This window comes from Colletotrichum orchidophilum (genome assembly GCF_001831195.1).
Source record: "Colletotrichum orchidophilum strain IMI 309357 chromosome Unknown Scaffold_54.1, whole genome shotgun sequence".
NCBI classification, from domain to species: Eukaryota; Fungi; Ascomycota; class Sordariomycetes; order Glomerellales; family Glomerellaceae; genus Colletotrichum; species Colletotrichum orchidophilum.
In genome coordinates, this window is record NW_019173010.1 from 3,213 (window position 1) to 267,414 (window position 264,202).

General features: G+C 53.2%; 98 protein-coding genes across 98 annotated transcripts; 54 read left to right on the forward strand and 44 right to left on the reverse strand.

Moving 5' to 3' along the window:
- Positions 1-1,664: 1,664 nt before the first annotated feature.
- Positions 1,665-2,705, forward strand: CORC01_06900 (uncharacterized protein; the record flags this gene model as incomplete). Its single annotated transcript, XM_022618538.1, has 1 exon — positions 1,665-2,705. The coding sequence occupies one exon, from the start codon at positions 1,665-1,667 to the stop codon at positions 2,703-2,705; it is 1,041 nt and encodes a 346-aa protein (XP_022474848.1).
- Positions 2,706-6,337: 3,632 nt separating this feature from the next.
- Positions 6,338-8,347, forward strand: CORC01_06901 (chromatin assembly factor 1 subunit A; the record flags this gene model as incomplete). Its single annotated transcript, XM_022618539.1, has 2 exons — positions 6,338-6,464; positions 6,534-8,347. 2 exons carry the CDS (start codon positions 6,338-6,340, stop codon positions 8,345-8,347), a joined length of 1,941 nt encoding a protein of 646 aa, XP_022474849.1.
- Positions 8,348-9,661: 1,314 nt separating this feature from the next.
- On the forward strand, positions 9,662-11,353 carry CORC01_06902 (uncharacterized protein; the record flags this gene model as incomplete). Its single annotated transcript, XM_022618540.1, has 1 exon — positions 9,662-11,353. One exon carries the CDS (start codon positions 9,662-9,664, stop codon positions 11,351-11,353), a length of 1,692 nt encoding a protein of 563 aa, XP_022474850.1.
- A 1,329-nt stretch (positions 11,354-12,682) lies between these two features.
- On the forward strand, positions 12,683-14,095 carry CORC01_06903 (exo-polygalacturonase; the record flags this gene model as incomplete). Its single annotated transcript, XM_022618541.1, has 3 exons — positions 12,683-13,769; positions 13,850-13,941; positions 14,000-14,095. The coding sequence occupies 3 exons, from the start codon at positions 12,683-12,685 to the stop codon at positions 14,093-14,095; spliced, it is 1,275 nt and encodes a 424-aa protein (XP_022474851.1).
- An 890-nt stretch (positions 14,096-14,985) lies between these two features.
- Positions 14,986-15,660, reverse strand: CORC01_06904 (uncharacterized protein; the record flags this gene model as incomplete). Its single annotated transcript, XM_022618542.1, has 1 exon — positions 14,986-15,660. One exon carries the CDS (start codon positions 15,658-15,660, stop codon positions 14,986-14,988), a length of 675 nt encoding a protein of 224 aa, XP_022474852.1.
- Positions 15,661-16,165: 505 nt separating this feature from the next.
- On the reverse strand, positions 16,166-16,594 carry CORC01_06905 (uncharacterized protein; the record flags this gene model as incomplete). Its single annotated transcript, XM_022618543.1, has 1 exon — positions 16,166-16,594. One exon carries the CDS (start codon positions 16,592-16,594, stop codon positions 16,166-16,168), a length of 429 nt encoding a protein of 142 aa, XP_022474853.1.
- Positions 16,595-17,827: 1,233 nt separating this feature from the next.
- CORC01_06906 (uncharacterized protein) lies at positions 17,828-18,421 on the reverse strand (the record flags this gene model as incomplete). Its single annotated transcript, XM_022618544.1, has 2 exons — positions 17,828-18,332; positions 18,387-18,421. The coding sequence occupies 2 exons, from the start codon at positions 18,419-18,421 to the stop codon at positions 17,828-17,830; spliced, it is 540 nt and encodes a 179-aa protein (XP_022474854.1).
- A 2,765-nt stretch (positions 18,422-21,186) lies between these two features.
- On the forward strand, positions 21,187-21,537 carry CORC01_06907 (uncharacterized protein; the record flags this gene model as incomplete). Its single annotated transcript, XM_022618545.1, has 2 exons — positions 21,187-21,232; positions 21,317-21,537. 2 exons carry the CDS (start codon positions 21,187-21,189, stop codon positions 21,535-21,537), a joined length of 267 nt encoding a protein of 88 aa, XP_022474855.1.
- Positions 21,538-23,016: 1,479 nt separating this feature from the next.
- On the forward strand, positions 23,017-24,774 carry CORC01_06908 (C6 zinc finger domain-containing protein; the record flags this gene model as incomplete). Its single annotated transcript, XM_022618546.1, has 3 exons — positions 23,017-23,538; positions 23,617-23,989; positions 24,053-24,774. 3 exons carry the CDS (start codon positions 23,017-23,019, stop codon positions 24,772-24,774), a joined length of 1,617 nt encoding a protein of 538 aa, XP_022474856.1.
- Positions 24,775-24,890: 116 nt separating this feature from the next.
- On the reverse strand, positions 24,891-27,324 carry CORC01_06909 (uncharacterized protein; the record flags this gene model as incomplete). Its single annotated transcript, XM_022618547.1, has 5 exons — positions 24,891-25,651; positions 25,726-26,095; positions 26,159-26,815; positions 26,877-27,031; positions 27,195-27,324. 5 exons carry the CDS (start codon positions 27,322-27,324, stop codon positions 24,891-24,893), a joined length of 2,073 nt encoding a protein of 690 aa, XP_022474857.1.
- A 954-nt stretch (positions 27,325-28,278) lies between these two features.
- CORC01_06910 (aldo/keto reductase) lies at positions 28,279-29,392 on the forward strand (the record flags this gene model as incomplete). Its single annotated transcript, XM_022618548.1, has 3 exons — positions 28,279-28,383; positions 28,457-28,735; positions 28,802-29,392. 3 exons carry the CDS (start codon positions 28,279-28,281, stop codon positions 29,390-29,392), a joined length of 975 nt encoding a protein of 324 aa, XP_022474858.1.
- An 843-nt stretch (positions 29,393-30,235) lies between these two features.
- On the forward strand, positions 30,236-31,710 carry CORC01_06911 (sorbitol dehydrogenase; the record flags this gene model as incomplete). Its single annotated transcript, XM_022618549.1, has 4 exons — positions 30,236-30,495; positions 30,595-30,882; positions 30,974-31,442; positions 31,504-31,710. The coding sequence occupies 4 exons, from the start codon at positions 30,236-30,238 to the stop codon at positions 31,708-31,710; spliced, it is 1,224 nt and encodes a 407-aa protein (XP_022474859.1).
- Positions 31,711-32,729: 1,019 nt separating this feature from the next.
- On the forward strand, positions 32,730-35,408 carry CORC01_06912 (uncharacterized protein; the record flags this gene model as incomplete). The annotated part of the gene is made up of 1 exon (XM_022618550.1): positions 32,730-35,408. One exon carries the CDS (start codon positions 32,730-32,732, stop codon positions 35,406-35,408), a length of 2,679 nt encoding a protein of 892 aa, XP_022474860.1.
- Positions 35,409-36,103: 695 nt separating this feature from the next.
- CORC01_06913 (peptidase family M28) lies at positions 36,104-37,530 on the forward strand (the record flags this gene model as incomplete). Its single annotated transcript, XM_022618551.1, has 2 exons — positions 36,104-36,515; positions 36,599-37,530. 2 exons carry the CDS (start codon positions 36,104-36,106, stop codon positions 37,528-37,530), a joined length of 1,344 nt encoding a protein of 447 aa, XP_022474861.1.
- A 528-nt stretch (positions 37,531-38,058) lies between these two features.
- Positions 38,059-38,744, forward strand: CORC01_06914 (isochorismatase; the record flags this gene model as incomplete). Its single annotated transcript, XM_022618552.1, has 2 exons — positions 38,059-38,466; positions 38,559-38,744. 2 exons carry the CDS (start codon positions 38,059-38,061, stop codon positions 38,742-38,744), a joined length of 594 nt encoding a protein of 197 aa, XP_022474862.1.
- Positions 38,745-39,796: 1,052 nt separating this feature from the next.
- Positions 39,797-40,726, forward strand: CORC01_06915 (lipocalin-like domain-containing protein; the record flags this gene model as incomplete). Its single annotated transcript, XM_022618553.1, has 3 exons — positions 39,797-40,313; positions 40,429-40,523; positions 40,643-40,726. The coding sequence occupies 3 exons, from the start codon at positions 39,797-39,799 to the stop codon at positions 40,724-40,726; spliced, it is 696 nt and encodes a 231-aa protein (XP_022474863.1).
- A 908-nt stretch (positions 40,727-41,634) lies between these two features.
- On the forward strand, positions 41,635-42,751 carry CORC01_06916 (DNA-binding protein; the record flags this gene model as incomplete). The annotated part of the gene is made up of 3 exons (XM_022618554.1): positions 41,635-41,894; positions 41,968-42,561; positions 42,631-42,751. 3 exons carry the CDS (start codon positions 41,635-41,637, stop codon positions 42,749-42,751), a joined length of 975 nt encoding a protein of 324 aa, XP_022474864.1.
- A 218-nt stretch (positions 42,752-42,969) lies between these two features.
- Positions 42,970-44,727, reverse strand: CORC01_06917 (oxalate decarboxylase family bicupin; the record flags this gene model as incomplete). The annotated part of the gene is made up of 5 exons (XM_022618555.1): positions 42,970-43,410; positions 43,494-43,747; positions 43,817-43,948; positions 44,040-44,247; positions 44,347-44,727. The coding sequence occupies 5 exons, from the start codon at positions 44,725-44,727 to the stop codon at positions 42,970-42,972; spliced, it is 1,416 nt and encodes a 471-aa protein (XP_022474865.1).
- Positions 44,728-45,329: 602 nt separating this feature from the next.
- Positions 45,330-45,659, reverse strand: CORC01_06918 (uncharacterized protein; the record flags this gene model as incomplete). Its single annotated transcript, XM_022618556.1, has 1 exon — positions 45,330-45,659. One exon carries the CDS (start codon positions 45,657-45,659, stop codon positions 45,330-45,332), a length of 330 nt encoding a protein of 109 aa, XP_022474866.1.
- Positions 45,660-46,334: 675 nt separating this feature from the next.
- Positions 46,335-47,247, forward strand: CORC01_06919 (uncharacterized protein; the record flags this gene model as incomplete). Its single annotated transcript, XM_022618557.1, has 2 exons — positions 46,335-46,605; positions 46,667-47,247. 2 exons carry the CDS (start codon positions 46,335-46,337, stop codon positions 47,245-47,247), a joined length of 852 nt encoding a protein of 283 aa, XP_022474867.1.
- Positions 47,248-48,583: 1,336 nt separating this feature from the next.
- Positions 48,584-49,973, reverse strand: CORC01_06920 (short-chain dehydrogenase; the record flags this gene model as incomplete). The annotated part of the gene is made up of 4 exons (XM_022618558.1): positions 48,584-48,969; positions 49,137-49,352; positions 49,536-49,769; positions 49,907-49,973. 4 exons carry the CDS (start codon positions 49,971-49,973, stop codon positions 48,584-48,586), a joined length of 903 nt encoding a protein of 300 aa, XP_022474868.1.
- Positions 49,974-50,869: 896 nt separating this feature from the next.
- Positions 50,870-51,367, reverse strand: CORC01_06921 (uncharacterized protein; the record flags this gene model as incomplete). Its single annotated transcript, XM_022618559.1, has 1 exon — positions 50,870-51,367. The coding sequence occupies one exon, from the start codon at positions 51,365-51,367 to the stop codon at positions 50,870-50,872; it is 498 nt and encodes a 165-aa protein (XP_022474869.1).
- A 2,462-nt stretch (positions 51,368-53,829) lies between these two features.
- CORC01_06922 (epoxide hydrolase) lies at positions 53,830-55,216 on the forward strand (the record flags this gene model as incomplete). The annotated part of the gene is made up of 4 exons (XM_022618560.1): positions 53,830-54,478; positions 54,532-54,721; positions 54,778-55,066; positions 55,124-55,216. The coding sequence occupies 4 exons, from the start codon at positions 53,830-53,832 to the stop codon at positions 55,214-55,216; spliced, it is 1,221 nt and encodes a 406-aa protein (XP_022474870.1).
- A 286-nt stretch (positions 55,217-55,502) lies between these two features.
- CORC01_06923 (uncharacterized protein) lies at positions 55,503-57,864 on the reverse strand (the record flags this gene model as incomplete). The annotated part of the gene is made up of 4 exons (XM_022618561.1): positions 55,503-55,644; positions 55,726-56,619; positions 56,676-57,260; positions 57,329-57,864. 4 exons carry the CDS (start codon positions 57,862-57,864, stop codon positions 55,503-55,505), a joined length of 2,157 nt encoding a protein of 718 aa, XP_022474871.1.
- Positions 57,865-58,346: 482 nt separating this feature from the next.
- Positions 58,347-58,664, forward strand: CORC01_06924 (uncharacterized protein; the record flags this gene model as incomplete). The annotated part of the gene is made up of 1 exon (XM_022618562.1): positions 58,347-58,664. A coding segment is annotated over one exon (318 nt), but the record flags the coding sequence as incomplete, so codon positions are not given.
- A 468-nt stretch (positions 58,665-59,132) lies between these two features.
- Positions 59,133-61,428, reverse strand: CORC01_06925 (glycolate oxidase; the record flags this gene model as incomplete). The annotated part of the gene is made up of 8 exons (XM_022618563.1): positions 59,133-59,199; positions 59,256-59,359; positions 59,432-59,613; positions 59,705-59,934; positions 60,061-60,591; positions 60,667-60,775; positions 60,871-61,063; positions 61,126-61,428. 8 exons carry the CDS (start codon positions 61,426-61,428, stop codon positions 59,133-59,135), a joined length of 1,719 nt encoding a protein of 572 aa, XP_022474873.1.
- A 766-nt stretch (positions 61,429-62,194) lies between these two features.
- CORC01_06926 (uncharacterized protein) lies at positions 62,195-62,986 on the forward strand (the record flags this gene model as incomplete). The annotated part of the gene is made up of 1 exon (XM_022618564.1): positions 62,195-62,986. The coding sequence occupies one exon, from the start codon at positions 62,195-62,197 to the stop codon at positions 62,984-62,986; it is 792 nt and encodes a 263-aa protein (XP_022474874.1).
- A 197-nt stretch (positions 62,987-63,183) lies between these two features.
- CORC01_06927 (vault protein inter-alpha-trypsin) lies at positions 63,184-66,579 on the reverse strand (the record flags this gene model as incomplete). The annotated part of the gene is made up of 1 exon (XM_022618565.1): positions 63,184-66,579. One exon carries the CDS (start codon positions 66,577-66,579, stop codon positions 63,184-63,186), a length of 3,396 nt encoding a protein of 1,131 aa, XP_022474875.1.
- Positions 66,580-67,609: 1,030 nt separating this feature from the next.
- On the reverse strand, positions 67,610-70,706 carry CORC01_06928 (uncharacterized protein; the record flags this gene model as incomplete). Its single annotated transcript, XM_022618566.1, has 10 exons — positions 67,610-68,316; positions 68,388-68,568; positions 68,627-68,814; positions 68,878-69,026; positions 69,087-69,211; positions 69,296-69,903; positions 69,961-70,182; positions 70,236-70,306; positions 70,379-70,486; positions 70,657-70,706. The coding sequence occupies 10 exons, from the start codon at positions 70,704-70,706 to the stop codon at positions 67,610-67,612; spliced, it is 2,409 nt and encodes an 802-aa protein (XP_022474876.1).
- A 1,084-nt stretch (positions 70,707-71,790) lies between these two features.
- CORC01_06929 (major facilitator superfamily transporter) lies at positions 71,791-73,734 on the reverse strand (the record flags this gene model as incomplete). Its single annotated transcript, XM_022618567.1, has 4 exons — positions 71,791-72,552; positions 72,605-73,040; positions 73,092-73,405; positions 73,468-73,734. 4 exons carry the CDS (start codon positions 73,732-73,734, stop codon positions 71,791-71,793), a joined length of 1,779 nt encoding a protein of 592 aa, XP_022474877.1.
- Positions 73,735-75,822: 2,088 nt separating this feature from the next.
- On the reverse strand, positions 75,823-77,546 carry CORC01_06930 (uncharacterized protein; the record flags this gene model as incomplete). The annotated part of the gene is made up of 2 exons (XM_022618568.1): positions 75,823-77,251; positions 77,320-77,546. The coding sequence occupies 2 exons, from the start codon at positions 77,544-77,546 to the stop codon at positions 75,823-75,825; spliced, it is 1,656 nt and encodes a 551-aa protein (XP_022474878.1).
- A 2,245-nt stretch (positions 77,547-79,791) lies between these two features.
- Positions 79,792-80,937, forward strand: CORC01_06931 (base excision DNA repair protein; the record flags this gene model as incomplete). The annotated part of the gene is made up of 1 exon (XM_022618569.1): positions 79,792-80,937. One exon carries the CDS (start codon positions 79,792-79,794, stop codon positions 80,935-80,937), a length of 1,146 nt encoding a protein of 381 aa, XP_022474879.1.
- A 3,560-nt stretch (positions 80,938-84,497) lies between these two features.
- Positions 84,498-85,847, forward strand: CORC01_06932 (uncharacterized protein; the record flags this gene model as incomplete). The annotated part of the gene is made up of 1 exon (XM_022618570.1): positions 84,498-85,847. The coding sequence occupies one exon, from the start codon at positions 84,498-84,500 to the stop codon at positions 85,845-85,847; it is 1,350 nt and encodes a 449-aa protein (XP_022474880.1).
- A 2,008-nt stretch (positions 85,848-87,855) lies between these two features.
- On the forward strand, positions 87,856-88,751 carry CORC01_06933 (uncharacterized protein; the record flags this gene model as incomplete). The annotated part of the gene is made up of 2 exons (XM_022618571.1): positions 87,856-88,058; positions 88,124-88,751. 2 exons carry the CDS (start codon positions 87,856-87,858, stop codon positions 88,749-88,751), a joined length of 831 nt encoding a protein of 276 aa, XP_022474881.1.
- Positions 88,752-91,004: 2,253 nt separating this feature from the next.
- On the forward strand, positions 91,005-91,925 carry CORC01_06934 (uncharacterized protein; the record flags this gene model as incomplete). The annotated part of the gene is made up of 1 exon (XM_022618572.1): positions 91,005-91,925. The coding sequence occupies one exon, from the start codon at positions 91,005-91,007 to the stop codon at positions 91,923-91,925; it is 921 nt and encodes a 306-aa protein (XP_022474882.1).
- A 987-nt stretch (positions 91,926-92,912) lies between these two features.
- On the forward strand, positions 92,913-93,932 carry CORC01_06935 (alcohol dehydrogenase GroES-like domain-containing protein; the record flags this gene model as incomplete). Its single annotated transcript, XM_022618573.1, has 1 exon — positions 92,913-93,932. One exon carries the CDS (start codon positions 92,913-92,915, stop codon positions 93,930-93,932), a length of 1,020 nt encoding a protein of 339 aa, XP_022474883.1.
- A 493-nt stretch (positions 93,933-94,425) lies between these two features.
- CORC01_06936 (uncharacterized protein) lies at positions 94,426-95,360 on the reverse strand (the record flags this gene model as incomplete). Its single annotated transcript, XM_022618574.1, has 3 exons — positions 94,426-94,750; positions 94,805-95,165; positions 95,228-95,360. 3 exons carry the CDS (start codon positions 95,358-95,360, stop codon positions 94,426-94,428), a joined length of 819 nt encoding a protein of 272 aa, XP_022474884.1.
- Positions 95,361-98,220: 2,860 nt separating this feature from the next.
- CORC01_06937 (NAD dependent epimerase/dehydratase) lies at positions 98,221-99,285 on the reverse strand (the record flags this gene model as incomplete). The annotated part of the gene is made up of 1 exon (XM_022618575.1): positions 98,221-99,285. The coding sequence occupies one exon, from the start codon at positions 99,283-99,285 to the stop codon at positions 98,221-98,223; it is 1,065 nt and encodes a 354-aa protein (XP_022474885.1).
- Positions 99,286-101,325: 2,040 nt separating this feature from the next.
- On the forward strand, positions 101,326-103,296 carry CORC01_06938 (amidase; the record flags this gene model as incomplete). Its single annotated transcript, XM_022618576.1, has 1 exon — positions 101,326-103,296. The coding sequence occupies one exon, from the start codon at positions 101,326-101,328 to the stop codon at positions 103,294-103,296; it is 1,971 nt and encodes a 656-aa protein (XP_022474886.1).
- Positions 103,297-105,563: 2,267 nt separating this feature from the next.
- CORC01_06939 (uncharacterized protein) lies at positions 105,564-107,432 on the forward strand (the record flags this gene model as incomplete). Its single annotated transcript, XM_022618577.1, has 1 exon — positions 105,564-107,432. One exon carries the CDS (start codon positions 105,564-105,566, stop codon positions 107,430-107,432), a length of 1,869 nt encoding a protein of 622 aa, XP_022474887.1.
- A 1,413-nt stretch (positions 107,433-108,845) lies between these two features.
- On the forward strand, positions 108,846-110,124 carry CORC01_06940 (uncharacterized protein; the record flags this gene model as incomplete). Its single annotated transcript, XM_022618578.1, has 2 exons — positions 108,846-109,771; positions 109,824-110,124. 2 exons carry the CDS (start codon positions 108,846-108,848, stop codon positions 110,122-110,124), a joined length of 1,227 nt encoding a protein of 408 aa, XP_022474888.1.
- A 2,095-nt stretch (positions 110,125-112,219) lies between these two features.
- Positions 112,220-113,657, reverse strand: CORC01_06941 (extracellular protein; the record flags this gene model as incomplete). Its single annotated transcript, XM_022618579.1, has 3 exons — positions 112,220-112,251; positions 112,747-112,774; positions 112,893-113,657. 3 exons carry the CDS (start codon positions 113,655-113,657, stop codon positions 112,220-112,222), a joined length of 825 nt encoding a protein of 274 aa, XP_022474889.1.
- Positions 113,658-114,185: 528 nt separating this feature from the next.
- Positions 114,186-115,945, reverse strand: CORC01_06942 (hexokinase; the record flags this gene model as incomplete). Its single annotated transcript, XM_022618580.1, has 2 exons — positions 114,186-115,753; positions 115,816-115,945. 2 exons carry the CDS (start codon positions 115,943-115,945, stop codon positions 114,186-114,188), a joined length of 1,698 nt encoding a protein of 565 aa, XP_022474890.1.
- Positions 115,946-116,622: 677 nt separating this feature from the next.
- On the forward strand, positions 116,623-118,740 carry CORC01_06943 (uncharacterized protein; the record flags this gene model as incomplete). The annotated part of the gene is made up of 5 exons (XM_022618581.1): positions 116,623-116,704; positions 116,778-116,797; positions 117,027-117,809; positions 117,865-118,432; positions 118,496-118,740. The coding sequence occupies 5 exons, from the start codon at positions 116,623-116,625 to the stop codon at positions 118,738-118,740; spliced, it is 1,698 nt and encodes a 565-aa protein (XP_022474891.1).
- Positions 118,741-118,924: 184 nt separating this feature from the next.
- CORC01_06944 (glucosamine-6-phosphate isomerase) lies at positions 118,925-120,173 on the reverse strand (the record flags this gene model as incomplete). Its single annotated transcript, XM_022618582.1, has 5 exons — positions 118,925-119,128; positions 119,191-119,364; positions 119,445-119,816; positions 119,883-120,031; positions 120,110-120,173. The coding sequence occupies 5 exons, from the start codon at positions 120,171-120,173 to the stop codon at positions 118,925-118,927; spliced, it is 963 nt and encodes a 320-aa protein (XP_022474892.1).
- A 693-nt stretch (positions 120,174-120,866) lies between these two features.
- On the reverse strand, positions 120,867-122,672 carry CORC01_06945 (amino acid permease; the record flags this gene model as incomplete). Its single annotated transcript, XM_022618583.1, has 5 exons — positions 120,867-121,302; positions 121,373-121,671; positions 121,734-122,134; positions 122,199-122,507; positions 122,564-122,672. The coding sequence occupies 5 exons, from the start codon at positions 122,670-122,672 to the stop codon at positions 120,867-120,869; spliced, it is 1,554 nt and encodes a 517-aa protein (XP_022474893.1).
- Positions 122,673-124,037: 1,365 nt separating this feature from the next.
- Positions 124,038-125,886, forward strand: CORC01_06946 (uncharacterized protein; the record flags this gene model as incomplete). Its single annotated transcript, XM_022618584.1, has 4 exons — positions 124,038-124,357; positions 124,420-124,681; positions 124,744-125,142; positions 125,236-125,886. 4 exons carry the CDS (start codon positions 124,038-124,040, stop codon positions 125,884-125,886), a joined length of 1,632 nt encoding a protein of 543 aa, XP_022474894.1.
- A 327-nt stretch (positions 125,887-126,213) lies between these two features.
- Positions 126,214-128,336, reverse strand: CORC01_06947 (uncharacterized protein; the record flags this gene model as incomplete). The annotated part of the gene is made up of 2 exons (XM_022618585.1): positions 126,214-126,544; positions 126,607-128,336. 2 exons carry the CDS (start codon positions 128,334-128,336, stop codon positions 126,214-126,216), a joined length of 2,061 nt encoding a protein of 686 aa, XP_022474895.1.
- A 1,105-nt stretch (positions 128,337-129,441) lies between these two features.
- CORC01_06948 (uncharacterized protein) lies at positions 129,442-132,382 on the reverse strand (the record flags this gene model as incomplete). Its single annotated transcript, XM_022618586.1, has 3 exons — positions 129,442-130,616; positions 130,667-130,959; positions 131,010-132,382. The coding sequence occupies 3 exons, from the start codon at positions 132,380-132,382 to the stop codon at positions 129,442-129,444; spliced, it is 2,841 nt and encodes a 946-aa protein (XP_022474896.1).
- A 1,633-nt stretch (positions 132,383-134,015) lies between these two features.
- On the forward strand, positions 134,016-135,212 carry CORC01_06949 (uncharacterized protein; the record flags this gene model as incomplete). Its single annotated transcript, XM_022618587.1, has 2 exons — positions 134,016-134,179; positions 134,261-135,212. 2 exons carry the CDS (start codon positions 134,016-134,018, stop codon positions 135,210-135,212), a joined length of 1,116 nt encoding a protein of 371 aa, XP_022474897.1.
- A 370-nt stretch (positions 135,213-135,582) lies between these two features.
- CORC01_06950 (SEP domain-containing protein) lies at positions 135,583-137,068 on the reverse strand (the record flags this gene model as incomplete). Its single annotated transcript, XM_022618588.1, has 3 exons — positions 135,583-136,336; positions 136,392-136,816; positions 136,880-137,068. Coding segments are annotated over 3 exons (1,368 nt in total), but the record flags the coding sequence as incomplete, so codon positions are not given.
- A 561-nt stretch (positions 137,069-137,629) lies between these two features.
- On the forward strand, positions 137,630-138,127 carry CORC01_06951 (mitochondrial import protein 1; the record flags this gene model as incomplete). The annotated part of the gene is made up of 2 exons (XM_022618589.1): positions 137,630-137,899; positions 138,017-138,127. The coding sequence occupies 2 exons, from the start codon at positions 137,630-137,632 to the stop codon at positions 138,125-138,127; spliced, it is 381 nt and encodes a 126-aa protein (XP_022474899.1).
- A 653-nt stretch (positions 138,128-138,780) lies between these two features.
- Positions 138,781-140,390, forward strand: CORC01_06952 (YidC/Oxa1 family membrane protein insertase; the record flags this gene model as incomplete). Its single annotated transcript, XM_022618590.1, has 3 exons — positions 138,781-138,852; positions 138,924-139,826; positions 139,887-140,390. 3 exons carry the CDS (start codon positions 138,781-138,783, stop codon positions 140,388-140,390), a joined length of 1,479 nt encoding a protein of 492 aa, XP_022474900.1.
- A 4,758-nt stretch (positions 140,391-145,148) lies between these two features.
- CORC01_06953 (uncharacterized protein) lies at positions 145,149-145,532 on the reverse strand (the record flags this gene model as incomplete). Its single annotated transcript, XM_022618591.1, has 1 exon — positions 145,149-145,532. One exon carries the CDS (start codon positions 145,530-145,532, stop codon positions 145,149-145,151), a length of 384 nt encoding a protein of 127 aa, XP_022474901.1.
- Positions 145,533-151,434: 5,902 nt separating this feature from the next.
- On the forward strand, positions 151,435-153,334 carry CORC01_06954 (uncharacterized protein; the record flags this gene model as incomplete). Its single annotated transcript, XM_022618592.1, has 5 exons — positions 151,435-151,818; positions 151,938-152,213; positions 152,266-152,482; positions 152,547-153,193; positions 153,251-153,334. The coding sequence occupies 5 exons, from the start codon at positions 151,435-151,437 to the stop codon at positions 153,332-153,334; spliced, it is 1,608 nt and encodes a 535-aa protein (XP_022474902.1).
- Positions 153,335-154,005: 671 nt separating this feature from the next.
- Positions 154,006-155,742, forward strand: CORC01_06955 (uncharacterized protein; the record flags this gene model as incomplete). The annotated part of the gene is made up of 1 exon (XM_022618593.1): positions 154,006-155,742. The coding sequence occupies one exon, from the start codon at positions 154,006-154,008 to the stop codon at positions 155,740-155,742; it is 1,737 nt and encodes a 578-aa protein (XP_022474903.1).
- A 56-nt stretch (positions 155,743-155,798) lies between these two features.
- Positions 155,799-156,701, reverse strand: CORC01_06956 (uncharacterized protein; the record flags this gene model as incomplete). The annotated part of the gene is made up of 1 exon (XM_022618594.1): positions 155,799-156,701. The coding sequence occupies one exon, from the start codon at positions 156,699-156,701 to the stop codon at positions 155,799-155,801; it is 903 nt and encodes a 300-aa protein (XP_022474904.1).
- Positions 156,702-157,374: 673 nt separating this feature from the next.
- CORC01_06957 (uncharacterized protein) lies at positions 157,375-161,042 on the forward strand (the record flags this gene model as incomplete). The annotated part of the gene is made up of 2 exons (XM_022618595.1): positions 157,375-158,446; positions 158,506-161,042. The coding sequence occupies 2 exons, from the start codon at positions 157,375-157,377 to the stop codon at positions 161,040-161,042; spliced, it is 3,609 nt and encodes a 1,202-aa protein (XP_022474905.1).
- Positions 161,043-161,727: 685 nt separating this feature from the next.
- On the reverse strand, positions 161,728-162,007 carry CORC01_06958 (uncharacterized protein; the record flags this gene model as incomplete). The annotated part of the gene is made up of 2 exons (XM_022618596.1): positions 161,728-161,772; positions 161,855-162,007. 2 exons carry the CDS (start codon positions 162,005-162,007, stop codon positions 161,728-161,730), a joined length of 198 nt encoding a protein of 65 aa, XP_022474906.1.
- Positions 162,008-164,888: 2,881 nt separating this feature from the next.
- Positions 164,889-165,601, reverse strand: CORC01_06959 (uncharacterized protein; the record flags this gene model as incomplete). The annotated part of the gene is made up of 2 exons (XM_022618597.1): positions 164,889-165,486; positions 165,543-165,601. 2 exons carry the CDS (start codon positions 165,599-165,601, stop codon positions 164,889-164,891), a joined length of 657 nt encoding a protein of 218 aa, XP_022474907.1.
- Positions 165,602-172,045: 6,444 nt separating this feature from the next.
- CORC01_06960 (transmembrane alpha-helix domain-containing protein) lies at positions 172,046-173,160 on the forward strand (the record flags this gene model as incomplete). Its single annotated transcript, XM_022618598.1, has 2 exons — positions 172,046-172,570; positions 172,627-173,160. 2 exons carry the CDS (start codon positions 172,046-172,048, stop codon positions 173,158-173,160), a joined length of 1,059 nt encoding a protein of 352 aa, XP_022474908.1.
- An 830-nt stretch (positions 173,161-173,990) lies between these two features.
- Positions 173,991-176,157, reverse strand: CORC01_06961 (major facilitator superfamily transporter; the record flags this gene model as incomplete). Its single annotated transcript, XM_022618599.1, has 3 exons — positions 173,991-175,275; positions 175,536-175,933; positions 175,990-176,157. The coding sequence occupies 3 exons, from the start codon at positions 176,155-176,157 to the stop codon at positions 173,991-173,993; spliced, it is 1,851 nt and encodes a 616-aa protein (XP_022474909.1).
- Positions 176,158-178,660: 2,503 nt separating this feature from the next.
- On the reverse strand, positions 178,661-179,911 carry CORC01_06962 (uncharacterized protein; the record flags this gene model as incomplete). The annotated part of the gene is made up of 1 exon (XM_022618600.1): positions 178,661-179,911. The coding sequence occupies one exon, from the start codon at positions 179,909-179,911 to the stop codon at positions 178,661-178,663; it is 1,251 nt and encodes a 416-aa protein (XP_022474910.1).
- Positions 179,912-180,698: 787 nt separating this feature from the next.
- CORC01_06963 (uncharacterized protein) lies at positions 180,699-181,547 on the forward strand (the record flags this gene model as incomplete). The annotated part of the gene is made up of 2 exons (XM_022618601.1): positions 180,699-181,137; positions 181,228-181,547. The coding sequence occupies 2 exons, from the start codon at positions 180,699-180,701 to the stop codon at positions 181,545-181,547; spliced, it is 759 nt and encodes a 252-aa protein (XP_022474911.1).
- A 1,437-nt stretch (positions 181,548-182,984) lies between these two features.
- Positions 182,985-183,788, forward strand: CORC01_06964 (methyltransferase; the record flags this gene model as incomplete). Its single annotated transcript, XM_022618602.1, has 1 exon — positions 182,985-183,788. The coding sequence occupies one exon, from the start codon at positions 182,985-182,987 to the stop codon at positions 183,786-183,788; it is 804 nt and encodes a 267-aa protein (XP_022474912.1).
- A 751-nt stretch (positions 183,789-184,539) lies between these two features.
- Positions 184,540-184,890, forward strand: CORC01_06965 (uncharacterized protein; the record flags this gene model as incomplete). Its single annotated transcript, XM_022618603.1, has 2 exons — positions 184,540-184,785; positions 184,840-184,890. The coding sequence occupies 2 exons, from the start codon at positions 184,540-184,542 to the stop codon at positions 184,888-184,890; spliced, it is 297 nt and encodes a 98-aa protein (XP_022474913.1).
- Positions 184,891-186,947: 2,057 nt separating this feature from the next.
- CORC01_06966 (uncharacterized protein) lies at positions 186,948-187,151 on the forward strand (the record flags this gene model as incomplete). Its single annotated transcript, XM_022618604.1, has 1 exon — positions 186,948-187,151. The coding sequence occupies one exon, from the start codon at positions 186,948-186,950 to the stop codon at positions 187,149-187,151; it is 204 nt and encodes a 67-aa protein (XP_022474914.1).
- Positions 187,152-187,386: 235 nt separating this feature from the next.
- Positions 187,387-187,853, forward strand: CORC01_06967 (uncharacterized protein; the record flags this gene model as incomplete). Its single annotated transcript, XM_022618605.1, has 2 exons — positions 187,387-187,487; positions 187,541-187,853. 2 exons carry the CDS (start codon positions 187,387-187,389, stop codon positions 187,851-187,853), a joined length of 414 nt encoding a protein of 137 aa, XP_022474915.1.
- Positions 187,854-188,642: 789 nt separating this feature from the next.
- Positions 188,643-190,010, reverse strand: CORC01_06968 (oxidoreductase; the record flags this gene model as incomplete). Its single annotated transcript, XM_022618606.1, has 1 exon — positions 188,643-190,010. The coding sequence occupies one exon, from the start codon at positions 190,008-190,010 to the stop codon at positions 188,643-188,645; it is 1,368 nt and encodes a 455-aa protein (XP_022474916.1).
- A 592-nt stretch (positions 190,011-190,602) lies between these two features.
- Positions 190,603-191,469, forward strand: CORC01_06969 (fructose-bisphosphate aldolase; the record flags this gene model as incomplete). The annotated part of the gene is made up of 1 exon (XM_022618607.1): positions 190,603-191,469. One exon carries the CDS (start codon positions 190,603-190,605, stop codon positions 191,467-191,469), a length of 867 nt encoding a protein of 288 aa, XP_022474917.1.
- Positions 191,470-191,630: 161 nt separating this feature from the next.
- CORC01_06970 (uncharacterized protein) lies at positions 191,631-192,970 on the reverse strand (the record flags this gene model as incomplete). The annotated part of the gene is made up of 2 exons (XM_022618608.1): positions 191,631-192,875; positions 192,944-192,970. The coding sequence occupies 2 exons, from the start codon at positions 192,968-192,970 to the stop codon at positions 191,631-191,633; spliced, it is 1,272 nt and encodes a 423-aa protein (XP_022474918.1).
- A 942-nt stretch (positions 192,971-193,912) lies between these two features.
- Positions 193,913-195,967, forward strand: CORC01_06971 (uncharacterized protein; the record flags this gene model as incomplete). Its single annotated transcript, XM_022618609.1, has 1 exon — positions 193,913-195,967. The coding sequence occupies one exon, from the start codon at positions 193,913-193,915 to the stop codon at positions 195,965-195,967; it is 2,055 nt and encodes a 684-aa protein (XP_022474919.1).
- A 1,614-nt stretch (positions 195,968-197,581) lies between these two features.
- On the reverse strand, positions 197,582-199,030 carry CORC01_06972 (uncharacterized protein; the record flags this gene model as incomplete). The annotated part of the gene is made up of 3 exons (XM_022618610.1): positions 197,582-198,494; positions 198,566-198,730; positions 198,915-199,030. The coding sequence occupies 3 exons, from the start codon at positions 199,028-199,030 to the stop codon at positions 197,582-197,584; spliced, it is 1,194 nt and encodes a 397-aa protein (XP_022474920.1).
- A 2,726-nt stretch (positions 199,031-201,756) lies between these two features.
- Positions 201,757-202,206, forward strand: CORC01_06973 (uncharacterized protein; the record flags this gene model as incomplete). The annotated part of the gene is made up of 2 exons (XM_022618611.1): positions 201,757-201,774; positions 201,841-202,206. 2 exons carry the CDS (start codon positions 201,757-201,759, stop codon positions 202,204-202,206), a joined length of 384 nt encoding a protein of 127 aa, XP_022474921.1.
- A 2,597-nt stretch (positions 202,207-204,803) lies between these two features.
- Positions 204,804-205,933, forward strand: CORC01_06974 (uncharacterized protein; the record flags this gene model as incomplete). Its single annotated transcript, XM_022618612.1, has 3 exons — positions 204,804-204,828; positions 204,913-205,757; positions 205,913-205,933. The coding sequence occupies 3 exons, from the start codon at positions 204,804-204,806 to the stop codon at positions 205,931-205,933; spliced, it is 891 nt and encodes a 296-aa protein (XP_022474922.1).
- A 586-nt stretch (positions 205,934-206,519) lies between these two features.
- On the forward strand, positions 206,520-207,542 carry CORC01_06975 (glycosyl hydrolase family 43; the record flags this gene model as incomplete). The annotated part of the gene is made up of 1 exon (XM_022618613.1): positions 206,520-207,542. One exon carries the CDS (start codon positions 206,520-206,522, stop codon positions 207,540-207,542), a length of 1,023 nt encoding a protein of 340 aa, XP_022474923.1.
- Positions 207,543-209,746: 2,204 nt separating this feature from the next.
- CORC01_06976 (LPXTG-domain-containing protein) lies at positions 209,747-211,432 on the forward strand (the record flags this gene model as incomplete). Its single annotated transcript, XM_022618614.1, has 3 exons — positions 209,747-210,029; positions 210,085-210,336; positions 210,393-211,432. 3 exons carry the CDS (start codon positions 209,747-209,749, stop codon positions 211,430-211,432), a joined length of 1,575 nt encoding a protein of 524 aa, XP_022474924.1.
- A 432-nt stretch (positions 211,433-211,864) lies between these two features.
- On the reverse strand, positions 211,865-216,359 carry CORC01_06977 (GANP/Nin1/mts3/eIF-3 p25 family protein; the record flags this gene model as incomplete). The annotated part of the gene is made up of 3 exons (XM_022618615.1): positions 211,865-214,248; positions 214,361-214,759; positions 214,976-216,359. The coding sequence occupies 3 exons, from the start codon at positions 216,357-216,359 to the stop codon at positions 211,865-211,867; spliced, it is 4,167 nt and encodes a 1,388-aa protein (XP_022474925.1).
- An 840-nt stretch (positions 216,360-217,199) lies between these two features.
- On the reverse strand, positions 217,200-218,517 carry CORC01_06978 (low temperature viability protein; the record flags this gene model as incomplete). Its single annotated transcript, XM_022618616.1, has 2 exons — positions 217,200-218,445; positions 218,498-218,517. 2 exons carry the CDS (start codon positions 218,515-218,517, stop codon positions 217,200-217,202), a joined length of 1,266 nt encoding a protein of 421 aa, XP_022474926.1.
- A 316-nt stretch (positions 218,518-218,833) lies between these two features.
- Positions 218,834-220,920, forward strand: CORC01_06979 (uncharacterized protein; the record flags this gene model as incomplete). Its single annotated transcript, XM_022618617.1, has 3 exons — positions 218,834-218,965; positions 219,030-219,939; positions 219,998-220,920. The coding sequence occupies 3 exons, from the start codon at positions 218,834-218,836 to the stop codon at positions 220,918-220,920; spliced, it is 1,965 nt and encodes a 654-aa protein (XP_022474927.1).
- Positions 220,921-221,348: 428 nt separating this feature from the next.
- On the forward strand, positions 221,349-222,548 carry CORC01_06980 (replication factor C; the record flags this gene model as incomplete). The annotated part of the gene is made up of 3 exons (XM_022618618.1): positions 221,349-221,464; positions 221,522-221,742; positions 221,800-222,548. 3 exons carry the CDS (start codon positions 221,349-221,351, stop codon positions 222,546-222,548), a joined length of 1,086 nt encoding a protein of 361 aa, XP_022474928.1.
- A 233-nt stretch (positions 222,549-222,781) lies between these two features.
- CORC01_06981 (uncharacterized protein) lies at positions 222,782-223,250 on the reverse strand (the record flags this gene model as incomplete). The annotated part of the gene is made up of 2 exons (XM_022618619.1): positions 222,782-222,947; positions 223,081-223,250. The coding sequence occupies 2 exons, from the start codon at positions 223,248-223,250 to the stop codon at positions 222,782-222,784; spliced, it is 336 nt and encodes a 111-aa protein (XP_022474929.1).
- A 476-nt stretch (positions 223,251-223,726) lies between these two features.
- On the forward strand, positions 223,727-224,729 carry CORC01_06982 (urease; the record flags this gene model as incomplete). The annotated part of the gene is made up of 2 exons (XM_022618620.1): positions 223,727-223,892; positions 223,978-224,729. 2 exons carry the CDS (start codon positions 223,727-223,729, stop codon positions 224,727-224,729), a joined length of 918 nt encoding a protein of 305 aa, XP_022474930.1.
- Positions 224,730-224,855: 126 nt separating this feature from the next.
- On the reverse strand, positions 224,856-226,131 carry CORC01_06983 (pre-mRNA-splicing factor CWC2; the record flags this gene model as incomplete). The annotated part of the gene is made up of 2 exons (XM_022618621.1): positions 224,856-225,454; positions 225,513-226,131. 2 exons carry the CDS (start codon positions 226,129-226,131, stop codon positions 224,856-224,858), a joined length of 1,218 nt encoding a protein of 405 aa, XP_022474931.1.
- A 407-nt stretch (positions 226,132-226,538) lies between these two features.
- Positions 226,539-228,078, forward strand: CORC01_06984 (TGS domain-containing protein; the record flags this gene model as incomplete). Its single annotated transcript, XM_022618622.1, has 6 exons — positions 226,539-226,567; positions 226,626-226,654; positions 226,839-226,853; positions 226,915-226,939; positions 226,995-227,426; positions 227,493-228,078. 6 exons carry the CDS (start codon positions 226,539-226,541, stop codon positions 228,076-228,078), a joined length of 1,116 nt encoding a protein of 371 aa, XP_022474932.1.
- Positions 228,079-228,494: 416 nt separating this feature from the next.
- Positions 228,495-228,981, reverse strand: CORC01_06985 (uncharacterized protein; the record flags this gene model as incomplete). Its single annotated transcript, XM_022618623.1, has 2 exons — positions 228,495-228,603; positions 228,698-228,981. The coding sequence occupies 2 exons, from the start codon at positions 228,979-228,981 to the stop codon at positions 228,495-228,497; spliced, it is 393 nt and encodes a 130-aa protein (XP_022474933.1).
- Positions 228,982-230,215: 1,234 nt separating this feature from the next.
- Positions 230,216-231,822, reverse strand: CORC01_06986 (acyl-CoA dehydrogenase; the record flags this gene model as incomplete). The annotated part of the gene is made up of 5 exons (XM_022618624.1): positions 230,216-230,725; positions 230,781-231,098; positions 231,166-231,592; positions 231,655-231,731; positions 231,799-231,822. 5 exons carry the CDS (start codon positions 231,820-231,822, stop codon positions 230,216-230,218), a joined length of 1,356 nt encoding a protein of 451 aa, XP_022474934.1.
- A 955-nt stretch (positions 231,823-232,777) lies between these two features.
- CORC01_06987 (arginine biosynthesis ArgJ) lies at positions 232,778-234,160 on the reverse strand (the record flags this gene model as incomplete). The annotated part of the gene is made up of 1 exon (XM_022618625.1): positions 232,778-234,160. One exon carries the CDS (start codon positions 234,158-234,160, stop codon positions 232,778-232,780), a length of 1,383 nt encoding a protein of 460 aa, XP_022474935.1.
- A 707-nt stretch (positions 234,161-234,867) lies between these two features.
- Positions 234,868-235,541, forward strand: CORC01_06988 (60S ribosomal subunit assembly/export protein loc-1; the record flags this gene model as incomplete). The annotated part of the gene is made up of 2 exons (XM_022618626.1): positions 234,868-235,176; positions 235,254-235,541. 2 exons carry the CDS (start codon positions 234,868-234,870, stop codon positions 235,539-235,541), a joined length of 597 nt encoding a protein of 198 aa, XP_022474936.1.
- Positions 235,542-235,938: 397 nt separating this feature from the next.
- On the reverse strand, positions 235,939-237,550 carry CORC01_06989 (uncharacterized protein; the record flags this gene model as incomplete). Its single annotated transcript, XM_022618627.1, has 7 exons — positions 235,939-236,088; positions 236,142-236,270; positions 236,328-236,442; positions 236,493-236,607; positions 236,669-236,804; positions 236,861-236,944; positions 237,002-237,550. The coding sequence occupies 7 exons, from the start codon at positions 237,548-237,550 to the stop codon at positions 235,939-235,941; spliced, it is 1,278 nt and encodes a 425-aa protein (XP_022474937.1).
- An 823-nt stretch (positions 237,551-238,373) lies between these two features.
- Positions 238,374-241,530, forward strand: CORC01_06990 (mitochondrial membrane protein Pet127; the record flags this gene model as incomplete). The annotated part of the gene is made up of 5 exons (XM_022618628.1): positions 238,374-239,690; positions 239,745-239,860; positions 239,919-240,485; positions 240,542-240,639; positions 240,692-241,530. The coding sequence occupies 5 exons, from the start codon at positions 238,374-238,376 to the stop codon at positions 241,528-241,530; spliced, it is 2,937 nt and encodes a 978-aa protein (XP_022474938.1).
- Positions 241,531-242,069: 539 nt separating this feature from the next.
- Positions 242,070-245,753, forward strand: CORC01_06991 (uncharacterized protein; the record flags this gene model as incomplete). The annotated part of the gene is made up of 1 exon (XM_022618629.1): positions 242,070-245,753. One exon carries the CDS (start codon positions 242,070-242,072, stop codon positions 245,751-245,753), a length of 3,684 nt encoding a protein of 1,227 aa, XP_022474939.1.
- A 761-nt stretch (positions 245,754-246,514) lies between these two features.
- On the reverse strand, positions 246,515-247,672 carry CORC01_06992 (RNA recognition domain-containing protein; the record flags this gene model as incomplete). Its single annotated transcript, XM_022618630.1, has 2 exons — positions 246,515-247,580; positions 247,653-247,672. The coding sequence occupies 2 exons, from the start codon at positions 247,670-247,672 to the stop codon at positions 246,515-246,517; spliced, it is 1,086 nt and encodes a 361-aa protein (XP_022474940.1).
- Positions 247,673-248,094: 422 nt separating this feature from the next.
- CORC01_06993 (uncharacterized protein) lies at positions 248,095-250,365 on the forward strand (the record flags this gene model as incomplete). Its single annotated transcript, XM_022618631.1, has 7 exons — positions 248,095-248,121; positions 248,188-248,234; positions 248,289-248,317; positions 248,382-248,418; positions 248,903-249,115; positions 249,295-249,446; positions 249,521-250,365. 7 exons carry the CDS (start codon positions 248,095-248,097, stop codon positions 250,363-250,365), a joined length of 1,350 nt encoding a protein of 449 aa, XP_022474941.1.
- A 3,534-nt stretch (positions 250,366-253,899) lies between these two features.
- On the reverse strand, positions 253,900-254,193 carry CORC01_06994 (uncharacterized protein; the record flags this gene model as incomplete). Its single annotated transcript, XM_022618632.1, has 1 exon — positions 253,900-254,193. The coding sequence occupies one exon, from the start codon at positions 254,191-254,193 to the stop codon at positions 253,900-253,902; it is 294 nt and encodes a 97-aa protein (XP_022474942.1).
- A 1,753-nt stretch (positions 254,194-255,946) lies between these two features.
- Positions 255,947-256,195, reverse strand: CORC01_06995 (uncharacterized protein; the record flags this gene model as incomplete). The annotated part of the gene is made up of 1 exon (XM_022618633.1): positions 255,947-256,195. One exon carries the CDS (start codon positions 256,193-256,195, stop codon positions 255,947-255,949), a length of 249 nt encoding a protein of 82 aa, XP_022474943.1.
- Positions 256,196-256,669: 474 nt separating this feature from the next.
- On the reverse strand, positions 256,670-256,927 carry CORC01_06996 (uncharacterized protein; the record flags this gene model as incomplete). Its single annotated transcript, XM_022618634.1, has 1 exon — positions 256,670-256,927. The coding sequence occupies one exon, from the start codon at positions 256,925-256,927 to the stop codon at positions 256,670-256,672; it is 258 nt and encodes an 85-aa protein (XP_022474944.1).
- Positions 256,928-261,209: 4,282 nt separating this feature from the next.
- Positions 261,210-261,575, forward strand: CORC01_06997 (uncharacterized protein; the record flags this gene model as incomplete). Its single annotated transcript, XM_022618635.1, has 1 exon — positions 261,210-261,575. One exon carries the CDS (start codon positions 261,210-261,212, stop codon positions 261,573-261,575), a length of 366 nt encoding a protein of 121 aa, XP_022474945.1.
- Between the last annotated feature and the right edge of the window lie 2,627 nt (positions 261,576-264,202).

Sequence of the window (264,202 nt, forward strand, 5' to 3'; positions counted from 1 at the left end):
CCCACGGATACGATACCAAGGGAAGGGTAGAGAAGAAAAAAGGGCACAGACGATCGTTGGCCGCCCTGTCGTATCTTTCCCTTGGGTTTCCTCCCATACACAGTAGACTCGCGACTTGGGGGCGGACTGGATTGGCACATTGGGTTGCCGACTCTTCCATCATCTGTGCTCCACAGAGGGTCTGCCTTAAGCGCGGCGGCGGATGGCGGACATAAGCAGAATAGAAAACCGAGACCCTCTCTTCGTTTATCAGCCTCTCGCAGCCGCTCCTTGTTCCACGTCTTATCCAGGCCGGACGTTGATCGGTACGAGGACCAAAGGCCAAACTCTCTGAACAAGTTCCTTTGGTTCCTGTTGCTGCTGTTCAGGCTTACCAACCTAGCTCAACAAACGGTCTGTACTCGTGCAGAAATTCTGTCTATAAACAGAGTCATTATCCGTCGAGTCGAAAGCCTAAAAGAGAATTGAACATACTATTATGTAGAGGGCACGAAGACGGGGGAAAACTTAATCATCGTCACCGTGGTGCTGGATCCCTCTTCAGGCGTGGTGGCTTGGCCCTCCTCTCACGTCTCGCACCCTCAACCCAAACCCAAACCAGCCTGAACCCAAGGCCGGGGGGGGGGGGGGAGGGAACTTCCCCCCCCCGGCCCCCGGGCAAACTTTACCCCCCTCCCCTTCCGCTTTCCCCACCCCGGGGACCCCCCCCCCCCCCCCCCCCCCCCCCCCCCCCCCCCCCCCCCCCCCCGCCCCCCCCCGCCGGGGGGGGGGGGGAAGGTACATTCACCGCGCAGGCTCCCGAGCAATCTTAGCACCCATCGCTGTCGGCTTTCCCGACCCAGGGAACCTCCCACTCTCACCCACACTCGCACACTCTCTCACTCTCCCACAGCCCTCTCACACATTCACACCACTCACCCTTAGTCTCTCACACTCACTTTCCCACACTCTCACTCACACCTCATTCTCACAATCCACAGTTGCGCAGTCAATTGCACACCCCCCTCCCTGGTCCCTCCCTCCCGGCCAAAGGGGACCCCTCCCAAGGCCCTAGGACCTAGGATCCAAGGACCCAGAGGCACCACAAGGTGACAGAGCGCTAAAAGGCACCTCACATCCGGCTGCCGCTGGCCCTGAGAGCTGAGTTGAAGCGCCCAAGAGTCAAAAAGGCACCGCGGGAGAGAGAGAGGACCAAATCTCAACATTTCGCCCCGTCGACCCGCGAAACTTACTCGCCGCCCGGGACCCGACCTATAATCTCCCTCCTCTGCCCAACCCAAGCCGTTCGTCATCTTTTCCGCTCTCGGCTTATTTCTCTCCAAATCCCACGACAGCCTCTCTCTGTCTCCTTACCTCACCCTTTTTCTTCCTCTTTTTCTTCCTTCCTCCTTCTCACCACCCCTACGAGTCCTACTCCTACGACTCTGGCTCCCACACCTCTATCCCATCCTCCACGGGCGCCAAAGATTCCATCCAATCTTCACATTGGATCGCCCGTGAAGGACCAACAACACACCATTACCATTACGAAACACCGCCCGTCCTGAGGACGAGGACGACATTACCACCACCACCGCCACCACCACCACCACCACCATCACCACGACCGACATCGATACGGCAGCATATAGTCTGCCTCGCAATCTCACACATCAACCGCGGTCATGCTGGACTCGTCGGTAAGCCGGCGACACCAGCCGATGGACTCGTCCGCCGTCTACTCCCACTCCCGCACTCGCACGACGTCCTCAAACACATTCCCAATCCAAAGTCCGACGCCGATGCACCTCCAGCAGCAGAATGCCATGAACCCTCAACAATTCAACCGCCGCTCCCCCTCGGTTAACACCTTCAGCACCACCTCGAGCATCCCCCCGCCCGCCGCCTACCGCACCTCGCCCACCACCGACCTACGCCGCTCAACCTCCTCCCGCTCCGGCGGCAGCACGCAGCCGACCGGCTACGTCGCCCTCCTCCGCAAGCAAAAGGCCACTGTCTGGTGCGACCGCGCTCAGTATGAGGACCCCCGTCTCCTGGCCCAGCAGCGCGCCGCCAAGATGCGCGCCACCCTCGAGGTCATTGGCGGCCAGCGCACCGCCTCCGGCCTCTCCGCCCCGTCCGGTGGCAGGACGAGCACCGGCATCAGTGCTACCGGCAAGGTTGCCGCCAAGATCCGCCACCACGGGAAACCCGCAGTCGTGGGCTACGCTCCGGGAGAGCACCACGTCGGCGTCGGCGGCGTGCCCATGCGTCTCAGCGCCACCGAGGTCGAGGGCGAAGACAGCGACGACGACGACGCACGCCTGCATCACAGACGGACCGGTAGCAGCGGCCGCAGTAGCACAGCGAGCCGCCGCGGCCCGGGATACAGATCGTCCGGCGGCGGACGCCGATGGAGCCCGGGAGACACGCCCGAGAGGAGCGGCAGCATGGTCGAGGATGTGCCGGAAGACGCCACGCTGGGCGACAACGCGAGCGGCAGGGCCATGACGACGGCCTCGGGGAGCAGCGGCGAGCGGGCGGACAATGTCGGCGAGCTGGGCAGCACCGCGGCGGCGCGGCTGGCGAGCAACTCGCTCATGCACTCGACCGTCACCCGCGAGAAGAGCGTCAAGAGCGCCGATGAGCTACGCAGGAGGGGCAGCGTCGACGAGCGCACCACGACGCTTACCGGAGGCCGTCTTTACATCGCTAACCCCGATTAAAGAGTGGCCACGCTGTCCCCATACCCCCACCCCGTTCGGGGAAGAAAGACACACAGACGAGCCGCCGACTTTCCCAATACGTTACGGGCCCATCGGGATGGGCTAAGCCGCTTTACTACGAGAGAATGCGATTCGACATTCATCCGATTTCCTTTGATTTCCTTCGATTTCCTTGTCATCGCCAATCTGTACGAACGTCTCCTTGAGGCACACCTATGCGGTCGTTAAGGGGGATGGGGGCGGTGTTTGGTGATTTCTTCACTGTCACAAACTTGCATCACTCGGCGTTTTACTTGAGGACTTGTTTTTTTTTGTTAAGGGTGGGATGATACCATACAGAGACCATTCCCGAGATGACACAATCGGCTTACCGGAGGTGCCTGGGGAGGGGAGTTTGAATTCCCGTCAAAATTTTTCCACATTGTTCCGCTCTACGATCGCTTCCATCGGGCCTCTCTATCTGTTCCTACTCTTTTTTTCCTTGGCCCGGACTCTATTTCTTTCTCCTAGCTGGCGACACACATCGCACGAACGGGCCCATTCCAGCCTGTTTCCTAATCTGTGGGCAAGACATCAAAAGCGAGACGGGGGGCGGCGGGGAAGCGGATGATGGGGACGACGCAGGCGAAGTTGGAGACGGTCTTCGGGGGAAGACAAAAAACAAAAGACGAATGGTCCAGGAAAAGGGGGCGGAGGATGATACCACGGTTGAGATTGGAAGGCCCCTGGTGGAGGTTTGAAGTCATGGGCAACGGGGGAGACGCGAGGCTGAGACAAGCAGAGAAGCTCAAAATGCTCGAATATGAAAAGCCATTCCTGGGCATCGCGAATGTCAACCTTTTTTTGCCCATCTCACACTATGCTGTGCACGCTGTGTGTGACCTCTCTGCTGCCCGGGAACGCGAATTTCGGGAGGATTGAGTGCCGAAAAGTTGATTAAGCCCAGCCACCGATCTCTGGAGAGAGAGAGACACAAACACAGCCGACCCAGTAATGTGAGACTACCTTAATGCTTCTTCAGCCGCAACGCCGTTTTCAATGGCCACAATTTCTTGGGGGTCACCGGGTTTTTTTTACAAGACCATTACCGCCATGGCAATATCCAAGACGTCTTGGCCAACCCATTCCCGTGTATCCGTATAGAAATGGGAGACGTCAAAGCCCGTTTTGCAAGATCGGGGAGTGGGATGTTGACTCGAGGCATGTGGTGAGCCGCTTGCAGTGCTACATTACCTACTCTGGCAAGTCTGGCTTCTTGGTAAACACTAACTATCTACTTTGTCGGCCAACTTGTCATGTGTTCCCAAGATAGTACACTTTTGTAGATCTAACCTTTCCTTAGCTCGGACTTGAGCCCGTCTCTATCTACACATACTATCTACGGTAGTCAGGTAGCATGGGTTTTCTGCCATGCTACCATGACATTGGACTATCGCAATGGCAGAACTACTACGGCGGCTGTCAGTTCGTCTTTGACACGTGCAATCTCGTGTTTCGAGGGTTTAACTTGTCCCAAGGTTCCTAACTAACGTTCCCCGTATGGCGCCGCCGCCCCCCCCCCCCTTCATTCTTTGGGTTCGAACGGGAGCCCCGTGGCCCCGTACCCCAAACTTTGTTTTCAAGGGTCTGATGTGTTTTGTCTCACTGATGACATGCATTTCCATGGTTCTCTTTCTGCAAAGATGCCATGGGGTTCCCAAAGCCAAACGTGGGGTGGTGGTGGTGGGATACGAAGTGAGCAACGTGCACCCGGCCGAACTCGACGACTCGCCCGACGTCGCCTTCAAGAGGCCCAGCGACACCATTCGGTGACCATCCCATCATTGATCTTGAATAGGTTGCATGGCAAGGATGGGCAGTATGCCCAGCAAGCGGAAAACGCGGCGCCGCAAAGTTCAACAGCTTGAGGAAGCCGAGTGCCTTCTCTTCCTCCTCCTCCTCCTCCTCCTCCTTTACAGGCCCGTCCGTCCCTGGCATGAAAGTCCACCCTTCCTCGCTTCTGCATCTCGTGCGTCTGTCTGCCTCTGCTCCTCTTTGTTTATCTGCATTTGGGCGGATATCACTGCGAAAGAACCACCGCCACTTGCCGACGGGGCAGGGATCCCTTTCTCGCTGGCGGCAAAAAAAAAAAACATCCTCATTGTCAGGGTCCTAGTTGATAGAGGGACCTACCACTCCTACACACAGGGCGGCGGCGCTGTCGATCACTTCGTATTGCCCACAAAAAAAGGTAGAATGAGAACAAGACCCCACGACCCCTACCTTTTCTTTTTTCTCTTTCTCGGTTGGTTGGTGAACATACTATCCGTATCGTAGCTCTCATCCGTCGACTCCGTCTGCCCCGATTAATAGTGATGGGACAGACACAGGGTCACCGGGGGGACGGTACCGGGGTGAACAGAGTAAGGCACACACGCCTTGTTGACAGGTGGGAAAGAGAGAAATGGCATCATGATATGATGTAACGTTCTGAGTTGGGCCAAGACCGGTTGACCCCGAAGAAGTGCGGGTCTCTCCCCTTGCCGGTGTGGTGTGGTGTGGTTGGTTCTTTTATTTGGTCTCCATTGAATATTTGGTGGGTCCTTGTCTACAACAGTCTCGGTGTGACGTGACCGAGATTGCAGACCGAAAATGCAGACCGATATCTCCCATGTGGGGAGGCAGCCACAGGCCCCGCATTCCATTCGCAGATGCAACCCGTCGAACTCCAGCCACATCTTGCTGAGCCACAAGCCACGAGGTGGCATCCTCTTATCGTTATCGCTGACATTTGAGGGTGCCTACCTTACCTAATCAACTAATGGAGGTACCTGTCTTGACGACCGGACGTGGGGGCTGCGTCAAAGAGGGTTTGTTAGTACGCAACTCTCGGAAACACCAAGACTTGTGTCCTCGACAATAGACCAAACCAAAGCTGCACTCTTTGAGCTGGTAGAATTATTCAACAAACAATGGAATAGAATACGGGTTTGAATTGTATTCTCAGATCAGCTGTATGGTTCTTTTGACGACAGAAATACAACGCCTAGGGAAAGTCCCTCCTGCGCTGAGGCTTGTACAGTTGAATCTAGCAATACCTAATCTAGAGGTGAACTTCAAGCTCCCATTTAACAAAGTTTCCCCTTAGCGCGACCGCCCCAATCTCCTTTTTCTGCACCGAAGAAGCAGCCCCTGCGACCACCTGCCGGCCCAAAGACACGACCCTGGCCTCCTCAACGCCAAATTTACGCGTCAGTCGCGTCCCGGCGGAGCGCTCCAACCTGTCAACTTCCACTAACGGTCTTTTCCACTTAATCCCACCGCCAATTCACCTCCTTGAGACCGTTGGTCTGCCGCAATTGAGCCTGCCATCGCGACCCTGGTCCTGAAGCCGAGAGACGCCACCTCGATTGCTCAACGTCCCCTCGTCGCTCGGCCAGCAATTTACTCACTTTATTCTCTACCATCGTTCTAGGCTGCCTAAACCAGCTCTACCTTTTCCCCACTCACCAAAGTCCCCAACACGACTTCAACCTCAGTCCGCACTTCACCCGAAAGCGACCGACTCACGAGCACTGTCGCGACCTTTGCGACACCACCGACCACCGATGCCTCTATTTGAGATGTCGACAAATATCCAACGAGAATCAGACATGGAGACCAACGGCCTGAAGAGAAGCCACGACGACTTCTCTGGTGACGAGGCCACGATCGAGGACCGCGGCTTGCAAGCCGGCGTCAAGCAGCAGGCCACCGAGGCCGTAGTCCAACACAGCAAAGGTAAGAGCTGCTCGACCTGTCCACAATGCGGCCATACCTTCGCCCTGATCACCTCTCTAACCTCGACAGCCGTATCTCCTGTGCGCCAGATGCCAACCCGCGATACGCCGCCGCCCCCGAGCAGCCCGAGCGAGCTGACCGATGCCGGCACCCTCACACCAGAGCGAGGCTCACCCTCGCCCGATCTCACACCTAGCAAGAATTCAACTCACCTGACGCAGTCCGCAGACGCCAACCTCGCCTCATCATCAAACACCGCCATCTCAAACTCTACTGCCTCAACAACTCAACCGTCCAAACGGAAGCGTCGGACCGCAGCCGAGAAGGAGGCCGAGGAGAAGGAGAAGGCGCAGAAGAAGAAGGAGCGTGAAGAGAAGAGAGAAGCCAAACAAGCCGAAAAGGCAAAGGCCGACGCCGAGAAGCACGCCAAGCAAGAGGAAAAGCGCCGTAAGAAGGAGGATGAGGAGCGCAAGGTGCAACAGGAAAAGGACAAGAAGGAGCGCGCCCAACCGAAGCTCATGTCCTTTTTCAAGGCACCCACCACACCCATGAAGGATATAGTGGTGCCCAAGATCAAGACGGAAAGTCCTGCTAAAGCCGCCGGGACGCCAGACGCCAAAATAGCTGCAGTCAAGAAGGAGGAGCAGTCGGAGTATGAGAAGCGTTTCAAGCCATTCTTTGTGCAAAGCAGTGTTCGTTTGGCCAAAAATCCTTTTGAGATGGACGACGAGACACATGAGGCTAAAACAAGGGTGTTGGGCGAGTACTTTGACGGGAAGAGAGAGTCGACACAAGCCGGCAACTTTGACCCTATCGAGGTTTTCCAACTTCTCAGCCGTCCTGCCCCACGTGGCAGAATCTACCCTCCAGTGCGGTTCACCATCGAAAACATGCGGAAGCTCACACAAGACGCAAGCAGTGAGGAGGACAAGAAGGCGATTGTAAAGGACATTGCAGATGCGCTGAGAAAAGTCCCTACCAAGTCACTCAAGTTCTACCAGGATGTGCGCCCTCCATACCGAGGCACCGTCACCCTCAGGCCCTACCAAGCAGGCAAATCCGGCATGCGACGCCTCGCCCGAAACCCAACCCGCCGCGACCAGCTCCCCGTTAACTACGATCACGACTCGGAAGCCGAGTGGGAAAGCGAAGGCGAGGACGTTGACATTGACGATGATGACGACGAGGACCTTGATGCCGATGGAGAAGACATGGATGAGTTCCTCGACGACTCAGAAGACAACGGCCCCGCTCGGTTCGTGAGTGCCAACGGTCTCGAACCTGAGAGCACAGGACTCTGTTGGGAGGATGGCACGCGCAAGGGTCCCAATCGCACCGTATACGAACACAGGATGGAATTCATTCTGGGTAAGCTATATCCCGTCTCCCGCTCGTACAGCCGCGTTAACACATGCTTTAAAGAGAGTCTCGAACACCATCACGGCATCGATCCGTTCTCGACGAAATACTGGGAACCCGAGCCAAAGCCCAAACCTGCTGGTCGTCCACTCAAAGACAAAGCGGCCAAAGGTCAAGCGACCAAGGATAAAGCGGCCAAGACCCAAGCAGCCAAGGACAAGACTGCCGCAGACTCGAAGCCGGCCGATGCCTTCAAGGCGATTACCTGCAGCAGTACAAAGAGCAGCGTACAGTCACTGCCGAAGAAGATATTGGAGAATAACAACCTCCAGGAGCTCAAGAAGGTCATTGAGGCGAACCCCAAGATCGCCAAGGGTGGCTTGGTCGATCTCTCGTACGTTGCGCTTGCTCACGCCAAGATTTCCCGCAACGACCTGAAGGAAGCCATCGCCATGATTGCAGAAAAGGTCGGCGGTAAAGGGCTCGCCGGCTCCTGGGCTATCAAGTCAGGTTTCGATGTTTGAGAGAGAGAGAAAGAGAGAGTCGGCGTGTTTCGAATACCTGGGCGTATGAAAAAGGCGTACTTTTCTGATTCGATGAGGATACCTCGGCGGACGTGTTTATCCCACCCGCAGTTTATTATTCGCCATTGCTGAAGTCTTTTTTTGTGGGAGTTGTGCGGATTTCACTTGTTTTCTTTTCGGGTTCTTGAGATCAGTGTCGGCTGGGGTAACAAGGCATGAGCCGGATGGACGGGGCTACACAAGCTCCCAGCATTTTTTTTTACGAGCCGCCGGGGATGGCGGTGAGCTCTGTTGCATGTACCACATGCCTCTGCGCCGCTTGGGCGGTTATGATAAGACGGCATAAAGGCGGCGTACTATGGATCATTCTATTTTTTTCTTTTCTCTCTGTCTCAGACGATACTTTATATGGATGCATACTTGCTCTCTGGGCCAATGGTGGCGGCGGCGTTGGTAGGCACGGTAGATGGTAGGAAGAGAAAAGGTTCAAGCATCTGTCTGTTCATTTGCGTTGTACTCATTTGTGAGATACAGTTGCAAGACTGGTGCAAGAAGATCGATTACTGACCAAACGCTCACACCAAGTTTTGATTCCCTATGACGAGATTGTCTTGCTGAGAGTAATGTGGATAAACCAGATCATGGTAATACGGCATGATTGATCAAAATCGGCTACCTGTGCCTCTTTCCCGCACATCCGTTCCAACTTCGCCCAGTCTGCGCCTCTGGGTTGCGTGCTTCGTTGCATCTACTCCTGCAACATGGTGGAGATGGTAGTCCTCTTGAGACCTGATCAACACCAACCACATCCAACAGCGTGTTGCTTCCGGCCAGCCTCTCCTCCAAAGAGCAGAATCCCAGCTTTCTTCTTGCTTGGAGTATCTAGTCAAATTGCGACATGATCCGCTAACGTCCGTAAGGCCCCCAAACAGCTGCCAGTCCTATCTCATTTACATCTCACGTTTTGGTGAGGGATAACCTGCGCCTGTCCTGGTAGACACCGCACGACCAACGGCATGAACAGGTCACATCCAGTCCCAAATTGGGTTAATTCGGCCGCTTGTGCAGGATTCCCAAGTCCTCAGCTGGGTATCCTCGGCTTGCCCACATGCAATCTACCAATGCGGGAGGCATTTCGGCTTTCTATCGTACGTGGACTAGGACCAGCTGCGACCCCATCTACTCCGCTCCTTTCCCATTCCCTCCTCTCCCCTCCTCTTCGATCCTTGATCTCGCTCTGGCGTCGTTATCTGGACAGGCGCTTCCTCATAATCTAAATTCGAATTGTGATTCTCTTCCTTCAGCACTCTCGTGATGAATACTGACGAGATTCCGCCTGAGACGTCTCCCGTCTTTGAGGAGCTAGCAATCATCCTCCAGGGCATCGACGAGTGCCCAAACCCGAGCGACTGGGATCTCAGGCGGTGTCCAGCCTTGACAAAAAGGAAGACCCGCTGCAAGAACAAGCTCAATGACCAGGATGCAGAGAAGGCGCAACAACTCCGGCACGGTCTCCGTCTGATAGTGGACCGCCCAAAAGCCGAGGATGATGGGGAGCTTCTTTCTCAGCTCAAAGAGTTTCTCGCAGTCACCCACTGCCGGCATCATGATCGAGACGCCCTTCAGAGGCTCGAGAGCTGGAATACGACTCGTGGTGGCGCGCCTGAATCGTTGTCGTTCGAGGAACCACCCACTGTCAGCGATGATAGTTACCAAGGTGCTGATACCCCAAAGTCCACCGCCCTCACTGCCGCGGCACAGCCGGTAGACTCCCAAACCGACCCATCGACGGAAGTGGCGGACGTGGAGGTTTCCATGCTCGTCGAAACAGTCACAGAGAGCGTCTCGACCCTGACCGTCACCGCGGCGGGCGAGACAGTCACGGCAGCAGCCACGACAGAGATCCACGAAACCACCAACGTCGTCGTAGCTGAGCGCATCGAAGGCCTTGGCGTGACAAGGCCCCCTCGGCGGAGAGTGTCTCAACGAGACCACTCCGCAGTCTTTGCAGAAATCTCCAAGCCCCTACGCAACATTGAAAGAAATCACGGCGTCGTCTATGTTCTCGCGCACAACAAATTGGAAGACACGTTCAAGATTGGCTTTACGAGGGGCACCGCGGCGGCGAGGCTCCGGCAGCCGAACAACTGCGCCGGCCGCAACGCGCACATCATCCACGAGACGCCCGGGGGCCCCTTTTTGGGGGCGGCCAAAGCCGAGAGGCTCGCGCAGGTCGTGCTGGAGTTCCACAACATCGGCATCGCCAAGTGCGATGAGTGCGGCGGGGGTCACAAGGAGTGGTTCCGGTCTTCCAAGGAGACGGTGTTGGATACCGTTGCCGCCATGGAGAACTTTGTACGGCTCCCGGCGTATGAGCAGACTGGTGGGGACGACGGCGAGTGGAAGCTCTCGGAGGCCGCCGGCGAGATTGTTAGTGCCATGTGTCATTTCTCAGTCAAGAGGTTGAGGAGCACGATGATGACGACGGGCGCGGTCGCAGAACCCACCGGCGGGGAAGATGAGGGTTTTGATGATGTCGACGTCGACGTCGACATCGTCGACGACGACGGCGATGACGAGGCTACGGAGATTCTGACAAGTGGGCAAGACGAAAGCGGCAGCCGCGATTCTGTGGTCTCAGCAGGCCCCGGGGAATCCCTGGGAGAACAGGATAAGAGTGAGCCTGCTGTCGCTGCCAAAGAAAAGAGACGCAGGAGGCGGATCTATTTACCCTGGGTTCGACAGGGCACATCCGAGGAGCTCGGCGACCCGGGTGCGAGGGAGCATTCGAAACGAAGCAATGGCGAGAGTGGTCGCAGCAGCGAGAAGGTTGGTAACGTCAACGACGCATTCATGGGTATTCTCTTGAGCCTGTGGCCAGAGGACGCAAAGAATAGGGAGGCGAATGGTGGGAAGGGGAGTCCCGATCGAAAGGATTCGTGGTTGCGGAAGAGGACGAAGGGGCTTGGGGGCTGGGCCAGACAGAGGCGCACGTCTGGGGCATGATGCTAAAGTTTAAATGCACGTGGTCTCCCGGCGACTTTCCTAGACTTGAGCTATTCGACGGCTGTCTTGGGCTTTTGAGGTTCTCTGAGATGGAATGCCGGTTGTTGTCAAGGGACTGGAGCCTTTTCAAGAGAAATATGTCACACACTTTGTATATGCCCGGTATATATTGAATATATCGGGCGGAGGAACTTTAAGCAATGATACTTAGTTTATTCAACTTCTTGGATGCTGCCGAGACTCTTACAGCTGTCGTCCGATTGAGTGCTTCTGAAGCAACAGATTTCTACTTGAGAGAGTTCGGTGCTTGTATGTGTTGGTTCAATGGCTGACCAGGAGAATTTGAGTCATCCATAGTGCCAGATTCGAACACGGGTGCAGCCTTTTGCCTCAGAAATAATTCAAGACATAGTCGTGACATGCATTTATAACGGAAGACCAATCAAGATGGTCGAGACGTGGTATTTTGGTTCTTGAAATTGAAAAGCAGGCCTTGATTTCCGAAATTAAACTGCAAACTCTACATATAGAAATGTATGACTCTTACTTTTCACTCGACGGAATCTTTGCATCCCAAGGCGTTCACCAGACACTCTGTATGTGCAACATCTGAACTGAAAGAGGCAATTGCGTCGTTCTCGGGTTCGGATAAGCGGCGAGCGTGGAAAGTGAAGTAGATTACCGGGAGTGTGGAATTGAATAATACAAAGAGTCCTCCTCCCTGAGGAACTAGACGAGAATCAGGCGTAGGTTTGCCCTACCGTGTTACATATAGATTAGCCCTACGGCGCTACGATTCAGAACTCTAGGTCGCGCAGCTTGGTCTGTGTACATGGCGCCGTTGGTCCCATATATACAAGCTTTCTAACTGAGGGGCCCTCATTTGGGGTGCCTGGCTCTGCGGTGGCTACTTTGCCTACTTTGGTGACGGGGACGCACTTTCATCATCACCGTGCCCTCCGTATCTCAGGCCGGTCGTCCGGGGAGCATCTGCTATTAGATTGAGTGTGCTCCACAACCGTTATTGTAGCCCCCCGTTGAGTAATGAAGGAAGCTGGGATCACGGTCGCTCAAGTTTGCGTGAGGCAGTGCTTGAGGAGGGAAGTTCATCCCATAAACTTCTTTGAAGCAGGTCACAATCTAACCCAGGAAAACCTATGTGCCTGTCGCGCCAGTGAAAGTTTGTTCACTGGAGAGCGTCATCACAGGATGAATAACCCCGTAGATTGCCAAGCATGCCAAGATATATAAGAGAGTCACCATGCTTATGGGAAGAGAAGTAGTACCTAGTTTAGTAGATTACAATCATTCTTTACAGTCGTTGTCACCATGCAACATCCACTCTTTAGCATTGCTTTCCTTGCCACCCTAGCCTCTGGCTATTGGCTGCCCGAGACAGTGAACAAAGAGCAGTTCAAAACCTGCGTCGTTCCCAAGTCCACAGGCGATGACTCCCCGACCATCATCTCGACAGTCAAGTCATGCGGCAGCAACTCTCGTGTGGTCTTCAGCGCCGGCACAGAGTACAGCCTTCTCACTCCTCTGACATTCAGCGGCCTCACCAACGTCGAGTTCTTAATCAATGGCAATCTGACTCTTTCAGACGACCCAGCCGCCGTCGCCGCCGTGGTCCACAACCCCAGTGTATACACGGGCCACTGGATCAAAGTCTCCAAAAGCACCGGCGTCACCTTCACCGCGTCAACTTTACAGGGCGGTGGCTGGATCAACGGTCACGGCGATAAGTGGTGGTCTGCTGCCAATGTCAGCAGCAACACTGGACGCCCGCATTTGTTCTCCTTCGCCGTCACGGGCCTCCGACTCCGTGGTCTCAGGATTCTCAACCCCGTGGCGTGGTGCTTCTCTCTGGCCGGATCAGATGTCTTCATGACCGACACCGTGCTGGACGCGAGCCAAAAGACCGCCAATGCGTTCCCGTTCAACACGGACGGCATCGACGTCGGCGGTTCCAATATCGTCATTGACGGCTGGTACAGCGTGAACGGCGACGACGTTATCAACATCTCCCCGCCCGCTGTCAACGTGACCATGCGCAACATTGTCGCGTATGGCACGCACGGCATCTCGGTCTCTTGCGCGGTTGGAACGGGCAGCGGATATCTGTTTGAAAACGCAGTGATTCACGACTCGGTGTTTGGCGCTCGTTTCAAGGGCTCTGTGGGCACAACGTGCCAGATTTCCAATGTCACTTGGAGCAACATCACTATCACCGAAACCTCCTACCCGATCCACTTCATCGAGGACTACGTCGATCAAGAAAAGGGCGCTGCTGGCAAGAACCTTTCGCTGGCGGCGTATGCAAAGAACTTCCGATGGGAAAACATCAAAGCACAAACCGGCAAGAGCCTCAAGGATGGCAGCTGCACCTCCAATCCCTGCTGGAGTCATACTATCGGTATGTAATCCTGCTTCCTCAAACGTTTTACCTGGTGCGTCGAGCAAATGCTAACGTATACTGATGTTCCCAATTGCTAGGCGAATCGACTGAAAAGGGACTGTACCTCATTTGCAAAGACGCGGCCCATTGCCAAAACTTCACCTTCAAGGACATCACTCTCACTGGCGCTGTAAGTTTTCGCAAGGAATAAACGTGATGAGAGAACACGGCTTACTGACAACACACAGGACGGTCGTCCAGGCCAGATGGAGTGTGTGGGACTGGAGGGAGACACCACCCTCGGCATCCCTTGCACCAATGGTACTTTGACCGGAGGCAAATAGGAGAAAACCCAGACGGTACCTATAGGCTGGGCGTAAAAGCCTTGCGCCTTGACCAGATTAAGCACAGTATTTCATTCAATACCATCAAAAACTTGAAGTTATTTAAACCTATTTGATCGATTATCAGGTCGTGTCATTGACTGTCGTTTTCTTCCTGTGTTCTTCCGCTGCAAACGCCTCACCTCCCCTTGCGTTAATTCACCTTCACAGAGCTCATGATCCGTCGTTTCAATCTACTTCAAGTACTTTGCTTTGGCATAGTATGGTACATTAGAGGTAATAAATAAGCCGAGGAGGATTCATCAATGAACAAACGATGATATATACCGTGGTGTGGCCGAGACCCAAGTGATGGCCCCCTTAAGCTTTGCAATGAAGAGTATCAAGAAATTGAAATCCTTCAATAGCGCGTGATAATAGAATATTAAATCTTCTTGAGGCAGTTTACATTATAAAACTTTCAGCGAATTTCCTTCACGGATAGCTCTGCCTCTTATTCACATCTACATTGGGGGTAGGGAAACCAGGAATGCCTCAGCAGCTGTGGCACTTGCGACGTGATACTGAATATATAGTTGGACTGCGTAGGTTCATGCCAAGTATACTTTGCCTTGATTTGATCAGCCTGGAGGTTTCCAAGTGGATATTGCCTCGTCCGAGTATCTGTCGCTTTATTTCCATGTCCTCTAGTTTCGTTTCCGTGACATACTTCGCTCAAGGTCCCTGATTAACGTGCTAATATGGCTTTGAATGTCTCTAGAACATGCAGTTACGTACGTCAACGTCAAAGGATGCGGTATGCCCGGGATTCTATGCCACTGAAGTTGAAACTAGCCTGTTCATCTGCCACCATCTTTCTCGTGCGTTTTTTTCACTGCCATGCATCGGCCTTACAGGCCAGGCCGGTTCTCGTGGGTGACATGAATGCCAGAATCCGTGTAGACTGCAACCGCGAGAACCTCTCGCGGGCGGTGATCAGCCCACAATTCTGTCCGCTGCAACGCATACAGCAATGGACCCGTGTCCTGGTCGACGATCTGGCAGACCCAGGGTTCAGTATTCGTCATGGGCCGATCCAGAGTGACGTTGTTCCTGTACATGCTTTGGAGAATGATCTCGTCGAGCTGCTTCAGCACTGGCAGGAAGCTGGGCGACGTCTCAGGGTTGGGAGACGCCCTCCAGAGGTTTTCAAAGTGTTGCAGGTATCTTTGTTCCGCCCGTCTATCGCGAGGAACCTGCAAGCCTGGAGGCGGATGCCAGTAGAGAATGAACTCGTAGGTCATTGTGCCGAAGCGGATTTTGTAGACCAGGTCCATTCTCTTTCTCCCTGGGTCTGAAGGCCATTGGTAGGCTCTCAATGAAGCTGCATTCTCCGGCCAGGTTGACAAGCCAAACGTGACAGATTCTATGACTGGTTTTTGCGAGGGTGTATCTTGGGTAGGAGCAGTCGGGTTTCCTTCGGGGACAGGTGGTGCATTATCAGGCTGTTGATTTCGAGGAGCACGGCGAGGGGTAGCATGGTTTTCGTGCCCTAGGCCAGGGTAGTTTGGGAGCCACGCGCTCATAGTGATTTGGCGGGTTCTAATTGGTTGATGGCTTTTCTCGTGACCGTTGTGAGAGGGGTTGCGGTTCAAATCTTTATACTTGTACAATTCTGGGAAGCCAGGATGGGTGAATGCTAGCATCCGCCCTTCATTCACTACCACTGCGCGATATAGCATGTAGGAAAGTCAGGCTTGTTTCCATTCACTAGCCTCGAGCAGTCCGGATGGTGCTTTGCATCTCAAAGAGATGAAGAGCTTGGTATATCAAGAGATTAAACGTTAGATGCACTGGAGATCGACCGATGACACAAAAAGGTTGCTGGTCAAGAAGTGCGTTATTTAGCTCCATGCCGATGAGATAATCTATTCAAACATTACATGAATCCCCGAGTTGGCGAGCGAGTAGAATCCAGTTACCACAAGATGTGGCGTTGGACACCAGCCTGGTTGCCAGATCAATACGAATAATATCATTCCCGGTAAAATTCACGGGAGTTCCCGCCGGCACCGTTCTTTGAAAGCTACGTTAGCACTTCATTCCCATCTTGCAGTAAAGATTCCAAACTGACGAGTTGTAGCCGGTCGTCACGGCAGAGTATTGCCAGTTGTATGCAATTTGGTCGCAAGTGTGCAGAATAAAGTTGGGTGCTTGCGTTACGTTGGCTGTTGTGGCGTTGCCGCCTGCTGTCAGGGCGTCCCAGAGTTGATCGATTCCGATGGTAGGAGGACCAAAAGTGTCATCGTAGCTTGTGAGATTCTGAGAGACGATTGTGGCCAGCTCCGCCTTGCTAGAAACACCGGGAGTCGAGAATACGCCTAGCCATCGCCTTGTGATATTCCATGCTTCATCTTCGCAGAGACATGACAATATTTCTTTTCGAGGAGATAGCAATGTTCCACTAGTCATTGCCGCAAGAGCAGTGAGTAAAGCTGGCACCATAGTAAGAGAATGCATTGCGGATGAAATAGTTGCCAATTTGATTAGGGCCATGAGCGTTGTTAGTTTTAGATTGGAGGGGGCTCATCTTCTTAAACTATCCGAGTCATCCTTTCCACGTGGTGTAGATTATAGACTGATTAGACATGAGATTTTCAGTACTATAACACGGGAATGTGGAAGCTCCGTAGCTTTCGGCTGGTGCCACAAGAACATCAGTAAAAATGAATCAGGAGGAATGTGGCGGCTGAGTTTGTCTAAATCCGGAGGTCTGCAAGGCGCCACAAGACCATCCGTAAATCAGCTTTCGGGGACGGTCATTGTGCGTTTGCGGGTCTTTCAGGCTTAACCAACAGGGTGGTATGTAATGATTGCAGCAAAATGTACACGTCCAGAAGCGTTCACTTCAGGCATTATAGACAGTGTTTGCGCTTTCCGGTTGGTTCAAGTACGGGATGAGACAACCTTGGCGTCGCGTATGATTTGGTAGATTCATACATGTACCTTTGGAGAATACTTTAGTACTTAGGATGGGCGGAGTGGTTGAAGAACAGAACTGCGAAGCAAAATAAGCCCCACGTATCTCTGAATGTACAGTCCGCGTGCAGGAGTAATACGTGGGCAACGCCAGAATACTCTTGCCAAACAAGGAAGTGCATACTGTGCGTGAAAGAGGATGTGACTTGACTATTGAACGAGGGTAGACAACCACTTTACAAACAGCTTGTGATGTTGAAATCTGCTTTGAATGAAACGGACTAACATTGTGTGATTGTTAATAGTACTGACCCGGAAGCAACACTTGTCGGTTCTGGGAGAATAATCTTTTCTCAAGGAGATCGTCACCACACAAGGAAGCTATGGCTGCCGAATGCTCATGCTCACGGAAAAGGAGTGTAGAGTATGGGACTGGGACCACGCATTAGGTGCTTGTCTCTTCTATCTGCCCCGTTACCGATTTAAGGTCGGCTATATTCTAACGGGTCGAAGCATGCCCAAATCGTCATTTTTCTTCTTTGAAAGACGATTGAGAATCTCCCAGGTGATAATGCGACCCCAAGCCCATGACGTCTCCTATTACAGGCGGTACTGGATCTCAAATCTATGGAGATGTCTTTTACGTTTGGAAATTGACAAAGCCCACGTACCCGGATTACACAACCGACTTTTCGATTCGATTTAGACCCACGCGGGATGCCCTGCAATTCACAATGCCCTACAACGTCGAAGTAAGTTACAAGCACCTTCAACTTAGAACGCTGTTCCTTTTTCTGGCCAGCCGCTCGTTTTGTACTCGCTTGACGGTCGAGATTCCACGTCATTGACGCTGGTGTTGGATTCATACTGGACGCTGATACTAGTCGTTCTGACGATCCCACTGTACGTCATGATTTCCTCTTCCGAACTTGTTGGAGACACGCTGCGTAATTCTGTGCAGTGTGCCCGAGAAGGCATCTCCTTGATCGAAATATCGTTGCCTTCTTGTGCTCCTGTCGGGTTTCGCAATGAGCCGGTCGCGTATTTCCCCGAGTATCCTTTCTCAATGGTCTTCTTGGCCGTGCCTCCAAACAGTCTCGGCATCCATCGGCAGAACAGAGGGCGCAAGGCTGGGATACAAGCACAGAAAATGGCTAGGTTAACCTCAATGGAGGAGGTCACAGGGCCAATGGTGTGAAAATGGTCGGTTTCTGGAGATGGTGTGACGAAGAATAACTTATGAATCTGGATGACTCGGATGACCGAAACAACCGTAGCTCTGTTGAATTGAAGTCAATTAGCTTTCATACAGTGTTGTTGTCTATACACTTACAAAAGACCTATCAGGAAAACCCCAATCACTGCCATTTTTGCCGCTAATGGCATTTTAAGCCCGAGGAAGATCCAAAAAGGCAAGGCGAGTACCGAAATGTCCGAGAAAATCGTTATACAAGATGCAATGACATGAAATGAGTTGTCAATACACTGGGTCCCTGGTTGGCCTCGCAGCGACAAGTCCCAATTGGCTTGCATTGGGAGACATTGGAACAAGGCGGTGAAGAATACAGCGACAGCGTGACAGGCGTTGAAGATGTTCAATCCGTGAATCGCAGTGCGAACACCTCGCTTTTGTCCACATAGCCTGAGTAAGAACACCAGAACCGATGCTTTGACGAGCGCTAGAACCGGGTTATAGGCCAGCTGTACCAAGAAGTTCCACCACAGCCCGGCCTTCGGATCAAAATCTTTGGGAACATTTACAGCTCTCCATCCGAAATATTCTAGCTTGATAACTAGGGTCCAACAATGTCAGTATCTTGGTCAGACTACATGTATCGATTCTTTATCACAATCCCACTTACACATGTAGAGGGGGGGAGTCATCAAAATTGAAAAAAGCTGTTTGACTATTAGCTATGCCCTAGACCGGGAACTTTCTAGATGTCACACAGAAAACAACAAGGTGAGGTTCATACCAAAGCTAGACCGCATAGCCAGTCATCTAATGGTTTACGGTAAGCCTTGAGCAACAACACAGTCACAGTGATAGCGTACCTAGTCTCCATTGACGAGTGCTCAACCGACTATACGCACGCAGGCCAAAAGTACAAACTGATAAAGTTGGGAAAAGGAAGACGATAATTATGGCAGTCTCCTGAAGCGGAGGCGTTGGTATCGTTAAAACATCTGGATGTGGCGGCGGGCCTCGGGGTAACAGGTGAAATGACATCTCGGGCAAATCTATAACGGGATCGGCTCCGGGAAGATCGACTCAATGCAAGAATCTGCAGAGAACTGAACTGAAGATTTGCGGTGGCCGGGACGGAGCGACTGAGACTAACAATAACAGGGGAAGAGAAAGTCCTGAATAGAGGCAACAGGGTCCATTGCAACCTTATAGGAATCGGAAAATGTTTGAACACCTTCTCCCGAATTTCTTTTTGCTGCCCAAGACTGTCTCGTTTTGCGCGGATTAGTACTATCGAGACGAACTATGATCTTCTCCCACATGGGCCAACCTCAATGCAACAAATGGCAGGTCTCAACACACGGATCCAAGAGCCTGTCGGAGGGGCTGAACAAGTCAAACTTTTCGGCTGGCCCGCTAAGGGATCATCCCCTTTCCCTTCTGGACTGAGGCATTATCTCTGATCCAAAAAAAAGGGATCGCTCTTCTATTCCCCGTCCTCGCTTGCGTGCTGGGCGCCTCACTTCCCCCAGACCAATGAATTTCGCCAGCACATTCCAAGACATGCACTGTCTGTCGGGAACTAAAATCTGCGGCGGGTAGGGTTCAGAAAGTTACTCAGAGTGGTTCGAGATGAACAGAGGGCAGACAACGGGGCCAAATCCTACATCGGCTGGTGGGTATTCCCGACATTCGGTGCGGTCATGTCGGGACTCGAAAGCCTCATTCGGGTTGGTTGTTCATGGCTGAAAGAACTGCTCGAATCGTTGTCAAAAGCGCACGGTCGCTAACGATACTCTGATCGGGTCTATCCCGAGAGTCTACGTATCGACGAGGGACCCTCGATGCGTATTTTGACTTCACAAGTGCATTCTAGAACGATGAGGAGCCCCAGAGTAATTGATTGCAGGTTCAAAAACTTCCCTGCATTGCCGATTTCTCTTTGACGTAGTATCAAAATAGCTTTCTTGGCAAGTGGCCAGGGAATAGGCTAGTGCTCCTGGGATGATGCAGGACCAGCGGGACATTATGACCTGAGGAGGGGCCAATAGACAGCCAATGCCATTCAAGAGCCCAAGAAGATGTTGTGACATGTATTTTTCGGCTGTTATGTTACAATTGCGGGAGAAGATGTGTGAGGGCGACAATTTTGCAAATCTGGGAGTTGGAGTTGTACGTGGAAGTATCTTATACTTAAGTGAACGGATACCAGACGTTCGAAAAAAGCTGGATTTCGCCAAATAAAGCCCAACTTCTACAGCGCGGCTCCAGGTACAGCCATTGACCCAGCCCGCAGCAAACTGCAGCGAGTGCCGTGAATGTGCCGCTGTGTTTTGACGGAATCGGCGGTTTCCTGGAGAGTTATTGGGGGCCAGACAGTAATTAATTTCGCCCAAACCCTGGCCGGCCAAATCTTCGTATACAGAGCTGGTATCCCTGCTAGACCACTGCGGAGCCCCACGAAGAAATCCCATCGGTTGTCGGGGGTCGGAACCCCCCTCGGGGATGATCATCGATCCCGCTTTTGTCTTTCCAGCTGCTACTTCTTTGATACTTGATAGTCCTGCTGGTGATGGAGTTTCATCCTCCCTTTGCGGGCATAAGCTGCGCGTCGGGTAGCCAAGTCCATGTTCCTCATGGCGATAACGTAAATCGCGGCAATGTGGGAGGCATCATGCGGCTGGTAATCAATAGCTTGCAAATGCTTCATGTAGCAACGAATGGTTGGAGAACTGACAGGAATGATACGAGGCCGTTGATGATCTTGCGCGTATATATCTACAGATGAGGAGCAGGTCCATCGTGAACTCTCTTTCTGGCCCCAGCCCTCTCTTCATCTCACTTGCACGCAACTTGCAAAGAATTTCCATCTTCTTCGACAAGTAGAATCTCTTCTTGTCAAGATATATTCTCTCGGAAGAGAGCTTTGCTGCTCGCCGCAGCCATGCCACTAGCCAAATTCGTCGGCGCCCAGAAGCTCGTCGTCGACGGTGAGATCGTCGGCAAGGAGTCCCGCCCTCCCCCGCCTCGACAAGGCCGATCTCATCACCATCCATGCTGACAACGTTTTGCAGATGCCAACGAGGCAGCTATTGTCCCTGCCGCTCAGGAGTTCCCTGAGGCAGACATCCCTCAGGAAGCTCACCAGTCGACTGACGCCCTACTGGCCAACCTCACTCAGCTCGAGCTCAGCAACAATTCGCCCCTTACTTACGCAGACAACCGGAATTTGGAGAAGCGTGCTGAACCCAACAACAAGTGCAAATTCTTCCCCGGCGACTTTTTCTACCCCTAACGAGCCCGTAAAGGCCGCCAACATCCGCATCACCCAGGACTGTATGGGACGTCTCCGCGACATCACCACCGGCGGCGGCGGCAACGGCAATGAGGGCGATGTCATGGAGCCCGATTTCAGCCAGGCCTTCTTCGGTTCCAACTACGCCAAGCTGTATGCTATCAAGGAGGAGATTGACCCCCGGGTTGTCTTTTATGCCCCTACTGCCGTCGGCAGCGAGGACTAGTTCATTGCCCGCCAGAAGGACTGGCTAACTATGCAAACTGATCGACTGTGCAAGAAGAACATGCAGTTTTAAGCTCAGTTGACGACGATGGCGTTTTGGCAAAACATGGAGTTAGGAGGCCGGCTTTAGTGTATACCTATACTTCAGTAGAATTATGTATAATCTTTGTATTTATTTATCTATATTGAAAAGGAATTTTTCGATTGAGATTGATCGTAGAGAATCCAATGATTGATTGATAACCGTAATATTACAAGAGACCTGCAATAATGAAAGCTAACTCGACACAAGCAGTTTTAAATGTTGAGTCTCGGATATGGCCGAAATTGAGTAGAATTTAAATCATTTGCAGTCTGGAAAGATCTGCCCAGGGTGCGGTAAACCAAAAAAAAAAAAAAACCGTCGATATGGAGGACAAAGTTTGGCTCCAATCAAGTAAAGTTGTAATGGTAATTATGGTGATTACATGTAATCATCGTGTTATGGAAGACTCCCAATCGTGTTTCTTCTTCTACTTGGACTTCTTAGCTTAATCTCGGAAACTCTGGTCGGTATTTCAATCGCTCCTGGAAGCTGTGTTCTCGCATACGCATTCGTACACTTCAACTTCATCAAGGCGGAAGTAGGTGCTGAGGAGGGGCATCCGAGTAGGACACGACGGCGACTGGACTCGACTCAAGACGAGATAGAAACATCAAGTCTGGAGAGTGCCGAGGGTTTCCCACCGCCGCGAGAGAGCTGCCTCGCACCTCAAAGTTGAGAAGGCGTAGCGTCTCTCTGATCATCCCTCCTTAACCTCACCGACTCTCACCTGTTCCGCATCTGGTGACCTGTCTCTCACCGAAATATCGGTCTAGGTCCGTCCTTGGACAGACCACCGTAAAGAAGCACTTGACCCCTTTCCAGCTCCCCAAAGCCAATCATCAGCGGTCGTTTTCCCCGCAGGTTCCGCGAACTTGGGTTCCCCGCAGCAATCAATGCGTCCATGTGCCCCATGGGCCTGGGCACCTGGTTATTGGACGGCCAGCTACATGCGGAATCCGCAAGCCGGGCGGTTTTCGATGGCGGCAACGCGACAGACCCAGGAAGAGATCCAGTCTTTTTCCTCCTCCCGCATGACCTGCCGAAACCTTCTGATCAAAGAGGGGCTTTGGCTTACTTCACGATACTTGAGTTGGGTGTCAGTTCATGCCATGGAGACTGCCTGAAGACTGCCCGAAGACTGCCTTGTATTTGCACACCATCCTCTCACCATGCTCTCGCCCATGGCCACCGATGATCAATCGACTACAGCTCCCCTCGACCGGGTCGAAAGCACAAGCTCTCAGTCTCAGTCTCAGTCTCACTCACAATCTAATGCTCGATCTCACTCGCATTCGCACGCTCACTCTCACTCTCACTTCGGCTCGGCCGTGACGCCCGCGGCATCGTCAACGTGGGGCCTCGGCGAGCCGACACCCTCGCACCACCTCTCCTCCGAGGCATCGACTTCGCCGGCCGAGTCCTGGAGGCTCGATGAGTTCGTCACAGACCCCGCCTACCTCGCCTACCAAGAGGAGCTCAGATGCCTCATCTTCAACACGGCCCAGACGGCCGTTCCCACGCGGGAGGGCACCCCAGAGGCAACCGACGGTGGCTTCTCTGCCGGGGGGTTCGCGGCGCCGGGTACCATCTTGGGGGACGAGGGAGCCGCCCGGCGGCAGGCCGGCCAGATTCTGGGAACAGGCCGGAGGCTAGAGTACTTGAAGAACTACGTCGGTGAAGTCGCGACATGGGTGAGTTTCGTTCCGTCTTCTCAATGAGACCCTTCACTCGCACACGCACGCACGGTCAATGCTCACTCTTCACAATAGCTAGACATGTTTGACAGCGACCGCGCCTTTGGCATACAAGTCCCCGTCCTCGCGCGCAGCTCCCCGGCGCTCCTCTATGCCGTTCTCGCCTTGTCAGCGCGGCAGATGGAGCGAAAGGAGGGCAAGCAGACTTCATTTGACAGCCTCGAGCTGTACCAAGAGGCCATTCGCCTGCTGACGCCGTTGCTGCAGTCCCGAGACCAGAAGATCATTCCCATCTGCACAATTCTGTGTTGCCTCGAGATGATGTCTGCCAGCGCCCAGGATTGGAGGAAACACCTCGAAGGATGCGCCGCGCTCTTTGACTCTTTCTACGTGCACGGCTTCAGCGGTGGTCTACTTCAAGCCGTCTTCTGGTGCTACGCACGAATGGGTGTGTTCAATCTCGTTTGCCCGTGCTACTACATCTATTGTGACTCGCTAACACGACTCGCAGACCTTTGTGGTGCCCTCATCTCCGACGGAACGGAGAACACCCTCCTCACTCCCTCAAAGTGGCTCCCCAGCGGTGCCTCCCACAACGAAGCCCGCGAGCTCTTCCACCAGTCCGGGACGCCCGACATGCACGCCAACTACGCCGTCTACCTCTGCGCCAAAGTCTGCGAGCTCGTCGCCGACAGAACCCGCTACTACGAGCTCGGCGACGCCAACGGCTGCAGCAGCCCCGAAGAGCTCACCGACCGCTGGATCCGTCTCTGGGAAGACCTCCAAGCCTGGACGCGCGACCGGCCGCCGGAGCTCCTCCCGGTCCAGAGCATCCAGAGCAGCCCGTTCCCGCAGATCCTCTTCCTGCACTGGGCGGCCATCTCCTCGAACCAGCTGTACCACACGGCCTGCACCCTGCTGCTCGGGTCCATGCCGCGGCCGCTCCACCTCAAGCTGGGCGGCGTCACGGGGTCCCCCGTCTGGCACGCGAAATGCATCTGTGGCATATCACTCGCGAACCCGCACCAGGGCTGCTTGAACAACGCCATCCAGCCCCTTTGGGTCGCGGGCCGGCTTCTCAGTCACAAGTCGGAGCACGCTCTGCTCGTGAAGCTCATCCGCAGCATAGAGGCTGTGACGGGATGGGGCACGTGTTGGAGAATCGACGATCTGGAGGCCGCTTGGGGCTATAAAGTCCGCAAGGAACTTAGGATCGCCGACATGGCAAGGTGACTTTTGATTTTCCCATTGACTTGAAGATGATTCTCAACTACCCAAGTACTCATGTGGTGCGGTCATATGAACCTGCACGAGAACAGCGCGCGGTGTACGTGCGTCCACCAAAGTGACTACATCAGGCCCCAATCTTCCCGAACTTTTGTCGAGAAGCCATCGGCATTCCAGCCAGTCATGGACTGGATGCGATCAAAGCACTCCAGAATCGCCTTCTGCTGAGGCTCATACGTCATCCGCTGCGCCGCCAGATACAGCGACGCAACCAAACAGAGATCCCAGCTGTCCCTCCGGTCATTATTGAGTGCAATGCCACATACACGCTGGGCATGCCACAGAGGCGACATTGACGACGACGACGACGATGACGACGACGACTTCTTGCCCGCCGCCCCCGCCGCCTGCAACGTCCGCGGCTTGTTCTGAAGCAACAGCAACATGGCCGTGTGATAGAGCTGATTCGCAAAGACTGCCGCGCCGTTGGTGAAGAGGATCACGGGGAAGAGGGTCTCGTCGCCGCCGCCGTCCATCTCGACCATGGGACGGAATTCCTGCGCCCGGTTGGTGTACCAGGACCCCAGGGCGTCGCTGAGCATCGTCCAACGGTGGACGGGTGTGAGCGGGAGGCCGCCACCACCGCCACCGCCGCCGCCGCCGCCGCCGCCGTCGAGGCCGAGATCGAGGTCGGCTGGATTCTGAGGCGGAAAGCTACCCGAGCAAAAGTTTACTGCTTTTGCGCAGAGGAGGAGGGGCTCGATGGTGTACTGGAAGATTGTCTCTGCGATGACGGAGGAGTTCCATTGCTGCGGGATCTGGTTGTAGGATAGGTGTTCGGGTATCGAGATGGGGGCGCCGGTTACGAGTGCGGCGGCGAGTTCTGCTTTCGGTCAGCTTCTGTTTTATCATAATGCTCTTTACACATCAGCAAAGGGGTGTGGAAACTGCTTGTACCTAGCCGAATCAATACAGATAATATCGAGATGGTCTTTGGAGTTGCTTCAGCTAGCGCCGTACCCCAAAAATTGTGATCTATAATGATGGGCAGGTCGTCCCAGCCGCTGGGGATATCGGAGATGAATCGGCATGCCGTTGATAGTGTCAAGTAAACCAGGTCGCTGTCACTGATGGCTGCTCCGTTTGGCTGAATTGCTTTCGCCTCCGCTAGAGACTTGAGGTATTCGACATCGGCAGATGGAATGCGCGTGTCGGCCTGCTGTGCCGTTGCCGCAACAGCGAGGAGAGAGTAAAGTACGCCCTCAGATTCGATCGCAAGGCGGGAGACATAAAGACCAAAGGTCTGTCCCATATCGCACAAGTCAAGCTGACAGAGCAGCGTCAGCAAGATGAATGTCCAAAAAGCAAATCTGTACAGGCTTGGACTCACCCATGGTGCAACTTGGTACCTAAAGTGACGCAGAAGCTGCAGCAGGCGATCTTGCGATATGCTCGCCGACGCAGACACGCCGGACCCCTTCCTCTCTCTCGCCGAATTCGGCGACATTGACATCAACTCTCCAGGACTCACCGCCCCGATACCATGGCCACCGATGGCAAAGGACCCCGAGCCGTGGTCAGGCGACTGGCCCAGCCCCACCGGTCCTTCATTGCCGAGTGATAGTAAGACGTTCAGAGCCGTTTCGTACGCGGCGTCATTACTCGGCGACGGGCCCGTCAGCTTCCCCGTGATATCGAGGTTCCGCACCGGCGATGAGAGACTCTCGTGCCCCCCGAGGCCGCCTATGCTCTGGGGCGGTTGCCATTGTGTGAGTGGTGAGTAGCGGTGTTGGCGGCTCAGGGGCGACAGGCTCGGCTCCAAAGGTGGTGGTTTCGCTGTCGCTGTCGGCGACGGTTCTGGGGTCTGGGAGTTTACATGAAAGGTTATCACCGTTGGCGTTGGTGTCTGCGACGGTGGCGGCGGTAGGGATACGTGGGCGTGATTTACGTCGCTTGGGTTGCTCCCGTTGACTTGTTGCTGTTGAGGCGGGGAGGAAGATGATGATGGATCCTTTATGGCTTGTTTGGAGGATCCGGTACCTACAAACTGTAGTTACATGTGAGTTGCGAATAGTAAAATGGGCGATGACTTCTTGCAGTCTACGGACCTGAAGGCGCGTGTATTTTGGCGTTGTTGCATCAGCCACCTTGGGTGAGGGCGACGCGGTTAGGGCATTCTTATTCAAGAATGTGAGTCTGGGGCCGTAGTGGCACTCAAAGTTGCCGTCGATGCAGCGCTGACATCGCGGCTTTCGTTCGTCACCTGCACTGGTCAACAAAAAGGTTCACGATCACTACTTGCTGAGGCATCACCGAGCAAAAGAGAGGTGAACCATCGTGTCATGTCATGCCCGCTCTGCTCGGTGGGTCTGCGACAGCAGTCTACAAATACGAGAACAGAGAAAAGAAGACTGACAGAGGCTTACATTTGCGCCGGCGGATCCGACATTTCATACACCCCGTCCGCGTCCTCTTGTGTCTCTGTTTCGAGCCTCCAGGTCCAGCGCCGGCACACGAGCCGCTTGCTGATACTGAATCCGTATCATCCGCCATCATCGCAACTGGCTGTTGTTTTTGGGTGCTTATTGTGTGCCCATTGCGGGAGGACGGTGTCGCGGGGGATAATCTTGTCGGATTGGGAAGGCGGAAGAGGTCTCCAACAATTAGTGGAGGGTTTCCCGAGGATACGGGCTCGATTAACTCCAGGAACTCCAGAACTTAGAAGCATGGACGGGGAAGAAGAGCGTTCGCTGGGCTTGCTCTAGAGAGCGTTGGTGTGTGTGGACCAAGGGGGATGGACACCCGACAGACAGCGATACCAAGTCGGGGTTCAGTTGACGCGAGCGCTGTTCGGGACAAGCGTTTGCAGGGACATTGCTCTTTGTGGATATCCTGGATGGAGAGGTTGGACCATTGATGGGAGGAATCTCACGTTTTGGGGAGCTGGATTGGTGCTGAATCGGGCATCTCTGGACTCTAGAAGCAAGGGATTAAGTTCACCGGCGAACTTCCGAGGCTATGTGTACGCTTCTCTGTATGCCTCTGCAACATTCGGCTTACAACTCCCATTTGGTCAAGTCATGAGGTAGACGACGGTCAAGCTCCTCTCCTTGAAGCGGGCTTGGTTACCCCTCGTGGAACCCGGTCGAACGCGAGTCAAACCGGGGGCCGCTAAGCGCGGGGATGCGTGCCATTTTCTGAATGAGCGGTGCTTAGGCTTGCCACATTCGGTAAGCCTCACCACCTCGACTCACCACTCTAAACCCCTCTATGACGATGCTCAAGAATCGTACCAAAGGGATGGCCCTCTATCAATGGAGGCGGGGTTGTGTAAGGTACGTTCTTAGACTGAGGGCGGGGTTGAGCACAGAAAAAAAAGTACAGAATCTGGGGGTAGAAACTATTAGAAGTCAAAGCTCGTCATTCTCGAACAAACTCATCTCATCCATCACGCAACTTCTCTGCCTATTGTTTCTTTTAGTATCTATACCCCCTTTTCAAATCTTCATCATGGGCAAGGACACCATCACTCTCGCCTCTGGCCGCGAGATGCCCCTCGTGGGCTTCGGTTTGTGGAAGGTTCCTCGCGAGTCCTGCGCCGACACTGTCTACAACGTGAGCTTCATCCACATACTGAGCTCTGTACCAAGTTGGCCATTTTCGCTAATCCGTCAATGCCTTCAATCAGGCCATCAAAACCGGCTACCGCCTCTTTGACGGCGCCTACGACTATCAAAATGAAAAGGAGGCCGGCGAGGGCGTCCGCCGCGCCATCGCCGACGGCCTGGTGAAGCGCGAGGACATCTTCATCACCACCAAGCTGTGGAACAACTACCACCGCAAAGAGCATGCTGTCGCCATGGCGAAGAAGCAGAACGAGACCTGGGGCCTCGGCTACATTGATCTCTTCCTCATTCACTTCCCCGTTGCCCTTAAGTATATTGAGCCCTCCAAGCTCGAGTACCCCGTAAGTTTACCAATGCCACCGCCCTAATCGTGACCACGGGTCCCGCTGACTCTGGGCTACAAAAAGTGCTGGTGGATGGATGCCGCGCAGACCATCGTCGAGCCCGATAGCGTACCCATCCGCGAGACGTGGGAGTGCATGGAGACCATCGCGGACGAGGGCATCGCAAAGTCCATTGGCGTCTCCAACTTCCAGGCCCAGTCCCTCTACGACATCCAGTCCTACGCCCGCCACCCCATCTCGGCCCTGCAGATCGAGCACCACCCCTACCTCGTCCAGCCCGACCTCATCTCCATGGCCCAGGAGAACAAGATCGCCGTCACGGCCTACTCGTCCTTTGGCCCCCAGTCCTTCCTCGAGATCTCCAACAAGCGCGCCACCGGCGCCCAGGGCCTGTTCGAGGTCGATGCCATCAAGGCGATTGCGGACAAGCACAAGGTGACCCCCGCGCAGGTCCTGCTGCGCTGGGCCACCCAGCGCGGCATCGCCGTCATCCCCAAGAGCAACAGCCAGAACCGCCTGAAGCAGAACCTCGAGGTCAACGGCTTTGATTTGACGGCCGAGGAGCTCGAGTCCATCTCTGACCTTGACCGCGGTCTCCGCTTCAACGACCCTGGTTTCTACCTACCCCAGCGCCCTCTGCGCATCTTTGCATAAGCAATTTTTCGGCAATGAGAGTCGTGATATATTGGGGAGGTCTGGACAAATAGGATAGATACGGATAGGATGGATGGTCTTAAAACTTACTACGAATTAATGAAAAGAAATTCCCCCAACTATCGCGAGCCTGCATTCGATAGCTCTTGAGACAACATGAAGCTACCTGTATGCACCAACAGCAAGCATACCTATCTTCCTGTCATCGTTGCCTTTGATAATGACTGCATCAAAGTCATCACGGCTACCCAACCCAAAAAGGCTCGGAACTAGGCGGCTTTGGGGGGCTCAGCAAAATGGACCGCCTCCCGGCATGCGGACCCAGTGATTTGGACGAACTGGACGCACTGCCGGCATATTCCCCGGCGCACTGCTCTTGAACTACCAGACGGTGGTTAGGATCTCCCAATCAGGTAATCGCCGAACCAAAGCTCGACGGAAGAGGAATCCTTAGTCGCTCAGTCTGTTCCCCGCATGTTGCCCAGACCCTTAGTTATGTTGAGCTGGTGGTAATTCGGACACTGCTACTGACGGAAGGGGGGGATATCACACGACGTTGAAAAATAATTACTATTTGACGGCACGGGACGCATGCCGGGCTAGGTATAGAAGAGCCTATTGCACGAAATCCTGTCTGATTAAAATTCAGTTCCTGCGTTGTTTAAACGTCTCCTCCAGCGACAGTCTTGAAACATTTGTTTCTCTCTTCTACCTTAAACCCACGTACATCATTGCCGACTCGCTGACAGATTCCTGTTGTTTGTTTGGGAAAGTGGTGGTTTTTCCAAGTCACGGTCATTCCCGTCTCTTCTCGAACTGTGTTCTACTCCAGTTGCCCTCAAGATGCTCGCCACCACGATATCACCAGAGGCACCGATCAATGGCGTTGCGCCCGCGAAATCCAATGGCATCTTCGTCGTGACAGAGTTGGAACACCAGCACGCTACGCCCATAAGCGCCGGGCAAGAAACCATCCAGGCGCCGCTACCCAACCCTTCGCTGGTGGTCACGGCCGATCACCAACTCAAGGCGGAGGAAGCCCCCGTTCTCGCACCGAAGCCGGGAGAAGTATTGGTCCACGTCAAGGCTACTGGCGTGTGCGGGTGAGTTATGCGGACCTCATTCCCTGACCTTGTGCTCGGGTACCATCTGTTTTGTGAAGAGGAAAAAAAGGCAAACTGACTTTTGGGCTGATACCGCAGATCCGACATTCACTTCTGGAAGACGGGCCGCATCGGCTCGCTCGTGTTCGAGGGAGACTGCATCATCGGCCACGAGGCCGCCGGCGTCGTCGTCCGCGTCGGCGAGGGCGTAAAGAACCTGAAGCCGGGCGACCGCGTAGCGATTGAGCCGGGCGTGCCCTGTGGCGAATGTTTCCTCTGCACCGATGGCCGGTACAACCTCTGCGAAGATGTGCAGTTCTCTGGTGTTTACCCCTATCACGGCACCATTCAACGGTACAAGTGCCACCCAGCCAAGTGGCTTCACAAGTAAGTCGAGCTACGGTAACACAACCGCGCCCATGTGCCAATCCATGCTGGGCCGTAGGAACAATGTTATCTGACCTCGTACGCAAACCAGGCTCCCCGACAACATCTCCTACGCCGAAGGCGCTCTCCTCGAGCCCCTGAGCGTCGGCATGCACGGCATCCGCACCGCCGGCCTCTCCCTCGGCGTTGGCGCCGTGGTATGCGGCGCGGGCCCCATCGGCCTCGTCACCCTCGCGGCAGCGCGGGCCTCGGGCGCCCATCCCCTCGTCATCACCGACATTGAGCCCTCCCGCCTCGCCTTCGCCAAGACGTTGGTCCCGAGCGTCATCACGTACAAGATTGACCCGGCGCTGGGCAACGAGGGCAACGGCAAAGCCATCCGCGCGCTGTTTGGCGACGACGAGTACAGCGCGCCTAGGACGGTGCTCGAGTGCACGGGCGTCGAGAGCAGCATCTGCACCGCCGCCTTTACCGTCCGTCGCGGTGGTACGGTTATGGTTATTGGTGTTGGGCGGGAGATTATGAATAACTTGCCGTTTATGCACATCTCTCTTGCCGAGGTAGGTGATGTGTATTACAGGCTCCAGAACAGGATGGGCGACTGACGAGAAGTTCTTCCAGATCAAGCTCGAGTTCATAAACCGATACCGCGATACGTGGCCCGCTGGCATCGCCTGTCTGAGCAGCGGCATCCTCAACCTCAAGAGCCTCATCTCGCACACGTTTCCTCTTGAGAGGGCCATCGACGCCCTCACGCTTGCGTCAGACTACAGGAACGGCAGTATCAAGGTTCAGATTGTAGACGAGACCGATTCGCCCATCTTTTGAAGCAGCATGCAAGGAGTTGGGGTGGGATAGTAGAAGACATGGGCTAGACTGATCAGGTGATGAGGTAATGAGAGGGGAATAAAATACACAGCATTCATGGCGTTTATGGTTTTACGATTATAAATACAAAAAATGTCCTCCTCTCATCAATCTCCGTTTACATGCGCTGATGCCCGTGGAAGAATTGCGCAAACTAGGAAGGGCCTGTCTCTTCCGCAACATCTCGAATTTGACAGAATGGTGCAATCCTCACTAGCAACAAATGCATTCGCATGCCGTAGTATTTACTCGGATATAGAGAGATATTAGGCGCATTGTCAATTTCCCAAGCTCAGTATACAGAGAGATTAATTTTCCCAATAGAGAAACGCTCATGCACAAGGTAAACGAATGCCTCTGATTGAGGTACCGGGTTGCATTCAAATCTTTGGATCCCGAGCGCCCTAAGAAGTCTTTCCTGCGTTGGGGACTGGCTGTCTAATCAACAGGTAGTCATCTTGCATAGAATGTCAGTCATAGCCGTGCGTTCTGTGTTGATGAGATAGGTATCGTGAAGGAAAAGATTGGCAGTAAAGCGTCTCTTGAGGTTCTCATAAGCCCCCAACTTGACTACGCCAGCTTCGCCCGAGGGCTGCCAAAATCTTCCGCAAAACTGCAATTCGGAGATTTGACTTGAAGACACCGTAGTAGAAGAGCTGAGCAAGTCCTGTTCGTAACGCGCCCGGTGTGCGGTGGTCTTCGGCCTCAACTTCTCCGGCACGGCGGGGCGGGGGGCTCGGGGTTTCGGTGCTGATGTCACCGGCCGCGGGGTTCGTTGAACTCTGAATCGAAAGAGGAAGCCGAAACCACGAGCCGATCTACGGGAAACGTGGATCATATTGAGCATCGTTTACTCCTGCTTTGCGGAATTCTGCAAAAAAGGCCCGTTAGATCGAATTCGGGTATTTATAGTTGAGTGTTTTAAACAACTCGCTGTTCCTTCATTTCAAGTGCTCATTATCTTCATCAAGACTGTAAAGATGGCTCCTCTCAAGATCACGTCCCTGCGCTTCGAGCACCATCCCACTGGACTGGGTGTATCTTCCCCGACCCCTCGCATCTCGTGGCGCGTTACGTCCGACTCCATACCGAAGGACTGGCAGCAGAAGTCATACAAAGTCAAGATCTCGCGTGGTTCCGCGTCAGCCCGGGAGTTTCACATTGAGGGCGGCTCAACCGTACTCGTTCCATGGCCCGACACCCCTTTGGCATCAGGTGAAAGGGCCACAGTTCTCGTCAGATCCCACGGTACATCAGAAGACGCTCAATCAGACTCTGAATGGTCCTCGGAGGCGACCGTGGAAGCCGCTCTGCTCTCCCGCGATGACTGGAAAGCAACGCCCGTCACCGCGCCCCCGCGCTCAGCTTCTCACCCGGATGAGCGAGGAATCAGGCCGGCCCGGTTCCGCAAGGTCTTTGACTGCCCCGATGTCAAGGACAGTAGCAATGCCAGACTCTACATCACCGCTCTTGGCTTATACGAGGCCTACCTGAACGGCCACCGTATCGGAGACGAATGGCTCGCCCCGGGGTGGACTGCCTACCAACATCGCATCCAGTACCAGGTCTTTGAGGTCGCGCATCTCCTGAAGGCTGGTCAAGAAAACGTCCTCTCGGTGGAGGTGAGCGAGGGATGGTACGCCGGCCGAGTTCTCTGGGGCGAGGGTCTCACCTGCTTCTACGGCGATCGCATCGGCGTGCTTGCTCAGCTCCAACTCTTTGAGAGCGAGGATGCGACTAAACCGACCTTGCAGCTCGTGACCGACGCAACATGGGAATGCCGTCCCTCACCAATCGTCGGAAGCGACATCTACGACGGCGAGACGTATGACCTCTGCCTCGAAGTCGACGACTGGCATCACGACAACCACAAGGAGTGGACTCACGTCGAGACACTGCCGTTCCCCAAGTCCGCCCTCGTAGCAGCATCCAGCCCGCCAGTCCGCACCACCGAGACCTTGAAACCCGTCAACGTCTTCGCGGACCCCCAAGGCAAGACTCTAGTCGACTTTGGACAGAACCTCGTCGGCAAACTCGTCATCCCAAGCCTCGCAAAGCCAGACAGCCATCGTCTCACGATCCGCCACGCCGAGGTCCTAGAAAACGGGTGCCTCGGAACGCGTCCCCTCCGCGCGGCAAAGGCGACTGACACCATCATATTCGGAGGCGGCCGGGCCCTGAAGAACTGGTCCCCTCACTTCACCTACCACGGCTTTCGCTACGTCGAGCTCGACGGCTGGGGGGAAGTGACCCCGGACTCCCTCTCGGCCGTCGTCATGCACACCGACATGCAGCGAACGGGTTTCTTCTCCTGCTCCAACGACGACGTCAACGCGCTGCACCGCAACGTCGTTTGGAGCATGCGCGGCAACTTTGTCTCCATTCCGACCGACTGCCCACAGCGCGACGAGCGGCTGGGCTGGACGGGCGACATCCAAATCTTCAGCTCGACGGCCTCGTTCCTGTACGACTGCGCCGGCATGCTGGGCAACTGGATGCGCGATGTCCTGCTGGACCAGCGGGACGCCGGCGGCGTCGTCCCGCTCGTGGTGCCCAACGTCATGAGGGACGGGCCCTGGCCTTCGGTGCCGCAGGCCGTCTGGGACGACGTCGTGGTCCTCGTGCCTTGGACTCTGTACACGTGGTTCGGTGACGCGGGCGTCTTGCGAGAGACGTACCCCGGTATGAGGGACTACCTCGAGTCCATTCAGCGCGGAGACGACGGGCTATGGGATCCTTCGCTCTGGCAACTGGGCGACTGGCTCGACCCCAACGCGCCGCCCGCCGAGCCAGGTCTAGCCAGAACGGATGGGACCCTCGTCGCCGACGCGTACCTGGTCCACGTCACGGGCATAGTCTCCCAAATCGCCAGCATCCTGGGCCTCCCCTCTGACGCCGAGCACCTCGCCAGCGAACACAAGCGCCTCAAACAGCTCTTCCAGGACAAGTACATCACAAAGGCCGGCTTCATCGTCGCAGACTCCCAGACGGCCCTCGCCCTCGCCCTGCTCTTCCACTTACACGACACCCCCGCCCAGCGTGAAGCCGCCGCCGCGCGGCTCGCGCGGCTGGTGCAGTACTCCAAGTTCAAGGTATCCACCGGCTTCGCCGGCACGCCCGTGATCCTGCACGCGCTGTCGGAGACGGGCTATATCCAGCACGCGTACCGCATGCTGCTGGAGACCGGGTGCCCGTCGTGGCTGTACCCCCTCCGCATGGGCGCCACGACGGTGTGGGAGAGGTGGGACAGCATGCTGGCGGACGGGACGATCAACCCGGGCGAGATGACGAGCTTCAACCACTACGCGCTCGGCAGCGTCGCGAACTGGATGCATGCCGGCATCGGGGGCCTGGCGCCGCTCGAGGCCGGGTGGAAGCGGTTCCGGGTTCGGCCTAGACCGGGAGGGGATCTCAGGCACGCTTCGGTGGAGTACCTTGGCCCGCACGGGATGGTGCAGAGTCGGTGGGCGATCGGGTCGGACGATAGGTTTGTGTTGGAGGTGACGGTGCCGTTGAATTCGACTGCGGTGGTCTCCTTGCCGGATGGCGGGGAGGAGAAGACGATTGGGTCTGGGACTTATAGGTTTGAGAGCGGTCTTGCTCCGGGGATGAGGGAGGCGTGGCCGCCCAGGGCTCTGTTGACGCAGTTTGGACTGTAGTCAACTCGTTTGGGTCGATAGAGATTGCTACTCTTGGATACTTGTATTTTTGGACCAGAGTCCTAAATATCTTTGCCTTTTCAAAACAAAATCCAAGACAATCGACTTGGATCCTCGTGTTGAGAGCACAGTGTAACGCCAGAACACCGGCGTCGAGTTCGCCCACGGATTACTACAGTTGACGCAATTTCGTCCAAGTAACCAACAACATTCGTGCCATTCGAAGATTATCTGCAGTTCACTGCTGCAAGTGAACGGTATCTTCAATGCCTTTATCCTTGGACATAGCAATGGTCCCTTGAGTCAATTCTGAAAGACTCGCCAAAACGAAGAATGACAGCTATCTTCTGGAGCTCTTCTCACAAATACCCACTGGATAGACTCTCGTCGTGTTGCTACAGAAACCTTGACTTGGAGCTGTGACCCTTGAACCCTTGAAAGGGCTGGGACTTTGGACTTTGGGGACTTTGGTAGGGGACTTTTGCGACAGATCCCTGCTATCTCTGACTCTGACCTTCTGACGGATCTCCGTGCCGTACGATTGCATCATTGCGGCCGTTGACGACCTTCCGATCTCGGTTACTCGCTGAAGACTGCTCATCGCTCCCATAAATCAAAGCTTGTCCCCTTCTTCTTTACCCCAAGGAGCCCCTTTCATCCATCCACCGGCACTGCCTATCGTAACACCGCCCGTCATGCGCTACTCCCTATCAGCCAAACTGCTCCTCCTGCTGGGCTCGTCCCAGCTCGTGCTGAGTTCTTCCCCCGACGACCAGCGAGTGCTCTCTCCCGCCGCGGAACTGACAAGAGATGATGCCACCGCCAACTGGGGGAAGGCCCCGGTGCTCGAGATGAAGAGCAAAGACGCAATTGCCGTGGCGCTCCAAAAACACGCCGATCCGGTCGACGCCCTGGTCTCCCTCCAGCCCGAGTTGGCGGACACGATGGCACAGCCCAGACTCATCCACGTCTCGGGCGAGAAGATGGCGGAGTGGATGACCGAGGGCGATAAGCTTCGTCTGCGGCGCAAAGGCCGCAAGTTCCGCGATATCACGGATTACCAGGAGCTCTACGCCGACCACGTCAATGGCTTTGCAGGAAAAGCCAGTAAGTCCGCTTCTTGTTACCCCATGATGGGGACTGCGCCCCGGCTCGTGGAACCCAAGTAGCTGACACTGTTGCAACCGCAGACCTCCCCAAGATCTCCCACCAAAGGCTCATCAAGCCCCTCTTCCCCAAGGTCAACCAGACCAACATGCACGACGTCCTCAAGCACTTGACGAGCTACTACAACAGATACTACGGCGGCGTGACCGGCGAGGAGAGCTCCGTCTGGCTGCACGACCACGTCGCCTCCATCATCGCCCAGTCGCCCTTCCACACCCACATCTCGCTCGAATACTTCACCCACGAGTTCCCCCAGTCCTCCATCATCGCCCGCTTCGAGCCCAAAGTCCGCGACTTCTCCAAACCCCTGACCATCATCGGCGCCCACCAGGACTCGGCCAATTACCTCTTCCCCCTGCTTCCCGCCCCCGGCGCCGACGACGACTGCTCCGGCACCGTGAGCATCCTCGAGGCCTTCCGCGTGCTCGCGACGAGCGGCTTCGTGCCCCAGGAAGGCCCCGTCGAGTTCCACTGGTACGCGGCCGAAGAGGGCGGCTTGCTGGGCAGCCAGGCCGTGGCGGCCTACAAGAAGAAGGAGGGCGCAACCATTGGCGCCATGATGGAGTTCGACATGACGGCCTTTGTCGCGCGCAACGCCACCGAGTCCATCGGCTTCATCAAGACGGACGCGGACGCGCCGTTGACGAGCTGGGCGGTGGACCTGAGCGAGGAGTACATCAACATCACGACGAGCGTGTACGAGCTCATGCCGGGCGCCGGGTCGGATTACATGTCCTACACCAAACTCGGGTTTCCTGCCACCTTTGCGTCTGAGGGCAATCCCGTCGCGGGCGGGTTCCCTGGCGAGTTTGATCCGTACGTGCACACGGACAAGGATACCATGGACGTGGACGACGAGACGGGCGTGTTTTCGATTGACCACATGGCGAGGTTCTCTGAGCTGGCTATTGCTTTTGCTATTGAGCAGGCTGGGTGGGATAACAAGTGGAGGTAAATTGCTACAGCAAATGGGAATTACAAATTGATGCTGGTAATATTATTGTCAAAGAGCCACAATATAAGGAATCCTGTGATGGCCACGGTGTTTCCTGTCCGACGTGATAGTAAGGATGATCTATGTCGTCTCGCCAACCGGTGATAATTTCGTCGTGGGTCAATAACGAAGACATCACCGTGGGCGAAGCTTGAAGGATCATCGCGCAGTGCCCTTTTTCCCCCTCCAAAACCCTAACGTTACGTCGAACTACGGCTATTAAAAGCTCGATGATGCGATCGATGACAAATTGCGGGCGACTCCAATGACAAATTGCGGAGAAAAAACACGACGCCCTTCGGCTCCTACATGTCATTAGAAGAAGCTGCAGTGACCAAGTCGACGTGAAAAATTTCTATAAAGTGAAACCGTCTGGTCTCTTCTCACTCTCCTCACTCTCCTCTCTCTGCTCTCTCGTCACTCTCGTGTATTCCCCAGAGTAAAGCTATTTCCAGAACTACCATTCTGTCACTTCAACTCACCTCAACAATGGCCTCAGCAACATCCTTCCGCCAAATCATCGGCGTCCCGCCCTCGACCGCCTCGCCCACCGACAGCACCCTCATCATCATCGACGCCCAGAACGAATACGCCGAGGGAAAGCTCACCGTCCGGGACGTCGCCTCGTCGCGCAAGGCCATCGCCGCCCTGCTGCAAAAGTACCGCGACGCCAATCAGGGCGGCAACATTGTCCACGTCGTCCACGACACGCCGCAAGGCGCCCCCATCTTCACGCCCGGGACCAAGCTCGCCGAGGAATTCGCCGAGCTCACGCCCAAGGAGGGCGAAAAGGTTGTGAGGAAACAGCACCCGGGTGCGTTTGCGGGGACGGACTTGCAGGCGCATCTCGAGGGGTTGGGGGACCGCGGAAAGAAGATTGTGTTGACTGGGTACATGGTAAGAGACCTTTTTTTTCTTGTTCAGTGTACAGCTCGTTGGCAGAGGCTTGCGAGGAGACGTTGTGCGGTTGCTAATACGCCATGGAACAGGCTCATATTTGTGTGTCTACTACCTCTAGACAAGCTTCACAGCTTGGGTTTGAGTTGCTGGTGGCCGAGGATGCGGTCGGCGACCGTGATATCCCTGGCGTTGATGCGGCGCAGCTCGTCAAGGTTGTTTTGAGTGAGATTGCCGATGGCTTTGGTACCATTGTGCAGAGCAAGGACATTGTCTAAACTTAAGAATGAACACATGAATTTCATATATGGGGGAAATAATACAAGGGAAATCAACTCAATGATGCTTAGCCTACGGTCTGCTGTCCTATTTGCGACAGTATGGTACTGGAATCAGTTGTGACACCTAGTAGCCTAACGAAGGTTTAAGCAGTAAGCTCAACTATTCCAAGACTTATGTACATGTCATATAATTTCACGAATGCAAGAAGCTTTATTCGCCGACATGGTCGTTCTATTCCGTTTCACTCACCCTTTCACCAGAGTAAGACCCATCAGTTCCGAGCCCGCAGTTGGCCAGTCCGGGCTGGCTTCTCATCCTCCCATCAACTTCTCCAAGTGGTCCAAAGCTTGCAATCCCGAGGACTATGAGAAAACACATTGAATTACTCAGGATCTCCAGTCCAAAAACACCTGCCCATCCAATTCCAGAATCGCCGATCAGCGGCGCCAAATCGCGGAGAAAACGGCACCATGCCATCCAGGCCCTGACGATCGGCGAGGCGTGCCCCAGGCTTTTGAAGCCCACTTTTGGCACAGGAATGGAATCCGAGTGCCGAGGAAGTGATGAGGGGAGAAGCTCTACCATGAGAGTCCACAGGAACCACATCGTTGCAGGGCCGCGCAGCCAGCCGACTTGGCGAAGAACGAATTCATAGCCCAAAGAGGCATCAGTGTCGTCACCACTCTGTGCTGCTCAGCTGGAGCAAGTCGCTGTGCTCTCCATGTTCTAGTAAACAATTCGAATATCTACAGGGGCATTGAGGCGGCTTTGACAGACTGGATTCGGACCTCGGACAACTCATTTCTGCGAGCGAAGCATTGGCGCGCTCATCGTCATACGAGAAAACCCATTGCCATTATTCTGGGGTGACTCCACGATGGAAAACGAGTTGGATAAAAGGGATGGCGGCTGCACAATGGGATGAACTCGTGATGGCATCACCCTGTCTCTGTGACCAATTACGATAGGTACTAGACATTTTTTTGCGACGGGCAAAGTTATTAGACTTGTCTCTAGTTAGTAAACATCTTTCTCCGAGGAAGCCATCATGATGAGACCATCTACTCTCTCCACCATCCTCTCCTGCGCGTCCGTCGCATCCGCCGTCGCCGTCACCAACGACACCTCGACCTCGCCGAGCATCCCCAACGTCGTCCAGTCCACCTGGGACGGACAATGCTTCTACCCCACGCCCGACGCCGCCTTTGACCTCGAGTCCTACCTCGGCCGTTGGTACCAGGTCGCCGGCACCGTTGCGCCCTTCACTGCCGGCTGCAAGTGCATCTTTGCACAATACTCCTTGAACGTGCGCGCTCCCTCTCTTATCCTGGATGCCTTACCCCACTCCCCTCACCTCAGGACTGACCGGCTAATGATGGTTGGTGACACTCAGGACAATGGCACCGTCAAGGTGAACAACACCTGCGAGGCCGGGGGCCGCGCCATCAACATCCTGGGCACCGCCGCGCCGGCCGAACCGTCGTACGGGGCCAAGGGTGTTCTTCGCGTCCAGTTCCCCGGCCAGCCCGGGCCCGACTGCGCCGGTCCCAATTACATTGTTCAGGGTGAGCACACACCCATGAGGGAGGGCGAGAGGATTGTAAACGGAGGCGGCTCTGGAAACGCCCCCTTGGAATTGGGCGCTGCGTGGCTGACATTCGCGGGGTTTACCCACTGCAGACTACACCCCAGACTTTGCGCTCGTGCAAGCCAGCAACTTTACGACGCTATTTGTGCTCAGTCGCCGGCGGAATCCGGAAGATGCGGTTCTAAACGTGAGTCTCGCTCTCTCTCTCTTCCACAGGCAGAAGGGAAAAGAAACCCTTCCACAAGCGTCGCAACTGGATGCAACTGAGTAAGCGCATGCAAGCTAACGCTGTATACTCTCTCGCAGGCATGGATCGCACGCGCAGGCCAGCTCGGCTCGAACCTCGAGGACGTTGTCAAGACGGATCAGACCGGTTGCCAGTTCACTTGAGACATGGGGAATGGGCCATTAGCTGCATCTGGGGATCGCGAAGAATCCGTGCCTGGAGCTTTGCCTGGAGCGGAAGAATTGAGAGGTGACTGAGGCCCTCGAGCGTCCAAGTGCGGTCTTAGGGGCCATGACATAGTACTTGTCTACATGTACATACAAAAACAGACACTAAGAATGCCGAAACGACGGATGTCAGTGTCAGTGTCGTAACCGATGACATTCGCAAGCGGGAGAGGTGGCCAGGGCTCAGACCTCCATGTTGAAGCAAGCCAAACCTCAGTACGGAGGTGTGCCAAATCATTGGTCAATGGCTATAGATGCAATACGAAATCCCCGGAGCTCAACTTAGCTCATCTCAGCTGAGCCCAGCTCAGCTCGGCTTTTAAACTTTGGAGCTTGGAGCTGTAGCTCCGACACCATGCCAGTAAGCTTCATTCTCTTTTCCCATCTTTGGGTTGTATTTGCACCAGTGCGACAGTCGGGCCTGGCCCACGGCTCAAGTTGTGCCACTTATGCAAGGGGTTTCTATGACGACACCACCCTCAGCCCGAGACATCATGACGAATGTGGCCGCGTGCGGTCTGTGTTTGTGTGAACGCATCTGTGGGCACCCTGTAATTGCGGAGAGGAAAGGGCAAAAAAAGGAAAAAGAAAAAAAAGGCTGGGCCTGAGCTTGGAACTGAGAGCGGAGGAGCTGGGCGAGGATGATGAAGGATGAGGTAACTCAATTGGGTTTGATTCAAATAGCTCTTGGGTCCTGCTTGCGAGCGAGTTCTTTGCCCTCGATCGATTCCTGTTATTAAAGTTACGTGAAATCGATCATCATTATTCTACGAAACTCTGTAAAACAGCCTTCATCCCTACCTTGAATCAAATACTCTCAATCAAGTACACTACCAACCGCCACAATGGTCAAGGGCACGGAAGAGGTCATCTCCGAATTCAACGAGTACGTCAACATGACGGCCGAGGACCTCGAGTCCTGGCTCAAGTCGGACGACTCCAACAGCGCAGGCTGGCCCAAGGACGACGCCGAGGGCGGGGGCGAGTCGGTCGGACACGACAGCGGGCGCAAAATTGTCGAGATTCTCCAGGCGAACCCCGACAAGAAGGAGGACAAGTACACGGACGAGCAGGTCGAGCATATGCGCAAGGTGGTGGCGTACTGGTGAGCTACTTTCGCGGTGAAACGGGATGGACCATGAGGCGGTCAAGAGGGGGCTAACGAATGACATGAACAGCAAGCGGCATTTGGCGCAAGAGTCCAAGTCGAACAGCGACAAGTCTCCCGAGGAGGTCAAGAAGACCAAGTCGTATGCTTCGTTGAAGAACTGGGGACACGACTTCCTCAAGGCCCAGGGCAAGGAGAACGGTGCGACAAAGTCGAACGGAAAGTCTTCCAAGACGGAGAATGGCAATGAGGGCAAGGCTGAGTCGAACGGGTCCAAGAAGCAGAACGGATCCAAGAAGGGCGAGGAAGAGGTCGAAGATGACAAGGAGGAGGAGGAGGCCGAGGACGAGACCGAGGAGAAGGCGGGGGACAAGCGCAAGAACGCCAGCGAGGAGAATGGATCCAGCAAGAAGCGGCAGACACGCCAAGGCGAGGGGAAGTCTACCGGAAAGTCAGACGAGAACGGTGATGATGAACAGGAAGAAGCGGCCGAGGAGAATGGGGTGGACGGCGACGAGGAAATGGAGGACGATGACGAGGAAGGGGACGACAAGGAGAATGGCGGCGGCAAGCCCAAAAAGGGGCCCAAGAAGGGCGACACCGTTAGCTGGAACTGGGGTAACGGACAGCCCGAGGGTAAAGTCCTGGACGTGAAGGGTGAAAAGTAAGTTGAATGGGGGAGGTGTTGCTTTCATTGTGAGAAGAAGGAACTGACGCGATGCTTGCTACATAGGACGACTATCACGACGAAGCGCGGGAATGAGGTGTCTCGCGAGGGGAACCCCGAGGACCCTGCCGTGGTGTTGGACACTGGAAAGTCGAAAGCCATCAAGTCTGCCCACGAGTTGAATTAATCATGGCAGGGAATTGGCTGCAGCAAAAGCGTTGTGATTCCCCGTGATCGGTTTGAATGCCCTTCGTAGGGAGCACGTGTTGTACAGTGCGTTGCTATGTTTCCCAGTCGTTAAAAATGAGGTAGATAATATACACCCAAGTTTTTATCTCGAAAATGTTGATGCTGTACTTTTACTCTCTTATACTGCTTCATGTCTGACAACGTACACTTGCCGTCTCACAGCTCCTCCACTCTCTGCGCTTTGGAGGAACGACGATCCTTTTGGAACTTCGTAATGGGATCCTTCTTCGCTTCCTTGATCTCATTCCAGAACTTTTCACCATTCTCCTTATCGTCCTTGAACAAATGATCAATAACGAGCTTCTTGGGTGTTTCACCCATCCACTGGAAGAGGGAGAAATCGCGAAACTCATCAGCCCTGAAAATCTCCAGCATCTCAATAGGCTCGTCGCCGATATTCTCCACAAAGTGGCCCATATTCTTGGGCACGATCCCGACATCTCCGGGCACGTAATCAAACGTGCGAGCGGTGCCCTCGGCCGCAAAGATGGTGATCCGGGCCCGGCCCCTGATGAAGAACGACCACTCGTCGGCGTTGGGGTGCCAGTGCATCTCGCGCAGGGCGCCCGGCTGGATCGTGAGGTGGGCCGCAGCCACCTGTGAAATAGGGCACATTGTCAGTTTCGCACATCTGGGGGGTTGGGGAGGGGGAAGGGTGAGTGCGAAGGGCGGCTTCTTACAGTCTTGGAAATGGGAAAGTTTTTGGAGTCGGTGATGCGGACCTCGCCGCCCGACGTCTGCTCGGGCTCCTGGTCGAGCATCCTGTGGGTGAAGTTGAAGCGGGATTTCTTGGCATGCTTGCCCTTGGGCCGTTCCTCGTCAATGGGGCCCGGGAGCGTGCCTTGGAAGATGTATTTCTCGCCCTCGGGGAGATGCTTGAAGACTTCGGGTTCGAGGTGGAAGTTTTCGGCAATGACTGACTTTGGGGTATGGGCTGTGGAGAGGAGATGGGCATTAGTAGTAGTCATAAAGAGTACGTTTGGATGCTACGGAGGATGCTCACCAAGCCAGTCGGACAGGATAAAGGTGGATTCCTCAGAGAACCGGCCATCATCAAAGATGAGGAGGAACTCGGTGCCATTGGGACTCAATCCCTGCAGCGAGTGAGGCACGCCTGATGGGAAATACCACAAGTCTGAATGCCAAGTCTGTCAGCCTTCTTCATCGCCCGTGTTCGCGTAGTCAACGTTGAGAGACATTGCCAGTGGATGTATGCATATGCTTACCGCCCTTCTTGAGGTCGTCGATAAAGTTGCCGCCCTCGTAGTCGAGCGCCGTCACGCGGACCTCGCCATCCAAAACGTACGCCCATTCGGCCTCCTTGTGCCAGTGAAGCTCGCGGATGACGCCCTCGCCAAGTCGCATGTTCACGCCGGCGAGCTCGACACTGGTGGACAGCTCGCGGACAGTCGTCTGTCGGGTCCATCCGCCTTCCTGTCATTTGGCACTTGGTGTTAGTCTGGGGACCGATTTTGCGTTGCTCCAGCGCTAAGTCTGCCAGCTCAACTGGCGCCACAAACACCCACCACTCACCTCAATCCGAATATGCGAATCCGCGAAACTCCATCGCATGTTGGGCATGTTTCCCTTGTCCGTCGAAGGCGGGCGCACCAGATCCGGGTTCTGGCGCGAGCGCTCGCTGTTCCAGGGACCCAGCACCGAGGCGCCGAGCCCGTTGCGGTAGGGGAGCGGGTCGAGGCCGTCTCCGACCGAGTCGACGGCCCCGTCGTTGGGATCCCTGAAGCCCGGAATGTACGGGTTGCCGCTGCTCTTCTTCTTGTAGCTCGCGGGAATGTCCATGCCCCGGAGGAGGCGCTCGCGGGGGCTGTCCAAGTGCGGTGCCGCGGTGCATAGCTCGCTGGCCGATGCCCAGAGGAGGAGCAGCTTGGCTGCCGTGGGTTGGGTGAGCTGCATGCTGGGCCAGGCGTGATTGTTGTGATGGGGATGTTGCGACGCACCAGGGCATGTGAGGTGCCAACAGGATAGCTCGAATAGCCAGAAGCAGAGAAAGGTAATGGGTATCAATTGGCTTTAAGATTGGCTATGTCTTTCTCCAAGAGCTAAGAATAAGACGTGAAGTAAGAAAATCTTCAAGGAAAATGGGTAAATCGATCGTGACGCTGGGAAGAAGAGGCTATTTTATACCCCCTTTCTTGACCTCATCATCCGACTTAACCATGCCAATGCCAATCAATGCCTTGGCCTCTCCGTCGGCCTCGCCAATGTCGCAATCAAGTTGTACTGCGTAAACACGGGGAGCTTACAAAGGGAACCATTCATCCTCGTAGTCATCGGCGCATCACCTCACCCGCCCATCGCTGCAGGTCGAACCGAACACACGCACCAAAGATCCCACGACTGCCACACCCACCAATCCGTCGACGCACATGCCGAACCCCCGAGAACCCAAGCTCCCCTCCCCCGCAGCTGTAGCAACAATAGCAAGGTACCTAAATAAGCAGCTTCAAGAGCTGCTGCATGCCACCTTGCATGCAGTATTCAACAAGAGCTCCCCCTCACTGGTTGAAACGCGGCAGGGCGCAGGGCGCGGCCCATCTCGCCCATGCGGGGATGAACTGGTCAGCATGCCTCCCCAGTGATGATAGCTGGCGCGCCATTCCCCTAGAGGAACGATGCGGTGGACAAGGGCTAGGGGCGAGAGGAGGGTCCACGATTTTATTAAGGCTAGTGACTGGACGCTGGCGTTTAAGCTCGTCGCCCTTTTGGAGGGTGCTGAAGCTTCTGTCCACATCATCTTTTGCTGCGACGTTGGCGGGAGTCTGCAGCAGGCCATGACGCAGGTTCCTGCGGCTTGAGCTCAACTCCAATGCAACCTCTACGCCCATCAATTGGACGGGGCATATGTCGGAGATCCTGATGAAGAAGCTGGTCTGCGGCCAGGCGTTACCAGACCCCGGTTTCACTGCAGTGACTCTCTGTACATCCCTTCTCTGACTGAGCTTAGCTCAAGGTCTCGAGGGGGTTGTTGTCGTGCTTGCGTTTCCTCCCCTCACTCTCTCTGCTCGCTTCTCACGCGCCCCCCAAAGGCCCGAAAGTCGCAGATAATACCCGGCCTGTCGAATGGCATCTTGCCCATTCCGTTAGCACCGTCGCCGAGAGACTCACGAGCGGGGATAGATCGCTCTTGGCATTCTTCGGCATCGCTTTCCGCCCCTCGGCCCATATAAACCAGGCTGGAAACCTGGGAAACTTTTGGCGGGTGGACCGCGGCAGATCCGAAGTGCTCTCAGGCTTTCTTCAGTCTTTTGCAAAGTTAAGCTTTGCGCGTCAGCATCCGCCCACAGGCTGTCTATTCCCACATCTTTGGCATCAACTAAAGAGTAGGGTTATTTATATCGGCATAGTTTCCCATCAACCAATATCACCTGGTCAGAGCTTCCAGTCTCTTTGAGGGGTATCCTATTGCAGGTCAAGCTGAGGCCATCATTCCCCAATCTCACGTCTGTGTCGCGATCAGAGAAGCACAAAACCCACTCAACACGCCCACAACTCCGTACAAGATGAGTGCAACGGGAGGCAACTACGGTTCCGTCACCAACTCGGTGCCGGTCGTGAACGGCGACTCACACACTCACGCCGATGAAGAGCAGTCTCTCCTCGGCGGCGGCGGCGGTGCCAGGAAACCTGCTTCCACGTCCCTGCGGAAGAAGCTCACCACCGACGTGCAACGCGACTGGGCCGATCTGATTCTCCTAGCGTGCTACATCATCACCGGCCTGCTCGACAGCTCTTCCATCTCCATCTGGGGCTCCTTCGTATCAATGCAGACAGGTAATTAACAACTGCCCAAAGGTTCGCAAACCCTTTCACATACTGACAAAAAAAAATACAGGAAACACAGTCTACATCGGCCTCGGCCTCGCCGCGCCTACCGAATCCACCCGCTGGATCAAGTCCGCCACCTCGCTCATCTCATTCTGCCTCGGCTCCTTCTTCTTCAGCCGCTTCCACCGCTTCTTCTCCCCCAAGAAGCGCTGGGTCCTCTGCGCGTCCTTCATCGCCCAGACGCTCCTCTGCGTCGCCGCCGCCGTCATCCTGACCGTCGGCCCCGCGGCCGGCAAGGACGAGATCGCCTGGAACGTGCTGGTGCCCATCGCCCTCATCGCCTTCCAGAGCTGCGGCCAGGCCGTCACGAGCCGCGCCCTCAAGTACAACGCGCTCACCAGCGTCGTGCTGACGAGCATCTACTGCGACCTCTTCTCTGACGCCGAGCTCTTTAGCGTCCGCAACGCCGAGCGGAATCGCAGGGTCGGCGCGCCCGTCTTGCTTCTTGTTGGTGCCATCTGTGGCGGTCTTTTTGCGCACAGTCCCCTAGGGATTGCCGGTGCTCTGTGGACGGCGGCTTTCTTGAAGTTTCTCATCGTCTTGTCGTGGTTCTTCTGGCCTGGTGAACCGATTTCCGACGAAGAGTAGATGTGATTGGGTCTGGGTTGCGTAGCTCGCTACCTTGGATAGCGTTGGCTATACAACTTTGAGATCCTGGGCAACTACATGCAGGAAGGAGTATATGTTGTCATTAGACCAATAGACCTAACAGCCTTATTTCAAATGCATCTCCCTCAGTCCTGCCTCAGCGGCCGTCGTCAGGCTAGCCACCAGGACGCGATATCAACCAAGATCTGAGCAGATTGATGCCGATAGCAGACAGGCCTTGACGTCGTATCAGAGCAACCGTGGTTCTATGATTTGCCGAAAGTCAGTATGATGTCTACCTAGGTGATGCCTATCCTAAAAGTGCCGCGCTTAAGCTTTCATGCCTGAATTTTAGCTGTTCGAATCACTGAGGCCAAGCATATTTGAGCGGCTCTTCTCATGGCCATTAAATTTGTTGAAGTACTTCTATGAAATCACGTGGAATAAATAAGACTCACGCAGGACGCGTAGCGTAAGCCGAGACCACACACGTACACAAGAAGCTCTTGTATAAGGCACAAAACAAGAACATCTCAGCCTGTTTCAACAAAAGCAGGAAGCAATTAGGTAATAGCGGTTCAAAAGTTGAGGTGAAAAAACGGAGATGAAACCGTTGAGGTTGTGAACTTGTGACAAGAGAGCCTGCCTCGGCCTTCTCGACTTGACTACTGGAAGGTTCTGCATTAATGTCTTTGCATCTCTGATGTTTTTTGGTTGAGGAAGAACATACTATTAACTGTACCTCATACTAACATGAAGGTACATGATGGACTTGGAAGAGACTTCGACAGCGTAAGCCGCTATTTTTGCAGTTCTGGCAGACTGATCAATGTGACAGACAGTATTACAGCTGATCACGAATACGTCAGGTCACTGCACGTAGTCCAGGGACATTCATCAAGGAAATTTCATTAAGGTACATGTACTTGAAGCCAGGAATAATCCTGAACTTATTAACGTATCATGGTTGGTCAGAATCAATCTGTACAGTGAGTAGCAGGCAGCCCTGTTTGCGTTGTCGGAGAAGACGCTATCGGCAGCGGAAGACGGAGACAGTATTTTTGCACGCCAATATTAAACCACCTCCAATAGTCTGCTTTGACTCTCTGGGCCGATTTTATTCAATTTGAAACGGTGGCGAACGCCAAGGCTTTGAGAAGCATTATTTAATTTCAGATTACATGTTATAGACAGAATAGGAAGGAAAATACAGGTTTGCACCGGTGGTCATTTGCGAAGGTGTGGGTAGATTAAAACCAGTTTTTGAATGCTAAACTTGATGATGCCTTGAATGGAATAATTACGTTTCGTCCCCTCGACAGAAGCATTTTGCCGGTTACTTCAGAGCCATATTCATCCTTCTCGAATATTCCAAATACCGATCCCAGTCGGTCCCTTGATCACTGCCCGCAGGCAGGGTTGGGCCGATAAAGCTGCCAACGCCAGCTCCACCCAGAGACTCTTCAATCTCCCAGTATTTCCCGCCATCGATGAAAATCATCTCTCCATTCCTGTTGCTATCGTTCATGAGTATAACAGCCGATCGAGCCACATGATCGGGTGTATTCAGAGCGAGTCCCGTCAGAGTTGCCATCTTCTCCGTGACAATGCCGGTTTTGGTCCAACTTGGCGCAAGGGAGTTAATTCGAATAGGAACAGGCAGGGCGCTCAGATGCGGTATCAGGCTGCGCATGAGACCAAGGACAGCGTGTTTAGATGTTGCTGGTGTAACGGACCGAATTAGCTACGGTAATTCAATTTCATCCATGAGTAAACATCATGGTTGCTTCATGAAATACGCGAGACAACCGGGATAGAGACAACGCGACAATGTCATCGCAAGTATCGTCCGTAGGCAAGTATGAAGGGGAGATCTTCAGGGTACGTACTGTAATCAACAGCTGCGAATCTTAACCAAGAGCTCACGGACGCAGTTAGGACGATGCTGCCTCCGGTTTCCTGGGTGCGCATGTGGTGAACAGCGAGTTTGACGGTAGAGATGACGCTGTACAGATTTGTTTCGACGCAACTCATATTCGGCCCTTTCAGTTGGCCGTCAACAGGATCAAACTCATCGTCGATAAACCGGGTCCGGGCGCCAACCCCTGTAAACACTGCCATTAGCTCTCGATCCTGTATGCGAAACTCCTTCTTTGTTTCACTCCGCCCAAGTCTAGTCAAGGCTCTGACCAGCCTATAACAGACGCGAGCTGAATTGAATGGCTACACCAAAGACAAAGATAGCTTCACCACGGAGTAAAAAGACCTCGACGGATGGGCATAGTTACCGGCATTTGCAAAGACAGCATCAATCCGACCTTCCCGCTTGACAGTGCGAGCAAAAACATCACGAAGAGCTTCCCAGTCGCAAACATTGCATGGCTCAAATGTTAGATGAGGGTCTATCGGAGAGGGATCGCCGGAGTGCAATGGTGCTGGTAGACTGAGGTCGACATTTGTAACTCGGGCGCCTAGAGAGAGGAGGAGGTTGACTGTTCCGAGGCCGATGCCCGAGGAGCCGCCTGATGAAGGTCTAGTCAGCACATATCATGATTGGAAAAGTACGTCTCTTTCATGATAACTTCATCTTCAATCTCACTGCAATATATTTGAGTGCAGCTAAAGCTAACAGAAAAAGGCAGCCGTGAAGTAAACATACCTGTAACTAAGACAACCTTGTCTTTTAGACCAGCGAGGTCTTCGTCGTTGATTTCGAAGCGTGACATTGGTCCGATGTAATGTTGAGTTGTCTGGTTCTTCTTGCGTTTTTTGTGGTAAAGGGCTTTATGTATGACCTAAGGCTTCGCTTCAAATAACCGTGTTGGGCGTTTTATATAGCTGATGCCATGACGCCTACAGAACCCGGACGGGAAATATGGGAAGACCGGATGAGCGACACAGAAACCTTGTTTCATCCCGTCCGCGGCCTACCGAGGTGCCTGTCCACCCCGCACCCCCCGCTTCCTCCAGGTCTCACCGCTGAAAATAACGACTGCATGACTAGATTTAATATCAGAGACTACTAATCTTATCACGGAGCATTGTCACATTATTTCCTGGAGCCGGCCGTTGCCAGAACCGCAGGGCTCTTCGGGTCCCGCGGGTTGGGAAACTAGAATCAATGAAGGCAAGCCTAACAACACTCTGACTATCCTTCTTTACCATTAAGCCAATTAAATCGATGGTTGCTCTCGATATCTTGCTCAACTTTGATAAAGAATGCAACAGAGTTTCAAACCTACTCCTAGCCATCATATGGTGACCGTATTTCTTGGCTTCAAGATAAAAGTGAATTCAAGACGAGGCTGCTGGTAAAGCTCAAGAGCTCTGTAGAATTCGCCAATTACTTTGGCATCCAAAGCTTGTGCTACTCCAAGATTGCTGTCGAGGGCTGAAGCCTACAAGCGACCCATTATTACTCTGGAGGCATTATCTGTTTGAAGAAGAACGGAATTCCAAGGATAAAGCCTTACTGAATTCGTTCTCTTTGAGCTATTTCAATCTGTATCAAAAAATGATGGCTCCCATCCTCTCGTATATTCAATTGCTCTCCGTCTGCAGCATACATATCGTCATCGATCCATATTTGGGATTAGCTCACTTTTGCAAGTGGCGCCAACCCTTAGCCCGAAGTGACATGAAGGGGACCATGACCGTCGTCAACAGGGCACCCAGATCCATCAGAATCAAACTCGACCACGCAGGAAGCGTCGATGCCAATAGCAATACCAATGAAGTCGGTATCCTTCTGTTGCGTGCCACTGCCAAGAACGTTGCCGTTGCTGTCCTTGACCTCGCACGTCTTGGGTGCGCCACCAAAGTCCGACTTGCAGTGGAAGACTCGCCCAGTATCCCAGCAGTCGCCTTCAATGGTGAATGTGCGGCCGTCGCCAGTGTTGTAACAGGGAGAGTGGTCGTTGGGATAGGACTGGTCGTAGACGGCCTCGCCGGCGTCGTTGAGGATGGCGAAACCTGTGTAGCCGCCGTTGGTGCCGGATCCGTCTGGGCCACCAATTGCACCAAAGGCGCCGGACGACCAGACGACTCGAAGATGTTCGGCGTAAGCACAAGCTAAGATGCTCAAGATGCCAAAGAAGGCTTTGCGGAGGGAGGAATGCATGATTCACTTGCAGTTTGAATGTGACAGTATTCGATTGTAGTGATAACTTCAAGCGTGAAGTTGACGTCGTTGTGGGCTAATTGAATCGTACTTTTGCTTGTGAGGATTGAAGAAAGAGTGACGGTTGGTATTCCTCTTCTTTCCGTGGCTGTGATTCAAGGAATTTATACCTATGTTCAGCACTGCAAGTCTGCATCTACGCAAGAAGATCACAAAGTCCAGTTTTCTAGGCATCCTAGATTCTCAAAAAAATTGATGTCATGTTACTGAGCTATTGATGAGGTCGTTCATTGTATCCTGGTCCAGATGCATGAAAACTGGAGTTGGAACTCCTATGCCCCCATTGAAGGAATGTTTTCCTCGCAATAGCTAATTGTGAAAGACATTTTCTTTTCAGACTTCCGGTGGGGTATGATGCCAAAGTTGGAAGAAACTTATTGACAATCCTATGATTTCGCAGGCTTTGGTGCGGATATAGTCATGGCTCTGCTCAAAAGGATGCCTAACGCGGTTGTGTATAAATTTTGCTGAAGCCTAGCTGAAGCCTTGCTGATGGTGACTCCACCGCTGCCCACTTCTTGACGGGCTGTATTGTAGATCTTTCCAGAGACCGCTCAGTCGAGAGCCTGAGAAAGGTTGAATAGGGGGACCCCTGCTGTTGATCGGCAACGGCGCGGAATCGACCCCATGAGGATTCCAAGTCGTACTGCATGCGTATGCCGCACTGCCGCGTGCTAGTCCTGTGGTGTTAGCTCTAGGTCTTGGTCATCTATCGATACCCACTCACAATATGATTTATGAACTTCATCTTTCTTACGGGACGAACCTCATGATACTGTTCACGCTATAACCAGGTTCATCTTTTCAAATTCCTGTTTCAACCATTGGATTTAATTTCTCTTGAGTACTACTGGTTGCGCAATGAATTCATGCAATGCTTTCGTCATAGCCTGGTTGGCAGTGTTGCAATACGTATGATAGTTTCAACTATTCTACTGTACTTGCACAACCTTACTAACATCAGCGAATGGCCTCCAGTACGGCGACCTTGAGAGTAGACTCAAGATATTTATGGCACAGGAGAATTCTGGAGGTGTTACTTTCTCCTACATAAGCTATAATGAGTCTCATACTAAGACGACGTTATAGTTCAGACATTGACAACGCGTATGACTCCCTTATTCGTGCGATGGTTTGGCAAACTAAGAACCCCTCAATTCACTCAAGACATTGAGCTCTGATATGTCCGTGAAAGCAGAGATTTTGTTCAAGAATTTGAGCGAGCGGCTTTTTTTCCGGCTTCGAAATCGAATAGTTCACTTTCGCTCAAAACAAAGGATGAACCTTCTCAACGCTTACTGGTCAGATGAACAAATGAGATAGATCCGAGCAGGAGATGAAAATTAAGGTGATGAAACACAGCGCATTATAAGGCTGGCTTCCAAGACATTCAATCCCAGACATCTGTGATATAGAAGAGGGTGTCTGTTTCTCTCGATTACGACCGCTAAGTGTGTCTCAGTACTAGTATTCTTCTCGGCGGGCTCAATCGGGAAACACTTCCCACAAGTTGTCGTCATTGTGGCATGTTAGCCCACTGTCCCCACGAGCAAAGGTCAAAGTGATTTAGCTGACTACAGTGATAGCAATCGCGGTAGTCAATCGTGGCTGTTCTGGCACGTACCCGAGTCGTATTCCTCGCTTGCAATTTGCCGGAAGTTGAACTTTTTGTCACGCAATTTGCATCTAGACTTGCAAAATATTTGTCATCTGCTCGAAGTAGTCAAAACATGCATGTAGCTTAATTGTTCGTCTCCCCACACGATTGGCGACAGGCAGTAGAGTCTCTGCCCACAGTCATGCCAAGCCTTTTGCTTTAAAACCAAAGCAAACGGGTCTTCCTAGCAGATTTAAGAATGGTCGTATTCGGACCCGAAATTCCAAGATGGGTGATTACTAAACCGGGCTCCTGTTGTTGTCCGAGAGGGGTTCCACGCGCATACGACATTGTTAGGTCGTACAACTCAACGAAGAGGCAAACTCTATCACCGACACCTGCATGGCCCAAGAGAGGTCCCTGTTATGACAGCTAGAGCTCGGTATCCTAACAAGTTCCGCTCTCATCGTCCACCGGTCCGCTCCGTCTTGCTTCCTTGACCCCACCTCGACTCCGCGGCATTCGGGACGCACGATCGAATGGAGGAGGAGGATGGCAATGCACAAGCGGGACAGGTGCTGATCAACTGCATGCCGCGTGGGGTAGCGTTCCACTGATGATGGAACGAAGCTTCCAAACCTTACACAGTCTTTGCCCAACTCCGGTGCGGGGATGCCATCAATGCCGTCTCTTTCATGTGCTTGATGCCTCCGTCATCTCAAGGTTATAAACACCTTCGACCCGTTCGTCTCGTCGCTATCCGAAGCTGAACACAAATCACCACAGTACCCTACTTTGTTTCAACATGGCCAACGCATTCGGAAACCTGCCTGGCGGAGTTTTGAAGGCTCCGGAGAAGTTCACTCTCAACGTGCCGGATCAGAGCTTGGACGAATTCCAGCAGCTGCTCAAGCTGTCCAAGATTGGACCGGAGACCTGGTACAACAAACAGGAAGACGGCCGTTTCGGCGTGTCTCGCAAATGGCTCATCACCGCCAAAGAGGCTTGGTTGAAATTTGACTGGCGCAAGCAGGAGGACCGTATCAACTCCGTCCCAAACTTCAAAGCAAAAGTCGAGGACCCTGACCTGGGATCCGTGGACGTTCACTTTGCCGCTTTGTTCTCCAACAAGAAGGATGCGCTGCCCGTCATCTTCATGCACGGCTGGCCCGGCTCTTTTCTCGAGTTCTTCCCTATGATCGACTTGCTTGTGGGCAGGTACACCCCAGACACCCTGCCGTACCACGTCATCATACCGTCGCTTCCTGGCTATGGGCTATCTTCTGGCTCTATTCCCCTGGAGAAAGAGACTGAGCAAAGTGCTGTCGCGCGCACTCTGCATCAACTGATGCTTGATCTTGGGTTTGGCAACGGGTACGCTGCTCAAGGCGGTGACGTGGGAAGTTTCATGGCCAGACTTATGTCCAGCTACGACGAGTGCAAGGCAATTCACTGTAAGTGACATCGAAATGATCCCGCAGAGTCGAATTCGTTGACAAATATGCAGTGAATCTGTTGATGCCTAGCCCCGATGACGCTGCTCGTGGTATCGATGGATTGACACGCAAAGAACTCGAACATGCTGGCCGGATGTTGAAATGGCGAGCGACTGGAATATCGTATGCTATGGAGCATGGATTCCGACCAGCTACCATCGGGCTGGTCCTGTCAGCGAGTCCATTATCGTTATTAGCCTGGTAAGTCATCATTTCCATTTTATTTTGTTCTTCTTGGTCTAACTAGGAGATTTCAGGATTGGCGAAAAGTACTTGGAGTGGGTGGATTCGCGTTACCCTCTGCAGCTGGAGACCATTCTCGAGCTGGTAAGCCTGTACTGGTACACAGACACGTTCCCCAGGAGTATCTATCCGTATCGTCCTTTGGCGCAGGCCAATTCCAGTGAAGATGGCGGTACATCGATCCCTACCTCGAAGGAGACGCCGTTGGGATACTCGTGCTTCCCAGCCGAAATCAGTTTCCTGCCAAAGGCATGGGCCGAAGAGTCCTTTCCAAATCTGAAGTTCTATCGTTCGCATGAGAAGGTTAGAACATGCAGACTATTACAGTGGAAATGAAGCAGATTGCTAACCTTTCAATAGGGAGGACATTTCGCGGCTCTGGAGCAGCCTGAGATCTTGCTGCAAGATGTGGAGGACTTCTTGGCCTCGCTCAGAACTACTTCCAAGCTCTGATCCCAATCAAAGGTTTCGGGGTTCTAAGGTAAAAATCTTAGTGAAGGGCAAGATGGCGAGGCCAAACAAGCCCCGATGATTTTGAAAGCAACATGAACTCTACACAAGTGTCACATGTTCAAGATGTGTCTTCAAAGGGAGAAGATTTCAAAACTTCCCACCCTGCGTATTTGAGGCCAGAAACACAATCCGTTTGGCCGGTCTCATTCGTTTGATATTTCAAAATCAATGAATTTCCCAGACTGAGCTTCCATGTAGTGATTAATACCCGCTGATGCATCTATAATCATGTCGCGTACACATTTACGTCAGGTCGCTTTTGATCCTGGATGGGGTCGTAAACCTCTGACGGACGGCACTCTTGGATATACGACATGCCCCCATTCGTCCTTGAAACGGGCGTGTACTTTCTTTTCCGTTGCCAAAACCTGCAGAAGCCAAATTTGTCAGCTTTTTCTCTTTGTCTGGGGGATGATTTGAACACGAGTTAGAGGCTGCCCGGGACTTACATGCAAGCACCAATGATGCCAGCCAACACAACCACAACCACACCGACGCTGACGCCGATAATCACCCTTTTATCGACGACGCCGCTAACCTCCCAATCGGGTCCATCAGCAGAGCTGGTACTGGTGGCAGATGCACTAGGACTCGGCGTGTACTCCTTTGGAACACCACTGGTCGAGATCAACGACTGAGCATTCGATCCGAAACCGACGACATTCTGCACAACAGCCCGCGTGGCCGTCGGAAAGGTCGCTTCGACCCCCGAAGCGACGGCCGTGACGAACGTCTCCGTGGCAACAAACTTTCTCAGAGTCTGCAGCTGCGGCGGACAGTTGACCAAGCCCACTGTCAAGCATTCTATGCCGGTATACGTCACCTTTTCACTTAACGTCGTGGTGGTGAGCTCCTCGTCACGCTTTGCCTTACTCGTCACACTGGCAGGAACGCCGCTCGCCACCGTTGTTGAGGCAACTCGCGTGCTGGCACAAGCATCCTCGAGAGTGGTGTAAAAGAGGGGGATCTGTGTGTTCGGCACCGCACCCCAGATGCGGTCGCCAATCTGCACCGAAGCCCCGGCCTCGGCGCCCAGAGCGAACTGGTACGCGTTGACGGCGCGAAAGACGCAGCCGTCCTCATCTGGCGTCGACAGGGCCGTGACATTTGTGCTCAGCTCGGCAATGTTGGCAAAGACGCCGACTTGGATCCCGGCCGTGGCGGTTGGGATCTCAGCCAAGATGTCTGGGATCTTGATGATGTAGTCGAAGAGCTCAAAATCCTTGCTGTCGACGGGGGAGGAGATTTCAATGCCGGCGCTGAAACCCGCGCGGAGGGTCGCCTTGAGCTCCACGCCGGCGCTCTCGATGACGACAGGGAGGAATTCGAATTGGCCGCCCTTGCTAGCGTTTCAGAGTCAGCAACCCAGAGGGCGACTTGGAGGTGTCAATCAACTCACAAATGAACGCTGGAAACATTCTTGGAGAAGAGAGCAATGTCAAAGCCCACTTCGTCGTCCATTCGGAGGTGAAAGCCACTGCTCATTTGAACCTCGCTTTCGACGCTCAAGATGAGGTCAATGGAGAAGACAACGCCGAGAAGCAAGTCGTCCCCAATCTTTGATCCTAGCGGAGTAGTCGACGTGTAAAGGTTGAGCGTGTAGGATGAGCCAGCGGGCAGAGTCGTATCAAGCTGCATGTAAACTTCCAAGCCTTCAAACCCGAATCCCAGGCTGGCTTCGGGGAACGAAGGGACGTCAAGGTCAAACGTGATATTGAGAGGGGGAAGGTCAAAGTCATCAGCATCCAAGCCATCGGACAAGTTGTCCACGACGCCGGAGATATAGTTTTTGGCGTACGTCGTAATGTTATCAAAGGTCTCGGCAAACTCGTTTCCGATCTCAGTCACAATCTTTGTAGCATTGAGGGTACCGTCGATGGTGAGGTGAGCGCTGGCTCTTCCCTTGATGTAGCACTTTGTGCATACAATTTCGATGCCAGTGTTGGCTTTGACGTTGCCGCTGCCGGCTTCAACCTCTGGCTCACTTTAGGAAAGGACTGTTAATGCGTTGCAATTCTTATACTTGATCAAGGACGGGCGAGGAGCACTTACAACTTGAAGAGCACTGAATTGTCGAATGCAGTGTTGAGTGAAGTGCTGTTACTGAACTTGGTCTCTCTTCCATAGAGCCTCGCTTTGGAGAGATAGTGACGGATGGCAAGCAGCGTATCTGAAGCAGTTCTGCCAGGGCTGTTCCGCACCACGAGATCTACTGGGGTTTCACGTTGGCCTGCAGCAACAGTCAAGCTGAGTGTCAGAGACCAAAAGAAAAATGATTTGATTTGCGGGAACATTGTCAAGTTGCTGAGGAGAGGCTGAGATGGGGCCGAGTCCGAAGAGTCAAATCGAGCCGTGAAGTCGCGGGGACGATGCGCAATATGAGCATTCTGACATCTTGGAGTTTGATGGTTTTGATTTGCAAAGGCTATTATCTCCCTAATTGAAGTCCGCGAGCCTGATTCCCAATCGGTAAAGGTTGTTGGTTTGAGCCATGCCGTTGGCCGGTCGGCGCAGCAGGCTCCGACTTGCGTGATGTCTCGGCCGGATGCAGGGGGCTGGTGCTGTGATGACTGCATAATCAGGGACATGATCTATCCTGGATCCTCCGGGATCTCACAGCCTTGCGAGAAACGGAGACGAACTTTCATTGCAATAGGACTCATGGTAGCTACATGTAAGCTCTGGATAGAGTTGACTCACCCTGGCGTGGTGATGGGCAGGGTTGACACCTGCGACGCGCCCTTTTTTTTTTTTTTTTTTTCCAACATCAATTATGCCATGCATGTCCACTTAGAGACACCAGGCTTGAAACTACTGACAGGCAACAGTTTCTCGAGTCAGGCTGGTTCGTCGCATGGGTATCGTGTTGGACATCCGTACAGGGACGTGGGGGTTGGCAGCATTGGAAGATAACATGAGGAGCAAACGAACCCCCCCACAACCGCCCACCGCTTTCGGTCGATGCTTTTTTTAACCTCTCAACACCACCACCAAGCTTCGCTCCGATGCGTCAACGGCCGAAGAAGAAACGATGAGCTGCCTATTTTGAAAGTACTGACCAATTAGCTATGCCGTAATACACGGGAAAAGACATCAAAACCGCCGAAAGCGACGTATCCGGCAGCATACCCATCCACGAGGCCACCATAGACTGGGGAATCCTCTACACCATCCTCAACGGCCGGCTCAACGTCGTCCAGACGTGCAGGAAGGTCAAGGAGGATTTACAACGTCTAAGCAAGTCCCAAAAGAGCTCTTTGGCCGTCTGGGCTGTTGCACAAGCCGAGCTGCCCCCTCCCCCCCCCCGGGGAAATGCGCTCAAATCAGGGATTTCGCAACCCAGATCCTCCAGCGGGTCAGGGAAACCCATCCGCTCGACAGGAAGTAGATAGAGGGGCTTCTTGAGGAGAAATGCTACTAGAAGGAGGCTTTGCTCATGTAGGCATACGGCGATGGCAGGGGGCTGAGGGAGGTCCAGCTGGCGAGAATAGCAACGTGGAGCGGGGGTCGTGACGGCCCCCACGTTGCGTTGGCTGTATGTAACCTGCTACTGTAACGAATGTTTTGCAGGCCAAAGGGGGTTTCTGTATGCAGCTACATGTTCCAGACCCGTTTTTCCTTGTTTGGCGGTGGCTCATGAAGCGCGACCAACGGTCCAACAACATGAGAAGTAGGCTGTGGAATTTCATGTTGGAATGTGGTGTGTTTCCTACAACAAGAAATCTTGGCCAAAAAGAGCGGAAAAGAAAGGAAAAAAAGAGAGAGAAAGGGGAAGGGAAAATGGATTGCTTGATTCCCACACTGACTGTGCTGATTTGTTCCTAGTTGCACTTTATCTACACAAAAACCACAGACATCATGACGCAGCAACAGCTTTTGAGTTGCTGGGAAGGTCAAAAACCTTTCCAGGATTCATGATCCATCTAGGAAATTAGTCAGTCTCCTCCATCGCCAATACGCAAAATGTCAGTAAACGTACTTTGGATCCACAGCCTGCTTCAGCGTCCTCATAAAGTCAATAGCATCAACGCCGAGCTCATCGACAAGACAATCCTTCTTTCCAATACCAATGGCATGCTCTCCCTATAAGAAGAGTCAGCATGCAGTCATCAAATCTTCCACCCAGTTGATAAGAGAAAAAAAAACAATACTCACCGAAACAGTACCCTCCATCTCCAAAGCTCGGCCCATCATATCATGGACACACTTGGCAACTGAGGCCCGTTGCTCCTCGTTCTTCGGGTCATACATGACAGCCTGGTGAAAGTTGCCGTCTCCAACATGGCCAATGACGCTGGCAAAAAGGCCCAGCTTTCCAGAGTCCTCCTTTGACAATGCTAGAACCACACAGGACGGCTTTGATTAGCAAACGTTTCTTTCAACTGGAAGGAAACAACGTGTCGAGATTCCACAAAAGGTAGAACGTACTGATGATCTCGGCCAACCTCGAAATTGGTACAGCCACATCAGTTGACCAGATTGAATAGCCTTCGGGCATGATGGACGTCATCGTCCACAGAGCCTCTTTTCTCGCGGCCCAGAGATCCGCCTCTTCCTGCTTATCTCTGGCGAAGAATAGCTTGCGCGGTTTGAACGGCTGCACAATGTCCTTGACCCGAGAAATATCTCCCTTGATGCCGTCTGGGGTCCCCGAGAACCTATACAGAAGAGAATAGATGAGTTAGCCATTGAAGCCTCCAGACCCAATCCCACACCTTCTGTCTCTCTCTCTGCGTGTGTATGTGTCCCTCCGCAGGACACCCACTCTCAATAGAAAAACTCACTTCAAAAACAACGTCGGACTCTCCTCCCACGCCGTCTTCCTAACAGCCTCGCTCCCATGCCGATTAATAACCCGCATCTGCACCTCATCCAAAAACTCCAACGCCCCCAGCGGCACCCCACTCCGAATCAGCCCCGTCGCCGCCCTCGCCGCTTCCTCCATCGTACCAAACGACACCACAGCGACGCCCGTATCCGCCGGCACGACCGCCAGCTTCACCGTCGCCTCCGTCACGATCCCCAGCGTGCCCTCGGCGCCCACAAAGAGGCTCGTCAGGTTATACCCGGCCGAGTTCTTGCGCGGGCGGCGGCGGGTCTTGATGACGCGCCCGTCGGCGAGGACGACCGTCAGGTTGACGACCCAGTCCTTCATCGTGCCGTAGCGGAAGGCGTTGGTGCCGCTGCAGTTGGTGGAGACCATGCCGCCGATCAGGGCGGTTGGCGAGGGGTCTAGCGGGAGGAAGAGGCCCGAGGATTCGATTGTTTTGTTAAGGGTTACCCAGTTTACGCCTGGTTGGACGACGACGTCCATGCTGGATTGGTGTTGTTTAGGACTGTTGGTCTTCATGGTAGACTAGATGGGAGGGGGAAGGAGGGGGGAGACGTACTCGTCTGGGTGGAAAGCGATAATCTTGTCCATGTGCACAAAGTCGATGCAGATACCGCTATATGGCGATGAGAAGCTTCCCTCGACGGAGGAGCCGGCGCCAAACGGCACTGGGACTTGTCAGTAATTACTTCCTTCCCATGGTGATGGTAACTCCACGGTCGCAAGGCCCTGGGGTTCGGAGCTTGCAGGAGGGGGAACTGACCCATGGGCACATTGTACCTGTTGCAAATCTTGGCTATCCGAGAGACGTCCTCCGTCGTCCGGGGGTAGACGATAGCCACGGGTCGACCGCTCGAGTTGGACGTGGACCAGTCAGAGTGTCCATGCAGCTCAATCTCATCCTCGTCGAAGCTAACCGCGTCTTCACCGAGAGCATCGGAAATATCTTTGGCCGCCTTGATAATCTTTCAGCCCATGTCCCCCTTTCAAAAAACATAGTCTTGTAGATTGACGTTACCTTCACCATATCCTTCCGGCTCGCGAAATCCACGTGTGATAACATTCCTTGAGCGCCAGCGTCCGGGGCCGGGGTACCAGATCGGCCGATGAGGTACCCGGCAAAGAGCGGTATCGCGCCAAGGACGAGAAGCTGAAGTGGGATAAATCTACCCCTTTTCTTTGTTGGTGATGGTGCCGTGTGAACTGATTGGAAGGAGTTGAGTCTTGATGACCTGGTTCCCGACAAAATCGGCTGCCATGTTGCGCGTCTAGCGGCGCCGCTTGGCAGAGCGCGACAGCGCGTGAGTGCACGGAAAGCCATTTATGCTACAAAATATGCGTCAAACTTTTATTCAAAAACGGTCAAGTGATGCTAGGCCCAGTTGAATGCTCTCCGCTGATGGGTAGGAGGGATCCGCCGGGCAGGACAGGCGGAGGAGGGCGACGCGACTATCCGATGCCATTCAGGGGCAGCAGGCTACTCGTCGACAATAAACAGACAAAATCAATTGCGCTCGGAAGTAATAAGATTGCAAAGTGGGAAGTGCTGGATTTCAGCGAGTAGATGTGTTCATGCTGGTAAACAGCGACGTCGATGCGCAACGCGACAGGCCCGGAATTACCTGCCAAGGGGGGAAACCCCCCCCCCCCGCCCCCGGATTTCGGACGAGGACTGGGCCGAGGCAAGCCGCCTCTACGAGACATGTCCGGCGAGAACTCACGGATTGCATTGAGCCCGTCATGAATTAGCCACTTGGATTCGTGACTTTTGTACGAAAATCCTCATACAATGGAATTCTGTCATAAAAGTGTGGTCTCCAAGACTGAGTAATATACTTGGGCAGTTGAACTGTATAGCGGCCCAAGTGACCTGGGAAACCCACGTACGGTCGCCTGTAATTCTCTCCAATAAGGCTCCGAGGCCGTCGCCAGTAAGACGGAATGACACCCATGAGATTGCCAGTGAGTCACTCACAACCTCCAACAATACACTACAAACTCCATCATCACCACCTCAATCACTTCACTCCCACCACTCTGTCCCACAAAACAAACACACTATCCCCACAGCCATCACCAACCTCACAATGGCCCCCTCACCCCCCTTCCCCCTCCCAAAATCCCACCCCGACCGCCAAAAACTCCAAGCCCTAACCTCACGCTACAAATCCTTCCGCCTCGACGCCCTCCTCCTCGCCCCCTCCTCCTTCGGCTCAACCCACGCCCGCGAAGCCGCATACCCCCCAGAAACATGGACAGCCCGCCTCTCGAACCCTCGCGCAACGACAATCGTCATCTACCAAGACGCGACACAACCTCCTCACAGCATCACGGCACTCACCACAACAACAACAACAACAACAATCACCACTGCCCCATCACCACCTCCCAATAAGGATGACTCGCAATTAACCAACGTACTCACCGCAAAATGGCTCGCCACTCTAACAATAAACGGGCCCCTCGACCCCGAAACCCGCGCAACATCCCTCCACCTAGACCCCTCCCTCGTCGACTTCGGTCCAACCCATCCAACAACACCTCACCTCCCAGTGAGACAATACGTCCTAAACGGCATGTTCGTGATCCCCTCGGCCCGGGGGAACAACCTGGGCACCCGGATCCTCGAGTACGCAAAGGACCACGTCGCCATAGACGCCAAAACGCATGGAAAGGAAAGGAGCAGGGCACGTATATCACTCATTGTCGATTACGACAACGTTCCTGCTCGCAAAACTTATGAGAAATCTGGCTTCGAGATTGTGCATCGGTATTGGTTCGATGATTACCGCGAGGGACGGGAGCCGCGTACCGAGGCGGCGGTCATGGTGCTCGACCTCGATAGCCATGCTACCGAGTCCACAGAGTCAAGGGCGTGAGGGAAAGTAGGAAGTTCTACCGGTCCCATTGTTAATGCACATCACATCACTTTTCAATATGTAGGCGAGTCTAATATTGGAAAGCTTCGTATTTTTCTTTATTCTAAAATCTGGCAGTGGAGGTGCTGAAATCCGGCATGTTTCTACTCAATAGCCAACAACCCACATCCAAATATTTCATCATCCTATCACAAAACTTAGAAAAGGCCTTCTGTAATAGCCAAAACTTTCTGAGTCGCTTCCTCGCCTAATTCCCCCTCTAGCCAAGCAACAGCCTTCTCCTCCATCATCTCCCAACTGTCCCGTTCCTTCGTCAGCTTCTTGCGCAGGTAGTTAATAACTGCAGAGGTAGACATGACTCTCTCGTCATCAACACCAACAGTGTGCAAAGCATCCTTGACTGAATCCAGAGTGACGCCAATAATAGTAAATAGCGCCTCTGAAGGGTCCCAGCTGCCGCTGAACTCCTGGAGCGAAACAATAGCAGGGAATTTATCAGCCGCAGAGGACAGCAGGCTGCTAATAATTGGCGCCGCAACGGCTGCTCCAGTCGGAGGAGCTTCTGATTCCCAATCATCGTCGGAAATGTCGTCAGGGAGAGACATGCATGAAGCTTCAGACATCTCCCGGTTGAACAGCTCCAGTAAAGCCTCATTCACCTCGGTCGTGGGAGGAGCCAGCGCGGCAGCTTGGACGCCGAGAGGCTCACCACTTCCAGACAACTGGGGAGTTGGTCGTGCGCTGCCAAAGAGACCTCCACTCTGAGGCATGGAGGACACGGGGCTAGTGACCCGAGGTTGACCAAACAAACCTCCGCCGGATCCATTCCCACCGAAGACGTGAGGACCTCCGGATGATTTGGCACTTGCTGGGCCGGCCCCGAATGGACTTACAGTCCTAGATGGATTTGAGCCAAAGAGGCCACCTGCAGCTGGTGTAGGCGCTGGTACAGGGGCTGTGGGCTGGCCGAATAAGCCTCCGCCCGAAATCGCAGGCGCCGTAGACTGGCCGAACAAGCCTCCGCCCGAGGTCCCAGGCGCCGTGGGCTGGCCGAACAAGCTTCCGACGAAGGCCCCAGTTGCTGTGGATTGTTGTTGTTGATTGTAGGAGAAAGGCTGCACGCCGAACACACTTCCGCCACTAGACGGTGCAAATGGATTTGAGGAAGCCGCTGGGTTTGGACGCCCGAAGACTGACCTTTCTGATCTTAAACCATCTGATCTTTGATGTGCGGATACGGCTGATGTGGGAGCGGTGCCAAAAAGGCCGGCTGCAGGTTGACTTATCATGCCAGCAGAGCCATAGGAGAAAGCTGGAGACCTGGCCTGAGACTGGGCCGTACGAGGCATTCCGCCCCAACCCACCCTTGTCCTCGCCTCTCTTCTCTGGGTCGAATCCAACTCGTGCATCCTAGATTTGGCTTGGTCTGCATCGACGGCATCGGGGCCCTTGTCCTCGCCAGTCTTTCTGTGCTCGACGGCAACAAAGGAGCACCACTTGCCTCCAACCTGGAATTGGATGCCGAGTCGGACGGCCTCTCGCTCCACCATGCCGGGGAAACGGCCTGGGTGTTGCGGTTGAAGACGATTTCCATCTCTATCCTTGGCGTGATAGATCCAACCACGGCCTTCTTCCAATTCTTTGACAGCCTTACGAGCTGCGAGCTGATGAATCGTCTCTGCCTTGTCTGCAAGGATGGTGATGGGGATTCGGAGCTCTAAAGGACCCTGGGATGAAGTCCCGCGCAGGATCAAAGACTCCGGGGTCTTGAATCTCAGCTCTCTGTCAGGAGAAAGCAAAAGGTAGACGCTGGTGCGGTTGTAAGGGAAAAGAGGCGGAATCTGGAAGGGCGCTTGAAGGATTTTGGGTGGCTTGACTGTCGGAATATGGGAGTATCGCTCTACGCCAGTGGTGTCATCTTGCGGCTGGGCGTCTTCCATTGCAACATCGTCGTCTGAACTTGTATCAAAGAGAGAGATTGGGTGTTTCGTCTTCTCGGCTCTTTTATTGTCGGTAGTATCTTCACGGGCCGCATCTTCGGGCTCGATCACATCAAAGTCGTCTTCAGCCTCCGTCTCAGACTCGGCATCGGCGTACTTGACTTCCAGAGCATAGTCGTTGACATGGGGAGTAAGCGCACCCTTGAGCATGCGGACGACCTTGCCGGACATCTTCTCATTCTCCGAGACTGATTGCGAGAAGCCGTTGCCAGCTCGAGCGAGGCCTTCGATGAGAGAGTGGCTGACATCTCTGCCCACGCCCAGAGTGAAGAGACGAATCGCGCCCTTGGAGCTACGAGTCATTCTCTCTACCATGCCGAAGATGTTAACTTCGTTCCAAACTTCACCATCAGTGAGGACGAAAGTTTCAAGATCGAGGTCGGTGTGGCGGCGGTTAAAGGTTTCTTCGATGGGGTTATAGATCTCAGTGCCTCCGTAGTTGGCGTCAAAGGTGTCAATATGACGCATCGCGGTTTCCAGGGTATTCTGGTCGTACGTCACGGACTTTCGGAACAAGAAACTGAAACTTGAACCAAAACTGCAAATATTGAACATGGAGCCGACAGGTAGAGACTTCATAAAGACTCTAAGAGCGTTCTTGAGGTCGTCCATTTTGTTTCCCTGCATGGACCCAGAGCGATCACAGATGAAGACGACTTCGGGCTTGGTGGCAGCAATCTTGAACTTGGGCACAAGCGTGGCCATGAGAGCCTGCTGGTGAGGAATGGTGGGGTGGGTCTCGAGGACCGCGACAGGATTGGAGGTGTTTGTCGCAATGACCTGAACGATGAAGTCATGTTCCAGCTGAGCAGTCCCCAGGGAAAGAGTGGCACTCGCGAGCTGGAGGGATGGTGTAGCGTTGGGGTCCATGGTGGATGTCGACCCAACTGAAACAGAGATGGGATGCGAGGGTGACTGAATCGACCTAATGACGCTGCCCGCCGGCACCTCGGCATCGACTACAATTTGGATGCCATCCTTTGCAGAGACATTGGTGGGCTTGGCCAGCAACTCGCCGGGGAAGGATCCGTATCGTGGTGCGATAGAAGTAGGAATCGTGAACCTGATGCCGTCAACTTCGGCATCGTGCTTCAGCTCGCCGAGATACTCAATCTCGACCGCTATCTCGGCGCCAGCGGGTACGTTGCCGATGGTTGTGGTGAAGACATCACTTGCGTCGGGTAGTTGCTCCAGAAGGCCGGCTGTCTGACCGTCGGCAACCGCCTGGTTGTACGTCTTGCGGGCGGCGTTCTTCTCCTGGACGACGCCACGAATGACACGATCGTTGTTGATCGTGCAGGTGAAGGCGACTACGGAAACGCCGTCGTACAGGGGAAAGGTGTATCGAAGCTCGGGGATAAGTGCGGTCGATGAAGGGTTGACAAAGGTCTGGGTGAGAGTTGTCCGAGAGGTCAATGCAATGATGCGAGCGTGTACCGACTGGGAAAGTGTGGGAAGATAACGCCGTGCAAGTTGGTCATGACGCTGCAGATCGATGTAGTAGAGTCCACAGATGTGAGGGTTTGTAGGTTGGACAGCAGGTCGACTGAACAGACCGCCAGAGGCCTGGGATCGGGGGACACCGAAGACCATGTTGAAGGTGGGATTTTCGGATCGGACCGGTCGTTTGGTGTCTGTAATACGATGGAAGAAAGAAACTCGTTGCTATGTCCAGCTGCGAAGTGTAGAAGATTCGTTTTCTGATGGCTTTTTAGGACCTCCGACTTGGTGCTGCTGTCTGTGATGTCCCTGGTGGCTGCTGTCGAGTGCAGGGGGCGTTGGGAAGGAATATGTGCGACGAGGTGGTGGAATTGGTGTAGAGTTGGGATGGGGCAAGAAGAGAGAGCAGACAAATGCCTGCGTACCTGAGGATTCTTATATGCGTCCATCGCCAGCAACATGGAGCACCGTTGGCGGCCGCTCCTCCTCGGTGGTTTGTTAAACATCACGTCAGGGTCTGGCAGAAGGCACTGCCAAAGAGGCACTGCCAAACTAGGCAATCGCAGGCAACAGCTCCCTCCACAAAAGAGCCAATCAGCGCTCGCATCGAGGAGAAGAACACGCTCTGATTGGCCAAGGTGGCCAGCCTAATGGCTGCCTCTGGTAAGCAATTTGACGCTAGCAGGGGTAGCTCTGCCCCGCAATCTCCACCTTTGGCCGTCAGAACGTTGTGCGCCGCTGCGTATTCCGCCCAGGCTGCCCTTGGACCACCAGACGGAGCCAATCAGGGCTCTGTGCGACGACAGAATTGGCCCTGCTTTGTACGTAGTAATGCGCATGTCAAGTTTGACTTCTACAGCTTCATCTCTCACTCTTTCTTCACATATTTCTCTGAAACTAGCACTTCCATTCGCCAATGGCTTTGTCTGACTGACCATGCTCCAATCGAAGCGAAGCTTCAATCTATCTGGCTGCGCGACAGGGGAAGCAACGAATGACTCACTGGTCCAAGCGCACTGATGAGTCTCGTACCAGACGTTTATCCAAGCAGGGGAGAGCTCTGTGACCAGTGGGAGAGAGGAATCTTTTCAAAACTCAAAGTATCGTTTTTTCAAACTTCAAGTTGGATCTAATCTTCATTGACTCGTACTCTGGGGTATCAATATCATGACAATCCCTAATCTCACCCGCCAAATCCTAGAATATGCCTCTCCAGCTCCCCAAAATCTCCCAAGTCTTGCCCCGTCAGAGCCAAATCCTGGCTGTGATAGATTGAATTCCAATTATACACATCTTCGGGCAACAGATCCGCCATCCCCTCCGCCTGCTCAAGAGCCTGCGCGTCCTCAGCTCCGGTGGGCTGCATCCACAGGTACGAAATATCATTCCACAGACTCGAGTCCAGCAGACTTCTCGATCCCAACTGGCTCGCCCTACGACCACCCGACGGCGTCAAGCCCCCTCTTTCCACCGATCCCCTCGTCGTCGTCGCATCGCGGAACCCCTGCTGGCGCGCTCGTCTGGCGTCGTCACCGGTCCCCTTCTCTGACGACGTGGACACGACGATCGTCGCCGGCGATTGCTGGCCCCCGCCAGAACCCGATCCAGCCGCCACCACCGGGGGATGCGTCCGGAAATCGCTCGGGCTGTTCTTGGGAATGTCCAGAAACGTCGAGAGGTGGTCGCGCATCCGCCGCACTTCCCGGGCGCGTTGGAGCGCAAACTCGTTGCCGCGGCCCACCAAGTAATCGAGGATTTCCAGGGCTTCGGATAATCCCGGGCTTGGTGCTAGTTTCTGGCTCTCATCGCAGGTCGAGTCGATGGTGAGCGTCAGGATCATGATGAAGGCGGCCGAGAATATGGCGTCCAGGTCAAAGAAGCCAAAGGTTGCTACAGCGTGGTCATGGGTCAGTCCAAATTCCGGCAAGGACGTGTCGGTGACCATTGTTTTTCAAACATACTCAGAATATTCCTCCTTCGTAACAACATCAAGACTTCCAATAGTCGACGGGCCGCTTCCGAACACGTTCGGCTGAGTCGCCCAAGCGGCGATGCCCCCAAGCTCAAACTACTTCCACTTTCCTCGTCAAAGATGAGTTTGGAGACGTGGAGCATGACAGGCCTTATCGTCAGCAGAATCGCCTTGTCAAACTGTTAGCGAGGAGCGACGTTGAGCAACACGGACGCCGGAATAGCCTACTTGGTAAAGCATCATGTGGAGATACGCCGAGGTTCTCAGCGAGACGTCGCCTTCCGTCGATGGCATATCAGATAGCTTGGGCGAGAACTCGCCCGGAATCTCTTTGGCGATCCAGTATAGTGACTGCACAATCTCCTGCACGTTTGGAACAAACGTTTCTTCTGGATGGGTTCCTGGTCCATAAATTGCTGACAGGTGATAATGGTTAGCAAGATGCTTACTGCTTCGTTGATGCAGACTGAAGTTCTTACTTGACAGGATCCTTCCGGTAACCCTCGCGATTTTGATATTCGTTCGAAGTGGAAGCGCCGGCGGAAATCCTGGCGAGTCAGTCGGCATGTCAATCTCAATGACATCATCGAGGATCCCAGACGGATTGCCCGTCGCTGCTGCGAGTCGTCTGCACGTCACGTCAGCTCGTTCGGGGCTTTGCGCCCGAGTCAGCCTGGTGGCTTCTTACCTCTCTTGCATATACACAGTCCACCAGAGGCGGTTCAAATGCACCTTCTCCGACTGCAGCAAGTGTTGCGTCCCAGACTTGCGATGATACCCATGCGTCGTCGCCAATCTAAGAGCCGAGCTGATCTACGCAGTTGAGCAAACTGATACCGAGCCCATCTAGGTGAGGGAGAGAGACAGAAGGGGAGGGAGATACATGGGGAAACGTACATAAAGATATGCCTCCTCCTTACGATTCGCATTCTGCAAATACACCGCCGCCAAAGCATGAATCTCGATGCCCAACTTCCCCAAGCTATACAGCTCGCTCAAGCTCGGCAACCTAGCCTGCACGTGCGCAAACATGCTCGACCCGGGTGTCACCGGCCGCCCGCTCTTCTCGTCGCCGCCGCCGCCGCCCTCGCCGTCGAAACCGCCCGAAAAGAGCTTCCCGATGGCGAAGACGAGCAGCATCTCCAGGTACCACGGCATCTGCGCCTGCGACGTCGCCTGCGAGGTGTCCCCCAGGTTGGCGTAAAAGAAGGCGAGACGGTCCGAGAACTCGCGCGTGTCAATGTGGTGCTGCGTGTACCCGATGAAGAAGGTCATGCTCTCAAAGAGCCGGCGGGCCTCGTCTTCCGAGGGCAGCGTGATACCGCCGCCGCCGTCGCCGCTGCCGCCGACAGCATCGTCGTGGGGTTTGAGGGTCGTTGTCTGAGAGAGGGAACGATCGGGGGGTTGCATCGGTTCTCGCCGGCCCAGACGTGGATGCTCCAAAAGATTTTGTAGGCGTGAGCCAAAGTTGTGGCTTGAGCTCAGTGACGAGTCTGCCGCGATGGCTGGTGAAATCTGTTACCATGAAGGCTGAACGATTCATGTTCGGGCGAAGGACGTACCAGAGCCTGGAGAAGATGCAATGACATGATTCCCGTGACCCCCAGATGTTGGATTGGTCGATGGCGGCGATGTGAGCTGGTCCAAAGCTAAGCCTAGCAGAGTTGAAGCTGCATTCACCTGCGTCGCATTATCCGTAGGCGTCTGCGCCGTCGCCCTCGTCGGCGGTCGGTCTGGGGATCCCGCTTGGCCCCTCGGTACTCTACTAGTCTCATGATCCCGTGCTCAAGCGTTGTTAGTATAGGAAGAATGACTGCTACGGCGCAGCATCACTAACAAAGTGTCGTCTCGAGGCTGAACCCCTGGCCTTCATAACGAGCGAGCCGCTCCTGAAGATCTTGTATCCTCCTACGAAAAGGCGTCAGTGAACTCGCATATCTATGCATGCATCCCGTGAGAGCACTGCATCAACGGACTCACGTAACGGAATAGACCCGCTTCTTCCCCGGCTCGGGGAACTGGCATTCGAGGTCTCGCTTGCTACAATACGTGCACGGCGCCTCGCCGGAGCACTTCACCTTCTTCCGCCTACACGTGAGACATCTGCCGTATCCCGAATTCGTCAGCGACTCGCAATCGACCCTGGCGGAAAACAATGGGTCTGAAACTTTCACGCTCTCTCGACGTGATGGTTCCGAAGCGATTGAGACCGCGGATGGTACGAGGGGGGGGGGAGGGGGGAGTTCTCGGAGACTCACGCCGAAATGGTCTTGGCCACCTCACGACTCACGCCGTGCCTGCTGCTCATGGACAGCCGCCGCGGCGATGCATGAGACGCCGAATCCATCACCCGATATAAACTACCTTAGATCGGGTGTTTGCAGCAAATGCAGTTTCAATCACCCGTGCCCGAATTGTTCTTCTCTGCAGTTGTTGTCCTGCGCTGACTGTATTGCAAGTGAGGGGAGGAATACAACGGAGGTGCAGGGGAGATAAGGGAGTCGTCGCCGAAGTTCGGAGCGGGGGCGCGCCGGCACTAGGCTTATCGCCCTATCAATGCTATCTTGCCTACCTAGATTATCAAGCGCATCTTTGCGTTCATTGAACCACACAGTTGATTCACATTACAGAAGCTCATGTTGATATCAAAAGTTGAGACAGACTGCCAGATGTCTTGAAACTGGATACATTGCCTCGCTCGTCACCTTTGTTGAACGAGACTCTCTAGCCATTGACAATGTCCAATATGAGAGTTGGGTTCCGTCAGTGCAACATCTCAAATCTTCCAGCAGAGCCAGCAAAACGCAAGAGTTCCAGCCATCGCAGCGGTGCAGACCAGATCGTCAAGACTCTTCAAAGAACTAGGGAAGAAAGCAAGCATGCAAAAGGCAGTAGGTTCAAAAGACAAGTTCTGAACAGCTCGTAATGATACATATATAACATAAAGGTATACAGGACTGGACTGATGGCCAAAACGCGGGGGCCGAATTGCCGAGGAAGCAACCCGAGGGTTTGCCTAATCGGGTAATCACCCGAACCAGAAAATGAGCAACAACAATGAACCTTTCAATTACTTATATGTAAAACTGAGACAGGCGAGTGCGTCGCCTTGGATCATCATCTCACGCGGGACGTCTCGCGGACCAATTTTAATGCATATAATGAATGATGCTAGATTATCCGTAAGAAAGACCCTGTGACCCATGACAACCCCTTCCAACCATCGTCAGCATACCCCATGTCTATGATACCGCAACTCCATGCTCAGTGCCAAGTATATTCCCAACCTCACTGTCCATCCACCCTTCGACTCCTTGTCATACAAAGGAGACCCCTACTCTCAGTGTCTGACAACACATCTGCTATTTATGCGGCTCTAATCTCCAGGCAGTCTAGGAACTTTCACCGGGCGACGAGGGAATAGGCTGAGGCCGTCCCTGGCTCGCACCCTTCCGGGTATCAAACATTCTCGATACCCGGTTCTGCTGTAACGTGTGCGCCGTCTCGTGAATCTTGTTCAGGTCGTAGTGACGGATCAAGAAGCTCGCGAAAAAGGCAATCACCGCCAGCGAAACATACACGCCGTGCACGCCCTTGAAGCCAAAAGCGTACGACTCCAACACAGCATCCTTGAAAGTGCCGTCGGGAAGGCCCTTGATGACGAGAAGATACTCCTCGGCGCGCTGCGCAATATCCTGTGCAATACCCTTGCGCTCGAGCTTCAAGGCCATGACGTTCTGGAATGTGGTGGAGCCGACGTTGACGCCGATGGCGCAGCCGAGCATGCGCAGGAAGAGGTACATGGCCGCCGCGTGACCCGAGTTCTCGGGCTCAACGATGGCTCCCGTAACGAACGTCTGCGCGTTGAGGACGAAGCCATGGCCGATACCGCCGATGGCGAGGGTGATGATGTGAACAGGAAGGGAGGTGTCCACGTCCCAGTAGATGAGGAGCCCGGATGCGAGCGACATCAGGGCCCAGCCAATCCAGATGGACCAGCGGTACGCATTGAAGCGGGAGACGAGGATGCCTGAGATGATGGAGCCGGGGAGGAGGAGGAGGGTGACGGGGAGCATGGCTACACCAGCCATGGTAGGGCTGTACTGCGAAACAGACAGGAAGTAGAATGGGATGTAATACAGCTGGCCGTAGAGCTGCAAGGGGTTAGCAAACATTCATGGGGCTGTGTTTGTGTGGTGCACGTACAATGAAGCCCTGAAGAAGGCCGAGAACGTAGACAGTGATGGCGCTACGGTCCGTGAAAAGGATCTTCTTCAAGAACGGGTATCTCGCGTAGCTGTGCTCGTAGAACAATGTGACTGTCAAACCGGCAGCGCCGATAAAGACAGGCACCAAGGTCTGCGCGCTACGCCAGGGGAAGTCGTTGCCGCCCCAGGAGATACCGACGAGGAATGTCACCATGGAACCAATAAACAAGAAACCTCCGAGCCAATCAACGCGCTTGAGTTTCTCGCTGAAGGTCGCCGTAGGAGGCTTCAGAGTCAAGAGCACAGGGATGGCAAGGAGGGAGTAGCCGCAGATAGGGAAGTTCAGGTAGAAGATCCATCTCCAGGTAGTGTGCTCGGCGACAGCACCACCGATGATGGGGCCCGTCAGGGAGCCGACAGCCCATGCCATCTGACTGAGAAGGATGTCAGTTCTAACTTCGTAAGCAAGACAGATTATTACTCACATGATACCGTAGTACTTGGGTCGATGGCGGAGTGGCACAATGTCGGTGAACACAACCAAGCTCAGCACGTACATGCCGCCAGCACCAATGCCCTGGATAACGCGACCGCCGAGAAGGAGCCCGATGCCGTTTGAAACACAGCAAAGGATGGTCCCGACGGTGAAGAAAATCAGGCTGCCAATCAGAATGATGGGTCGGCCAAAGATATCACTCAAAGAGGCCAAGAAGGGCATTGCAACTGCGCAAGAAATCAAGTAGGAAGTTCCCACCCAGAAAGCTTGCGTAGATGTTCCACCAATGTCTTGGATAATTGACTGCGCAAGTTAACATGTTAGTGTCAAGCATCCAAAACCAGTCAGCCAAATGGTAATCTTACACTCAAAGACGTGACGATCACGTTGGCATCCAAGGCAATGACAAACGACATGATGGATAACGTCGTGATGATGACCATCTGGTGCTTGGATGGTTTCCATTCTGGGATACTGTCCGACTCATCAACCAGCATGGGATCGGAAATTCCTCGCTGATCATGTTCCTTCGGCTCCTTGATGGCGGTGTACGAAGCCGCGGCCGGGTCGTATGCCGTCGAAGAGTACGTCGACGTCGAGAGGACGCTTTCATGTTGTTGTCGGTAAGCCATCTTTGGCAGTTGCGCTCAAGACAATGCCGCAAAAAACTTGCAAAGAGTATCGAAAGAGTTGGCAAGCTGAAGAGAAGTGAAGGGACAGGAACTGCAGGTGCTCGCCCTTCTTTAGTATCCTGGGCGGCACATACCCTGTCGGTGCTTGCTTCACTTTCAAAGGTGGCAATCAAGCTCGAGGCCCGGTTTGCCGTGCGCTGGCGTCTGCATCCAACACTGGCAAGGTACATAACGGCTTGCGCCCCACCGCAGGCTGCAGAAATCTTGAGCCTCAAAGAGTATCACAGTTCGGGCCATAAAGGGCAGTCGGGTCGGATTCTCGGGGGCGAGCTGTTGACCACCATCGCCGGGCTGCTAGCCTGCTTGAGTGCGGCTCGGCGAATGCTTCGCTGTCGTCCACACTAGTTTCTTTATTGTTTCATTGGTTGCCGCCGCGTTTATCAGTGCAAAATAATGCCCACTGACACCACATGGACAGCTCAAGGCTGAAACTGATTTGGCGGGAGGTTGCTTTGGGTGTATAAAGACGCACCCCCGGTTCTGATTTGGGAGACTGAAGAGTTTGAAATCCTGGTCCCAAGGCCTCGGACTGTGGCCATTAAGCGTCTGGAATAGCCTCGGAGATTTGGTTGCTTAGAGGCATTGATAAGATTAAGCTGATATCTTCAGAAACCACGGTTGAGAAGTTGTTTCCACACCAGCCGTAGCCAGCTTTGTCTGCAGATGATGTCCCTTAAAGTGCTGACAGGGACACCAACAAGTGACACAAACATGTCATTGTCGAAGAGCATGAGGCTCATTTGGGGAGCAACCCGATCCTTGTTACCCTATCCAGCGCCACGAGTGTAAGCATGACTGACATTAGACTTGACCGCCGGAATGCGACTTCCAAGGCGTGAAAGGTGTTGTCCCGGGTAGACATGTCGTACCCGTACCCGACAGACGGGACCCGTGCGTGCCTCGTTGGTGCATGCCGGGTTTAAGCTATCCAAGTGGCGGTGCTGCATCGCGAACTATCTTATCGGAAAGTCGGCCTAGACTGTTGTTCTTCTGTCTCTGATATCAGACGATCGGGCCGGGATCTCGAACAGACATTCTTGGAACATCCCAGCCACTTGGGGTTACCGGCAAGGACGAGAACTGATGGCATGTGCCTTTCATCGCTGTTGATAAGAGCGGGTAAATGCCGCCATGCGTTTATTCGATGCTAGTGTGGCTGCCTAGATGAGATAATGGCGAGAGGAGGGTGGGTAATACAAAGAAAGTAATGAGAGTGTTTGTGTTTGTGTTTGGTGCCTCGGTGAAAATGAGCGGGCCTCTGCCAAGCAAGGGAGGCGGTCAGCTTGCAGGTCTAAATTGCTGCCCAATTTCTCTACTCAATCTGAGGCTCGCTTTGTCCATTTCTGGCGATAAGCAAACGTGTTTGCTGACAGTGGATAATGCCCGACCTTGTCGTCTCACGTCATTGATAATCAGAAACGAAACACAACCACTGATACTGCTTGAGCGAGAGGATCTTGCAGATGCCCTCCATTGCCCGGCAGGTAGTAGCTTGAGCGCGCGCGGCAACATGCACCATTAGCCTTCGATAGCCACACGTACGATGTTGATCTGATGTTCGGGCGCCCGGACACCAGTCGAGGTTTAGCGCTGTCAGAGGCGGGCTTTATATTCGACAGACGCTGCATGACTGCTGACCTGTCGGGTGAGAGATCTGGGACTCTTCTCAGGAATGATACAAATCCTTCTAACTATTAGCAATCTCTATCAGTAGGTGGCAGTCGATCAAAACACGTCGATGAAGTGGACCAGGGACCTAATCGACATCAGGGACGGTTGGAAAACCGTTGGGTAGAAGCTGATGGTCACGGACAAAGATGATTCGAAGGCCGGTGCGCAGAGCTTGGCGAGGGACATCATCAGATGAAAAGAAACGCCACGCCAGTGCGTGCAGATGGGTTTCATTGCGGATTGAGGTGAGTGTCAGTGGGGCCGGCGAGCGCGAGGCGCAGTCTGGTATTGCAGTCGCCGAATGGCGAAAGAAGTGCAGGTATGTTCATTCGGGATAGGTCGGAAAGCAACCGAGCATTACACAGCAGAGTTCGCAACTCTAGCAGAACCATTCTTCTCCCCTTCCGATGCTGAGTTGGTCCAGTGGCGGAATTGTCGTGCCGGTAGCCTCGACTCAAACATGCGATCAATTTCAGCCGGCGTTCGTCCCTTCATCTCAGGTACCAGGAAGAAGGCAATGACAAGCCCGAGGGCACAAAGTCCGGCAAATACGAAACCGGTCTTGGCTTTAAGGTTGCCTTTGTCGGGGTTGAAAATGTATGGTAGCACGAATCCGAAGATGGAGTTGTTCGCTCCCGCAGTAAACCAGCCGATGGCTTGGGCTTTGGACCGCAGGTATAGCGCTGAGGTTTCGGCACTGACGACGTGAGAGGCCGGCCAAACTCCCAAACCGGCCACGATAACTACCACTATCAGGGTCATGGATGTGTACCTGCCGCAGTCAGTTAAGGTGGTGCTCAGAGTGACGGTGTTGCTGTTAACATACCATGGTATTACAGGACCCGACCAGCAACCCGCAATTCCCATGGCGGTCCAGAATATCGCCAAGATGGATAGTGTACTTAAGATAAGTCGTCTGCGTCCTATTCTCGAGAGAACCCAAACGCTCATAATGTTGGCAATCAAACCACAAACGAGGCCGAGGATAAGAACGATGACGCTCAGGTTGGCCTTCATACCAACAACTTGCACAAAGTAACTGGACTTTGAGAGCAAGGTCAGACCAAAGATGTTTGGCAGTGAGTTGGAAAACATGATGATCAAGGTCCGCCGAAGGTTGACACCACGGAATGAATCAACGTAGGTCGCATTGGTTAGTCGTCTTTCATGCTCAATATTGCGGCGAATGGTATCGAGGGTGTCCTCGGGGTCTGCACCCGCTGGGTCCAGCTTCGTTTGAGCCTTGTGAGCCTGGGCGTTCTGATTCCTGCGAACCAGATACGTTGGGCTCTCGGGGATAAGGAAAGCCATCAGCAATGGGAGCGCGGAAAACGGCCATTGAGATGCAAAGCAAATGGTGTATCCATTCTCCAGGTTGAGGCACGCAAAGATGACGGCAGCACCTGTCAACTGGCCAAGCAGCGTAAAAATCGGGAAAAAGGCGAGAAGCGGTCCTCTGAGATTTGGCGGTAAAATCTCCGACATGTACGTCTGGGAAGTCGTCATGACCATTCCGATCGCACCTCCTTGGAAGCCCTTACCGACGAGGAAAATGACGCGACGGGTATGAATATCGGGAGATAGATTTGATACGAAGCAAACGGCCACACCGACGGCTGATAGAAAGGAACCCAAGGCAAGCGATGCTCGACGGCCCCATCTGTCTTGGAAAACACCTCCAATCAAGGAACCGATCATGGAGCAGCCTGGGCTCACGAAATTCCAGAGACCAAGCCAGAGTGAAGGCAGAATCCATTTTCCATTGAGCTGTTGACCGAAATCATGCCTTGGGGGTTGGTTAGCTCAAAGTATCGATGCCAGGGGTTTAGAGCCGCAAAAGATAAGGAACCGTACTGAAAGCTGGGCATCGCTGATACGGTGCCGACAATGACATAATCGTAACCATACATCAAGATGGCAGAGGTCATGCCGATACAGTACAGAACGACGCGACGCCATTTCTTGATTGATTGCCAAAGAGTGAGGTGACCGTAGTGGTTGGCTTCGGGTTCCGAATTATTCGTACTGGCTATGCTGTTCACGGCATTCAAGCGGCTGACGTTAACGGACTTGACACTCATGTTGGACTGATCGCCAGTGGCATATCTCGTTGGCGGACCCGAGCGTTTGGGTGTGAGGCTTCGACGGTTTCTCGGGGCTTTGTGAGGTACTTGCGACAGCTTGTCTTTGGTCTAAGGACTGCCAATAATGAGATGGATGCCGGAGCAGATGGAGCGCGAATCCAGAAGGTGAGGGAGCGACGGCATTTTCATTCGAGAGCGTGGCACGCTCGTTACGCCCACGACGCTGGCCGAACACAAGATAGGCTGACGTTCTAAGCCGCTTCTAGATCTTGGCGACTCTCTTAGGTGTGATCCGCATGTGTCCAAGACATTTCTAAGTTGCATTGCACCGCCGCCAAGAGCACGTATTTGCAACTCTGAGTCAGTGGCGGGGAAAGTTTCCCCAAGGGTGATGAAGACCGTCGAATAATTCGAAGTGAATGGAATTGGCATGCTCGCACCGGCGTCGTTGGACGAAGGAGAATTCCTTCTTTCGCCTGCGACACGCAGGAAAGTCGAAATGGAAACAGAAACGACGCGGGACGGACCGGCGAACTGATGAAAGGGGGATCCGCCGTCTGTCAAGCATGTCGTTTGCGGGTTCCTTTTGCTTCGGCTTGCCTAACAAGGTTGAGGATGAAAGCTGCAGCAGTTCACTGGCTCTGCTGGGCTGTCCATCGTGGGCTCGACGGCGAACCTTTGCGCTAAGAAGGTTCGGCTTTGGACATCAGCTTTTGGGCCTTTGGGACCTTTTGTTCTCCTGCGGAATTTCGCGGCGGCGCGTCCGAGTCCGGATCCGTATACTGCGCGCATGATGGCACCGGAGGGGGGATGTCTATTAGCTGCCGGACGTTTCGCCGTCATGCAGGTGGCCTTGACCCATTGGCGAGAGATGTTGCGTAGCGGTCAGTCACCTATGCCTCTCTAGCGAGGAAGTTTCTTGCGGAAAAATCGACGAGGCATCTTTGACCATATCCTACGTGACTATCATGCCTGCCTATTCCAAGACATGTTCAAACAGCCTGGGATTTGGGCTTCCTGATGCGATCAGCCTTTTGGGCGATAAGAAACGGTTTTGATCTTTAGGGCTAGTTTGAAAATAGTTGAGTCCTCGGCCGAAAGTCTGGAGGACCCATGCCCTCAAATTGAGCCCGATTGGACATTGGCAAGACGAAGTCCAATTCAGGAAATATTCGAATGCCCTGGACCCTCTATCCCTGCAGCACACACCCTCTTGGATGAAATACGTCCGTTAGAATGGAGGCGAGTCCACTTGAGCGGGCCATGATGCACGTGGGCGACGTGCCAGATGCATGGTGAGGGGAGAGCGTCACGGCGCAAGGACGGGCAAGACGGGGAATACCTCCGGGGCCGTCGCCGGCCGTGATGGTGATGGCGTGAGGTAGCACGTCCAACCGCGACGTACATCGATAGGTTGTGCTTGTGCTCCTAGCTGGAATGCGTTGGCAATGGAGGGCTGAAAGAGGCACAATGGCGATTTGCCGAGATGCGAGTGGCTGCTTGGGAGGCTTGGGGCTTGGGGCCTGCAGCCTATGTAGGTACGGTACACCTTGGGGCAAAATGATTCTCATGAAGCGCTGAGGTAGCGTGGCCGTGAATGCGCCAAGTCCCAAGACCTCGCCGCGCGAACAGGAAAAAGCAAAGATTGATTTGGCGGATAAATTGAAGGCGCAGAGAGGAGCAGAGAGGAGCAGAGAGGGCACATGTACGTATCTGCGATTAGGACCGGAGGATGATTCCCCCCTTCCCGTCCCTATCCATTACCTTAGGTAAGATACATCAGATTAGCCATCACCTTGGAAAGTGAAGAAAAGGAAGGTGCAGCGGCAGCTCCAAGAGCCTCATGAAAATGACGATGGAGAAGTCGCGACGCGGCTTTGTTCTTTCCCTGTGCCCTCTGTGCCTGTCTCTCCCTCGCCCATCATCTCGTGGTCTGTGCGTATCGATTAGGCACGGGCTAGGCACCTTGCGACCTTAAGGTACCTTAGGTAATCTGTTATTGAAGCAGCTGGTGGGTCTCAGTGGGTCCAGTTCGTTGACATCACCACTGATGGCGCGGTGATGGCTTCGGCGACGTGCTTTTCTGCACCGTCATTGCTCGACCCCTGGATCAACGGCAGCGGCTATGCAGCGTTGAACTCACCTTCCAGCCTATGCAATCATCTCACTACATGTACAACTCATATTAAGACTACCTCGGATCAAATTGTCACGTTATTGCATGCGATCTGTCTTGGTAATCATGGCGAGAGCAACCCGTTCGAGTGCTCGTCTGGCCTCGACCGCCGCAAAGCCGACAGAGAGCTTGGGTACCGCCAACAGCACAACGAAACGGGGCAAGCCTACGAAGCAGACTTCATCAGACAAGGAGAACACTCCCCGGCCAGAGAAGAGGAAGCGGGCGACAAGCAAGGCCGCGAGCTCAACACCAGCCAAGAAAGTCAAGACAGAGGATGCAGACCATGCGGCATCGCCGGAACTCGCCAACGTCCCGACTCTAACACCACTCAAGAAAGAGAACATCAAGTCTGAGAGCCCACAAACAAAGGCAAAGGTTCAAAAGTCTCCAGCAGATTTGAAGTCCAAGAAACTCAAGGCGTACACTCAATACGCCGACAAGTCACCGTTCTCCGACTTCCCTCACCCGACCCCAGACGAGTGCAAGCTGGCCCATCGCATCCTGGCCAAACTGCACGGTAAACGGGAACGCCCTGCCGAGATCAAAGCATCCTCGACCCGCGCTGGCTGCGGAGACTCGCCGTCGGTCCTCGATGCGCTGGTGAGAACCATTCTGAGTCAAAACACGAGTGACACCAACTCCACCCGGGCCAAGAGGAGCATGGACGACGTCTACGGCGGCAGCGATGAGTGGGAGAAGATTGTCGAGGGCGGGATCCCCAAGCTGCAGGAAGCCATCAAGTGCGGTGGGCTGAGCCAAGTCAAGAGCAAAGTCATTGTGGGCATCCTCAACCAGGTCCACGAGAAGTACGGCTCATATTCTCTCGACCATCTCTTCAATGTGAGCAATGAAGATGCGATGCAGGAGCTCATCAGTTTTCAGGGCGTCGGCCCCAAGACTGCCAGTTGTGTCCTTCTCTTTTGCCTGCAGAGAGAGTCGTTTGCGGTCGACACTCATGTATGGAGAATCACCGGCCTTATGGGGTGGCGTCCAAAGAGCGCCTCGCGGGACGAAACCCACGCCCACCTCGACGTCAGAATCCCGGACGAGGACAAGTATGGGCTTCACATCTTGCTTGTCAAGCATGGCAAGGTATGCAATGAGTGCAAAGCTGGCGGCAAGAGTGTTGGAAAGTGCGAGTTGAGAAAGGCTTTTCGCCAGGAAAAGATGAAAAATGAAGAGGGGAAGCTATCCGATGTGGAAACATAATTTGAGGGTTGATTTTGGGAAAAATTCAGCAAAAAAATAATTCTGTAAACTAGAGCTTTTGTGAACTAAAGGTATTTGTATACTAAAACTATTTGTCTGCGTCGCAGAGATCAGGCCCGCTGGAAGGCTCTGTAGCCAGATCCATGACGAGAAGACGCGGTTTCTTCTATGATCAAATCATCAGGTTTAAGCCCAGGCTCAGGCGTAAGCAACTTCAGTCGATCCACCTCTCGGACTAGCAGGCCCTAAGTGTGGACTTATATATCTTCTTACAGAACACCAATAGGGATGTAATGAATCCGAAGTCGGAAAAGTCATCATTGATGAGCAGTATGCATGACTTGGTGCTCTTCTTCCAGGCTACAACACTGGTTGCCTTCAAGATTTGCTCGGCCAGCGGCTCTCGTTGTTGTACGATCCACAGTTGTAGAGGGATTTTGAGATTGTCCAGAAGTTTCAGATCCCTGTTTTCACGCTCCAAGACGGGACCCTCGTTAAAGCCCTCCTCGGGATCGAAACCCTGGTAATCGAGAACATACAGAATGTGCTCCTAGGATTTACTGTCAGGAGAAGATGGTGGTAGTGTCGTCATGATAGGTGATCGAGACTCTCTATCTCCTACGGGCTACAACAATCATCACGAGTCAGAATGCACAGGGACACAGAGGACATTGGTGATATAGCGAGCCTACAGGTGGTGGTGGTTTGTGTTGAAGGAAGCTGCGGCTTGACACTGGTAATAGCAGCTGTACTTCCCATAGCTTCTCGGGGGCTTTTCTTTCTATGAGAAACTCGTAACGATTGAAATCTTCTGCCTCCAGTCGCTGCAGAGTTGTAAAAATTTGCAGACACTTTGCTGAAGCGGTGTTCAAAAGTTGCGGAAGTTTATAAATGAAGCTGCCAAGAATGTTTAAACTTTGAAAAGATGGGCAGGAAGTTGTTTACTGAGTTCACATTGAAGGTAACTGATGAAAAGATATAAAAGACTGTCACTGGCGTTGAGCTCAGCTTCACCCCACCTTTTAGATATGATCTGAGTCTGTCTGAATACTAGTGAGATTCCTTCTTTTTGGGTGGTGAACGAATATGGTATTTTATGAACGTTGATGAACATCTTCTTTGCAGAACCTCTTCTCAGGGGTTACAAGAGGCGGTGATCTCTTTATGCAATTTGAGTGAAAGTACTTGATCCGAATTCTCATGAAAGTTTATTTTGTATCTGTGTGACCTTGGAGGCGGTGATATCTTTGTGGCGTTACAAACAAACATGGCAGCTTCCGCACGTTGGCACTGAAATTTCCAACATTTGCATGACCACAATGGAGGCCGTTCTTTTGCCAAGCCGAATTCAACTTGCCTTCGACATCAGACCAACTCGACAGGTGCCGATGATTTGGCTCTCCGGAGCTTTATTGCGCTGGGAAAGAAAGCCAGCCAGACTTTTGGCCATTTCACGGACAGCTCCAGACGCTCACAAACATTCAAATAAAAGGACTGTAATTTTTACACTTACTAGTCATCATAAAGCGAAGTATCGAGCGGAAGGCATATATGATTCTACATAGCTTGATTTAGCTAAAATAATGGACCTTATGTAAAGAGCAAGCTTATAGAACGGTCGTTCTATGATAAGTGCATGTGGTATTCAGCGGCAGTCTGCTAGGCAGCGTCACATATAGCGCTGCGACTCTAGTGTATTGAAAGCTTATTTCACCTAAAACTGTTTCGCATACTTGCCTAGGATAGGTCCACAGTCAAGTAGCTTAAACCTTGACGCGACCTCCGGTCTTCGCTAAAATCGACATAGCCCAACTTTCATTAAGTTTGCAGACTATTTAAGCTTCTTTATTAAACTGATTTTGCATCGACTATCAAGGCTAGAACATCTTCCATGTCGTGACCTACTTTGAATAAAGCTGACGCTAGATACCTGTTAGTAGTATCTTTGGCTCTCCCGATTCTGCTCTATTAGCATAATTGAAGCTTTTGGTAGTCAGCGTAAGTTTGGCAGCTGTGAGGGGTTGTAGTCGAAGATTCTGACAATTTCCTGAAAAATGGCTGTGAAAAGGTAGGCTGGGGATTGTCATTTGAACATGAATCCACCAGTTGCCTACTGGACTGAAGAGCTACGGAAGACTCTGCTGCAGTCCGCCGGAAACTTTCCCTATTTACAAACACAAAGTACCAACATTTCCATTATACTAATACTACATCATAGGCGGTGACTAGTCCTTTGCGGATTTGAAGAGAATATGGTCTTTTGTGAACTCTTATAAGCATCTTATGATGAGATATAACTGGTGGTGTTTCTGCCTGTATTAAAGACATTTTTCTTTGTGTGACACATCTCCTTTGCACCAGTGTCCTGTTGAAGGCGGTGATTCCGACCACTACTTTGTGGGCTGCGAGAAAGAAACACGATTCTTAATGAGCCCTCACGACCCACAAATACTTAGAACTCTATTCAATATCAAGTGACCATCCGTGTTTGTGGTAGATCCAGGACCATCAGATAATCAAGCATGTGAAGTACCTAAGGTACTGAGAGGTCATGGAGGCTCAACTTCTTTTGGATTTTTTTTTTTGCTGTCTCACAAGCGGGTTGTCGATGCATACATACTCAGATTTTTCTCTTGCCTCAATCGATTCTTTGGCCTTTGACAAAGACCGAAAAGGTAAATGTGCGTGTCGTATTTCCCCAATACTCGGCATATTCTTTCTTGGGAAGGCGCCCGTGGGCGATAAAAGATGGAGACTTATGAGTTCCGATTTTTTTCATAGAGAGACCCAACCCACAGTTGTTCTGCTCATAAGAAGTTATGCAGAAAAGCTCGGTAGCCTGATTAGACTGCCGACACCGAATTCATTTCGCCTACATTTAACAGCCAGCCACTTGCGGGCTCAACTCCGGCAGCAGGTCATGGCATTAATATGGAATAAATAAGAATGGAATGTTTCAAGAATGACATCTTTCAGGTCTGACACACACCTAACAGCACGCAAGAAATTGCACAAGAGAGTTGCAGGTGTGTTGCTGTGACCGTGTGTGTAGGAAGAGTGCCATCTCCAAGGCATATATATATATCAAAGACAGCCTTTGAATCGATCAGATCATTCAGACATTTCGTAAATCTCCATTATACGAGCCTCTTCTGGAGCGGAAGTTACATTTTTTATTACGGTGAGCAGCAATAAGACTGGAGTTACTTCATGTGCTGCTCATTTGATGCGGGATACCTTAGTTGAAGATGCAATTTTCTCAAGCCATATACCTAGGTAGGTATCTCACATTGCCTCAATTCTATGTTTTTCTTTCTGGGAGGCCCCATATATTTGAACCATCCAAAACTTCGTCTTCAGCCAGATTGGTTACTCAAACCTCACCATGTCGGTTCAGGGGTACCTAAGAGTGGCTGCGCTTTGACCGCCACTGGCCAAGTCGCCAGAGCTTCTCACTTCCCCTATCCCTCTTCTTTGTGTCTACAAGTCTGCAAAATCAACACAGACTTTCATCAGCATCGAAACTGCTTCCCTTTAATTCCGAGAGACCCCATGCTACAATGGCCTGGTGGCATGATCTACCCAATGAGCTGAAGAATCAAATCTGGGGTTATCTCCTCGAATGCGGCAGCAACGAGAATTGCCCACTGGCCCCATACGCTTCCATCTCTCGCGAATGGCAGAAAATCATCGAGCCCTTCATCTTTGAAGAGGTGCGCATCTCACTTCGGTCACAAGAAGCGAGTGCAAGCCGCCGCGAGATCTCCCAAGCCCGCCAGATCCTCACCAAGCCGCGCCAGAGGGTTCTGAATCGACTCCGTGTCCGCATCGACTATGACGCCACCAAGACCTCTAAAGGCTACAGGAGGGCGTTTGCAGACGTTTTAGTCGCCCTGTTCGACTTATTACAAAGCTGGGAGAAAGCAGACGCCAGAATCGGGCTCGAAATTGTCGAAATCCGGCCTTGCGGTCCTCCGCTTCTCACGTACGGAGTAGAGCTTTTGCGGCAGCGAACGTGGTCGATCGGCTGCGTGCGATCGCTCCGCATCGTGAAACCGCAATCTTACATTTCCCGCAGCACCGGGCCCGAGCTCGCCGACCTGATTCTGACCGGACTAGCACCCGGCCTGGATACAATCAACTACGAATACGAAATCGGCTGCCGCCCTGGATACAAGCACAAGCTTTGCTTACTTACAGAGTGGCAGAATGCTCCGGCAGGCGTGAAGTCGTTGACTGTCCGCGAATCTTGCGATCAGAGCAACTTGAACACGCAACAAGATTGGCTCGAGTACATTCGCACGCACCAGGGCGTTCCTGAGCAATTATATCAAAAAAGCCGTAGGCTGGAGGCGCTATGCGTCTCATTCGCCATCGATGCGACTGACTTCTTCTCTCATATGATGGACCAGCCCGCGAGTGACCACCCGTCGTCTCCCCAGGCCGTCCCCGATTGGCCGGAACTACGGCACATCAGTCTGACGTCTCACTCAATCTGGGACAAGGCACCCGAGATGACGAATAAGCTCCTGTTATCAGCCGCTAGAGCTGTCCGGCGGATGCCAAAGTTGAAAGTGATGGAAATCTGGAACGCTCGTGAGCAATACATTCTTTCGGCGGGCTGTTTCCGATACTGCGCTGCGGGAGACGGCGCCGCCACGCTCACGTGGGAAAGCACTTGGCCATTTGTGATTGAAGAAGCCACGAGACTGGCGTGGATTGATGCTGCCAAGTCACATTCTGGTCGTGGACTGAATTTTGAAGTACGGCAAATTCCTGCGGAGCTACCATGGCCTTTTCCACCTGCTAAAGCTCATGTGGAAGCGTTTTCCTATCGCAATACTTCTCAGCCTCCTGCTGGATCAAGCACGGAGAATAGCTTGAGTCTGGATAATTTAGGATTGGAATAGGCACATTTCGACATGACAATTTCAATCATAATTTATTTCAGAGTCATCTTTCCAGGAGAATGAGCTATACTCGTGAGTGTAGCCCAACTATGGCTTTGGTACGCAGTCCAGTCAATTTCCGACGTCTTAATCGCTACAGTTGAGTACATGTAGTAAATCCAAGCACAAATCTTTTAGTGTTTTCCTCCTGGCTTGGCATTGACTGGCATCGCTCAAGTTGCGATAACTTTCGGTTGTCAAGACGACTCTGATCTTCCTCATCAATGCCATCATTTTCAGCCACTGTCCGAAAGCCTCTAGCCGACGATGAACGAGCGCGTCGCCATGTGGCACACGGGACTCTCGACTCTCTGCTTTGCTTCCGAATGCCAAGGAAAATCTTCGTGATTAGCCTGCTCGTTGACCACACTAAGGCCAAGCCACACCGGCTCATGTTCACCGTCTCTCGCCATGTCGGTAGGCTTTGCTCGTTTTTAGATCAGCCACGGTCGCGCTAAGGGGGAGAAGTTGGGGGGGGGGCCTCCAGCTGGCATTGTTCTGGGCCGTGCTGGCGCGTTGCCGGAGTCGTGTTCGAGATGACTGTCTGTCCCCGCGTGATGAATGGCCTTTTCCATGTTCGCCATATTTGTGGTGTAGTATTGTAGGGTTGCATTTGGGCTTTGGTTTCGGAGGCTGATGGTGATCATGAAGTAAGGTGAGCAGGGTTCCTTGCTGATCAGATCGGCACTTGCGGATGGGCCATATCAATTGCACAGGGGAGGGGGGTTGGGGGCTTTTGCGATCCGCGAGCTTGAGGTCTCCTGAAATAGCGAGGCAGATAAACTGCCTAGTCACGGAATCGCAGATATATCTGCGTCACAAAGTGATCCTTGTGGCTGGCAGGAAAGCTAACGAAGTTCGATAGGAGTCAGGAACGATATTTCGGTCCGTCGAAGGAACATTGATGTTCGAAATGACGTCAATCAACTGAGCTAGACAACTTTAGGGAGAAGCCGCACAAGTCAAATGCAAACCGACAGGCTATATCCGTACTCCAAGTTGCATAACTCTCTACCGGAGGCTTGCCTAGTCAGTGATGGACAAAGGAAATTCTGGTCTACTGGTTGCGCCCGCGCTGGAACGTGATTCAGAGGAGAGCTTATCGCCCACGGACGTTTTGGTGATTCCTCTTCAACATCAAACGCACGGCCAAGTAGACCTGAAAGCCCCGAACTGCGAAAAAGCCCACATTGGGCGTTAGCGGGAGGCTTCGGTGGGCTTTCGACGGCGCCGGTGACATCGATGCGCCGCGCTACTGCAGGTCCTTGGCAACATGGAGTCTCCAAACATCCAGGTTAACAACTCTACCTTTTGGGGCGAGCCAGGAGTGACCATGGAGAAGCTCAGGAGCTCAGCGGTGAGGCTCTCATGTAAGGTACCCAGCTGCAGGTTTCCAGGCCCTCGGACCATCCACCATGGCAAACATAACGCCCGGTGCCCATTCCGGCTCGGAGTCGAGTCCTTCCCCGTCAGTTATGCAGCGTGCCGTCCCAAGCTCCGGAGAGACATATTCCCACTTTTTCTTATCCCACTAATGAAAGGGGGGCCCAGATGCTTTTTCCGCTCTCCTGTTTGCTCCTACACCATCTAAGCTTGTTTGGACGCGGGACTAACGACGGCGACATGCATGCTATCAACCCTAAGACGTCGAGGTTTGAGAGCTGTTTGCTTTTCTCGATGGTTGCCGAGGCGCTTCTAGTCCCGCCTTCCCCTTGCATAGTGTATTCTGTTTCTCCTGAGGTTGCTCGACCTGGCGTCGAGGGAGTGCAAGCTAGGGATGAGCAGAAGGTATAAGATCGAGTTGGTGTCCTTTCTCCGGAAAACCATCTCAGAAAGATGGCAAGGCACGCGGAATAGCATTCTCTTCATTTTTCATTCTTTCACTTAAATACCCTACTAAAGGTCTCTGTCGTTTTCGACCACGGGTATCACAGTCACTACAATAATACACTCACTCGCTCCTTTCAAGATGAAGAGCTACATCATCGCTGCTCTCGCCGCCGCGGCCGCGGCCCTCCCCGAGGTGGCCAACCTGGCCGGTCGTCAAGATGGTTGCAACGCTGACAACTGCCTCCGCGCCGTCCGGGCAACTCGCTTCGGAACCGCCACCATGGAGATTCGCCTGGCAGAATGCAGCTCGTTCCTCGCCGTGACACAGACTCCGGCTACCTCGTAGGTTTCCCGGTCATCTATATATCATCACTGCAGCAAGACAGGCTAACAAGTTCCCCCCACAGCACCGTCTACATCACCGAGAGCAGCATCCAGACCATCACGGCCAACTCCACCAAGACCATCTACCAGCGCCAGGCCGCCGAGACGCCCATCTCCGCCACCAAGGCCATCCCAGCCTACGCCTCCGCCTGCGTAGACGAGAGCCGCTACAGCTCCGCCTGCTCCTGCTTCGGCGCCACCGCCGTCACCACCACCGCGCCGGCCCCCATCGTCACCTCGACCGTCACCTTCGTCTCAACCACCACCCTCGCCCCCTTTGTCAACGTCACCCGCCCCGCCGTCGAGTGCAGCACCGCCTGGAACTGCGGCGACCGCGCCATCCCCGTCTGCTCGGGCGAGTCCGGCTGCGTCTGCTTCCAGACCGTGGAGGGACGCAAGGTCTGCGCCCAGCCCAACGATTGCAGCCCGTCCTGCGACACCACCAACGACTGCAGCAACGGCGAGGTCTGCATCAAGCAGAGCTGCTGCGCTGGCGGCACCTGCATGAAGGTCGACGTCTGTCTCAACCAGGTCCTGCCGAGGATGATGTTCAAGAGGCGCAACGCTGCGTGGGTGAAGAAGCAGGGCCGTGCTGACTTGCACCACCTCAGCTTGGTTCCCCACGATGCTGAGATTGAAAAGTTTGCATAGTTGTGTTTGTCAACGCGCAACGATGTGGGGAGGTTGACAGGGTGATCTGGGAGATGTTTGGCACACCCTTGTACATGCACGAGAAACGAAATACCCTTCATAGACTTTTGCAGTTACCGAAAAAAAAACTCTATGTTCGCCGCACTGGTGGCTTTGGAGTTGTTTCTTATTCCACGTAAATGACAGAGACATTTTGACTCAACAGTGCCCGCCACTAAATCCCGGGCCCCAACTGTGATTGAATATGACAGGGAACGTATTTATCGGACAGATTAGCTCGGATCGATTCCGGTTTGCAGGGCTTGGAGGATGGCTTCCCTTCATTTCCCCCGAAAAAAGAAACGTTTGCCTTGACTCGGTCGCTTGGATCACACGTGGCGCGCCTATTCGCTGATGTACTCGGACGGGAAGTGATTGCCTGCAGGCACTTCCGTAGATAGGGGTTGTTACTTCTATTTGTTTGTTCTTCATCTAAATCTGACGAATGTGCATATTCAGGTGCATTAGGTCTAGGCATAGTATTAGCTGGCAAGGTTTGCTGCAACTCGTTGACGATCAGCCCGGGTGTTGCCATTTTATGCCCCGATGTTGCCATTGCCCTTGCTCCTGCTCTGTTTGTGTTTAGGTTCCATGATTATGGGATCTTGTGCGTCTGTCTTATTGTTGGTTTTAGACAGACTGCCCTTCTATGCACTATTTAGGCAGCAACCTAATCTGATAGGAAACGTTCTCCATTTCGGCTCCCTTGCAATATAAAGAGGTGGAAACTTCCCGAGCCGTCATTTCTCCCGAGTGACACCACATAGCCAAGAACCAATAGTCATGAACTAGATTATCTGCCAAGGCAATCGTTGCTCAAATCACATCAAGTGATGCTACCCACTATATGCCTCAACAAGATAACATCTTCAGACGTGGAACCGCCTTCCGTACGAAAAGCTAGCTAGAATGGAACACCCTTGAAGAGACACCCCGGAGGGAAGACAATGGCTCGATGATTTTTCAATTGTTTCAAACTATCATGACATGAATTACCTATATCATTTACATGAGTCTACAAGAATGCGGTTCAGTGTATTGGGTACGATACCAATCCCCACAAACATAATCACCCTGCGTCAATGTGCAGTTCACATGCCACGCCTTTTCTTCTCATTCTCGTACCTCGATATGATTCGAAAGCATCCGCTGATTGGTGTCCCATATCAAAAGAGCAAAGGATGACAGCCGGCCTATTTCTAATCGAATTCAATCAATGGAAGATGCCCCATACATTCTGTATCGACCTTGAAAAGTTGGGTCCAGCAGAAACTAGATCCTAAGGGAAATAGAAATAATAACTAATAACTTGTACTTATATATCTTCAGCGATATTGAAAATATTATGCGCCCCTCTGCACTAGTTTGGAGGACTGCGAAGGTGTTCAATCGACAATAATGGTTTGTCGCACATGTATTGCTCTCCACTTGTACTCAAGGGGCTTATTTCAAAGGCTGGGTAGGACAGCCTGATGGAAACAAGACAGCGTCACGCTCATCGGATTTTCTTGCATATATACTGCTTGTGTTTCTCCTTGTGCCGGTCAATACCCTCGGTTCATGTAGGCAATAGCTATTACAATCGTTTCTCCCATCAACGTAGACAGCTTTCGCTGCTTTGATTATGGCATACCTGAAGCTGAGCATTCCCTCCAAACCGAACGCCACAAAAGTCCAGTCGATTTTCGAGTAGCGATGCCCGCCTCCGCCCTCTCTCGCGCAATATGCTCAATCCAGACTTGGAGCACGTAGCAAAAGTTGAGAGATTTCCCAATTGCTAAAAATACTTCTTAAGTATCTCGTATTTCTCTTTTGCCGGATGGGGTTGCTGCAAAAGGTCTGCCACCCGCCGCTAGACGCGGGGTTCATGCAACCATCACATCGCCTGACCAACAACTCCAATGCGAGGTCAAATTGGAGCGCGAAGGCCCCGGAAAAAGCACCACAATTTACTTTGCAGAGGCCAGCACTTCTATTTGTACGGTTATATCCATCGTGAAATCAGCTCCATTTGTCAATAAAACCCCGCATCACTTTGAAAGACATGGTACCGGGGTCATCCGGGGCATCCGGGGCATCCTGGGAACTTGCCTCATGAATGAAGTATACTATAAATAGCCATCTCATGAATTCTTGTCTCTGCACGATCCAAGACCAGCTTCCTGAATAATATCTTCAACTATTTTAACTCGCTTTTTCTGCAAAAAAAAAAAAATGCTCGTCCTCGTCGCTGGCGTAACTGGCAACATTGGCCAAAAGCTGATCGACGCCCTCCACGCTCGAGGCCATCAAGTACGTGGCCTGGCGCGCAACCCCTCCAAACTCACAGATGCCCGCCGCGCCAAATTAGAAGACTTCATCGTTGCCAAGAACCACTACGACATTGAGGCCCTCGATCGCGCGTGCAAGGGGGCCGATGCCGTCATCTCCGCCTACGGCGTATCACCGACCGAGCTGGCATTCGACGGGCAGCTTCTCCTCCTCCGGGCCGCCGAGCGCGCCAACATTAACCGATTCATTCTCTCCACGTGGAATAATGACTGGAGTCGGGATCCGTTGGGCAAGCACGAAAGCTACGATCCGTACATTGCCTTTCGCCGCATCGCTGAGCTCAGCTCGCCCATCAAGCCGCTGTACATCTTCACGGGTGCCCTGGCCGAGGTCTTTTGGGTGTTCCCAGACCACCCGTACGGCTCGGTGGAAAGGAACGGGTACTGGAACGGTGCAGACAAGTCGTTGAGTTTCTGGGGCGACGGAAACGTAAAGATTCCATGGACCACTGAGCAAGATGCGGCCGAGTTTTCCGCTGCGATTATTTCGAGAGATGATGCTGTGGAGGGTGGGTTCTGGAATACAGTCTCTGGAGTTCATACCGTTCGGGAGTTTGCCGCAGCGTACGAAAAGGTAAAAGGAAAAAAGGTTGGCTTGAAGACCAGGGGCACCGATGAAGATCTCAAAGCTCTTGCATTTGAGGGTCGCAAGGCGGCGTCGTCTCGAGAATTCTACAAGTACAGTGGGTTTTTCTTTCAACTTTACACCAACAACGGCAGCTGGGATATGGAAAAGATTGACAACGAGAAGCTTGATGTTCGACCCACGTCTCTGGAGGACTTTCTGCGAGACAACGATATTTAGGTTGAGGTGTCCCAGTCAATCACTCAACTTATTCGTAATAAGCAGTAGACAAAATTGAGCACAGCCACATTTCGCATTCTCCGCATTGCTCTCCGCGCGCATCATGATCATCAATGACACCACATAAGGTAGGATTCACTAGCCATTGCACTTCCAGGTACCGGCTACATTTAAATCCAAGTTGCTGTCGATGTGCATATTAGTTCGCTGTTTTTTTCATCAAAAAGCAGCCGTTCGCATTTCTAAGCAGAACACACATCACGTTATGATGGTATACTCTAAGAACCCTCAGTCCGCTCAACGGACTTATCGGACTTATCGCATGATCTCGCGACCATCTGGTGCATGTATGATGAGCCTAGTCTATACGTTTGAACCCAATCTTGTGCAAACTGAGAACTCGGCACTATAATGAGGCTGCGGGGTCTATGCGCACGTCAATTGAGACTCAATGGTGTATGTGACAAACACGAAGTGTTGCTGCGGCACGTGAATTATTCATCTTTGCACCATAAAGGTACGTAGGTATGTAGGCGGCATCTAACTAAATTTACGTGTACTCTCGGCTGGGTATTTGCTTCCGCTTCTGTCTTACAGTAACAAGGTTACGCCACCTCCGCTTGTCCCGAAGGTGGGGGATCTGCCCGTTATGGCTTAGCAAGCACCTACATCGTGAAGTACAATGTATGTCGCAGATGGCGCCTTCAATTGCGTCCACCTTGCTAGGTGGGGCTTAGAAATCACTCGGAATAATACATGTAGCGTTCAGATGCACATCGTGTTCCTCCGAGACGTTTTACATCCGAGTTCACATGCACTTTTGCTGTTATTTAAAGCCATCCAACATCTCGCCAAGACGGGGTAAGATTCTAATCTCGCTCATCTACCATATTAGACCTTTTTTTCACTTGCTTATCAGATCAACAAGTCATTGACTACCTACTTCTCCAACATCACAAGCCTCCAATCCACCATCCGATCTCCATCATGTCTCACTCCGCCGCGGTCCAACTCGAACCCAAAGCACCGCTCACGGTGCAAGACGTCACCACTGAGCAGCCCGGCCCCCATGAGATTCTCATCAAGAACGAGCTCATCGCCCTCAACCCCCTCGACGCCAAGATTGCAAAGCTCGCCATCTTCCCCGTCCCGTACCCGGCCATCCACGGCTCGTCATACGGAGGCACCGTGGCGGCCGTCGGCTCCGACGTCACCAGTTTCAAAGTCGGCGACAAGGTAGCGGCCGTCAAGACGGGCGGAGCAACCGGAAACAAGTACAGCGCCTTCCAGAAGCACGTCGTGGCTCTCGACGTCACCGCAATCAAGGTACCCAGCAGCATCAACCTCCACACTCCCGTCGGTCTGTTGGGCAACTTCACCACCATTGTCGGCCTGTTCAACGAGCACCTGGGCCTGGAGAAGCCCGATCCCGTCGGCAAGCTGCCTTCCAAGGGCAAGAAGATCTTGATCTACGGCGGCACGTCGAGCTTTGGAAGTTTTGCGACGCAGTACGCGATCCAGTCCGGATTCGACGTCGTCACCACGACGTCGCCGCGACACAAGGACTTCGTTGCCAAGTTGGGTGCCGTTCACGTCGTCGATCACACTCAATCCCCCGATGCGGTCGTCAAGGAATTGGTTGCTCAGGGACCGTACGAATATGTGCTAGACTCCATCTCACTCAAGCCTACGTTCGAGATCACCACCGCAGTCGTGGCTGCGCAAGGTGGAGGTACTGTGTACGGATTGTTGCCTCTTCCCGAGGGGGCGGACTCCCCCAAGGGTGTGGCTGTCAAATTCGCCGGTTGGTCTGCGCCGCTTGCTGAGAAGAAGAATGCGGAGCTGTTGGCCTGGTCGTTTGGTACCTACTTTACTCAGGCCATCGCTGCGGATAAGATTATTGGATTGCCATCTCAGACGATTGATGGCGGACTGGGTGGTCTGAACAAGGCCGTCGACGTGTTGTTCAAGGGAGTCAGTGGGTCGAAGGTCGTCGTGGAGCCCTGAGGACGCGCGATCAAGGTCAATGAAGAGTAAATGAATTCCCGGAACTGACCGTTGGATGGATCTTGGACTATGAAGATAGATGCCCAGGAATGCGGGGTATCATGAACGCCGTAGTAACCAGTATAATCACAAAGTGTCTTTTTCAGCAGTTTTTTGTCGACATTATGTGGTTTGCTTCGTTGATTTATTTGTTGTATTGTTTGTGGTTCTCGGTCTCAGCAACACAGCTGCCGTCCTGCGTCTTGCCATATTTTCATAAACCAACATCAATCAACGTTGAAAACCCCCGCCGCGAACGGCAATAGCATGTTCAAGACTGTTATTACATACACGTGGATTACACCTCCCTTTATCAACAAAAACGCGACTTTGGCACATCCCCCACAACGGCAACCAAGCGTAAGGGTCTTCCGCACGTGTTTGCTCGCTCTTTGAAATAAAGGATGCTTATCGCCGGTACAGAACCTCCTGATTCCCGTCATACACCAGAAGCTTATGAAATCGGAGGCTGAGGGGCAGGGGCAGCGGGTGCCTCAGCTGGGGGTGGCGCCGCAGGCATCGGAGCCGGGTTCATGGGAGGCGTTGTAGGCGACGCAGACGGCGCAGCCGGTGCAGCCGGAGCAGGCGGCGCCGCAGCTGGAGGAGCACCTCCTGCAGGAGGACCACCACCGCCAGCTCCCTTGGCCGGTGCCGGGACAAATGCCGCATTCGCCAGAGGAATCTGTCCCGCGGCGCCGCCGCTAACTGTAGTACCGTCGACGTTTGCCTTCGCGGCTGCGGATAGCTTCGAGTATTGGATGACTTGGTTCACGTTGGTTCTGTTCATGACGGTCAGCGCTGAATTTTCTGACGGCGTACCAATGATGACTTACGGGTTGATGACCAAGACCTGTCCTTGTTGGCAATGAGGACCCGTGGCGCAGTAGAGAAACATCGGGTCGGCACTCGTAATCGGCATGTTGAAGGTCCCAACCATGGCCTGTCCGTCCTTGAAGGGCACATGGCCGCTGTGGATCGCCGTGGGAACCTGGGCTTGGAGAGGCTGGCACGCGGCGCCCTCGGCGCTCTGCGTCACGGTATGGTTGCCGTTGCTGAACTGGAACTGAATCACGTCGCCGACCTGAGCCTGTATCAGGTTGGGGACAAAGGTATTCTGCGCTCCTCCTACCACCACCGGAATGAGTTGATTGCCTTGAGGGGTTGTCGCTGGCGGTGCGGCGGCTTGTCTTCTGACTGTGATTTGCGGTTAGGCACGTTTTCGAAGTAGGACGTGAAGAGGGAGGAGGAAAACGTACTGCTGAATGGGCGTGAGGGAACGCCGCCTACAATAGTACCGTCCGGTGGGAAAGGGTCTCTCTTGGAAATTGGTTGAGGCATCGCGGTGACCGCGGTTGCTGCCAGGAGGGCCCACGCCGATGTGACTCTCATGATGGGCGGTGAAAGAAAAGTATAGAAAGTAAGATTCTAGAAATGAATGAGATGAACACTGCTCAGCAGTGAATTCCCCCGTTTGATTAAAAATGCGTAAATGACTGTAAATGCCGATCACGACAGAAATCACGGCTGGTCCTCGCTAGGAGGGGGATTTTGTCTGAAAGGGAAAAAAAGAAGGAAGGAGTAGAAATGGAGACAGAAGTAAAAGCTCGAGTAAGTCTAAATTTTGAATTAGATTAGCGCCGGCTCTAGTTCATATTTGCCATCGGAATACCCGCAAAGCCAAGACAGAAAGAGGAACTCTTGCCCGGGGCTTTCGGGGGCTTACTATTCATGATGAAGTGCCGAGAGACAGCGGAGGTGAAGGAGGGGGTGCAGAATGCGAAGGTTCAAGACACTCCTGCACATGGACAGTCCAAGACGCGCTCGTTCAAAGCTCAACAGGCGATGCTGGACATCGTTCAGGCTCATGCTGCCAAGTTGTCTGATAATGTTCCGTGATGGTTTGAGGCTTTCGAAGACGATACCTCTTTGGGAACTCAGAGCCTCACAGGGAGGGGGGCGATCTAGCGGAAGATCATGTCGATTGGATCGTCACCGTCCCTTCTCCCCATCAGGATCATGGGATGGCGTAAGTCTGCGTTTCCGAGTTGAGATGTAAGTGGAGCCAAAGTGGGCGTATGGAGCCGGTAGGGGGCGCCATTTGGCAACTTTCCATGTTTCATCTCGCCTTCAGGTCACCCCGTTCACCGTTGACATGTCGTCTTCGGACTCTCTGTGACGGGCAGCCCACGGGTTTCTGCTCCACTCTTGAACTTTTGCGACGGCTTTGTCATGGCTTGTCAGTAGGATAGGCTTTGACATCCTTCAGGGCGTGTCAACGGTTCAGCAGTAACAGTCGGCACGGCGGGACGAGGCCCTCGATATCCATCCGCTTAGTCAGGCCGCAACGGTCGACGAAACGACGACAAGGTGAGACGAAGAACTCTTAAACTCGGCTTTGTTCCGATTAGAGCGCGCGCTTCGGCCGTGCTGAAATCTCTGCGGCTCCCCTCATCAAGAATCGAACAAACATTTACAGGACTCCAAGCAGACACCTCTGAACCATCGACGCTCATACCAGACCGCATCAGTTGTTCTGCTTTTTTTTTTACACGCTCAGTGCTGTTGCAACCACAAAGGGCCGCGTCGACGATATTTCCTCGCTTCTCAGTTGCAATGGCCTGTCAACGGCCAAGGAAGGCTTTGCGCTGATGATTTCAAAACGTTTGTTCGGCGGAGCTGCCATCTCACCTTTCGGACTCTCGCGCCATCTCATCAGCCCCACTTCTCTTGACTTGCCAAGCCAACGTGAACCGATCGGACTTCGTTGAGGCTCGGATTCTCATCGCTCGGCCTTTGTTTCCTCGATGCCGAAGTTCATGCTTTTGGATGACGAGGGGCCCCTGGATGCGTTTGCTAGACGTCCGGAGTTCAGCCCTGGCGCATGAACCTATTCTCCAACTCGAGGAAAGGTGCAAGGACGAATCACAACAGAATGAGACGTGTGGATTGTAAGCTGGCGGACTCCTCCATTGCTTGGATCAGGCATTCTGCTTCCGGTGCGATCCGATCTCTAACCCCCATCCCTGGAGCTGTTGGTGTGGCCCGCCTCAAGTGCCAAACCACGAGCTACTGCAGAGATGCAAACGTTCATCCCGGCATCTATCTACGCCAGTGCCCAGGAAAGAGTGCAGCGCTCATAGATGGATGCATTGCGTCCTTGTCGCTGATTATTTTGCTCCTTGGTCTGTATTTCGATCGCAATCCGTTGATGATGGCCCTGTCTCCAAAAGCTTCTATCCTCGCTTTCACATACACCAATGTGACGAAATCTCAGAGCTTAACTATATTGATGAGTATTGCTGACCAATGATTGAAACGCCTTTTCCTTGCAACTCTCAGCATCCCTGGGAGCTGGGATTGCCATTGCTCGTAGTACTTCACCGCCACGGTGCGGTGCAATTCGCATGCCGCGCGATCCAGACGGGTATTGGCTGCCGGGGCTTTGCGAGGACCGCGCATACTGAGCGCGATATACTTCGACACGAAGCAGAGAGTGTCGCATAGCCGGGCAGTGGGGTTGAAGCTTCTCCATTCAGTTAAACTGTGACGTCTGGCTTAAAGTTTTGCACCTATCTCCAGACGCATTTCAGCCATGCCACATCTTATTTCATCTCAACTCCTGAGTATCTGCGATGAATATCTGCTCATTCTGCCGTCAGAAAGGGAAGGGGTGGAGACTATTAGCCGGGAGCATGAGCATCCGTCCTCAGATGCAAACAAGCATTCGATTAGTGGTCCTACATGACTCGCCTTTACGCATTATACAGCACAAAGATGTTTCTCTTCTATGTTTTTAGTGAAGTTTCTATTCAGTTGCCACACGATGACAATAACCGCTTACAAACCGTACTAGAGCCGTGAGATTGAAATTACGGATGGTTTTGCAACAATGGATTGGGGATCATCCACCCTGATGATGAAGTCGGAGTCGAAATGTTCAGATACTGTACAGTCATTGAATATTTGACTCATCAGAGTTGCCAGCCATGCACTTATCGTTGAAGTTTCTCCCCTACTCAGACCCTTGATCACTTTCTATGGAAATTCCACGATGAGAGTTATCTTAGGTATGGAGCGGAGAATTCTACTTCGTTTTTCAATTACCAAACGCTTCTGAATTCAAATTCCTATCTGGCAACGCAAAACCTCTGAAGCGATCGAATCCCCTTTTGCTGGCGAATAGCAGAACAGGGCTGAATCCTAGCTTTCAAGAATGAATGTGCGCCCTGTGTTAGGTAACATCCCCTGCTCATTTCTTTTCAGGAGTGAAGATCGCCTTGTTCTTGGTCCAAGCCTCCAAAAGCCCGCCAACTTTTTGAATGTTCTCATGCCCAGCCGCCTTGGTGGCCTCATATGCCAGGCGGTAAACGTGGATAGACTCGCTGAATAAGGGGCGACGATGTTTCCATCCCGTCAGCTTTGTCAACTTGGTAGAGTCCGTCCACTGAGGAAAGTTGATAATTCCCGGCGGCCAGTTATCCTCCCCATCCGTCACATCCGCCGCATCAACGTACTTCAGCCCGTCCTTAATTTGATACTCTTTGACCAGAGCCTGCGCCACCTCGTCGAGCGTCTCGTATCGCTGGGCCGAGATGTTGTATGACTGGCCCCCGACTTCGTTTCGGTTCGGGTGGGAAGCAATGGCAACATAAGCATCGCCGCAGTCGTCGACATGAAGGGCATGAAGGATCGTGTTGGGGGGAGCGGGCAGGACGATCGGCTTGCCCTCGGCAGCCGCCTTTGAAGCAACGATGAAGAAGGCTTGGTAGAAGCTAGAGGCACGACCGTAGACGTTGGTAGGTCTGACAAGGACCGGGGTGAAGACGTCGGCGTGGTCAAAAATCTTTTGCGCGTATGTGGCCCGGTTGGCGAGGAGCGGGATCGTCCCGATGGGGGACTCCTCCGTGTGCGGGGCCAGATCCGGCGCTCCATGGAAATGCGGACCCACGCCGTAGTCCTTGCATCCGGAAGTGAAGATGACGATTGGTTTTGTGCCGGCAGACAGGCTCGCGGCTCCGAGAGTACGAAGCAGTTGAATGGTATTTTGATAGTGTGGGATGTAGTCCATTATGTTCTCCGTCGTCGAGATGATGGCATCGAGGTTTGCCGGGACGTGGCTCTGAATGTTGGCGTGCGCCTCAACGTCGTCGATGGCTCCAAGTACAGGGATGATTTCTTCTTGCGCAAGAGTTGCAGCCGCCGAAAGAGACCTTACAAGGCCATAGGTGGTCCATCCTGCTGCGACAAAGGACCGAGCCACGGCGTTGCCGATGTAGCCGTTTGCTCCGGTGATAAAAACATTTTTAGGTGCCATATTGATTGAGTGATTTGATTTTGATGCTTTTCTTCTCGCCGTTTGTATGCTCCGTCTGCTTTACGTTTGTAGCCGTCCTTTTTTATACTGACGTTTCTCGATAGGTAGACCATGCAGAATCCCTCGATTGGGTCTGTGGATCATGTAGCAGGGGGAGCGGAAAATGGTTAGCGGCGAGCCGGCGAGATCAGTGGCTTAAAACGGGGTAACTCGCGGCCGACTGAAATACTCCTTTGTCATAATAGGAATCCGATCTCTCCAGTGAAATTTTGTATTGCGCCGCTCTCATTGAGTCGGGTACAACCCGTCGCCGAAGGAAGTCGTTTTTGGTCCGTCGGTCTCCGATCTTTATCTTAGCGTCCAATGTGGTCCGGTGTATCTTCGCGGGTCATTTAAAGGACAACTGATGTGTTGAGCCTCTCAGCATGGCTACAATGCAGCGGATGGGTTCATGCACCTAGGATGTCAATCGCTTCAGTCGATTCGCAATTGGCTGTGGTTGATTCAATCCGCAGCGCTTCCGTCGTCAAGAAATGGGTCACCCTTGCGTTGGCATCAGTGGCTGATAACGTTAGAGAACGTATGACTGATTGCTAAGCACGGAGCAAAGAAATGGCGGCGCGGCTAACAGTGGCTATTTCAGTCCGCTGTAAAACCCCGTTGTTTTCTGCTAGCAAGGAGATTTAGATTTTCCGATTTGGCTGATCAAAATGCTGTCTTTGCAAACTGGAAGTTTGCATATTCCATACTCTGATTTGTGATTCCGGATCGGGTCCGACTCAACCGTTTTTGGGGCCGTCTTCCGTCAACTCGGCCGAATATAATCGGAGTTTCGCCGGGGTTATTCACCGAGCTCCGGTTTTTCTCACCGGGAACGGCCAAGGAGGACCTATCTGGAGCGTAGACTCGGCCATTCCCTCCCCTGTACAAGAATAACCCCTTTACCGCATTTACCGCCTCTCAGTTATTTCTGTCATATATTATTTCAGCCAAGAGCTCGCAAAAAAGTGTAATTGAGTAGGTGACATCCGGCAACATGCCACTTCCCGCTCCCTCCCTTGGCACCGGAGAATGGAGTTTCTCTACGGTTGATTATAGTCTATGGGCAGATTAAAGTGCTTCGCCCCTTCCACGTAAGCGTCGAGGGGTGCGCCTAACCTGCAGCGGTCCCTTGCGGTCCCTCCCGAAGTCTCCACTAGACAGGGTTATTTTGACAGCTCGGCGCAATCCCATTGTCATTCTAGTACGCACGTGGTGCTCTTACGTACATTTGAGCCAAGAGCGCGCGCGTCTTTGTGCTTAATTAATCTTGATAGATTAGCTCACGAGTTGATCTAAACGAATACCATCAAGTCCTTGGAATGGAGGGGACTCCACGTGGTTTATTCTGCACGGAGCCCATTTCATCTTGGTCCCTAACATCCGTATAGAGTCCAAACATTGGAGCGAGTCATCCTTGCGGGCAGGTGGGCACATTGCGACTCAAGTTGTGGCCTTGAACCAGAACTCTTGTGAAGGACGTATGAAGCTCAGTTATTCATTTCGACCTGTCACCTTCCAAACTAGTAGAACCTCGTAATGCTTAAGTAGCCACAAGTATGAAAGCCCTGATTCCACAAATGACAAGAGCACTAAGTTGAGATTGGAAATTCTACCGCGGTACCCGACCAGGACGAATGATGTGGAACCAAACTGAACAGGGCGTTCGAAAGGTAACAATTCCCTCAATTCAAAGATGATGAGCGTAACATACCCATTTATGCTGCGTGTATGCATGGCGGTTGCTCAAGCCACGCCACTCCTGACCCTGTTTACCTTTGTGAAACCGAGGCTTTTTTGCTGTCACAATTTCGAAGCTTTGGAAATTTCCTGAGAAGTAATCCCAGTTACCACGAGCAGCGATTTTCCAGGTAGCACGGTAAGCTCCATAATAGCACAATTGCAAAGGCCATTAATATCTATGGACTGGTATAAAGAGATTGTGAAGTCGCTCTCAAGGGGACTCATTTTCAAATCATCTTAACAACCATCGAAGCAATCATGAAGCTCCCAGCCTTCCTTCTCTCGTTCTGCATTATAGCACTCTACCTCAAGGTAGCAAAAGCTCTTACGCCTTTGAATGGCACTCTTTTCCAATCCACCTTCGTGTCAGACACTCAAGATCAAGTCTTCCTCATTGAAAATAGCCAGTATCTTGCTGTGACTTCGGATCCTGTTTTCACTGTTCCGTGTGTACTGGACCCTTCCCAAGGGCCACTCACTTATATCTCGGCTCTCTCTGCCACCACCACCGGGGATGAGCTGCAACAAGTCATCAACGATTCCTTCGCAAAGGATGATGTCCTTATCCAGGGATTTCTTGGCAATGTTCTTGTCAGCGCAAGCAGTTCCGATGACCTCGATGACTCAGTCATCAGTTATCTAGAAGGTCTCGGATCCAACATCATCTACGGTAGTGGTGACGGGCCATCTACGTGCGGCAACTCTACGCTTATTCCCTGTCCTCTGTTTGCAATCACAGATGGGGACAGCCTTTATCTCAGCAAGGTTCTTCTCATGTACGTTGACACGTACAGAACCTTCGTGACTGGCACGTACGAGTCCAATGGCGGCTACAAGGCATCCACGCAGTCGAAAGCCGACTGGGGATACCCGATGATTCCTGTCCCCTCAAGATTTTACAGTACGGAAGACACCAGGCCATTGGCCGGTCAGCGTGTTGCCGTAAAGGACATCTATGATCTCGAGGGAATCCAAACAACTGCCGGCAGCAGAGCCTATGCTGCAGTCAATGATGTGGCAAGCAAGACCGCGCCCGCGCTCCAGCAAATTATCGATCTCGGCGGAGTTGTCGTCGGCAAACAGAAGACTGCCCAGTTCGCCTCACCTCAGAGTCCCTGGAACTGGAATGATGCCTTTTACCCTCGCAATCCTCGCGGAGACACTTTCTTGAGTTGCGCAGGCTCGTCTTCGGGAGCGGGCTGCTCTATTGCCGCTTACGACTGGCTGGACTATGCCGTCGCCACCGATACTGGTCTGTCCGTCCGACAGCCGGCCGCATTCTCTGGCACCTATGGCAACAGGCCTTCACAAGGAATGATTCTCATGGAGAATATCATCACCAATGCATTCAACGCCGATACTGCCGGCGTCATCTGTCGCGACCCAGTCAAATGGGCCACGTTTGTGAAGGCGTGGTACGACCCCTCACTCCACCAGGACACGTCGTTGAACGGTTTGCCTACTCTCTCGGTTCCCGACGATCGTACGTTCCCTAAGCGAATTCTGTACCCGGTCGACCATCTCCCGCTACAGAACCCCGCCGCCGAGACCATTCTTCAGAAGTTCTTGAGCGACGCATCGGCAGCGCTAGGCGCCACTGTGGAGCAGTTCAACTTGACTGAGACGATCGAGAGCGCGACAGGGAGACCCATCGCGCAAGTACTCGGAGATTTGCTCGTTCTGTGGACACATGATTTGATTACAGAGACTGCCCAGCCCCTCCTGGCAAAATACGCTCCAGATTTTCCGCCCCTTGACGAGCCATACCGCGGCGCGTTCCACTCCACGACCGTCGACGACAACGTTTACAAGGCAGCAATGACGAACCGGACCCGCGATGCGGCTCTCTGGCACGAAAAAGTCCTCTTCTCCACCGACACATCCTGTTCCGAGGCCATTTTTGTCTATGATGTCGGAACTGGCGGGATTCCTACATTCCGCTCCCAAGACCTAAACAGCGACCCGGGCTCCACGAACCCCGTGAGCCCTACATCTCCTCAAGCTGGGTCGACTGTGGCTTCATACTTTGGCGATGCAGACTACACTATCCCCATCGGCCAGGTCTCTTACTTCAGCAATGTCACTTTCCAGCAAGAGATTATGCCCGTCACTGTCAACCTTGTCGCCAAGAGGGGTTGCGACTTTGTTCTCTTCAACTTGGTGAATGAGTTGGCCGACAAGGGCATCTTGAAGACTGTCTTGACAGGAAAGCAGCCTTTTTCCACTTAGCCTCAACTTCACTCAAAGATAGCTCTATAGAATTGTTTTTGACTGTACTTGAGTATGTTCCTTAAGAGGCCGAGATGTTCAATATCAACACCGTTTTCGGAGCGGCTGTTTCTTATATACAGCCAATGTTTCTTAGCATCACTGAGTCTGTTGAATACGGTTTAAATTAAATCATTCAGCTGTCCACTAAAACCTCTGTAAGAGCTTTAGAATTGCAAATTTGTCTTTTCCATCTTCTTCTTGTGCTAAAAATCACCTGGAAACCAAGTCGCCTTGAAAACATCCAGCCATTGAGATCTTGTACCGATATTGCGTGTATTCTAAGAGGCATTGAACAAGTAATAAAAATGAGCTTAATAAGTTTTGTCCTTGGTCTTTCAGGCTCTGCGTTATGGTTCTGGTTGTAGAGACATCGACAGCTGGCATCTGATCTCTAGATGTCCTCGGATTGCTCGAAATGGCTAGCCGCGGGAGGTCGAGTACCTCATTGGTTCCCATCGCAACAAGAGCCATATCCAATTTACGAAACCTGAACTCAAGATCTATCATTAGCCATAATCGAATGTCTAACCGGCCATAATTTATGTCTTGTTACATTTTCACTTCTGTGCAAGCTTAAATCATCTGAAAGTCTCTCAATACGGGTGCAAGGATGAGATGATCCGATGGACTTCTGAGGCTAGAAAGTGGACAGGGGCAAGGCGCATTTAATTGCCTCACTGGGTTAATCGCTCAAGTGCGGAAGCTGTTGCTCTTGGCTTCGGCTCCGGGGTCCCTACAAGATTCAATATGCACGAGCATGACACGAAAAGGTATTGACCTTTCATATTAGGCACTGAACATTCTTCAAAGCCAGCCCCCCATCAACCGCCCTCCAATCGTTAAAGCAACTCGCCCGCGCATCCGGGAAGGTGGAAGGCGGGCCCGCTCTTCTATTCGTTATTATTCTCGCACGCACATGGTGCCCTTGTATATAGTAAGTTGTCGGTGGTCCGCAGCGGCTCTTCCCGGATATAGGTCCCACTAGACATGGTTATCTGACAGCTCGGCGTAATTCCCTATTCTGGATCTCATCCACAACTCTATGCTAGTTGCTCGGAGTCTGTGTGCAAACAAGCAACCGCCTCGTAATCGCCATACCCCTAGATTGTGGGTGTGCCCCGCTCGCTTCGGGATCATACTCTGTTGCTTGCTCACAGTGAAAAAGAGGCAATAAATCAGGAGTTGACACGAGCCAGGGGGGGGGTGTTCGATCGAAGAGAAGGGGGCAGAGTCCGGGGATCGAGCTTCGTCGTATGTTCAACCAAATATGTTGAGAACTTTCATACTCTACTACTACCTTCACCGATCCCAGCGCTCAGAGTATCGTAAGGTTGGGCTGTCAAGAAATATTATAAGCTGGCAAAGTTCAAGGTGGAATCATCATTGCCGTTGTTAATTACCGAATTTTCCAAAGCTCGCAGAGTTCCCAAAATCGCAAGCCAGTGCTATTTGATCAGATTCTAATTGAATCGTACATCTAACATTCCACTCATTACGTAGGGATCAGGATGATCTTTTCTTGATGTTTGTAGTCTTGTCTCCATGACCTAGTGATCCCGAGTTATTCAAGATCCATAGCATCGCAAGCAAAGAAATCATAAACTTATGCCCTGACGCTCTGTCCATTTAACAGTGGGAAATAAAAGGAGAGAAATCTACTAGCGTTTCAGAGACTCCGGACCCCAATATCCCGGTAGTCGAAATTCCTTGAGAAACAATAGACCTATCCCTCAAAGAATGGTCCATTAGCTACAATGATGGAATGACTCGCGGTAGTCCCAGTTTCAATATTGTCTCTCAAGCCACGAGTGACCCAGGATTCAGCCTCCCTGGGCAGAAAAATGACAATGTTGAGAGACTGTCACGTTTTTCTGGAGTGGAAGTTAAACGGCCAAGAAATGAAGGCCAAGACTTTGCTTTCGGATGGCGATGTAGACAATGTTGCAACTCAAGGCGCACGCTGGTGGCAAAAGCATGCCGACGATACTTCTGGCAACCGAAACAGAGACACACATTGCCGGCGTTTGGGCCGGCAATTCCGTCCGCACTCTCGTCTGTTGTGTTAAGTCCGGAGCTTGATATGATTTTCACGATGTATAAGTAGAGGGCATTTCCCTCCTACATGTATTGGCCGTACTTTTTCGAAGGCCATCGCTCTCACAGTCTTTCTCAGAACACTCTCATTCAAAGGAGTCCCAGCAACTCAATAACACACGCCCTTCAAAATGCTTCCTTCTTTCAACTTCAAGAGCCGAGATGCCTCTATGGCTTCCACCGACAAGCGCACTCCTTTCTCTCCCATTGGCAGCACTTCTGGATCTCGTCTGGCTCACAGGCAATCCTCTGGCGCTACCGAGCAGAAGGCTCGTCCTCAAGCCTGGGTTGACACTCCTCAGCTCATCTACTCTGAGTGGAACAAGGCTGCCGGTGATATCAACCAGCCTCTCGGCACTCTGCCGTCGAACTTCTCTATTTGTCTCGTCGGAGCCGGAATCACCAACGTAGTTCTGGCCTTCAACCTGGCCAAGGCGGGCGCTGATGTCACCTTGATTGAGGCAACTGAGAGCGTCGGAGGCCGTCTGCGCTCCCTCCCTACGGCTGACGGGGTCAACGTTGCAGAGATGGGTGCCATGCGCTTCCCTCCCTCGGAAGATCTTCTTTACTACTACGCCAACGAATTCAACTTCACCTTCATTCAGAACTTCCCCGACCCCGGAAAGGTTCCGACCGTTGTCTTCTACAAGGACATAGCTACTACTTGGACCGACTCTAACACGGCTCCCACCGGTTTTGAGAGAGTCAAGAACGGCTGGATTCAGCTCATCTCAGAGGGTTTGACAGGCGGCAGTAGCTCTTTGGCCGCAGGAAGTCAGCTTACGACCTGGCTCAGCTCCAACGACACAGCCACTCGTAACCTTGCAGTTCCAGAGTGGCAGAAGTACCTGGACACTTTCGGCGATGACAGCTTCTACACTGGCCTGCGTCGCATTTTCGGCGATGGCCACGAATGGGACGTTCCGGGCGGCGAAGTCTGGACCGAGGATGACTTTCAGCGCTTCGGCACCCTGGGCATTGGTTCTGGTGGCTTTGGCGCTGTCTACTCTGCCGGCTTCAACTCCGTGTTCCGCCTAGTCGTCAACGGCCTTGAGTCAGACCAAGCTGTTTTTGCCAAGGTCACTGACTCCGGCCTGCAGCCTGCCGGTATTCGGGATCTTGCACAAACAATCTGGGAAAAGGCCACTGAGCTGGGTGTCAAGACCAAGTTCTCGACTGTTGCCGAGGTCACTAGTGGTGGCGGCGATCCTCTCAGCGGTCTTGCTGTCGGTGTTAGAGAGACTTCTGGAGGCGTTTCCACAAATGTTGACTATGACCTTGTCGTCGTCGGAACTAGCAACCGGGCTATGAACTACGCTTTCACTCCGGTCTCGGAGACCACTGAGGACCCCATCATGCCAACAGAAGTTCAGAGAGCCATAAACGATCTTCACATGACCGCCTCGTCCAAGCTCTTCATCCGAACCAAGAAGTTCTGGGAAACTCAGGGGGCTGATTTCCCACGAGTCATTCTTTCGGACACGAACTTGCCCCAGACCTACACTTTGGACTACGGACACCCCGACTACGGCATGGTCCTCGTCACTTATGCCTGGGAGGATCTTTCCCTACAGATGACGGCGATTACGGATCCCAAGGAGCTTCTCACGGAGTTGAAGACCCAGATCGACAGAATCATGCAAGAGTCCCAGTTCCCCGAGTATGCTAGTTTCCTGGAACCTGTCACTGATGACGATATTTACCTCATTCACTGGCCACTTGACCGCTACTCGTACGGCGCTTTCTCTCTGGGATTCCCTGGTCAAGATGTTAGCATCGAGTCTCTTTTCTACGATTGGGAGAGAATTAACCGGACCCAGACTACGCAGGTTCTCATCAACAGCGACTGCACTTCTTTCCTTGGCGGGTGGGTGGACGGTGGTCTTCAGCCGGCTCACAACACACTCTCAGCAGTGTTGGAAAAGTTTGGAACCTTGAACTCTGCGGCAGCTCATCTGGCTCCTTCTGCACTCCTTGGCTCTGGCTTGTACAAGTATTAGATACTTCTTCTACAGTTTCCTTGACTCTCTTCGATTCTTTATGCCAGGACCAGGTATACTCAATTCTCACAGCACTTACGAGCAGTAATGCTTTGACAATGTTCTTCTTCACAGTACCTCTTTCATGATCTGGAGTCTCGAAATCTCCTTCATAATTTGACTTCGGTTTAAATTAATTCTCGCTAGTCAAGTTGTCTCTATGATCTTTCTGCATCTCTATCCAAATCTTAAAGTTGGAGTACAACTGCTTACGCTAAGCGACACTTCTGCACGTAGAATTCTGTCCCCTTTGCTTGAGTCACTTGGGCCGGCTGCAGATTTTCCATCAAGAAATGTCCAGTCGGCATTACATGCGCAAATATTGATCAAGTAAAGTTTGCTGTCTGTTCCAAAGGAAGAAAGAGAAACAATCAGAAAGGACAGGGTGGAGTGGGTAAACTGAAGATATTCAATCATTGGCGACCAAAAGAATGCAGAATGTTGGCAAATTACCGGCTCATAATGCAAAGGAACGATGAGGAAAAGGTATGTTGTTACGGGCTGAATGCCTAACTGCGGGCCCAGGCCCGTACTACTTAAGTGAAACCAAGCTACAAGTCGGGAGCTTCTGTTTACGTGCCTTTTGGTGAATACTATGTAGCGTTCAGATTGAGCAAAAAGCCCATTTGCTTAGGTGAGATGGTTGCCACTGTTGCTCACATATGTGGGCCAGCCCTTCATATTCGTATTCAGTTACAAACAGATGGCCGAAAGAGATTCGCGTTGCTCTTCGTGAAATCGGAATCAGAATAGGCAAACCTCAAAGCTGTGGAAATTTGTAAACAAATTTAGCTAGATCCAATGCCTGCAGTACAGATCTCTGTCTCAAGACATCTGATAAGTCCATAGGTTGATTGACAATAATCAAATGGACGGCAATGGTATACGAAAACTCCAACGCACTTGGAAGAGGCTCTGAGCCACTAATCCTCAAGATTGATTCATGATCTCCGAAAAATGTCTAACTTATCACCCTCCATATTGGGGATCTGCAACTAAGCTACTCGACGAGTCGACATTCTGTCCAACTCCACACATTAGACCTTATGTCCCAGCTAACACCCCCCTTAAATCTCGGCTCGGGGTGCAAGGATCACTCGAGGCCTAGTCTGGGGGCTAGCAACAAAAGTTGAGCTGCTAGCCTATTGCGTGTCATACCTATTGGAGCGCTAAACTTGGGCACTAAATTCCTGTCAAATTTCAGAACAAGTCTCGAAACGGTTCGACTTTGTTCAGGGATCGGGGAATATACATCCTGAATGATCTCCTTGCCCACTACTCCATCTTTTCGGTGAAGCCATCACTCCTTTGGTCCTTCAGATTCATATTCTATCAGTAATTCTGGGCTGGTCTCAGTGCCTTATAAACGACAGCATGAACCTCAGTCTTTTTTCAACCCAACTGATCACTCTGCTGGGGTCCTTCCTGTGGGCTTCTGAAGTCATCGCATTCTGTGGGAACTCCTCCAAGACTTTCAAACCTTTCAAACATCCAGGCCTTCTTCACACCAGCAAAGACTTTGAGCGCATCATAGGCTTCGTCAACGCCCAGAAGGAGCCATGGACAACCGGTTGGAACAAGCTCAAGAGCCGCGCCAACACAGCCTACGCTCCCGACCCCAAGGAAACCGTATGCCGTGGTGGCGCAGGCCACGAGTGTAACCCCGAAAACTACGCGTCTCTCTACCGCGATGCCCACGCCGCCTACACCAACGCCATCGCTTGGAAGATCACCGGCAACGAGGCCCACGCTAACGCGTCGGCTCGTATCCTCGACGCCTGGAGCAAATCGCTCGTGAATATTAACGGCCCTTCAGACAAGTTCCTCGCGTCCGGAATCTACGGCTTCCAGCTCGCCAACGCAGCTGAGATTCTGAGGGGATGGAAGGCTTGGGGCGGCTTGTCGGCGATGGCCGAGATGCTGCAGAGGGTCTTCTATCCCATGAACCATAACTTCTTGGTCAACCACAACGGCGCCCCTGTCGACGTGTACTGGGCAAACTGGGACCTGGCCAACATGTGCACAATGCAGGCTATCGGGATCTTGACGGATAATAGAACCATGTACAAAGAGGCTGTCGACTACTTCAAGAACGGTGCTGGTAATGGCGCCATTGAGATTGCCATCTGGGAGTTGCTGGAAGAGGAAGTCTTAGGCAAGACCCTCGGCCAGGGCCAGGAGGCCGGGCGCGATCAAGGACACGCTCTGTTGGACTTTGCTTTATTGGGAGTCTTTGCGCAGCAGTCTTACAATCAGGGTGATGATTTATTCTCGTATCTGGATAACAGGATCTTGGCCGGGTAAGCAAAGTCCGCCATCCCAAGAGCAGCACATCGTTAACACAGGTTCAAGGTCGGAATACGCCGCAAAGTACAACCTCGGATTCGACGTTCCCTTTACAACGTTCACCAACAGCATGGGCACTGCTGTGGACATCGGTGAAGCCGGCCGCGGCGGGCTTCGGCCTATCTGGGAGCTGCTCTACAACCACTATGGTGTAATCAAAGGGCTTAATGCTTCTTGGACCGAGCAGATGCGCGACCACGTGGTTGAAGAAGCTGGGGGTGCCGAGGGAGGTGGTGGAGACTACGGCACAACAAGCGGCGGCTACGATCAGCTGGGATTTGGTACCCTTCTTTACAGGTTGGAGTAGGATTGGGGAACAGTTGCTCTTTCTCGGGGCTGTTGTTCGGGATTGACAAAGTTTCTGGATGGACTTTTATCCCAGCCCAGATGTCCGTCCCACTGTTCTCGATGCCAAGCGGCCAACCCTATTCACTTCTTTTTCATTGTCTCTCGTTTTTGGCTGTCATTCGCATAACCTATACTTCTTATTCATACTCAAATGATATCTTCATCCATATCAGATGATATTATTGGCTTTCTTATGCACCAACCACACCGGCAACACGGCCAAAACCCTGCTGGGCTTCTGCCTAGCATCCACATATGTCACATGCCTATGCATGCTATGAATATCTTACCTCTCGTAGGTGATTTGTTCATGGAAGTCACTCTGGCACAGTGGTTTGCCTTATTTTGAATCTAGTCTAATCCCTATTTTGTACCAGAGATAGCTAAATAAGCCCAGGTCAACCCCGCCCCCGCCCCCGCCCCCCACCACTAAGATGATCATTGCTCGTCAAACGGTCGTCGGGCCCTACAATCTGTCTAGCTTTCGTGACCCAAGACGCTTCCATGTTTCTGTTAACAACGTAATGATAATAAACATATGTCCTACATTGGGTTCGTGCCCGTCACACCTCTCTTGTCCCGGGAGATGGTCGCCCAAAGCCCATTTACGAGCACGGCCTCACAACGGTACCGCCTTGGATCATATGGAACGGTTTCATTGAGTTTGAACTTTGCCATGTACTCTGCGCCTTTGAGAAGCAGATTGCCATCGTGGCTGCAGAGGTCGGAACCCTGACTCTTAGCTACCCGGGCAAATTGAGCTATCCAATCGAGGCCGGACATAGCCCGGCCTTGGCAACCATCAGTCATGAGCATCTTGGGAACTTACTCACTCCAAGCTTTGGCCCGTCCTGGGCTCGAAGAACGAGTACATGCCCAACACAGGGGCTATTCAAGTACTCATTTATGGCGCAGTTGTAGAGCGTAACGCTCGTCAAGGCAGACAGAAAAGCTCAAAAGGGCCTTGATTCTCGCCATTCCATAGTTCACTTGGCCAATGGGGATCGATTACCGTGGATGCTGAAGCCAGATCCGCCCTGCCAGCGGGGTCCAGACTCGGCCCAGTTCCCCTCCCAGCGCATGATCTCGTCAGCGTGGCGAAAAAATCGCCGTCCAGGTCAAGAAGGAGGGATCGGTCCGTGCCGATGATGTCAACGAGGGTGGAGCCCCAGCTATCCAGGATGGTCGTGCTGCGATTCTAGCGGGCGCCGTCCTTGGCGATTTACCACGAGAGGGCTTTCTGCCATGCCGCGCGAGCGTCGGCAGTGAAGGATGAGTAGTTGCTGACGCTGCCGCGTAAGATGACCGGTTTCGGCTCTATCATCTCGTACGTTGACGAGCTACAGCTGTCCTCGCTGAAAACGGCATGAGTTGACACCAAGGAATCTTTTTGCTTCAAAAACCCCATTGCGAATGCGTTCTAGGTCTCCGTGGGTGTGCCAGATACCGCGGGGGAGGAAGTCACTTGGTCGACTCTTGAGACACTTGGATATCTCACCCGCGGAGGACGGAGATGTGACCGGCATTCGGCTAGAGATCCCCGGGATGTCACCAACAATCCCACGTCATGCCGCATCTGGCTGAGCTCGCTTGGGCTATTCAAGTTGTTTGCAGATCACTCTCTTCACTCCACTGTGGCCGGGACCAGGCAGGGTTAGGGTCGGAAGTGTGTAACGGCGCGGGTTCACGACTTAGGAGATCCCAAGAATGTCTCCAGAATGTCTTTCACTCTGGGGTAAAATGCGGGGAGTCACATTGCCAAGCAGCTTGGAATGTCTCTATGCGGGGAAACCAACATGTCTGCACGCATCCGTATTACCTGCATTGTGATCAAAAACTTTTGATACCTGGGTCGTGATCCAGCGCGACCGCCGACGTCTTGCTATCGATGTCTCCCACAGAAAGCCGAATTGGCAGGGCATCTGCCGGATATTGTTGTAAATGTCCCGAAATTGCCTTGCCGGACTGGCTCACGTATTCGGTCAAGCGCAACACGCCTGTCGTGAAGCAATTTCGCAGGCATGGCGAATCGCCAGGGATCTGAAACACATCATTTACCTGTCGTCGGCTTTTCCTAGCCAGAGCCCTAGGAGTTAGGAGTTAGGACGGATGCGATTGGAGTCAAATAGTCATCGGTCGAGATGTCAGGCAAGCCCACTACACTACACTTTAACCTTCACACATTAACATTAACCTTCAATTGGCGCTTGTTCTGTGAGGCTTGATGACTCATCAGAGGAAAAATTGTGGACAACTGTGGCAAGCAGACTATAGTCGACGCCAGGCCCCCACGTCCTCCATCAAAGGTTGTATAGTGTAGTGGTTATCACTCCGGATTTTGATAACATCAAAATCGAACCTTTCCGGCAACCCCGGTTCGAACCCGGGTACGACCTCAGCTTTTTGACCTCTTACTCAATTGTCCATCTCCTCCTGGCACTGACTGGTTTTACTTATTCGTAATGACTTTTCAAGTCAGTCCAGCTTGCTACTTAATACAAATTTCCTTTTAAACTGTTTGATTGAAATACCTACAAGCCTTTGTTTCCCTTTGATGCAGCACACCTATCTATCTACCTACATGCCAACGTCGGCTTCATACCACTCGTCTTAACCAAAGATATTTGATGTTATTAGACCGCCGACCCACCAATCCCAACACAAACAGACTGAAATGACTGCCAAACAAGTGCAAACGAGGCCTGGCAGCTGGTCATTCGCAACTACCCTGCCGGAATTCGGGTTGAAGCCAGCAGGCCAGTCATTCCCAGGTTTGTAAGTTCCTGCGTCACCGCGGCCTTGGCCTTGGCCTCCCTGGCCACCGGAGCCCAAGCCCGATCCCGACCTCCCTGTCGCACCCGGCCCGGGTTCGCAGTCACCGATCGGTGGAGCAGCATTGGGGTTGTTGAGTTCTACATCCGGCCCCGGGTTCGGGATCATGACATCTCTCGACTCCTCTGTCCTGCACCCGTTGCCCACATTCGCTCGGAAGATCTCAGGTCTTTCACTGAAACCCTCACCTATGCCTTCTTCCCCCCTCCCCCCTCCCCCTGCAATGCGAATGACGGCGCAGTTCATATACATCTCCCTATTCCCAAGATTATTGAACCATGTCCAGGCGAGAATCGCTTGGTCAGAAGACGGCGTGTCGATGGGCAGTCTGAACTCCAGTTCGGTAGCATCGCCACGTGGACAGCCTCCAATGTAGCTGCGAATCACCTTGAACACATTGCCGCCGTCTACCGAGACGCTGATTTGGCATGATCCACCCGCGTGCGTGGCCTGGCCGGAGATGGTGACAGAGTATCTGCCGCCAGCATTCCACGTGTCGACGGGCGTCGCCTCTGGAGTACCCAGGAGGGTCAAATAGCCCTTGCAGGGAAAGTCCGAGCCACTGGACGACATTGGATTTGTGTAGCTAAAGTCGGTGTTCTCAGGGGAGGTGTTTGGGTTTCCTTTGGCTTTGATCGGGGGCGGATTGGTCATGGCCATGTGTGCATTGCTGTTGCCGGCCAGAAACAGGAGGCTAAGCCAAGATGGTTTATGCATAGTGCGATTCGGAAAAGGTTGGGAAAGTCTGAGAGCAGGTTTTTCTTGAAACTCAATACCGTTGAGGAATCGGTTCCTGTTATGGATAATTGCGTCAGGTGCCAAAATAATACTCAGTTGAATGAAGACTTTGGCAAGTAGTATTCCATCATCTCTCAGGAACTTCATATAGAAAAGTCTACCTTATTAGTGAATCAGGTGAGCTTCAGAGGTCTATAAAATTTCACCTCAACTGAATCGATTACCTTGCCTCATACTGAATAAACATTTCAAGTCATCTTTTGAAAGCCGCATCATACTTCTTTCGCAAAAGAGCTAAAGCGACAGTACACCACCATGCTTAGTCGTTGAGTCTGAACGGAAGCAAATCCCCATTCATGAAATCGCAATGATGATCCGTCACTTGCGTATTGTCATTTTGATATACAAAGTGTCCATCTTGCGGTGCCTTGGCGAAGTAGACTTCATTAACTATGTCCTGGCCGCCCAAGCAATCAACGCAGCCCCGACTCCACTACCATCTCTCGCCATGCCAATCTTGATTCTCTTGTCACCCACGGCACCAATCTCTGGGATTTCCCTGAGAGCCTCCCGTAGATGATCTTCAAAGTTGGGAAAGTGCTCAATCAAAGAACCGTCAACACCCACATCGACCACTTCATCCATGTCCTCGCCATCAGTCTCTGCCTCACCACTGCCTACCCCTCCGAGCCGCGAAAAGACGCTGAATGAGGCCTTTGATGGAGTCGTGAATAAAACCCTGACGTGGAGCCAACTTGCAAGCAGGTTCCACAGACTCCGCGCTCCATAGATGAGAGGCTTGAGAATGTTGATTCCCAGGCCTCGTGACGTCGTCGCTAATGGTTTAATGACGCTCTTGGGGGCAAACAGTCCAGATTGGAGAGCGACCCCAGCAATCGCAACGGAAGACAGCCTGGCTGATCTGCGGCCGATGGCTTCGGAAAGAATCCGTATTGCTTCTGCATCGTTGGTCGACACGTCTGTGGCGCCGAGGACTCTTGCTATCGCCTCGCGCGCACTCTCGAGCGTCTGGGTTCTATCCTTGACAACTGCCGACAATAGCGAGCTGTCAATACTGTCCGGCGTGTAAAGCGAGGAATCGCCCGAAACCTGGAAGTCAAAGAGGCCCTGTTTCGATTGCGACAAATCTATTAGTATCCGCCGGAGAAGCTCGCCAAGATACATGCCGGATATGCGCTTCTCGAAATGCTGATCGTCGGGGTTGACAGAGTCGCGGTCCAAGTCGCGGTCGAATCGTGTTGAAGGCAGCACTTCCAGCTTGTTGTCGAAGCCGCCCCATTCCGTATTCAGTGCCATCATCGCGCCCGGGTCCGATGTCGAGAACTCTGCGCGCGAATGCAGCTTCGTGATGCGAGATATGCGCTCCATGTAAGCTCCGTTGGTCCCGGTGCCGAAAATTGCGCCTACTACGTTGCTGGAACGTCCCGGAGAGGTGTACGCCCGCGCCGCCAGAGTCCCCACGGTATCATTCGCAAGAGCCGTGACCAAAAGAGGCAGGTGTTGCTCGTCGAGGGCCTCCTGCAGCATGGCACAAGGGTCGCGACCGACTGCGTCGGCGATACCAAACGATTTTGTCCAGTACATTAATGTTCCCTTGTTGATGGCGTGTTGATCAAACGTGAAACTAAAGGTGAAGCCAAGGCTCTTGTAGTGCTTCTGGCGTACGGCCTCGGTGATTGCGCCTCCTTCTTTCAGGAGCTGCGACCACACGGCCAGGTCTGATGGGTGATGTTTCTCGAGGAACCCTTTCATCTGCAGGGCGATGAATCTGAAGAGATCCATGTAAGTCGGTGCAGCCATCAGGTGTCTAGGGATCACGGCTTTGGACTGAGTCAAGGAGTAGGTGGAGTCTCCGTGTAACTCAACAGAGCACACCCTCAAATTGGTACCGCCAAGGTCGATGGCCAAGCAGACGCCCTTTTCAGAGCCATTGGGAAGTTTGGTTACAAAGGAAGGGATCTGGCACATTGACGTGCCATCTTCCCGAAGGCCCTCATCTGTTTTACATCATCAGCATGCGGTCCAACACAACAGGTTGCTGAGCGTCGACTAGACTTACTGAGCTGCTTCAAGAAGTGAGTCGTGGCGCGACGAACATGGTCTGCTGGAAAATCGAAGTCATGTGCGATCTTTCGGGCCTGAGCCATCAACTCCGCCGCCCTCTCTTGCTGAGACTCAACCAAAGACATTGAGAATCACCACTCTACCGACATACAATGTTAGTCGAGGGCAGTGTTGGGTGGAAAGGCTAGGTCAGATTCATGGGTGCCAACGAACGCCTATCAGCAGGTTGATGTGGTTTACCGATCAAGTATCCAGGCCTCGGCGGCTAAAGAACAACGTTGACGCCAGAACTTGAACCAACTCCTACCGCTAGAATAATAGCGCCTCTCGGAAGGAGATGGGAGGTCATCTCATCGGGAATGTGCTGTAAGAACACTCCAGTTGGTGCAGTCACAGGCTGATTTGAGAGCACCTTCTACCACCATGATCGCTGCCCGGTGAACCCGGACCGGACTGGCGCGGTGGACCTGTTGAAATTGCCCAGAAATCCCTCCAATGACAGTCCCCCAGCCTATCAAGGGCCGGGTCCAGGCCCTGCCGTCACCACCCGCGAATTCAAATCTTCAAAAAGACCGGTTCCCCGGTACGACCGGTGAATCGAAACTCTGCCCCCGATCCCACCTGCTTCACCGGGTATCCGCCGAAGAAAGCAACAGTGGTTTTTTTTTTTTTTGCTTGCACCTGGCCGAGACAAGGCCGTAGACACCGGCATTGTCGCAATTGTCGCCATAGTCGCAATTGATAGAGTGGGACTCGAAACGCGCTCGCTCGCGTGTCCGTGTCAGTGCACAACCTGTTCATAATGTCGGCTCACCATATGAGGGACAAGGCATCGGCCGAGGCGCCGGACGAGTCGGGCCCGAGCAAGGCCCGGAAGGCATGCGGTAAGCACATTGGTGAACTCCGTCTTCGTTGCATGCGACTGTAGAGGCTGACGGTACGTCCAAACTCCAAAAGTCAATTGCAGAAGGCAAAAGGTATGTGTCGGCTGGGGATTGGCCTGTTGTGAAGAAGATCCATGGCCTGACCAATCGTCCATGATACCAGATGAAATGTAGAATTGAGAATGGGTCCACGTGCCGAAGATGCCTCCGAGCAGGCGTGCCATGCGTCTTCGTGCCCAGAGCCAACGTAGGCGACTATCCCGCGATCTTGTTTTTCCTTTTCCCCAATCCGTGTCTTGTCTGACAAATTCGACTACTGCAGTCCGCTTCCCATCGTGAGAGTCTCTCGCTGGCATCTTTGATCCAGGCGAATGAGCAGGTTCCCGCACTAAACAAGTCTGTCTTTCTTCGGTTGAAGCGACTCGAGGACCACTTGGGTCTGCCAGTTCTCACCCATGTGGAAGAAGCGGACTCACCTGCGTCACCAGACATACCAACGGTCGAACCCGAGACACCTGGGGAAACCTCCCTAGGCGCTCTCTGGAGCGCCGTGTCAGTCTTGCGAAGAACATGTTCATCGAATGTGAGCTCAAACATTTGGGAGAAATCCATGATCAAAAGACTATGGCTATCGTATGTCCGCCCCCGTGGCTCGCTACATTGTCCCTCGGTGGTTGTCCCGGCATGTCTAACGCCCCGCAGCTTCCACGAAACCATGCCAGGGCTTCACTTTCTCCCCACCAAGCAGACCTTCTCGTCGCCGAGACCACTCATGCTGGCCTCGATGCTCTACTGCTCAAGTATACGAGGCCTGCCCGAGGTCGCTGTCTTGGCGCCAGACTACTTCAGCGTCTTGTGCAGCGCCATCTCCCAGCTGTGCATACCACAAAGCGAGGTCGGCCAAGCCCCCGATGACCCAGCCTCGGCCGAAGAATGGGCCTTTCAGACGGTTTTGGGCATCATACTTGCCGGCCTGCTGAGGGAAGCTGTTGTGAAAGAAACGGGGGTCTGGATTTCTCTGGCCTACCGCCTCATCTTGGAGCACTGCCCCTCCAACACGGATGAACGATCTCGCGAATGGCAACGTCTGTTCTCTGGCCTTCAGGTAGGGCAACATTGATGGTTCCACATACCCCTTGCGCCTTTCTAACATGCTGTAGATTGTCGATCTCGAGCACGCCTCAATACACCTCTCCTGCCCAGTGATACCGATCGAAGCGCCCCTCCCGCGACTCAAGATCCCAATACAAGACCAGCTATACCGACTCTCTAGAATGATGCATACAGGCCTGACTCACTTCACAGGCAGAGGGCTGTCAACAATATGGTCCTGTTTCGAAAGCGAGCCCAGCATCTCGCAAATATCGTCCGTTGCGTTCAGCGGGGTTGACGGCGCAGTCATCCGCGACTGGGCACGGCAGTTGGACGACTGGCTCGTCGAGTTTAGCGACAAGGACTATGAGTCGGAGCACGAGAAGAAGCTTGTGTTCCGGCAGTACATTTTGCACCGGCTCCTCGTCCTGTCCATCTATCACCCGGCCCGAGGCTGCAACCTCTTCTCCAACACGACACCGAAAGAGCAGCACGAGCTGCTCGTGTCTGCGAGGGCGGCTGTCAAACTCCAGATTTGTGATGCTTCGATATGGTCCAACTGGGATCTCGTCATGATCACCTGGGCTGCTCTCATTGTACTGCAAGGGGTGGATGGTGGTGTAGGAGAACCCGACGGTGAGTTGTGCCAACCTCTTTTACCCACGAAAAAGGGTTTGCAGCTAATCAAATGAATGATAGATCTTGAGAACGTGGGAGTCCATCTCCAAAAGTTGAAGGAGATGCATGAGCCCAAGCCCAGCCTGCGAGGCATTCTGGCTACGCGACTTGAGCAGAAGCTTCAGGGGCTGCATACACCCGCTTCAGGAGACGCAGAGGTGTTTGAGCAAGAGATTCGCAACTTGGATAATTCGTGGTACATCTTTGACCAGTCGAGTCTGCAAGCAGGCTATGAGCTTTGGTCATATGAGAATCAGGGGGGATAGTCTTTTAATATATTCAGTCTTCTCGCAGTGGCCTGGTAGTGTCTTCTTGGAGCTTTTGAGAAGGCATTGATTCATTGATGGATTTATTCATTCTCGCCTTGTATGCATTTCCAACCAGGTGTGAAGCAATTAACTAGTGCCCTTCCACTCCCAAGCCATGTTCCCCGCCAAGTGTCACCGCCAGTTAGATGACAGGCCATGTTGCGATGCGAGATGACATGCTATCTGGCGTCAACTCCACCAAGTGATCCTCCTCAAACGCCGCCTTTGTATTAGCCGGTGTCTGCGGTGTCTGAGGAGGGCTCACAAGCGACACGGTCCTCAACCTCAAAGGCAGCTTTTGCTCGAACCCCTTTCCGAGTCCGACTTTTTCGATGCTCTTGAAGTACTGCAGAGACAATTATGTTAGCGAATTATCAACGACGTATCGTACTGACGCCAAGCCCATACCTTGACTGTTTTGACCTGCAACTCCAACGTTGCGTCCTCGTCCGCAACGATCATGGAGTAGGGGTGCAGTTGCAAACATGACAGTGTCCACATGTGATTTACGCCACCCTCAATCGCTTTCTGAAGAGCGATAGATTTGCTGGCTCCGTTCACGATAATCACTACTTCTCTCGCCTGTCCACAAGTGTCAGCCTAATCATTCTTTACCGCCGCGATCGCGACATCTTCTTGGGGTGGGAAAGAAGACTACACACCTCCATGATGGTCTGAACACCAACAGTCAGGGCCATTTGCGGCACCTTGTTCAAATCGCCCCCAAAGAAGCGGGCGTTGGCCCTAATAGTGTCCATCGCCAACGTCTTCACCCTCGTCCGGGACGCCAGACTCGACCCGGGCTCATTGAAGGCAATGTGTCCATCCGGGCCGACGCCACCGAGGAAGAGATCGATGCCACCAGCGGCTTTGATCTTGTCCTCGTAAGCGGCGCACTCGGCGTCCAAGTCGGACGTGTTGCCGTCGAGAATGTGAACGTTCTCGGGCTTGATGTCAACGTGCGAGAAGAAGTGGCGGAACATGAAGCTGTGGTACGACTCGGGATGCGTTTGTGGCAGGCCGACGTACTCGTCCTTTTTTTCATTCTTCTGTCAGACGAGGAGTCCAACTGCTTATGGGCTCGCATGTCGGAAACTTACCATGTTGAAGGTAATCACATGTTCAAAAGAGATGCGTCCGGCCTTGTACTCTGCGACTAGGATTTCATAGATCTGGATCGGACTGCTCCCTGTGGGAAGCCCGAGAACAAATGGCTTCTCTTGTGTTGGCTGAAAAGTTCTAATACGGTCTAGGAGAGGTCAGGAGTTGAAGGGAAATCGATCGCCGTATGGCTATTTGTATGGCTGTTTTTGGGTAGACCTCGTACCTAGGATATAGTGTGCAACATGAGCAGATGCCGATCTGCTATCGGGCCTGATGATGAGTCTCATTGTATCTGGTTTGGTGTTCAATGACGATGATAAGCAAGTTTGGAGAGTGTATGAGTAATCCAAGGTTGTCAATGTGTACTTAAGCTATCACCACTTCGGCAGTGAAGGTGGGAACGCAATGGTGAATGGGAGTATTTGAGTCTTCAGATGACAGCCAGCTATGACGCCAGTCAACGCAACTATACCTCCACTGCACAACCAGAGCTTCACAAATTGCATCGGCAAATCTACCCGTCGCCGGAGTCGTCCTGCCGGTGTTGCCTCGCCGATATCACCGGTAGCCCATTATGAAAGGAGGGTCCTCTAGCCCTGTCAACCCCACGTGGCTCAACCCAAGGATCTGGTAGCTGGGTCACGGGTGGCATCAACTTGGAGCACTAAATTACCTACTCCATCCATGCAGTCCAAGCACAGTGCACTCTCTGTTACCGGTAGCATTGGGCTCTGCGGGACCATGAGGTGAAGGGATGGTTACGTGCGTCAAAGTTACAACCTCGCAGGGGAAGATTTGTCAAATCCGGCAACCCGGTTCTCTATATACATTCTAGATTACACTATGGATCCCTTTTTTTTTCAAATTCCCGTCAAACATATGGTCGTTTGATTTGAAAGTCCACCAAAGACAAGGCAACGCCTAGTCATTGCGCAGGGTCCCGGACTATGCTATTCCCGAATCCTGTGACTTGGGTCTAATTACTCCTCCTTCGCCTGGAGCATCTTCTCGCTGTAACTTGAGCCAGCCTTGAACCACCAGGCCCCGACCAAGACAGTGAGCCCACCAACGACAACGCAGGTGTAGTTCATGTTGGCGGGCTCCACCGGCATCACGTACGGGAAAGAGAAGAAGACGATGGCAAAAGTCAGCCAGCAGACAGTGACGCCGTTAATAATGGGACCCCAGGTAGGGCCCATGTGGAACACGCCGCGGTGCATGTTCTTCCGGCCCGTCAGGAGGTTCGTGACGATGGGGAACATGTATGAGATGTTGCTGATCGTAACGGCGGTGCCAAGGAGGGAGTTGAACGCGGTCGAGGAGCCGAGGTAGAGACATCCTAGTGCTGCGACGATGGCGGTGACGGCGAGTTGGGAGTTCATGGGGATCTGCCACTTGGGGTGGACTCTCGACCAGCTAATCGGGGCGTGTCAGATTCGATGGTGCTCAATATACAACGAGTTGTGGGAGTGAAGGTTCGACTTACATCCGAGAAAAGGGCATGGCGCCGTCGCGGGAGAAGGCCCAGAAGACACGTCCAGTACTCAATTGGGAGCTGACGACGCAGGGGCCCAGAGCGATGAAGAGGATGAATGTCAGACCAAAGGCTCCTCCGGCACCCTGCGTGACTTGACGGAACAGTTCAGCCAGCGGCAGTCCGGTGTTGGTGGTGGACAGCGCATCAAAGTCCTGGACGGAGAACATGAGGCTGATCAGGTAGGTGATACCGGTGACGAAGGCAATGCAGAGAGTGATGGCGATGGCCAGGGGCGCGTTGCGAGACGGCTGCGTAAAGGTTAGCACACGCTGGTCGTCGTCAGGAGAATTGGCAACGAGAAGAGACTCACGTTCGGCATCTCCTCCGTGATATGAGTGACTCCATCGAGTCCACCGAGACTGTACAGAGGGTTCACCAATCCCGTGATGAAGCAGACCACCTGGTTCTCCCAGCCCGTGTTGTTGATCCACGTGCGGAACACGAACTCGGTGTTGCGGTGCGTCGGGGCGCACGCCACCACGGTGACCATGACCACGAGCCAGCCAATTTGCAGGTAAAAGAGCGAAAACTTGTTCAGTCCCGGAATGAGCTTGTTGCCAAACATGACGATCCCGGCGGTGATGATGTTCAGCCCCTGGTAGACGATGAAAGTCTGCCACGCCTGGATGTCGAGGTCTCCGTGGTACAGCGCGACCAAGGCCATGAGAACCTGGGCGTAAATCAGGTTCGTCGACGCGGTTGTGAAGATCCCTAAGTGCGAACATGTCAGATTATCTCCATTCTTAACACGATTTCGGGGCAGGTATCGACTTACAGCCAAGCACGCTGAACCAACCGGTGAAGAAACTCAAGACTCCCGTCAGTCTCCTCGGCGCAACGGCGGCAATCCAGTGGTACATGCCGCCCTCGGTGGGATACGACGAGACGAACTCGGCCAGCGACGCGCCGAGGAAGCACTGCAGCAGCGTGACGAGGATGAAGCCGTAGATGACGGCGCCAGGCCCACCGGCATTGATCTCGGTGATGAGGCCCAGGCCCAGGCCCGTCCACGAGATTGTCGTCGTCGACGCGAGGCCGATGAGACTGAGGGTGCTGAAGTGGCGCTGGAGCTCTTGGGTGTGGCCTAGTGCGCGTGTGTTAATAGATGATGCAAAGGAGTGTGAGTCCGGGGAAACCCACCCATCTGTGCCAGACGCATCTCGTCAGCGTCGAGGGTCTTCTCCGGAGCCGCATCGACGCTGCGCGCCGGACTCGACGAGATGTCGGTGGGGGTCTTGATGTCTGCCATGATGCCTATCTTGAACACTGCCAAACTAAGGTTTCGTTGGACAATTGTAAACTCTTGTCAATTGTCGACTTGAGACCGCAACAAGTCGTGGCCGCGTGCTATCGTCACACGCGTGGGCGGCATCGTCAACATATATCCCATGCAGAAACGCAGGACCCTTACGGTGTTTTTCGCCCCCAGATGGCCGCAAGTCCACAATTGATAGTGCGTAGGGACCCTCTCTCCAGACCCCATCAGGTGATTGTACCCCATCGATCAATACAAAGGGCGTTTGTGTTTACAGATTTTTGTGTGTCCCCGGAAACAAGCCGTGCTTTGCCGCGATCCGATTCGGGCCCCATCTGGAGCTATGGGGCTGATAAAATCATAGTGCTTAAAGAAGGTGATTAGTGTAGAGGGAAAAGATAAGCCTAGTTAGTACCTCGATATAGCCACTTCTCTCACGTAAAGGGAAAAAGATACGACATAGAGCCGCGGTTGATAGATGGGATTATGGCCCGGTAAACACCGGACCGGGCACTCCAGTCCCCCAAGCCCCCCGTTCATCGGACCCAAAACCGTACCACACAATCCATCTGATTCCTACCCTCTGTGCTGCAGGAAAAGTGCGGAGAAGAGACGAGCCAGGGCACCGAGTCATCGGCCAGGGACGATCCTTGTTGGGGCTAACCGGACATCTCGCGTGTACTCGCATCTCCCCCGGCTTTTCTTCTTCCACGACCCCGGTTCGCACCACTGATACCACTTCACTCCGGCAATCACCTGTTCATCGCTCGGGGATGCCCCGAAAATGTTTCTTCATCCTCCCCTCCTCGGCTACAGGGGTTCCCTCCCGCCCGTTGGGCATTGCAATGTCCCACTAAGCCCGGGTCAAGGTACGGTCTAGGAACCGTTTCTCTAGACTATCACTCTGTCTTTCCAAAAGGTCCCAGGTTATCCCACCCTCGTTATCACCTCCGCATTCTTCCCTAACCTGGCCAACTTCACCGACCCGAACTCCAGAGCGCTCCCCACCAGCCACCGCCGCTAAAGAAGCTTGCCCTGCTTGATTGCGCAGTCGGGTCGGGGCCCCGGTGGTAGAGTTTGCTTGACATGACATCTCATGGTACGCCGGTCACGCGGCTTCTATCTGTGTAATGACGACAATCTTTGGACCCAGCGCGATATGGCACCCTTGGCCGCGGTCTTGGCCGCGGAGAGATTCGATATGATGCGTATATTAAGGTAGCTCGGGACCACCGCCTCGAGGGTTGCATTCGAACCCTATCCCAGGCGTCTGTGAGCTTTCCTCCCTTTGGGCTTTGCAAATCGTCAGTCAGTCAATTGGCTCTCCGTATCCTCTCGCGAGTCCTCCTTTCCCCCACGATGGCCGTCACGTTCAAGGCAATGGGCATCCTGGCCCTCGCCAGCTCTGCAACCGCGGCGTCGTCGTACGTCGCGAGTCTCTCCGTCAACGCCCAGGGCCTCTTGAATGAGTCCATGGCGTGGATGGACCAGTACTACGACCGTTCCGCGGGGTACCTCTACGACATTGGATCCGCGTCCGCGCTGCGGCACGAGACGCGCAGCTCCGTCTGGTACGCCCTGGGTCTCCTCGCGCGCAACGAGGGCGGCGACGTCGCCGAGGCCGACAAGATTATCAAGAAGACCATTGGCGCACAGTTCAAGAATGTCTCGGAGCAATGGTGAGAGCTACCTCGACCTGCATTGACCATGGATACACGAGACTGACTTGTTTCGTCAAAAGGTACGGAGACTACCAAATGTACGATGGGCAACCGTACGTGGGATCGGCTCACTACGCGGAGAGCATCTACAACTCGTGGGACCCCAACTGGAGAGGCTTCGTCGGCACGACCCTGGTCATGGCGTTGGAGGAGTTCCCCCATCTGCTGAGCAACGACACCCAGGAGCTCATCCTCGAGTCGTTGTACAACACCACCAAGGGCGACACGTACCGCGTCGGCGGCGTCGACGACGACAACCTGTACCCGGCCTACAGCAACCCCGTATGCAAAGACCCCCTGCATTCCCCTCATGATTACTGCAGACACTGACAAACAACAACAAGGCCATTATGCGCGCCTTCGTCTCCGGCTACACCGGCCGCCGCCTCAACGACTCCAACATGACGACCTCGGGCGAGTCGTACGCCCAGGAGATCATTGACCTCTTTGACCGCGCCAACACGCTCTCCGAGTTCAACTCGGGCACCTACACCGGTGTCTCCCTCTTTGGACTGACCCTCTGGTCCAAGTACCTCCCCAAGGACTCCATCATGACGCAAAAGGGCCCGCAGATGCTCGGCGACACGTGGAAGGCCGTCGCGCAGCTGTGGCACCCGGGCATGAAGAACATGGCTGGGCCCTGGGACCGCGCCTACGGCTACGACATGAACCGCTACGTCAGCTTGATGGCGCTCTGGTTCTGGACCCTGATTGGCAAGGAGAACTCGTCTCTCATCTCTGCTGTAAGTTGCCTTTTCGTCTTTGTGTGTGTTCTCCTCGCCGGACAGCGAGCATGGACCGAAAGAAAAATGCCGGCCTGCTAACTCGGGAATTAGCCTCAAGTCATGTCCCACGCCGCCGACTACGCCTGGGCCCCCCTCTTCGCCGTCCTCGCCGACTTCCACGAGAGCCTCATCCCCGAAGGCATCGTCGCGAACCTGACCACCTTTGGCCCGGAGGAGCGCACCTTTTCCGCCTCGACCTTTTACCCGCCCTACGACCTCGTCCCCCGCAACATCAGCACCTGGCTCTCGGAGAACCTCACCATTGGCGCCGAGTCCTTCAAGGAGAACGTCATCGGCGGGCCCTCCATCAACCAGGAGTCCTTCAACCCGGCCGTGGTGCAGTGGAACACGGGCGACGAGGTCGCCTTCATCTCGCTCTACCCCACCGAGATGGCCCTCGACGTCGAGGTCGCCCCCAACAAGCTGAGCCTGACGTACCCCAACGGCACCGCCGACTCCATCTTTACCTTTGTCGTCGGCACCTTTATCAAGAAGCCCACCGTCTCCGGTTGGGCCGACGTTCAGGGCCTGTCTGTGAATGTCTCGGGCAACGTCAACGAGACGTACGCTCTGTCGTTTGCCGGGTCGGTTGGCGGAACCAGCTCGCCCATCCGTGACTTTGAGTTTTGGAACTTTACGTACACACTGCCCCAGGGCTTTGTGGGCACGCCGAGTATCGTTCTTGACTTGAACCTGTTGTAAATATCTGGTGATTGGGATTCAAGTTGTCAAGTTCCTAGAGTCTAGGCCTAATACAGGTTTGGCTTTGTGTATATAGTGGAACATCACAGCCTAAGATGCTCATCGTAATAAACAATGATATTGCTAATCACATTCGTGGACTCATTTTCGCCAATAAATCAAAATCAGATCAGTCTGGCAGTCAGTGATTAACGTTATGAATATGATGTTCAGTCCGATGGCCCAACAACTTTTGACGCGATTGAAATTTTTTCTCAATTTTAAATGCCATGATTGAATCACTCGCACGAGACCACACTATTTATGACAATCCCTCTCGTACAGTATTCAACCCCTAAAGTAAGCAAGAAGACCTCGCTCAACAGCAACGCCAGCCACACCAGTAGCAGCAACAATCCACACCCACTTGTTGTCGTACTCGCCGAGACTGGGCCAGAAGCTATTCTTGTCGCGCCTGTACTCCTGAAGTTGCTGGAACTTGAGGGGGTTCTCCTTGGCGTAGCGCTCCTCCTGGCTGGCCTCGGTGACCTTGTCGCCGCCCAGATAGCGGAGGACAATGTAGTTCACAACGGGGCCGAGGACGGCGAGAGGGTGCAGCATGCCGGCGCTGTAGAGGAGAACGGGGAAGGAGAGGTGGCAGAGGGCGTCGCCGAGGTAGCTGTCACTTTGTTAACTTTTTCCCCACTCATTAACAGCACTTGAGGTTCGGCGGTTACTCACTTGGGGTGGCGGACGATGCTCCAGACGCCCTCGCGGTTAATCTCCTTGCTCTTGCTAGAATGCTCCTCAAGCTGGGTATCGGCAATCGTCTCGAGCGCAAGACCGGCAGTGAAGAGGAATACAGCCAGGCTATGGAACGTCTCGGGGAACTCGGTAAACGCCGACGAGCGAGCGCTGGTCAAGGGCGCGCGGAACGGCAGCGTAAACGGCAGAGCAATTAGCGCCTGGAGCGCGGCTTCGGGTAGGAACATGCTGAAGAAGGCCTTATCCCAGAACTTGGGGTCCTTGTTCTTCGCCGCGACGTAGCGCGCGTCGTCTTTGCCGCGCTTCACGCTTCGAGTGGCAATGCGGTAGAATAGTCGGGCACCCCAAGCGCTGACGCCGGTGAGGAGCAGCTTCTGGGTGTAGCCGAGCGAGTTCCAGGCCGCGGGGACGGAGAGGCCGTCGTGGACGACGCGCGCGCCGATGGCCGTCCACCAGGCGTTGGCGACCTGGCCCGAGGGCCACAGCCAGTCCTTTGCTTCGGCGCGGTCGGTGTAGCGCGCGACGGCGTAGACGACGGTGCTCAGGCCTGCGTGGAGGCCAAAGGATGGGAGAAGAGCGTTTTGGACAAGGCCGAGCGTTGTCGTCGTGGCGGTGTTGACGGGGTTGCTCGGATGGAGGCTGAAGTGCGAGCCGTAGCGGTCCTGCTCGGCGCCGGATACCCTCGGCAGTCTCCTTGTGATGCCTTCAGCAGATGGGGCCTTGCCGCCAAAGTGGGATCCGAAGCGGTCCTGTTCGGCTCCCGAGGCGTGGGGGAGGTGCTCGTTCACCTTGGAGCCGGAGGGCAGCTTGTCGCCGCCGAACCATCCACCGAACCGATCCTGCTCTGCACCAGATGTCTTTGGGATCTTGTCCTTGATATCCGAAGCGGACGGCAGCTTGTCACCTCCGAACCATCCACCCAGGCGATCCTGCTCCGCGCCAGATGTCTTGGGCAGCTTCTCGTTCACCTGGGACGCAGAAGGCAGCTTGTCGCCACCAAACCAGCCGCCCAGACGCTCCTGCTCGGCTCCCACGCCTCGGGGCAGCTTCTCCTTGATCTTGTCAGTGACCTGGTCAACGACGCCCTCCCAGTGCGCGGCATATCGATCCTGCTCGGCCCCCGAGGCCTGCGGCAAATGCTCCTTGACCCAGGTCCCGCCAGTCTGCCCCTTGTCGCCGCCGAACCAGCGATCATACCGGTCCTGCTCGGCGCCAGAGACACGCGGCAGCTTCTCGCCGAGCTTCTCGACAGAAGGCAATTCGTGCCCGCCGAACCAACCCTCGTAACGATCCTGCTCGGCCCCGGAACCGCGCGGCAGGTTCTGCCTCAGCTTCTCGGCGGCCTGATCGCCCTTGCCGCCGCCGAACCAGCCGCCGTAGCGCTCTTGTTCGGCTCCGGCGCCGCGGGGCAGGTTCTCCTTGATCTTTTCCGCGGCGTGCTCAATCTTTTCTGAGGCCTTGTCGGCTTTGCCACCGAACCAGCCTCCGTAGCGTTCCTGTTCGGTGCCGGCGCCGCGGGGGAGGCTATCCCTCAGTTTGTCTGCGGCGCTTCCAAGCTTCTCAGTAGCTTTGTCTGCTTTGCCACCGAACCAGCCGCCGTACCGGTCCTGTTCGGCTCCCGAAGTCGCGGGCAAGTGTTGTGCCGTAGGGATTTCATTCGTATTGACACCCAGACGGGCATCGTAGCCCTCTCCTCGATCCGCCATTGTGCTCTGAGTGGGAGAATGGGCTCAATGGTCTGCGAGTTGGGATGTACAGCAGTCGTAACAAAAGACGTAGCTTCAAAGAAAGGGAGACTGAGCAGTGAAAAAGGGGGGGTGTTACAACGTATTTGAACGTCAAACAGGGAGGAGGGGAAGCTCCGGATCGAGCTCTGGTGGCATGTTTCCAAGTTGCCCTGCGGCTGTCTGGGCACACGGCTCCCGAGACCTACATTTGGAGCTCGAGCTGGAGCTACCCTCGGTTTGCCTCAAAAGCTGTGCTGTAAGGATGACGTCTGCCCCGCGGTAGGGCGGCTTGCCCCTTGTTCCTCGACGTCACTGGCGTCCCGATCCGATGAATTGGCTCATCCGGCTAGTCTCGCGCGTCCGAGTTGTGTACCACAAGAAGTCTTCATGCCCCCGTGTTTTTATAGTAGAGGCCTCACAAAGTGGCAATTGAACAGAAACAGTAGTAATAATATTGCACTGTAATATTACGTCTCGTCCACCACTCGAAAAGCTGGGCTTGCCCGTCCAAGGTTGGTGTTGAAGCTCTTCGTATACTGGGATGACTTACACAGTACCTTACCCTGCAGTCTTGCGCCAAACTAAACTAAGATTGCGGGGACGCGGGTGCAGATCTACAAGCACCTGCATTCTTGGCCAGGAACATGGGCCGATGATCTTCTGCTCGGACATGACGGGCATCCGACCCTAGGCTTCGTGCCGCAGATAGGTCCAAGAAGCTGCGCTCGAGGTATGTGGTGAGAGGACCGCTATGGTCACATTATGTGCTTGCTATTGTGTCATATGGCGAGAATACATCTTGACATGGAGACTGAAAAGAGAGGAAGGATTATACCGTCGTCAAAATACATCAAGAGCAACTATAGTACAGATCTTGGTATTTCTGTGGCCCTGCAAACGCAAACACGACGGTTCGTGGTCAAATAATAACAACTGGGGAATAATCAAATGAATGTCCAAATCGGCTGAAACCGAAAGCAGTGCGCGACGCTGGCTCATGAACGCCAAACACCACTTCATATCCCCTCCCCCAAACCAAAGCCAAATAAAAGAAATCAAATAAGCAGTAATACAAAACAACGAGTCAAAAGAAATTGTCGCCGTGTCCAAAACGATCGTACTCCGAAAATCCAATCTGCGGCGGCGGAAACATGGGCGACACAACCTCCGTCTTGCGCTGCCCGTCCTCGTCTAGATACGTCGCCGAGTCGAGTATCAAGTCAAACAGCGTCTCCTCCTCGCTCTCATCCACCGAAACAGACAGATTCGGCGAAAACGGCGGCGCCGTCGTCGGGGCCGTGTTCAAGCTCGTGGTCGCACTCGTTGTGGCGCTCCTCGCGGCACCCGCCACCGGCAGGCTCAACCGTCCAGATTTCGCCGACGACTGCGACGAGGCCCGCGAGTACGAATTGATGAGCTCCTCGAGCATCCGGCAGCTCTTGCACAGTATCCCGATCCCGGAATCAGAGAACCTGCACATTGAGTCCACGGCCCCCAAGGCCACCGAGGACCCGCTGACGCGGGCGCTGACGCGGGGCGGGTCCGAGAAGATGTCCTCGTCCGGCCGGAGGCTTGGTCGCATGTTGCACTTGCTGCACCGGATGTCTATCGTGTTGGTGGATTCCCGGTAGCCGCCGGCGCTGCTCGGTGTTGACTCGACTCCCGAGGAGTACTCGGCGTCCGAGTGGGCTTTCGGCGAGACTTGGTGTTCTGAGACCGGGCTGGGGCCCACGTCAGACTGCTCCGTCAAGGCCGATATGCGCGGGAACGGTATCGTAAGCATCGTCGGCACTGGCAGCGTTGCGGCCCGCGTCAGCTTTTGACGCCTCGCTTCGTCGCTGTTGCTTCTCTGGCGTTGACGCTGAAGGCTGGGGCCGTCCCATGCGGACCCCTTGGTTTCGTTCACGGCAATGGTAGGGCCGCGCTGGGGGAACCTGTTTATACTTCTGTTGCTTGAGCTTGATGCAGACGACAGATTTCGTGCTCGACCAGTGGCCGTCTCATTTGTTGCTGACGACTTCCCGGAAGGAATAGGTGGCTGGTTGCGGCAAGAGATGAATACGCTTCTGAGGTGAGCCTCAACATCCAGTGACAGGGACGCAGTGATGACGGGAATCTGCGCAGAAAATGAGTCGCTATCGGCAGACTGCGAGGCGAGGAACCTTAGGCGCTCCTCCAAGCTAGCCTTCAGGTTCGACATGTTGCCGGCCGCGAAGACTTCCTGTTCTACTAGCGGAAGCTCTACGGCGGGCAAGGCAACTAAGGACGGTCAGCAAATCTAACAACGCTCCGGAATCTAGGCTACTTACCGGGCCGCGGTACAACCCTATCCGAAGGGAATAACCACCTCCACAGGTCGTCCCAAGATTCGAAATCCTCATTCTCTATCTGCTTTGAAAGGTGTTGTGCTCTTGCACCGCTGAGACCATCTTCGGGATCGGCACACTCAGAATCAATGTCGGATCTCGCCTCACACATTTGCTCTCTTGGGAGCATCAAGTGGTGCTTGAATGCCATGGAATCTGAGAACCCATCTTCGCATCGCGGGCATTGAAAGAGATGAGCACCGCCGCCTCGCCTATGATCCCTTGCGATATGCTTTCTATGACAGTTTAGCAATCTTTCCGGTTTCGCCCATGATATGATACATACTGCAAGTCTGAAAAGTCTTTCCATTTTCCGTTGACGCAATGCCACTTGTCATTGACGTTAAATCGCGCTGGATTGCGAAGCCTATAAGGGCATGGTAGCAACTCGACATGACTACCACTGCTACCTTTGTGATGACGCCAGGAATAATAGTCGACAATAGACCCCCCGCTGGAATCTGTGTCTCGTTTAGAAGAATGCCCAATGCTTCCTTCCGCCCCGGCAGTGCCGAGCTGACTACCCGCTCTACCTCCCGTCCGCTGAAGCGACTTCGATTCCAGAGCCAGACGCGCCGAAGATGGCCCTTCGCTCCCGTTGGTAGCGTCCCCTGGTTGTGCGAGGTGCGAAATGTCCTCGAGGCATCTTACCACAGAGTCCCAGACTTTAAGGGGAGTCGAGGATCTGTCAGCGCCGGCGCCAAACTCCTCGTCCAAGATCATGGAACATATGCGAGACACCAACGGCTTCTCGCCATCTGTTGGATCATCGTTTGAAGCCTTGATAGCCTTGTGGCAAGTTTCTAGATTGGTCTCTCTTGGCGGCAGGCGCGCAGGCTGGTTCTGTGAATAGCTCTCGCTTTGAGGCTGATCTTGGGAACGGGCTCCAAGTCTGATGGCCGGGTAAGCTAACAACTGGAACGGTGGTGGCCTCGATTTACACGCATACCTGGGCAGATCCGGCATCCTCGCTTTAGACGGGGTCACCGGCATGCTCATGGATTCCGTAGCCTTTGATGGCGTCTGTGGATCCGACGATGGGGGAGGTTTGCGCGGCGTACTAGCTGATGTCTCCGCGCCAGCTTTAGAGGAATCAGACGAGTCCTTGCGCTTCAGAAGAATCGAATCTCTCAGTGGTAGACGTCGTCGCTTGGGAGAAGCCTGCTTGACGTTCCCAGATCGTACGAGGCCCCGAGGCGGGACGGGAAACTCCCAGGAGCCATGAACGCGCTGGTTCTCTTGGTCTTCCTGGCTTTTCTTGCCTCGAGTTCCTTCTCTGCTCGGTGACAAGATGCGGAGTGTCATGACCGGGCTCTGGCTCCTGGAAAATGGCCGGGTCGAGGAGCTATAGACGCGTCCAGTCGAGCCGCTCGAACGCTGGAGTGGGACCGGCGGCACAGCAGTCTTTGATGCATCCTCTGGCGAGGTATACCTCGAGCGAACAATAGGTCGAGTGGCTGGCAGTGGAGGCCTGTATTGCGTTTCGACTCTGGTTCTTTGACCTGGCGCAATTGTCCCCTTCGATCGGCTGCTAGATGGATGTTCCGGCCGGCGTGGCGGGATGTGCTGCGGGTGTGCGTGCAGGGGGTCCATGTTCGACATACTGCGATAGCCTCTGGTCATATCCTTGTTGCTTGCATCCGGAGAAAGAGTCGACATGACCGGCGCAGACGACCGTATACACAACCAAACACAACTATACTCGTGAAGAAAGACTCATTGAAGAAAAGCCGCGAATGCCCACGAGCAGCCTGCACACCAAATCAATAACCAACAAGCACCGGGGCCAGCCTGGTGTGGGATCCGAACAGTGATATGGAATTGCTTTGTGTACGCTCGCATCATCATACTCTGGAGGGATGAACAAGCAGAACGTGCTCAAGAGGGCGGACGGCACGACTCGGATCCAACAGACAACTCATCACTAGTCCATCGTTAGTCAAAATCATTTCAGACACTCGTGCGCAAGACGGCATCCCGAGACTCGGTGACTACATCGCAGCCATTGGCCCGAGGTCGAAGGGAGAAGCGAGACAGACTAAGACGGAAGTCCAAGGGTCGACGACCAAGACAAGGTCTCACAGTCCAGCCGGCGGCCGGGCACCCCAAAATAGTCCCCTTATGACAGCTTTGCTAGTGACCATTGGACTGCTAGTATATCCCTTCCATTGAGCACGACACAATGTTGGAGGTTGGACTCCCTCGATGGCTGGGCCTCCACACCCAGAGCTTGTGCAGGGCAACTTTGCCAGCGAATTTCGTCTTCCGAATGACGATGCCAACAAAGACCTGTATCACTGGATGACAGATCATGTCCCGTGGACATTAAAAAAAAAAAAAAAAAAAGGTCGAGTCTGCCGTAGTTGATGATCTGATCTGATCATAAATGGTGGTGTAGCGGGTAAAACCTGCGATGGTTGGCGAGCCGACCTCAGTCGAGAATGCCCAGCAAGGCACCGTCGCACAATGTCGCCTACACCGGCATAGACTTCGATTGATGGGCATCGCACGCTCTCGTGTCACCCCATTGTCCCATTGGCGGGATTCCTTGGCAGACAGCTTGACATTGGTGTAAGTCATGGTCTTCTCAGTATCATCGACGACAAAGTCGCACCCGTTCCAGTGATGGCATTCCCAGAGCTCGATGCGCAAGTCTTGAGTCTCCGAGTTACACCAGGTTCAGCAGGAAATTGTGTCAATCTCCGGCCATGTGGATAGCACCCGATGTGCCGTCCTGATGGTGTATTCCAAGAGACTTTCGTAGCCTTGCGCCATCGGATTCCTCAGCGGGTAAAACAATAGAGGGATGGGATGAACAAGTGGAACTGCCAGACGATGTGGAGAGCGATTGCGAAGTCGTGCAGTGAGGTGGTGGCGCGCTGGGCGCGCTGGTGGGGGTCCTTACCCGACCTTACGGGTAAGGTAGGCAACGGCTTATCTTATCGGATCGCACGAGCTCCGTACGAGGTACGTACTGCGGCTCCTGGAAATCAGGTCGCTAGCCGATGGTCGTGATCAACATCCCCTCGGGCATTTCAATATCGCAACCACGCTACACAAACTCATTCGATGTCGAGCGATCTTCTCTAGCACCGCATACCAGTCACTCGTTTGATTCCCAGAACTGTTCGATCTCTGCGGAAGCCTCAAGATACCCCGCCAACGAACCGCGTAGCCGAAGCTCCCACGACGACGAAATTCCCCATCATTGCACACGCCATATCCACGAACCCCTCGTCACTCCGTACTGGGTAGCGCCGGAATCTCGAGTGAAGGATAGCCTACACACAACATGGCTGACGCCAGCTACACCAATGGCCCGGGTAACACACCCCTGGCAGAGGTCAAGAAACCCAAGAAGAAGAAGGTTCTTCTCATGGGCAAGAGTGGCTCAGGAAAGTCGAGCATGCGAAGCATCATCTTCAGCAATTACATTGCCCGTGATACCCGGAGACTGTGAGTCTTCCTCCCCTAGACATGTTTCATCTGTCTACGTCGTCCATATCCCAGCTAATCTTCGTACCAATCCACAAATAGCGGCGCAACAATAGACATCGACCTCTCCCACGTCAAATTCCTCGGAAACCTCACCCTCAACCTCTGGGACTGCGGCGGCCAAGAGGCCTTTATGGAAAACTATCTCTCCCAGCAGCGCGTCCACGTCTTCTCCAACGTCGGCGTCCTTATCTACGTCTTCGACATTGAGTCTCGCGACATCGACCGCGACCTGGCAACCTACGTCTCCATCATCTCCGCCCTCCTCCAATTCTCCCCCGGCGCAAAAATCTACGTCCTCATCCACAAGATGGACCTCGTCGTCCCCGCCCACCGTGAATCCGTCTACGACGACCGCGTTCGCGTCGTCCGCCAGCGGACCGCAGAGTACGCAAACAGCATCGGCTACCTCCACCAGCAGCACCCGGACGCCGCCGACGACCCCACCAGCCCCTCGACCGCGACCCCCGCCGGCGGCTTCGACATCACCCCCTTCGCCACCAGCATCTGGGACCAGAGCCTGTACAAGGCCTGGGCGAGCATCATACACGACCTCGTCCCCAACCTGGCCACAATTGAACACAACCTCGCCAACCTCGGCGTCGCAATCGAGGCAGAGGAGCTACTCCTCTTCGAGCGCACCTCCTTCCTGGCCGTCTCCTCATGGACCTCGGAGGAAGGCCAGCGGAACCCCACAGAGGACCGGCTGGAGCGCATGTCCAACATCATGAAGCACTTCAAGCAGACCATCAGCCGCTTCACTGGCACCCCGCGGAACGCCGAGCAATTTGTGCGCATGGAGCACAAGGCCGGCACACGATTCAACCTCTTCATCCTCAAATTCACGACGAATACGTATCTTATGGTTATCTTGCCACCTGGGGAGGCCAGGTTTAACGCCGCCATGCTCAACTGCCAGATTGCGATTGAGCATTTCAAATTCTTGGATGGCCCCGCCACCATGAGTTCGCAAGGCGGTGGTGGGACAGCATGAGGGCATTTCAAAGGAAGGACTGTAAAAATCGGACCGCGCAGATCTGTTTTTAGTTGGATACGTACAGGCGACATTTTGCCGCAGCGGCGTATGGCAGGGATGATTAATGATACCATTTCAAAGGGCGTTGAAGGACTCAAAACTGTACAACAGACAAATCCATGCACACATGGCATAATGCGGCAGCAAAAGAACATTTGCCGACCCAATGTTGCTATTTCATGGGCATGTCTATCCTCGAGCAAGTCTACATTCCACGCAGAGGCAATCGGCCTCAAATGCCCAGACCCAAAGCCGCCCAGCTATAATGCGGGCCAAAGTACCAAACGCCACCCGTTCCCCACCATTGCTTTTTCATATGCATCGCGCTCTAAGCCCACTTGACGACCGCGGTGCCGCCCTTCTTGAACTCGGCCATCTCGCCCAAAACCAGACTGCGGTCAGTGTGGTCCTTGTTGGGGAACGTCGTGGCCAAGACCCAGGATCTGGTGCGGGTATCCGCAGAAGCGCGCTGTACAAACTCGTAGACGTCATTGACGGTGTTGGTGGTATTGAAGCGAGCAGGCAGTCTGGTGCCGTTGGGAAGCTGAATACGGAGGGTCAGGGTAGGCTGAGACTCATCGACGGTCTGCTGAGGGCCTGTCGAGCTGGTGCCAGTCGAGGCAGCGGGGACGGCTGCGGTCAACGAAGAGCTGCCCTCGCCAGGTACGGGGCTACCGAGCCGGCGTCCCTCTCCGCCGAAAGGCTTGTATGTCTTGGGCAGCGGGTGGTAGTTCTCCTGGTGTTGGTGAAGCTTCACATCGACCGGCTGATCGTAACGGACGTTCATCAAATGCAGAGGAGCCCTGCCAGCACGAATCATGTTCAGGTCCATCGCATTTTCGGGGTCGTCGAATCGGTGAAGTTCGCCGTCGTCAATGCTGAATCCATCCTGCCACAGGTGCAATGTGCGCTCCTGAGGCTCGCCAGTCGCACCCGCTGGGCCGCCCGCACCCTCCTGGACATCAGGATCGGGAACACTACGGCTCTCGGTGCCCTCGCCACCCAAAGTGGTGCCGCTTCCGCGGAAAGCACCGGAGCGCGAAGGGCCTGCCGGTGATGCAGTCTCGGGCCGAGATGCGTTCCTGTTCCGTGTCAGTCTCGTCGCCCTCGTAACATCGTTTAGCGTTGTGGACTTACGCCTTAGCCTTGGCGAGGATGTCGCTGATGATCTTCTTTGCGCCACCGCCCTCTTGAGACGGGTCTTGCACAGCCAATCCAGACTTTTCGCCGCCGGCAAAGAGGTCGCCTCGGCCTCTGTCATCATCGTCGTCGTCGTCTTCGTCATCATCATCGTCGTGTGCGTGACCTCCACCGATGGAGCTGAGCGTTGCGAGACCCTTCTTCTTAGGGGCCGCTTTCTTTACAGTGCTCGCTCGGCCGGCCGACTCAGGTGCAGGTCGGCCATCTAGAGTCCGGGGACCAGTATATTCGGCGGGAGCAGGAGCAGAAGGTTGAGCCTGTGCAACGGGTTCGATCTCTTCCTCGCCGGAATCGTGGTCGGCATAGTAGGCCTGGGCGGCAAGGCCGATATCCCAGTTTGCGGATTCGAGGTACTCTGTGCACTTGACGCAAAAGTCAGCAGGGTGCTTTAGCACGAGGGAATTTGTCCTTCAAGATGGCCTTACCCTCGCCTCAGGCATACCCGTCAGGCTCTTGAAGTCGCGCAGGATATTGTTGCGCGAAGCGCTGTTGGTGCTACCGGACATGTTGGCGGCACTGGATGTGGTTCGGCGGGGAACGGCGAGGTGTCGATTAGGCAGAGTTGGGAAATGGAAGGAAGAAGAAAAGAGCGTGTCGTTTTCTCTTGAGCTGTACTTTGGCGACGTTGTCGTTTGGTAAAGGTGTCACCGGTGAATCAACTAGTGGCCTTGTTGTGGTTTTCTTTGAAGGTTGCGCACTGCAAAGGTTCAAGGACAAAGTGGGAGACGAATAGCAGGCAGCTTAGTGGTCGTAACTGCTTCCATTGGAGCTGCATCCGTAATGGAAGGTACCTGCCTGTCTAGCACGTTCCCTGTGACGTGAGGGAGGAGCCACCTTCGTAGGTACCAGTCTCCCCCACCAAGGCCGGAACGGAAGTCTTCCACTGCCACCATGAAAATCTTATCTAATCAGTCCTGCTGTGGCTGAAGCTCTACGGACTACCTACCTTAGGTAACGTGGAGGTGGGAAGACGCACAGACCCCGAAGACCCCAAGCTGGGCGGTTCCATCGCAGTGCGTTTGGGGAGGCAGGAGCTACGGTGTGATTTTCCGAGGTGATGCCGTGGCTCCCCGTTCCATCATCGACTGCGCCGAGTCACGGTAAACTTGCTCGTCGACCAAGTTCCCAACCATCCCACGATCACTACCCTCCAAATCCCTGAGCCAGCGTCGACGATGGCTTCCGACGATTCCCTCCACCCCCTTGCCGAGTCCGGTGTGACAATCCGGTCCGACAGCGAGCAGTACTCTCAAGGCGAGGATCTTACCGAATCACCTCCCTCCTCGAACTCGCCCATCATCCTCTACAAGCCGCCCACGTTCTGGGGCTTGGTCCGCGGGGCTGCTATCAACCTATTTCTGCCCTTCATCAATGGCATGATGCTTGGTTTTGGAGAGCTATTTGCACACGAGGCTGCATTTAGGCTAGGATGGGGTGGCACCAAGGTATGAAGGGACTGTTGCTGGACGCTCGCATGCGTGCATTCTGGGAATACGCGCATACCTCGAGAGTCCGGCCGACGACGGCGACGTGTTGTGTGATTTCCATCTAATATGCACCAGGTGTTCCCCATGTCCCGGAGAAAGGCGCACGCCATTGGCCCCGGCCTCGAGATTCGCGACAAGCACCGGAGGCCTTCTACCGGTCTCGATGATTTGACGAGCTTGGAGTGACTAGGTGGATGGGAATAAAAGCTCGAGTACACCCGCGATGACGGGTTTCTACCGACCATTTGAGGTCGCAACCCGTCCTGTAAGAGACGACAAGGAACGATCCTATCCCTGGGCGTCAGAAAGCTGGTGCGAGAGATGTCGGGATTGTCATAAATAATGCCAGATATACTGCCTAGGCAAGGCTACATGCATTGGCGTACAGGAAGACTAAGGGCATTTACAGAGTACGCCCTTGGATAGTTGGCGTGGACCAGGTTAGTTACGGTGACGAGCCTCCGTACAAGACTGGTGGGTCGTACATATGCGAGGATCAAAAGAGATCAAAAGAAAACAAAGTACAGCGTTTTCCCACGACCAGTGATGGATCACTCAGCAAATTCCTCTTGTAAAATCACACATGCATATGAATCCAGCTTCCCGGTGCCAATGATATGCAATGCTGACCTCCCCAATGACCTTCCCCTTGACCGCGGACCGGGGCCGGAGCTTGGGCCCGCTTCCCGTCCCACCCGACATTTCCCCGGCGCGTCCGCGGCTCCAATGGCGAGGTCCCCAAAAATTTCCAGCATCGCGCTTCCATTCAGGACAGAAACCCTGGAGCGTCAGTCTTCAATTCTCACCACTCAGCCCTCCTCCCCCAGAAACTGCCCACCATGCTGCCCAGCAGAGGCATTCTTCGCTCCCTCCCCTCCGCGAGGGCGACCAGCAGCATAACCCGCCAGACGGTACATCCTCCCCGACTTCCAAGCCCTCAGCATGTTTTCCGCCGCATCGTGTACTGACGTGCAGTGAGCAGATCTCCCGGGCACCCAGACGAATCGGAGATGGACGGCAATTTGGAACCTCGATGCGCAACGGCAGTGCGCCCTGGGCGGCGCTGAGATCGACCAACTCTAGACTCGGTGGCCTCGCCGGCACAGTAGCCATCGGCGGCTCCCTCGAGACGAGAAGAGCCATCTCCCTCTGGGACAAGTCTGAACCCCAGCCTACACCATCAGCAACGTCACCAGCTGCGCCCGTAGCGCCCGCTGCGCCCTCGGCATCCGTCGCAGAACCAGCCGCCGTCGACGCTGCCTCAGCATCTGCCTCATCCATTCCACCGGTTACCCCCGATGCCGCCGTCCCCTCGACTTCCCTCCCCGAGCTCGACGCCGCCACCCTCCTCGACCTCCCCGAACAAATCGGCTTCCTCAAGACCCTCGGCCTCGACTTTGGCTGGGGCCCTTCGAGCGTGATGCAATGGGCCTTGGAGCACGTCCACGTCCTCTCCGGCATGCCGTGGTGGGGCTCCATTGCCGCGACGGCCATCCTCCTGCGTCTCATCATGTTCAAGCCGCTCCTCAAGTCCCAGGACACCTCGGCGAGGATGCAGAAGCTCCACACGGACCCGGCATACGACGAAACCCGGAAAGCTCTCACAGAGGCCATGTCTCGCGGTGACTCGGCCGCCATGACTGAGCTCCGTCGCGACCTATCGATGCTGAACAAGCGCGCCGGCGTCAACCCCCTCAACGCCTTCTGGGGTCTCCTCCAGATCCCCTTTGGATACGGCATGTTCCGTGTTCTCAACGGCGCTGCCAGCATCCCCGTCCCCGGCATGGAGACTGGCGGTTTCCTCTGGATCACAGATTTGACTGTCTCTGATCCCTACTTCCTCCTGCCCATCGCCGGTCCGGTGGCGATGTTTGCCATGGTCAAGGTATGCGAAACCCAAATGTCCAGACGCCTTTGACCCGGATACTAATGTCCCGTCGTCCAGCTCGGCTCCAAGTACTCCACGCCTCAAGCCAAGGCCCAACAGAAGCTTATGATGTACATCCTCGGACCCCTGTCCGTAATCTTCACCTCATACCTCCCCGCCGGCGTCCAGTTCTACTTCTTCATCACCGGTATCATCGGTGTGGCCCAGAACTGGCTCTTCTCCAAGGCCTCCTTCCGCACCCTCTTCGGCCTCACGCCCATCGGTCCCGGACCCGCCGCCGCTCCCATCACCACCACAGCCACCAACTCTTCCGCTCCCACGCGTCTGACCTACCAGGCCCCACGTTCTACTCCTGAGCCGACAACCCCTGCGGCCGACAGCGGCAGCATCAAGGGCATCGTCGACAACTTCAAGCAGACTGTCCACAACGCCAAGGGCGGTGCCGGAAACCACCTCGAGGCCGGCCGCAAGCGTGAAGCGGAGAAGGCTGCTAAGAAGTATGCCGAGCAAAGGGGCGAGCAAGAACGGCAAAAGTTTTGGAGCGAGACGCGGAGGAAGTAGACAATGCGTGGGAGAGAGAGAGAGGGTTTGCTGGTGATGGAGTAGATGGTGGAAGACTGACGAACCTTGCCTCACAACTGTACAATATCGAAAGAAGACGGCGAAACTCCCCCGGCTTTTGGAAGAGAAGGAGTTTAAGACACTGTACCATATGGGTGTAGAAACAAGACAACGAATCGCCTGGGTACCATGCCTGCCCCAGGGCAATAATAGAGAATCACTCTCCCAAATACTATGAAGCCAGTCACAGCGAATCGCAGACGAGTAAGCTGAGACAACGTCCAGACCAATCTACCAGTTTTAGTTAATGCATCACTTTGTAGGGACCAAGCAAGCTAAGGCATCATATTCCAGCCCTCCCCTGAATGCGTTGAACCTTTCCATCTATCGTGCATTGCTTTTGGCATAGGTAGGTACAGTACGAGAGAATCATCGTGGTGACAGACAGATCCATCCCTCTGGCATATGTCTCCCTCCTCATACCTGTTATTTTGGAGCACCAAGCCGAGAAACACAACGCATAGAAGGGTGGTAGGTAGTTGAATCGTCCTTGGGGAATCAAACAAAACACAAGGCAATGGTTGGGTGTGACTAGAATTCTCAGGTTCACCTCAGTGGCTTCTCCCCCTTATACCCCTCGACCACATGCCCCTGATCGCTTGGTGACAGGAGGGAAGGAGAGGAGACCCAAGTATCTTTCCTCTCTTTCCTCCGGGGTAGGTAGTCCGCCTCACTGACGGCACCTTCCTTACTCAGTGACCCACGCTTTTGATGCTTCTTTTTTTCTATACTTTCACGCACAACAACGCCTCAAGTGACACTCAGAATGTAATCTCAATATGACTGCGCTGCTATATTAAATCTATTCATAGGCCTCATATTTTCTACTTTTAGTTATTAATGATTTAAAATACAAATAGATGCCGGTAGAGTTAACAACATGTGGAATCAAAGTTTTAGTCTACTCCTTATCTTTTGCCCACCCGCAGCTAATAAGTATTATATTATGAGCCTTAGTCAAGTACTTTTAAGAACTTTAGAATTCTTCAGGGTGTTAAGATTAGCTAAACAAACCGTATCCACTATAAGGAAGCAATAGGGAAGGAACGTGGGAGCTATCACGACAAAATCCTTAATCTAAAAAGAAGTTCACCTCGGTGGCTACATCTTCTGGTGCACTTGCTGGGAATCGAACTCGAACTCGTAGCCTGTCGTCGAGTAGGCTGTTGGCGTAGAACCTTAAACCCCTCCACTACAGCACAGTTTGACCTGACCCTCCGGACCTAGAAGGGCGCCTGCTGTGCTGGTGACAGGAATGGAGTTGGCGAGGCCTATAGGGGCTTCTCTCGTGGTGTAATGGGAAGGACCGATGGAGGTACCTTCCACGGATCGTGGCCCAGGGTGTTCTGGAAGTTGGCCTATGTGTAGCAGCGTTTTTGGTAACCATGGCTACGAGGGATGCTTGAATTCATCTGAATCGGCAAGTTCCCATAATGGTTCACTCGGAGTACTCAGGCCTGAGCAACCTCGCCACCTCGTTATCTCCACGGTACTCTACTGTGATTTACTGCGTAGTAAAGATGAAGGAAGATGAAAGCGCAGTCCTTCCCCACTTGACAGTCTGATGCATATTCAGTGCGGTATGCTTCTTGATGTCAGCTGATGCCCGCCCCTATTGATGTTTTGATAGTTTGGCAAAATAGTCTCGTTAATAGCCAGTGACTTCATGTTTCCAATGCCATGATATTTTGATACACGTCCCTCAGCAGCAGATATCAAAATGAGCAACGGCTTAATGACTGATGAGGGATCCCTGGAAAATAATCTATGGGATTGAATCGTCTTCCCATCAAAGGTATGAAATCATTTGAGTTACAAGTACTAGGCGCCTCAATTATCATCATCTTCTTCTTCTTCTTCTCATCCTGTCTTCAACTCCATCTCAACCCAGGAAAAATGTATGCAGGCTTCTAATAGGCTGCTTATATTGGGGTCTACAGGTCTCATACTAGACGAATACCGTCCTTCCCTTCTCACTGCCCTTCTTAAAGGGCACAAAAACAGTAATAAGAAGCGTATAGATCCTTCAAAACCATCCAGCCTTCAGAATCGCGTTCCAAATTCGCTCTTCCATATCGCCGCTGCCCTCTTCGTGACGACCACGTGACGGTCTCGCCACCCAACCTCCGCCGTTCGCGTGGCCATCGTGAACAGATCCCACGTCTGACCTGGGCGAGCAATCATACGACGGATAATTGACGCTGGAAAAAGGCTTTTCGGCGTCTTCCTGAGAGGCTGGGCTGCGCCATCAATCATAAGAAGCTGTCGCCCTCTCCTCCTTCCGCATTGAGGACAGACTCCCTCGGAGGCGTCTTCCTCCGAAGATGATCGTGGCAAGGCTACTGCGGGTGTATTGATAGGTATTAATTCGATGATAAGGCTCTTCCTGTGGTGTATTCGCGAGCTGTGATGGGAGCATCGACATAGGAAAAGGGCCAAGCAAATTATGGCTATGTCACTGTCTAGACGCCTAGTAGGTGGCTGACCTAGGGGCTCGTGTTTACGTAACCGACGTATAAGCATATCATATTTAGTACAAAGAAGGGAGATGCGCCTTCAAAGCTCAGTCAGCCGTGTCGTGCCAAAGGTTCTACACATGTCCATGGTATCAGACACCACATCCACCCCCCTGGGTTTCACAATGATCACGACAAAAGTCAACACCTAGTGCCCGAGAGGGAGCAGCCGGTAGGCTATTCAACCTTGAAGGCAGAAAGGCGCCTTCATGGTATACCTCTATTCCTCGCGTCTATGCTAAACGTCGTCTGGCAAGTCCGTCATTCCTAAAAATAGACGCGTCCTCGTCGGAGCCCAACCCCACTTCGGCCGGCCTCGGCTCCGATCTCCACCGCAAGGGGACACCCCCACCCGACCCTCCCAAAGCCGTTTGCAAAAATTTTTCCATCCTCATCCACACCTGCCTCTGCATTCTTCCACTCAGAACCCGCCGCCCAACTTCAACAATACAAATGGTCTGGTGGTGTAGTTGGTTATCACGTCAGTCTAACAGAGCGAGAGTTCCATACTCTCACCTGGCACACTGAAGGTCTCCGGTTCAAGTCCGGGCTAGATCATCCACGTGGGCGATTGGTTTAGTGGTATAATGACCGCTTAGCATGCGGTAGGTCCTGGGTTCGATTCCCAGATCGTCCATCCTTTTGACCGTCACGTTATTATGATAGTTTTTTGTGTGCGGGTATGTATTTTGTATGGAGCTATCCGCATTCTGTCTGGGTTGCTCACTTGTAATGCCATAGCCGGCGGTATCGTAAGGTACCCTTTTAGCTCATCACTGTCACTGTGCAAAAAAGGCATTAAGTGAGTGAGTGATCCTGACGAAGAAAAGAGCGCGAGTGTAGCAGAGAGAGAGAGACCCTTCTGTTCCTCCACGTATCTCGAGAAACTCAAACATCCTCGGTTGCTCTCTAAATTCAAACCGAGGCGACCGACAACTCACTGCGGCTGGTCTCAGCTCCTTCCGTTTACGAGTAAGACATGCTCTGGTGACGACGTCAACTGTCCCCTGCGATAGACTGGGCGTTCGCCGAATGGCCGAGGAGCGTCAAAGCCGACCGACCAGCGAGCGAACGCCGAACACCCTTGGTCTTTAAACTGGCAGATCTTCTCCCCGGTGATCGTAGGGTCGCGCCGACTACTTAACTCATCGTGTTGGAGATGTCTCACAGACCTTGCACTCTTCAGGACCGCGGACAATGGGGTCAACTGCCGGCATAGATGATAGGCCACTGCTGATCTCGCACCTGCGCGATGTCAGGAAGCAAATAGCGCCAGTGACCCGAGCGGTCGGTGCACTCAGCATGGCCACCTCGTGGCAGCGTCGCGCAAGGCGGAGTTGTCTCCGGAAACGTGCTAGAGAAGGCGCGCGCCCTCGTCAATCAGCAAGCCCCTTTGCATCTTCCAGATGGGCTTGGCAGGGAGGCAAAAAGGAGGCCCAGCGAGATACCCTGAAAGCAGAGTTATCGTAGACAGAGAGGAAGGCCGGGAGCGGAGCCATGCTGAAGTGCCCATGGGACAAAGAACATGGCAAAGTTCAACAGACGATTTTAAATTGGAAGATTGTTCAAGCAGCTTCCCTTTCAGGCTAGCCGCTCTTAGTCTGGACTCTGGAGCTGTTTCTCAAATTTGAGAAGCTGGGCCATCCTTGGGAGCCGGGTCCAGGACGACACTGGGCCTAAGCTCGTACTACGTAGACCAGGGCCAAGGGCGCCGGGTATGCGAGGATGGGAGAGGAGGAGGGGGAGGGGAGGGCCCGGTCAGCTCCGGTTCGGTGAAGAAAGTGGCACGAGCTGATGGGTAACCTCGAATCTTCTCTTGCTCCTCTGGCAGAGCCGCAGAGAGAGATAAAGGGGTCCGTACTGAAGCGACGAGGCTCCGGGATCAGGGACGATGCCAGACTGCCTTGTTGCAAGAAAGAAATGAACTGTCGTTGAATTTGGCGCCCACCGTGTACGCTATCAGAAGCAGCGCCAAGCGCGGTCGGATGGACGTGTTTCCACGACGGGAGGGATCCTCTTTGAAGGTCCTGGGCGCAGGCCAGAGAGTCATGAGCTAAGGTAGGCAGGTAATAGGGGCGAAGCCCCATCGTCTTATCAAGGTGATAAGGAAAAATACTGAAGGTCATAATCCTCACACCTCGGCTTCAAAGCCTGCCATTGCGAAAATGGTTTTGAGAGGTCTTCAAGCAAATGCCCAGGGGCCCGGATGTCCGTGCTTGGGTGCCGAGAACACGAGACAAATCACGCACGAGGCTCTTTTGATTCCGGTCTCGACACATTTTTGTGCTCTCAAGTCCGTCCCTGGAAGTTTGTGGTGGCGTCTCAAGCTCAGTTGGCAGTTCATTAGTTGGTGAGCGTCCTTGGTCCGTCCATGGTTATTTTTACTTCGATCGAATCGCCAAAAGGCGAGTAATATGGACGGGCTCTTTTGACCCACCAGAGACTGTGATAATAAGCTGTGAAGTCGCTCTGTGTCACGTCCAGTGGGACCCGGTAAAGCAAATGCATGCTGGATGCAATCGAGGTCCTTGATGTGATGGTAAGCTGCTGGAGTAGGTCTGCACATGCACTGTGACCTTACGCCGTAAGACAGAAGTGCGGATACTTCAGAGGTATTAGTGTACCATTATGTCGGCATTCAGCCAGATCGGTTGGCCAGTTGGTTCATATTCGTGACCAGCTCCTTTGCAGCGGCCCGTGGTCCAATGCCAAAACGTGACGAGGCACCATTAGACGAAATAGCTGCCAACTGTCCACGACCACCACGCGAACTTGAGAGGTGTGCTCCGTTCCGTAGGGCGGCGCACTGCGGCATGCAGCTAAAGTCCGGGCCATTCCGGAAACGTGCACAGTGTCCCGTACCTTGCAGACTTGGGATGCACTACAACGCAGACCGTCCATCCTCCCATACCACAGAGCCCAGGTCCCTGGTACGGATACTGCAACTTTGAACTATCCAGATTCCAGACTCCAGAGGCGGCAGATACCCTTTGAAATTTTTGTCGGAGCCGTCCCCTCGAGGGTGCCCCCTACCGGGCCGTTTGCTTTTCTGCTTGCCTGCCCGTGAGCCCGAGTGTGTCGATTGCGCTCAGCTGCAGGATCAAATAGCCGAAGTGAGACGGACCTTGGACTTGCAAGTGCACGGCGGCCGACGTTGCATCTGGGAGCAAACAATTTTCCCCTCTCCCACGAACCGGACGGCTGGCAGACAGAGGTGGAGAAGGGGTAACTGCGAGTCGACGACCAGCTTCAGGCAACCAGATTGGATGAATTCTCTCGACCTCGGTAGGAAGCACGAATATGCAGATTGCTTCTTGCTCGGCCCTGTGAGAAGACGTGAAGCAATTGATTGGCCGGAGACTTTCCGGAACCGAAACAAACTGGAGCTGGCTGTGATGCGTACTGCATAGGCATTTAGCGGCCGAGCCATCACACATTTGACCAACCGAAGCAGGCAAGGAGGCAAGCGTGGCTGTGGCTGATGGACCGGAGCGCAGGATGCGGTTCCGACATGCCGGCGACGCTCACAAACGACGACGATGGTCGACCTGATACGGTGGGTGCATGTAGGTCGTGCATGGCGTAGGCACGTTTAGTAGGTGGGCTCTTGCTGCCTCTCTGCGCCGTAATGAGATTTTCTGCCACGCCTGGGCCCCAAGGCCCGGGTCGTTTCCCACGACCTCGTACTGTTGCCATGGTAGGGGTCTAGGACGAGCCGAAATCGACGATGGCCAAAGGATCCAATTTACGGATACAATGGTAATAATGGAGCGTCTTAGTTGCTGGGTTGAGACTAGAGCGCGATGTGCGCAGTCGAGGGACACCCTGGGCAGTTGGACCCCGACGGCTGCTGGCAGCGGCAAACTCGTTAGTGGTAGGCGTAGAGTCCGGCACGTTTGTTCCTCGGTCTCCAAGTTCTCGTGCTCGTCGGTCGTCGAGTTCCACTGGGGAACTAGCGGCCCCGTTTCTGGATATGGGATAATCGTACCATGATTACAGCTCGAATGGAGTGTGCCCATAGAAAGGATAGATGGGGAGAAGAAAGTTAGAAGGAAAGTCTCGACGAAAAGCATCGACTGGGGCTCAGTCAGAGCACGTCGGTCGATTACACTGTACGGGGACAGGAGCCGTCATTGAAGCGTCGCAGCCAGTGTCATGTATCGTGGGCCGTCATTGGCACCGCAACGTCGACTCTGATTGTCGCAAAGATGAGGCGTGGACCGCGTGGTCGAGCATGCGGCAGCAAGAGTCAAGAGTCAAGACAGTGTCATGGCTCGCCGGGAGTGATTCCGGAAGGGGTCCCTTGCTCGATGAGGCGCATGCAGGAGGGATGAGGTTCCATGGAGTCCTGGACAGTAGGCTTTCTGTTCAGAGCGCATGAGAGAGAACTGAATCAGTGGGTGATTGCAAAGGTGGGCCAGATCAGCAGTGAGGTCGCAGCGATAGTGGTGTTGGCCGTTGTTGGTGGCGTGGTGGTCGAGGATGACCGATGACGATGGGCGGGTCGGTGGTGATGATGGATGATCCATCCAATGGATGATGGGTGATGATCTGGGGAAGATGACGGCACGAACAGCCACTGTGAGGACCTCGGTCTGTGCATCCACTGCGTAACGCAAGCGCGGCAGCTGCCCTCAGGCGATGCCATGTGTCCAAACTTGGAAGCCAAAGGCGGCTCCCTTGGCGAAATACCGACGACTTTGAACTGGCCCAAAAGATACCTAGTGGTGAAGGAGGGGTAAGTAGGTAACATTGCACCTGAGCAGTGAGAATAAACAGCGCAATGTAAAGAAAACATTTATATTCGTACGGGTAACAATAAAAGATACATGGTTACCAATAAGTACCTACCTTACCCAAGGTGCCCAAGGTTAGGTAAGGTAAGGTAAGGTAGGTGCTCTCCCTGGACAAGAAAACGCTTGGGCATAGCACGGGATAGGTGTGGGTCCTGCGCCTTCCGTCGGTTGGCCAGACCGTCCGGTGTTCCATTATCCAAAGTCCACGGTGGTGGAGCCGAGAGGACAGTTTGGCCGGGGTTGTCTAGCGGGCTGCAGATATTGGACGACACTTTTTTATTTTTTATTCTTTTTATTTTAATGTTATTTTTTGACCTTTGTTCTCGCTCAATTCCAGTCCAGTGGCTCCATGCGCACTGAAAGCTTGAGGAGACTCGAAAGAGACACGTTGTGGCAGGCTGGAAGCTCCTCAGATACAGTCGCAAGTGGAAACTCTCCATATCCGAGCAGCGTGAGCCTCGTATGTCTAAGGTACTATAGTAGATTTCGACATGGTCCCCCATCGCGACCCTCTGGGCCTCTGCAATAGACTTACACGCCAACATGGGACCGTGGGCGTATGGGTCGCATTCAAGTCCCTCAGTGTCTGTTGGTCTGGGATTCCCTGTTACGCCCCTGCTGGTTTCTTGTGGTTCTGGCGCGACCCTTCCTTCCCGTGCCGGCCCCAAGGTCGGGGACGAGTTGAGTGAGAGTCTTGTCATGTTTGCCCACCTAGGTATCTGATTTTGTACCTTGGCTACTGACGAACACAGAGTTCCTAGGTATCTCACTAGGAACCTACGGTATCCATCTGGACAGGCCTCACAGCCTGAGGAAGGTGCTTTTAAAAGGCACCCACGTGCACATTACCAAAGGTACCTTACTTAAGGTACTTCATGGAGCTGAGGTAAGGTACCGTGTCTGGTATCACGTGTGGAAAGAACCTGGAACGGAAAGAATGGAATTCGACGCAGGTCACAGGTACGTACTATGCCTGGCTTCCTTCTTCTGATCCAATCCGAAATTTGAAAAACATGTGTTTTGCCATCACTTGAACTCCTGTTATCCAGCAAACCCCTCTCTGTTTCTGTATTGTTGTTGTCTTCTTGTCTCGAAATTCGTCAAGCTACTCATTAACAAACAATTCTTTTTGCCGTTGGGAAAAACAAAGTAAAAAAGTACTGCAGACGGGGGTGTATTCCCGGTCGCAGCTGCAGACAGACCCCGACCTGTCCTGTCGACCCAAGGACATACATTTGAGGTACTTACAGGTGCGAGCATTCGTTTACCTATGTCCGCAAGATGAGAGAAGTGGTCCTTTTTTCGTTTTTCTTTTTTATTTCTTTTATCTCACTGCGTCCGGCTATCCTGACGCTCCTGATTCCCAGCCCGCAACTCTACCATTGCCCATGTCTTGTCCCCTCCTCCTCTTGCCCCTTGTCCCCATCTCCCTCTGCCCGCTGCCCTTTACGTTGCCGTTTGCCTTATGCCATCCGATCCACGTCCGTCATACTGCTTCTGCCCCGTCCAGTCCCGGCTCTGAAGTAACATACTGTGTAGAGTAAGGTATCCGCAAGGTACATTACTTGCCTGATCTGTTCTGCCGCCGCTCTTGCCACGCCCATACCCGACCACTTGTCCCGCACGTTCCTGGCCTCGCTTCGCCTCGCCTCGCCTCGTCTCGCAGTCGCTGCGCATCTTCTCGATTCGACTCGACCCGCGTACGACAAAGCTTCCTCCATCTTGTCTCTTTACCTTTGCTCGGTTTGCTGAATCAGACGCTTCTATCTTTACTTGCACCTCTTTGCACTGCATTATTTCTCCGGCATTCTCTTCGCGCCTCGTCGTTGACACACCCTGCGCGAACTGCTTCGATTCTTCCAAGTTCCTTCTATCGGAAACGTTGTCATCTAATTACAGCAGCAGAACTGGCCTCATCCACTCTGTTCGCCTGTCGCATTGTCTCAACATCATACATCTACGCTGCTACCTCACCCGATATAGACGGCGGTTAACCTCTGAAAGGCCAAGCTCGTGGTCTCTCGCCTCTCGTCCGAACCCCGGTGGCCTTTGACGTTGTGCTGCTGGCTGCGTTGTTGCTTTTTCTTCTTCCAGCTCCTCCGGTGTCAAGCAACTCTGCCGCGTCTGCGTTCTCTGCTAGAGTGGCCGCATATTGATCTTCATTTCCACTACTGCAAACATTGGACGCCTCCAAGATCCCGCTTGGCCTAGCTCAGATCCGGTCAACGGACGGGCGGCTTTTTATCGCCCTCGCTCCCGCTGCCAAACCTCTCTCCGCAACTCCACCAACCCGGGACCAAAGCTTCCCAGTCCCCAATTTCGACATCCCGACGTCAAACACGGACCTCGTCTTGCGTTCAGCCTTCGACTCACTACTGTTCCCTCATCCTCGCGTCCGACCGGCTTGCTTGCTTTCTTTTCTCTGTCCTACAACAATCAGCTACACTACCGAGACACCCGGCGAAACTCTTTGCAGCAGGCCAACTGCTAGAGACCTTCAATCGCTGCTCCATTGATCCACACCTTGCGGGACAAGAGTGACAGTAGAACGTCAAGAGAGAACTGGGTAAGTGTTCGAGACCACCCCTTCCGGCTACTTCCCCGCCTCCCCCAAAACCTCAATTCTTTGCATTCCTGGGAGATGCCCCGGACTATTGCTTGCATAGTGCTGTAAAGGGGGTGTGCCAGGTGTTCGACTACAAGGTTGTGAGCCAGCTCGCCCCACGATGGCAAGCTTCAAGAGTCCGAGGCACGTCCAGAAGCCAGACGGACACATGGAAAGGCCACAAAGAAACGCGGCAGCACTTATGAGGCCCATTCACGAAGCACATCTCTTACCTCGAATACGCGTCAGCACGTCTCTGCACCTGCTGTCTGCATAAGTCCATCTTCACCACCCACCCCAAATAGCCCCAATTCTTTTTCCTTACATGTGCCATTTTTCCGGCGGTTGCGTGTCTTTTCATTGTCTGTGTCCGGCGTGGGCGCAGTGGGAATGGCTCAAGGTGGCTCGACATTTCCAGCTAACCAGGCCAAAAGCGGTTCGTCTAGCTCCAGCGGGTATCCCTGATCCAGATCGACGTCGGCCAGAACTCTAACACCAATAAGGGAATCGGTCCCTGAGCCCATAGCATCCATCCCCCCCGACAAGCACGACAAGACAAGCCCCCCCTAGCACAAGAGAGGGCCTGGACATTTCGTGCGCAACCAGCTGCTCACGGCTCCAGAAGCAGTGCTGATATTGTTCCCCGCAAGCCCAGAAAATCGCCCCTATTAAACTTGCGTGGCAGACCCTCGACTTATCACCTTGTGGTCTCCCCTCCCTTCTGTCCCTGCCACTGCTGCTGCTGCTGCTTCTCCTGCTGCCGACGCTGCAAATCGACGTCCACTCCCGATCGTCCTCTCCTCCTCTCGGCATCGTTGGTGAGACGAAGAAGAACAACCCGCCTGAAACGTCGCCCTATTACGAACCCGGAAGCCCCCCCGGTGATCGCCGCAACAAGGCATCGCGTCGTTATAGCTTGTAGCTGTCCGAACCACCAGCTGGCAACTCAGAAGCTTCGCCTCGAACCGAGTTCAGGTCAATTCAGCACCACCTGTACCCCTCCAGCCAAACCCCACCAACTGCCATCTCACGAACCCCTCGACCCAGCGGACCTCCAATCAGCCAAAATGGGCCTGTTTTCCCGCAAGGAAAAGGCCCCCAAAGCCTCGGGCAAGCCGTCTATCAACACGTCAAATGTGAGCATCGCCTCTGGCGCATCTAGCATTAAATCACCGCCACCGCGCAGTACCACCATGAACAGATCCTCAGGAACGAGCACAACCCCCGGCACGCCTTTGACGCCTTTTTCGCCTACCTCCATACCTAAGTTCGATCTACCGCGTCCTCCTGACCCGCAGCTTGACCCGGCGGGATACCTCAGGAGCTTGGGGGCGGTTAGAGATAGAAGCAAGATTGTCACGGACAAAGCAATTCGCAACGAATTGAAACACTTTGATGTGGATATGCGCAAGTTCCCAGACGTCGTGACATTTGTTTCTCAGATCATCAAGGTACGAGTCAGCTTCTCAGCGCTTCTGCGGGTTTTCGCTTCTAGTGATCTGGCAACTCCCACACCCCCCGCTGTCCAGGTCGGCGAATAGCAGTATACTGACCTGACGCCCCCCTGTAGAGAGATTATGACGCCCCATACAACACGATTCCTGGCCACGGAAGACACCAGCACTTCTGCGTCGGCGGCCGCGACCGTATTGCTCAGCTTCTTTCTACGTTCCCTGAGGATGTCGACAACAGCGAAAAGTGTCGCCGCATGATTGATCTCTTCCTCGTCAGTGTATTGCTGGATGCTGGTGCAGGCACGAAATGGAGTTACAAGAGCACCGAAAATGGACGCATATACCGCCGATCAGAAGGCATCGCCGTAGCTAGCTTGGAAATGTTCAAGACTGTAGGTCTATCAAGTATTTGTGCAGGCTAAGCGCCTACTAATCATCTGGCAGGGTCTTTTCTCCAGCGATAGCAAAAACAAGTTCCAGGTCGACAAGGAAGGACTACGCAGCCTCACAGTGGAGAGGGTAGCTGCTGGTCTGCAGTCGAAGCCGGGCAACGAAATGGCAGGCATTGAAGGCAGGACGCAACTCCTCCAGCGGCTAGCAAATGCTCTGACCGAAAAGAGGGAATTTTTTGGCGACAGCGGTCGACCAGGTCATATGATAGGTAAGTTTTTGGCTGTTGAGGACCGAGAATGGCAAAGGACCAGGACTGACCCAATCTGCTCTAGACTACCTGCTTTCGCATCCCTCGACGCAAGCGTCTTCCATGCCGATTGTCATTCTCCCGACGCTATGGAATCTCCTCATGAACGGCCTCATGCCCATCTGGCCACCATCTCGAACCTCGATCAATGGCGTATCTCTTGGCGATGCCTGGCCTTGCCAGTCAATGCCGCAACCCCCGCAGAGCCCGACGACTTCGCAATTCTCACCATTTCCGCCTTCTGCCCAGAACTCGACCGCAGCATGGGAGTCTATACTGCCGTTCCATAAGCTTACGCAGTGGCTCTGTTACAGCCTGATGCAGCCTATGCAATCACTACTACGCATCCACTTTGCCGGGGTCGAACTACTCACCGGCTTGCCCGAGTACCGCAACGGCGGTTTATTCATCGACCTGGGAGTTCTCACACTGAAAACAGACGATTCGGAAAGGGGCCTCGAGCACTACGACGAGTACTGCAGAAGGACAAACGTCAAGCCGGTTGAAGTTGCGCCCATGTTCGAGCCCAGCGACGACGTGATAGTCGAATGGCGCGGCGTCACGGTTGGCTTCTTGGATAGGCTTTGCGTAGAGGTCAATAAGCACATGAAGAACGACCTCAAAGGCAATCATCTCACACTGGCTCAAATACTCGAGGCCGGAAGCTGGAAGGTAAGCTTCTACTTAACATCAGATCTTGGTCATCATGGCACTAACATCATCATCCAGGGTGGCCGCGAGATGGCCGAGTTTAGCAGACCAAATACGAAAGAACCGCCCATTTTGATCGATAGCGATGGTACCGTTTTCTAGACTGCCATGTATGTTTGGGAGGAAAGCATTGGACTGAGGCACTATACCTTTTCTGCCGTTGATTAGACTACAGCGCTGGGATGTATTGGGCAATGGGCGCTGAGCCTGGCCTGCAGGCCACAGTGGATGAAGGGCACATTGCATGATGAGATTGGACGGCGGCGGCTTATGCGCGCCTTAATGAACATGACTTGGCTGGGCGCGGCAGTGAGGAAGATTAATGCAATGCGAAGACCGAGGCGCAAAGCTTGGCCCGCCATTCCACCGTAACTCTGCCTGCCGATTGTGGGATGTCCGGCGAGAAGGGGCCTCTTCTTCGTCCCGTCTTCCACATTGCGATCCGCTTCTCGGCCCCGCGTCGGACCCCTAGCGGGTCCACATTACAGCTGCCTTTTCTGCTCACGGGCCGGAGCCTGTGCCAATTTCATCCATGTCTGTCACACACCACCTCAATCTCAACCCCAAATTTTGACTACCTTACACCTGCACAAGGCACTTGAATTTTTGATGATCTTCAAGGAATTGGAGGCCTACCATTCATGGGCGCAAAGGTAGCTTTGTCATTGTCCTCCGAAACTTATTCGCTATTCCCGCGCAGAATTTGAAATTTGCAAAGACGCCAGCAGCGGGGCATCTGCCCACCTGCATATCCGTCCCTGAGCAGAAAGAAGATGGCGATCTTCCCGCAATTCGGGCCGGACCCCGAAAGTTCACTACTACAGCAATGCCAGTACATCATTCACCGCGTCACGGTGCTGCTCGATGAGCTCGAGCGGCTCAAGGCCGCCATCGAAAGACGGCCGGCGTCAGGCCACAAGCCCGTTGCGTGGAACCAGGCCGTCCCGGGGCTCGGGCTCTTTGAACGCCTCATTATTTCGGAGAAGAAGCATCTTGCGAAGATGGTCCAGGCTTACGATGTGGAGCCCGGCGAGGAGGTGGATACCGAGGCGCTTGATAGTAGGATCAGGCTTAGGCTTGATGCGTCAAACTACAAGTTTTATGAGACGGTCTGGGAGGTTACGAAGCGGTGCTGTGATCTTGCGGGGATGCGGAGAGAGTTGGCGTATAAGACGGTCGGGGAAAAGAGTATCAGCGCCGTGATTGATTTGGTTGTCAACGGCGGCGCGGATTGGGTCAAGGTCGTGACTACCACGGAGCGTCGGCTATTTTACGAGATGGCGGACGCCGGGTGGGATTGGGAGGAGGATTTCACGGACGAGGGCGCGGATCAGTCCATGCTGGAGGTCCTTCAGGATGAGACGGAGGATAGCATCGAGGTCGCCAAGGTCGCGAGGCATATGGTTGCGGCGGCGAGGACGTCCTACCAGGACTACCGCCGTCCGCGGGTCCGGATACTGATGTCGAGAATATCAGAGGGGGAAAATGAGTCTGTGGATCACTTGCTGCGGCTCGTGAGGAAAATGGGCGGGGACGACGTGGACCTCCTCGTCGAGACGGCCAACGGTGCGGGCATCCTGACGGATCCCACGCCGGACTTGGAGGAGACCATCTCGAACCTTGTTAATACAGATTACTACAAGGACTTTACGCAGACGGTCAACGTGGACTGCTCCGTCTTCATGGCGTTGGCGTCTGATTTTAGCCACATGGCCATCGGGCCGGACTCAGACCTCTTACGGTCGAAGCAGCACCGCATCGACGCGACGGACGAGGTGGAGAACGGGCCGCGGCTGGTGAATACGCTGTACCCCGCCATCACTGGCCGGACGCTGGTTTGCACGAGGGAAGCGGCGGATACGTTTCTCAAGATTGTCTACGAGATTGGCACGGACTCGGAACAGTCGCGCACGAGGATCCTCTTTGACCCAAGCGACGCCGACACCGTCCCCGAGGACGTCGAACAGGACCGACGACGCCGCGTGGCCGCGCTGCAGGAACTCTCCGTCCACCCTGTGCCGGCAGACCTCCGCCTCCCCGTCGAAATCGTGGACTCTGTCTCGTGGGACGACGCGCAGCGGATGGTGGCCGAGGGCCAGCTGCCGGCCGTCGCGTTGGCGGTCGGGAAGAGAGGGTCAGGGCTCAACGCGATGAATGTTTCGTCATTCTTGTACGGGTGGACGACGCGGTTGACGACGGTCACGTCGAATTGGGAGGCGGCCAAGAGGTTGAGGACGGTGATTGAGACGAATCGGGTGACGGGGACGGAGGTCGGGCCGCATATTTGGCGGATACCGTTTTCGAGAAAGTTGCTTGCGAAGCCCAAGGTGCCGTTGCCGTCGGGTGGTGGCGGCAGGGGTGAGAAGGAGGATGGGAACGGTAGCAGTGGAAGTTGGAGGTTGAAGACGAGACAGGAGAGGAAGGCGGAGAAGGAGGAGAGTTTACAGAGTTGGGTTGCGTCTGAGCAGGCGGAGACACCTGCGAAGTCAACAACGCCTGATGTCGAATGAAATTCAAGGTTCTTTCTGCATTCTTTGCCCGACACAATAGCATCCAAACATCGACATCAATCTGCGGGCCCCAAGACGACGCCGCAATCAGGATACTTAATCCTCACCTCAGTCGTGAAGACCTCCCCGACATCGGCCTCTGCATACCTCGTCAGCAGCACCTCCTCGCAGTGCCGCGTGTGGTGATAACTCCAGATATAGCTATCGACCCTCTCCAGCCCGCCGCCGCCGCCGCCGCCGCCGCCGTTCCCGCCCTGACTCTGCATCAGCGCGCGGTGCATCCGCTTCCACATGGCCGTGCAGTGACGCAAGTGGTATCCCAGACTAACGTACACACCCGTATACTCCCCCGTCATGATCTGCTCTCTCGTAAGCGAAGGCCGCGTGCGGTTTGCGTCCTCGAACCAGGCGAGCTGTCCCGCCTCGACGAGTTCCGCTTCAAAGGTTGCTGCGAGGGCGGCGTCGTGGCATTGAGATGGGAGCCAGTTGAAGCTTATGAGGTCGAATTCGCAGCCGGCGGCGCGGGCTTGGGTGGGGGTGGAGCCGCAGGGGGCTTGTTGGAGGTAGGATACTGGGCGGGTGGAGGGGTCGTCTTTTGCGGAAGAGGAGGAGGAGGAGGAGGAGGAGGCGAGGGTGTTGTCGTTTCGGTGGGAGGCGTGGAGGGCTCGGATGCGCGTTGCCAGAGCGGTGGTTATGAGGGCTGAGAGGGCGGCGCCTAGAAGGAGGGAGGCGCCTAGGAGGAGGGCGAGGCGGGTGTAGGTGGCTGTGAATCGTCGTCGGTGGTGGTTGGGCTGGGTTTGTTGGTGTTTTTGGTGAGAGGGTTTGGTGTTGTGGGCGGAGAGAAGGGACTGCGACGCTTCTTCAAGAGTGAGATTCATATCGTCGTCGTTGTCTTCCTCGCCGCCTCGATTCTTCTCCCAGGCAACTTGTCGCGGTGTTGATGCGTTTCGATGTTCCATCGTATCGTCCCTCTCAGCGTGTTATCATTTGCATGTGTTGTTTCGAGGGCTACAAGAAGAAACCGCTCTAAACAGGTAGAGGCGAATCTCAGCATTCAAATAAGATTCGAAGCGTCTTGTTGATCCTGAACAAAGGATTCCTCATGCATGGTGGCGGGGGTCACTGTTTGGTCAGTTGCTCACGACCTTCCCCTCTAGGTGGACTCTTACTGTGCATGAAATCCTTCAACGGAAAGCCTTCGATTGCGTGAGGCAATCATAAAACAACGGTCCCGGTATAAGATTGACATCTGAGACTTTCTATCTCATCCATAGTGGATTTCATCGTCTCTTGCTTTTACCTGAGGAGGATGTTCTGTGTTGGGAAGAAATCAGCCTCACCCAATGATGACCAGGCAGGCTCACCCCGCTTATCGCTGTCAGCCCATCCCTGCGCCTAAACAAATCCAACAATGGAATGATTGGGAAGTCGAAGTCGCCAACATTTGGTTGCCTGCTGCGTGGCTGTGTTTTCCACAGCCTGATGTGCCCCCATGATCCCTTTTGCTCCTCCCGCCCATTCACCCCATCTGCCTTCTTCATCTTCTTGCTCCATCTCTTTTCCTCTCCTACCATCGATCTAGCGATAGCACCAAAGTTCCTGTCAAGGACAGTTTCTAGGTGATTTCTTACGATGGAAGGGAAGCGTCTTTGGCCTGATGATGCTCGATGCAGCCCCTCTCGCCCACTCAAGCGGCATCGAACACTTCTTGACGACTGGGACAGCGAGACTCGACTTTCAAGCGAAGAAATACCACTTGAACACCATCGCTACACAGTGGCCTGGATCTGCGCATTGCCCATAGAGTTGGTAGCTGCAGAAGCCATGCTAGACGAAAAGCATGACGTCTTACCTTCTCGTGCTTTCTATGGCAACGCCTACACAACTGACACCAATACCTACACGCTGGGAAACATCGAGGGCCATAACGTTGTCATCACATGCCTGCCAGCGGACCAATATGGCACCAACAATGCGGCGAATGTCGTGACCAATCTAGTCCGTACTTTTCCATCAACTCGGCTAGCATTGATGGTCGGCATTGGAGGTGGTGTGCCGAGTAGTGCTAGGGACATACGATTGGGAGACGTCGTGGTCGGTACAAGGACGATGCAGTACGACCTAGGGAAGATTGTCGCAGGTGCCGAGATTCAACGCACAGCAATTGCTAGGACTCTCCATCAGTCATTTGGCAAAGCCATCACAGTTTTGCGGGCCAAACACGACCGGGAACCTAGCCAAATATCTTCCATTCTCAAGGAAAGATTTGCGACACTACCACATTATGGTCGCCCAACAGCCGCTGATCGTCTCTTCCTATCGGCATACGATCATGCAGAATCGGCAACTACATGCGACGACTGCGACCAACTGAAGCAGATGCCTCGACGCGCACGACTGAACGACGATCCCGCCATACACTACGGAGCAATAGCGTCCGGCAACCAAGTCATGAAGAACGCCACCGAAAGGGACAATGCTGCTCGTAACCTAGACGTTGTGTGTTTCGAAATGGAGGCTGCTGGTATCATGGATGTTCTTCCTTGCCTACCAATACGCGGAATTTGCGACTACGCAGATTCTCATAAGAATAAAGCATGGCAGAGATATGCCGCAGCTGCAGCCGGCGCATGTGCCAGAGAGCTGCTCTCCGTACTCCCCTCAGTCGACGCTAGCAGACGAGCTGTCCACCGTCCTCAGCCTTGTATGTACACGCAACAAATCATTTGTGAACTTGGATTCATCGCTGACCTCTCTTTGTAGCTCAGGCACTGCTAGATCAACATCAAAGACAGACCCAGCTGATGGAGACTCTCAAGTTTGATCAGATGGACTCCCGTCGATCTACTGTGAAAAAAGCACACATCAAGACATGTGCCTGGTTCATCAAACATAAAGATTACCAAACATGGCTGAGCGAAGAGAATCTCAAGTTGCACCATGGGTTTCTTTGGATTCGTGGCAAGCCAGGCGCGGGAAAGTCGACAATCATGAAATTCGTCTTGTCGAAAATGCAGAAGGATCCTCGTTGGTCACCACTCGTAGTTTCGTTCTTCTTCAACGCCCGAGGTGAATACTTGGAAAGGTCAATCGAAGGGATGTACCGTTCTTTGCTGTTCCAGGTCTTTCAGGGATATCCCCAACTCCGAACAGTGCTTGACGAGTTGTGCTCAACTCAACAGGAGAACGAGGGCTGTCCCAACTTGGACACTCTCAAAGATCTATTTTCTGAAGCTATCCTTGCTCTTGGCCAACTTCGACTGACTTGTTTCATCGATGCTCTTGACGAATGCGACGAGCAACAAGTCACAGACATGGTTCGAGATTTTGAGGACTTGGCAGAAGAGGCTTCGGTAGAAGGTATCGCCTTTCGAATCTGTTTTTCCAGTCGACATTATCCATACATTGTCATCAAAAGAGGAGTGGAAATGATACTTGAAAACCAGCCAGGCCACACACAGGACATGGAAAACTACATCAAAAGTCGTCTCATAGTCAAGAATCCGACCTTTTTTGAAGAGCTACAGATCAAACTTCTCGAAAAGGCTGCGGGCGTATTTCTCTGGCTCATTCTAGTTGTTGACATCCTCAATACCGAATACTCGCAAGGTGGATTGGCGATGAAGAAAAGGCTTGTCGAGATACCAAGCGACCTGGGCGCCTTGTTCAAGGATATCCTCACGCGTGATAGCAAGAACATGGAACATTTGTTCTTGTGCGTCATCTGGATCCTCTGCGCCAAGAGACCTTTACAACCCGAGGAATTCTATCATGCGCTCTGGTCAGGACTATCACAGCAGGACCTCGTGGATCCTGATCCTCCAAAAGTCACTGCTTCGGATGACGAAGACAATGCCACAAGATGCGTCATCGGCTTCTCAAAGGGGCTAGCAGAGATTACCAAATCCTCCCGGCCAACAGTTCAATTCATACATGAATCTGTCAGAGATTATCTTCTCAAAGCCGGGGGACTTGCTGAACTTTGGCCGGAGCTGGGCTTTGACTGGGAGCTCCCGAGCCATGAAAGATTGAAAATTTCTTGCGACGCGTACATTGGACATTACTTGGCTTCAAATTCCTCTGCAGAATCTCTGAATCAGTATCCATTTATGGAATACGCATGCCAGCAGGTTTTCTTCCATGCTGATGTCGCAGCTGCTGGCATCTCTCAAGACCAATTCCTATCTCAGTTTCCCCTCGAAAAGTGGATTGGGATCCATAATCACTTTCAAAAGTACAAAGTGCGTCACTACACACCGCAAGCGAGCTTCGTTTACATCTTTGCGGAATTGGACTGCTCAAGGCTCATTCGCATGGGTTTGAGTGAAGACTTGCAATGCCGTTCTGCGGAACGTTATGAATATCCCCTGTTTGCCGCCTTGGCTCACGGGAATAGCAAATCCGTCGCTGCTCTTCTGAAAATACCTTCCGTCATCTACAATGGGACGAACATCATGGAAGGTTTCAATCACAGGAAGGACCTCTCAAGCTTCAAGAGCCTAGCGCCGTTATCATGGGCTGTGGAAAATCGCCGGGTCGGCATAGCTACTATCCTTCTTCGGGCAATGCCTAAGTTTGGTGACGGTGATCTTGAAGGAGATAAACTCATAGTGACGGCCGCTCAAAATGGCTATGATGAGATCATGAAGCTCCTGATTGAAAAAGGGGCAGGTCTCACTACTCAGAATGGGAGATTACTACATATTGCTTGCCAAAGAGGCCACGTGGCGGTTGCTAAAGTTCTCATTGAGAATGGAGCAAATGTCAATGCCACAGACAGTCACTCCAGTAGACTACTGAATTATGCTTCCTCAGGAGGCCACGTGGCGGTTGTTAAGGTTCTCATTGAGAATGGAGCAAATGTCAATGCCACAGACATAGACTCCCGTGGACCACTGCATTATGCTTCCTCAGGAGGCCACGTGGCGGTTGTTAAGGTTCTCATTGAGAATGGAGCAAATGTCAATGCCACAGACATAGACTCCCGTGGACCACTGCATCATGTTTCCATAGGAGACCACATGGCGGTTGCTAAGCTTCTCATTGAGAATGGAGCAAATGTCAACAAGAGTGACGACAACGGATTAACACCATTACATCGGGCTGCAACATGGGGCCGTCTGGCTCTTGTCAAGCTTCTCCTTGACAACCAGGCAGATCCCAACGCCATGGATATCTATGGACACACTCCATTGTATTATGCTGTGCGACATGATTACGGAGAGATGATTCAGCTTCTGCGTGAAAAAGGGGCGTATGTTAACGCAGTCTCAAAGGACGGCGAAACGCCAGCATTTTAAGCCGTATTAAGGCGTGGTCGAGAGGGCATGATTTTTTTTTCAAAATGGGATTATGGTCAATTTCCTAAGGTGGAAGAAGCTGAGCAATACTTGAAAGGGGTGTGATCGATTCCAATATGTAAATTACATCGTAGTTGTTCAAAGCGATGAAAACAGAAATGACAGAAGATGTTCCTTAGTCACAGTGGATTAAACACTCGCCAATAGTTATTGAAATGCTAAGGAATGTAATTTACTATCAATGAAGCGGTTCAGTCGGAAAGTCGATGCTGTGAATCAGACAAAGTACAGAATCGCAAAGTATAGACCTTGTAATGCTCGCATTGGCTATGTTCCGCCAATAATTCTGCAAAGAATTCGTGTTGAGTGATCGTTTTCATGGAGAGCGGGAAAAATTGCATTTCTCCATCAAGTACAGGTACAGTCGCCGTTGTAGTAATTCGCTGTCCACTCGCTCGAAGCAACATTGAACTTTGCTCTCTGGCCTTCACCACCCGCCGTTTGGGCAATGGGCACCACCACCATTGCTGGGCCATCCGCAGCAAGAGCCATCGCCGCCTCCACTACCAACCTATATTATGCAAATTCAGACATGTACTCGAGTAGACTTGGACCTCATCCCATCGATATGAAGGAAGATTGAAGTTGCCGGGGGATTACAACGTACACATGAGCCAATGTTGCACTAGTAGTTAACCAACCCCCAGCGGCAGGAGGTACCGTGGCAACTCTATGTATAGGATCGGATTAGTGACTTTCGACCCGCAGTGTCTACGAAACATCGCCAGCAGCGAGACAGAGGAAGAGCATACACCCTTGGATGCGTAGTAGCTGGGGCATTCCCGCCCCTTGAATAACTGATGAGGGTGGCTGGAGGGAGTGGTTTCGGAGACGGGGGCCGGGTTGGGCGCAGCGGTGACGTTGGTGAGGGCTGAGGTGAGGGTGAAGAGGGTTGTGAACTTCATAACGGGCAGATTGGTAGATGATTGGTGATGATGATGAATGATGGAAGACGACCTGGGATGATCTTCAGTATCGGCGGGTTTATATGGCCTGTTAAAACGCTGAGAACATCCCTTGCTTGTTCTGAAAGCGGTTGCTAAATTGTTATTTACACCGCCGTTGTTACGAACAGAGAACTGGAGGCAGTATCATATCTTAGCGTATCGCAAATGTTTTTGCACCTACTCCGGACGGCAAAGATCCGTCAGTCTCGGCATCGTCTGACCTTTTCACGCAACTTTGGCTCCACTCGGTAACCCGAGGATGCTCAGGACTCGGAGATCTTGTCCTCTCTTACGACACATCTACGGCTTGCCGACGGAATGGCTCTTTTTCTAGCCTTGGCGATACTTCGACTATAACGATAGAGTCTATTGGCGGCATTTTGTGGCCACGATTCGCTGAGCAATGGGAACCGACAGTAGGAACGACTTAGCATCACCAAGCTCGCCCCCTTCACGATGATAAGTTAGACGTTTCTGTCACAGACAACCCTATTGGCTGTTGCCCAACATGCAGGGTAGCGGAACCAAGGTCGCCCAAGCCCATCACCGAACATCCTCTGACTGCAGAAAAGCTCGTCCCGTGCGGGGGTTTTATTGTCTGGATCCGCCTCGGCGTGGAGATGGCAGCGTCGATCATGGGGTGAAGGGCAGGGGGAAGTATGTGAGCGGGGCGCCAACATCGTCTTCAATCGTCCGTCAAAGATAATTTCTGTGAGTGTCGTCGTACTCTCCGGATTTATTTGCCCTCAAGGAGATGTGACATGTCTCGATTCGTGCAAGTCCCGCAAAGGAATCCAGTTGCAATGTTGCAATAAGCTGACAGCGGGTCCGGGCAACACAGAAAAAACACTCAAGTCTACTTATCGCCGCAGCTCGTATTTTTTCCTGCAGGAAGAGGGGCTTTGCGTGTGTGGCTTTGCGTGTTTGCTAGCGGTGCTAGACACTGTTTGATCAGTTCATGTTCTGTGGCTAGAGGATAAATGGGAGTTGCGGAGCCTGTTGACTGTCGACTTGAAGCATGATCGTAGGTCATTTTCTGAGCCCATTCTTTTCCTGGGACAGCTGCCGAATTGAAGCTGAGATAAGACCTTGAATTTGCATCACAAAGTTTAAATAGTAGGGCCTTGCAGATGTTGTCCACCGTTCTCAACTCATACTGACTTGCAGCGAATCATAGACGTAGTGAACACGGTAAATTCGTATGCGTCGTCCTTGAAGACCACGAGAGTCGACGTTTCCCAAGTTTGAGTTGCCTGTAACGGCGAAATTTGTCGAAAAAATCGGCCAAGTCTTATTAATGAGTACTATTGTGGGTTTCCGCATCGTTCACCTGTTGGCTCATCCTCCTCTCTACTGTCTTTTTCATCATCATGCATTCGTGCAATTCCCTGATCACACTTGAAGAAGACCGCTGGCCGATGAATATCGCGTCGAACTGGGCCAAGATTTCTGGGTAGCCAGTAAGGCACTCCCTCGCTTCCCAAAGTAGCCTTTCAGCGAGGTCTGGCTCTGCGGTACGTTCGAGCATCTCTGCGATCAGGGTATTATATCTTCTTTGATTTGGTTCATCGACTTGTTCCTAAATAATCTGTCAGAATCATGCCTAAACTCACACGAGAGGGCTGGTGTTGAAAGCTACGGCCGAGTTGGGGATAAAAATGTGTAGATAGGCTGTGAGTAGATTAGATGGAATACCTAAATATCATAAGTCAAATGAATAGTGGGCTCAAGAACGGCCCCCTTGAAATCCACCTGAGGATACAGATTTTGGATGTCCTCGTTCTTTTTCACGGACTCGGCTATCATTTCTTCCCGGCTTTTCCCTTCAATGTCCATCTCCGATGAGATCGACTCCATCGCAGGGTTCACGCTGTTCATTTTGACGTAGGTTTAGACTGAGAATGACAGCGGTCGCTAATTCGGCGCTTGAAAAAGGCACACAGCAATTCGATGATTGCGGCGAAGCGGAGGGGAAATTGCATGCTCAGAAGGTGGCCGAGGCCGTTGAGGAATAGATCGGAAGAATGGACTGCGGGGAGAGGACCTAGGCCTTATGTGTCCTTAGTGTGTCGGGAAAAGAGGCGTGATCAGCAGGTTGCACGAGTTGGCTGGCAGTTGGACCATAGGATTGTGGCGTGAGCGAATAAAGTCACAGTCGAGGACCCTATTGGTGTGACCTCGCGTCACCTGCATATTTCGGCTTCCACTAAACACAAGTGTGCACTTTGAATCTTTGATGGCTTGGCGGGTCGATATAGACTTAATTTAGGTGTTGGAGAGGATACCTTGAGTGATCAGAAATGGCCTCAACTTCCACATAGGAGGTATCCGTATCTTTTGTTATTTCTTGAATGAATGCGGTGGAGAAATTCTAATTTTTCAAGACTTTGGCATATCGGCATAGGGTGTGAACACCGCTAGTTGATGCTCAATTAAAACTCAGGAAGTTTTCACCCAGAGAAAGCCACTGATATTACGAGAGCTACTTTTTACATGTACAGTGGTTGGATGAGTGACTCGTATCCAATCTTTGGTGTTGTCGGAATCGTTTGAGTTGAAGAGGCGTCATTTCTCAACAAATTGTAGGACGCGAAGGCCGGTGATTGATCTGAGAGCCTCAGAAACTTTCCTCTTTCCATGACGATACCCTATACGGAGTTTTTCATCCTATGATTTTCAAAAACAGAACATTGGATGAGATGTACTACGACTGTGTTCCATTGGCTAACTCATTCTGAAAGATGCCTCGCCTAACTTTTGGTCATTCCGTAGCCACATGAAAGGAATAATATTATGCGATTATTAATTCTACACATTAGTGCATCCCCAAGTGGATTTGTTAATGTTTTGATCTTCTCCAAGGATCTCGTAACGGGAACCACCCAGGACTATACCCCGCTGGCTGTATCTCTACCGATTCGCCATCCGTCGTTGAAGTCGTGTTGATGTGATCCAGTGCCTGACTCTCCACGTCGATATCCAGATCGTCGAACTTTTGTTGACGCCTCTTGCCGGACCCAATCGTCGGGGGAGCCGCGCTTTCAGCCACAGTTGAATCCTTGCTATCCGACATCAACGGCAATAGGCGTCTGAGAACGGGTACGCAGCCGCATACAACGGCAAGATTCGCTTCGAGAGCTGTCCAAATCCACAGTTCGAACCCGTCCCATGTCACATCATAAGTTTCTTTCTCAACAAAATGGACCCACCAAGTTCTCATAATCCCAGCCACAACGACGACTGTGCCGAGACTAAAGAGAACGATGAGAACAAGTCGTTGCATCATTGGTAGCCTTAGTCTGAATAGTGTAGGCATAGGAAGGATGTAAACGGCGAAATCGGTCAAGACTGTGGTGATAGTCTGGCCCGCCAGAGGTGGCCACTCTTCAATGCAGTTGCGATTTTCCACGAATAGGTCCCAGTAGTGCCACGCGGGTCTGTAAGCCATTAATTTTCTTTCTGTTGAAAGTATGGTGCAATAAGAGTTTCTTACCCGCACTGAGTCCATAGGGCGATAAGAAAAATCCAAATCAAGGCGAATACAAAGCCCATGGTGACCCATGTCAGTCGTCGGAACCATGACCCGAGAGGGGCTATTCTCAAATAACTTGTGAGGATGGAAAGCTTCGAGAGGCCTGATGCGAACAAAAAAAGGGTTTGGCCTGTGATAGATGCCTGTGTTACCACTGTCAGTTTCTCGCCTTAACTCAAGTTGCCAGAACCCGATGAACCTTACCTGCCGACCTAATCTTTGTTGGACGGGAGTCAGGTCCCATACGTGGAGATTCCAGCCGTATAATTGGGTCGCTATCACGAGACATATCAGTTACCATTCATCTTTGGGCTTCACACCGCAGCGTGAAAGGAATATCTTACCGAGTATCACGCATACTGTGACGGACATGCAGAAGATCTTGAAATTGGGCTATGAGTACTCGCTCTGATAGACAGGTACAATGCATGGTCTACTTACCACGGCGGCAATCATCAACCAGTCATCCCACCAGCTCCTGCGTATCATGAAGAGTCGAACATACAGCCGTAAGGCGAGACAGACCAGTGCCACGCCTAACGACGTTAAATCAATAATCATAAGTGCTGGTCCCCTTGTAGCGGGATCAACGTAGTTTGGAGCCGGCCATGACGAGACGACTTCAGCCGGAGGAAATCTCATGGTGGATATCGGATAACGGAGGTTGGGGACGGTCACATATCCAAGATTGAACGGTGATGTTGGTCGGGTTCTGGATATTCTTCTTTCTCAAAGTCAACGGTGAAGAACAGGGGTTGAGATTTTAACCACGCGATGGTAGGTGGCATGAGGAATTTATGTAAGAACAATCGTGAAAGCCAAAGGGACCGAAACGAGTGTGCCTGGAAGTAAGGAATCAATTTGTCAACGGTTCGAAATTCCAACAGCATTACCGTAGAAACTCGTCAAACTCGGATTTGCGCTAGCCCGTGCTCCCGCTATCTTAATACCAGAGACTTGACCAATTTGAGCCTTCTCTCAGGACATTGACCTCAAAATGGGGTGGAGATCAGCGCAGTTCTGGTACTGAATCCAGCTAAACGCAAATCCGAGTTTGACAAGTTTCTACGGTAGAAGCTGTCCTTTTTCCGTGCCTGTGTCTCAAGCTTGGCAAACTTGACAGATCCCGTCAGAAACTTGCCGTCGCTTGCGCTACGGTTTGCTTTCCAAAACTACACGGCTAGTCGTGGGCAGAGCTGGAGCTAAGAGGCTTTGAGGTCATCGAGTTCCCACTTAAAAGGTCTGAGCAAGAGCTAGCTAGTCTCTCTTGAGTCAAGAAGCGGCCGCCCTATTTGAGACGGAAACGGCGCTAGCAGAAACCATTGCAGTCCCCCTCGTGCCATCCCGCGTCATGACCCTGCATCTGCAAGAGAATTGAGGCTCTAAACCCGGCATTTGGTGTAGCTATAGGGTCGTTCTTTTCAATTTTGAACTAATAGGGGTGGTAAATTGCTTTCTGGCGCGGCAGGGCGAGCGCTTGTTACTGACGGCAGAGCTGAAGACGCGTGAGGCTGCTGAGCTTATCCGAATGAGACCTCCGAAAGTCGTTCTGATCAATTCACTTGGAAGTAGTACAAAATGTAAGGCGTCACGGCTAGAAAGTCAAAAATAAACCTCCCGTTGGGCACCACGATCGCCCGGATAGCTTCTCGCGATACCGCACAGAATACGGTCTAAGTCCCCCCACCGATCGACATATGAGGGCCCTCATAAGGTAGCATTGCCGTGCCGGACTGTGTCTGATTTCAGCCGGGGCAGCTTCTTGGGAGCAAAGAGGTTCCGGTCCTCCGAATGGCCTGATCCTGAAGCTTCGAAAGAGTCAGAGGATGCAGGGGAGAAAGGCCAACCAGACAAAGAACGCTCCGTCTCTGGGAGGCGCCGGGCCACACCAGTCAAACAGGCCGAATGGCAACTACCGTAGCCGCTGGCCGTACGCTAAGTTTTAGGATGCGTCAACATGGCTAGGACCGCTAAGAGTTATGTTGACTCAAAGGCCGGCACCTCAAAATGCTCAAGTTCTTCGCGCCACAGTTTATGAAAGTCTACAATATCGTACCACGGAGCGATGATTCCATTTACTCTCCAGAAGTATTAGAATTTCTAGGCCATGGTCGGCAACCCTAAGAGATCAACGCCAAGTTCGACCATCGAAAATCTTGCCATATCCTTGATAAAGTACTGCGGGGAGGCGGAGGCAGTGACGGTGCATGCATGCATGTGACTGTTTGGATGGCTTAAGAGCACTTGTGCTTCTGCAAAATAAGCTAGTATGATAATTATATCCTGCACACAGACGAGATCAGTGTCAAAATTCTCCTTGCTAAGGGGCATGTCCGAAATGCTCGACCGGTACGAGTTGAATTTGTGGAGATATTGCACTGACCTCCTGTGTTTCTTTCAAAGGTCAAGCGCGTGGGGAAAGGGTGCAACACGAAGGGTGCTAGTTCTAAAGTAGCCTAAGTATGTTTGTTTTCAGAACGTTACATTCACTAAGATAAGGCTACCAGGAAGAAGGACAACCGAGGAAGATTAAGCTTGTGTGTTCCAAGGAAACAGGCATATATGTGTTAACCTTTGAACAGCCGGTTTTGGGAGTCGGGAAGTACTTCAAGCATTGTTGCAATGGCAGGTCTGTTTTTATACGATACGTAACAAGGCTAACCAAAAGAGCCTCTGCCAAATATGAGGCTATCGTGACAGCTAAAGACACCACCTGAGCTGCAGTGTTTCTTTTCTTAAACCAACAATGAAAATAGTTTCAAGGACGCAGAATTTAACAGCCATGTATCTACGTAACTAGTATCAACAAATATACCTCAGATGTAATAAATATGGCTACTAGTCCGGTGATTAATGGCTCCATGACTGGCGGGCGCCGGATACACTGAGCTTCTAGAACGTAACTCATGGCTCAAGGCAGTGAAACCGGAGGAATGGAAGATAAAAGCAGCTTGGCAGGCAGTTATGGAATTCATGAAATTGTAATCAAGAATCTCTAAAAGCGACACATTCGTGAATCACACATAAATTGGAAAGAAGACTGCTTTTTAAGTTGAATTTAGAATTGACTACAAGTAGTAAATTTTGTATCGTTAAACCTTCCGGCAGTCTCCGTCGAGCCTGCAGGAAATACATATGAAGCGAAAGCCCGTTCTAATTCCAGGAGATTCTTTAGCTGAAATGAAGGTGATACAAGGTTCAATACACGAATCTAAAGTCTTCGGATTTGACATGCTAGAGCCATTGTCAATGAGTTTCTGACAATTATCTGAGCTGTGGCACCGGCTGTAATTCCTATCTAAAGATGTTCGAGCATTGATGATGTAGCAGACCATCCATCCAATATCGTGGCTGTAGGGGCTAAAGAAGGAACCGATCCCGGCGCACAGAGCCCTAGTGGATTGAATTATGCTGCCGAGCTGGAAGACTGATCTCAAGGTGAAAAATGGACCAAATCTAGCGTGGGAGGAAAGCTCAGCCGCTGGGGATAAAGCCGGGTAGAAATCCTATATGGGTGGGAGTAAAGGCTGTGAAGGTAAAGTTCTTGCGCTCATTTCGGAAGCGATCTGATGAAGCTACTACTGAAGATCTATGGAAAATGATATTGAGACTCGGGAAACTTGAATCGAGGAACAAAGCCTACCCCATTGAATGCCAGATGGTGCCAGGACATACTTATACAGGGTAACAGCAAATGCTACACTGATCCAGTTTAATTCCCAATATGTCCTTGAATTAGAGAATCTGACAAGGATCAAATTTAGAGAGATTATGAAACGTACATGCATGTACTGATGACATTTAGCATTCGATGGGATAGGCTCAAAATCAGTTTAAGCAGGAGACTTGGTCTAGCACTTGATAATCTGCCTGGCCAACATCATATCCTCGTGAGAGTACCCGAGGTTCCGAAACTAGGTCTGAGTCCTTAATGAAGATAATCAGGATAGTCATTCTCTTGTTTCGCTAAAGAAATTGTTCCTAAATTCTCGTGAGACGATTTCTTCAAGATATCGCGAAGTTTGAGATTGGGCTGGAGATGATTTCCATGTCTAGTTAGAATGTTGAATTTCCCAAACAGGAAAGTGATTGGATTCGACTACCTCAGCGATGTAAATGAATTATATTGGAAAATCGAAATCCAAGTTGCAATGTCGTAAGGGAATTGAGAACTGCAGTCAGCCGGAAGAGCATCCGCTGGATCTGATGCCCAAACAATGATCAACCCAATCCCAGCTGCTCCAGACCGGAAGTAAAGTAAAGAGATGGGGCCATAGCTTTGTAGGTCGAGTTAGGCAGCTCCATTGGCATTCGAATTCCTAGTGACGTGTTCGAGGAGAAGATCCGACTGTCACATAACAGTCGAGGCCAGACGCCAGGGAACAAACTCTGTTGTCTAGGGCCCTGTAAGACCTTGTCCGTCGGGCCATCTAGGACTAATCACAAAAAGCCTTCCTTCATCGGATGGGACGAATGCGAGTTGGCCAATCCTGTAGGGCTCCTAAGATTTCTCCTTCACTGTGCCTGGAATAAGCCATGAACCGACATACATATGCCAAGCCGCTTCCCGTTCGCATACGACAGCACAATGCTTTCTGATCAGCAAACTGTTGTGCAAGCGGGATCAAGCCCGGGAATAAGCGATAATGAAATGAAGAATCGATGCACTTTGGATGCAAGTCGCACGGAATACGGTGAGACTAGAAGACTAGAGAACCTTTGAACACTTGAGCTGTTACTATTGATTAAAATGTTACGTAGGCTGGGGAAGGATTTTCCAAAAATGGCGACGAGAGTGGCGGCTTGATGGTAGCAGTGCTGTCAGTAACAAGAAAGGATGAGCGTCTCCAGAATAGACCCAGCTGCCAGTATGCAGCTGATGATTGGTAGCTCAAAATCCAGCGCACCAGCTCGCGGGAGACGGAAGGTAAGCTCTCGCGTGGTTTTTTACGTGCGGGGGACTTGGAAGAACCTGGTGACAAGGAGCATGAGCTTGACCGGCCCGCGGGACATTGCATGTCCTCGGTAACCACACTGCACGAGCATGCATGTGGCTTTTTAGCCAGGGTCCCGGAGCCATACTCTGGGTATGTTAGTAAGGAAGGGGCCTTCCTTTCTCTCCGAGAAGAGAACTCTCCGAGTTCTCTTCGCAAGTTCAAAAAATAAATGGTGCAAAACAAGAAACATGCTGCCAAAGACTACCCGATTTCACGTAAACCCCTACGGGAGCCCGAGGGGGTAGTCCCGTGCCCACAAACTCCTCAATCCCCAGAAGATTCATCGGACTTTTGGATCCGAGCAAACTGATCAGCGTCCAAGCTCCGACTGCGGACGGGCGCGGTTGTCGCCCATCTTATCCAATCAAGGCCAAAAATTAGCGATGATGAGCGAGCTGGGGTTGTCCCTGGTACCATGTTTGCCTCGACGACCATTTCGCGCCCCCAAATAGACAGGGCTGAGTTGCTAGCGCTTACTATTTTATAATTGCGGCCACAGGTGGATTGGCTCGGCGTCTCGAGCTCCCGCTGCTAATTCTTGAGTGGCGGCAACCCCCCCGCCTTTCGTTTTCTGGCCTCACTGTGTTCGTTTCGCTTCTTGTCATCAACGGCCGCGTGGCTGACTCTTCCTGACGGCTCTACGAATTTAGAGTTGGCTTTGCCGCCGCAGGGCAACGCTAAGCCAGCGCTTCTCTGTATCTCGAGACCTCTCCTTGCCAAGGTCGCGGTTATCTCGAGAACTGCGTCCATCTTTTATCCTTCCAGCATTTTAGATGATGCCCAGGATTGCCAACGAATGCAGGCACGAGCAGGCCTGAAGGATCTTGTCAATCGGAGAGAGGTCCATTCTCGCTGCCTGAAAGCCTGGCCTATCTTATGCTGTCTCACCGTCCCAACGGGACGTTTGGCGTGAGCTTTTGGTGTGCTTATGTCGCCTGCCGCGTCTTTCCTTGGTACCTGGCCACATTTGATGGTTTCACACCTGCAGCGGCAGCGTTGTACCCAGCCATTTGCCGGCCAGTAAGAAGGCATTTCAATGCTGCAGAGCCACCTCAAGAAGAGATGATCTTCCATGAATTAGTTCGAGGCGTCAAGTGGCGGAGTGTCAAACGAGCCAGTCCTGCCGACTGGCGTGTTTCTCCCGCTCCTCCGCCTGAGATGGTGTAGTTAATCTGACCCCCTGCCGCCCCTCAAAGGCTGGGGTCGACAACTCGTCAAGGGCCCCTGGCAAGCCCCCTTTGGTTCTTTTCCTTTTGAAGACCTTTTTTCCCCTTCCATCTTTCGCACTTTCTGATTACTGTACATTCTGATATTGGCGTGGTTTGAACGTTTTGATCCTCCTCAAGCGCCTTGTGGATACCTCAGCGACAGATGAATCGTTGACTCTACCTACCTTTCATCAGCGGCTGGAGGTCGACTATAAAACGCCGAGTTATCACATCCTATATCTTCAACGAGAACGTGATAATGTCGGCCGTAAAGCTAGACTCCAATGTCTGGTTCGCCATTTCAGAAGGGCGCGTCGCGAATGTCTCAACACCGCTTATCAACAACCTCCAAGATACCAGCGATGGCCTCAGGGTCTTCGGCAAGACAGACGCGGTGTGGCAATTTCAACCAGTGCCCAATCACGAAGGTCGGTATCTCATGAGACTGAGCTCGGCCGGTGTTGGCAAACAGCTTTCTGTGTGCTGGAGCTCGGCGGAGGTTCACCCCAGTGGCACAAGAGGATGCTTGAGGAGAACAGAGTCGGATGAGACTCAGCAGTGGGATGTTACTGAATGGTCGAGCGAACCGGGTACCTACAAGTTCACCAATGTTGCGAATGGCACGGGTTATGTGCTCGATGTCCACCCCGGATCAAATCTCTTCATGTCGAGTGAGATTGAAGGTTCTGCCGGTATTTCGGCTCGCCAGCCGGCTCAGCATTGGATCATGACGAGCTCAAAAGCTGTGGACGATGGTGCATACTCTACCATCTACTCCGCAGGCGTAAGTCTCTTTCTGCATTCCAGGATGTTGCATATTCCTATTCTAACACTTCCGAGACCACACCTGTTAGCACAGCCACGGCAACTGGAACAGGATCGGGCGCCACCACTCCTACAGCTACCAGCGGGTCTGCCACTGCGAGCTCTGGCGCGGGAGCGGGATCATCCTCGGGAGGTCTATCATCAGGTGCCGCTGCCGGCATCGGCGTGGGTGTCTCTCTCGGAGCCATTGCGCTCCTCGGTGCCGGATTCTTCTTCTGGTGGCGTCGGAGAAAGGCCAAGAAGGAGGTAGTCGACGAGCCGAGCGAACAACATTACGAGCTTGGCCACGATGGCAGCACAGTCGGTGGAAAGCATAGCCCGGGTACCATCAACGCCTCGACCCTTTCTTCGCCGTCGCCGGCCAAGGATTACTACGGCGGACAGGAGGCCAAGGTTCTCGGACACACGCAGCCACATTCCTATGCCGCCGAAGCCAACACAAGTCCAATCTACGAAGCCCCGACTGAGGTCCGGTATGAGTTGGACTCGGGGCATCACGCAGCGCCTAATGGTCCTGCTCAACTACCCGACGACCAGGGAAGACGATGAAAAGGGACATTAAAATGAATTGAGCGATTGATACGAGGGGAAAGGGGAGCACATGGGCATACAATCATTCTCTTTCTTTTATATACCATTCAATGCCGGCGGCTCGAGAGGGCGAGACGGCTCATGTGAATATTTGGGGCCAGGCGTTGGGACTCGTTGGACACGCAGATAATGATATCGGCCGAGCACGGTCCAGTTGACGTTGACTCTTTTCTTTTCAACCCAGTTCAAACCATATGCTGGTTGGAGATGCTTGTCGTCATCAGAAAGCAGTGACCTGTAATCATGCTTTGCTATTCGCCATCCGCTTTAGGAGTAAGGACATGTCATGGGAGCGATGTTTCTCATCACCACATCATGCTACAAAGCTATGTGTATTTAGGATCAACGGTCTGACTCGGAGTTGCAGCAGCAGACGGTTTGCGCTTTTCCCTTATACCCTATATTGATGGAGACTTTTGCAAGGGTGACCGAGTCGCGAACGAAAACGGAGGTAAACTCCGGGTGGAGTCAAGGGAGGGTCTTGATAAAGTACATGTACCGACATTACGGCAACAACGGCCCCACATGTCGGCAGCCAAGCCCCATGTCCCCACCACAGCAGTGCTACCAGTGGACATCAACGGAAGAATGACGAGCACAAGTAGCTGTCTGATCGCAAATACTAGAAGACTTGCAGCGGAAATCATGTACATTGTATTGACTAATTCATGTCAAGTACCATACCAGATCTTGTTTCTAAACATTACGTCTCCCCGCGTCATACAGCTACTAATTCCAAACAGGGCCAATGTCCTCAATCGAAAGTGTCTGAGCTCCGTGTGGAATTCTCAGCTCTTGGTCACAATCCGCTCAGATTGAACCGTTCCCACGGTTTCAAACTCGATTGCCTCGCCCTCTTCGGGAGTGGCTGCCCGTTTGCTACGGTTCTGGGCCATCTCTTGCCCCATAGCGGACTGAATATGGTTCGTCATGTACACTGTGGGATCTTCGATAAACAGAGAGCAGATCAAGGCAATAACGCTGAAGGGGATTGTGATGTAGAATACGAGTTTGAAGGCATGGCCGGCTCCAGCTCGGACAGCGTCTCTCAGAGCGTCTTGGATCTCCGGAGTGATGCCTGGGACGTCGACCAACGCCAGAGGATTTCCCATATTGTACTCAATTGCCGCAGGAATGATGGTGCCCAGGTCAGACGGGTCTAGTCCGTTGCTGATGGCCGCGTTGGTGATTTCCTCACCCGCGAACTCGCGGAACCTTTCTTGGAAGATTGTGTTGAAAATAGCATTGCCGACAGCGCCACCTCCAGATCTAAAGGTACCCAACAGGCCCATCGCCACTCCCAGATTCGAATGCGGAACATGAAGACTGGCGACGGCATAGGATAAGATGGTGACCCAGACGAACATGGGTACTCCAAAAGCAGGGACGAAGGCGTAGGCAAACTTGTGGTTGGGGTAAACAGTCGCAGCAGTAGCGCCGATAAAGACTGCCTGGAACGCCATGCCAATGACGAGCTGCCACTTGAGGTGGCCGACTTTGTGGGCGATGAGAGGTGCGAGAACGCCGGTAAAGCCAATCATCATGGTATTGGGCAGTGAGAGCGAGCCAATCTCAATCCCATCTGTCGTAAACATGTATAGGAAGCCTTGGGGTAGGAGGGCCGACATTGAATTGAAGTTCATACCAGAGACAAAGAGGACGACAAGAAGGACAGAGTAGCGACGGAACATGACAAAAAGCTTCAACGGGAACATGGGATGCGCGGCAATCTTGAAGTCGTACAAGAAGCCGACAGCCAGGACCGCGAAGCCAATGACGATGGGTGCGATGGCGCCAGCGCTGTTCCACGGGTAGGCCGGACTGCCACCCCATGTCAGGCCGATGAGGGAGATGGCCAGGCCGCTCGTGAACAAGAACAAGCCAATCCAGTCAACGCCACGGAGCTGCTGCATGCGAGTCTTGTCATAGTCGCCGCGGGGCCGCGAGTTTGGGTGGTAAGAAAACCAAGTGCCGACGAGGGCGATGGCCTCGATGATGATGCTTAGGCCGAATATCCACCTCCACGAAGCGTATTTGAAAAGCGCATTGCCGAGTAAGACGGAGAAGATGCCCCTGTGAATTCTAATGTCAGCTACCTTGGCTTCTTGTTGGCAGACGAACACCCCGGATTTTTTGACCGATTAGTCGAAGTGCGGGGATTCTCCACGTTCAAGTCTTGTGAAGGAGGTGTGGTCGGCACGGCGCCTGGAGTCGGCACCCAGATGTATGTGCCGAGAACGTGGGGTAAAAAACAAAGTTCGTTGACTCGAGGAAGCGTTCGAACCATGCGACACGCAGCACGGGAAATAGAAAGGTCAGATGATCAGACTTACCAGGGGACAGCGATGCCAGATTCCAAGATACCCAGACCGAGAGAACGCCATTTGTTTGGGAGCATCTCGGGGACGCCTGCGTAGGAAACAAAAACGAAGCCAGTTCCGATGCCGATGAGCGTCTCTGCGGCGATGAGCGTCCCAATACTCTGCGCTGCTACCGCGGCAATGGAGCCGATGATGACGGTGACTTGGCCACTGATGACCAAAATTCTTCGCCCGAAAACGTCGCTGAGAGGTCCCGCGAGGGAGAAGGAGCATGCCGATGAGAGAGACCATGCTCCTACCAGCCATGCCAACTGGTCCTGTCCACCGAGCTCTCCGGCAATTTGCACGACGACTGCGGCAACAGTGAGGAAGGCAAGTCCAACACAAGGGCCAAAGGACAGAGCCATAGACTACACATATTAGCTGGTGTCGCACTTTCGAACCTGATAGCATTGGAAATCCTTACAAAGATTGCAATCCAAGTTTTGATGCCAACTTTTGCTTCGAGCGGGTTATCCTCCAGCGCTGCGCGATGAGGATCCTCTTCGAAGTCGATGACAGCTTTGGCCTCCTGGACCATGCGGATTTTCATCTCGCGATCTCGCCCCATATTGGATGATTCGTTGTATGACATGTTGAAAGTACGCAAAGAGACTGAACTCTTGAGGTGTAGATAGAGAAGAGAGATGAAAGTGACTGCTTCTGTTCAATAGCAGTCCCGAAACGTGACGATGAAAATCTCAAAAGCTCATCTTGAAGAAGCCGCGACATGGCACGGGCTGTTCATATACAAATTGGGATACAGAGTATCCGAGCTTTGCTCCGAGCGGGGAGACAAACTTTCAAAAGCTTACCAACAGGCCAGTTTTGCTAGAGAGGTTGAGGGAGACGTGCCGTGTGATTGGAGTAATGTCGAGTGTGCCATCAAGAAGGTTGCAGAGCCGGGGTTGATCCCCTTGTTTTCCTTCGATGCAACCTGGTTGGGGTTAAGGTGTTATTGATTAGCGCGACGACGTCGAGGCGGGAGGGAAGGGGTCGGCAGATACGACTCCAGCAAAACCTCGACTGTTACATGAAAACCTTCTTCAAATAAGGTTTCTTTTCGGGGACGACAGCCGCCCTTTGAGATTTGATAGTTTCACTGGGTTTATTGGTTCGGTTGGAAAAGGAATCGCAAAGCTTGTAGGGGGGGTGCCATTGGACGATGCTGCGTTGACAGTTTTCCGCTTTTGGTCAAATTGAACAGAAAAGTTGGATAGAATGAGCTGTGTCATCCCGTCTTTCCCGAGCTGCAAAACAGCAGTAAGTGTGACATGATTGTGAAGCATGCTGAGTAATTGCATTTCCCCATCGTATTGCTGAGGTAAGATTGGGAATCACACAAAGCGTGAACTAGAAGGTTGGAATTTTGAATTCAATCGTCGTCTCTGAAGTCAATGGTAGTCTCTCTACTTCTGACGTATTTGGGCAACCTTCTCGTGCACGTGCAGGCTTGCGGAGAGAAAATTGCGTCGCGCCAGCTTTTCACCGCCGTGATCGCGAGGAATTGGACACCCTGGCTAGATGTGCACTTACTAGGACCCGCCTCGTTGCGACGCCAACTAGTCTAACTACACAATAAGCATCAGTCGCCAATACGTTTCAATGAGGGCGACATCTGTGCTTTGCAACTGCCGCGCGTCAGAGAAGCCAAGTCGGCGGTGCAAATGTCAGTCAGAAGTTGACTCCTTATCTCTTACAATGCATAGGGATGCTCCATCTATCTTGGAAATCATGTTATATTTGATATGCAAGCTGAGCATCTATCAGGCGCCAACTGGTATTGAGACAAAGTCCGAGGAGAAAAGGCAAAAGTTCGAGGAGTGCAGCGGAATCAATTCGAAACACCAAGGACAAGATCGACCATGATTGCTAGTAAAGTGGTGATTTTCCATTTCCTCATATCATATTCCTAGAAAGCAGCGAGAAGGTGATGTTGGGATTTATTAAAAATTCATGCCGCTGCAAACTGAGATTGGGAATCGGAAGGCACACCGCCCTTGGCTCTGGAATCCATGTGCTCTAACAGCCTCAGATGGCTCGAACTATATCATGCATGTTATCCCCAAACCACTGGATAGGCCATGTGAGCCCCTTGCACTACGCCGCCTTTTTGGCCAGTTATTATTGATTAAGGCTCCTTGACTTGTAAATTTGGGTGTCAGAATACCTGGCAGCCTTTACAGAACCTGCCAATGGAAGTCGCAAAGGATTGGACGATGAAGGACGAAGCAATCGACCGAACAACGGAGGCACGTGAGTAGCTCGACTCTAAGTAAGATTAGTGTCATGCTTGGTACTTACCTTCTTCATCAAGGCACGTCAATAAGATGGTTATTTTTTCCAAATGAGAAAAATTAATGGAGGTGAAGAGAAAGAAATAGAAAACATCCAAATTCGTTTGTTAATTACGTGGCATGGGCGTATTTAGTCTTCAGAATAGGTGTTCTAATATAGGGCAAGCCTGATGGAGACTCTGGAGGCGAAAAGAGCTGCAGGTTATCCACGATCCTTTTCAATGGGAAGGAAATGGATTGAGGAATGGGGTGGCCGAGAGTATACTTAATTGAGAAAGAGTGCGAAATTATTAAATATGGCCTCAGTTTTCGACGGGATGTTCTGAGGAAACGGGAGCAGATCCAGCGCTGAGGCGGCGAGGGTGAGTTAATTCCAGCCGAGCCTTTCTTTTTTTCAATTTCAAACAGATTCACTCATAAACTACTTGCGCATGCACTTTGTTTGGCCCATTGATGAGGTACCTGCCGGGGAGCCTTTGTTCGCCATCGGCCGATACAAAGAAGTGGGGCAAATTTCATCCGGTCTCCCGGCCCCACCCCGTGAGCGGCCCCGTTCCCTGAGTGCATCGTGCCTTCCTGATCAAAGGACAGCGCGTTTGGTTGAGTGGTCAAGCTTACGATGGTGATATTCAATACTGATTAAAATTTCAAAGGATCGAGGTTCGAGGCTACCTCCAGGATAGATTTTTATGGAGGAACGATTATGTCTATTCTTTGTGTCGTTTGGATGCCGTACGAGGCCTTGAGCCCGGCTATACGGACCCTATTATGACTACCTTATTTGAAATGAATCGATATTCCCTAGTCATCGAGGGATGCATAGTTCCTCTGCTTCTTCTTGCCAGCGGATCGCAGCGGCATAGCCACAGATGTCGATGTCCTCGGCGGGGCCTGGAGAAGGGAACCGCCTCCCGCTCTGGTCTTGCCTTCCTCTTCAACCAACCCGATAAAAGACTTGGCCAATACATCGTCTTTCAGAATCTTGGATGACGTCGCCAGATATACTTGCTTAAACTTGCTCCACAACTTGGCCTCGGTAGTTCTCAGCAACCCTTCATTCGTGGTCGGCCTTGGATAATACGGATCATTATCCCAGAACCCCCTTACAGCCCTACGCACCCCATTGTCGTCCATGGTGATCTCTCCGATCTGGTTGAAGTCCAGAAGCCACACCTGCACAGCCTTTTGCGAAGACTCGGATCCATCGACGGGTTCCCGGGTCGTCTTGATCGACGCCCATTCTGCAATCCGAGTTGTCGGCTTCGGTGACGAGGCGAGTACAAATTCGACATCAAACGCATCATGTTTGGTTTCCCAATGCATGACTGCTAGAGCTTCTGCCATGGGTGCCACATATTGCAACGGATCGATTTGCAGCACCTCCATCTTATCCAACGTCATTTCAAAGTTCCGCAGCTCGAATGCTCCCTCGACTCTGGTGTTCTGTCGACGCCGGCCCAGGTACAATCGGGCAAGGCAGTTGTTGTTTCTTCGGATCACGCGTGCTGCCACTTTCTGCTCCTGTGGGCAGAATACTTCAATGAGGGCTCTGCGAATTTCCAGAGGCAGCGCAGGGATTCTCTCGGAAATGAGCAGCGCCATGTTCTTGTTGACCAGGATTCGATCATCCGGTAACTTGCCCGAGTTTCTGTGTTTAGTGTACCATTGGCCAAGCTCTGCGGGTGCAATGAACTCTGCTGGGCGGGTAATGCAGACTTGGACCGCCAGGTGCAGCCCGGCTGCATAGATCTTTTGATGCGCGAGGTAGTCGACCAAGAGCTCCGGGAACTTCCTCAGTTCCTTTGCCTGTTTGATGACCTGGCCAGTACTTCCAAAATCGTAGATTGTAGCGCAGAAACCTTCGCCAATTTGTTCAAGTTGATCTGTCCGGCGCTCATCACTCTGGCCTTGTTGTAATTTCAGAAGAGATTGCGGATCCAGGACGGTCTGGAGTGAAAGGTACGAGGGCAGTGTCACAACCGCTTCGATATCTTTGGCGCGACGGGGAACGTCATCTTTCCGTTCATCGTTACTACCTGTAGTGCTGTCCATGATTGAATGGTTCATATGGTAGAAAGCAAGTTGTCCTAGATGATGATTCTTGACAGTTGTGGTTGATGAGTTTATCCTGCCAAGAAATTCGTCCAAAAGCATATATTATATACCATTAAGATGGGCTCGGAGAAAGGAACAGCTGGCATCAGTTCCTTCTGAGAGTGGCGTCCGCAGTTCCATGGCAACTCTGAACCTTGATTGTGACGTGGAAACCCTACATCAAGGTTCTCAAGAAAGCATTTACGGCACTCTTGGCTGTTGAAAGAACAGATAATGCTATTGATTGATGGATCGCCGCGATTTAGATCGCAGACACGAATCACCACTTCGACACCGTCATGGAAGATTGTTGATCCCACGAATTGAGGCCCTTTCTTACCTCATTTCAGGCAAAAGTGTGTGAGACTTCTCGTGGATATTTAAGGTGTAGGTGTTAATTGAAGTCGATAGAACACGTTAACCTGAGGAATCAACAATTGCCAATATGTATTTGTGGCCGAATTAAGCAGGTTCAAGGACTGCCATGGCCGTGTCGACTGGAGTTTCGGCGGGTGAGTCATGCGGCAGGCTCCACAAACCCCGGGCCAATCCACCCTCGGAAGGGCCGAAGAGCGGAAAACGGAAAAGTTACGTATTGGCGCTGAAATCCTCTGAGGACGCCTCCAGCACTAATTGACCCCGTACATCGTATGAAAATCTGGTTCACCACTTCTCAACTGGTCTGATATCTTTTATGAGGAATGCGAATATTTCATTGTCCGCAAACTCTGTCGAGTAATTCTCCATGACATCTCCGAAACCACCAGTGCACATACGGCCAGCGACCGAGGCAGACGCAGACGCTATTGCTGCGGTTCATTATGCGGCTCTTGATCAGTTCCACGATTTCTACGCGGCATTCTTCCAGCGCCATCCGAGAGAACTCCTTCCACTATCTATGCGACTCGCCTTGAAAGACCCCAAGAAGCATTTCCTGGTTGCCGTCGTACCCGACACGCATGCCGTTGTGGGTTTCATCAGATACCACATCGTCGATGCAACAGAGCCGCCTAGTGCGATCTCACTGGCGAAGCCGACGGGAAGCGCGGATACCGAACCCGCCGTGCCGTCCATCTTCGCGATCAAATCTCACATGAAGGAGCTTTGGGAGCGCTTTGGTCATCCAAGGGACAACGAGATGGATGAATGCTACGAAAAGGCAGTGGACGGGCGTCAGCATACTTGTAAGGGCTCTGAACATGGCATTGGTCATAACTTGATCCAGCTGCTAGCTGAGCAGGGTTCATGTACGAGAAGGCTAACATTACTATCAGACGTGAAGAATATCATGGTGGACCCTGAACATCAGAGAAAGGGCATCGGAGCAAAACTCCTCCAGATGGTCATTGACGTCAGTGATGCCGAGAAAATCCCCACTTTTCTTGTCGCTTCGGCAGAAGGATACCATCTGTATAAGAAGCTGGGCTTCGAGGAACTTGGAACCTGGACCATTGACAACGACTACTGGTCAAAGGAGATTGTTCGACGCGAGCGGGAGCTTGGAATTGGGGGCAATGAGCACTTGGCGGAAACATACCAGGGGACACGTGAGATCGAGAGGTACATGATGAGATGGAGGGCCGAAAAACAATGACTGCACTCTGTTCTGTCTAAGCTCATTTGACGTCAGAAACAAGACCTGAGTATTACTCTGATGGGCATCGCTTATCGTAATTGCACAACCTCTTTGACTAAACGTTGTTCAGGAGCGGGTTTGCTGGAAACTTTACCATCTTATTCTCGACTAGATTATCAGTCAAAGACACCTTTCTTACGTGCTTCCACTCTCACCCGTGTAGCCGCGTCGGCTCTGTCTCGGGAGTTGAACTCGAGCATCACCTCAGAAGGATGACCATAAGCTTCGTTGTAGTTCTCTTGATGCGAACGGGGTGTCGAGTGCGTTGATCACAGGGCTGTTCGCCCCGTCTGAGGAAATCTGACGGACTGGTCAGCGTCGTCGGACCTAGATGTATCCAAATCTTGAGTTTGCAAAGCTTCGATTGTAGGACCGGTCGCCGCATCCCGGAATCTCTTTCCGAAACAAAAAGACATCACCTCATCCATTTACACGTGACGTAGATCCTCCAATGTCTCGAAGGCTCTTCCATCAGCCAGTTCGGCTTTGCGCTCCCCCAAATCAACCAGCGAGAGGGCAAGCTAACATAGCTTAGGAGCCACAACGCTTTGCAGCCACGAGGAAAGCATGAGGTCCTTAATGAGAAGACGTTGGGCTTTCCACACCGCATCAGTCTTCTTCACTATGCAGGGGTTGGGCAGTAGACCCAGGATCATGTCGGCCATGTCGTCAGAGTGGTCAGAATCCTTGCAACGCATCAACGCCTGGCCTCCTCTGAAATCTGCAAGGACAAGAAGTGGTCGTTTGAAAGGGTGGATGAAGGTCTGAATGAGTGGTGCGTCTAGGGTTATTCTACATGTACTGTAGGAGCGCATGAAACTAGGAAGGCTTAAAGGAGAATGGCCCTGCAGAGTCGTCAGGATAGTGAAATGTATTATGGGGCTGATCATACAATGAATGACTAGGGATAGTCTCTTATACACATATCGTGAGTATCATTGTAAGGAGTGAACAGGGTTTATATATGCCTGACACTTGGATCAACTTGGGAAAACGCTAGGGTTTCTCTCCTTTTAATCATTCTCTCTATTTTTAGAGTAATACCGATTCCCGAGCATTTCCGGATGTCCGCAAAGTACAACTTGCCTGTTGGACTTACATTGCGTATGCAAAATTACGCCTCGGGCGGAACATGGATTCCCAGCGTGATTACTTGTACTTTGTGCACACCCCATAAAACAATGGATCAAGTCAGAAAGTAAGCTCCACACCATGCCATGTCTGCTATATGCAAATCTCCATTTATGTTGGCTAGGAGATGGTGCGCCATAACCGAGAGAGAGAACCAGAAAGAAAAGGGGTTGGGTATACCTTCTGCAGTTGGTATCATACAACACACATAATCTGTCTCACACCTATCATCCAACTTTTCTACTTGTTGTGATCCGCTACAAGATGTCTGAGACACCTGAAGTCATTGTCGAATACGCCTACGACCACATCTCAGAATGGTATCTGCAGTGGGTCGATAGCCAGAAATCGCCGCGGGAAAGATACACCAAGAGGCTTCTTGAGGAGCTGCAACCTTCGCCTGCTATTCTAGAGCTTGGCTGTGGCCCTGGCGTTCCTATCTTGAAGATGCTTCTAGATCACGGCGCACGAGTAGTCGCGAACGACATCTCGACCAAGCAAATTGAAATGGCAAAAGCCCGCTTCGCGAGTGCTACGCTAGTCGCAGGCGACATGACAGCACTCAACTTTGAGCCTGAGAGCTTCGATGGAGCTGTCAGTTTCTATACACTGTTTCACCTACCGCGGTCGAAACTCAAGGCTATGCTCATCAGGATCCATAGTTGGCTAAAGCCAGGAGGGGTCTTTGTTTTCAATCTTGCCACCATCGACGAAGAGGAAATCCATGGCGAGTTCTTGGGATATGGAATGTTCTGGAGCAGCTATGACGTGGGCGGGAATGAAGCCCTGCTGAGAGAAGTCGGATTCGACTTATTGCAGGTGGAAGTACTGCAGGCAGGCGATGGAAAACTTGAGGAGGATGATCCAGACTTTGACGCTGAGTTTATGTGGGTGGTGGCACGAAAGAAAGATTCTCCTGCTGAGCAGAATGCTCTAAAGATGGTGGAGCTGGAGTGTGCCGTGGGATCAGAGACTTTGCATGATGAACATCTCCTTGGCGAAAGCTCTCAATCGTTTGAAGACGACAACGAAAACGATGAAAACGATGAGAATAGCTTGAACAGATGAGAGTGAGGGATCGTAAACTTTAAACCTTTCGGCACATTCTAACGTAGGCGCAATGTCTTAGTAATGACAGAAGGCATCTTTCATCTTCCCCTCCGATGCGCTTTGAGACTAGAGTGGTCTAATCCCACAACCATCACTGATATTTGGCGGGCCATTCGGTAATCACGGCAATTTGGAATCAGACCAAGACAGATATCATCAGAGAAGCACTCCCTGGATATTTGGCCGATAAGTTAGACTTTCTTTTCGATCCCGACGTTGGACCCTGATGCTTTTGACGAGGCAGTCTGGTCTGATCTTTCCTACGATGCTGTAATACACACTGCGAGCGCCGTCATGTATGAAGCTAAAGATTTTGAAGCAAATTTAATCGAGCCAGCCGTTGGAGGGACCCCCAGCATTCTTTGAGCTATCCAGTAGGGAGCCTGGTGGTCAAGCGAGTGGCACGAACTAATCCGTGTTCAGGCATCTTGTAACATCAGTTGATTCTTTTCAGGTGGTTAAGGGGTCCATTGTCTCGATGCTCGACATATTCAAGGTACGTTGACCCGTACATACGTACGACGAGATGGAATGTAACCTCATCACGTGAGAGTAGGCATTTGAGAGCCCAGCTCCCGTTCATGCAGGTAACCCTGATCCTGACTGGAGCCTTTGATCTACATGATCCTAACGACATGCCTCAGCAAGCAAGGCATTCGACAAAAGAGCAGCGTGGGATTTCCAGGGCGAAAAGTGTCCAGGCTTCACAATGTCCATCATCCTTCCAGTCCTTGTCTTTGGTCTCGCGCTCCAGCGTTTAGAGAAGCTCGACTCCCTGAGCGAGGGGAACCAGTCTGTGTGGAACTTTATCAATGGGTCGGTGAAGACCAGGATTTACGCGACCGAGGCAAATAGTTCTGCAATTTCCTTTGGTGTCCAGCAATATGCTCGTGTATGCCAAAATCCGAAGTTGCCACAGATTGTGTATCAGGTCGGCACCCAGCGTTCTATGGACGTTCTTGGAATAGAATTTCAGACTCTGTAGGACTGTATCGCTGACACGGTCGAGTCTTTCGCGGCCGTGGAGTTCTGGGGCACCTGGGAAAAGGCGAAGGTGTAGACTTGGGATACATTGTTAGAGCCATGCCACAGACCCGAGAAGGACTGGAAAGCCATAGCTTTTCAGCATCATAGTTCACTTGATGATTAAAGTCACCGATCACTGAAAAGGCTTCAAAGAGTCGGCTCACTCTATTGCCCAAGCTTCAATACAAGGTTTGGACTCATCGTGCAGGGATGACTGGATAATTGACCTGTTTGCGGCCAAAACACCAAAGATTAACGCGATAACCAGTAGCATCACTCAAGCGGAGTAACAATTGATACTGACTACTGCATGGAGACTTCGCAGTCCGCGAAAGCCGTTCAGTACGTCATAGACGCAAGTCCGAACGATGCACGCAGAACCCCAGCAGTGGCCGTAGGTTATGCTAGCGACTTTGCTGATGATCCAGTGCCGAACCCGAAAGTAACGCAGTCAGTTTCGAAGTTAAGCCCATTGGACCTGTCATATGCTCAGTCTATCAGATGATCCATGCATCATGTACCCTCTGGCTGCAGAATGCGCGTTGCGGATCCCTCCGTAGCTGTTCTTCTAGAAACTCAATCAAATCCGACGAGATTACCAACATCGCTTGACGTTTCTATCAAGAAAAACGTGGTTCGGTGGTGCAGCGTCGTTCATGCATACCTTATGTAAAGTTTCTCGCTGTTTTCTACTTCCACATTGCGAGCAATTCTGATTCATTCATTCAGGTTCTCGGGCCGAACTGTGCAGACTGACAAATATCCAGAGGGGCTCAACGGGGATGAATTGCGAACAGACGAAGCGTTAAGTACACATGGCTCGTTATGTAGGCAAGAGCGAAATTTTTTCACAGCAGCCCTGTGATCTGATTTGCACTCATCCGAATCATTCAATGCGGCGAAACGTAGGTATATGCAGCCATGTCCGGGAGTTGTCGATTTGCTTCGGTTCACCTTTTCGGCTCCCTGCCGACATGCAAGTTGAGGCCACCAATAGATCCTTCTTGTGATAATGTAGATTGTCAATCCTGCTTGTTGGTCTGTGCATTCAAACGGTTCGTGGGGCTTCTTCTTCTTGGGGGCACTTGTGCAGTGAAAAGAAATTTGGGACACACTGCCAAAACTTGTCGAGATGTGACTTGTGCCCAACTTCCATTATAATTATAATAAGATTAGGAGACTCACTCCCGAGACGTCATATCTCATTCGAATACTAAATAGGGATTCACTAACGATGAAAACACATGACGATATAGCTTCATCCAAGTCTATATGTACTTACCTTAGCAATGATGCCAACAGCACGGCGGTATTTCACCTCTCGTTGATTCAGATTGGTAGTGCGAAAACATACATAAGGAAAATAGAAGCGAGGAGAGGAAGCGTGCCCTCTAATGAACTGTGCTCCGATGCTTAAGTGGCACTCTCAATAATAGATGAAAGAGCCTTACGCTCAAGTCGGGGAGCTTGGGGCCGGTCCCCGATCGCCATGCTTAGAGAATGGCTTCGCTCAAGGCCTAGACACCACGGCGCTCCCGACGCTCCCGACAGGCCGGGAAGGGTATTAATATCATTAGCTTAATTCTCTTTCCACTTGAATCCTGTGACCTGTGTCTCACGCAAACGGACCCGGTAGCCAAACTTGTGGGTTGTAAGGTACCGGCCGAGATTAGTGGAAGACTGTGCGCGTCTCGAGTCCACGTACTCGGCAAGGTGAATTAAACGTGCATGGAATGCTGCATGGAAGCCCACAAAGGGCGGCTCAAACGCGACTATACTACGTCACCCGGGCTCGAGTGAGGACAGAGACACTAATTGAAGACGGAGATCGCAAAACTTCCTGTGCGGATGTGCTCGTACTCGCCGAAGAAAACTCATAAATTTCGGATTGGAGAAGCTTTTGGTGCTGCGCGGACGGGCGTCGAGCACATCTTTGATAGAAAACCGGCTTGTCAAGTGACAAAAAAAAAAAACTAGACGAACGAACGGCTTTTACTCGACAATGTCCGTGTTTGAAGAACCCGGAACCGTGGCCCCAGCGTCGACACTCTCTCGCAAAAGGGTGGTGAGATGCCACGCTTTGGGCCGCCTATGAACACCGGGCTTCGAAAAGACCTGCCCAACTCAGCAAGAGCCCCCACGGAGAAGCCGGGGCCAGGTGGCCGTGAGCGTTGGAACTTTGTCGAGTTCGCGAACCGTAACACGGAGGCTCCGTGGGGCGGCGGGTGCTCTCTGATTGAGTTCCTCCGCCATTGGGGCCGCCGACAATCTTTCAGAGACGTGTTGACACCATAGAATTTGTCGTCACCGCCGTTCATTATTAATGTTGTTTTTATTATTTTTTTGCATAACCGCTGAGAACGTCACCTTTCTCGGCATGATGTGTACAGATCGGGTTACTATAAGATCCCAGCAGCATTCCACCTTGAATTAGTCCTCTCCCTCTTCATCCTACACACATCAACTCTTCAGCCTCTTTTTCACAATCACTTGTGCTCTCACTTCTTAACCCATTGCGAGATATTTCAAGATGAAATTCCTCAACGCTCTTCTCACCTTGTCAGCCTTGGCGATTAGCATCGATGCCCTTCCGGTCTCGGTGACCAAGGAACAGGATTCCCAGACTGTCCAGTGAGTGAAGGATCTCCAACTTGATCTATGCCACCATACTAACACAACGTCAGTGACATGTCTCTGCACGACACTGGCATCAAAGATCGCCAAGCCCAGCCTCCTCAACCTCCTCCATCGGCTCTGATCCCCGACGCGACACCTGAGGACGACATGGACGAGTTTGAGGAAGTCGAAGAAGTTGACGACGTTACGAAACCAGGCGAAGTCGAAGCCGAAGGCAAGAAAAAGAAGAAGAAGAAGAAGAAGAAGGGTAAGAAGGAGAAGAAGCCCGAGAAGGCCGACGCCAATCCGGCTGCTGGTGCTCAACCTGCCGCGGCTGCCGGCACTCAGCCGGGTCCTGCAGCGGGAGCCTCTCCGGCTTAGACACCTACTCCCGGGGCGCCTGCAGCATCGGCTCCTCTGGCTGCATCCGCACCGGCGGCTCCTCGCTCGGTTGCTAGGACATTTAAGGCTTAATCGCATTTCTTTCCCAGGGAGTTCAAATTGGTTGGAGTTTGGAGAATTGGTGCTATATTAGGGGACGAAGGTGCTGATGGTTGCTGGCTTCAACAATGGTTTACTTGGTACGGTGGTTTCTCGGGCGGCTATCTTCTTTGGCTATGACACGCTGTTTGATACAGAAGTAGCTGGTATTGAATAAATGTACAAAAGTTGTTTCTCTGAATCTTTGTTACAGTAATAATGGTTACACTCTCTGGTTTTACACCAGTGAGTGTTGAAGCAGAATCAATATAGTTTGGGGCGAATTGCGATTGCCATTCTAGCATTTGTATTAAGGCTTTGGCGGGTGGGCGTGAATGGCCGAATCAAGGAACAATTACCAGAAACCCCATGGTTCTCAGTGAGCGAGGTGTTACCTCGGTAGCCACCACGAGCTTTTACACTTGCAATAGTCGTGCTACTAAATGTATGCAGTTGTTCGACTATTCTAGATCAATTCGGTTCAACCACTTTACAATCGGTATGCGATATTGGAAGAGTTAGAATTCAGTGCTGAGATGACTCGTGTATAACACGGGAATGCGGATACCCCTTTTCCGCGTAGAACCAGATGGCTCTACCTCGTTCATCAATCACCGAACGCTGACGTCCAAAACAAGTCCAAAGATGGGAAAATGGTGCCAAGATGTGGGCCATCTACGTAATCCGGCCCTACGCCGCGGGGTTGCCTCTTGCGGTCCAACCACTGACGACCGAGCCAAGTGCCAAACCAGGCGCCTTTGGTCCGGCCCTCAGCAAAACATTTCGGATCAAGTTGAGAGCCTGGGTCCCGAGGAACAGCGGCAGCTTCAGTCTTTGCGCCTCGTCGACCACCTCCTCAAGCTCGTGAGATATTGTCTGAAGCAGGCTCTCGCCACTCGAGGCAGCCCAATCGTGCGTTGCCCTCCCATCCAAGATGGCATCCACAATACGTCGGCCTTCGCCAGAGAGCATGCTGCTGCCACCGGCCGCGTTGATACAGAGCTCAAAGACCTGCTCCAAGTCCAGACCAACAAAACGCGCAAATGCAATCGCCTCGGCCGCCGCACAAAGATGGATACCGCGAAGTAGGTTGACGATGAGCTCCAGCTTGCCTTCCTCGGACGTGACGGTAGGCTTAACCGGCCCAACCTTTCCCACTCCTTCGATATACAGTCGGATGAGACTAGCATCGTCGTCCGCGCCGTAGCCTTTGCCGAGACCAGTGAAATAGACCTGCTCCGCCGTAGAAGTCATCGGGGTAGGGAAACCAGCCCGCCGCGCTTCCGAAGTGATGATACTAGTATCTTTGAGGATGATCGTGACAGCGCTGGCCAGAGGCCCAAACTGCGCGTCGAGCATGCGTGGTAGTCGGTTCTCGAACATCCAGCTCCAACCCTCTGACTTGATAATCATCTCGCCAGTGCTTGCGAGATCCAAGCCCAAGTGCGTAGCAAAGCCCAACGCTTCGCTCGAGGAGAGGATCTGGTTGGCCGCTAGTACCTGGTGGCACATCTTCATGTTGCTTCCAGCTCCAATGCCGCCCTTGACGATGTAGAGCTTGGCAGGATCCGACATGGCTTGTAGTAGGTGAAGACCTCTGCGGATCGCTTCGTCTTCCGCGCCGGCCATGATCGATAGAGTTCCCGCCGCGGCTCTGGCAGCACCTCCAGACACAGGGCAGTCCACCAGAGCGATATCGCCTCGATTTCTTGCCAGCAGCTCCTTTTGCAGACCTTGAACGTAACCACATGGTACCGTGGAACACAGCAGCACCACAGCTCCTTGCGGAAGGGCCGAGAGAGCGGAAGCCTCACCTTCAAACAAGACACCTTGTGCTTGTTCCGCTGTGGCAACCATGCATACACAAAACTCCTTGCCCGCGACAGCTTCGGCCGGGCTCGTCGCAGTGAGGCCTCCTGTTTTCTTGAACTTGTCCAGAGTCGGCCCATAGACATCGAATCCCGTGACGGGATATCCGAGACGGATGAGGTTGGTCGCCATTCCAAATCCCATGGCCCCTAGGCCAATAAAAGCCGTGGGTTGCTTGCTTGAATCCATAATATTATCAGATGAGTGATCACAGGCGTATCTAATGGAATATCTTGGACTGAAGTTGAGATTATGATGAGCCGAGGGCACGGATGAGGGTGAACAGATTGTTGCAATCCGTAATCGGCGGCATGACCCCCAAGATTAAGTAGGAAGAGGAGATATCAGCTCATTGACCGCGAATGAGAGATGGCTTCGGATCCAGGTAACCCGTGGATTCGGTAGAGGTCGGTAGCTCGGGGCGATGAGGGCCTTTTCCCGAACCGAATGGTGCTCCGATTTCCCTCCGTAACCACGGCTGGCGCGGAAAATCGGCTTATTTCCGCTCCAGTCCTGGACTCCCCCGCAATCCACAGCTCTACCCTCAAGTTGTGAATCCAGCGTTTCTTAATGGCTTCACTCTTTAAGCTTGATCATAAAGAGCTTCCATTGTTTTGTGATCTTGGCTTTGACTCTTATACTTTGACTTCTCGAATCGGTGACCGAAGTCAGAAAGATTTACTGAAGTCCGTCCGTCCATCCTGCACAAACTTGACACCAACGCAAGCTTCTGAGAACCGTCAATCTTATCCCACGCTCATCAAATAACCAAGTCTCCAAGATGCCTCGACCTTCACTTGCGGATAACCGCACTATGAAGATCCTCAACGCTGCAAAGCAAGGGGGCTATGCAGTCGCCGGTTTCTGCTGCTACAACCTCGAAGCCGTGGTAGCATCCGTCAGGGCAGCAGAAGCAACCTCTTCGCCAGCAGTGGTGCAACTCTTCCCATGGGCGATGGAGTACGCAGGCAGCGCACTCGTCCGCGCCGCGGCAGAACTCTGCCACAGCTCCTCCGTGCCAGTATCGCTGCATCTCGATCACTGCCAGACGCCAGAGCTGGTCCGACGCGCCGCGGATATCCCCGACGGCTTCGATAGTATTATGGTTGACATGAGCCACTACGAGAAAGAAGAGAATCTGGCTCTCACTCGCGAGCTGGTCGAGTACTGCCACCAGCGCGGTATCGCAACGGAGGCAGAGCCCGGGCGCATCGAAGGTGGCGAAGACGGCGTGGCTGAGACGATAGATCTAGAGGGGGTGCTCACGACACCAGAGCAAGCTGAAGAGTTTGTCGCGACTGGAATCGAGATGCTGGCACCCGCCTTCGGTAACGTGCACGGCGAATACGGTCCGCGGGGAATCAAGCTGGAGTATGATCGGCTCGAAAACACCAACAAAGCGGTCGGAGAACGGGTCAGGCTCATCCTTCACGGGGCGGATCCGTTTACAGAGGAAATCTACAACCGCTGCATCAAAGCTGGAGTGACGAAGATAAACATCAACAAAGGCATCAACAACCACTACGTCTCATCTCAGGAAACAGCTCGGGGCCGTCCAATTACTGCGACAATTGAAGCTGGCACGAAAGAGATGCAGAAGGCGTGCGAAACTTACATGCGATGGTTTGGCTCGGCAGGAAAGGCTTAGAAAGTTGATTAGATCAGACAGCTTAAAATCATAAACTCCTGATGCCAACCTATGATATCTTCAATACAATGATTGAAGAAGTCAGGGTCATATGGAATCCCACAGCTGTTTACACCATGTTGTAAAGATAACCCTCCATCCAATCCAACCCAAGGTTGATATCAGAACTCTTCCTCTTCAACATCATAAACAAGTAGTTTCTGACCAAAGCCCATCTTTTCAATACCGGTAGTCCTTGATATCCACAAGCCTCCCGTGATGGCCAACTCCATCGCTCGAAGACGCCAAGGTGCAGTTTGCTTTCGGACAGATCCGTTCGACTCCGTCTTTTCCAGCATTGCCTCCGTCCTCACCTTCCGCTTCTTCTCGTACGCCTGCAACGCATCATCTAAACTCCACAAGTTGCTCTTCAACATCTTTGAGAACAAAAATACGTCTTCCAATGCCATGGAGACTCCCTGACTTGCGTATGGCGGCATCGCGTGCGCAGCGTCGCCGAGAAGCATGCAGTGGCCCTTTGACCACGGTCTCCCCCGTGGCATCTTGTAGATTGGGTAAAACTGAACGGCATTCGTGTTGTTAATCACCTCGTGTATCATATCCATCCAGTTAGACTTTTGACTCCCCAAGAGATCAAGGAGGGTCGCCTTGAAGGTGTCTGTTGCTTCCTTCCCACGCTCCTCCCATCCGTCACGGGCATTGCCAAAAGAGGGAAGAGCAACCTGGCGGGAAAAGAACCAGTAAAGCAAATTATGGTTTGGGGTCGTTGGCGTGATGACGAACAGCCCGTCAGAGGTGAGCGTTGCACTCATGGTTTCGATGGAGGAGGCCGCAGGGCATACCTCGGTTGGCCGCACGAGAGCAAACATATTTGCAAACCCCGAGTACTCCGGCACGGAGTCCGGGTCGACGTAGAGTTTCCGCACGGCGGAGTGGATCCCGTCGCAGCCCAGGAGGAAGTCGGCCGTGTCTATCGTTCCGTCGGCAAATCGGGTCGTCACAGTGCTGTCTTGTTCTACAATCTGCTCCAAGGTTTTGCCGTAGTGTATTTTGATGTCTGCCTGCTCTGCGGCGCCCAGCAAGACCTCCATCAAGTCGGTTCGCTGAATACGCAAGTACCCGAAACCGGTCTGCTGCTCGGACCAGGACGATAGATCCATCTCGCCCATGACGTAGCCTTTGAGGGCGTGCAAGACGACTTTGGGCGTCAGCGCGCCTCGGGCTGCAACGTCATTGTATAGTCCAAGGCGATGGAGCAGCCGGAGACCGTTGGAGGGAATGCCCACTGCTCCTCCGAGTGTGGTTGGCCTGTGACGGATCTCATAGACTACCGGCGTGATTCCGTTGCATTTTTGCAGCTGAAGCGCAGCAAGGATGCCAGCTGGGCCGCCGCCGACGATGATGATCTGTGTTTCTTGTTATCAAGGGAGACTTGAGCGGCAAAGGCTGACGCAATACGCAAGATGGTATGTACCTTTTTGATTTCATTTTCTGCAGTCATATTGAATACAGTTGATGAGTCTGTCATGATCAATGCTCAAATTACTTTCCTGTGATGCGAGGTGTGGACGTGTTTTTACCTGTTATTTTTGGCAGTTATCATGTGATGATGAAGTAGGCTCTGACTTTTGTCGGCCTTTTAGTCAAATGTCCAACGCCTCCGGAAATTCGCATGCACACCCAGTCACGCGAAGTTGAATGTGAGTTGCGATGCCGAGGTTCTTGACTAAACTAGCTCCGTTCTGCTATGTTGCCCGTTTTGCACAGGACGGACGGCTGCGTTTCATTGCATCACGCCGTCGGACTTTCGCCAATACCCAAAACTCCGCTTCCCTACGTTCGGCGTTCGGGTGAACAAGGTCAAAGCTTCCCCCATCAGAATGTATTTCATGAACCGAAGTCCCCCTAGTAAGCTTCGTGATGGTAAATTTGCTGTTCAAATTCCATTTTTGGCGACTCTATTCTGAAGCCAGGTCGTTTCAGTTTTCTCCCATTCCGGCAGATGAGCCAGTCTGTGTGTGACTTGTTTATTAAGTCAACTCAATAGGACGACTCTAAATGCCTTGTCTTGGTTATTTGGGTAGGCCTTTGGTTTAACAAAACCGTGCCGTAAAGAGATGTTGTCGCACCTGCGATAGTGTCGGCGTCAGCAATCCCCCTTGCCGTCAGATGATGTTGGACATTTCCAACCAACCAACCAACCCTGCCCAACGTAGCACTGGCGTCAGATCGCAGGGGCAAGCCATGCTCAGTGTTGTTTGTCCACTCACAGCGGAGTAATGGCTACAGCTTGCAGTCCGCCCCATTTTCGCCTCTTAATTATACAGCATTTATATACTGAGCTGACGCCTGCCGCATTTTGTGTTCCTCCATGATTTCGACAACCTGGTGTTAGGTGGGTGAGATTTCGCGTCCGCTAGTGCGTGCTCCTTTGACTGTCAAAATGTCGACCAATAACACCCATTTCTTCGAACAATCGCTGAGGTCCGAGTACTGGATCAACTTTGATGTCGACAAAAAGTTTAGTCTCGCTGGAATTGATGAGCCCGACCTAAACAGCAATGAGAAAGACCGTATCCGGAAGTGGGTATCGACCAAGGCCACTAAACCAACGGCACCGGCCTTGGCCGAGCCTTCGTCCCTTTACCGTCCCATACTTGACTCTTTCGAGATCCGCGTGCTCGAAATCCTGCCCGGCAGAGGCGTCGACAAGTTGCATGGCCGTCTCCGTCACTGCTCGCTCGAGCTCGAGGCCAGACATGCTCTCTCTGTCGATGGATCTGCAGCGCCGATCCTGTACACGGCACTCAGCTATACATGGGGAGAAAATGTCTTCAACGAGACAATCGAGTGTGATAATCACGTCAAGAATATCACAAAGTCTCTAGAAGTTGCTTTGAGAGCCTTTCGGCAGGAGGACCGGTCGGTGGTGATGTGGATTGACCAAATCTGCATCAACCAAGATGACCATAAGGAGAAAGAGCAGCAGATACCCCTCATGTCGAGAATCTATCAGAACGCGATGAATACCGTCATCTGGTTGGGAGAATCGAGTTCGGACTCCGCTTCCGCCATCAAGCTTTTAGAAGATGTCAGGATACTTCTGCAGTTCACGGAGAAGAACATCGGTCCAGAGGAGTTCGAGCGGCTCACTCTTCCCTCACCGGATGCGGAGGTCTGGCGAGCCCTGTGGGACTTTCTTTCCCGGCCGTGGTTCACGCGGCTGTGGATCATACAAGAAGTCATCCTCTCGTTTGACGCTTGGGTTATCTGCGGCAACGACGTGACTACGTGGGACGTCCTGTCGTTGGCTTGCTTAAATCTCTGGACTTGTGGCATCTCGAGATGGCTAGGAGAGAAGCTGAATTCCGGCAGCCATACAATTGACATTCAAAGGGACCTCTGCGAGTCGGTACAGCATCTCAGCAGTATGAAGTCGAGCTATCACAGCGTGACCATGTCGTTGTTCGACCTTTTGGTCGGATCTCGAGAAGCCAAGTGCTACGACAATCGGGACAAGGTATACGGCCTGCTTGGAGTGTGTGACAACCGCGACAGATCGGCGACCAAACTAAGCTACGCGGACGATTTTCCGGTCACTCATCTGTATCGCGACCTGACAGCGCGTCATCTCTGGAGCAACCCGAGCAGCTTGAGACTGGGGGTGATCCTTACCTGCGTAGACCATGAGTCTCTCGACCTGCCTTCTTGGGTACCGGACTGGAGATTTCCCCGTCGAACGCACTCGCTGGGTCACTCAACTACCACAACAACCGCGTACAGGGCATGCGGCAATCTCACGATCGAAGCCGGCAGAGTTCATCCACTTTTGGAAAGCCAAGCCAAGGACGAATTACGAATGCGAGGTATTTCTGTCGACACCATTACAACTGTCAGCATCGTCTTCACTGATCCCGACCTGAATCTCGATGAGCCAGGCACTAGCAACAAGGCTCTGACGGAGATGCATTCCTTTGTCTCAGGGCTTCAAGAGTATCCAGGCCATGAGACCGTCTTTTCTGCCTTTTGGCAGACGCTGGTTGCCGGAAAAGACGCGACCGAAATGGCCAAGGCGCCGGCAGCTTACGAAGAGATTGTCTCTCTTCTTCTCGACGCATCTACAGGCCAGTCACCATCGCTCCCGGGGCAAACCTACTCGGCACGGCAGAGACGACCGGCGGGCAAAGGGAAGTTGGAACTGGCGAATCTCAAGACGCGCACGGCGGGCAAGACGTTCCAGGATGTGCGAACCGCAGTGATGCATGCTGTGCAGAATCGAAGGCTAGGTCTCACTGCCAAGGGGTACTTGGGGCTGCTGCCAGAGACAAGCAGAGTGGGGGATGAGGTTCATGTCTTGTATGACTGCCATGTTCCGTACCTCCTGAGAAAGGTTGGCGGCAGAGGACATCGGCTAGTTGGAGAATGCTACGTGCACGGCATCATGCAAGGGGAGGCTGTTTTGAATCCCCAGAGCATGGACGAAGTTGTTATGATATAAGAGTCTCACGGCTAGGCCATAAATTTTCAGCAATTCTTATTATCTGTAGGATAAATTTCGTGGGTTGGAAAATGACACGGTTCTTGACCACACCTCAGAAAAGTTCAACAGACTGGTTATTCATTGTCTGCCCTTTGAGGGGGCGAGCAGCCACTGGCATGCTTCCCGACTAGGTAAGAAACCTAGACATGCGATGTCTATTCAATCAACATTTTGATGCATAATGTACCCGCGCCGCTGGGAAGAAGGCGGTAGGAATAAGTGACCACCGGTACTCAACTCTTGCAAGGTGTCACAAGATCACTATTCCACCTTTCCTGCTCAGGTATGTATGAGTTCGGACTCCAGTATTGTAATCCCTTTGAAATGCACTCCGTTTTCGCCAGAAAAGCCCCGTCCAACCCACCTCCCCCCCAACCATGAGTTAAGAAGCTAGCCCATGGTTGAGTAAAAAGATATTGATGCCTTTGCATCTGGTGTCCCCTATCTTCGGCATGATTCTGCAAAATGCACACAGCAGCCCCCACCAGGACTTGCGTCCGGAGAGGGATGAAAATGGCAGCTCATCTCGTTCCTTGCGAGACTGCGTTCCCGACGATGTGCGCATGTTCAGGCAGCTGGCATGAGCAAGTCGACCGGTGTCATCGCTGCCCACAAGAACGTGGGACCGCTTCAGTTTACATGATGGCATCTCCGGCCACTCATATTCACTGAACTGCAGTCCTTTCCAGTCATCAGGGTAGGAATTATCCGCCCATACCTGACCCTTGAGCTGGAAGTCTTCCGGAAGCGGCCGGGGCACTCGTACGCCAGGTAAGTGAGTTACGGAAACATGAATGCCTCCGTCCGGCGCGTCGTAGTGACGGTAGATGCCCGGGCTCGATGAAAAATGACACGCAAGTGCCATCGATCTTAACTTGGGCAGAGAGATCGCTTCTTTACCAGTCGCATGAAGTCGATGGTGTGAGAGATGCGTGAGCAGAGACACCGGCGTGGGGTGCCGTTGTGACGACGACGCCATAGCCGCTGGGCCATCCCAGCAAACTTCCGTCAACATCACAAGCGTTTCGAGCTCCCTTAGTATGCTTGTATGACTGTGATATTTCCTCGTCGGGACGCATTGGAAATTGATGGTGGTCTCATGATTACTGTTCCCCAGGCCACCACTTTTTAGAACAGCGTGGGGGAGTATGTAGGCTTCAAGGTTTCGCAATGCTTGAAAAGCTGTCTCCCGTACATTTGTGTGTCTGGCTGGCTCAGACATTCCGGATGAGAGATAGTTGTCAAGTGAGAGAGAAACGACATCGGCGATGTCACGTCGACGAGCAGGCGACCATGGGCCGGGGGGTCCGTTGAACAAAGTATCGAAAAGCCTCATGATGTTTTCCCAAGCTGAATGGAACGGGATAGGAACGCACAGCGACTTGGTGTAGTAGAAGAGTTGCTGCAGGGCATTCGGTCTTGCCAGGATAGCAAGATGATGATACAGCCGACCCCTTGACATCATTTCGTTGGATTGAAAATCCGAAGACCGACTCAGTGATGACCAGACTTCACGTTCCTTGAAGTCGTCGTCTTCTATAGCCATTCTAGGGTTTTCATCAGAATTTATCTTCAAAAGCTGGAGGGACATTGGATGTACCGGTAACGGCCCAAGTCTCCGAGACACTCAATCCAGGTATCCTCAAAAGTAGGTACTGTTTCGTACAGCAACGCCATCATGGGGTATGCTAAGTATATGAAAGTGAACATTTGTTCAAGCGAGGCGGGTGGAGCGTGGGGAGGGAATTCCAAAAAAGAGTGAACCCCATGCCACATCCTGGCGGGCATCCCGTATTGCCTAGCCAGTCGCCGAAGAACAAGGCTAGCTGATGGATGCTGCGAAGCCAAGAAGAAATCGTGATGCTCATGTAGCAATGTACGGTGTAAAGCTATGAGAGCCTGCCACTGTTCATTGTTTAGTCTCGGGGTAGTCTCAGATGCTGAGGTTGAGCTCTGCGCGTTGTCGACCTCGATACATTTGCTTTCAACCATTACAAGGCCGGCATATATGCCCTTGACTTCGGCGACGAGCTGTTCTTGGCTTATCGGTCGCGTCTCGGGTTGCTTGATCATAACATCTGTGGTATCAACTTCAGGAGGTCGGGATGATGCTGGTGATCCCTGGGGTTTACTGGGGGGAGTTCGGTCCCGGGAAGGCGGGGCATAGTCAGGGTTCCATAGCTTGCGGATCTTCTGGATTGACTCTCTCTGGGATTCATAATGTGGCGCCAGATCGCTTTCCTGGCAGTTGATGATTGAGAATTGGCGAGCACGACTTCGTTTCGGATAGATGCGTCTCTTGGAGCGGCTTCGTTGTGGAGACGACTTGGAGGTAGGAGGCTTCGGAATGGGTTCGTTGTTCGCCTTCGGGGCGTCGAAGGGCCCATCAGACTTCAATTTCTTGCTGTCTGAATCTTCTGGTTGAGGGTGGACAGCCAAATGCGTTCGCTGAGACTGTTTTTGTCTTCTCAACGCTGTGTTGAATCTGCTTGCGAAGTCAAGCCCGTCTCCACATCTGGACTTGACTGGACTTGCCGACATGTCTCTGAAACGGACCGGTGCTTTCGTTCGTAGATGGCGAGGCTGATCAAGCCGGATGAAATCCACACGGGAGTAAGTTGTCCGGCGGTGGAGATGTCGATGCCCTTTGTGAGAACAATGGTTGTCCAAGCCGCGAAAGGTAGGGCAATCGCGTAAATGGTCCACGGGGCTCTTCTGCGACTTTGTGAGGATGCGTTACGTTCAACAATTGCAGGAGGGCTGTGGACAATACCTGACCAGAGAATCCCAGTAGATCCAGGCAAGGGCACAACTCAGATAAAACCACAGAGCCAGGTAACTAGTTGATGCCAGAGAATAAGCCTTCTCGTGTAGCCGTGGGTAGAAAGTTGGACGTGCAACCTACGCAGTAACAACAGTCGAAAGCCACTCGAAATCAACCTCTTGTGTCTTGAAAATAGGGATAGAGTAGGCGGCAATTGATTGAAAGTAGAACAACGTCTTGCCCAGCCAGTTGGGCATTGCGCGGATGTCGGTCCGTGTCGATGGACCCTGGGCTGCGAACTTGGAAAGCTCTGCCTACCTTAAGGGAACGATGGGGAATGTTGGAGCAGAATATTACAGTCACTGGGTCTTGAAGGGCGTTTCCGGTTTAAGTGTCGGTCTGAGAGTGAACGCAAATAAAAGAGTGCAGGATGGCGGGACCGAGATGACGGGTTAGTGAGGGGGTCGTGATATGCAGGATGGATATAGAAAGCGTGGGAAGATTAAAGCCTGCAAAGAGCATCCTTGGAAAGCGGACCAGTACTTAGCCACAAAATGAGGCAGCGGTTTTCGTCGCTCTTATTAGTAAATGCATAAGGACGGTCATTTCAGTTTGCAAAATGGTTCGCCCGGCTGACCGCTTGACCTAACTGGAGGAACTGCATTTCTGGCTGATGGAGGAGACTCGGTTTCGGTCAGCCGAAGATGTCATTGATGTTCATAACCCCAAATGGCTTTAGCGCCCTTACGGAGTCAAGGATGTTGAGCAGGTCAGGATTTCCTACCAAGCTTCAAAGTTAATGAACGCAGCGGAAAGAGGGGAACCGTTCTAACAACTCGACTTGATGCAACGGACAAGAGGCAACCAGAGCGTGTCTCACAGCATGGCTCGAACCATGTGGCCTCGTCTGGTTGGACGCCACCGCGGACGTCAAACTTGGACGGCAACAACTTGTCCTATCAACCCCTGCAAAGTTGAACGCCATTTACATTAGCTCGATAAGGCATCCAGCTTACGAGGGGTCGCCTCAGCAAGAAGGTGGCGGACATCTCAACTCTTCCATCGCATCAAGACAACATTCCCCCCCGAACAGGCATCGTTGAATGTTCAACCCATTCTCAAAAATCACTGCGCCATTGACCCTCTCATCCCGCGAAAAACAAGAGTCCATATACTATCGTCCTATCCGTCGAGGTGCCGGTCAGGCTTGCCATGTATGAACAGGTCCCGTACCTGGCTATTTGCGAGGATCCATCACATGGGGAACAGACGGTGGAAAAGGGCACATCTCGAGATATTGGGCCCGGCGGCAATACGAAACGCTTGTCACAAAAGGTCGATTCAAAATCCCTTGGACTGCTCATTATCAACTGGGTCATAACATTCGCGATTCTCGCCTTGGTCAACAGTTTTGCGCCGAGAGGCCTTGGCCTGGAAAGCTGGACAAAAAGATTTCCTGTAAAGTCCTGAGATCCGCTCCTTCAACTCACCAAGTCTCTAACTGTACTCTTCACAGACTTGCAATTCGGTAGGGCATCGGCCACCATTATTGCTTCACCGACCAGACCTCTGGCTCTCGAGCCTATCATGCGATATTCGGATATTCCAGCTGGCGGTGTTTGAAACCTTGTTTTTGGTCGCTGCTTTCTACTTGCTCTGGGAGACTTCATTCGGGGACAGGCATTTGGTCTGGGTATTTACGACGACAATGGTTGTATCAAGTCTGGTCGTTGTCTTGACGGAGGACCCTGCATCTGCCTTTGCTCTGGCGGTGCCAGTCATCTTGAGCACTCTTTTGGCCCTTGGCTTCATCAAGGATATGGTGGCCTAGTATGGTTACGTGGTGACTTTGCCTTCGAGGAATTCTCGGGCAAGGTCAGAAACCCGCGCCTCCGCCTCCGCCTAGGTACTGGATCGCAACAGAAGTCCGCACCTGTCCAGGTCATTTCGTCCGACGACGTAAACTTTTGGGTCTATGGCTGGGCACTCGGCGTATTTCGTGTGCCGGCCGCGCTCTAGCTGAGAGCCATCAGCCCACTTCCAGCCTCTCGGTTTCACCTGGAGGCTTCCTCCTCCCAATTCCATCACTTAGTCAGCAATAGCTCACTACCTTATTTACCCTTCATCGCATTCGTCGTTCCTCTGAATGGTGATCGGTCACGGAACACTGGGAATGGCCTTGGAACGTCAATGCTGGGGTCCAACTCGCAGAACTGAACCCGTTGAGAAATGCGGCAGGGCTCCCAAAGATTGTGTGATTCTAGCAATTGAAGTCGTAGAATAGAATATCATTATCACATCCCGAAGAGTTTCAAAGCAAATTCACGATGAGTTTGCATATACATGCGTGGACTTGGAGACGTTGGTTGATAATCCAGTAATCCATTATCCAGACTCCTCGGTGTCTTTCACTCTTCTAGATCCCTGGTGGTAATAGAACCACTGATAATTACCACATTTCAAGCCAGCAATATCAACCAGCCAAAGTAATCTCGAGAAGATGGTTGTGCAAATGAATTCGGATCTTCCTAGCTGACGAAGAGTATCCGGTGAGCACAAAGCCAGTACAGGTGAGAAATACATGAAATCAGTGCTGATATCTACCATCGAGGACTACTTCCCGATAGTTCGTTGTTTGGGATCCGCTTCTTTCCGTCTGTCTCCCATCAGAGTTGCTAGATGGTTCCTGACGATCGTTCTATCGATGTAGCAACACCCGTAGAGAGGAAAGAGCACGTACATCACGACTTCAACTTCAAAGAAGGAAGGAGTATCAAGGAGACCTTTCCTCGCGAGTAGGTCTAAGCCTGAGCATCTGTCTGTTTAAATCCCTGGATAAATGGCATTCCACCTCCTCATGTTTCATCTCCCCATCTCCACGTGCACCAGTTCCAATACCTCGGGCCCAATCTGTCCGACATTCAAAAGACAACCAACGTATCAAACTCGAGTCCTCAAGTCTTGTGAAAAACCTTCCTTCAACATGGCTGAACCGCCAAAGGTTTGTGTACCCTTACTCAGGCTGGTGGTCGTAGATACCCTGGGAGAGATACTGAAACACCACCAGGAACAGGAGATTCCCGTTCATCCTTCATTCGAGGCGTCTCAAGGTCGTACTGCAGGTGACGATGTCACCGTTCCGCCCGCCATCCCAAGCCTGGAAGGAGTCTGCCCCAGAATGACGGCACAGATTTTGTCAAATGCCATCAGCAGCATGAACCTCAGAGGAGACGAACCCAGAGCCAAAACGCCGTTGGACTACGCGGTCATCCTTGACACCCAAAACAAGATGATTCGCTCGCGTACCGCTGCACAGGCCGAGAAGGACATTATCCAAGACGAGCGGAAGAGAATCTCGGGCCAGCAAGAGGGCACGTCGACCGCAGGGATGACTGCGGCGCTCAGCGACATGGAGCGAGGCTTTGACTGCTAGATACAGGGTATCGATGCTCTTCTTGCAAAGATTGATGCGTGGATTCAGGAATATTTTCGGGAGTACGGTACCAATACTGACGGATTGGTTGGCGATTCTGCCCCGGCTGCCTGAGTGGAGGGGCTGTGAAGAATGGCATTGGTGATGGTGATGGCGGAGTTTTCGGACATTAATGCAAATTGCGAGATTGAGTATGGCTTGGCTGCGGCGACATGGAATACGGGCGCAAAGAAGAATAAAACATCGACAGAGGCATACTAGGCTAGAAGAGTTGCGTTGCTGGTTGAGAGCTCAAAGAGTTAGTGGAACACCACAATTTGACTTCATTCACCCAGCCCGCTAGGCGACTTGTCGGCGGATTGGTGTTCCTGCTTCCGGCCGTAGTGGTGTTTCGCAGCACCTGACACCGTCGGAAGTTGTCAGTCTTAGGGAGGCAATACCTCTGATGTTCCTGCCTGAAGTTTCTTCTCATCCAGTGGCTCCTTCTTCAAAACACGGGACTTGAAGGCTGGAAGGAAAGCGTGGGGGAGAAGTGACAAAGTGGGGCCGCCTCCGTGTCTACCTCCAGTCCGATGAATAAGGCCCGGGCTTTCACCGGTTCCAAAATATCCGAGAATCTTGGCGCCGACACGGCCCACGAAGCCGAGTCTTGAGAACAGAGACTGAGTCGGCTCAATGCAACAGGATCATGGCCAAGGTTTTTAGGATGGCTGTTAGTTGCTAGAGATAATCACTCTGGCAAGTAAAGGATGAGATGGCGTCTTTGTTATCAAGAACAAGTGTCTAACCGGTTCAATTTTCCTGTTCCCAGTATTGGCACGAACACGATCATCACTGGCTCGATCATCACTGGCTGCAATGTTTTCCCACCCAGACTTCGAAGCGTTTGTAGCAGGTAGGTTGCATTATTAGGTGGCTCTGCAGGGTATTGCGCCGAAGTTCCAATCATCTTCATGCAGGGCAACCAACGTGCAGATTTATCAAATTGCAATCGGAGAAGACGGCCCATTCTTGACGCAGCGAGGAGGTAGACACTGGCAAACTCGGCCGGGTTCCATCTCTGGCACCAATGTGCTCTCCTTGAAGCCAACGATTTCTACCGAGTCGGGTTGGGTCGGAGGGGAGGGGGAAGAGACATCCGGGACGTTGGACGTTGTTGTTGGAAGGAAGCAAACAAGAAGCTCTTGGGATAAAAGTGACGCAGCATTGCAGCAACCCTTGCCTCTCTCAGGCGCTCCTGCCACACGAGCCCCGGGCTTTCCTACCTGGGGAGCCCACAAGCGGATACAACAGGTGCGGGTACCGGAGAGATGGGGACCGTGCCAAATGCTATTTTCGGCAGGTGATACCGCCGATCTTGATGAGCCGGCTGATGTCGACTCGAGCCCCAGAAATTTGCCCGAGGCACCTACACCGTCACACGTTGATTGGCCCCCGATCTCATCAACCGTTCTCGTTACGACAAAATTGTTTTATTCCCGTCATTGACGAGAAAAGGACGACGAAAATACCTAGGAAGTATGGCAGGATAAGGTGCCATTCTCAGTTCCAATTGTGTCGATTCGACCTCGACACGACGACACATGACTGGCCCGGTTATGGCGTCCAAAGCTGAAGCCGCTCTGCTCTTTTGTCAATTTTTGTTTCCTCTTTTTGCCCAGGTTCTGGTGGGGAAGGGAAAGTCTGGAAGGAAGGAAGTCGCCGCCGTGCTGCACTGCTTCTCCTTCCCCCAATTTTCCCCAATCTACTCCCTCCCCATTCCCCTCCACGACTGTTGCCCCCCCCTGCACCTTCCCCTTCTTTCCCGGGTTCCCCTCACTGTCCACGGTTTCTCTCTGTCGGCGGCGGTTGTCCATCATGATAGGATGTTTACCTCTCAAAGGCCCCAAACCCCGTACCTCCAGTCCAAATTCCAATCATCCACATATCCACGTATCCACACATCCACCGCATAGCAGCACAATCATCCCATGCCGTACTGGGTTTGGCACGAATGCGCGAACATGTCCACGCGTTGTTGCTCCAGACGCACAAGACCATGGACTTGGCTTCTCACTCAGACATGACGTCGTCCGCCCTAAACCCGTTGACTTTCTCGCCTTCTCATACGTGCGCTTAACACGACTCGATTATATCGCCGCATGTTTACGACTTTAGTTCACTCAACCGCTTACTGTCACTGTGAAATGGCTTCAACCCGCTTGCTGCCCACCGGGTAGCCTTGCTTCTGCGTCCCGGGCCATGGCTTTACGGCACTTTTACCTCAAAGGCTCTGACCTAGATCTCCACCACCCGCTCAGCCTCTCCTGGCCGGCTCTTCAATGAGACGCTGGCTGCAAACTATGGGCCCCTTTTGTTCGAATCTCTCAAAGGCGCGCTTCGGTGTTAGTCGGTTGGCGGTGCAAGAAGTCGTGTTGGACACCAGATTTTACCACTTATATAACTCTTCGTACCCTCCTCCCACCTTCTAAGCTGCCCTTCCTGGAACTAGGATCAGCTTCATTGCAGCGTCGTAGCGTGCCATCCTTCCATCGATACTGTCTTTTGACCCCCAAGCATCTTAGAAACGTCTCGGACAGGCATCATTCACGCCAATCATGTTTCGCATCTACAACATCTACGGTACGTAACATAAGCTGTGGCTTCTCTTACCAAGGTCCCCAGCACCAGGGTTACAAAATCTAAATGCTGATCAGTGACTCTTAGCGCTCGCCGCCTTTGGCACCATTGGCGGCATGCTTTTCGGTTTCGATATCAGTTCCATGAGTGCATGGATCGGTGCCGACTCATACAAAGAATTCTTCGGTAACCCGAGTTCGACCCTCCAGGGCGGCATCACGGCCTCCATGTCTGGTGGCTCCCTAGTCGGCGCTCTTAGCGCTGGTTTCCTAGCTGATTCATGGGGCCGTCGCGGCGCCCTCAAGCTCGCCTCAGTCATCTGGATCATCGGCGCCGTTCTCCAATGCTCCTCTCAGAACGTCGCCCACCTCATAGTCGGCCGTGTCGTTTCTGGTCTGGCCATTGGTATCACAAGTTCGCAATGCTGCGTCTACCTCGCCGAGCTCGCTCCCTCCCGCATCCGTGGCCGTATCGTCGGCATCCAGCAATGGTCAATCGAATGGGGTGTTCTCATCATGTACCTTATCTCTTACGGCTGTGTTGTCAGCATCCCCAACGATCCCAAGTCCTTCCGCATCGCTTGGGGTATTCAGGGCATTCCTGGCCTCATCCTCGGCATTGCTCTTTTCTTCTTCCCCGAATCACCTCGTTGGCTAGGCCAGAAGGATCGTTGGGAGGAGTGCCATGAGGTTCTCGCTCATCTCCACGCAGGTGGTGATCGCGAGGCTCCCATTGTTCTTGCTGAGCTCGACGAAGTCAGGGACGCTGCCCGGGTGGCCGCCGAGTCCAAGAACGTCAGCTTCCTCGGTCTTTTTGGCCCGCGCGTCTGGAAACGCACTCTTGCTGGATGTAGCGTCCAGGTATGGCAACAGTTGCTCGGAGGAAACGTCATGCTCTACTACCTTGTCTACATCTTCAACATGGCCGGCATGGTAAAGCCCCCCCCCCCCCCCCCCCCCCCCCCCCCCCCCCCCCCCCCCCCCCCCCCCCCCCCCCCCCCCCCCCCCCCCCCCCCCCCCCCCCCCACCCCCCCCCCCCCCGGCCCACCTGTTTCAAGCATCATCTGCTTTGACTTGCCATGGAACAGGCCCACCACCACAAGCCGTAAGAGGTCCAGCTCTGTTCCTCCAACGATCCACGCGCATTTGCAGTGATAATCTCATTTCCGCATGGCCCTGACACCTGGGGCTGGAGAAGCTAAGAGAAAAGAGCAAGGGGAGAGATTCCCATGCCATATTTCCGGCCATAGGAGGAGAAGGGGGTGTTCATCCTCTTACACACACCCACATATGAGCATGCATCACTTATTAGTCTCTACTTCGGTGTAAGCTGTATGTGTTGGTGTTTGACTACAAGAAGAGCCTCGTCCGCACGCTCCTCGAAACCGTTTTCCTTCTCGAAGTTCGCATTGACACTCATGACGGCAGCACGGCAGCACCTGCTTATGAAGTAATGTCTGCTCAGTAATTGGATCTTATAGACCTGTCCAATTCCTCAAAGAGTGAGCAAAAGACGCAAAGAAGACCCTCATCAGCCAAAAGGCTTGTCTTGTCCTCGGACGCGAGTTTTGTCTGGTTCAACAACCGTTTTCACCAACGTGTGTCTTCTCATACCACACACACACGTCTTTATTATTGTCAATTCTTCTTATACCCAGAGCGAGACAGAGCCATAGCTAGGCATTTACAGTTGCAATGCTTTCAACAACATCATTACGGCAATATGCCCTTCTCGCAGCAGGCGTGTTCTGTTTAGGAGCTTGGCAACCCGTCCTGGGTGCACCAGTAGACGCCCTATACGTAGTTGGCAGAGCCGAAAAGGTCCTGAAGCCGAAGCTCGACACCGAATTTCCAGACCCAGCCCTTGTTCAGGGTGACGACGGGCTCTGGTACTCCTTCGCGACGAACGGCAATGGCAAGAACATCCAAGTAGCAAAGGCCACCCAGATCTCAGGCTCGTGGGAGCTGCTCGACAACGATGCCCTTCCCAATGTCGGCTGGGCCACGGGCTCCAACACCTGGGCTCCCGACGTGAGGCGGCTCGACAACGGGTCCTTCATCATGTACTACTCGGGCGAGGTCAAGGACGGCGGTGGACGACACTGCATCGGCGTGGGTATCTCCGACATCGTCACTGGGCCTTACAAACCAACGTCGGAGCCGTGGGTGTGTCCCTTTTCGGAGGGCGGCGCCATCGACGCCGCGGGCTACTACGACGAGCCCACCAAGAAGCGCTACGTGGTGTACAAGGTGGACGGCAACAACGTGGGCCACGGCGGCGACTGCAACAACGGCGTCCAGCCCTTGGTCGACACGCCCATCATGCTGCAAGAGGTCGAGGCCGACGGCACCAGCAAGGTCGGCGACTCGGTGCAGATCCTCAGCCGGACGGCGGCCGACGGCCCGCTGGTGGAGGCGCCCAACCTGGTGCGCACCGATGACGGGCTCTACATTCTCTTTTTTAGCAGTTTCTGCTTCAACTCGGACAATTACAACGTTAATTACGCGACCAGCAGGGATATCAAGGGCCCCTACCAGCGGCCGTCGAGGATGCTGCTCAAGACGGGCGACTTCAACCTCACGGCGCCGGGCGGCGCGACGAGCGTCGCAGGGGGCGGAGAGATGCTGTTTCATGCCAATTGTCCCGATAAGGCGCCCCAGCGATGCCTCTATCAGACGAGCTACTCGGTTACCGGCAGAGAGGTAATCATCAGTTAGAGAGGGAGAGAGGGACAAGGGGAGAGAGAGCATGTGTAAGAAACACGAGTATGGATGATGGCGATTAATGACAAAGTAATCATGAAGATTCCGCTCGATCAGGATCAACAGCGCCGAAGCGTTTGGACACATTAGCGATGCAAAAGAGATGCAAGCATGCACAGCCGGAAGTCTAATTCGGAGCTTATCTTGTTCGGACCTGTTCGGGGGGTTTCTTCTCATCTGCGGGCGTTTGGATACATTGGACATGACACTCATACAACATAGCGACTGGAGCTTTGAACACACGCCCGTTTTTATGAGACAAATGAGAGATAGGAAGAGTGTAATGGAGTTAGGTAGTCGCAAATGACCGAAGCAACGTCGCACGACACGGGAGAATCGGAATTGAAGGCGAGCAACAAAAATATTGAGTTTTTTTTATTTTAGATTTGGTTAGAGAGGTATAGACAGACGAATGATGAACTCCCATGGATCCGTACTGAGCGAAACTTTCAGAGGCTGGAAAAAAAAGTTCGGCTCAGTAAGGTGCCTGAGCAGAGAGCTTTCGTAGGGAGGGGTGAAGAACGCCGAGAATGGAAGCCCACGTCAGCAGGGAACCCATGCGGAACTGGGCGTAGCAGGCCGATTCCCCTAATAGCAGACGTCTGGTAAAAGGGTTGAAAGTGAACTCTGTAGAGACTGGCCGGGATTTACATGGTAAAGGCATTGAGATTGAAAGCGACCGGGGTGGGTGGGTTGGGGCTGACGGCGCGGGCCAAGGATGGAGAATGGAGAAGAGAAGTATCCGTATCCGTACGGATGGTAATTACGCTGTAGAGAATGAGAGAAAAGGGAAGTACAATGTAGTGTAGTGTAGAGCATTGACGGGGCCCAGAACTGATCGCCAACGAGAAAGAAGCAGCCCCCACTTGGGTCCCGTAGTGGACACAGTGGACCAGCTGGGGCCGAACTCACGGCTTTAAGTGGAGAATGCAAATGCGCCGTTGGAAGGCTCCAACTGCCATGGATGGCAAAGTCTACCTAGCTAGCACGCTTGGTTGGCACATTAGGAAATCAGATAAGCGCCGGCCGACGCTGACTGTCACCTCACCCTTACCAGTTTTCTCCAACAGACCTCACAGACCAACCACATCAATCTCCAAACGCCGTCTTCCTATTGGCAAAATGATACCTCACATTTTCTTGCTCCTGGGCACGTCCCATGGGTGGTGCATCTCGCAGCCGCCCGCCGTGATCACTAACATTGCACAATGCATCCCACCGGGCCAGGCACAGGCACATTCAGAATAGTCAGGGGGAAAAACTCACACTATCGATTGCTTGCACCACCGCAATGGGGACAGATGGAGAGATGGCGCATGTCGTCCGGCGGCCGCTAACCAAATCCCATCGCGGGTAGACCAACAAGCTGCCGCCTGAGAGGTCGCAATGCACACCGTCCTGCAAGTGCTGGGAAGTCTTTAGCGCTCTGCCGTCTCTCCGTCGCCTGTTCACCTGACGAGGTTCCAACAGAAGACATTCACCTTGTCGGCAAACGGCGTCTACGGTCTGCGCGATTGCTTGAGTCCAGAGTCCCCCGCCACCCTATCCACCACTCCATAACCGTGAATGTCGGGAACCTGGGCTGGTTCATCATTGGCCGCCTCGACCCGACATCATCACACCCTCTGTCGACGCCAACACCCATCTCGAACCGTGGTCGAGTAGGTGGGCGGCAGGGCGACGGGCCCGTCTTCGTTTTGGGACGTCGCTCTCTACTCTATCTGGCTGCGTTTGCCAATGCCTGCCTCTCTTCCCCATACATTCGGAATCCTGTCCATGGGCCCTGCGAGCTGCAGGCGACTCCAAGCCATCACCTTACCATTCCAGACCATCTGCTCCTGCATCTGCATATGGTCCTCCCCCCTGCTCGAGTGAATGATGGAGATGTGATCTGCTTTTTCTGTGAGATATATCACCTTGCTCCCTCCTCAACTTGAGAAGCAGTTACTTCCTGTTGAGCTTACTCTGACTGGTTGTGTGAGATTGTTTCGTTTGTGTTCTTGGCTTGCACTGGGCGATATCTAATACCATTTCCTGACATATCAACTGTCTCATTTACTATCCATTACTTAATTACAGTTCGCAAGACTCTGGAGTCTTGCTCTGCTTCACTTCGACTACACTCACTGATCCCCCCGCCAATCCGGCCGCAACCCACAATGGCCGCTCGATCCGCCCTCCTTCTCCTCGCCATAATCGTACCGGCCTGCGTATCAGCATTGCAAGTCACACCTAATTCGCCATGTGCGTCCTTCTGTCTGGACTCCAACGGTCTCGATGCCTCGGACCCCAATTCATCCAACACCAAGGGCAAGGACATAACTTGTGTGGACGACGATTATCAGACGGAGGCCGCTGGACAAAAGTACCAGCAGTGTTTGGGTTGTCTCCAGGACAGCACCTTTGTTCAGGGCAATGAGAACGACCAAGACTGGTTTCTGTGTAAGTCGGCAGCCCAATCACAGTTGAAGATGAGGGGACTAACCAAGCAAACTAGACAACTTGAGGTACTCCTTCGACTACTGCATCTTTGGGTACCCCAATGCCACCGGCGTAGGCTCCAACCCGTGCATGACATCTACGGCATGCGGCGTGTTGGAGACTGCTCTCATAGACGGGGTATTGGATCCGACAAAATCATCACAGTACTCGTACTGCGATGCGGACGGCGGTGCTATGCTTGGCTCGGCCTACGACAAGTGCCTGTCTTGCGTAAGGGCAGGTGGTGACCATTATTATCTGTCAAATTGTATGTACATCTTTGTCGATAATCTTTCTTGAGCATGCCTCTAACGTACTCCATAGACCTTGTTGCCCTTGAAGCTGGTTGCCGGCAGAGACCAGCCCCAGGCACGCTGGTCGGCCTCAACGACACCGTCTTCACAAATGGCATCATCACAATCGTTGACCCAAAGGATGCAGCAGATGCTGATAAAGATAAGACTCACACTCTCCCCATGACAGCCATCGTGGGCATCGTCATCGGAGCTATCGTGGCACTCCTCCTGGTTGCTGGCTGCACCTTTATCCATTGCCGCAAACGCAAGGCGCGGAGGGAAGGCCGCGGCATCAATCCCGAGCTCTCTCGCCGCGCCAAGGGCCACCGTCCGGCATCATCCCTCTCTTTTCGCTGCCAGACGCACCTGACACCCAAGGAACCGCACTTCTTCCCCATCGAAGAAGAAGAGGCGCAAAATGAAAAGCATCACTACGAATCCATGCAGCAGCAACATCAACAGCAGCAGGAGCAAGATATGACCCCAAGTCCCGTGACGACGAAGCCCAACCTCTGGATGCCGCACAACTCCATCACCTCCTTCAGCGCCGCAGACCAAATCCCCTACACCGACAAGAAGCCCACGCAAAAGGAGCCCCTGGCCCTGGCCAACATCACCACGAGCCTCCCCATCATCCCCGTTAAGGCACACTCGCCAAAATACAACATGGCATCCCCCCAAGACGAGTACGCCACACCCACATCCACGACCTCCGCCGTCCCGCTGCTCTCCTTCAGGTCCTACGTCCCCTCAGAGCACGGCTTCTCGACCCCGTCAATGGGCCACGCGGCGACTTTCAGCCCGTCCACCACATACGCCTCCCCGACCTCGGGCACGACGGCGAGCCCCTTGCTTAGCCAGGCCGGCTGGCCCGCGCCTGCGCATAATCGGCACATCCACACGGAGTCGTCGCCGGTGGTATCGGAGGCGTCCAAGACCATCCCGGGTATCGTCCGGGACCTGGCGCGGCCGTTGCCCAAGAGGATCACCTCGTTGGGAGGCAGCCCGGTAGAGAGCTACAAGATCCAGGTCGCGTTCCCGCCGCCGCCGCCACCCAAGAAGAGGTAGCTGTTTCGTTTCAATCTTGTCTAACGGGCGTTTTGCTTTCTTTTGTGGAATGTCAATGTCACGGGATAGCGACAGCGAGTGGCGTTTTGGAGTAATCTACACGAGGACAGAGTCAGCGGACACTAGGACACGAAGTTTATCACAACCGATACCAGACAATAATACCAATCCTACATCACATTTCTCACTTCAGTTCATCATGTCACTCCAAGGCCCATACATGCACTGCTCCTCGTACGCGAAAGGTGATAATCCAAACCAGTCTTCTCTTTGGGTATTAGTAGCCCGCGTTGTTTTTGTACCTGAGGAAAAAAAAGACGAGAGAGCATAGGTATAGGAAAAAAAAAACAGGCCCTCATTCATACTCCTCGCCAGATAGGATCCGTGAAACGCCTGTGCTTATGCATATCGTACCCCTCTCACTTCCCCCCTTCACCGATAACCGCCTTTGCTCCATGGCGAGCTAGCCCTGCTCGCCTCCTCCGCGTGCATCATCTCGTTCTGTTCCCTGAACCAATCCGCCCCTTCATCAAGCTCGATCCGCGAACTCCGCAATGACTCCAGATTCTCCCTCGCCTCCCGGAGTATCCTGTCAATGTCCGCATTGCTCGACGGCCGCTTCTTGACACGCGCGGCTTCGTCCGCAGCCCCGACCCCGTTATCGTCGTTGTCGTCGTCAAGAGCCCGTTTCCTCTTACTAAGCGGTGAGGTCCCGTTGACTTGCGGCACGGCGGCGCTGCTGCCGCTGCTGCCGCCGTTCAGCGACTGCGAAAAGCGCAGTCGGGCCTCGGCAGCATGGTTGAGGTCGGCTGACACGCTCCGGCGTCGCTCGGTGCCGTCCAAGCCGAACGAGCCGAGCCCTGCATATCGTTTCCCGTTGTACCGCATTTCATTGGCAATGGACTCGGGCAACGCCGATCCGTCGGGCATCGTCACGAGCCCCATCGCCTTCAGACGCCAGCGATCAGACACCTTGCTAACGCGCTTCTGCGGCTCTGATGACAGGCGTGACGACGAGGAGTGAGCTGACATGGGAGGCAGCGAACGTCGAAAGTTGGTGCGGCTCTTTCCAAACTCTTCCCGAATGGCCCGTGTTTTCGCGCCGCAGGGCTTGGTGCCCGACGTTGACTGCGATAGGGCTGTCGACGAGCGGGATCGGGGAAGTGGCGTGTTCGTTGCAAGAGTCTCCATCGTTGCTGGTGTCCGGATGACATTGGCGACTGCGGCTCGTTCGTCCGAGACGCCTGACAGGATGCCGGTCGCTAGCAAAGCCTCTGCCTCTGCCTCTGCCTCTGCTTGGAGGTCGGCATGCGAGCCATCCTTTCTGAGCTGAAGAAGCTCTCTGAATTCTTCCACGGGATCGAAACCATTCCTCTCCAAGGCCCTTTTTCTTGCTTCGGCAGCCTTGGTCGCCTGCTTTCTCTTCCTAGCCCCCTCCTCTCGTTGTTCCCGTTGAACCCTTCGGTACTCCTCCCTCTCCTGTCTGCGAAGTTTGGTGAGGCGAAGGTTTCTCGCGATTTTTTTCCAGCGATAGAAATACTTGACGGATAGGTTGTAAATCTGGAAATTCCGTGCTTCTGCCAGATCTCTCTCTTCCTCTTCCCTTCGTTTCCGATCTTCTTCCTCCCTTTGATACTGTTCAAAGGCAGCCGTGACAAGCTGCTCAATGACAAATTTCTCAAACTCTTGCATTAGCCCGTTGTCACCTGTAACGAACCATTTCGCAAAGTCGGCCATGTCATCCTGCTTTGACCGTAGTTCCACCGCTGGAGCTTTAGCAGTTGCGGCCTGGGCGAGCGGCGAAGCTGTAGATGGCCCGGGTAAGGTGGCAGCCGGAGGGAAGCTCTGTTGAGCTGTGGGCGCTGGCTTCGCGGCTCCCAACGCATTGCCTCCTTGGAATGTGAAGGAAGGTAATGGAGACTGTGCGGGCCCGGCTTCAGAGCTCGTGGGTGTGGGTTTCTGGAAGAGATCGGACGCAGTCGTCTTGCTGGGAAGTGGACTTGGTGATTGAGTCGATGGGGGTTGAAATGTTGCAAAAGGCTTCGCTGACTGGGCAGGAGCCGGTGCGCCTACTGACAAGGACGGTAACTGTGGTGTATCCGATGACTTGGAAATTGACTGGAAGGGACTATTGGCAGCATTCGGAGCCGCAGACGGTACGCCTGAGCTTGATGGGGATTTGAAAGGCGTTGATGACTCTGCAGTACTTGAGGTTGATAAGGGGAATGTTGGTGTCGGTGGGGTGACAGTGATGGCCGCGGAGGCCCCCACGGAGGCTGTTGGCTTCGCTTGCTCCGGCGCTTTTTGTTGCGCGCTGGTCCCGAACGCCGGAGAAGGGAACGCCGGCATAGTCGGGGCTTTGGGTTGCAAAATGCCATTTGGCTGGTTTAATGACCCGAATGGGTTGCTGCTGGGCGTCGCACTCTCTACTGCACCGTCTGACTTGCCAAATGGGCTTGTCTGGGCTGCAAATGGATTAAGAGCTGGCGCTGCTGTCGACGACGAGGCTTGGCCGCTTTGTTGAATAGGTGTCGCACCAGTAAACGTTGACTGAGCCGTTGAGAAGGGGTTTCCAAACGGATTAGAATTCGCTATGCTGGGCTTTGGGCCCTCGGTTGCTGTGGGACACAATGTTAGCAGAGTTTCGCTTTGGCTATGCCTGCCCTCCTCGTCTTCTGCCAGTGGCACTGCGGTGCTAGCCATCTCGTCCTGGTTGTGAACGCGCTCTGAGCGCTCCTCAACCCCTGGAACAACCACCAGTCGATATATCGTACCAGAAGTCGTGTTGACTGAACCACGACACTGCAACGTTCGATCTGCATTGAAGAGAAATGGTCTGGCGGGGAGCCGCCATGATTTTCAAGTCGCCATCGGCCTTGGCAGAGACGAGGCAACATCGATATGGGTAGCGTATGGAAGATTCTTTACCTTTGTCGAAAGACGGCGTCCCTGTGAGCCCCGTCGAGGTGCCTCCTTGGGGAGCTGAAAAGGAAGACTTAAAAAAAGGCGAGTCTGCGTTTGTTGTTGAGTTGTTTCCAAAGTGGCCCTGCTGTGAAGGCGGCTTGAACGAAGCGGCTCCTGTCGTAAACCCTCTGGAGGCCTGTGGGATGGTACCCGTAGATTCATCGGCTATTGTACGGTGGATGATCTCAGGAAGGCTGCGAGAACCTCGTTTCCTTTCAACCAATCTCTGAGAGAAGCTGTGATGAATTCTCGGCCATGTCAGGCGTTGCGATGTGTCGAGATATCGTACGGGTTCGCCCGCTGGTCCCTCTCCGTTGGAGAAGCTTAGGCCGTGCTGCTCAACGAACTCAATCGCCTGATTTTCTGTGTCAAAGTGAAGAAATCGACTTAGTGTAGAGGGCGTGATGTCTTTTGCCCCGTGTCGGGGTCTGGTATACGCCTTTTTCAAAGAGCGAAGAACTGAGCGACGCAATTGTCCCAAGTGAATCTCTGCAAAACAAGCCATTGTGTAAGATACTTCCCGGCTTTCGAGAATTCTGAAGTAAGTGAGGTGTGCACCCGATGTGGCCATAGACGGACCCGAGCCCAGCGGGCCGTGAAAGTCCTCCGCACTCTGCAGGCTTTCGACGAGTGAGACGGCTGTTCTGATAGTATCGGATTCGGTCCAGAACCGAGAGTCTCCCCATTCCTTTTGCACATTATCGAGGATATTTGGGGTGTTAGCACTGAAAAGTAAGTGGTACGCCCTGAACTCGGCCTCGTTTTCGCAAACAACGCCTTGGGGCTTGCAGTCGTCGTACGCAAACATGAGCGAAAGCAACGCCTTTCCCAGCTGCTCGATTTCCTGTTGTTCTGAGAAATCTTCCGGCGCAAAACCCTCCTGGGAGAGCAAATGTAAAGCCGTAACGTGAAACCTCGCAATCGTCTCGAGACAGTAAACCTGGTCCTGCATCTCCTGAGGAGACATTGTCGAATGGAAGATGAAGTCTCTGCGAATCGCGCGTGTTCTGTCCCATAGAAAACCATGAGAAGTGGGCAGCTTGTCATCGGTCCGGAGAAGATCGTCGATCAGGTAGTCGAGTGTCCTTCTGAGTGCTGCGGTAGACCTGACATCCATGGGTAACGGAGCCTCTTGGCCAGCTGCGGAACGTGCGAGCTTCTTGACCATCTTTGACGTGTTGGCGAAAGTGGTTCGAGGATCTTTTTCGGCGGACTGAACATCAAATTCGGTGATGCGAGTAATCTTTTCAAAGTCGGGACACATCGCGTCGCAGATGCCTTTGAAGTCAATCGCGTCTTCCAGTCGTTTAGGCTTATCGGGGTCGTCAATCAAGCCGGCGCGCATCAATGACATTCTAGCCCGATCGCGATACGTTTTGAACTCCTCCCTGAACTTCGCCATCGCGACCTTTGATGTCGTGTTTCCTGGATCGGACGGCCATTTCGGCGGCGCGATTCCATCCTGTCGTAGTTGCGAGAAGATTTTCTCGGAGTATGGCGTGCCGTCGCCGTTCAATTCGCCGTTCGCATCGTCCGTTTCGTAGTCGGTAGAGCCCGCGCTGTGGTTATTGTTGTTTTGGGTGCCGAAACCACCGCGCGATTGCGTGGTTCCGAACCCTTTCGGCGCCTTCGCGCCATTTGGCTTCGTACCTTGCGCCTTGGGTCCCTTCTTCTTCCAGTCGCCTTGTGAATCTCCCTTTGTATTTTTCCTTCGTCGGTTATCGTCTGAGCTCGCGCCATCGAACGGGTTGACGCCCTTGCGCTTTGTCGTAGGGGTAGTCATATCGAGAGGTTGGTTCTTCAAGTTGCGTGTCGACCGCTGCCCACCGCCGGCGCCAGCTCCATTGAGACCGAAAACGTTCTTGTTCGCGTCAGAACGACCTCCAAAGCCACCGTTTGATGTGCCTCCGAATGGCGATAGCTTCCTGTCAGGTCTGCTTGGAGGAAGAGAGACCGACGTCATGTCGGGTTCGCGAGAGGAAACTCCAAAATGTAAACCACGAGGCAGGCGAGATTCAAGTGGAGAACTGGGATGGAGCTGGTCTGCGTTTGCCGCGTGTTTTTGCGCGTGTAGCGTTTAACGGCGTTTAACTAAGCGAGACAAAGACCCACAATTGCGTTCCGGCGTGGGATAAAGCCACACCCTCAAGTTTGTAACTTCCACTTGACATCCTCTATCTCTTTGAGATCGGAAACACTATTCATAGGTCTTGTCGGGTATTGCCTCCAGTTGAAAGGAGGTCTTGACCAATGTTTCTGGTAGAAAGTGACAGTTTATGTCAGTGACTAGGGTTTTTTTATCTTCGCAATTGACACAGTCTCCATGGCAGATCCTTGATGCTGACAGGAGGGGTAAGAGTGTGGCCCAGCTGTGGAAATCTACAAGTAGGGCGTTGAGGGCTAAAGTGAGTGAAGCGAACGAAAGTGCGAAAACGGGAGCAAAATAACTGACAGGTAGGTAGCAAGTAGTGTGTACCTTGATGGTCAACCTTCCTTTTCAAGGATCTTGGTCGCACCAGCTAAATACGTAAAGGTCGCGTCTAGTTTGTGACCGAGAGGCATTATACTTGCTATACTAAGGGGATTGTCGCAGCAATTTTATGAACCTTGGGACTACGGAAATTCGGCTGTGTGGAAGTCGCCAGGTCAAGTTGGAAGAAACGAGGGTTCATGAAACGTCAATTTTGTTTATCATAACACTATGGGGCGCATATCTCTTGGAGCGTCTGGCGCTTAGTGAGGGTATCTCAATGACCGGAATCTAGGTTGCGCCAAATGCTTCAGTATCCAGGCGCAAGAAGACCTAAACCCTCTTTGTCCCGAGTGAACGGAACCGAGCTGGGCCAAGACCCTGCCTGATCTCATCCAGTTGCTCAAGACCAGTCTGCGGCCTGCTCTTCTTACTTGTACGTTTTCCAGGCTTGGTGTAGCTGCCCAGGAAGTCATCCATGATACTATCAAAGTCGCCTCTGGTGGGTCCGGTCACACTGGTCGCTGTTGATACTTCAGAGACAGAGGCCATGTCGTCGCCCATCTCATTTGTGTACTCCTCCTCGATCTTGTCGAACCTGGCATCCAGAAGAGTGAGTTGTTCAGTCCTGACCATGGCAGACGAGGTCATGGAAAAGGCAGAAGGGTTGGTCAACGCTCCCTTTCTCTTCTTCTTCCGGCCACCCATGGTTGTCGTGGTCCAAATAGATGACTGAAGCTCGGACGGAGTGTCCTTGGCTGCCTGGACCTTCCCACCCTTTTGGTCTTTCTTGAACTTCTTGAAGTCCTCCATCCAGTCTTCGTTCTGGTGTTCTGGTAACGCCTCCCCTTCAACAGGGACCAGCTGAGGCACCGCTTCACCCTTGTACTCCTTGTTCGGCTTCGCGGTGTCGTCCGATTCCCAGCCCTCATCCTCGTCATCGTAGACGTATTCGTATTGATCCTCAAATTCGTACTGATCGACTTCGCGCGAGTCCTTGGAAAGCTCTTTGAAAATGTCGTCGTCATCATCATCCACGTAAGCGTCGTCTTCCAATGCTTCCAACACCTCCCTCAACCGGGGGTCCATGTCGGGCTGAAATCCAGCGATGGCATCGGGGACATCCACCTGAGTCTCGTAGTTTGTCCGCGGCAAGTTTTTGTTGGGGAGGACCGACGAATCCAGCAAAGCCTCACTCTTGTGCTCCAGGTCCATCTGGCGCAATGCATCCTCGAGTGATTGCGTCTGTTTTCCCTTCCTGTCGTTGTTTGCCGTTGTCGAAGCCTCAACCCAGACAGCCTCACCACCTCCAGAGTTCAAGCCGCGCAGATGCTGCATGTAGTCATATTCGGTGTCGTCGTAGTAAACGCCGTATTCTGCCGCCTCTCCTTCGTTTGCTCGTATGCTGCCAGCCTCTGATCCGAATTCAGATGCAAGGTCGCTCAGGTGCCTGCTCTTCGACGGTCCTCCCTTCTGAGGCACCGGGTTGAGCACCATCGAAGGCGCATTCTCGTCATGGATGAGGGGGTCATTTTGCGGTCGATGGACGAGGGTGAAGTGCTGCGCACTCTTCTTGTCGCTGCAATTTATGTCAGGGTTCACCCCACAAACCTCAACAGAAGGCAACCTACAATTTCTTTCCCTTCGCCATCTTGTCTGATATAGGGTGTTCCGGGGTAAGTCGCAACGGTCTGTGAAATGTCTGGTGAGTGCGCCGGATGGAGAATCGGTGGGACACACAGGTGAGAGCCCCGCGGTCGCGAAAAAAATCTCTTATCGATAAACGCCCAAAATCACTTTTTTGCCCCGCTGATTAATCGTCGCGGGGCACTGCTATTCTCTTCAAGGCGGGCACTTGCGACGGCTCCCACTATTACTCATTCACAAAGCAGCTTTGGAGGGCATTCTTTCCACTGCGCATTTTTCCTACTTTTCAAAGCGGCACGAGACGAGATATCACCGCAAAAATGGTGCACGCCAAATCCAAGAAAACCGCCGGGCTGGGCAACGCCCTGATGAACGATCGCTTTGGCAAGGGTCGCGGCGCGGATAGGAAGAAGAGTACCATCACGAGAGTGAACCATGCTACAGGAGAGGAGGTAACGAGGCAATGCCGCATTTCTTTTCCCTTTTGTTTGCAAGACATGCACTTACACCCTACAGTACCTCACGAACGAGCGACCAGAAGCATCATGGGTCAAAATGCGATCAGTCACGGAGCAAGGCGCTCTCGACGAGTTTCTTGCGACCGCAGAGTTGGCGGGCACGGACTTCACGGCGGAGAAAATGAACAACGTCAAGATCATCCACACCGACCAGAAGAACCCGTACTTGCTTTCTGGAGCAGAGGAAAGAGCTATCATTGGCAAGCAGAAGGCTCACAGGGGACGCTTGACAGTCCCGAGAAGACCAAAGTGGGATGCTTCCACCACACCGGAGGAGCTGGACAGACGAGAGAGAGAGAGCTTTCTGGACTGGCGCCGAGGTCTTGCCGAACTTCAGGAGAACAACGATCTTTTGATGACGCCATTCGAGCGTAACCTCGAAGTGTGGAGGCAACTTTGGCGTGTAATCGAAAGATCAGACTTGATCGTTCAGATTGTCGATGCCAGGAATCCGTTGCTTTTCAGATCTGAGGATTTGGAGCACTACGTCAAAGACATCGACTCGGAGAAGGAGAATCTGCTGCTTATCAACAAGGCAGACATGCTCACGCTGACGCAGCGGAAGATGTGGGCCAAGTACCTAAAGGAGAACGGTATTGCGTACAGATTCTTCTCTGCGCATCTTGCGAAAGAGCTACTCGAGGCCATGGAAAGCGAAGAGTCAGAGTCAGAATCAGAGTCAGAAGAACAGCCGGCTGGCGGCAGCTCTAAGACTACCCCGAAGGATGTCGCATCCGCCGAGGAGGAGAGCTCGGAGGAGGAAGAGGAAGAGAAGGATGACCACGAAGAGGGCGGCGCGGAAATATCTCAGCCGGAGCCTGAAGTCGACGTTGATGATGAGGATACGAGAATCCTTACAGTCGAGGAGCTGGAGGACATCTTTCTCAGCCACGCTCCTGAGAACGCAGGTATGGCGGGTACCCAAACAACGTGAAAGATGACTGGAAACTGACGCTACATTATCAGAGCCTAGCCACAAGCTGCAGATTGGTCTAGTTGGATACCCCAACGTGGGAAAGTCTTCCACTATTAACGCCTTGATTGGTGCCAAGAAGGTTTCAGTTTCGTCAACGCCAGGAAAGACAAAACACTTCCAGACAATCCACCTCAGCGACAACGTTGTCTTGTGCGATTGCCCTGGTCTGGTCTATCCCAACTTTGCAAACACCAAAGCCGACTTGGTCTGCAACGGTGTGTTGCCCATTGATCAACTGCGAGAGTTCCAGGGACCGGCTGGGCTGGTCACCAGGAGGATACCGAAGTCCTTCTTGGAGGCCGTCTACGGAATCAAGATCAAGACCCGCGCTATCGAAGAGGGAGGTACTGGTATTCCCACCGCTCCGGAGTTGCTCCGCGCATACGCCAGGGCCAGAGGCTTCCAAACCCAGGGATTGGGTCAGCCTGACGAGTCGAGAGCTTCTCGCTACATTCTCAAGGACTACGTCGCCGGAAAGTTGCTGTACTGTGAGCCACCACCAGGAACAGTCGACGGGCCGGAGTTCAACGCAGAGCTCTATGACGAGACTCATCTCCCCGAGAAGCGGCGTCAAGCTCTTAACGCGTCTCTGGATACCATGTCCATTGTTGGCGACGATATTTCGATAGCGCCCTCGGACTTGGCAGCCCTTCCGGCCGGCCCTAAGTCCAAGCAGATTGACAAGGGTTTCTTTGGTCCCACCAACAGCGGCGGTCACACCAAGATGCCATTCAGCCACAAGTACACGGAGCAGGGCCAGAAGCACTTGAGTGGGAGAAAGGCACGGGCAATGATTGCTCTGGAGAGTGGCGTTGATCCCAAAGACGTAAAGCTGTCGTCAGGAAAGAAGCATTTCAAAGGAGGTGCGAAGACCAGAAAGGGTAAGAAGAAGGCCGATGAGGATGACGACTAGATACCTTGGATGAACAAAATGCAATGAAAAAAAAGTTGAATGCCTTGAGGTTATAAACACCCTCGTAGGGGGGATGAGTCGCCACAAAATGTGTTTCTGATGAAACAAACAATGACCTCGAAATCATGACAATTGTTTTGACATGTTTTTGACATGTTAAAGTACACAAAAAGAAGCATCGTAGGAGTGGGAGTAAGATGAGTTGGTGAGGTTGAACGCTGGAAAATAGGTAGCCTGTAAGTAGGGACCTACCTAGATACTGGGGCACCCGGACACAGGTGGGTCCTAAAGAAGCTTAGCGCGTTCTGTACCCGACGCGTCTTTTCGACAAGCATCGCGTAAAGTGCTTCCGCCCACTACCCGCACCGAACTCTGGCAGCTTGACGACTTGCTATCTGCAACTCCCAGTACCCCAGCGAAAAGCCGCCATGCCCGCTCAGAAGCAGATCACGAAGCCAGAGGAGGCTGGCGAATCCTCGACGTCCGCGGCTAAGAAGGCGCTGACTGCTGCGTCAAACGGTGTGCCTAATTATGAGCTTCCCTGGTCCGTCATTCTGGCTTCCTCGAACTTTCAAGTGGACTGCTAATGCGCGCGCCTTAGGGTCGAGAAGTATCGGCCTGTTTTCCTCGACGATGTAGTCGGAAATACCGAGACGATTGATCGCCTAAAGATCATTGCAAAGGAAGGAAACATGCCGCACGTGATCATCTCAGGTATGCCTGGTATCGGAAAGACCACCAGTGTGCTTTGCCTGGCGAGACAACTGCTCGGAGATACATACAAGGAGGCTGTATTAGAGCTCAATGCCAGTGACGAGAGAGGTATGAGAGCGACCATGTCGTCTATTTGGCACGCCCAGCGCTAACACCTGAGCACAGGAATCGACGTCGTTCGCAATCGCATCAAGGGCTTCGCCCAGAAGAAGGTCACCCTGCCCCAGGGCCGCCACAAGCTCGTCATCCTCGACGAGGCCGACAGCATGACATCAGGCGCCCAGCAGGCCCTCCGCCGGACGATGGAAATCTACTCCAACACGACGCGCTTCGCCTTCGCCTGCAACCAGTCCAACAAGATCATCGAGCCGCTGCAGTCGCGATGCGCCATCCTACGCTACGCCCGACTCACTGATGAGCAGGTCGTTAAACGTCTCCTTCAAATTATTGAGGCCGAAAAGGTGGAATACAGTGACGACGGCCTCGCAGCGCTCGTCTTCAGCGCAGAGGGCGACATGCGGCAGGCGATCAACAACCTGCAGTCAACATTTGCCGGTTTCGGCTTCGTGTCGGGCGACAACGTTTTCAAGGTGGTGGACTCGCCACACCCCATCAAGGTCCAGGCAATGCTCAAGGCGTGCTATGAGGGAAACGTCGACTCGGCGCTCGACAGCCTGCGCGAACTCTGGGATTTGGGATACTCGAGCCACGACATCATCAGCACCATGTTCAAGGTCACCAAGACCATCCCGACGCTGAGCGAGCACTCCAAGCTCGAGTTCATCAAGGAGATTGGCTTCACGCACATGAAAATCTTGGAGGGCGTACAAACGCTACTACAGCTGAGCGGCTGTGTCGCGAGGCTCTGCAAGATCAACATGGACCCGAAGAAATTCGAGGCTCCCTCAAAATGAGATGCCCGCCGATAGAAATCTCGCTGCTAGCGGGACATAATGACTTGCATGATCCGGCGTTGGGGGTTAAAACAGGTCTGCGGTACCTTGTCTGTGTAGGTAGCTCAAAAAACAAAAGCCAAAGATTTGAATGTCCGATTTTATACAATACTATGAAATACAGGTTTAGATCACCCTGTTTTCTTTCTTTCAGGGTTTGCAATTTCGGTTTATTCACCGGTGATGGTGACCGCTCATTTCTTTTCATTCGGATTCTCGAGAAACTCTTGCTCGAACCTCTCCCATTTGGCCCTGTCCCTAAGAATGCGCTTCTGCAACCTGACTCGGGCCTCATACTCTCGTAACCTATTGTCCGCCTCCAGCATGCTACCCAACACCATGGCCGACATTTGCATATAGCTGCCGTGATCGTGTCAGCCGCATTTCGTGCAAGAGTATAATAAAGTGAATGAGCGAGGGAGTGAGTGAGGAAGGGGTAAAAGGGGGGTGGGAGAGGGGGATTTGGGTTGTGTCGCGTGAGGTGACGTATTACATCTTGAACTGAATTGTGAGGCCCTTGTAAAGAGGCGAGAACTTGTACGCAAAGGCGCCCAGGACGGCGGCGCCGGCACCCCATCTCGCGGCGCCGACGAAGGCACCTCGGGTGGCTTCCCACGCGGCATCGTCGGCCTCGGCGCTTTTCATCTTGTCGTGCGATGCCATCCTGCTGGCATTGTCGACCGGGGCCCGGTCGCTTTGAGAGTTGATGACGTCGAGTGTGCGGTTCGTCCGACAACTTTAAGAAGCAGCGTATGGGGATGAGACAGGGACAATATGAAAATATAATTGAGGATGTCTAGGAATGAAAGTCCCTAGACTTATGATTGGTGAAATCGTACGATTTCACCGGGCGCTTCCAGTAGCTCCTTGTAAGGCGAAAGGTGAAGCCTTTTTTTACTCCATCAATCGCCGAGGTGAGCAAGTTGGTACGGGCGGGTGGGACGAGAGCAGACGCCGAACAATATCCCTGCTGAATCCCCAGCGCCGTTCTTTCCAGTGGAGGATGTCGCCTAGGCTCGATGCAGCCGCTGAACGACCCCGACAAACTCCCCCGATCCTGCAGGGACCCCTTCCCGCTATCGGACGCTTATCAACTGCAACACCAAGTCTTACCTATCCTTCATACCTACGGCTTCTCAATGGATTCAGGTGCTCGGGACGAGTCCGTTGACGATGCTGAGAAGGAGATTTTGGAACTGGAGGCGCGCCTCAAAGCTGCCAGGGGAAAGTTGAAGGGCCTCAACGGACAGATAAAAGAACCCGTCGAATCTCTACCGTCTCGAAGTCTTTCATCAAAACCCTCATGTGAGTTGATGACCCCAACTGAGTATCTTCTTCATGATGAAATGTCTTAAAACATTCACATACTCTCTCAACTAACACGATCTAGTACCACCATCACCCTCACCCACAAACCACTATCTTCTCCTCCTCTCAGACTCAGCCCTACCCCTAGGCTCATTCGCCTTCAGCAGCGGCCTCGAGTCCTATCTAGCCCACACCCGCGGTCACTCATCCTTCAACATATTCCTCCCGGAATCCATCTCGGCCTATGCCTCGACGACACTTCCCTTCGTGCTGGCAGCGCACCGCTCCCCCGACGACGTCGCAGAACTAGACGACAACCTCGACGCCGCCATCATCTGCACCGTCGGCCGCCGCGCCTCCACAGCCCAAGGCCGCGCCCTCCTCTCCATCTGGGAACGCTCCTTCGCCTCCTCCCTCCCAAGCCCCATCTTCGCGACCCTCCAGCCCTACGTGGCGCTGCTCAAGACGGCCACCTCGTCGCGGTCATCGTCTTCCAGCGCAGATGACCAGGCCGAGCCACCGCTCGTCTTTGCCCACCTGGCCCCCCTCTTCGGCGCAATCTGCAACCTCGTAGGTCTCACCCTACAGCAGACGGCCTACATCTTCATGATGGGTCACGTCAAGGCCCTCATCTCGGCCGCCGTGCGGGCCAGCATGTTCGGGCCGTACCAGGCGCAAAAGGTGCTCGCGAGCACCAGCGTCCAGCAGCTCATCGCTGCTGCCATCGAGCGGGAGTGGAACACGCCCGTCGAGATGGCCGGGCAGACCATGCCAGTGATGGATTTATGGATAGGCAGACACGAAGTTCTGTATTCACGAATATTCAACAGTTGATATTTTGCTCAATCTCTCTTCCTTTGATGTGTTTCCATTTTCAAATGGGGTATCATGATCGCTTTTTCTCTCTCTCTCTCTCATGCCCTGCCAGTTATCATACAAAGATTCCACTAGCACTGGGTCTTAGTCGGAATCGTCGTCGCTGCCGTAGGCGACTAACGGCCCCGAAGACACAGCAACCTTTGGTTTCGACGCCACAGCAACGTTGGACGCGTTGAGAGCTGCCAGAGTACTGCTCGAAAAGATACCGCCAGACACAATCGACGGCTGCTGCTGCAGCATCGGCAACGCCTCGTACTGCTCCTGCTGGCCGCCGTTCTCAATCATGGGCCGTTCCTGGTACTCCACCTCGTGGCCCTCACGACCGACCGGGTTCACGGCGTTGGCGCCCCGCGCAAAGTGGACCTCGTCCGGCGCCTCGTAGCCCTCGAGCCCGTAGCTGCTCTCAATCTTCCTCCTCTTCCTGGCCTCCGGGTCCTTGCCCTCGATCTCGGCTACAAACTCCGCCGGGAGCGCGCGCCGGACGGCCTCGGCGGCTTGTTCTTCGATCCGTCTCGCTTCGCGCGCCTGTGCCATTGGGTTCGGGTCTGCAGTCGCCCATCGCACGTTGAGGATCTCCTCGTGATCTAGAGATTGATGCGCCATGGCCTCTTTGGCAAACTGAGCGTTCGCCTCGTTGGAGTACGTTATGAATGCGACTCCACGAGTGTTGAGCACACGAACTAGAAACAGACTTAGCACATGTTCACTCATGCAGCATAGAACCATGCAGAAGCTCACCTCGCTCAACTTGCCCCCATTCCGCAAAGTGACGCGCCACAATCTCCTCGATATCATCCGTGACGTGTATCCTTCCAACGTAGATTGTGCGGTTCTGCCTCATGAAACTACCGACACCACCCATATCGTCCCTGTAATCGGAGTGCTTGTCCCGGCCAAAGCAGTCGACGTTGGGGTTGAAGATGTCGTGAATGCCCGGCAGGCGGTGGAGGTACTCGCAGTCCTGGCCCTTGGGGCAGATCCCCCGCGCGAAGAAGAGGCAAAAGTAGCTGCCCGTGACCTTGTCGGCCCTCGTGTACCCGCTGTCCTTTGCGACGTTGCAGCGGCCCTTTGCGTGCGTCTTGGACAGGTACTTGTCCTCGCGGTCGCCGCCCGACCACTTGTTGTACCAAATGTTGAAGATTGTGCCCGTCTGCGGCGGCGGCTCGGACGTGATGAAGGACGGATCCACCTGCGGGCGCGCCGGCCTCTTCTTCTTCCTGATGATCTTTTTCACTTTCCTCTCTGTTGGCGCGGCGACCTCGGTGTTGTTTGTCGCCAGCGCGGTTTCCTGCGCGTTGTCCTCGGCCTCTCGTCCTTCGACCTCCTCGGGCCGAGCTGTTTCGATTTCGTCCGACATGATTGCGCTCGTGGGGAAGACGTCGATTTGGTAGGTTTCGTGGTTGAAGGCTTGCGGAATGGATAGATGAATGAAGGTGCCTTCTGGCTGCAGGTCGGCGACGGGGCAACACTGGGCGCACGCGGCGAGGCTTGAAAATTGTTATCGCGATAAAGCTGTGGCGCAAACCCAGGCATACACCTTAGTGGCTAAGGGCGGTGAGTGGAGACCCCTGCTACTCGGCCTAGCCCCGCGGTAAATTCTGCCACAGTTCAGTCTTCCCACGCCTTGGGAGTTGCCGACCTGCCCCACCATGATCTTGCGAAGCCCTCCTCGTCGACCAGAAAGAGAAGTCTTGTGGTTCATCACCATCTTTTTGATTTATAGGAATTACCAGAGTCTGTAGACTCGGATAATAAATCGCCAAGATGGTGAACATTACGGAAAAGATCAAGGAGTGCGGAACCCCAGCACCACCATCAAAGCGAAGCGGGAGGCTGATGATGCGCCACTAGGATTGAGGATGAGATGAGAAAGACCCAGAGTAAGACGTATCCCCACAAGCCTTCTCGTTATTTTTCAAAAGTCATTTCATCTGGTCTTTTGCCAAATTAGAGAGACTATGTGGATGAAAGGGACACCGAGATTGGTCTTTTCACTAGTTGGTCGAGGATATGACTTGAGAAAGATGACCACTGGCGTTTAGGACTTTTGCTGACTTAATCTAGAGAACAAGGCAACTGGTATGTTTATGAAATAATTCGGATCAAACAACCGACCAATGTTAACAAACACCCCTCAAAGAATATCATCTGGGTCTGCTAAAGGGGTAAGTTCTCCTTGCGCCGTCATGACTGGGAATGTACTTTGCTCACAACACCAAGTAAACTCGCCCGTCTGAGAGCACAGCTCCTAGAGCCAGGTCCAGGAGCAGGAGGCGGTGGCGGCGCAGGCTTCGATGTCAGCAAAAGCGGCGACGCCAGAATAGCCCTCGTCGGCTTCCCCTCGGTGGGTAAATCAACGTTCCTCTCCAAAGTCACGCGGACAAAGTCAGAGGTGGCGTCGTACGCCTTCACGACGCTCACGGCCATCCCCGGCGTCCTGGAATACGGCGGCGCCGAGATCCAGCTGCTCGATTTGCCCGGTATCATCGAGGGTGCCGCCGAGGGCAAAGGTAGAGGAAGACAGGTCATCTCGGCGGCCAAGACGAGCGACATGATCCTAATGGTGCTGGACGCGACCAAGAAGGCAGAGCAGAGGGCGCTGCTGGAGGCCGAGCTGGAAGCCGTCGGCATCCGTCTCAACAGAGAGCCACCGTAAGACGATGTTTTTCTTTTTGACCCCCTATATGGTACTGGCCAGTCTGACGGAACTGCTCGCAGAAACATCTACCTCAAGGCCAAGAAAGCAGGCGGCATGAAAATCACCTTCCAGAGTCCCCCCAAAAACATGGACGAAAAGATGGTCTTCAACATCCTCCGCGACTACAAGATTCTAAACTGCGAGGTCCTCGTCCGCGACGAGTACGCCACCGTGGACGACCTCATCGACGTCATTATGAAGGACCACCGCAAGTACATCAAGTGCCTCTACGTGTACAACAAGATCGACTCCGTCTCTCTCGACTTCCTCGACACCCTCGCCCGCGAACCCCACACCGTCGTCATGTCCTGCGAGCTCGACCTTGGCATCCGCGACGTCGTCGACCGCTGCTGGGAGGAGCTGAAACTTATCCGCATCTACACCAAGCGCCAGGGCGCCGACCCGGACTTTAGCGAGGCGCTCATCGTGCGGAGCAATAGCACTATCGAGGACGTGTGCGACCGCATTCACAGGACGCTCAAAGACACCTTCAAGTACGCCCTTGTCTGGGGCGCCAGCGCCAGGCATATTCCGCAGAGAGTGGGACTCGGACACGCGGTGGCGGACGAGGATGTGGTGTGCGTTGTGAGCGCGTGGAAGGCATAGGAAACGAATTCATGAGATAAAAAAAGAGTGGTTAAAAAGGTTATGAAGAATTGTATTTGCTGCTCAGGCCGACCGACGATAACGCGGTGGCTGATGAATACAGTTCTTCTAGAATGCTAGCCGCAAAAAAAGCTAGTCTTGGAGAAGCAAAAAAGCCCTTGATATCGTTTCGTGTCATGTCATGGTGTAGTACAAACCAACCCCTTTTATCCTGGAGTCAGACATCGGTCTACCCGTATAACGCCAATGAACCCTATCCCACCATCAAATCAGCCTGGAAAGCCAGTAGTGGCGCAAATTCAGTGTCTCTTCCGGAAAAGAAGAGATGAAACTAGTAAAACAACCCGTGAGCCAATCCCATTAGTGAAGTGAAGCTTTTTTGTTGTTTTGTTCAGAAGAAGATGCGACGACACTGCCTAGAAGGCATTGTCCTTGGTGGGCGTGCCTGCTTGGTCGCCGAAGAGAGCGGCATCACCTCTGAGCTTCTTGGCGGAAGTCTGAGCGAAGAGGGACTTGGGCTTGACCCTGATGGATGGAGAGATTAGCATCTGCTTACGGGACAGGAGTGGACAATCTTGGGAAATGCCAAAATTGTAGAGGAGAAGAGAGGGTGACTTACTTGCCAACCTGCTTGTTGCGGAGGGCGCTGAGCTTGGCAGTGCAAGGGCTCATAATGTCGTCAGATGGCGAGATGTACGTCTTGGACCTATCGAGGACAGTGGAGTTTAGGGCTTTGTTCTTGCTGCAGTTACGAGTTTGCAGCCAGTCGTACTTCTCTTGGGCCATCTTGTTCTGCAGGACCTGGCGGTGGTACTCCATGCTCTTGAGGTCCTTGGCGGCCTGCGGGTCGTTGGCCACGACGGCGGCGTTGACGTCCTTGTCGGCGAGAACGTTGGGAGACATATTTGGTTGGGATTTGAGTGGTGTGCTGATTTGGTTGCAGTTTTCTGCAATGCGCAATGCTGAGCGGTAGTAGGTGTTGAAGAGGCGATTGTACTGCTCAATGTGTGTAGAGGTGATAGAAAAGTCGTGAAGCTGATGGCGCAAAGTGTACGTGTATGTTTGGTCTGGTCTGTGGTGGGATGGTGAAGGAGGATGGATGTGTAGTGGGTTTGGTTGGTTTGCGACTCGGGGGCCCAAAGCAGAGAAGGAAGAAGGTCTTTGTACTCAACGTGGGTTCTCTTTGGTGCACAGGATTTACCGTGGAGTGTTTATGACGTTCGTGAATGGATGTGAAAAGGATGCACGCTCTCTCTCTGTAAGGTAGAGTAGGCCCAGTCTGGTATCTGGGTGGTAAAGTGGGTGGAGCAGTTGCTGGGTGTCAAAAGTAAACGAATTTTCTGGGATGTTGACGGGGCAACGGCCTAATCGAAACGGCGACTGCTCGCTGGGAAACTGCAGATGGTACAGGGGTTCAGGGGTGGGAGGACGGAGGTTGCGTTGATGGGAATGTGGGTCCCAGCCCTGACTTGCCAGGGGACGGCACTAACCTCAGGTGGAGAACACCAGCCGAGCCTTTGTCAGTCGGGTGAAGAAGCTGCGGCCGTCGCCCGTGTGATGAGAGTGATGATATGGATGCGCTGTCAGGTCTTCTTTCCTCCTTCTAGATTAATAGCGGGCTTCCTGGGCAACCCAGCACCCCGGGCCTTATGTCGCCAGTTATGGTTCCTTGCCGTGTATCCATTCTGCCATCCATCTGTACAGCAAAGCAGTCGGGAGCTATGGGAATGCTTGTGCCTCTAGTTTGGTCTGTGGAGTGGCCCTGACCCTCCATCTCTTCCACCGGGGAAGAGGTTGCATCTGTGGTCAATGCTACCGATATGAACGGTTCTGAGCTTTCGAACGCGCCCATCTCCAAGGTAACTAGCAGCATCTCCTCCCGGACCTTAATGCCGCAGGGTCTCTTGGGCCGATCACTTAGAATGTGCCTGACTTGCGCCACACATGGCCAGACAATGGGACTTAGTGTGACTCAGAAAACATAGAGGCGGCGGGCCAACGGGGTTGCAGATCGCATCTCATCCCAACTGTCATTTTCATCCGGGGACTGGCCTAGGACTGGCCAAGGCCTGATATTCGCGATATTGTACACGAGACTTTTATCAACTATACAGAACAGCTAACTGCCGAGGCGACCTCACAACTTGGACCTATTAATCTGGGCCCCCGGCTGGAACGTCTTGGTCTTATACTGCGCGTGCAGCTGCTCAGTCTTCTTCCTCTGCCACTGGATCTTGTCCGTGACTTCCTTGCCCCTCTTGTTCTCGTTCTTACCCAGCTGCTGCAGGTGCACCTCGTCGGGCCCGTCGGCGAGCCGGAGCGTTCGGATGTTGGCCCACATGCCCGCCAGCGGCGTGTCCTGGCAGACGCCGGCCGCGCCAAACGACTGGATGGCACGGTCGATGACGGTCAAAGCCGTCTGCGGGACAAGCACCTTGGCCTCGGCGATCTCCTTGAGGGCCTTCTTCGGGCCGTGGTCGTCCATCTTGATGGCCGCGTTCAGGACGACGAGGCGGGCGGCGTCGATCTCGATGCGGGACTTGGCTACCCACTCGATGATGACGCCGTGCTCCTTTAGCTGCTTGCCGAACGGCGTCTTGGTCGGGTCGTTGATGCGCATCAGCATCCACTCGAGAGCTCGCTCGGCCTAAGAGACATACACGTTAGACTGTAGCAGTCACACAAGATGTGGATGACCTTACTGCTCCAATGGTTCGCATGGCGTGGTGAATGCGGCCAGGACCCAGTCTGCCCTGAATAATCTCAAAGCCGCGGCCTTCGCCGAGCACCAAGTTGCTGGCGGGGACTCTGACGTCCTTGAAGCTGATGTGGCCGTGGCCGTGGGGCGCGTCATCGTAGCCGTAGACCTGCAGCATGCGGTGGATGGTGATGCCCTTCGTTTCCGCGGGGACGACGATGACCGATTGTTGCCTGTAGGGGTCCTTGTTGTTTGCGTCGCTCTTACCCATGACGATGTAAATCGAGCATCGAGGGTCGCCGGCACCGCTGGACCACCATTTCTACTCTTTGGTCAGCAAACACGTCTAGAGACTGGTGGGGCGCTCAAGGGGGGTTTCAACCACGTACCGAGCCGTTGAGGACGTATTCATTGCCCTCCTTGCGCATGCTGAGCTGGATGTTGGTCGCATCCGACGAGGCGACCTCGGGCTCCGTCATCAAAAAGGCAGACCGGATCTGGCCCTCCATCAAGGGTTTCAGCCACTTTTGCTTCTGCTCCTCGTTTCCGTACTTGGCCAGGACCTCCATGTTGCCGGTGTCGGGCGCCGCGCAGTTGACGGCCTCGGAGGCGACCCGCGACTTGCCGAGCCACTCGGCCATGAGGCCGTACTCGAGATTCGTGAAGCCCGGTGATTCCTTGTAGTGGCCCTTGGGCAGGAACATGTTCCACAGGCCCAGCTTCCTGGCCTTGATTTTCAGTTCGTCGACGATGGCCGGGTGGTGGTCCCATCTCGCGTCGCCCTGGCCGATCTGAGCATCCAAGACGGGGTCTGCGCTGCACGTAGATTGTCAGCTGTGGCCAGGATTGAGAAGTACTGGCATAGCTGGGTTGCTTACGGGATGCACTCTTCTTCGACAAACTTGGCTACGAGATCGAGCGCCTCTTTGGCGCGATCGCTTAGGCGATCCAGGACCTGGTGACGGCTTGAGTCAGCTGTGCATTGCAGCAAAAGTAGAGAGCTTGCTGCGCTGGCTACTTACGATGGCTGGGACTCGGGACGTCATCTTGGAATCTGAGGGCGACACGAATTGGCTATACAGAACGTCTAGAAGTGTGATTGCGAGGTTAGAATACAGATAAATACGGAAGTGCAGGAAATGGGGACGACCTCAAGGGCATGGATCTCAACTCCCTTTTGAGTGAGGAGTGTTTGGTCTCATCGTACGGTAGACGAGCAATGGGACGAGCCGGAGCCGAGGTTGATTCTGGAGCTACAGGGACCCCAAAGGTGGGGATCCTGGGGTAGCCGTCTTGACCTCCGCCTCCGCGTCTGAGAATGGCCCCAGATTTGGAGGTGGTGTAGACTTCATAGTGGGCTTCTACCGTACACGTACAGCTCTCTTAAGCACTGCTTAGGTGCCTAATTGCCCTAATTGCTAATGTGCCCATGGGCTGGATTGAAAACAGACTTTATTCCCATGACAATAGTAGCAAATTCCGTACCCTTGCCTGTCTTAGGACTATCCCGGATCGCGGGCTGTTAGTGCCTCATTAACATATGCCTCTGAGCCCAGTCCCTGGGGCATAGAAGTCTTCAATGATGTCTCTCACTGGTTGGAACGCTCCTCGGCGCTCATCAATCCTTGTAACCTCGAGACAATGCAGTGGTGCCACCTTGGTGTGTCACCGTTGCGGGGGAGCACCAGCTGGGCCGGCCTCCAATAGCAATGCCCGCAACGAACCCCGATGCCTCGGTGCGGCGTCCAGGCCGGCGGGATGCTCTTCCGGTGCATTGGCTCACTTTTTCTCGGGGAAGCAATTCCGAATCCCATGCGTTCAAAGACATTTTAATGCCAACGGCGGTGGACAATTGCTAATGGTATACTTTTTCAATTGGCTGGCTGGGTCTATATCCTGACAAACAATGGCCAGGTATAGACGCTCTTCTAATATGACAATGCTTTAAGCCATCTAATCTGACTTCCTTTTCCACTCCCATGATTTTTTTGAACCTCTCTTCTATGTGCGGTAGTCACCGTTAATAGTGATGTACTCGTGGCTGTAATCGCATGTCCAGTACGTTGCCTCCTTGTCACCAGTTCCCAGCCTAACGAGGATCTCCAAGTCCTCCAGCTCCAAAATCTCCGATGCTCTGGCCTCGTTGACCATCTCCGGCTCGCCGTTGATCAAGAGCTTCAGCTCAGGCGTGCCATCGGTAGGAATGAACGAGACGTTGGTCTTCTCGGGCGTGACTTCGGGGACGTCGTTGACGGCCTGGCCGGGCTCCGATACGAGCGAGTAGCCAGTTGCACACAGGATGCGACCCCAGTTGGCATCGCGTCCGTACAACGCAGTCTTGACCAGAGGCGACCTGGCAATAGTGCTGGCAATCTTCCTTGCAGCCTCCTCGCTAGCAGACTCGACGACACGGATGGTGACGAACTTGGTGGCACCCTCGCCGTCGCGGACAATCAGCTTGGCCAGGTCACTGGAGAAGTCGGTCAAGACCTGCTGGAAGGCGGCGTAGTCGGGTGAGTCCTCTGAGGAAATCTCCTTGCCGCCGGCAGCACCGTTCGCGAGCAGAGCCAGGGTGTCGTTGGTCGAAGTATCTCCGTCAATGGTGATGCTGTTGAACGATCGGTCAACGGCGTGCTTGAGGACTGAAGGCATCACAGCAGGCGAGATGGGCGCGTCTGTGGCAACAACTCCAAGAAGAGTGGCCATGTTGGGGTGGATCATACCAGCACCCTTGGTGGTGCCAGCGATGCGGTATTCGATGTCTGGCGACGAGGGCAGCGTGAAAGTCTTGGACATGAGTTTCGGGAACGTATCGGTCGTGCAGATGGCGGTGGCAAAGCTTAGCCAGTGCTTGTGTGAGGAGCCCAGAGCCCCCTGAGCAGCCGGGACATTATCGACAATCTTTGCGATGGGCAGCCTCTGTCCGATGACTCCTGTGCTCATCACGATGGTGGATGACGCATCGCCCTCACCTCCGACGACCTTGTCGGCCGCTTTCGCCATAAGAGAAGCATCCTCGAGACCCCCCTTTCCGGTGACGGCATTGGCGCACCCCGAATTGATGAGCACGCTGCGAATGCCACGGTTGGCCTTCTTCTTCAACAAGTCCCTGCTGAAGGTGACGGGCGCCGCCTGGAACTTGTTCTTGGTGAAGACGGCGGCGGCGGCGCAGGGTCGGTCTGAGCTGAGCAGGGCGAGATCGGGCTTCGTCTTGTTTCCCGGCTTCACTCCGACGAGAATGCCAGAAGCCTGGAAGCCCTTGGGATAGGTGCCCTCCGTCGGGACGTACTTCTTCTTGGCGGCCGGAATGCTCTCGGCGGAGACCGAGTAGCACCTCACGAACTGAGCCAGGTGGGCGGGAAACCTCTTAACAGGTTGCGCCATTCTGACAAATTGACGGCAGCCCAACGATGGAGTGGAAAGGACCTGAAGGGGGGAGGAAGCTCGAGAGCCAATGGCTCACGTACGGCTTGCTATTGTGCTGGAATTTTTTTTTTTTGAGTTTCTAGTGAAAGAATGTTAGTCACTTGGGGAAGCAGAGGTGAGAGAGAGACTTAGATGACGGAGGGGTGCGATAACGGCAGTCGACCAATTTTTTGACAGGGATGGCAAAGCTCTGGTCTGCAAAAGGCGCATTAAGAGCCAAGTCAACGAGTCCCGATCCTGGCAACTCATTCTGACACTGCAAAGCCTCGCAGAAGTTAACGTGATATACTATTTACGCAGAGAGTGGACATATTTAGTCGCAAATTTTTCTTTGTTTGGACTAACTCTCGATATTGTAAAAATGATTTCCATGGTACGTTACCTTTTCAAATGTACTCGAGGCTTAGTCGACAGTTGGAACTCAACACGGTGAAAGGGTCTCGACTCGGAATCCAGACCCCCTGCAGGGGGAGTGAGGTCAAATGGCGGGGATCGGGCCCACTCAAGCTTATCGCGTCCGCTTTGGTGAGCTTATCGCCCCCGAGCGTATAGAAAAAATTCTAGAGAGCGCACCTTGACCTTCACCAACTCCGCCGAGTCGCGAAACGCCCAATTGCACATACCCGCCACACCTCTCGCAAACACACTCGTCACGATACTGCACGATGGCGCCCTCCAAGACGAGAACGATCAAGAACAAGCACGCCGCCAACGGCTCTGGCATCAAGAACAGCAAGGCGGTGGACAGGAAGACCGTTCCCGATGGCATCGTCAGGAAATCCAGAGACACGCCCAAGGGGACCAAGCCCCTCAAGGCCAAGGGCAAGACGAACCTCGAGGCCCTGCTGAAGAAGCGCAAGAAGAAGGTCTACACGGAAGAGGAGCTCGGCATCCCCAAGCTGAACAAAATCACGCCTGTTGGCGTGGAGAAGCCCAAGGGCAAGAAAAAGGGCAAGGTCTTTGTCGACGACAGGGTACGTCTCAAATGGCGCTGCAACTTGCGCTGCAACTTTTTGGCATAATGTTTCTGATCGCTGATTGAATTGAACAGGAGAGCATGAACACCATCCTCGCCATGGTCCAGGCCGAGAAGGAGGGCCAGATCGAGTCAAAAATGATGAAGGCGAGGCAAATGGAGGAGATCCGCGAGGCGCGCCGGGTAGAGGCCGAGAAGAAGGAAGAGGAGAAGAAATCGAAGCTGGAGGAGACAAAGGACTCCCTGCGCAAGAAGAGGAAGCGCAACCCCAAGGCCGAGAACGAGGACAACATCAGCCAATACGCGAGCGCAGGATCCAAGGCCGCCAAGCCCAAGAAGAAGAAGAGCGTCTCCTTTGCGTGAGGAGATCACCTAGTGGTAATTTGAACACTAGCATGTCTTTGCATCTTGGGCGGCGTTCGGAGTGCCAAAAAAGAAAACATACTGGGTTGGAAAAAGTGGGAGGGGAACATCTTATTCGTCTTTTTTTAAAAACCTCTTTGTAGTGTCGAAGGCGTTCAGTGCAGATACCATGGCGAGGCTTGACCTTACGCGAGAGCTTAATGCAACACCATAGGACAGTGATCAGCCAGATGCCAGCGAGAGATGAGCCTCGTCGCTGTAGACCTTGTCTGAACATCATTCTGTTCATAGCTTCGTCCGTGATCGCGGAAGTCAATAAAAGCAGGTGTACTTTTTCTATCTATACCGTCTAAATCTATTCCAGCACAAGTTCTGTTGTAATTTCTGTCATCTGCAGCTACTCGGACCCTGCTTTAATCTCCATTCTATGTCTCGCTGGGTTGAAGTGGAATTCTGACTTGCCGTTCCTGGGCGGAGTTCCGTTGGTCTTCGGTGGGAGCTGGCTGTGGTCCACGTTAAATGCCATGTGGTTGAAAAAGTTCGCAACCTGGTCTTGTCAGTCCATAGTCTTTCAGCAATCGGTGGAAATCAGGGATGTACCGGTTTCGCGTGCCATCTTCCGCCTCCGGGCTCGAACCAGCAGAGGTGGCCGCCCAAAGAGGTAGTGCACAGAACCGTGTACGGGTTCTTGCCGAACTCCTCGTACGGGATAGCTTCTTCTACGGCAATCTGGGGGAATCCGGTTAGCTTTCCCAGTAGCAGTGGCTGGTTGGAGGAATTGCTTACAGGATCATCGGTGGCATGTAGGGCGAGGAAGGGAATCCTGATGGCCAGGACCGCATCGGAAGACGACGCATCGCGGTAGTAGGCGCTCTCTGTGGGATAGCCCCAGCTGATGCATCTGCTCATGTGAGAAACACTCCGAGCACTTTTTGTTATCTGGAAACTCACTGGACTTCTCTGTCAAACTCCCACAGGTACGTAACGTTTTGGAGGCGGTCGAGGTCGAGGTTGGTGTGTTTCTGCACCTCCTCTTTGTGTCCATTGATCAGTTGCTTCATGCTAGCTAATGAGGTGTGTAAGTCTCAGAGGTCAAGCTCGTATGTCGTGGAGTGAGAGCGACGTACTCCCCATCACTCTTTGGTAGACTTCTCTACCAAGGAATGTGCGCTTCAGCGCCTTGTTTGAGACTTCCAGGTTGAAGGGATTGGAGCACACGATAGCGGCGGTTAATTGGCAGTCAACACCCTCCTCGCCACAGTACTGGGGTGAAACTGTTAATTAAAGTAATAAGGAAATATGAGAAACCAGAGACCTACGTTTGTCAACATGTTGGCGCCGAGCGAGAAGCCCAAGCCAAAGAGAGGGCGGTTCGGGAACTTCTTTCTCAACCACTTGATCGTCTAGACTGACTGTCAGTTGTCCACTTGAATGTGTGGTGCGCAGTATAGGTTACTGACTTGGCGAAAGTCCCATGTTGCTCTGGCATTGTACAAGATACCACTGGTGAACTTGCTGTTGGCGCAACCTCTCGAGTTCACCACGCATACCTCCCAATTCCCTGAATCAACCAATGGCGCAATGGCATGTCTGAGATAAATCTCATGCGAGCCACCCGAGAGGCCGTGAAGAACAACCAACTGGGGCCGATTGTCGTCCGATGCCAGATTTTCAAACTCCTGGTCCTCAAAGTACACCGTCCGCGGCGGCAGGGTGCTGTCGGTCTCCTTAAAGGGCTCCGCCACAAAGTCGACGGCGAAAGTGCCCTCAAAGGCCTTGTCTTCGGCGTGGAAGACCTTTCGTCGATAGTACACTGGGGGCCCGTGCTGCTTCGTGGCAGTCCACATGGTCTGCAAGTGGCCGTTGAAGAGGAGCGGATTCATGTGGCATGGCGGCGTGACCTTTTCGCAGATCTTCAGCAGGTCAGTCTGGGCGCCATCTTTCTCTTTGAGTGCCACGGGCGACGGCGCGTGTGTGAAGTTGATTTTGGCGTGTCCTAGCCAGTCCATGATTCGAAGCCTGCGGGCAACGGTTGACCGAGGCACTTTGGCTTCAGGAGACAGTTTGCGATTGCAGAGGTCGTGGGAGCCGGTCACTAGGCGCCGTTGAAGTTGATGTCGAGATGTCAAGGAGGAAGCAAAAGAGGGACTCAACCGCCGCACGACGTTATTAAAAGGCCAAGGTTACTAGAAATGACAGACGCTTAGGTAGAGCAGGTAGGTTGTCGAGAGGGCAAACCGAGCACCATGTGCAAATGATCAGAGAACCACAAGTCATGGCAGTGGAGCCCCGAGGACTGGTAGCTTCCGATTTATGATACGCAGATTCACAATGTTTGCTCCGGACCCAACTTCAAGTCAAGGGGGGGGCGGACTAACGGGCAATTTGTCTGGTCTTGGGGGTAGCACCGAAGGTCTCAATTGAGCCTATCCGTACCCGTACCGTGATAGATCGGCGCCGGGTTCACCTAGTGTCCGTTCAGCAGTGGGATTCGGTGCTGTGTGTGTACACTAATACATTGTACAACAGCAAAGTTCACGCCTGGTGAAAGAAGACGAATGGTATCCGTAAGATGGATATGGTTCAGATTGAGCCGAGGCACTTGCTAACAGCCAATCAGAATGTAGAACAGATCCAGGCACTTACACAGTATAAGCGTATCCATACTAAGACTGTAAGGTAGGCAGCCACCCAGCGCCACACACTCGTCGGGATTCAAAAGTTCAGACTCGGGTGCGAGCTTTGGGTCAAGACTGGTCTGTGCATCTCACATACTGACTGGAAATGTGGGGGACCCGTGGCACGTGGAATTATGTAAGGCACGCAGGGACCATGGGCCATTTCTTGACCAGTCGTCCCTCGAGGGGCCTCGCGCCTGCAGGTGCGGCTAATGAACAGCAACCGCGTCGCATCAAGCCAGTCCAGTCCAACAAAGCGACCATCGAGACTCCATGTAGCGAAGCCTGCGATCCTTATGCAGTCCCAAAGATGACACACCGGGGCTCTTTGCCTTCGGGGCAGGCCTTCAATGGCCAGCAGCACGTCCCCCAGCCTTTCCACGATCCCTACGGCAATGGCAATGGCAACGGCGGCGGGAGTGGGAATGGCCAGAATCCGAACTACGCGAACGCTGCATACGGTAGTCACGGGCAAGCGCAACCAATTCATGGCAACTACCATCAGCTGCCCGCTCCAGCTCCTGCTCCCATCCTTCCTGCGCCTGCGCCGATGAACATGCAAGCAAACGGATATGGGCAGTTTCCTGCGTATGGCGGCACCTTCCCGCAGCAGCAACAGCAGCAGCAACAGCAGCATTACCCCCACCATCACCAACTCCAGCAGCCCTTTCCTCACGGCAATGCGATGAATGCCCAGTTCGCATCTCCTCATTCCCCATTCAACCAAACCACGCACGCCTCTCTCTCTCCCGCGCTTGCGCCCGCACCGACGCCGACACCGACGCCGCCCATCTACGCTGAGTATCAGCCGACGCAGCAGCCGCAACATCAACCACAATTCCAGCCTCATTTCCAGCAACCGCCGCAACCCCCGCCTCAACCACCACAGCAGTTACAGCAGCTACAGCAACAGCGTAGTCCCCAAGTGTTCCCGGCAGTGCCCCAGTATACCCAGTTCTCTCAGCCACCCATGGGCCAAACTCAGACCGTGCCAGTTCTGAACCAGACTTTCGCCGAACCTTCCCAAGTTCAACCGAGCCCCGAGCCTCACTTTGCCAACTCGCCTACCGTCCAGCCGGCGCGATCTCCCAGTATAGCTAGAAAGTCACCTGCGATATCGTCGATGAACTCTCCGGCAATATCCTCCAGGGGCTCTCCCGCCTTGTCGACGAAAGCAAGGTCCTACGACACGACGACGATCCTCGTACACGTGGCAGAAGAGTGTTTCGACAAAGCACGTCGTGGCGTACAGAGAGTGGCGGTATCTGGGTCAGATGAGCAGATGCGCGAGTATCAAAAGTTGATTGCCACTGGGTTGGCGTGCCTTGAGGCAGCGTTCCAAAGCAACCGACTATCTCCGAGACAGGAGGCGAAAGCAAGATTGAGATATGCGTCTATCTTGTGTGATGAGACTGAGAACCTTCAAGAGGCAGAAACAGCCTTGAGCAAGGGCATCACCATCTGCGACAAGGTTTGTTAAACTGGGACGTTACCCGCCCGAGCTTTATATTGACATTCCCTACAGCATAGATACGCCGACCTCAAGTACTGTATGCAATATTTATTGCTGAAAGTATTGTTTCAGAGAAACCAGAAGGCGGCGTTCATTGCTGTTGACAAGAACATTGCAGACTGCCTCACGTGCGTCACAGGAATCTTACCTCAACTATTATTGAATCACTGCTTACACAACTATTAGTTTCAAACACATCCACTGGGTCTATGCCTTTCGTCTGCTGAAGGCCACCTTCCATGTCCATGCGGGTAGTCCGCCTGATGCGGCAGTGTTGGACAACTTGCGCGCTATCGCCGTTCTGGCGAGCGAGCGAGGAGACAATGCCATGGTTGTCTTCGCCTCTCTCTTGGAAGGCTTGTCGGTCTTGAGGAATATGCGCTCCGACACAATCGAGCGTGTGCAAACTTGTCTGGCGCAAGCTACCAAGTTTCAACTGGATCCTTCTGTCCAAATACCGCAGCTGGATGTTTTGATGCTGCTACTCGACCTTGCGTGCAGCATGCACCAGAAAACGCCCGATATCCTGATCCACAAGCTGAGGACACTCCAAGCAAAGCTTGATGCGAATTTGGGATCCCAGACATGGACCGATTTAAATCCAGAGATCTTGATCCCCATCAAGAAACACAATTCAACCTCTGCAACCCTCAGCGATGACACCTCCGCAATCCTCCGATCGGGACCTCCCAATGGTCAACACGACTACATCGTCATGACTTTCTTGAACAGGTTGGAGATTATTGTATTGACGTAAGTCTATTGAAGACTGCACGCTTCCATGGCACTGATCCATTGACCCAAATTAGATACACGTTCAGTGGTTTAGCCGGGATGTATCGCCCTGGTTCGGATCCTAAGAGGAGTCACGAATTCTGGAAGGAGGGATTCGATGTTTTGGCGAAATGTAAGTATTGCTCTGTGGCTTTCAAGACTGTATTAAGCTGACATGGCACAAGGGAATAAAGAGATAGCTCCTAGCGTCCCGGCGGCATCTCTGCGTGAGTCGATGGAGCAGTCTAAATGGAGGACCGAAATCTTCTGTTACTTGCAAGCCCTGACGGGGTTGTACTTCGCAACTCACAGCCAATGGCCGAAGGTTGAACAGTGCGTGGCACAACTTCAACAGGCTATTACGCCAGCCGTGAACGAGATATTCAGTGTATTCGCACTTTATCTCTCCGGGGTCTATCATCAGGGCACTGGTGATTTGGAGACTGCTCTGTTGTTGTTCGAAGATGTTAGATTGAGTGTTGATGCTGGCCGTGGAGGCCCAGGTGGTAGAAAGCCCGCCAAACTGGAGCTGTGCATACTCGCTGCGCTGAATCGCATCTGGATCCTTCAAGACTCGTCTTACCGTGACGAGATGACGTCTACCGAGCTGTTGGACCAGTTGCGACCAATGTGTACGGAACATCAAGACCCAGACATACGCACCGCCTTCAATCTCGTCCAGGCAACAGCTCAGACGATGCCCCCGCCGTCCATGCACCAAATCAAAACGAGTATCACAAACTCATTGAACGGTTCAAGGGTGACAGGCAACACGCACTGTCTGGCGATAGCCCTCAGCATCATGCGGTCCCGATTGTTCGATAATGTGGTGGGCGAACAAGCGCTTAAAAGCGCAAGGGCAGCCTCGACACAGGCGAAGCGGAGTGGGAACCTGCTTTGGATGAGCGTGGCGGATGGTATGCTGGCCGATTCTTTTGAAGTCCAAGCACTGTTCGCAGACGCTGAAGCAGCACGGCAGACGGCCACGGACTATGCGTCTCACGCATTCACTGGGAAGGAGTAAGAGGTTCGGGTTCAGCGTGGATCATGTTTTCACGGCATTATGGACTGGCGTCTGGTGCGGTATTTGGCCTGGCATGAGCTGGTTGTTTGGGAAAGCATAATACCCCCCAAATTTGTATCGCTGCCAGATGATGCGGCGAAATTGACTGGGAGATGATAGAATTTCTGCTACACTTGCCGGAAATGTTCTTTAAAATTGATGGGTTACACGACTTCAAAGTACTAGTAACTACTATGCCCGGTGACGAGTCCTCTTGTGAATTATATCAAACCCGCCACCGAAGAAGGTAAAGTAGGCACGGAAACACTGCTTCTCAACTACCTGGAGGTAAGGTAGGCAAGGAGACAGGGGTTTTGCTGGCAGGCATGCGATCACGCACGGATCAGGTAGACAGACCCCTGTCGCAATTGATTGAACTGTGGCGCGTCCTGTCCGCGTTCCCTTTCTACCTCCAAAAAAAATTGACCGGGCAGCTTCTAGCCCACTTTCTAACTCTCCGTCACAGCTTGGGGCTACAAATCGTTTACCATTTTTTCCCAATGCTTCGTGCGAATACCCAGCGCCTTCGAAGGCTTGGAACTTCTTACATATGTGCGTCCTGCCGGCCATGTCTCTCAGCACCATGTCGGACGCGACCCCCCCTCTTCCAGACCACCGCCCTGGTTGGCGACCGAAGCTATGCGAAGAAGAGCTCGAAGGCAACGCCTGCTTCCAAAGACGATGCGAAACCTCAGAACGATGCGAAATCCGGGAACAAGGCCATTCTTGAGAAGGAAATTGAGGCCAAATCTAGCAGCGATACGAAACCTGAGAGCAATGCGAAACCCACGGCCGGACGCAAGGCAAAGCCAGGGAAACCACCATTCAAAAGACTTGAACGCAGAGTTCGACCGCAAGCTGAGTCACCGTCAAGCAAGAAGCCACGAACCAAGAACGACAAGCACACCGCTAAGGAGGAGCCGGAGGAGCCTCAACTGCCACCCGGGCCTGATGTTATAAATCAGGTGTTCGAATCTTTGAAAAAGCTTGAGCACAGCTACGCCTCTATCAACGACAGGCTCTCGCATTTTCAGGACGGCACTACGGATGTGTCTGCCGGAGGAGCCAAAACCAGTTCTGGGAAGAAGGGAGAGCTGGACGCATTTGTTATGAAACAGAAAACCAAGCTAGGTGTGAGGCTCAAGACAATTTCGGGTACTTTGGACGTCCTCAAGAGTGTCTTGCGCTCTCAGCAGATTCCCCTCGACCATCTCGCAAAGAGGCCGAGTACCACAGAATCGTCACAGACTCCACCAAGTCCCTCTTCTAAGTCTAGAACCCATGCACATCAGTCTCGAGAGCTGCGCGTCAAAGTGCGAAAAGTGCTGCTCGGCGAGGAACGCAAGCCGATCAACGAACAGCCAAAGAAGGACGGTTGGACATCACTTGCGAGTCGCCTAAGTGGCGGCGACAAGACCCCAGTTGTTGCGGCTGCAGCGGCTGCAGCGGCTGCCGGTTTATCGGCTGCCAATGACAGGAAATCACCGACAGCCAAGCCAAAGAAGCCCAAAAAAAGCGAAAAGCCTCTTGTCAACGTGAAGAGGGTGCGGGCGTCGACTCTCGAGTTGGTGCCCGTTCACATACCAGACGCTCCCGAGGTGCCGAGACTCGCATACGGTTTGGACAGAGCCTTATTCAACCCCGGAGTGTACCATATGCAGGACCCCCGCTCGCGAGTCTACAACTTTGATCCTTACCTCAGTAATATCATGCCGATCAACGAGTTCGATTTCAATGCGCTCCAGAAATATGTCACCTCTTCAAAGGATACCACCTTGATCGCGCTTGCGGCCAAGCTGGGTAGAAAGTACAGTGGTTCAACATCCAGCATGACCCAAATGCTGTCACACTTCCACTTTTTGCTTTCTGCATGGCGGCCTATCAACCCTGCAATGATGAGCCGCCAGTTCACGCCTGAATTTTCGACTTTTACTGCGATATCGCGGGCGCCAGCTGCCGCCTTTCTCCATCTGAATGAAGGTGTGTACGCAATTGACGCCGACAAGGAGTATGACACTGCCAGTATCTTGAGCATGCTTGGAAAGTCAATGGAGAAGCTATTGACGCTGCCGAAGGAGGAGTTTGAAAAGTACCGCCGTGCCAATTCTGATCAGATCACCGAGGAGGAGCGCAACGCTGCCGAAGCCTTCCATTACACCACCATGGGCGACTTTCTCATGCGCTCCCAGCTGGATGCGCATGATCCACGGCTACCAGGATCTGGAATGTTTGATCTCAAGACAAGAGCTGTAGTTACGATTCGCATGGACGCTCAAAAATTCCAGAAGGGCCTTGGCTATGAGATCCGCCGCCGTTTCGGCCAGTGGGAGTCTTTTGAGCGCGAGTACTTCGACATGATCAGGTCTGCATTCCTCAAGTATTCCTTGCAAGTGCGAATGGGCCGTATGGATGGCATCTTCGTCGCCTTCCATAACACGCAACGTATCTTCGGTTTCCAGTACGTCAGCATTAACGAGATGGACTTGGCCATTCACGGGACCCTTAACCGATCCATTGGCGACCAAGAATTCAAGCTCAGCTTGCATCTTCTCAACAAGGTCCTCGATCGCGCCACTGAACGATTCCCTGGCCGCTCCATCCGGCTCCATGTGGAGACGCGACCAACTGACCCTCCTTTCATGTATGTTTTTGCAAAGCCTGTTACAAAGGAAGAGATCGAGAAGGTCCAAACATCCAATCAAGCAGCGGTTGCAGAGTTTGAGGAGCAGATTCTTGGTATGGCCTCAGAAGAGTCATCAGGACCCGAAGTGCCGGAGCCGAAAGTCGAGCAACCAGCCAGCCAGGAGGAAGACGAGGAGGCTGTTAGCGTCGACGAGTCTAGTAACCAATCATGGCAGACGCAAGCCTTCTGGGAAGAAATGCAGGAGAAGGTCAATGAAGCAGTGGAAGACGATGCCCTAGGGATCGGCCATGTTCGGGAGGCAATCCATGACGCGTTGGAGCAGAGCGCATTGCTGAAGGCGAGAACACCTGAAGAAGCTCGCTGGTATGTCGACGGCCTTTTGGAGGCCCTCACTCGCAACCAAGCTAGCGAGGCGCCCGACGTTGATGGAAAGGATAGCCAATCAGTTGAGACGTCTGCCAGCGAATCCAGCACCGCACCGGTCGACTCCGCTCAAGCTGGTGAATCAAGTGCTGGACAACAAACCGAGGCGATCGCTGGCGAGGAAACAGAGTCGGTTCAGGAGACAGACGAGGAGTCGTCGCAAAATACAGAGGTGCGTGGCTCTCGGGATCTTGGGCTGAAGGATTTGATCCTCCGAGTTGCTTCACATGTCGACGAGAAAGTCGACGTGGACGAAACCGACATTTCTGAAGATGATGCTGCTTCTGACGTCTCTAAACTGCGAACGTTCGAGCGAATCCTCTCTAAGCTGGTTGCCGAGTCGAAGCAGTCAGAAGCCGAAACTACACCTTCGGCTTCAGAGACTGAGGAAGTAGTAGCTGAAAGCTTTGAGGATTTTGCGGCCAGTACTAGTCAGACGGCAGCCTCGACTGAATCTCCCGGAGACTCTGACCCCGACGGCATAGCCCAGGATGAAGAGAAACCTGAGCTCGATGTTGTCGGTGACGAGCTTCTCGGAATGGTCTTGACCGTGCGGAACAGGGTCAACGGCCAATACGAACAGCGCCCCGACCCCAAGATTCACAACCCTCACTGGATGGTGGAATACTCCATTGAAGACCTCCCTGCAAACCGAGCAGAGACCATCTACAGAGCACTACAGACACGACGCAGAAAGGTGCTCGCAGACGACCAGCGCGGAGACCGGCAAGAGACATGGTACCAATTGTGGCAGGGCAAGTTGGAAGAGATGAGCAACAAGGGCAGGGATTTCCGGATGTGGGAGGACATGAAGGCCCGGGAATCGCCGGTTCACGTCGTCGACTGGGATGAACCCCTGACTTACGAGGAAGCTTTCAAGCACAAGGCGCAGTGGAAGACGCTGTCCTGGGATGGGCCGCTAGACGAGGTACGAGAGCAACAGTTGCGAGAGGCCGAGCTCCGAAAGGTCGAGATGCGGGAGGCCGAGCTCCGAGAGATCGAGATGCGGGAGGCCGAGCTTCAAGAGGCCGAGATGCGGGAGGTCGAGATGCGGGAAGACGAGCATGTGGACGAACCCGTGGACGAGCCGAAGAAGGACGAGCCGCGAGATTCATGAAAAGAAATCGTGGACTTGGAGCTGTATGATAATCGTGTACCTACCATTTGTAATCCATGTACAAAAAGGCGAGAGCGAATTTGGACCGACGTGGCTATTCTTCTCTCAGCATTTTCCCCAACCTGAACAGTTCCCCAGTGCCCATGTCCGGCTGCCTATGTTACCTGGTTCGCTTTGGATACTCGGAGTGCTCGACTCCCTTGCAGGTGTGATTCACAGTACGTGAAAGAAGCTCCGCAACATTCAAACCAACCAACCACTGAAGTCATCTCGTGCATGTGTAGAGAAGCCGCCGCCCACGTGTCGCTTGGAAGTCACTACGCTCGAGTCCATATCATTGGTATTATCATCGTCATTTCTTCATTAAGCTACGAGGAATGTTTATGGTATCCTTCACCGGGGCCGCCGTTTCTTGGCCATGGCGCCAGTGCGACTAGGAATACACGGATACCTATACTGCATCCTGCCGATGACCATGGCCGGCTCCATGGTTGCCACGTCACTGCAGTGGGGATCTAGACAAAGTCAGCAATGGCTATTCCCGTCTGATTAAAGTGACGACAGACCATTGCAATCTGATCCAAGCTGCTCTGGACGAGTTTCTCGCTGGGCCTACCCTGAACGCCCGGCTATTCTTCCGAAAACGAGGTAGACCTGAAGAGGCTATCTCAGAGTGCAACAGCACCGAAGCAGTGCTGTTTTCTTTTTAACAGTTGTACACCACCAGTGAATGAATGGTGTTCTCGCCATGTCCATCTTCTTCATCTGCGAGGGAATCCTGGGGGGTTGAAGCCCGGCGGAGGCATGAAGCCCGGCGGCGCCGGCGGGGTCCCAGAGGCCCCCGGAGGAGGCATGGGGAAATTGGGAGGGGGCGCAGCGAAGCCTTGGGGAGCGGGAGGTCCGCTAGGCGGGCGGAAACCAGGAGCACCGGGGTGGAAGTCGGCCGGGTTCGTGTAGCCGCCCTGCGATTGAGGCGGCCGCGCAGGTAGACCAGACGGGGCGGGAGGAAGCACCGCGCCGCGACCGAGGCCCGGCCCGCCCATGCCTTGCGGTGGCGGTACTGCGTTGTACTGCGCTGGTCCCCGCGGCGGAGGCGCAAAGCCAGCAGGGGCTCCTGGATTCGGGACGGGGACCGGAAGGCCGTTTGCGGGATCAAAACCGGCCGGTGCACTTGGTGCAGCAGCCGGAGGCGGGCCGTTGAGGAAAGCGGGCGGCACGGCTTGGATCTCCGGGACGATGTTCCTCTTCTTGGCCTGCGCGGCGAGCTCACGCTCCGCCGCGTCACCATGGCGCTCGCCCTTGCCGTCCTTCTTGAAGGCATACTGGACCGAGACCTCCTTGCTGAGAATGTACTGCATGTGCAAGTTGGCAATGGCCGCGTCAGAGCTCTCAAAGTCGGCATAGGAGATGAACCCGAAGCCCTTGGAGTTGCCGCTGTCCTCCCTCGCCACCTTGGGCAGGTTGATGAGCGGGCCGAAGCGCGAAAAGGTGTCGTAGAGGATCTTCTCGTCCACCATGCCGTCCAGGTTACCCACGAAGAGCTCTGCGCCGACCTCGGCCTGCTTCTGCTTGTCTGCGCTGGCCTTGTTCACGCGCAAGGACTTTCCGTAGAGCTTGATGCCATTCATCACGTTGGCTGCGTACTCGGCGTCGCCCGGCGTCCTGAACTCGACGAAGCCGAAGCCCTGGTGGTTCTGGGTGACGCGGTCGCGGGGCATGTGGATGTTGTGGATGGGGCCCATCTGAAGCATGATCTCGTACACCATCGCTGGGGTCGCGCGCTCGTCGATGTTTCCGATGTAGACGGTCGCATCTTTGTCTTGTTCCCTGCATCGCGTTGTCGAAGGTTAGCTCATATCCTTGATGTCTCCGTCTTTTATAGCACAAATTGAAGCTCACCAATGCCTATTTTGTGCCATTTTGAACTTTGAGCACTCTCTGTGCTCTCTGCGCGATCTGAAGACGATACTGGGAATTCAATCGCGTTGTCCGGACACTTGAGGGGAGAACGATGTTTAACTCGTTCTATGAAGAAGACCTGGAAATTTTGGCCTCGACGTTCCGTCGCGGTTGAGCTACGGCAGTACGTACCTTATCGCTCACTGCAAGGTCCGATAAGCCTCACTGCGCGATTGTTCCGGCGGCTCCACTTGATATGATTTTTCCGGCAGACGAAGAAAAGTTCAGGAACAGCTTCCAGCGCATCCACTACCAGCTACCTACCCTGACGCAGCGACGACGAGAAATCCACGAACCCCAGCGACGACGAACAACGCCATAACGCGAACTACAATCGATTTCACGCATCAAATTCCGTCAAAGCATCATCCCAACCGTCAAAATGTTCGCCCTCTCCGAAGAGTCCAAGGTGCGACAACGCAACGACAGCTATATCACGTCGCTTAGAGTCGAATCTAATCATTGCATATTGTAGGAGCGCATTGGCAAGATCATTGAGATCTCCCGCATTGCCATTCACTAGTACGTGTCTTTCTGAGCTTGGTGACGATGACCCAGGGACTAACCTATCCACAGCGGCTACCTCCCTCTCGTCCTCTACCTCGGTACGAATGATCTTTCGATTCGACTCACCACTATGACGACAACAAAACTGACCCTTCGTCGCAGGCTACACTCGCAGCGAACCCCGTCCCGCTTTCATCCGGTATGCCTTGCCCCTGGGTGGTCCGACTATCGCAGAGCTTTCTAACCTACTCTTCTCCAGCCTCATTTCTCCCCTCTCTTAGACCACGCGCGTCCAAACATCGAATTTTTTGTACATTATCAGGCTTGTGACATTTGGGAGACTAGCCAATATTTCGGGAGTGACACCATGGATCACCGGCAATGGTGATGAGGAAAACGCAGGCCACGGCTTTGGCGCATTGTACAACTACATATGTAATCAAATGAAACCTCTCTGACGACGCACTCTGCTCTACTGTACGAAAAATGTAAATGGGGTGGTGGCGCGGACCGCAATGTTGGAAGTATATCAGGGCTGCTGATGGGCCGTCTTGTACTTTCGGAGCACGCAAAGCACGCGCATCTCAGCCCGTGGCTTGGGGTATAAATCAGACAGCTAGTGAAAAACCAAGTAAAGATGCCTCACAATGCGAAATTGTCGAGTGCCTAAACCGAATTGACAGCACGCCATGGCCTAAAGCTCAGGCTGTAGTCGACCAACTTCGCGTCCACATTATGAACAAATCCCACGAGCGATGTATTACCTTTGAGGCCGATGAACAGAACACTCATCTAGAAACTCCTTTGCAAGCGTCGGGGTTTGTTGCAGTCAAATCCTTCGAAAGGAGTTTAGCTGTGGCTGAAGCTCTGAAAAGTGACAGCGGAGCCGCAATTTTGTAAGCTAAAATGACGTATGAATAATCGTTCGGTCGCATTTTTTTTTTTTTTGGGTAAGCCAGAGTCACCAGCCACACCAACGCTTCCCAAGCTCCTTTTACACAGCTTCGATATCTGAGTTTGGGTGAGGTCTCGACAGCTCGGTGTGTGAGGTCGCAGTCACATTTTCTACCTACAGCAATGTGACAGAGGTCCTTCTCACTTCTATGTCAGAAAGCAACAATGCGGGCATCTCACCCGCTCTCGTCGAGTCCGTCGCGGGTCTCTCGGCCGGCTCGGTTGCGACTCTGGTAGTTCACCCGCTTGATATCGTGAAGACGCGAATGCAAAGTCAGTGAAGCGAAGCAGTGCTATATTTTATCTACAACTTATCTAGGAACCATTGCTGATGAAGAAACACATAGTTCACCGGAGTGCGGCAAATCCTTCAGTGTCATTGACAACCATGTCACTCATCCGCACGCTCACTCAGAACCCGCATCCCATCGCCTCCCTCTACCGCGGCCTGACGCCGAATCTCATCGGCAACGCCTCGAGCTGGTCTGCCTTCTTCTTCTTCAAGTCACGCGTCGAGCGCGTCATCGCGCTCTGGAGGGCCGGCTACATGCCGCTGACCAGCGGCTCCGGCGCCGACGCCCGCAACCTGACGAAGGAGTACCTCACCACGCAGGACTTCTTCGCGTCGTCCGCGCTCGCCGGGGCCCTAACGCAGGTCCTGACGAACCCGGTCTGGGTGCTCAAGACGCGCATGCTCTCGTCCGACCGCACCGCCGTGGGCGCGTACGCCAACATGTGGACCGGCGCACGGCAGCTGTACCGCTCCGAGGGGCTGCGGGGCTTCTACCGCGGCCTCGGCGTCAGCCTCGTCGGGGTTTCGCACGGCGCGGTGCAGTTCGCCGTGTACGAGCCCGCCAAGAAGATGTACTTCGCCGGCAGGCAGCGCAAAGGCGACAACGGAGGGCGACTGAGCAACGAGGCGACCGTGGTCATCTCGAGCGTGGCGAAGCTGGTCGCGGGGGCCGTGACGTACCCCTACCAGGTTCTCCGGAGCCGGTTGCAGAACTACGACGCCGACGAGCGGTTCGGACGCGGCATCCGGGGTGTCGTGAAGAGGATTTGGCAGGAAGAGGGGTTCAGGGGGTTCTACCGGGGCCTGATGCCGGGAGTCGTGAGGGTGATGCCGGCTACCTGGGTCACTTTCCTCGTGTACGAGAACGTCAAATATTACTTGCCGCAATGGGCGGCCTAGATTTGTAATGATAGTGTCGGAATAAGAGATACCACTTCGTAAGCTACATCACGGTTGACGACGTGAAGATCGACTGACTGAGGCCAAGGTTGAGCTTGCGAGATCGGCGATGCCGCTTGGTTCACATGGCTCTATAAACCAGGAAAGAAAGGTGTTTGAGTAACAGCAGCTTCCCCGCGCTTCGTAGTCACGGACGTGGCAAATACGGTTATATTCAACGATACACGCTGCCACATCCAACCAAGTCCACGTGGAAGATGCCAGGCTGTAAGCAACAATAAGCAAAGTTGAAAATCCACCAACATGCTAGGTGACTGGGAGTTGCCTTCCTCAGGAATATACGTCACTCCTGCTGGTTCTGACTTCCCAACTCTGCAATGTTTGCATGGTACTGGTCATAGGTTGCCGAAAGACATAACGGTTATATATTGGGCTGAACAGAAGAAACATCACATGAGTAGCGGAAGTCTCGCAAAGACTTTGATTCTTCTCAACTCCTAGACACCATCGGTACCACATGAACTTCTTGCTGACAATTTCCGTTTCACGTTTCTCTTGCTCTGTTTCATCTCTTTTCTCTCATTCTCCTGTCTCTTCTTCTTCATCAAGTCATACAAGAGGGCGAGATTAGCAAAGAAGCTACAGAAACGAAAATAGAGGGATGCAGGCGAGACAGCGGGCACAGTTTCGAGAAGGCCAGAAGTGTTGAATCTCACGTATGGAGGCACCCCATCGTCTAGGTCTTGGATGAATCGATATTCGCACCAGCCGCCTGAGGAGCTTACGTATTAAGCCGTCGTACCTACAGTAAGTTTATCGATGGACTCAACCTAGCAATCTGTCTATGAACAGGCACCATATCTAGCCGAGTGAAGTTATTCCCAAATTGATGAGCTGGTACGGAGGACTTGTCAACGGTGAGATTTCGCTGGATCGACAAATCTCAAGCATGTACGACAGGAGACTTCGAAAATGGGCTGCGGGAACAATCTCAATATTTCCTGCTTCATTCGTACTTCACCTCCAAAAGGCTACAAAAGCTCGAGGCCAAGGCCTCCCTCGAGCCTCTGCCCACGCGAGCATCAGCATACCACTGGCTGAATGGATGCGGAGGAATGTGCAATTGCCTCGAAGGCTGGTTCTACGAGCGACGTTGCAGAATACCTAATCATCATCCTCGAGGCGATACACGATCCCGAGTCTCACACGTGGCCTGACATACGCCGGCGTGCCACACTCTCCTTCTCCAATATGATGTTACTCCAGAATGTGCACAAGAAGACCCAAGGGATTTCGAAACATGAAAAAGTTTCCCCGGGGTTTTCAAAAGTCGTGAGACAGAGACTACCGATAGTGAGCACAACATGGCAAATCCTTCTTCGAGAATGACCATCATTCGATCTGATCATGTCGTAATCCAAAATACCAGATCGTAGTGACCAAACGATCCAGCCTTCTCTTCGAACCGACACGCCTCCTACCCCATCTGTCTCTCAGAGCTCGGCACACGCACAAAACAGCAGCATCCCACGCCCTCCCAGCGGGCGCGGCATTCAACGTCCGAGACAAACATTCACAAAACACAACAAGGCTTGCCTTACCCCCCCGTCTTTTCATGCCCCTACCTATTTTTCTCGGAACAGGCCCCCCTCCTTCTTCTCGCGAGACACTCGTAGCAGAGTAATCACTCTGTTTTGTAACTTTTTCCCGCATAGGTACACGCAGTACCGCTCAACGGGGACACTGAAAACACATCAACACACCCTCGACACACCCACCATCTCACTCTGAAATGGAATGTTCCGTCTCTCCTCCCGGCCCCCCGTAACCCTTTCCCCCACCCAGAAGCCACGAGGGGCGCTCTCACACAAAACAGATACACACATAGGAGAAAGAAGCAACGCTTAAGGCGCCGGCAGGCGACCAAGAACCGTGAGACTTTTTGACATGTCACGTCCGGATCCCAGCGGGAAGGGAAGCCGGCAGATCCCACAGCTTGCCGGTGGTATCCCGCCGTGCCCGCCCAGCCAGCCAGCACACCACTCCCCGGCCATCACCTCACTGACGTGCGCCTCGATCGCCGAATGGCACCTAATCTCATAGTGGTGAAGGCGATCCGGATATCCAATCGAAGCGAAGAAGGCCTTCACGCTTCTCCTCTCTCTCTCCCCTCCCCCTTTTCCTGGTCCCCGTCTCCTGCAGGCTCTCTCTCTCCCTCTCCCTCTTTCTCGCCAAAGCGGACTTCTCGTGGAGCAGACAGTGGGGGGGACCCCTTATGAAGTCCTTGCTGGATCTGGCTCAACGTTGTACACAATCTCTGCGTGTCTTTGCCCACATTTCTCCCCTCCTATCAGAAAAATATCCGCGCAGCTTGGTATGACAAAAACACAAGAACTGAAAAGAAGAGGAAGAAAAAAAAAAAAAAGGAAAAAAAAGAAAAGAAAAAAGGAAGCAGCCGGAATGAAAAGGGTTTAAAGTGCAGGATCTCATGATGGACAACTGTCAATCTCACCCGCACACGCCCGCACACGCGCACACTCACATACATGCGCATCCACACACATACACACCTGTCACTTTCCAATGCTGCTTCTCTTAGGAACAAGTCTTGAAGGAGAGAGGGGGGGAGGAGGCGGGGAGGCTGAAGAGCGTGGAAAAGGGAGCTATGTGCCCTGTACCTCCGTCATGGTGACTGTTTGATACCCTCACTTCATCGTCAAGTCGGGAACTACCTTGTATAGGAAAGATAACTTAAAGCTCTTGTTAAGAGGTAGCGGAAAAAAAAACCCTCTGCATGGCGGCAAGATTAAGTACGGTTACACCAAAGCGCAGCCATCAAGCTACCCATCCACCACAGCATCCAGTCAGAACCCCCCAAGATGTCTGGAATCAGGCCTTGGTATCCTCCCCGAATGCCGAAATGGCCTTTTCAAAGGTATTTGCTCTACCTATCGGACTCCCGATCTGCGATTTGCCATTCATTCATTCTCACCCTCCCCCGTCTCTGATCCTAGACAAAGTAGGACAGGCCACATCTCAGTTCTCATACCATTCAGTGAGCTCCTTCTCCCCCGCCTTCCTCTGACCACCATGTCTCTGGATCGTGTCTTTCCACTTCTCACCTCCGACTGCCCGCTTCTACACACCCCTAGCTTTGGCTACATGATCTTGTCTCGCCCGTGCCACCTACCTCGGCCTGATACCTCTTCCCCCAAGACACAAGACACAAGAAACACACACACAAATAGGAAAAGAAGAAACGACAGTGAACAGAACACACACACTGGCTGATACACCCAAGAGAGAACCCTCTTTCTCTCTCTCCCCCCCATCTGGATCAGAGTGGCGCCGTTGTTACAGGTCACAAAAGTACACAAGAAAAAAAAAAAAACGCACGTTGGGTTTTTGATTTGGGTTCCCAACGGCCACGGATCCGAAGTCCCGCGGTCCGCGAGCTCGGGTGGGCTGGTCTTCTCGAGACGGGATGTGACTCGTGAGAAAAGAGGGGTGTGGGAACAGGACGAAGAAAGATAATCATGACTGGTGACTATGGTCATGATGGTGGAGAAATGGAGGCTTGAGAAAGGCAGATAGGACTTCGACCGTCGACGACGATCTCACTGCACGACATCTCTCACTCCTTTCTTCCTCGTCCTCGCCCTCGTCCTCCCCCTTCTCCTCGTTGCCGTACCCCATCTCTACAGTGCCTGCCGACGTGTCAAACCTGCGTCTGCCCTCCTCCAACCAGACCACAGGAATGCTGGGCAACGACATCGAAGCTAGGCCACCAAGCCCACCCGTGCCCACGTATCCTGTCTCCAGCACCATTCCCCAAGCCCCGAGTCCAGCCCATCAAGTCAAGCCATCACAGGCCCAGCCAGTCACCGCTCAACAACACCTCGCATCTCTCTCTGTCTCTCTGTCTCCCTTGCTCGAGAAGACAGAGGACCCCAAGAGGACAAATTATGAGTTCACATCAAGAAGTCCGGAAGTGTCCTGGAGCTTTAGCGTGAAAAAAAAAAACCCCTAAAAAGGCTGGTATCCGTAAGGGGGTTTGGGGTTGAAAAGGAGGGGACAAGTGCGACAGATGGGAGAGAGAGTGAAGGGGACCATAGGGGTAAAGCTTTCTCCTTTGGCAGCAGCTCCACGCCGTAGTAGACGTTGAGTTGAGACTATAGATGAAATGGAGCTGTTTTTGCGCAGTGCGTGGATGCAGTGCGCGGCGCCGAACAAGCATCACCCCTACTCCGTCCATCAGCTGTTTCCCGTGTGCGGCGTGCCGTGGCCCCATCTTCGCCCGCACCGCGCCTCCTCCGACGACAACGGAGCAGTAAAGAGCTTGTCGTTGGCTGCCCGTATCCCATCCCATTCTCCTCCACTCATGTCTCCCCCCCGTTTTCGTGGTACCTACTGGACTAGATCAGTCCAGTCACGGCAAGGCATCCCCTCACACCGCGCGCGCCGTTTACAGTGACTTTTTGCGCGACATTTAGTCCAACCATACGGGTCAGAATGGGCAACGATAGAGCATAAAAAAAGGGCGTGAGTCATCTGCTACCGTCTTGTTCCAGTGCCGGAGCCAATTGTAATCCAACGCTCGCAAGCTCCCGGATCCCCGCAAACCGCACTAAAGGTGCGCAAAACAGACGCAGATACAGGTGAAGGCTAGATCCAGAGTCCAAATGGCGACAGATACATGTATCCGCGTCACTCTCAGATTGCCACGAGGGCTTGGAAGCGGGTAGACATCGAACAACAGCGCTGCTTTGCTCGGACGGTCATCCGTCTCGAGCAACACCCCCCTCCATACCTACCTAGCTTCGTGTCCTCCCTCCCTTCCCTGGGTGAGTGCAACGACGACGTTGGAGAATAGGACCCGAGCACCGAGCAACGTCGCGTATCTAGTGTAGCAAGCCCCCCTCCCATGATCATCAGGAGGTAAGTCAAGTCGTGGTAGATTTGCTCGTGTCACACCAAAAAGACCACATGAAGACAGGGTAAGGATAACACGACAACCCAAAACATTGGCGAGAATGGTCCAACTTCGGCCCTGTCAAATTTACGCACAGAAGCTGAGCGTCTTGAATCTCTTGACCCCTCCTCCTCCTCCAAGGCTCGAGAGGCCCTGAGAGGGTCACCGTGAGCCGATAGGAACAGGGGGAAAGAAAAAAACATCTCGATGGGCAGGGGGGTCCATTCGCAATGACATCGTCAAAGAGGATAGCGCGAAAAGAATGTGAGAGAGGGAGATAGAGTGAGGAAATAACAGAAAAAATGAACAAGTGATAGAAGTTTCCTCGCTTGGACCTCGTTGTTTTCTTTTCGCGTTCTGCAGCGCCGCGAGCGCAGCAAAAGGGGTCGCATTGTCAGTCCTCACCTGCATTCGAACTGCCCTAGGATCGCGATCTCTTCTCACCTCTCTCATGACGGAGGGTCGCACGGTGGGGTTCCATGGCCGTGGGTTTGAGCAGAAAAGAATTGGGTGACGCAAATCGATCCGGGTCATGGGTGAAGGGGTTGAAGATGTTGGCCCCGCGGGTTGGAAAAGGAAAAAAAAAACGACGACACAAGCGAGAACGAGTCAAGTTCCGCGTGACGGTGGTTGGTGGTGCTGGATAGAGGTGGTATCGGTGAAGTGTGCTTCCCGGCCGTTCCCGGGTCCTGGTGGACGACGACAGACGACGATGCGAGAGAGGAGGGGGGCCAGGGGAGGTCGAGATGCCGTGTCGGGCGTCGCACTGATGTTGCCCATCGGACCCGTTGACGGCCGCCGGATGCGCCTTGAATTATCGACCTCGCCCGCGAAACCCCCGCCGCCGCCCCTCTTCATCTTGTGCCTTTTAACCTCTCATAGGCGTCTGGACGTACCCAAAAGCTCAAAGACTGATCGACCGCCATGTCCGTTGATCGTGCTTCAGTGACATGTCAGATTTCGCGATTTTGTATGGGACTGTACGTACGCAGCTTCAAAGCACCACAAAGTCCCGTTCCGGATTTCCAGAGAGCTGAGTGGCTCGGGGCAGAGCTGCTGGATTGGGAAGCTGTGCCGCGATCAATCGGGAAGAGCTTGCGAAATGTTGGCCGGGGTAGATCTCACTCTCAGCCCTTCAGTCATATCTCACATTTCTCCTGCATCACACAGGGTGAAAATGTGAGAGTAGAAAGCAAAAAGGCTGTCATAATCGGGAGATGACCCCACCTCTATGCCGCTGCCCACACAAATAGCACACACAGACTCTGTGAGACTGAGAGAGACCAGAGAGAGAGAGAGAGAGCATCAGAGAGCCGAGATCTGGGCCACTCGCTAGAGCGACCGGGATACTGGGAGCTTGGACTCAGGTTTGGCTGTGGCTCTTGCGACACCGGGGGGAAGGGTTGGAGAGATACCTTGTCGCATAGCTCTCAGCTCGTCTGGTTTGGTTCCCTCCAGTCCGTCCCCCCCGCAGGCCTCTCGAGTACCCGGCGATCCAGCTTGGTCTCGGTTAGGAAAAGTGCGTAGATCACACTCCCAGGTGCCTACTGGTGGGGTCGCGCGATATGTGTGCGAAAGGCGGCTTCCCATATCGCATCGTGAGGCTCTGGATTGAAACATTCCCATCCATCCAAGCCCAGTTTGCGCGACTGGATGAGGCTGGCCCACCCCAATACGTCCTTGTCGTCGGCTGACCTTGCGACCTGATACAAGGTTGTCCCTTCGACGTCGGACAATCGACAGCGGCTATTCCATCGGACAAGGCTTTCGGGCGGTCCCATTTGTCTTTCCGCCAACAATCCAGCGCACCACTCAGTAGTAGCCCACCTAGAAGAGTGAAATATCTCACATATCGACTGCTTTGTTAGTGTGTGTTCAGACACTAGATACTCGACTCCTGCGTGAAGTCGCCAGGGATACCATCACTTGCCATCTCTCACGCCCTCTCGAGTCTCGTCAACAAGTAGACACATCATATCACATCTCATCGGTGGGCTTCGCAAGAGGTGAGAGCGAGTCGAATATGCCGTTCCCCTGCTACCGATGCTGATGCTGGCCATGTACTGTTCCCGTGACGAACGATGATGCCTGTGTACGTCCGTACATTATGCTTGAATAGGCTCTCGGAGCAGCGACCATTGATAGTCCAGACTCCAGACCCAGAGATATTTTGCGCAGCCACATTCCAAAGGTCTAGCGTCATGTCACCCATGGCGCAAGTCGATCAGATCTCGGTGATGTGCAGAGTGTTCTACCGCCGCCCAATAGGACAACTTAGAATCCTGCCACTTTGAAGCCTCAGCTTATGGATCGGCAGTGCCGCGATCTGGCGAGGCGGGCAAGGGAAAGGGTGTGGGCTGCCACAGTCTTGGGACTCTCAGGCAGCTGACCGATTGTGGCCAAAAAAGAAGCGCCACGAGAATGGCACCATGGGTTCTATGTCAGAGAATAAGCCGACCGGCCGCCCATGAGTGCCATCGCGCAAACCTTCGAATGGCAAGGGACTTGAGTCGAGACTCCCGTGATCTGCCCCAGCCCCTCCCTGCCCACTGGAACTGCTACCATCGATCTGCGGAGAGATCAGAAGAAGAAGAAGAAAGGTTACCATCGTCTGCAAATGACCGAGCGGCGGAGTCGAGCCTTCAGATGCCCCTTGCAGCCATAGGCTCAGGAATGTTCGAGTCTCGGTGCGTGCAGTTGCACCAACCTCAGGTCTGTCCGCTGTCCCCCCAAGATCGTCTCAAGCCCCTGGACCCTGATCAGGGCTCGGGCTCGCTGGCAAGCTAAGTTGGGTGCTTGGCTGATAAGTCGAAATGGCCCACAATGCCTTTTTTGCCTCACTCAGTCATTGCGTCTTCAATTGCTAATGAACCGCAAAGCTGTCTGTCATCCGCGTATTGCCAACCAGGGAACTTCTTGACAATTGTGATTCCAGCGCTGTGCCAACGGAGCATGCCGATGCCTCAGCGGAAGAGAGCGTGCCACCCTAGAAGGCATTGCCGGTATTGCGATGTTTCAAAGAGCTCGGAGTAGACCGAAACCACGAGATCAGAGGTTGGCGAGCGACTTTCGGTCATCTGGATGGAGTTGATTGAGTGTCTCGATCCACTCGGCCGTCCATCTTGTTCAACATCAGGTCCATAGAAAAGTCTTTTGTGGCCTCTGGAGACGGTCAAGCTTGTCAGATAGTGATGCAAAGTGGAGGCGGCGTCTTGAACAGCTGAGGCCAGCATCTGATAAGTGACACGAACCCAGGTTGAGTTCGACTTGCGAAAGTAAGGAGGTTCTCGTTACTGATGAGCCTTGCCATTTAGAGCGCTCGCTCGAGGGTATTGGTTCGGCTCAGACCATGACGCGCCTCTTTGTCCGTTCCCTCAACTCAACCTGTCTGGTGTACATACACAGGGAGAAGAACCACGTTTGACTTCGCAAGCCGAAGGGGCCTTGTCCTGGTTAGCGGGTCAATCACCCTGCTTCCCCGGTGCCTAGCAAGCCCATTCTGTCATCCATGCGGCATGACTGCGCTTCCCCCGACCAAGTTAGGTAGGAAATTTGAGAAGTAATCTCAAAAAGTTGAGATGTGATGGCGAAGGCTGAAAATTTGCCATTATCCACCCCGTCCTTTTTTAGCAGAGGATGAAGGGGAAACTGCGCGATTGCCGATGAGAGAACGGAGGGGCGGACCCGCGCCATCGGAAGACTAGACGGTATCTGAATTTTTCTCCCTGCCCGAGGAATCCGAAAGCCGCGCAAAACCCCAGGCCAGGTTGACCATGACCGCATCAGTCGAAATTCCCCCGCGGTGCGGAGGCTACCAGATAGCTTTCGGCGGTACGGAGGAGTCAGGTTCTGAGGTTCGGCCATGGTTTAGTGTAATGGCCGGCCATCCAGCTCTGACTGAATATCAGGGGCTTGCGGCTACGCGCTGACCGTTTTCCGTAAGCATCAGCCTGGAACAAGTCTATTGTATGTTTGAGGAACGGTTCCTATTCAGGGGCTCAACGTCTGCTGATGCTAAGTCAAATAACTGTATCCGTAAGGCTGAGAAGAGGGCGTGCAATTTGGCAAGTTTCAACTTTTCCTTTCTTGTTTTCCCCGGCCCGGCTCAGGCCACCAAAGGGCCTGGCGTATGCGAATCCTCATGGCGATTGCCCTTTGTTGTTTAGGAGCCCCAGAGTTACCCGCTGGGAAGGGCAGGGAAACGCCGCGCTCCCCGAAGGAGCCCCGCGAAAACCTGCTGGAATGCCAATGAACGAGTCCAAAGCCCGGACCCAGTGGGGAAGAGAGAAGAGAGGAACCCTTCCTGAAGCGATGGATCATACTGGAGAAAAAGGTCGATTATGGTCATAGTCGCGAGAGTACGAGGTCTGTTGAGGTGCGGCGCTTATTCCAATGAGTTCACGGCCGTAGCATGTGCTGCCGTAACCTCCGCAGCGTCGCACAGTTTAACAAACCCTGCCCATTTTCTACAGTACTAACCACTGCAATACAGAGCGTATCAGTCGAAAGTTGAGGTTTCTCTCACAAGGAGATATCGGACTAGGCGGAGATGATGATACCCCGTCCAAGACGCACGACGTCCCTGAAAATCAGGTGTTCTTGTTCAGCTTCACTGCTGCCTGACAAGAGATTGAAGGAGGAAAGCCTGGCACCGAACGCTTAGTACCATGTGCCGAGTTGACGCCGTCTTTCAAACTCGGCCGCCGCTGAGAGCGGGACGGGTCGTTAAGGCGATGGATATTGTAAACTCGGCCATTTCGAGCTTGACAGCGACGAAGTGGTAAACTAAGGCGAGATCCGGTGCAGTTTTAGTCTGTTTGGCCCAACTTTTGACTTCAGTCGTCCGTTGACTGTCCCAACCTTAGTCTCCGCAGCACGTAATTGGGACTCGGTGGTCACACCAAACCTAACCGTCACTAGCCACTACGCATGTGCGCTTGGTGCGCTGTGCTTGCTGTGCCAAAACCAATTGCCAGCGACCAATTCAGTGAACTGGGATGCGAGAAGAGGAGGAGGGGGGGGGGCGTTTGACGAGTTGACAGCTCGCATTGGGGGCGGCAAGGAGTTCCCTACTGTTATCACCTTGGCGACTCTCCGTAGGGTCCGTAGGAAGGCCGGGGTATTTCGTCCGTAACTTTCCTCAGTGTCCTTTTCCTGTCTGACCATTACCTATTCCAATGAGGCCCTGGCCATGTCGGTCACTAATAATTCAGCAGTGACGATGTTTTGAAACGAGACCCTTCCCAGGGGGAAATGAGCCTTTCCAAGGTGTCCAGGGTCCAGTCACCATGCCAATGTACACCTGCATGCAGCACATCGCGAACAGGCGGCGTTCTAGCCAATCTGTGTGTCTCTCCTGCGTCCCGTCGACGAATTCCACCCGACTTAGCCACAACTGTGGCGGGACGGTGTTTCGCCGCCAGAACAGCTTGTCGGTATTCCTGGGTGCCGACTCGCCCAGGCAGACAATTGGGCATGCTCGTTTCGACTCCTTGAACAAATTGCTGATGGCTGCCCGATCGGGGCGAAGCTTCAATAGTAACCGATCCCATCGGAACACGGCCAAGCTGGTAGGCATGGTTCCAGAGCCTGTTCGCAGCCTAGGAAATGGTTCGCTGCCACTATGAATTGCGGTTCTCGTGGCCGGTGCTGGTACCACTTACACTTGCGTCTCTCCGGCCACCTGGTTGGAGTAATGAGCAAAAGCAGTGCGCCCTCAGCGTGGGCCAGATGTCGATGACAGGGGGCCAGGGGGTTCTGGTGGCCGCTGCAACTTCCAAGTCCTTGTTACCACCTCGGAGTAGGACTGAACCGAAAAGGCACGTCTGATCGGTCGTTTTCTTCAACTGCTACTCTTCGACTCTTTCCCACCATGGACCCCTTGCTTACTGACACATTGCCATCATCCCTCCCGGGAACTGTTCCTGATGCCGGCCAGCACGTCGGGCATCCAATAACATCAAAGGTGGTTCAAGCCGGGGGATCGCCCTTCAACCACAGTTCTGGGACGTGTGCACGGATCGCGGGAGCCCACGCCTGCAGCTTGGCTAATCCAGTTCCGGTTGGCGTGCGGTCTAGGTCACCTCAGCTCGTCGCGATGCTGGCTGGCTGCCGACTTTGTTGCCATCCCCTGCCGTGGTACCGTTTGCCCAGTGCCTCCTTACCCGACGGTATGGATCGTGATGCATTCTGCAACTCGCTCGGGTCTGCGAACCCATCTGTTGGGTTCAAGCCCTGAGCCAGAAAAGAGCAACAACATCCAGAGTGTCAGCTCAATAGGCTTCGGGAGGCCCTTGCCGTATAGAATGGATCCCTTGACCAGACTGCATTGCCAGGATATGCGCAGTGTGAACATTGCCGTCAGCTGGAAGCCCAATGGTAAGATTTTTATCAATATTGACGCCCAAGACTCGGCAAGGGCAACAAATCTGGCTCCTTCGCAGTGCACCCAATGCTACGTAGTCGGCCAGTCCTTTGGCAGGCGTACGTAGTATGTACTACCCATTGAGCTCATTTTTTCCATGGCGTCTTCCTTCGCCATGCAAAGCTGTTCAGTAATCCGTCGCAACCCTGGCATTTGGTGGGGCCCGGGCTCTCTAAAGCGGTGATGTTCCTGTGGTAAGCTAGCTCGAATCCACTGCCGCAGCAGTATCCTGCCTACAAAAGACTGAAGTAGCACAGGTCAGTTATCAACTCCAGCATCAACTGCCTGTCAGTCAAACCTTGCGTCGAAAACCTAGTTAGCTGCGTAAATGTGCATACCGCTTTCCGTCATAAGGAGGCGATCAGAGGTCACCGACAGGGTATATGATCATTTGAAATAATGCGCGCCAACGAATGGCCCGAATTGGCTGTATTTCAGCCACAACCTGGCCGTGACAATGTTGCCAGTCTATTGGCGTTTGGCATTGGTTCATTATGTCAAGCTGCCAGGCAGTCAAGCCACTCGATCATACTCCATACTGAGCGGAAGCCCTGGAGTGATGGATCTCTGGGTGTTTCGTAAATGGGAGCGATCTGAGTGGACCAAGTCATGTATCACTTTTCGCGCGGCGGTGATGTGGATGGCCGATTACACACTGCAATACGTGCGTAGTGTCCAGGAGAATGGAGGTTGCAAGTCAAGTCTAGGTTGTATTGCAGCAGCAATGTGCACGCGCCAAGCCCGCGGAAGTCTCTCCAGAGTCGATTGGTCTGGGCGCATCTGATATGTGATGAACCGCATGCAAGCCATGACACGCGGGTGCTACAATGTCTGGATAGGAGAGCTAGCATAGCTTGGTGAATGGAGTCGGTCGCCTGCGTAGCGTAGACGAATAAATGACAGAAACCTGTGCCGTCGAGAGGGTGCCCTTCCATACTATCCCCGGAACATTGCAACAATCCGTTCGACTTGTAGTGATCCACTTGGCTCAGTGGCCGACGATCTTACGCTGGGAGATACTGTGGCAAGGCGGCTCTGGAGTCTCAGAGTCTAAATGGAGTCGAGTCGACGGAAGAGCGGATATGGCAAAGTGAACCTGTTCCTGAATGCCATGGTTTCGTCTTGCTTGCTTTTGCCGCGGTGCCGTCAACGGGTGTGGATTGCCCCCAAGCCTTTCGTAGTGGCTACAGAGTAACAGCGTCAAAACTGCACCCGACACCACTTTCAATGTCTCTGCATGGCGTGCATAAGGTCAGGTCCAGTGCCGAAGCTGTGACTCTTGTGCAACCCCCGCAGTGGATTGCCATTGTGCATGGGATCGCAAGATGGCCGACGAAAAAGAAGGTCTAGAGCTTACACAGCTCCACACCTGTCGGATCTCAAAAAATCGAGGCTCAAGAGTCGCGCGGTTGCCACGCCAAGTATTTTGTTGACAACATAGGTAGCCTCATGTCGAGGTTTCCCCGAGCCTGGTGTTGTCTCCTTTGGCAAACAATTGTTTAATGTTTGCGACGTTATCGCAGTGGCTTGGTAGTTCGACATGTCGCTACCTGTCTTCAAGTGACAGAAACTTCGATGGCGCGGCAGTAGACTGACCGGCCGTTCCCCGATGGGTCTGGACCAGGTTTGTAAAAATCCCTTGCGTGCACTCGGTCCATTTGCTTCATAGTGTCTGTGAACAACAGAACAGCCGTGTAGACTGTACGGATAGAAGGCCTCCGACTGAGAAGATACTGGCATTTGCTGCGTCGGAGTGTCTTCGAGACCGATGACGATAACGAAATGACGAATCGATTGATGCTGCTGAATTCGCCTCCAGTTGCCCAGCTCAACGATTGTGGAATCTTGACATACCAAGATGGCCCAAAGTCGGAAAATTTTTGACCGGCAACACGGCGTGTCAGATTATAACATTATCGTGATGCAGCTGCGAGATGGGTCATGTCGCGTAATTTCCAGGCTACGAACCGGGAGAGTTGAGCAGCTCCCTTGGCTGCGACGTCAGGACACTCGAGTCCTGAGCCGGCTGGCAAACACACGGGGCTCTGTGGCAGAGCCAATCTGAGATCCATGATCGCAGCGTGACCCAGGCAGATCGCAGGGCCAGGTGGAGTGTAGGGGGCCACCGGGGACCACCGGCGGCGGCACATCCCTGAAATTCCGATTATGATGCTGAGTTGCGAAAGACAAGGCACAGCACTGCAGCCTCTTGCCATCTTTCCCCCTGCCATTGCAGCTCGAAGGTTTTGGCGATGCCCACGGATCATGTTGTGAGCTATCTTTATTCGACTGAACCGCCATTCCCACCCGTCGTGGAGACTGTGTAGCGTGAGGGTTCTCACATTGTCAGTCCAGCCGTGAGCGGCCAACGCCATAGTGGCACACTTATTGGTCCATTTGCCGAGGGTGAGAACGCGAGTCTCAGATCCTCGAGGGCGCTG